A 275,979-nucleotide genomic window follows, 5' to 3' on the forward strand; every position below is an offset into this window, starting at 1 on the left:
CTGTCCAGGATACACCTAGAATAGCTTTGTTATCCTCTGGATTGTATTGCATAAGCGCCATTGCTGTCTGCAGCTCCTCTGACATGGCCACCAGCACCCTCCACTGCCCAGGCTCTTTCTCTGTGTGCCTGTTCGATGCCAGTGGATTTGCATATCCCCAAGAAAAGCATTTCTTCACCATCTGATGCTGTAACTGTGGTTGAGATTTTCCCACGGTTTGTCATATTTGAGATTTTTTTTCCCTGCCTTTCTCGCCCCCCCCCCCACCACACACCCAGACAACGTTTCCCTGTGTAACCCTGGCTTTCCCTAAACTTCCTCTGGAGACCAGGCTGGCTTTGAACTCAGAACCGCCTGCCTCTGCTGGGATTAAAGGTGTGCACCACCACTGCCTGGCCTGCACTTTAATTATTTCACTGGCAGATTAAATGAACCTGATCAAGACCCCAGATGTAATGAGAGGTGAGGAGTTAGACAGACCCCCCACCCCCCACCCCATGAAGGCAGACAAGGAGAGGGGCCACAGCTAGGTAATAAAGGTAACAAATTTCCAACATGGTCAGCTTCTTCCTCAACCTCCGCATTTGAGAAGAAAGCTTTTGTCTTCCTCCTGCAGGTCTCCTACTGATAGACTGGCTCAATGTGTTCAAAGTCCCCCTACCCATCAGGGATGTCACACACGGGTGCGGACCCATCAGCCATCCTGTCTTCGTACCGACCAACTCTAAGGGAGTAAGCTCTTCAGAGGCTTTAAACCCCCAGCTCTCAAAAAGACACTGGAGTTAGTTTTTGGCTTCCCAACCCCCCACCTCTGTTTTGCAGAGGGTCTTTTTTTTTTCTGTGTGCCTGTTCCATGTGTTTATTCATCCCAATAAATGCCTTCCTTCAACTGCTGATTCTTTGGTGTTTGAGGGTTTTCTGCGCTGCCTGTTGCCCCTCAGATTTTTCCTGTCTTTTAATTCTTTAACTGGCAGAGAAAACAAACCGGGGGCAAGCCCCCCCCCCCAACCCGGACTGCATCAATAACATCACCAGCTGGGTGTGGTCTCAGTTCCGTTCTGGCGCTGTCCACCTAGAGACTGTTAGATAGGGACCGACCAAGGCAACGCGGAAATAGAAGAAGACAGACCAGCCTCTCCAGGGTAGATCTTCCTTTAACTAAAACATCGAAGGATACCAGTCTCTCTGGGGGAGTGGAGACTCAGCACGAGGCACAAGGGGCTTAGGGGCTTTACAGGGCAGAAAAGGAGACTTTGGGGATGGAAGATTCTGTTTGTTCCCTACAGTACTGAAGTGGTAGATACCTCAGAGACTGGAGCTAAATCTCATCAGAAGGTCTGGGGTTCAGAGTTCACAGTTGTCTTCAATCTTTTCAACGGTCCTGCCTGGATTTCTCAGCCCATTTGAGGCTTTTAGGGGGTCAGTCCTTCAGACATAGCAACAGACCCCACAGGTCAGGGCTGAGACCAGAATACTGACACATACACACACACGTACAGTTCAGATGCCAGTGACAACCCCAGGCCGTGACCCCTACCCATACTTCCAGATGGCAGGCTCTACAGTCTGACAGCCTTCTTGGAGTCAAAGAATTTTCTCAAGTCACATAAAAAACTCAAGGGAACATGTTTATTGACTGGTTTATTGTAAAAGTTATATATATATGTGTGTGTGTCTGTATATATACACACATATACATACACACACATATGTATATTGTTTGTTTGTTTCGGTTTTTATTTTTTTCGAGACAGGGTTTCTCTGTGTAACAGCCCTAGCTGTCCTGGAACTTGCTCTGTAGACCAGGCTGGCCTCAAACTCACAGAGATCTGCCTGCCTTTGCCTCTCAAGTGCTGGGATTAAAGGCATGTGCGGTCACCACAGGCTGGTTGTAAAAGATATTTTTTAAGTTATAATTATTTTACCTTTACCTACTGGGGGACGGTTCAATCATGCTGCATGTTGTGTAATAGCCTCAGCCTCGGGTCATAAGGAATAAAATCAGGCTGTACTGGGCAACAGCCCCTAGCCATAAAGAACTGCTTAGCCCCAGCTTGACCTTCTGCTCAACCTGCAGAAATAATATGTCAGGTATCGGACACAACCCACTTTGATCCCAGTCAAACCACATACACACAGAAAAGCTTAACTTCCTGGTAGCTACATATGTATGCATGCATGCATACATACATAACACATACATACACACATATACAATAATATATAATGCATGCACACACATATAATACATACATATATAATACATACATATATAATATATACATATAATACATACACACATATATAATACATACATACATACATACATACATACATACATACACACACACATCCCCCTGCCCCTCTAAATGCACTCACTCTTCACCTGAAGGAAAGTTTGGGACCCCTCGTTGTTTCAATAAAGCAGGCTCAGCCTATTGAGCAGGCTCAGGCTGAGTTCAAGAACCTTTCACACTGGCAGAAATAGATGTCATAGAACAAAAGCTTGGGGTGCTCTGAAAAATAGCCCCATTTCCAAAAACAATTCACCTGAAAAACTCAAATCTGTGGTCTCACCTGGCATGATATATATGGACCAGCTGTTACAAAGTCAAAATAAGCTCATTTCTGCTTTCTGTACAACTTGGGATTGACCATGTCTTGACCTATTTTCTGAATTTGACAAGTTCTACACCCTATACCTTGACCTTCAACCTGATAAGATATCCTGCCAAATAATTTTTAACGATTTACTTATGTATATGAGTGCTCTATTTGCATGTATACCTACAGGTAAGAAGAGGGCATCAGATCTCACTATAGATGGTTGTGAGCCACCATGTGGTTGCTAGAATTGAACTCAGGACCTTTGAAAAAACAGCCACTGCTCTTAACCACTGAGCCATCTCTCCAGCCCTCTCTGCCAAATAATTTTGAGATGTTTTGCTAAGTTCCTATGTAACCAAAATTATCTCTGGAAAATCCCCCAACCCTTAAACCCCCCAGTCTTGTGGTTCTTAAGCTCTATAAATCCAGCTTTCTCCTAAGTTCAATGCTGTTCTCTCAAACCCCACGTTAGGAATACAGCTGTGACTGACAGGAAATAAAGCTTGCTTAATTTGATCAAAATAATTGGGTCGGCCATCAGTGGAGGTAAAAATATATACTATATCCTAACTCTATCCTCACCCAAGATGAAAAGGACCATGTCTGGAAGTCAGCCATGGACCACACTGATAAACATCATGAACAAAATGACACGAGGCAGTCCCTTTGAGGGACCCAAGTTGGAACTGTCAGCACACTGACACCAGGACAGAACACCTGGCAGCAGAGACTTGCAACTTATTTAGCTGCGGGCATGCAACATAGTGCTCACTCTAGAGTTAACTTTGACACACTACAAGAGGTCACTCAGGGCATTTTTGCTTAACCCACCTCACTGAGGCAATAACAAAGTAAACTAATGTATTTCCTGGGTCAATCAGCCCAGACATTAGACACAAGCGCTAAAGATTACAAAAGGCACCTCCAACTCCTCAAAGTGATTCCTAGGTGCCGCTTTAAAAACTTTTACCAACAGAAAGGATGAGGTCAAAAAGGGAAAAGAACGAGCTCATGAGGACAGGCGAGAATGCCATGCCAGTTTCCCATTCCTGGCAGCGACTCTCAACAAAACAAAGCCCAGCTCACCACCTGCTGTCCCAAGGAAGCAGGGTCAGTGTCCTCTCACCTCTGCCCTTGCTTCCAGTGCAACAAAACTGGCCACTGGAAGACGGGTAGAATCCTCTCTCTTATACTAAACACGGGGCTTTCTTTCTCTTTACTCGCCAAGTGGTATGGGCCAAACAAAAACTACTAGCTTAGCAATAACAGGAGTCTCAGGAATTCCCTCATAACCCACTCTGCACACCTGATTTAGTCTGCCAGTTTGACAACAGAAATCTCACCTAACCTTTTATCCTAATGTCTCAATGCCCACCCACTCCCACTTTTAGGCTGGGTTCTCTTGTCAAAGCTTAAGGTTTCCATATATTCCTCTCCCCTGAGAACATCCACCATTTTTCTCCTTAGGTTAGACTCAGGAGGTATCCCCAAACCACCCAAAACCAGACCTTCACCCATACCCTCTTGCCCTTGGTTAACCTTCTAGTCTGGGACACTTCAGACCCCTTGTTAGCCATCACAACCCTGTCCTCAGCACCTGGGGAGACCCTTCTGCCTTTGTTGCTCTGGACCAACATCCTCCCATCCCCACCACTCACCATGGTCCTAAGCTTATCACTGAGGGACTACGACAAGCGACCCTTTTAACTCCCCCCAGATCTCCCCATAGCATCCCTATTCTGGGTGTCAAAAAGCCCATTGGTTCTTATCGCCTAGTCCAGAGCCTCCAGAGGACCAACCAGCCATTGATCCCCTTACCTCATGGATGCTCCCATGGCTGCAGTTCCAAAGTCACCACTCTTTCTCTGCTACCTTGTCTTCCATCTTTGTTGTTGTTGTTTGTTTTGAGATAAGGTTTCTCTGTGCAGCCCTGGTTGTCCTGAGCCTCACTCTGTAGACCAGGCTGGCCTTAGACTCAGATCTGCCTGCCTCTGCCTCCTGAGTGCTGGGATTACAGACGTGTTCTTCCTGTCTTTGATCTTAAAGATGCCTTCGTTACTTCCCCTTATACCTGTTCCCCCAGCCCCCTTTTGCCTTTCCCCTGGGAGGACCCTGACACGTTGCATGCTCAGAACTCACCTGGACAGTTTTGCCCCAGGAATTCCAAGACAGCGGTCACTACTTTGGCCAGGCTTTACGAAAGGACCTCACCAAACTAGATTTATCTCCTAGTTTCCTTCTCCAGCATGTAGATGACACTCGGCAACTCTCCTTGACTCTTTAGCCTCTTGAGGTTACGGGGGTCTCCTAACACAAAGGCCCAGATCTGCCAGCGATCAGTCATCTATCTGGGCCTCTCAGTATCGCAGAAGGGAAGAACTGCACCCCAACACAGGGCAGAGGAACTCTTTGCCTACCCCATCCCACAAACCAAGTGTGAACTGCTTACATTACTAGGCCTTTTTAATTTTTTACATGTATGGATCCCCAACTTCTCCCTCACTGCTTAGCCTCTTTTTGAAGCCACTAAGAGACTCCTGAAGGAGCCACTCTTGTCACCTCAATTCCTCCTTTCTCCCATAAACCTACTGAAGTCCACTTTTTCACACACCTTTATGCTGGCACTTACAGACCTATGTAAGCCTGCCTGTCTCTGTACATGCTGACCAAGGACAAACCTTTGCAATACTCTGTCAAAAGGGGGCTACATATAACCTCATAGCCTGTTTCTCCAAACAGCTAGATATGGCCACTAGAGGCTGGCCACTCTGCCTCCAGACCCCAGCTACTTGCCCCTGAGGCAAAGAAAATCTCATTTATAGCCTCCTACACATTCATTCTATGTAGCAGGAGGCCGCTTGTTCGTTCCCGGCTGCCCAGACTCAAAATAACCACACAGAAACTGTACTAATTAAATCAATGCTTGGCCTATTAGCTCTAGCTTCTTATTGGCTAGCTCTTACATCTTAATTTAACCCATCTCCATTAATCTGTATATCGCCATGTAGCTGTGGCTTACCAGAAAGGTTCCATCCAGCATCTGACTCTGTCCAGGCTACATGGTGTCTCTTGACTCCGCCTTCTTTCCCCAGCCTTCAGTTAGCTTTCCCTGCCTACCTCTATTCTGCCCTGTACAGGCCTAAGACAGTTTTTTTTTTTTTTTTAAATTAACCAATGGTATTCACAATACAGAGGGGAATCTCACACCATTACTACACACTCACTCAAGGACCTCATGAGTCATCATGCTGTCCTAACACTCCCCCATCTAGGGTACAGCTTCTCCATGCTTACATATTAGATCCCAACCAGTGTATGAACCATTCCCATCCCTCAACCCAGTAACACTTCTCTCCCCACACCCTTCAGCATCCTCAGATCTCCTTCAAGCTTGCTCATATCTTCGATTATCCCCTGCAAAAGGCCCCAGACTGCGAGTGCCCTAAAGGAAACCCCTTACATGGCAGGATATGTTATACTTCAAGGGGATCTGACTACCCCCCACAAGCCCACATGTACTAGAAGCTAAATCCCTGTCCTCCACACAACTCACAGCAGGCAGAACTAATTATTCTTACCTAGGCTCTCACTAACAGGTTTTCTGCCAACCGCCACCCATAATAAGTTTCTCTGCTGATGCAGTAAGCCAGATCAAGCTGGAACAAAAAAAAATTTTTTTGTTTTGTTTTTTGTCTTTTTTTGTATCAAATTACTTTTTTATTTTTTGTTTTTTCATTTTTGTTGTTGTTGTTTTCATTTTTTTATTAAATTATATAATTTTACAAATTTTCACCTCCCCCCTCCTCCCATTTCCCCCCCTCCCCCTGGAACAAAAAATTTAACACGTATATTTGAGCAACGAGCAGAGCAACCCCTGTGCAGGTTCCCCAATTCCAGAGATCGCGGCCAGAGAATTTGCACCCCCAAACAAAAGCACGAGATTTTACAGGTTGTAGTCGAATGGGTGATGAGGTGTCTGCCACAAGCTGGGTTTGTGCCCAAGTGTGGTCAAAAACTGAGCACTCTGGTGGGAACTCGGGTGGCTGGTGGCATCAGGAGAGGAAGCTGCAGCAGCCACCTAGATTTCAGAACTGGGCTTTTTGGCACCTTTCCTTTGTTCAGAGACTCTCTGAGCAGGCGGTGTTTGGAGAGAGAAAGACCAGATAGTATAGGGGCGAGCTGGAGGTTCAACCGAACATTAACATAAATGTATAATATAATACACTCACTCCAGGATCTTAATCTGGAAAGAAAAGAGCTTCCTCACCTAGAAGGGAACTTGCCAGCACCTAGAATCAGCTTAGAGACTGGCCTCTGAGCGCAAGGTCGGTTGGGTTAGGCTCTGTGCAAGTCGATGGGAGATTATCTCAGTGAACTGATGTAGGAAAGTCCACGTGCCAAGGGGACTATTCCTTGGTCAAGGGAGTCTGGACTGCATGGAAGGTGAGCTGGGTGTTAGCAGGCTTGCATTCCTTGCTGTCTTCTGACTGCAGACTTAGTGTGCAGACTTCCAGCTCCTGCTGCCTCAACTTCCCCGCCCTAATTGACTGTAGCCTGGAACTGTGAGGCAAGACAAACCCTTCCTTTCCTTGAGTCGCTGTCGCCGGGGTATTTTATCGCAGCAACAGACAAGAAATACGGCGGAGCACCAGTGCTTTCTTTGAGGTATAATCGGGATTTTTTTTTTTTAAAGATTACTTTTATTCTATGACTGTTTTGATTGTCTGTATGTCTGTGCATCATGTATGGGCCTGCTGTCCTGATGAAAACATCAGATCCCCTGTAACTAGAGTGACAGACAGTTGGGAGTTACCATATAGGTTCTGGGGAAAAAAAAAAAAAAAAAACCTGGGTCCTCTTAACCACTGAGCCGTCCCTCCAGTCCCTGATTTGGGGTCTTCTCTTTTGTTGAATTAGAGTCTCGCTATGGGGTCCAGGCCAGCCTCTAACTCACTATCTTCTCTGCTCGGCCTCCCACCAGCTAAGACGATAGGTCTAAACCACCACACCCAGCTTATGGTAAAAGTTGCACTTATTTATTTCTGAGACAGGGTCTCGTGTATCCCGGATGGCTAGGTAGCTGAGGGTGGCATTTAAGCCCTAATATTCCTGTCCACCCTCCTCTGCATTGCTAGGATTACAGGCATTTCCTATGAATCCTGATTTATGCAAGGTTGAAGGACAAACCCAGGGTTTTGGGCCAATTAAGAAAGCACTCTGACTGCTCAGCCACAAGTCCAGCCCCCAAAGCTTTCAATATTTTTGTCCTAGTGTGTCAGTTTTCTTTTTTAGTCCGTTACGACGTTTTGTCATACAGATTGTTAGCATATTTATATAACCCTGTGCATTCCTCTATTTCCTTGTGCATCTGGCCTTTTAAGTCTTCCTCAGGAAGGCTTGTCTTAACATTGAGGCTAAAGAGTGTTCCCTGTATTCTGATGCTTGTGTGGTCTCAGGCTTCATGTTCAGATTGTTCATCTGTTCTGTTTCGCTTGTGTATGGTGGGAAATGCAGACCTCTTGTTGTCTTGCCCCAGGACCCCTCAGCTTCCCTAGGGTCCCCCAGCTATCCGAGGGCCCCTAGCTACCCCAGTGCCCCCCAGTTGCCCTAGGGCCCCCTAGCTACCCCTGGACCCCTCAGCTTCCCTAGGATCCCCCAGCTACCCCAGGACCCTCCAGCATCCCCAGGGCCCCCCAGCTTCTCCAGGGCCCCCAGCTGCCCTAGGGCTCCTCAGCTTCCCTAGGGTCCCCCAGCTACCCCAGGGCCCCCCATATACCCCAGGGCCCCCCAGATACCCCAGGACCCCTCAGCTTCCCTAGGGTCCCTCAGCTACCCAAGTGTCCCCTAGTTGCCAAGGACCACTCAACTTCCCTAGGGTCCTCCAGCTACCCCCAGGGCCACCCAGCTACCCCAGGATTCCTCAGCTTCCCTAGGGTCCCCCAGCTGCCCCAGTGCCCCCCCAGCTGCCTCAGGACCCCTCAGCTTCCCTAGGGTCCCCAGTTACCCCATGACCCCCTAGCATCCCCAGGCCCCCCCCCAGCTTCTCCAGGGCCCCCAGCTGCCCTAGGGCTCCTCAGCTTCCCTAGGGTCCCCCAGCTACCCCAGGGCCCCCCAAATACCCTAGGGCCCGCTAGCTACCCCAGGACCCCCCAGCATCCCCAGGGCCCCCAGCTGCCCCAAGATCCCCCAGCTGCCCCAGGACCCCTCAGCTTCCCTAGGTCCCCCAGCTACCCAAGTGTCCCCTAGTTGCCAAGGACCACTCAACTATCCTAGGGTCCCCCAGCTATCCCCAGGGCCCCCAGCTGCCCCAGGACCCCCCAGTTGCCCTATAACCCCCCAGCTTCCCCAGGACCCCCCAGCTGCCCCAGGACCCCCCAGCTGCCCCAGGACCCCCCAGCTGCCCCAGGACCCCCCAGCTGATCTAGCACCATTCACTGAAGAATCTCCATTCTCCTCACACTGCATGCCTCCTGTGTTCTCTGTCCCACACGTCTATGTCTGTGCAGAGGGCGTACCCAGCTCTAGCTGAGCTTCTTCTGCGGCCTCCTGCTCTTGCTCAGCACTGTGTCTTTAATTGTGTCCCTGGACCTTCTCAGTATGGGCCCAATCTGTGGGGTTGCCTGTGCCTTTCCTTGGTTTTGTTCCCATTCTTGGACCCATGAGCTGCTTCTGAGAATCCCCTGGAAGTTCACTGACACATCTGTCTCGAGGTCCAGTGTCCAGGGATGGCTAATCTGTGGGTAACCAAAGCTCTACTCCCCTTCCTCCACTGGCCAGACAGTGGGCCCCAGTGAGCAATGGTTCCTGGCAGCCAGCTGCTCCAGAGTGGATTTGTGGGAGGAACAGTCTGTTCTTCCCCCACTCTGCTCTGACCAGAGCCTCTCTCTTCCTGGGCCCTCCTTTCCTTCATAGACCCCAGGACCTGAGGAACTCTGGCTTTTTTCCTGAAGGGTCCCTTACAAACTGTGTTTGTAAACTTAGTGACACGAAACATTTCATCCAAGTAACTCTTTAACCTTTTCCAAACAAACTTTGGATCTATTGATATGGCCAGGGGGTCTCAAGCCCTACCTCCCTGGGCGGGCAGGGACTAACAGCCAGTGGTCATCGTCAGGGCAGCCTCGCCTGAGGCAGGACACATAAAACACTGAGAACTTTTTTTTAAAAAATAAAACAAACAGAAACTCGGGTTTCCTGACAGTTAAACAATAGTCTCACAGTGAAGCAGGCCTCCAAGCTGCAGTTCAGACTTGCTGCCAAGAAACCAGCTCCAGGGCCCTGCCCTGTTGGTCCCAGCTCCCCAGGAGAGGAAACCATCTCTTCTGTGCACATACCAATGGGTCCGTCCTGCCAGGGCCCTGTGTCAGCCCTGGAGAAGCCTGAAGACCACAAGCCACAGCAATTACAAGCAGTAATCAGAAGCAGCAGGGGACACTTGGTTTTTCCTGATCGAGTTCTGTTATTGTGACATGTGTGGACTATTTCTCTATGACAATCTATTTGGGATTTGTCCTCAAGAAGTATGGTGGTTCAAGGCCTGTAATCCTAAGTGAATGACCAGGAGCTGAAGACCAGCATGAGTCACAGAGAAAGACTCTATCTCAAATATAAATAAATAGACAGACAGACAGACAGATAGATAGATAGATAGATAAATAAATAAATAAATTCGTAGCATCCTTGGGATTCGGCTTAGTTAAGGGAAAGGTTCATTCGTGAGCTAAAACTTTTCCTTGGGACATTTACGGTTATCAGCTGTGCCCTACTGGAGTATGCCTCAGTATGGCATAAGATGGCGTATGTGGAATAGTGACTTTAGGCTGGGCTTTGTCCTTGCAGATTACATTTTACAAAGTAGCATCACTCAGAGTGCAGAGGCAGGACAATTGTGTCTCATTTGTGAACACACACAAAACAGTTGTATCTCTTTTGTGTACATAACACACACACACACACACACATACAACCTGTCCAACATTAATCACAAGGCATAGGCTGATTAAAACTTGTTCATACAAGTTAAGGAGTACCACCCATGACCTTATCAAAACAGATCGGATCGGGACTACACTGACATATTAAAAGCATCTCAGAAAAGGCGGGCTTGTTGACTTACTAAACACACCAGACCAGCCAAAGGATGCCACTCTCTCACGTAGCTCATGTAAAATGGGGGACATGTAACCCTGGGGTGGCAGTAGCCCCACCAGTCACTCAACCGCCCAATGACTGCACAAAGGAGCAGGCAGGCAGAGAACTTCTGCCCCTGGGCCTTCAGCTCAGTACAGTTCCTACTGGAAGATAGGTCTGTCCTCTTGAGCTGCCATGTTGATCTGGGTTGGCCCTGAGCTTCCTGCCAACTCACCTTGTGTACCAGCTTGTTGCCTACAGCAGCTCTCTGAGTTTTTGAAAATCTTACCTAACCGCCAGGCAAGGTGGTGCACACCTTTTATCCCAGCTCTTTGGAGGCAGAGGCAGGAGGAGCTCTGTGAGTTCAAAGTCAACTTAGTCTACACAGTGAGTTCCATGACAATAAGAGCTATACAGTGAGACCCTATCTCAAATATTAAAAAATAAAAAATCAAGCCAGGCAGTGGTGGGTCTTTGTATAACAGCTCTGGCTGACTTGGAACTCACTTTGTAGACCAGGTTTGCTTTGAACTCAAAGAGATCCACCTGCCTCTGCCTCCTGAGTGCTGGGTTTAAAGGTGTGCACCACTACTGCCCAGATTATAATATTATTTACTAATATTAACCTAGGTCAGGCATTACACTTTATATAACTATATATTGATCACAGTCAGAGGCAGACATAGATGCTAAGAAATCTGGGGGTTAGATTTTTTTCCTTTTTTGTTTGTTTGTTTTCTGAGACAGGGTTTCTCTGTAGTTTTGGAGCCTGTCCTGGAACTAGCGCTTATAAACCAGGCTGACCTCGAACTCACAGAGATCCGCCTGCCTCTGCCTCCCAAGCGCTGGGATTAAAGACATGTGCCACCACTGCCTGACTGGATTTTTGAGGGCACCATTTCTCATTACAGATGGCTGTGAACCACCATGTGGTTGCTTGGGAATTGAACTCAGGACCTCTGGAAGAGCAGCCAGTGCTCTTAACCTCTGAGCCATCTCTCCAGCCCCTGACTTTGGATCTTAAGAAAAGAATTTATATTCAAACACGACATTTCAATTGCTGTCACTGTATGTTATACAGACTTAATCTAATGAATGAGCTATTTTGTTTTCATGTTGGGATGCTAGGGAGCAAATGCTCCCCCGATTCATTTCACTTTATACCTGACCTGGGCAGCCTCAGGATCCTCTTGAGGCTCTAGTCTGTTGAGGGAGCTAGAGAAAGGCATGCCCAGCCTGATGGTTAGGCCTTCACAGTGTGGGTGACTCAGCACCAGAACTAATTGGTTATAGGAACAAGAGGCTGAGCCTAGAACGGCAGACCAAGACAAATGGCAGTTGGGAGGCCTGTCATTTTTGTAGAATGTGGGAAGGTTCTTCCTATCTGGGACAGTGTGGGGACGGTCATGCCCTGTGGCTCCCTTAATTCCTAGATGGGCTCTTTGCTAGATATAAGAACACAGCTAACTGTTCTCTTGTTTAACAAGAGAAAAACATAAAATTTTTTACTAACTTTAAATACATTTTGTAGGGATGTTCATGAGATAGAACTGTGTTGTTCTGAGGTGTTTAGGGTGGGTTTGTTTGTTTGTGTTTTACTTTACTTTTTTTTTTTTTTTGGTTTTTCAAGACAGGGTTTCCCTGTAGTTTCTAGAGCCTGTCCTGGAACTAGCTCTTGTAGACCAGGCTGGCCTTGAACTCAGAGATCCGCCTGCCTCTGCCTCCTGAGTGCTGGGATTAAAGGCATGCGCCACCACCGCCCAGCTTACTTTTTTTTTTTAAGTAGAAATCTGTAGTGATGGGAGCTGCGGGTTGCTTCCCGCCACCCGGCTAGCTTTACCCGAAATAATTACACAGAAACTGTATTCATTTAAACACTGCCTGGCCCATTAGTTTCAGCCTCTTATTGTCTAATTAACCCATATTTAGTAATCTGTGTAGCACCACGAGGTGGTGGCTTACCAGGAGAGATCTTAACCTGCGTCCGACTCAGAGAGGCGAGGCATGGCCACTGCCTGAGGCATCTGCCTGACTCTGCTTTCTTTCTCCCACAATTCTTTTCTGTCTACTCCGCCTACCTAATTTTCTGTCCTATTAAAGGGCCAAGGCAGTTTCTTTATTAACCAATGAAAATAACTCATAGACAGATGACCCTCCTCCATCAGAAATCAGACACACTGAGCTGGGAGATGGGACCCAGATCAGTGGCTTTGCTCTGCCGTCATCAGGAAAGCTTCCTTTGCAATAGCTGGGAACTAACACAGAGACCCACAATGCAGAGAGTGAAAGATTCTGGAACACTCAGTCCTAAATGGGATGACCTCATCAAATACCTCCCCATCAGGGCTCAGGCATCTATGTGAAAGAGGGGATGGATGACACCAAGGAAACAGGCTAGACACAACAGGACCCACACACATATGAACTGGCACACATATGAAACAGGCTAGACGCAACAGGACCCACACACATGAACTGGCACACACATGAACTGGCACACACATGAACTGGCACACACACGAACTGGCACACACATGAACCGGCACACATATGAACTCACTGCGACTGTGACAACATGCACGTGGCTGCGCAGCTTCAAGCCAGACGGGGTTGCAGCTCTGAGAGAGGGAAGTGGACACAAACTCCCGGCCCTAAGCAAGAAGCTATCTCCACTTGGCATCTACTTTCAAAGAAAAAATCAGCTTTTTCCAGCAGAGTCTCACTGGATAACGTGACCACACTGCAGGGCAGGCTCCATGCCTAGCAGTGAATGGTAACACAAAATGAACTCAATGGTCGTAGACTTTGCCACAGGCTGCTTTGTTTGTGTATTTTTTGACTTACTGATCTTTTGCTTATATAATATGATTTTCGAATTTGTGTTTTTATGGGTTTTATTTGTGTGTGTGTGTGTGTTTTTAATTTTGGCTTTTGGGGATTTTTGTTTTGATTTGGTTTGCTTTTTTGCCTGTTTGCTTTCTAAAAAGAGAGAGAGAAAGAAAGTGCAGTTGGATGAATGGGGAAGATCTGGTAGGAATTGGGGAAAGGGAAACCATGATCAAAATATATTGTAAGAAAAAAAATTTTGTCGGGTAATGTTGGCACACACCTTTAATCCCAGCACTTGGGAGGCAGAGAAGGCGGATCTTTGTGAATTCGAGGCCAGCCTAGTCTACAGAACAGGACAACCAGGGCTGTTACACAGAGAAACTCTGTCTTGAAAATCACCCCCCAAAACACACACACACACACACACACACACACACACACAAGGTTTTTTTTCCCAAAACAAATGTGTAAATAAAATAAAAGTGGAAGTCACGGGACGGCTCTCTCCTACCACTGGGCCATCTGACCAGCCTAAGTGAGAGAGATTAGAATAAATAGAATATCTTGTGCTCATAAATTAAGTTTTTAAAAAGGCAGAATCCAGGATGACCTTTAATTTCTGATCTTCCTGCCCTTACCTCCCAAATCCTGGGATTAAAAGTGTGCTGTCACATCCCTTTATGCTGTTTGGTGGTCACACCAAGGGCCTGGTGCATGCTGGGCAAGCCTTGAGACAAAGAACCGTTAAGATAAATTCATCTGTGGAAAAGGGTGGCATCAAGAAATTGGGGTGATAAGTGTTAGTATAGTTAAAGGTTGCTTCAGTGAGTGTGCTCACTTCAGGCTCTGGGAGTCTGGTCAGCTGAGTTCGTTAACTAGCTTAGTTAGTTTAGTAGCTGTAGGTCGGCTCAGTTAGTCAACTAGTTCAGTTAGTTTAGTGGCCACAGGTCAGCTCAGTTAGTCAACTAGTTCAGTTAGTTTAGGGGCCACAGCAGCCCCCTGCTTCACTGTGAGAAGGAAATGGCTCCCTAGAGACTCTGTGGCTTCCTGCCTGTGACGAAGGAGACCAAACATCTTTCTGATGTTAGAGCCCCAAGAGGTCCAAACCTGCCTGAAACAACACTCCAGCTTCTCTTTGGGGGCTACCACATCCCTAACTTCCAGAGCTTCTGTTGGCTACGGACCCACCCCACTCCAAGCTAACAGGGAGTTAGTCAGGGTCTTGGAAGCTGTCAGAAAACAAAAATCTTTGAGTGAGACCCAAAGGATGTGGCTCTCCCAATCCCAGGAAGAGGTCACAGTCCAGACTGACCCTTCAATTGATGTGACCTTTGGCCTAAGGAACTCTGCCGGCTGTGCTCAGGGTTGATAGACAATACATATAGAAGGGGTTCGCCCCTTTCACCTTCAAGTAAACTTCACTCTGTGAAAAAGCTGTTCCCCTAAATTGGAACCTGGAGCTACGCAACAAGTCATTCCCCATCTCAGCGTCCTGAGCTGCGCACCCGACTGTACGGTCACTTCAAAATTTAATGCTATGTTAGAATACTGCTCAGGGTAGAGTCCCCGCCCACAAGTGGCCTTTGGGCCACTCTCTCGAAAGGCTGCCAGCTACGAACTTTCAAGGCTGAGGTTTTCTTCCTTCCAGCCTCCCTCAGAAGGGAGATTGGCACTGAGAAGAATCCTGGCAGCATCTCCACCTGGGACTGACGAATTTCTACTCTGTGCTGAACGATGAGGATCAAGGGCAGAAGCTGGGTCTGGACAAAAAGGGTGAACATTCTTCCAGCGGGGCGGGGCGAGGCGGGGCGGGCGCTGCCTCCCGCATTTGGGCCCTTCTTTCTCTAGTTCTCACCCCTAGACCTAGCCCTGATTCCACACCTTCCCAGCTCTTCCCGTGCTGCACTCCCCCACAATTCCAGGACTTCCTACCCCTCCCCCGCCCTTGGGGATTTCCCTCCCCCGGGCCCCTGTTCGCTCGGTCCCCACCCCAGCCCTCTCTACCCGGCAGTCACTGTCACTTCTCGGAAGAGAGGAGGCGGGAAGCTGGGAAGCAGCCAGCCTTCTGTCCTCCCACGTCCCCACATGCCCGGGTGCGCCACTGTTCTCCAGCTCGAGCCCCTCACCCACCCACCCCCGCCCTTATCCAAACGGGCCTGCTCCCTGTGTGCCCCCTTCCTCTGTCTCCGTGTGTTCCCCACACATTCCCACGAACCCCTTCTTTGACCTCCAGCTCAACTGGCTGAATGCCCACACACTCCCATCCCCCTGCCTTCTCTCCCTACGGACCCTGTCCTTTCCTGCAGCCTGAACACTAGGGGACTCTGTTTTCGAGGATACTGTGGACATACCCTCCCGTTATTGGGCGCCAGGCGCCAAGCACAGCAGAAAACGTGCCCAACAGCTCTCCAGAGCACTCCGGTAGCTCAGGACTTCCTAGGTGCAGCCTGACTCAGATGCCGACCCCAGGCAAAGCCCTGAGTACTCTGAGGCCCAAACAGCGAGCCTGCAGCGCCACCCGGTGACCATCCTAACAACGTGAAACTCAAGGACAGAGGGGTGGGGCCCAGGGGCGGGAAAAGGAGACTGGGGGGGGGGGGGGGAATGGAATGGGGAGGGAATAGGTGGGGGGGACTGCCCTAGAAGCTGTCCCTTTCATTTTAGGAGACCCCCAGGCGCCTCCATTTCTTCCAGATGTCCGCCTTAGTTTTCTTCCAGACGTCAAGCATTCCTGATTATACTGAAGTAAAAAAGCCAGGCACGGTATTTGGAGGAAGGGGGAATTGCGACGTGAGAGGTCCGGGTCCAGTCGGCCATAGGGTCTGGAGCAGGGTGTGCAGAATATAGGGATAGAGAGGATGCGCGTCACAAAGGCAGTTCGAGCAGAAGTCCCCCAAACTCACCCATCTCCGGGAAAAGATACCCGCCTCCACAAGAATTAGGGTCGAAACAGAGAAATAGGGCCAAGGGCAGGTTCCAGGAGAGAAAAGGCCCAAAGATGAGCCTGGGAAGCCCCCAAAGGCCATAAAGTAAAAAACTCCGAAAAACAAAGACCATAAAGACAGGTTATGTTTCAGCAACACTGGAACCAGACAAAAGAGCCCTCTTGTGGTCAAAGTTGAACAATTTGGGCAACAAGAGGAGCAGAGGGGTGTTGGAATACCGAAAAGCATGACGTTAATATCCAGGAGTTCAGTCTGAGCGACAAAATCAACAAATAGTTCCATCAGAGACTTTAAATCTCGACTCTTTCCCCCGCCGAAATTTTCCAGAGTTCAGCAGAGCTGGTTGCTCTACAGAGACACAACAAACACACCTCTTCAAAGCTCTGGGTCAATGTCAGCAGTCCTGAGCCCCAGAGCAGAACAGCAGGACCCCTTGGGAGGTAACCTGGGGACATTGCCTTTGGAGTCTTCCCTCCCAAGGCCCCAATTTCAGGATTTCCCCACCCTGAGGAAAACAGCAGACTGCTCTGTATGGAGGGGAGTCATTGCACAGTCTTGTTCTTAACCACCTTGGTAAACAGAGACAGCCCCTGTCATCAGCTGAGGAGATGTGATAACTCCATGTTATGTAAGAGCCTGGACAGATATCTGGGGCAGAGGAGGACACGGGGGGGAAATATGAGAAAACAGAGTCGATAGGAATGGAGCATGAACTCCAGTTCAAACAGTGGACCCGCCTGGGGAGACAGCGCAGTTAGACCACTGGTGGCACAGACGTGACAACACTCTGCCTGGCCCTAAAAGTCCGGCCATGCCGGCCTGTATCCTGAGCACTGAGGGGGTGGGAGGCAGAAGCAGGAGGATGGCTGGGGCTCGCTGGATAGTCAGACTAGCCAAAAACCAGACACCTCCAGATTTAGAAAGAGATCTTGTCTCAAGACGAGACAGAAATGATAAAGGAAGACACTTGATGTCTTCCTATGGCCTCTGAGTACATGAATACATGCACTTATACACACACACATACACACACCAGATGCACACACATATACCACATGCATACACCATACACACACACACACAGAGTAATGTATTGATATTACGGTAACAAATACATCACAGGAAAGCAAATTCTGACTCGATACTCTGTATTATATGTTCTGAATTTCTATAAATGTAATACTATTTTAAAAGTTGTTATTATCCGGGGAAGTCTATGAATCCCAGGCTGGCCTGGAGCTCGCTGTCTTTTTCCCTCAGGCCTCCCATGCTGAGGATTACACGTGTGTATGACACTTTGCCTGAGGATTCTATTTTGTTTCTTTGTTTTTTGAGGCAAGGATTTTACTCTGTGTAGCCTTGGCTGCCCTGGAACTCACTCTGTAGACCAGGCTGGCCTTGAATTCACAGAGATCCAACCCATGAGCTCTGCCTCCTAAGTGCAGGAATTAAGGCATGTGCCACCACAACCTGGTTTTTGATGTCCATTTTTTATTTTGTTTTGAGACAAGAGACAAGGTCTCTCTCTTCTTCCTTTCTCTCTCTCTCTCCTACGAAGAAAGAAGAACAAATGAAGAACGAAAGGGAAGAAGGAGGAGGAGGAGGCGGAGGAGCGAGGAGGACGGAGGAGAGAGGAAGGAGGAGGAAGGATAAGAAGAAGGAAGAGAAGAAGAAGAAAGACCTCCTCCTCTCCTCCTTCTCCTTGTCCTCCTCCTTCCTCCTCTTTCCTCTGCCTCCTTCTTCTTCGAGACGGGCTCACTATGCTGCCAATTCTGGCTGACCCTGGACTTCTCTCCAAGACTAGGTGACCTTGAATGCACAAACATCCATCTGCCTCTGCTTCCCAAATTCTAGGATTAAAAGCAGGCACTACACATCCAGCTCTCTGTTCTGATTTTCAAACAGCTACATAGCTGGATTTTGTGTTTGTTTACCAAATCCTTCCTTGACTGCCCCCCCCAAAAAACAATTGGAAGACCCTCCCGATTCATAGGGCCCCGAGACTGATTCATGGTGAGATTCTGAAAGCCGTGGGAGCTCTGGTAATGCTGCCACTGAAGTGGGACTCCAGCAAGGCAGGGCACAGGGACCCTCACCGTCAAAGATGAGGGGAGTGATGACTATACTGGGCAGTTGTTAAAGGAACCAAGAACCAGGCGCGATGGTGCACACCTTTAATCCTCACACTCTGAAGGCAGAGGCAGGCAGATCTATTTGAGCTAGAGCCCACTCTGGTCTACAGAGCATGCTCCAGGCCAGTCAGGGTTGCACAGTGAGACAAAGAAGAAAGAGAAGAGGAGCAGGAGGAGGAGGGGGAAAGGAAGGAAGAATTACTCACAGCAGAGAGGATGGGGTGAAAGTTCAGTAGGTAGTCTTGCGAGCATGAGGACCTGAATGTGATCCCTTACCCTCTATGTATGTAGTAAACGCTGGGCATGAAATGCTTACAATCCTAGCATCAGGGAGATGGCGACAGGCAGATCCTGGGAATCAATGGCCAACCATTCTAGTTTTCTAGGTGAGTTCCATGTCAGTAAGTGATCTCAAAAAACAAAGTGGATTGTAGTCAGAATCAGCTCGTTCATTTCCTGGCCACCCAGACCCAAAATGATCACACAGAAACTGTATTCATTACAATACTGCTTGACCAATTAGCTCATGCATATTTCTAGCTAACTCTTACATCTTGAATTAACCCATTTCTATTGATCTATGTATCACCATGAGGCTGGTGGTTCACTGGTAATGTTCTCTCGTGTCTGTCTCCATCGGCAGCTGCATGGCGTCCCTCTGACTCTGCCTACCCTCTATATCTCTTCCAGCCTGGCTATCGTCTGCCCTGCTATAGGCCAAAACAGCTTCTTTATTAACCAATCGTAATTAAACATATTCATAGCATGCAGAGGGGAATCCCACAACAGAGGATAGCACCTGAGGAATGACAGCTAAAGTTGTCCTCTGAATGTGCACGTGAGAGTGAACACACACACATACACACACACACACACACACAAAATGACTGTGCCACAAACATCTTTGCTCTTAGCTAGTTTGTAACAGTGTCCAGAGTAACAAAATCAAAAGGCAACTGTTAAAGTTTCACTCTATCCAGGTCAATCAGTTACATGGTGGAGAGAAAAAAAAAAAACTAGAAGAAGGAAAGCGTCTTACACAGTTGTAACCTCGGCATGGGAGGAAGATTGTGAGTTCAAGGCCAGCCTTGAAAGAGACGCCCCTTGTTTCTTAGAAGAGTATTTGCTTATAGAAATTCAGTAATTAGAAACTTGGCTGGCCAGCTGGGACATTCATAACCAAGTACTGGAGAGTTCTGGCCTTAGGGTATGGGATCAGGCCCCAAGAAGTTCAAGACCAAAGAAACAGACAGACATCCGCACAACTACAGAGTCAAGGTTTTGGGGACTCACTGTCCAAAGTGTGGTCCTGGACAGTAGCAAGTTTCATGGATCCCAAAACTTGAGTCAGAAGAACACAAACAAGACAAGAGTGACTTCATCTCAGCCAGAATGCACTTGGTGTATCTTGAGCTATTATCAACGACACTGAGCACATTCTGCACAGACAGCACCGACAGCCAGCTGTAGAGCAGCACTGACCTAACGGCTTTGCCTGTTTATAGTTTGCCAGAAAGCTTTGTAGGGAAGAAGAAACTAGGGTTACCCAGGGTAATAGGGCCGTTACAACCAACAATGCAGCCAGGGAAAGTTGGATCCATATATAGAGAAAGAAATGAACTTCTCACCGATCAGGAGGCCAGAAGTCTGAAATCAGGGCACAAGTATGACCAGGTCAGGATTACCTTCCTTCCTGACTGTCCAAGGATTCCATATTGTTCTGTTCTTAAGTGGGGTGAGAACTGAGCTGCCTTATAAGACAGTAGGACCCCTTCATGACTTCACCTAACTCTGGTTACCTCCTCCAAATACCATTTCACTCCATAACACTTGAAGCTAGGACCCCTGCATATGAAGTGGGGACTCTGTATCTATAGTAAGAGCCAAGTAAGACCATCATAAGAAGGAATGAAGCCAGGCGGTGGTGGCGCACACCTTTAATCCCAGCACTCGGGAGGCAGAGGCAGGAGGATCTCTGAGTTCGAGACCAGCCTGGTCTACAAGAGCTAGATCCAGGACAGGCTCTAGAAACTACAGGGAAACCCTGTCTCGAAAAACAAAAAAAAAAAAAAAAAAAAAAAAAAAAAGAAGGAATGACCATTCTGTTTGTGTTAATCTGAGCCCGGGGAAGGGGAAATAGGCAGAATTCCAAGGACTCTGGATCTGAATTGATGGATTCCTAGAAACCCGAAATCCATCCATCAAAAGGGCAGGGTATTCATGGCTCTCACCCAGCTCTCAAAGGGTTAAGGGTTCCTGGACCCACGCTGTGTTTATTCCTCTATGGCCCAGGCATAAAGGAAAAGCCTTGTGTGGATTCCATAGCCCAGGGAAGAAGCTGTTGAAAGCCTACATCTAGGAACCAGGACAGTAAAAGTGTACTGCATCCTGGGGTAAGTGTTCCCATAAGACTTGCTATGGCTCCACATCACCCTGCACTTCACCTATGCCAAGCCTGTACAGAAAACAGTACTTCTTAGAGAAAGAAGGGTAGTTATTGTACATGTGAGCAGACCACAGCTCTTGTGACTACCTTTCCTGATCAGTTCCACTGCTACAGCACACTTAGAATGCACTTCCACCCCACAGCTGGACTGATGTGCAAGTGCGCTTTCTCCATAATTCTTATAGAAGCGTGAGGATGAATGCATTACTTTCAGCAGATGGCGACACCTTCATGGCCCCATCTCCAGGACCAATGCCCTCGCCCAGAATGGTCTCCTAGTCCACAAGGACCTTTATCACTTTTCCTTCCCATCATGACCAGGGACACAATGGTGACTGCACTTGGTGGACAGAAAGTAGATGTTACCATCTTAGCAGAAGTCATATGCTGAAGAGTGGATCCCACAGAACCTGGGACTCACTATCTCTGGAATTCCAGGTGTGGTCGCTTGAATGAGAACTGGCTCATACATTTGAATGCCTGGTCCCCAGCTGGTGAGATTGTTTGGGAAGGATTAGGAGGCGTGGCCTTGTTAGAAGAAGTGTATTACTTGGGGGTGGTCTTTGAGATTTCGAAAGCCTAAACCATTCGAGGTTCTCTCTGCGTCCAACTTACAAGTCTGGATGCAAGCTCTTAGGTACTGCTCCAGTGCCATGCCTGCCTGCTTGCTGCCATACTCCTCAGTGTGATGATCATGGATTCTAGCCCTCTGGAACCAAGAGACCCATCAATGTTTGCCTTTAATTTGCTTCAGTCACGGTGTGTCTTCATAGCAATAGAAAAGTAATAAGACAGCAGAGTCTAGCGCATCCAGTCTCTTCAAGCATAAGACAGGCAGGGTGCCTAGTATGACCCTGGGGTTTTTGTTTGTTTGTTTGTTTTTTGTTTTGTTTTGTTTTTCTCTGAGACAGCGTTTCTCTATGTAACAGCCCTGGCTGTCCTGGTATTTGCTTTGTAGATCAGGCTGACCTCAAATTCACTGAGGTCCTCCTGCCTCTGCTTCACAAATGCTGGGATTAAAAGGGTGCACCGCCGCCGCCCAGCTATATCCCTGTTATTTGAGAGACAGTTTTTACCAACCTGCTAACATTCCTTCCCAGGGATTGATATAATAAATGCCTACCTTTCCTCCTAACGTCCCAGCAGCAAACCAAGGCACAAAGTTTCCTCCTTGGGGCTGTAGTTCTTGGGTCTTTACACAACTATGTAAAAGTAACAGGTACAATACAAAACACTAGCAAAACAAACATGTACTGTGTAGGGGCTGAACTGTGTCCCTTAAAGGTTTATTTGTTGAGCCAGGCAGTGGCGGCACATGCTTTTAATCCCAGCACTCAGGAGGCAGAGGCAGGCAGATATCTGTAGTTTGAGGCCAGCCTGGTCTAAAAGAGCTAATTTATTTGTTTAAGCCCAAATCTTCTTTTTTAAAGCCCAAATCTTAAGTCCTTTAAGCCCACAATGTTGAGGTAACTTTCTGCACAGTACGGGCACTGAAGGCATCGGTTGCAATGACACCTGCGCCCACATCCACCCCTGGATGACAACATGTCAGTGCTTCGCCTCTCGCGTGTACATTCCCCATAATAATCCTGGAATCTCATGGATGAAGAACACAATTCCTCCCAAGTTTACTCTGGAAAAATCAACGAGTTTAGTGGACTTCCTTATAGTGTAGGGGAGGTGTTGCTTACAGGCGGGGAAGATGGCCACACCTGAAAATCCTTACCCAGCGGGGATAAGAGCTTCCCATAGCAGCACAGAAGGAAAGACTCCCGTCCACCACCTAACTGTCCCCAGCCTATATATACTCTAGCTCCTCACCAAGACTACAGGCAATTAAGTCAGAGTCACACACAACAGATGGTAGATAGATAGCAGTTGGATACTCAAGTGAGAGTCTCGTGACCCTCTCCACCTCTCTATGAGGTGTCACAAACTGTTAATAAGCCCAACTGGGATGATCTTTTGCAAAGGGCTCAGTTGAATTCAAAGTTGTTTGGCTTGGATGTCAGTCATTCATGACAGGGTGCTCACTGCAACTCCCTAGCTGAATAACCCAAGACAAGAGAAGGCTCTGCACTTATGAGCACTTCCTACTCTTGCACAGGACCTGAGTTTGATTCCCAGCGCCCACCTGGTGGCTCCCAACCATCTGTAACTCCAGTTTGAGCAGGCTGCAATGCACTGCATGCAAGTGGTACATATACACACATGCAGACAAACACTCATACACATAAACTAAAAATATATAAACCTTTAGTTGGGGGTGGGGAACCTCTACAATAAGAAGTCCAGGCTGTCAACAAACTAGCCCAGTGGAGCCTCTGGCTAGCCCTTCAGATTATTATTGCATGGATTTTGGCAAGTGCTGCCCTCACCAGAAGAGAAGTATCCTAATTCCAACTGGTGCCCTAGATACTGAGCATCTGTTCTAAGCTACAGTTAGAAAACCTGACCCACTAAGCTCCGGGGTGCAGCTCATGGTAGTGTCCCTCACTGATGCAATGTGACATATAGCGCTGGCTCAAGGAAGCCCTGGAGGGCCAAGTAGGCAACTCCAGGAAGCAAACCATGAGAAAGCACAAGAATCATTCTTGTGAGGTCCCTCTGAAGCTAGACACACCAATGGCTCTGTGGGGAGCTGTCCCATGTGAACACTGACCCAAGCCGAGGACACCCTAAGAACAAAGGGAATGGAACAGCCCAACTGAGGAATTACCACTTTTTCCCCAAGTAAACTGCTCTTTTTGGGGGAAGGGACAGCACGAATACATGTTAGACACAACCTCATGTGCTGGCTAATTTTTTTCAACTTGGCACAAACTGGAATCACCTGAAGCACTTGTGGGCATGTCTGTAGGGCATTTTCTTAATTGCTAATTGATGCAGGAAGGCCCAGCCCACTGTGGGTGGTGTTATCCTTAGGCAAGGTGGGCCTGGGCTGTATAAGAAAAGCAGCTAAGCAAGTCAGTAAGCCACGCTTCTCCCTGGTCTCTGCTGCAGTTGCTGCTTCCAGACTCCTGCTTGAGCGCCTGCCTTGGCTTTCCTCAATGATAGCCTGTAATCTGTAAATTGAAATAAACCCTTTCCTCCCCAAGACGCTTTTTGTCAGAATGTTTTATCACAGGAACAGAGATGCAAACTAGCACACATCAGCACCTGAATTTCCCATCACAGGTGCTCATTCCGGTATGGCTACTACTGAGTGCCCAGTTGCCAGCTGTAGAGGATGGCACCAACGCCTTCCATCCTGAAGGGGACAGAGCTTTGCCCTCCCTCCCCGGGATGCACCTTCCCTGGCAGCCTAAATGCTCCTGCCCAAATGGCAGTTTGTGGACTCAGAGGAGGACCTACTCCACACAGCATAAGTCTCTCCAGAGAACTCATTGGTTACATTCCCATTGAACAGAAAAATGACTCCTAAAAGTTGTTTTGGTGCCAGGAGAGTAGCCACACTGTGGGGCTGGGATGTACCCAGGATATGTCTGATACTCTGCATCAGTGGCCACGCTACAACCGATCACAGACAGGGCCCATGGGTCTCGGGGTCAGGAGAACATATATACCTTGTTTCCTGTCCCCACAACTTTGGGTTCTACTGATTTAGAGATCTCAGATTCCAAGGGAACCATCCTGGTTCACCCAAGACTTCCCTGGGGTTAAAGCTAAAAGTACTTGATCTTTTGGGTCCCTTCAGTCCTGGGCAAATGCAAGAGTGTTCTGCCAGGGGACATAGCATACAAAAGGCTGTCATAGCAGGAGATCTACAGAGAGAATGATCTCTGTGCTGGCCAGGATGATAGGTCCTGTCAAGGGGAAATCAGGACTATGTTATAGACAAGAAGAGAGATTCAGAAGGAAGGGATTCCTTGAGGGTGTCCCTTAGCACCTGAAAGTCCCGTGGAAACTACTACAGAAAACTAGATCCATCCACAAACCAAACTGCTGACTGCACTGACCATTGGGGAATGCAGGCTTAGGTTTTCCCCACACAAGGCAAGGAACCCCAGCCTTTTCTGAGGGCAAAAGTATCAGAAAGCTCCATCCAAAAGGGTAGCTGTCAGTGCCACTCCAACCCCATGACTGAATGGTAAGTGCTTCCTCTTACCCTCCGGTGACCAATTCCTTCACCTCCCTTTTCTTCCTCCGGCTTCCCTCCCATGTAACACAACATGCACTCACAGCGGCTAATGTGTCTCTGTGTTTGCATCATTTACCTCTCGGGCGTGCTCAAGGAGTGTGACTCAGCTACAGGAATGAATAGCACCCAAAGGTGAGTGTGAAGTTTTGACCGGGTTCCTCTGGAGTTGAACTGTGGTTTTGCTTTGGTTAAACACAGTTGTAGAGCTGGAGAGATGGCTCAGCAGTTAAGAGCACTGGTTGTTCTACAGATGACTCAGGGTGAGCTCCCAGCACTCACATGGCCACTTATCTCCTGGCAGTTATCCAGGAGATCCAGGACCCTTTTCTGACCTCTGTGGGCACCCGGCACACAGATGGCGCACCAGATGTGCATACAGGCAAAATACCCATACACATGAAACAATTTAAATTTTTTTTTCTGAGCTAGGGTTTCTCTGTGTAATAGCCCTAAGCTGTCCTGGAAGTAGCTCTGTAGACCAGGCTGGCCTCAAACTCACAAAGATCCACCTGAGTGCTGGGATTAAAGGTGTACACCACCACCGACTGGCTTTAAAAAAAAATTTTAAGTAAATTTTTTAAGTGTTTATGCATATTTTCATCACGAGGGCTGTTGTGTTTTTATCAGCTCGGTTAGACTGTGACATTTCCCTCCGTGGTTGGGGTGAGATGTGGTCACAATCAGATATGTTAACATGAGGAGTCTAGCTGGTCAAAGACCGCCTACTCAGCTGTTCTGCCACCACCCTTTCCTCTACTTGCTGAATTCCAGATGACCAGAGGAGATTCCCTAGGCAGGGACCAGTGAAGGGTCCCAAACACTTCTCTGCTAGTATCTGCTTTCCAACAGTTGCTTTCTTTGAATGCTGCTTATTTTGTCTCTGCCCAGTAAAACATAAATACCTAAGTTCCACGAAAGCAGAGCCCTTATCTCGTGTTCACTCTTGCACCCTCAAGACTTCCAGCTGTTAACAATGCCGGTCATTATTCAGCTAGTCTCTTAGCTGGAATAACTATGAGAGTACAAAAGCAGCTACAGTGTGTAAGGCGGGGTGTGTGTGCAAGTGTGAAGCAGAACGCTGAGACAATGTTTAGGATATACACAAGTGCAGGCAACAGAAACAAGCCAGAACAGGGGCGAGTTAATGAGAACAGCAGCTGATGGTTGGAAGAAAGTTTTTAAAAAAAAATAAAAAATAAAAAAACCCCATTTTGTAAGGACAGAAATGTGGCCAATTTGGTTTTGTGTCCCAAGGATACACAGTGATGGTGGGTCAATGTTAAAAGAGAAACCAGGGAAGCCAGCCGTGGTGATACACGCCTTTAATCCCAGCACTCAGGAGACAGAGGCAAGCAGGTGCCTAAGAGCTCCAGGCCAGCAGAGGCCACATAGTGAGACCCTGTCTCAAAACAAAAACAAACAAATAAAAAGAAAGGGGGGAGGAGCAAAGCAACCTCACGAACAGGTCCAGTGGGTTGACAGTGATGCGTATGGTCTGGGGTGGCTCCACTGCTTGCTGAACTGGAGGTCACCCCTTAGAACAGACACAGGAAGGTACCCAGCCATCTCCACTGGAGCACAACCACTCCAGGGTAAGAAGGTCTCTAAGTGATCCACCCTGTTCCGATGGCATCTTTCCAATTAAGGCCGTGGCATCATGGAGGAGGAGAGACTATTCAAATATCCAGTCCAGCCGGGCGATGGTGGCGCACGCCTTTAATCCCAGCACTTGGGAGGCAGAGGCAGGCGGATCTCTGTGAGTTCGAGACCAGCCTGGTCTACAAGAGCTAGTTCCAGGACAGGCTCCAAAGCTACAGAGAAACCCTGTCTCGAAAAACCAAAACCAACCAACCAACCAAACAAACAAATATCCAGTCCACATTCCTAACCCACGAGTTCTGCAGGCTCACAGCAGCTTCCGCTATACCAACTGAAGTACTGTGGTTAATAGGCTGGAACCCCAAGAAGAACCGGCTGGTGGCAAGGTGGAAGAGCAGGGGTGGTCAGGAGGGCTTAGATGCGCCAGCAAGAAAGCAAATGGAGTGCACAACTGAAGTGATCCCGACAGAACCACCCTCCACGCACCTGTCCTCCATCACAGCTAAACATCCCAGCTTGGTTCAAGCCCCACTGAGAGCTAGGTTGAGCTCCTCTTTGGTCTGCAAGCTTTCTCTGCGTGCTCATTATCCCTAAGGTTTTCACCGACACACAGCCGGCTTCCCGCGGCATCCCTCACCCCAGCCATGGCCTCCACGGTGACAACGACCTCTTACATCCCTCTCCCCGAACGTCCCTGGTTTCCCTCACCGCAAATTCGGTCCCCGCAACCCCCGCATCCCCGGGCGCGCGGCCGGCGCGGACCAGGTGAGTGCGCGCGTCGTGAGGACCACCGGCACACCCTAACCCGCCGCTCCGCCTCCGAGCACCACGGATTGGTTGTGCGCGGGCTGGCCGCGGCCGATTGGCTCGGGCCCCGCGGCCGCCGGTCCCGTTTCACGGTGGGTAGCACCGCAGCGTGGATGCTGCTCGGTCCCGCGGCGGCCAGAGCAGCGTGAGCAGCCGGGAGGGGCGGGCGGGGGAGCGCTTCGAGGAGCCGCTCCCACCGCCCACCCCGACCGCGGCCCGAGCAGCCCGGGCGTCGCGACCAAATCCCGTAGCCCCGGCAGCGGACAAAGGGCCATGCGAGGCTGCAGGCGCTGAGCGCAGCAGGGTGGGCCGGGGGATGTGGGACGGAGCAGGCGGGGCCGGGGGGCCGCAGCGACGCCCCTGAGTGTGGCGCCGCGATGCCGTGGTTCCCGGTGAAGAAGGTCCGCAAGCAGATGAAGCTGCTGCTGCTGTTGCTGCTGCTCACCTGCGCCGCGTGGCTCACGTACGTGCACCGGAGTCTGGTGCGCCCGGGTCGCGCGCTGCGCCAGCGGCTGGGCTACGGGCGAGGTACGCGAGGGCGTGAGGGCCCGGGCCTCCAAGGCGCGGGGGTCTGACTGCCCAGAGCCCCCCGCTGTCTTGCTCATCCCAGCTCCGCTATACTGGGGGAGGGGTCGCGGCTCTGTTCGGCGGGACTCCCAGTGACGTCAGCAGTAACGCCGGGGACCCACTTGGGGCGCATCCCTAACCTTTTCGGACCCTGGAATCTGGCTTTGATCCAGTGTTGATGGAGTTAACGGTGGGCTCTTGCGGACACCCGTGCCCTTAGCCAAGAGGCCTGGCAGGCCGTTGCCTACTTAGCAGGGCCTCAGTTTCCTTGTCTACTGGGGGAGAGGGGCGGTAAGGGTGGCTTTGAGGGATCCAGCTGCCTAGAGTGACCAAAACAGTTGGAAACCCTGGCTACACCTGTGACTGGACTGAGACTCCTGTGTGCTAGGGACCAATGCTAACTTGAGTAAATGCTTGTAGTCTACACATTTAAGAGTCGGTAGAGGATGCACAAAGCAGCTCAGGCCTGGCGAGCCTTGTGGGCTAGAAGCAGGGGAGAACCTCTGGAGTTGGTGGCCATTGACCCAGAATTTGGTGGAAAAGCTCCAGAGCAGGGTGGGTATCAATGACAGCTAGGTAGAAAAAGACCAGGGACTGGATCTGAGAAGTCCAACCAGGCTGGATGTAACCCAGCCAGGCTGGCTCTGACCCTTGTGAAGGCAGCTGTTGAGCTGAGGAAGGGAGCAAGTATCTCCCTTCTGAGAGATCAGAGCAGTACACTGACTTAATGACATCCTGGTCCACCCCACCTGATGGATCCGAAAACTCCCTGTTCAGCCCTGCTTCTGTCTCCTATCTGCAGAAGGCCCTCTGCCTCCTCAAGTGCCTGGACACCTGTTTCCATCTATCTTCCACCAGATCCCGAACCAAGGCTCTGAGACTTATCCCAGCCCCAAAGAAAGTCTGTGGGACATCCCAATCCATGTACCTTATAACTGTGACATCTTCAAGATATCTTGGCACAACTCTATCCCTCAGAGAAGCCTCGCCTCAGCTGTGAGCTAATAGGTCTGGACCCAGAGCTGACCTAGTACCCAATAAACCCAGCCCCCATCAGCTCCCCTTGTGGGTTTCTCAACAGCCACAGGCCTCCCTTCCTCCTGGCTGACTTACTGCGTAATTTGATTCTGACTGAGACCAACCAGGAAGAGGTGAAGACAGGGAGCCCCACCACTGAAGGCTGGATCATTAGGGCATCTGGCTTTGATTCCTCCTAGATGGGTAGTATCTGTTCTGGATCCTGGGAGATCAGTGCTGCCCGGTGGCACTGCCGGAAGCAGGCTGGGCTGCATAGAAGGGGCCCCAGCCATACATACTTTACTCTGGGCTGAAGCCCCATCTCCTGTCTGGTCACCTGGGATACCAGGCACTGCAAGGCTTGTGAGAAGCTATGTGTGTTTAAGGTTTTCCTGACGATATAGTCCATCTTCAGTGATGGTATAGGCAGCATTCAGTGGGTGTCCAGCAGCCTATGCTTCCAGATTTCTCCAAGTGGTGTTGGGGCAGAAGCCTGTCTGCACACCCTCTGTGCTGAGGCTTAGCTGCAGGAAGATAGTGATGGTGGTCTGGGCTGAGATCCCCAATGTACTCCAGATGCTTGGACTTAGCTCGATGGGCTGTGGTATCCAGGCCAGCCTCTGGGAATTTGACCATGCAAGTCTTGGTTGCTTACTTCCTGGCTGGTCTGGATAGGATCTAGAATGTGAGCAAGCAAGAGGTACCAGAGGGATTTCAAGGGAAGAGCACACAGGCAGCCCCTCACCTCGAGATAGTTCAGTCCCGTTTGGTATCAGCTGTACCTGTAAAAGAACCTGGCTTCTGAGATCTGCATTGAGGGGACGATGTGGATGCAAAGCATGGTTTGAAACAGGAAGGATTCCTGGATCCAGTGTCTCTCCCTGGGAGCACCAGGAGGGACAGGACCGGGATAAAGTGAATCCTCCTGCCTTTGAAGACTCAAGTCCAGAAGAGTGGACACCCACCAATGCAGTGGGCATGCAGCTTAGGGAGAAGGTCCAGGAAGTGGGACAAAACAAGGTACACGGGTGGTCTTCCCCAAACTGGAAGGGCAGTTGTGGACATGTCTTCATATAGATCTGGGGAGAGTCAGGAGGCAAGTGCCCTAGCACATGGGAAAGGCATCGAGGGTGCTAGGCCATCAGCAGTTCTTCCCCAGGCAAAGCCATTTGGAGGATCACCAGATTGGTGAGTGTGTATATAGTCCCGGGACTGGAGAAGAGCCGGTGAAGGACTCTTGCTTTGCACTACCCACCCACGGTGGGTCCTGGAAGGGCCCCAGATTGAATGAGCAGGAGTGGAGGAGCTTCAGCAATTCTTCCTTCCCCTACCACTCCAGCTGACCTTAGAGTCTGGGACCTGACTCACTCCACATGCTACCTGCAGATGGTGAGAAGCTGACTGGGGTGACAGATGGCAGGGGTGTCCGAGCAGTATCGTCCACGCAGAGGGCAGAGGACTCCAGTGAAAGTCATGAAGAGGAGCAGGTGGTAAGCAGTGGCCAGAAGAGGCTATGCACAAGAGGCCACTCCTCTTTTGGATGGGTTGTATGTACGTGTCAGCATCCCAGCCTGGATACTGTGCCTGGATATTGATGGCTGGTCTGCTTGTGTTGTGCCTCCTGTCAATGCATCCTATGTGCCCGGGCAAACTGGCTGAGGATGTCTGTGGAGAGTACTTAGGTGATGTTCAGAAGGGGGACCGTGACGTTCTGCTTTGCTGTGTGTCCCTAGACGGACTGTGTAGTAGTGCTACTTCCTGCCTTTAGAACTCTGACATGGCTACCCTTTCCTGCAGCCTGAGGGGCGGGTCCCAAACATGCTGTTTCGTGGAGGAGCTAGGAAGCCACCGCCACTGAACCTCACCCACCAGACACCTCCATGGCGGGAAGAAGTGAGCTCTGTTGGGCTGGGCTGGGCTGGGCTGGGCTGGGCTGGGAAGTGGATGAAGCCAGCTATATAACAGCTAAAGTCCCCTCTGGCCCCTAGTTCAAGGGACAGGTGAATCTGCATGTGTTTGAGGACTGGTGCGGGGGTGCTGTAGGCCACTTGAGAAGGAACCTGCACTTCCCACTGTTTCCTCATGTGAGTACCTCAGGAAAGGATGCGGGGGGCATGGTGGGCACAGCGTGCAGAGAGCAGCGAGTCAATGGTTGTTGCACTGCCCGCAGACTCGCACTACTGTGACAAAGTTAGCTGTGTCCCCTAAGTGGAAGAACTATGGACTCCGGATTTTCGGCTTCATCCACCCAGCCAGAGATGGTGAGTAGGTGGGGTATGCCAGGGGCAAGGTGTCTTGAACAGTCCAGTTTCCTGAGCCTCTGTCCGGTCGACTAGGAGACATCCAGTTCTCCGTGGCTTCGGATGACAACTCTGAGTTCTGGCTGAGCTTGGATGAGAGCCCAGCAGCTGCCCAGCTTGTAGCCTTTGTAGGCAAGGTAGGTTCTGCCCTCTTGCCCTAGCTCCTCTCTGGGCACCACATCTAACCTCAGCGGGTCTCCTGCATACAGACCGAATGTCTTAGCTGCCCACGAGGAAAATGTGATCCCTCCTCTGCCCTGCTTTTTTCACCTCTAGACTGGCTCTGAGTGGACAGCGCCTGGAGAATTCACCAAGTTCAGTTCCCAGGTGTCTAAGCCGCGGCGGTGAGTAGCGCAGGGTGCATTATCAAATGTGCGCGTATGTGTTGGCACGTGAGGGAGGCTGGGTATCGCCCTTGCCCATATTACACAAGTATCATCCTCCTGAGGGACCGACCATCCCAGAGGGATGTGAGATTCTTTCCCTGCTCACCAAGCTCTTAATCTGTTTGGTGGGAGACAACCCCGACTCCTTATGTCCACAGGCTCATGGCCTCCCGGAGATACTACTTTGAACTGCTTCACAAGCAAGATGACAAGGGCTCAGACCATGTGGAAGTGGGTGTGAGTGTGACCTGCCCTCTGGAGGAGCTCCAAAGACCATAGCTCTCCTCCCATCCACTTCCCATGCCCTTATTGGACAGGCACTGTAGGTTGGTCCATAGCCCGAAGGGATTTCCAGCCTAGCAGTTATTCCCAGGCGTGGGCCAAGGTCAGGAGGGCACGTTGTGCCTGCTGGCTGATAGAGGTACTGCCCTGACAAGTGGCCCTTCACCAGGACATGTGGGGGAGAAAGTGTACAGCAGGAAGCATAGCGTGTAAATTCTATATCTGGAGAACTGGCCCCATTTTCTAGCATCTTCTGAGACTCCAAAAATCTGGTAACCAGATCAGGCCAGACCCGCAATGCTGTACTGAGTGGCTCAGACTGTCTGAGAGCAGGGCAGTGAGGTTTGCATCCCAGGAAGCCCTCTGGCCTCTGGAACAAGGGGAGGCTGAGAGGTAGAGCCTCGGAAAGTGTGTTGTTTTCTTATTGCCATGACTATCACTGTAACAAAATACTTGACGAGAAACAGCTTAAGGAAGGGTTTGTTTTGGCTCACAGTTTAAGGGTTCAGTCCATCATGGAGGGGGGTCCTGGCAGCAGGCACCTTGAGGTAGCTGGTGACATCGCATCTGCAGTCTGGAACAGAGCGATATTCATGCTGGTGCTCAGCTCACTTTCTCCTTTCTACTCAGTTTTGGACCATAGTCCATGGAGTGGTACTGCCCACATTTTAGGGGAGGTCTTTCCCCCCCCCAGTTAACCTCACCTAGACAATCCTTCACAGACATGCCCAAAAGTGTGTCTCCAGTGATTCTAGATCAGGTTGAAAGTCAGGATCAGCCATCACAGGGAAGAAAGGCAGGGAGCTGGGAGGTAGGAGAAGGGTTCCGCAGCAGGACAAAAGAGCCTGGAGGATGAGGTACAGGGAGTATAGCAGGAATGGGGGTTCTCAGCCTCCACACCATAGGATATTACATGCCACCCCAACTCAGTAGAGTGGAGACTTGGTGTTTTGATGGTCCTAGGGAAGCAGAAGTCTTGGTACCCCTAGGACAAACTAGCAACAGAAGTACAGGGTGACTCCCCCAGGAGACCCAGGTTAACAGAGGTGGAAAGAACACATCTGCCAGGAGACTTGGGAGCTGGGGCATGGGGAGCCCATCTGGTGGCAGGTCGGTCCTAGGTCTGGGATCTCAGGAAGGCAACACGCAAAACCAGAGGAAAAAATGGAGTCATAAGTTACAACCAGCAATCCTTGGAGGAAAGGAAGAAGGAGGGGATGAAGTCGGATGGGGTTTGGATCTGCCCTTTGAACCCCTCAACTTTGTGGGGCTTCTGTCAGGTGCCTCTCCCTTAAGCCCCTCCCTCCCTCTCTACCCACCAAGCTTCTTCCGTCCTTCGAGGATTTCACTCTCTAGTCCCTCACCCCTGAACTAAGGAAAGCCACCTACCACGACCCAACCTCTTTCCTATCCCCACACCCCCAGTGGCGAGCTTTCCTGCCTGGTCTGAAGTTCGAGATCATTGGCTCGGCTCACATTTCCCTATACACAGGTGCGGGCTGGGTCCTTCTCAGGGGAATGGCTGGGTTCTGCTGGGCTCAGCATGGGGATGGTGAAGGGTAGGCTGAAGTTCCAGACGCCCTTCCGCTCTCAGATGAGTCATCACTGAAGATGGACCACGTGACCCATGTGCCTCAGTCTCCAGCCAGCCATGTAGGGGGATACCCACCAAACAAGGAGCCCAGCGCCGACATGCTGCAGCCAGACCCCAGGGACACCTTCTTCCTCAGTACGAGGAGGCTCCAGGAGAGGGTGAGGATGGAGTGTGGTGAGGGCCAGGCCACCAAGTGACGGCCCTTTCGTTTTGTTTTATTTTTATAGCTCCTCGGATGGAACCTCTGAGCCTAGAGAATGTACTGGAACCTTGTGCCTATGCGCCTACCTACGTCCTCAAGGATTTTCCCATAGCCAGATACCAAGGACTACAGTTTGTAAGTACCCAGTGAGAGAGGCTTCCTAAAGCGACGGTTTCCCCAAGCCCTACCCCTAAGCTCTCGGCCCTGCCTCTAGGTGTACCTGTCCTTCATCTATCCCAACGACCACACCCGTCTCACTCACATGGAGACAGACAACAAGTGCTTCTACCGCGAGTCCCCACTCTACCTGGAAAGGTAGGCTGAGGGTAGGGTATTGTCCTATCAGAAGTGAGGCGAAGGAGCCTCCGTGAAGAAGGTCTTTGATGCCATTTCTCCTTCAGGTTTGGGTTCTATAAATACATGAAGATGGACAAGGAGGAAGGAGAGGAAGATGAGGAAGAAGAAGTTCAGCGTAGAGCCTTCCTCTTCCTCAACCCCGATGGTGAGTACCCTACTCCTGCTGCCCTCCCAGTCCTTCTGGCAGATTCTCCGCTTACCAGACACTCTCTGCAGACTTCCTGGATGATGAGGACGAGCAGGGGCTGTTGGATAGTCTAGAGCCCACTGATGTGTCCCCACGACAGAGCCACAGGACACCCACCCCGACGACCTCCGCTGGGACTACAGCCACCCCTACCCCACCTATGACTAGTCCGCTGGATAAGCAGACCCCCAGACACTCCCGGGCACTGAATTGGGCCCCACGCCCCTTGCCCCTCTTCTTGGGGAGAGCTCCACCTCCCCGAACTGTGGAGAAGTCTCCGTCAAAGGTGTACGTGACCCGAGTGCGGCCTGGACAGCGGTCTTCCCCGAAGGCGCTGAGAGACTCACCTTGGCCGCCCTTCCCTGGCGTCTTCCTACGTCCCAAGCCTCTGCCCCGAGTGCAACTGCGGGTGCCCCCACACCCACCGTGGACCCCACACCCACCGCGGACCCAGGGCTATAGGACCAGTGGCTCCAAGGTCACAGAACTAAAGCCCCCAGTCAGGGCACAGACCACCCAGAGAGGCCAGGAGGGCCAAGTGCATGGACAGGGACTCATGGTGCCCACAGTGGACTTGAACTCCTCCGTGGAAACACAGCCTGTGACCTCCTTCATGAGTTTGTCTCAGGTATCTAGGCCACAGCTACCTGGAGAGGTTGAAGAAGGGGAGGATGATGGGGCCCCTGGTGATGAGGCCACATCAGAAGACAGTGAGGAAGAGGAGGAGCAGGCCGCTGGGCGGCCGCTGGGCCGCTGGCGCGAGGATGCCATCGACTGGCAGCGCACATTCAGTGTGGGCGCCATGGACTTCGAGCTGCTTCGCTCTGACTGGAACGACCTGCGCTGCAACGTGTCAGGGAACCTGCAGCTTCCCGAGGCTGAGGCAGTGGATGTGGTGGCTCAGTACATGGAGAGACTTAATGCACGCCATGGCGGGTATGGGGCAGGTTGCTAGAGGGCGTGGTGTACCCTGTGGGAATCCCAGACCTTTTTGGGCTCTCAGCGGCTCTCTGATGCCCCTTTCCCTCTCCAGTGATGAGTGTCTTACCCAGGTTGAAGGGCTTTCTGGAGCCCCACTCCAGACTGGCTTCATATCCCTTTACTGCTGAGCACCAAGTCCGTCGTCTTGAACCGAGACTCTAAGATGAACTACCAGGAACAGTTGTCAGGGTTAGCCAGGCCACAAGCAGACAGTCTTTTTAGGGACAAGAGACACTGAAGGGCCAGCTCAAGACCGCCAAACCTCTCTTTGTAGAGCTCTGAGGGGTCTAGGGGACTATGTCTAACTCAAGGGGGAGAGCCCAGGACCCCTGTTACTGATCCCCGTTGGCCTCTTAGGTCTTAGGAACCCAAGTTGTTTCTACCCCGTTTTGAGGGAGCTTAAGGCCATATCTTTTCTCTGAGGGAGTTCTCACAAGAGTCTGTTCTGTACAGGGTCAGTCTTGGGGAAAGGTAGAACCCTCTGTGGACCTGGATGAATACAGGGTCATCAAGACAAGATGTCCAGCCAATGGGTAGAAAGAGCCAGGCTCACCAGGAAGTTTTTTTTTTTTTGTTTTTGTTTTTTGTTTTTTTTTTTGTTTTTTTTTTTTTTGACTTTTACAATAATGATTTATTAAGAGAAACACCTCCTTGTCCCTCCCCCACTGTGCTCCTTGTAATCTTCATCCGTGGCCTCCATTTTCAACTGCTTTCTTGGGCATGGAGTTCCAAACAGGCATATTTTTTTCAAGGTAGAAGCGGGAAGTTTCTAGCTTACGTCCATCTTGGGCTGGAGCTTCATCGCGTCTCTCTCTCTCTGAGGAGAGGCATGGTGGTCTGCCTAACTTAGGAGAGGTGTAGCATCTCCACCAGGAAGTTTTGAACAGGGCAGGGGTTGTCCTGCTGCTCCAGAGGACAAGAGCATGACAATCCTAAAGTAGGACAGTGAGGTGGCCTAAGACCCTCCCACCATTGGTGGTCCAAAGGACAAATTTCCTGAAAGCAGCTTGTGGGGACAGTCCACCCTGAGTGGCCAAGGCATGACCACTTTTGCACATCTGGGTCCTAGGGTGTGGTAGCTCCAAGGAGTAACTTAGCGTGTTTGGTTGTGGGGGCAGAGGTTCCTGTATTGGGTGCGGTTGAGTCACACAGTCTGGGCCCATCTGAAGTCATGCTGGCTGATGGGTTCCTGTAGAAGATAGGAAGCAGAATGAATGAATAGCCTGAGGCCTGAGAATAATTGCCTGAGACAAAATGGAGGGGCCTGCTGGAGGTGGGGGGGCGGCAAGGAAGAACCAACATCCTCCTCCTGGGGCTCTCTTGGAGGCTACCCATAGCAGAGGAGGATTGAAACAGCAAAGAAACTCAGGCAAAGGAAATCATTTGGGAGAACCTGACAAACCTGGGCTCAGAGCACGGTCCTAGTGTAGCCAGCCTTCCCTACTACTTCCTTGGGGGCTGGGGAGGGGGCAGTGAGATGTGGGAAGGTCAACCTGTGTCTGCGAACTACCCAGTGGGTTGCAGGTGCTATTTAGTCTGAGAAGCGCGGTTGCGTGGTTCTTGGGGGTGAAGTGGGTGGCGTGGGACGTGGGGGGGTATTTAAGTGGAATTACGGTCTTTGGCTAATCAGCCCTGCCTCGCAGGCGCTTCTCACTTCTGCGTATCGTGAACGTGGAGAAGCGCCGTGACTCCGCTCGGGGAAGCCGCTTCCTCCTGGAATTGGAATTGCAAGAGCGCGGAGGCGGCCGCCAGCGCCTATCAGAATATGTCTTCCTGCGATTGCCTGGAGCACGCATTGGGGATGAGGATGGAGAAAGTCCTGAGCCCCCTCCTGCCGCCTCGATCCCACCAGACAGTCGCCCAGAGCTCTGCCGGCCATTGCATCTGGCTTGGCGACAGGATGTCATGGTTCACTTCATTGTGCCAGGTATGTGCGCTTCAAGCGGGGAGGGGGGAGGCTAACGCCATGGGCATGGGTGACTGAAGGGGATCTTCCAAATGGGAAACCATGCTGTCCAGTCATGCTAGCTCAGCGGCACCCCCCTCTTTCAGTAAAGAATCAGGCTCGCTGGGTAGTGCAGTTCCTGTCAGACATGACCGCGCTGCATGTGCATACGGGGGACTCGCACTTCAGTATCATCTTAGTGGACTTTGAGAGCGAGGACATGGATGTGGAGCGGGCCTTGCGTGCAGCTAAGCTACCTCGGTAATGACGATTGCCACCAGCACCTAGTGAGGTCAAAGATCTTTCCTCTTGTGGGAGGCGGGTTGTCCTGATGCCATCTACCCTTGATTCCCGTGATTCCTTCGTTTCCCCAGGTACCAGTACCTGAGACGAACTGGCAACTTCGAACGCTCTGCAGGCCTGCAGACTGGAGTGGATGCAGTGGAGGTCTGTGGGCCAGTCAAGGGCTTAGGGGAGAGGAATGAGGGTGCTGAGCTCACCTAGGGGAGGTGGGCAGGGCTCAGACCTCCCAACCTACAGGACCCCAGCAGCATCGTTTTCCTCTGTGACCTGCACATCCACTTCCCACCTAACATCCTGGACAGCATCCGCAAGCACTGTGTGGAGGGCAAGCTGGCCTTCGCCCCTGTGGTCATGCGTCTGGGCTGTGGGAGTTCACCGTGGGACCCACACGGTAAGGACCTTCGTGTTGCTCAGGAACTCCAGTTTCTCAAAACCACCAGGGCAAAAATCCAAACCTAACCTCCCGGGTAAGCCTAGGACCCTAGCAATCCCTCATAGGACCCAGAAGTACAGGGTCACGCAGAGTTCATAAGACCCTTTCCTCTGTGGACTTAGGAGTTTGTGGGTTATGATCAAATACCAGCCCCTCTAAGAGTCTCCAAAATAAGGAGGCTTCTTGGAATTCCTCCTGAGGTCCTCCAGTCCTGATGGTTACCCTTCCCACCTCAAGGTTACTGGGAAGTGAATGGATTCGGCCTCTTCGGGATCTTTAAGTCAGACTTTGACCGGGTAGGAGGCATGAACACTGAGGAGTTCCGTGACCAATGGGGAGGCGAGGACTGGGAACTTCTGGACAGGTGACTGCCCTCCCCTACCTCATACTGAGACATCTCCTCTTCCTCCAATGGGAGGGCCCCACAGGGACCCTCCTGCTAACTGACCCTGACAGGATCTTACAGACTCACAACACCCTTCCACCTGCCCTACTCCCAAGAACCCTTCCCACCCCCAGCCTTCTCCAGTCTCAGGGCAGCCCTGAGCCCCAGCAGAGAACCAGGATTCTGACATTGCCACCCACCCATCCCAGGGTCCTGCAGGCAGGGCTGGAGGTGGAGAGGCTTCGACTACGGCACTTCTACCACCACTACCATTCAAAGCGGGGCATGTGGACCACACGCAGCCGCAAAGGGGCCCGCACGCAGCGATCCTGAAGACCCGGCAGCCCTCGCGCCACTGGGTTCTGAGGCAGCAGCTAGAAGCTGCATCCTGTGCCTGATTCAGGCTCTGCCACCACCTGTGCTGGCCCCTTAACGCCTCCTCTGTGACTCCGGATAGGCAGCCTTCATGGCAGGGCTGGTACCTTGGTCCCCATACTCCCTGATGATTTCTGTGAAATTTTCCGTAGCAATGACATTGTTTTCAGAATTTACAAGAGTTCTGTCTGTTCTGTTTTTTATTCAGAATGAAATGAAATATTTTTTTTAGTTCTGACTTGTTCTCTGTGACTCTTCTCTTGTGAGGCAGAGCCCTGGTTACCGGAGCAGCTGTGGGCAATGCATCCTCCCCTCCCACACCCACTTCCTGCCTTTAGCTTCTGTGTTTCCACCTGGTTTCTGTGGAGTCTGGCTGCTCATAACAGACATTGCATGAGACCTTCCCACACAGGAACTGTCGCTGAGCCAGCATATGTGGAGACACAGAGTCTCTAGCATGACCTTTATCTGTCACTCCACAGGGGAGGACCCACACAACCAGTGCAGACACGCCAAAGCCCCCAGTTACCCACATTGCCTTCTCTATGTCTAGTTCAGATGAAGTGCCCCTACTTACAGATGTTTTAAAAGAAAAGCATTGGATTTAAGAATACGTGTTCTAGGGGCTGAAGAGATGGCTCAGTGGCTAAGAGCACTCGCTGCTCTTGCAGAGGACTTGGGGTTAGTTTCCGGCACCCACATGGTGTCTCACAATTAAACCTAACCCCAGTCCCAGGGATCCAACACCCTATTGATAGGTCACTTGGGACATTCATACGTGTAGGCAAAACACTCATCATATGTGTGTGTGTGTGTGTGTGTGTGTGTATTAAACCTTAAAAAATTAAAAGAAAAATGTGCTACAAGCCGGACGTGATGGCATACACCTTTAATCCCAGCATTTGGGAGAAAGACTAATATCTCTATGGCCCAAATACATAATGAGACCCTATCTCAAAAAATAAAAAAGAAGGCGGCATGCTACCAGGGCTGGCAGGATGAATCAGCAGCTGAATCTGATGACCCAAGGAACCACATAATAGAACTAACCTCCTACAAGTTGTCCTCTGGCCTCCACAGGCATACCATCGCACACAAATACATTAAAAAAAAATACTGCAAGTTAAAGAAAAGAACCTCTTTTGAAAAAGAATGATGTGGGCTCTGCTGGAGAGCTGGCTCAGCAAATCTGCTCTTGCAGAAGCTAGAATTCAGTTCTCAGCTTGCATGGTGCCTCCCAACCATCCAGGACTCCAGTTCCAAGGGATCTAACACCCTCTTCTGACCTCCGCACAACCAGACCTGCACACACGTGGTACAATACATGCACACATGAGCACATGCACACAAAATGTGAGCTGGAAAGACAGCTCAGCACTTAGGCACAGCTGCTCTTCCAGAGAACCTGAGTTAGAATCTGGCATATTTATCAGGCAGTTCACAATTTCCTATAACTTCCAGATCCAGGGGACCCAACGTTCTCCTCTGGTCTTTGTGAACACCAGCACACAGATGGCATATACACATTCGCATAAATAAAAATAAAACCCTTTAAAATTAAAACAACACAACAAAAACCAACCAGTGTGATGATGCATGCAGGCAAGCCCCATCACTCAGGAGGCTAAGCAGGAAGGTTCCAAGTTTGAGGCCAACATTGACTATTTAACAAGACTGTGTCAAAGTGGGGTGGAGAATACCAAGACTGTGTCAAAGTGGGGTGGAGAATACCAAGAAAGAAACATTGTTGGCCCAGTGGAGGTGATGGCACACAGCTTTAATCCCAGCACTCAGATGGATCTCTGTGAGTTCGAGGCCAGCCTGGTCTACAGAGCAAGTTCCTGGACAGCCAAGGCTACACTGAGAGACCCCATCTCAAGAAAAAAAAGAAAAAAGAAAGGAACATACTTAAAAGATAAGGAAAGGGGAAAAGCCGTAAGTAAAAGGGAAGTGAAGCAGATTAATCTTAGAAGTCTGTGCCAGCAGGCTGTACTCACAACAGTGTAAAGTCACATTAATACATCAAGGAGTCTCTCTCTCTCTCTCTCTCTCTCCTCTCTCTCTCTCTCTCTCTCTCTCTCTCTCTCTCTCTCTCTTCCTCTCTCTGTCTCTCTCCCTACGCCCCAACCAGAGTCTCTCTACATGGCCCTGACTGTCCTGATTCTTAAATGTAGGCCAGGCTGACCTCTAACTCAGGAAGAGCTACCTGCCTCTGCCTCCCAGTGCTGGGACCAAAGGTGTGAGCTACCTTGCCCTGATATGCTAAGGTGTTTTCAATGAGCACCAGCCAGATGACAGGACTCCTCCTTGGAGGACTTACATCCTAGCACAGTAGTGAGTGGTGCTGTTGGGTGCTGTACCAAACAGACACGCTAGTACAATGTCTGACATCATCGTGTCAGTTAAAAGCAATTGTTGTAAGGAATAAGGTCAGAAAAGAAAGTAGCACATCTGAGCGGTACTGCATTTGTGGTAGGCAGGACAAGCAATCCTGCAAAGGCCTTCCTGGCCCTCTGGAGACAGGGAGAACAAGCAAATACGTGAGGAAAATTTAGAAAATTGAGGATGAAAACAATGGAAATAGAAATTATGGATGGCACTTAGGTAGAAAAAAATTCAAAAGTTAAATAAGATCTTTGCAGAAATAAAAGCCACTTTAGTATTTGGTTGGGATCTAACTGAGTGGTAGAATGCTTCACTGGCATACAAAAATCCCTGAAAATTATCCCCAGAACCCACACAAAACTATCAATTCAAAAAGAAAGGAAGAACAGCCGGGCAGTGATGGCACACATCTTTGATCCCAGCACTCGGGAGGTAGAGACAGGCAGATCTGTGTGAGTTCAAGGCCAGCCTGGGCTACAGAGTGAGTTTCAGGACAGCTAGAATGGTGACACAGAGAAACCTCATCCCAAAACCAAAATAAGAAAGAAAGAAAAAAAGAACAAACGAACATCATACAGAATGAAATGCTAAATAACACAGATAAAGAGCCAGACATAGTTGTAATTCCAGGATTTAGGAGGCTGAGGCAGGAGGATGATGACCACAAGTTAGAAGCCAGACTGGTCTACAGAGTGAGTTCTAGCCAAGTAGAACTCTATAATAAGATCCTGCCTCAAATACAGAAAAGAACAACAAGCTGGGCGGTGGTGGCGCACGCCTTTAATCCCAGCACTCCGGAGGCAGAGGCAGGCGGATCTCTGTGAGTTCGAGGCCAGCCTGGTCTACAAGAGCTAGTTCCAGGACAGGCTCCAAAGCTACACAGAGAAACCCTGTATCGAAAAAAAAAAAAAAAAAGAAGAAGAAGAAAAGAAAAGAAAAGAAAAAGAGAGAGAGAGAGAGAGAGAGAGAGAGAGAGAGAGAGAGAGAGAGAGAGAGAGAGAGAGAGAAGAAAACGACAAAAGTGGCCAGGAAAAGACAGTAGTTGACGAAGCGCAAATAGGGAAATCACACAAGGTGACAGAGGGAAAAAAAAATGTGATAAAACAAATGAAAACTTCCCCAAAGTAAATAAAGGCCAGAGTCAAGGGAAACCCTGAGTGACGAGTACATATGCAAATGAAGCGGCTGGATTTCCAGGGAGACCGCCACGGCAAAAGGCAGGGTGGTGGAAGGCTCTGCTAACCTGGGAGGTAGCCGCTGTGGAGCTCAGCAAGATCTCTGATAATCCTATCTAGCAGAGAGGGCCTCTAGTGGTTGGGCATGGTAGTGCATGCCTTTAGTCCCAGCACTCTGGAGACAGGCAGGTGGATCTTGCTTGGTCTACATAGTAAGACCAGGACAGCCAGGGTGTGTAAAGAGACCCTGTCTCAAAGTGAGCCACAGGTGATCACTAGGGCTAGCCAAGACCTCAAGAGAAGCAGTAGCCTCAGGAGGGGACTCACAGAACCAGAGAAACAGTCTTTAAGACAGACTAAAACCCCACCACTAAGAGAAACAGACTGTCCCTTTGGAGGAAGTGTCCAGGAAGTGGCCCAGACAGAGATGACTATCAACAAATCTAACAAGACCCCATTTTGTCAGTGAGCCACATCCCGATCGCCCCCGTTCTGCTGCTACTCAAAGTTAGAAATGTCTCTAGATGCACTTTTTCTAACTTTGCTACTCAAAGTTAGAAATGTCTCTAGATGGCACATGTCTTATTCCCATCTTTAAGGAAGCAGAGGCAGGAAGATTTCCGTGAGTTCAAAGCCAGCCTGGTCTACATAGAGAGTTCTAGGCCAGCCAGAGCTACACAGAGAAACCTGAAACAGATTCTGATTTGCTGTACCATTTATGCACTTTATGGAAACTCATTTAACCTTATGGAGCCTCGGTTTCACCATCTATAAGTGGAGGTAGTCATAGCTCCACTCTCCTGGAGTTCCCGTGAGATTAAGGGCAGAGTATGAACAAAGAATTCATCACCCTGACTGGTACATCGCCATTCAGGGGCCAGCATTAGCCACACTCTAGGGACAACTCACTGCCATGCGGCAGTTCTTTCCATCACCACACCTTCTGCAGGATGCCACCCACATCTTTTCTCTCTGAATTCCTTCCCTACAAAAGCTAACTGCACGTACCACACAAACACACACATACTCATGCACACATGCACACACTCACACATGCATACACAGACGTGCACAAGGACAGGACCTCCCGTTTTTACCTTATTACTGTACTGGTGTCTTTGGTACTTTGCTCTGCTACAGACTGCCCTGCTGTCATCGCTGCAAGGCCAGGAGTCCTGGGTGTCACACGAGCCTCTCCCAGAGGTGCCTGGTGCACAGGATAAGGTGAACTTGAACAATGAATGGATTAATGTGGATGGACTGACAGGCAGGTGGACATGTTCCCACACGTGTTGGTGACCTGGACTGGAACTCCTCAGCTAACTTCCACCCTCAGGGTGTTAGTCTGAGATTGGAGCATGGGCAGTGAATGATGAAACCAGCACAGCCACGGGCCCAGGATGGGATGGGGGACCAGAATGTCTGGGACGGCACAGAGTGCCACCCATGGGGCAAGTCTGGGTAGGCTTTGTGAAAGAGGTAGTCTTTGGGCAGGCATGATGACCTCAGACTTCTGGACACCACCAGCACAAGGGTGTGCTCAGGTTCCTGCACCCAGCTAGTTCATCAACTCACACCAAGGCAGCGCCGGCATGCCCTCACCCTACCCCTCGGGCTTCATGAGCACCAGGAACCTCCTTAACCTGTCTGTGCCCTAGCATACTCATGACATTTGCGTCTGGAAGATCCTGCTGTTACTATCCCAACACTCTTCTGGGCATTCAAATCCTACTCCTTAGTAAGCCAATCCCTCACCCTTGTGCTGTCCACAGTCTCCCAGCCCGTATGCTCACCTGCTCACCCACTCACCCACTGGGTCCCTCCCCCAGCTCTTTCCTCAAGTGCAAAATTCTCCCACTCCTGCTCCATTTAGGAACTTCCCTCGCCCCGCCCACGATTTTCACTCTTCTCTGGGAGGTAACAGCCACTGGGAGAGTGGCAGAAAGTTGACAGCCCATCCTCTCTCTTCATAATCACTCTTCATGATCCGGAGTTCTAGGTTCTAGGCCTGATTATAGCAGAAATGCAACCATCCATCTCTACGCGCCCTGAGTAAACTTACTTTCTGCATCAGTCCACCTCCTCCTGGAAGCCCCGCTGCATCCTTCCCATCCTCTCTCCAAGAAAAGGAAGAGGGACACTCACAGCTGAGGGGACACTGGACACAGGTCAAATACAGATTCAGATAGCCATTAAAGGAAGTACCCAGATTCCAAGCTTTTTAAGGACACTGAGCCCTAAAAAGGTGGATACAGCTCTCAGTTCCAATGTCCTTAAGGAGACCCATCATAACTGGGGTACCTACAGCAGTCTGCCAAGTGGGCCCCCAAAGCCGACTCTGGCCTTCCATTCAGTTGCCATTCATGCTCACCAGGTACCTTCTTATCTGGCTACAGTCACACCTAAGCCCCCCTGAAGCCGTGTGTAATTATGGCCCTCCACTTAGCACTCTCTTGGAACCTTCTGTCCCCTCTGCCCCCCAGCCTGGCTGCTGTAGGGCTCTGGGTGGACCTAGCACATACAGGGCGGGCCTCTTCAGATCAGGCGTGTGCCTCCAGGCCTCAAGGCGCCGCACAAACTTGTCTCCCAGGATTTTTCCACACGAAACACGTCTCCCAGGGAAGCAACCGGTCTGATGAGATGGGTGTGCAACGTTCTCACCCCACCCTCGGGTGCCCCCACGGTACCATCTCCAAACAGAAGCTGTTGCCCACAGGAGCTGGGCCCTGATGGAGCCCACCACAGAATCTCGGATCAGGAGGAGTTGTCCTGCATCGGTGGCCTCCAGAATGAGCCAAGAGGGCAGTGGGATCCAGGCCAGAAGCAAGGTAGGTTGCCCAGCCCTGGCTTCCACCCATGACCAGTAGACCCAAGCCAGATTCTATCCTGGAGGGGCTTCGTCCTCTACGCTATCTCCATAGCAACCTCTGGCCTCTGACTCCCATCCTCTATCCCTTCCTACTCACCCTGGCTTTGTCCCTGATGCTATTTTCTCTGAACACTTCCCACTTCCAGGCTTCTGATCCTAGTCACCCCGTTAAAGCAAATGTCTTTAAGGGGCCAGGACTCAAGGCTGAGTGCCCGGTGTGGGAGAGAGAGCTCAGACTGAGCCCAGAGACCAGGTCCTGGAAAAGACGGAGCCTTAGGATACAGTCGCAGGAATGCTTTCGGGAAGCACACGGGGCATGCAGAGGCAGCATGTCCCTCTACTCCAGCTCCCAGCTTTTTCCTTTAAGCCCCCAATCTGCCTGGATGCCAAGCCTAACTCACAAGTTGGTCTACCTGGCAGGGGTGCTTGGGAGACCTTCTAGGGACAAGCTCTGAGGCCCCTTATTTCCAGTCCTCCCATTTTCTCTAGGCCAGCCCTCCCCCCAGCCTCCTGGCCCCCCAGCCTGGCAGGTGCTGACATGAGCCTAGGCCCCTCTGAGTCAACCCCTTAGGGCGGCTCCGCCTGCCTGCCCTGACTCATACGTTGGGAACGGGCCTCCCACCCCAGGCCTGGGGGGCAGAAGCTGGGGAGAGGTGCCAGAGAGGGCCAGGCAGCCCTTCTGAAGACTCTGTAGAGGTGGAGTCTAAGTGCGTTTCTAGGTTTGCAGGTCACGAGGTGGACATTTGTCTACCTCACTGGTCAGTCTTACTGAGTTGTCAGGCCCAGGTCTAGGGTCATCATGGGGGCTGCTTTTGCCCTTAAAACCCAGGCTCTCAAGTTCTTTATCCTTACCAGGACTCTATAAACATGAAACTCTCTCTGGATGCCAACCCTGCCTGGACCTCACCAAGCCCAGTCCCAGATGTCTTGGAGGCTGCCTGGTCTTTGATGCTACAGAGCTCCCAACCCCCAGGCTGAGACACCCCTTCTCATATGGCTTGGAGTGACAGGCCCCTACAGGCTCCGTGTCCTACTCTCGTACTTAGAGCGCTGGCACCCACGGGGCTTGGTCTGGGCTTGGAAGGCTGAGAGCAAGTAGAACCCAAGTCACTGTGGCCCCGTTCTGGGATAGGACAAGAGAGAAGGCCGGGCCGTGACTCGAGGACGCGCTGGGCCTGTTCTTCCGCCCAAATTCCACCTTAAGCAGGCAGAGGCCCCTCCCTCCCACCTGGCCCAGGTGTCCCCGCCCCCAGCCAAGCTCTGGGCTGGGCGGGCGTCTGTCTAAGAGAGCCAGCCAGGAAGAGACTTCTGGAACCGGGCCTTGAGGGACAAGACCGGGAAGAGGCCCAGGACAGGTGGGGTGGCTAGTCGCCCCTGTCACTATGCAGGAGGGTAACTTCCTGCTGTCTGCCCTGCAGCCTGAGGCTGGCGTTTGCTCCCTGGCGCTGCCCTCGGACCTGCAGCTGGATCGCCGGGGTGCTGAGGGGCCGGAGGCTGATAGGCTTCGAGCCGCCCGAGTCCAGGAGCAAGTCCGAGCCCGCCTCCTGCAGTTGGGCCAGCAGTCGCGGCACAATGGGTCTACTGAGCTTGATGGCGCCATCGAGACCGCCAGAGGTAGGCCAACTGGGGCATGGGAGACAACAGAAGGGTGATGAAGGGGTAGTGGTGACAGTGGCAGGTAGAGGTGGCTAGGGCAGCGGTGGCGGTGCCAGGGGCAGAGGCCATACAAGCTCGGGGTTCAGGCCTTGACTCACCTCACTGAGGCCTGCTCTGAGTCACCGCCCCGCCCCAGCAGGCATGGGGAGCAGCCTGGGTGGGGCATCCCTCCTCCCCAGCCAGGACAGGGGTCCCATGGCTGGGCCCACCCACTCCCCTAAGTTGGGAAGACAACAAGGAGGACAACACCTGTTGCCAACCCCTCCCATCACCACAGACCGCAGGCTCCCTTGAGGTATCAGATAGAGGGGCCAAGGTGCTGTCTAACTAGACGGGATTGAAAAGAACAGTAGTATGAGACACCCATAATCCTGGATAGAGCCCTGGATAGAGCCCAGGTTTGTCTGGAGCAGGGGCTCCCTGAGGAATTACAGAACTGGGCCTACCAGGAGTGACCCAGATACTCTTTGTGAGAATAGCCTGTAGGGTACTCTTCAGGGGCGCTCTCTTTCTCTCTGTCTCTCTCTCTCTGTCTCTGTCTCTCTCTCTCTGTCTCTGTCTCTCTGTCTCTCTCTGTCTCTCTCTCTCTCTCTCTCTCTCTCTCTGCGTGTGTGTGTGTGTGTGTGTGTGTGTGTGTGTGTGTTAGAAGGTCATGCTGGGCTCAAGGCAGTCAGTCATTTCAAAAACATCATTTCCCTACCTGCCAGGCTACAACAGCAGGAATTAAATTTAGACATTACAATGAACCTCTGTTCAGAGGTCCAGACCTCAGTTCACAGTGATCCACATGACATCTGGCCTCTAGCTACTAGCCAGAGGGAGAGGGCTGTCTGGCAGAAGGACTGGTCAGGAATTGGGGTGCTGCCCAAAATCTTTCTGAGTAGAAGCCTTACTGGGAGCCAAGTCGATGCCCAGGGGTCATGGGGTGGGGGAGGACACAGGGAGGGGTTAATTATCACCTGGCTACCCCGCCAATTAGGGGGAGGAGGATAGTAATTTGGGGGTGGGCGTAAGGTCCCCAGGCTGGGGTGTGCCCCCTAGACTGGCCCTCACTAGCGTCAAAGGGTTAACAGCCCCTGCCTAGAAGCCTCATTAACCTGGGTGGGTCTGGGGAACACCAGACTGTCCACCCCCTGGGTAGGGTTAGGAGGAGTGAAGGCCCCTTCCCCATACATACTATAGTAGTGGCTCTGCTCAGGGAACCCTTCCCAAAAGCAGAAGACCCCGGCAGAGGCTGGTCCACCTGAGGCCTGCCTACTGTCACCAGCAGCTCAAGGGATGATATTTCCTGGATGGTCTCACGTCTGCCTCCTACCTCTGCACCCACTCTCTCTCTGTTCAGCCAGTTACCCATTTCTGTCCATGTATGTAATCCTCCTTCACCACCCTCTCTCCCTCCAAACCAATTCGTTCACCTACATATCATGCCAAGCTTCTGACCGGCTTCCCCACCCACTCATCACCTTTCCGTCCACTGACCATGGAGCTGGGCTGACGCCCTGCCCTAAGCTAATATGCAGCTGGATAGGGTAGGTGTGGTCCCTGCCTCAGGCTCTACCAGGTGGCTTTCCCACTGTCTATCGGTGCAGATGGACCCAGAGAGACTGCATCCTTGGCCTGTACAGTGTCACTACCCTGTGACTGTCGTACAGATGGACACAGGAGGAGCTCAACAGAGGTCACTGTGGGTTGGGACAGGCTGGGCTGGCTTCCTGGAGGGGGCCAGATGCTGTGCTCTGGCGGGAACTGGACAGCTGACGGGAGACCCTGGTGCATTCTCCAGGCAGGCCAGAGGTCAGCAGGATGAACTGTCTGACCTCCTTTGAAAGAAGGAACTTTGGAGTTCTAGGGAAAGGGGGCCTACCGGAACAGATTAGGTGAAACCAAACTGCAGCCATGGCAGAGCCATGGGCAAAGCATTAGCCCCAAAGCCCACCTGACCTCCCTGCTCTGGGCCTGATGTCAGTCTCAGGGTTGTGGTCAGAGACCCCTGGCAGAAGGCAGAAGAAAAGCCAACACTTTGCTCTCTGTCATAGTCAGGCTGTCCCTGTCCCTGTCCACAGGCATGCCCAGGAGCCAATACCACACTATGCAGGCTGGCTTCAGCTCCCGATCCCAGGGCCTGAGCGGGGACAAGACCTCGGTGAGTCAGGGAGTCAACTCTGAGTTCACATTGAGAGGGAGGCTCTACAGGGGAGGCTGGGAGCTCTGGATCAGAAGGGGAGGGCACCAGGTATACCCCAGATATGCCTTCACTGTGCCCTCCCCTCCTGTAGACCTTCCGGCCCATCGCGAAGCCGGCCTACAGCCCAGCCTCCTGGTCCTCCCGCTCAGCCGTGGACCTGAGCTGCAGTCGGAGGCTGAGCTCTGCTCACAATGGGGGCAGTGCCTTTGGGGCTGTGGGATATGGGGGTGTCCAGCCCACTCCACCTATGCCCACCCGGCCAGTGTCCTTCCATGAACGAGGTGGGGCAGCCAGCAGAGCCGACTATGACACATTATCCCTGCGCTCACTGAGGCTGGGACCTGGGGGCCTGGACGACCGCTACAGCGTGGTATCTGAGCAACTGGAACCTGCAGCCGCCTCCACCTACAGGGCCTATGCTTATGAGCGCCAGGCCAGCTCTGGCTCTAGCCGGGCAGGAGGCCTGGACTGGTCAGAGGCCACTGAGGGTCCACCCAGCCGGACCATCCGTGCCCCCGCCATGCGAACTCTGCAGAGATTTCAGAGCAGCCACCGAAGCCGCGGGGGTACCGGGTCAGTGTCAGGTACTGGCCTGGAACCCGTGGCCCGAGCCCCATCTGTGCGCAGCCTCAGTCTTAGCCTGGCTGACTCAGGCCACCTGCCAGATGTGCGTGGACTGGACAGCTACACAGGCCATCGCACGCTACAGAGGCTCAGCAGTGGGTGAGGAGCTGGGCTTGAGGTAGGGAGGGGACCGTACCACACAGTGTGGCCCTGTCCTAAGGTCTGCCTGACCACGGACTAACTCCTGGTTCTACAGCTTTGACGACATTGACCTGCCCTCAGCAGTCAAGTACCTCATGGCCTCAGACCCCAACCTGCAGGTGCTGGGAGCGGCTTACATCCAGCACAGGTGCTACAGTGATGCAGCAGCCAAGAAGCAGGTGACATATCCCACTGACTTGTCCCCTATTATCTCTTGATGAATGCCCCACTGGCCCTGGATGCTCTTAATGACTATTCTTTTTTTTAAATATTTATTTATTTATTATGTATACAATATTCTGTCTATGTGTATGCCTGAAGGCCAGAAGAGGGCGCCAGGTCTCATTACAGATGGTTGTGAGCCACCATGTGGTTGCTGGGAAATGAACTCAGGACCTTTGGAAGAGCAGGCATCTCTTAACCACTGAGCCATCTCTCTCCAGCCCCCTTAATGACTATTCTTACCAGCCCCCAACCCTCCCTTATCTCTGGTCCTTGGCCGTCCTTGCTGATCACTGGGCTGTCTGGGCAAACCTCCTCCCCATATCCTCAGTAGAGAATGGGCAGTTGTCCTGTTTGTATATACCTGTATAATCTATATGCACCTACATACATATACCTGTGGCACACACACACACACACACATATATATCATCGACATATACTTAGGGTTACCTCCATATACACACAGTCCGGCATATACCTGTAGCATGTATAGTCACCATTTCCATGCACATGCACCCCAAAATACATTTTCATGTTATGTACAAACTTGCATATATCACCCGTAACATCTGGATGACCAACACACATACGCACTGATTTCCATGCATGTGGACATGCCTGCATGCATTTCCAGTCTGCATATGCCCACATACATCTGTATATATGTGCCACAGGCTCGCAGCCTTCAGGCGGTGCCTAGACTGGTGAAGCTCTTTAACCACGCCAACCAAGAGGTGCAACGCCATGCCACGGGTGCCATGCGCAACCTCATTTATGACAATGCAGACAACAAGCTGGCGCTGGTAGAAGAGAACGGCATTTTTGAGCTGCTGCGGACACTTCGAGAGCAGGATGACGAGCTACGCAAGAATGTTACAGGTACCCTGGTCCCTCCAGCCTCTTCATTCCGTCCCCATCCTCTACCCTCTCTCCTGTCCTGTCCCTGCTGCTCCTCTTTCCCTTCAACGGTCTGTCTTTATCTTATGCCTTTTCATACTGAATTTGGGGGGGAGCTGTTGTTTAGGTTTTTGTTGTTTTTTTATTTATTAGTACTTTGTGTATCTGCATGCATGCCACAAGCATATATGTAGAGGTCAGGCAACGATTTTGGCAGTCAGTTCTCTCCTTCAGCCATGGCTTCTGGGAAATCAAGCTCAAGTAGTTGGGCTTGATCAGAAAGTTCCTTTACCTCCTGAGCCACTCTGCCAGCCCATTTACTTGAGACAGGAACTCACTATGTAGCTCACTACATAGTAGGTATGATTTAGACTAGGCTAGTCTCAAGTTCATAGAGATGTGCCTGCCTCTGCCTCCTGAGTGCTAGCTTTAAAGGTATGTGCCATTATGCCTGGCTTATTTTACTATTTTTTTTAAAGATTCGTTTATTTTTAATTTTTATGAAGTTCTTGCCTGCATGTATGTATGTTCATTTACCATATGCACCATTTACCTGGTGTCAGAAGAGGGCAGTGGATTCCCTGAAACTAGAGTCACAGTTATTAAAAGTCATGTGGGTAGTGGGAAACAAACCTGCAAGAGCAGCAGATATTCTTATCCACTAAGCCATTTCTCTGTCCCCTGATATATATATATATATATATATATTCAGTTTATTTACTTATTTTATCTTATGTGTATGAATGTTTTGCTTGCATGAATGTCTGTATGCCACATGTATGCCCAGTGCCCATGGAAATCAGAAGAGAGCATCAGATCACCTGGAACTAGAGCTACAGATGATTGCAAGCCACCATGTAGGTGCTTGGAGACTAACACAGGTCCTCTGAAAGAGCAGCCTGTGCTCATAACCACTGAGCCATGTCTCCAGCCCACCCCACCCCATTGTATTGTCCCACTCTGCACACCAAACTGGCTTCCATCTCACTATGTATAGACACTGACCATAAGCTCATGGCAATCCTACTACCTAGACCTTGGTGGTGGTGGTGTTTGTTATTGTTGTGTGCATTGTCTGTTTTCAAGACAGGGTCTCACTGTGTAGTTCTGACTGACCTCGAACTCATTATGTGGACTAGGTTGCCCTGTGTTTCCCAAGTACTGGGATTAAAGGCATGTACCACTATCCCTGGCTATTGTTTCTATGTAGCCCCAGGATAGCCTCAACTCGTGGCAATTTTTCTATTTTGGCTTCCTAAATTCTGGGATTACAAGTGTCACACCTACAGTGTCAAACTCTATTGTTGTGGCTTTTGTCCTTATTTTCTGTGGTGCTAGGAATGGTACTCAGGCTTCATGCATACAAGCAGGGCATTCAAGGGCTCTAGCACCGAACAACATCGTATAGCCAGGCTCTCTCCAGTCACATCTACTGCCAGGCTTTAAATCCTTACACCTTGTTTGTCTCTCTTGCTCTGCTCCTGCTCCATGCTTCCAAAAGTCACCCTGACGACCTCTCCAGTGGATCTCTAGAGTTAGGCCAAGAAAGTGTGGGGCCAAGAGCTGAAGTGATGGCTCACTGAATAAGTGTTTGCTGCTCTTCCAAGGGACCCAGGTTCTGTTCCCAGCACCTACAGCAAGCAGCTCATAACTGCATGTAACTCCAGCTCCAGGTGATCTGACGCCCACATGTGTATTCCACGGGTACCTGTGCCCATGTGCTTATGATACACCCAAGCATGGGCACACATGGAATTTATTTTTTTTCACACATGGAATTTAAAAAAATAAATGAATCTTTTTTTAAAAAAAAGAAGCAGATGTGGAGAGCCTCCTCTGCGCCATCCCCAGAGGAAGCAGAAGGCCCAAGGAGCCAGTTCTAACCACAGCCTTGGCCTCCTCTTGTGCAGGGATCCTGTGGAATCTGTCCTCCAGTGACCACCTGAAGGATCGTCTAGCCCGAGATACTCTGGAGCAGCTCACAGACCTGGTGCTAAGCCCCCTGTCAGGGGCAGGTGGGCCCCCCCTCATCCAGCAGAATGCCTCTGAGGCAGAGATCTTCTACAATGCTACTGGCTTCCTCAGGTGTGCTAAGTGGAGGCGCTGGGCCAGGAGATGCTGAGGGGAAAGAGCCAGGTGCCAGAGAAGCATCAGGGAAGCTTCTAGAAGAAGTATGTTCATTTGAGGCCTAAAGGACAAGGACAGTTAGACAAGTCTGCAGGGAGCAGTAAACAGCAGGGAAAAGATTAGGGGCTGAGGGAAGAGTGAGATAGGCCAGGTGTAGCTACCAGGTATAGATGTCAGGACATCCTGGAGCTTTATGATTCATTAAATCAAGTCCCTTGTCCTGATATCCATCTTCCTAAACTTTGCGGGATTGACTGGGAGATGGGTAATGAGAAGGGCAGAAACTAGGGTCTAGGAACAGGAGGGCACAAGGGCCAGTCCCAACTCAGTATACAAAGATCAGTGCCTGATAGTTCATCTCCAGGACAGGGGCTTCAAGTTAAGGGTCTCCGAGGTGGCACTTCTAGGGTCCCTGGGGGGACTGTGTGGGTATCCCTGGGGGAGCTCTGATCTGCCTCCATCCCCAGGAACCTCAGCTCAGCGTCCCAGGCCACTCGCCAGAAGATGCGTGAGTGCCATGGGCTAGTGGATGCTTTGGTCACCTACATCAACCATGCCCTGGACGTGGGCAAGTGTGAGGACAAGGTGAGGGGCAGCTGGTAAGCCAAGGGGGTCCAGGGGCTTCGGCCCACTCTGACCACCCTCTGTTCCCTGCAGAGTGTGGAGAATGCGGTATGTGTGCTGAGGAACTTGTCCTACCGCCTCTATGATGAGATGCCGCCCTCAGCACTACAGCGGCTTGAAGGCCGGGGCCGCAGAGACATGGCTGGGGCACCACCTGGTGAAGTGGTGGGCTGCTTTACACCACAGAGTAGGAGGCTGCGTGAGGTGAGCACAGACCTGGGAGACTAGGAACAGGAGGTGCCCGTCTGATACCCTGACCTCAGTTGCAGCCTTGGCCCTGGTTGACCCCTGTATCCTCCCACTCAGCTTCCTCTTACAGCGGATGCACTCACCTTTGCGGAAGTATCTAAGGATCCCAAGGGCCTGGAGTGGCTGTGGAGTCCCCAGATCGTGGGGCTGTACAACCGGCTGCTACAGCGCTGTGAACTAAACCGGCATACAACAGAGGCGGCTGCAGGGGCGCTGCAGAATATCACCGCGGGTGACCGCAGGGTCAGTGAGCTGAGAAGCCCCACTCTTGGTCTTGTGCTGGGCACTAGGGCACATGGATGGGAACCACGCCCTAGTAGTTCATGGTCTGTTGGGGGAAGGATCCCCAAGAGTAAGATATGAGACCCACGTGTAGCTTGAGGAATGGGGCCCTGGATCTGGGTTCTGATATTCTGAGCAGAAGGGTTACCTGGTCGTGTCCTGAGTTGGCCGAGTAAGCAGGGGTAGCAGCAGACAAGAAGTGAAGGCGTGGTTCCGCCTCAGTCCTGAACAGGGCTGGCTAGGGCTGGCTGAGGTGCTGCTGGGCTTCACCACACTCCCTGCCTTTCCCTGCAGTGGGCGGGTGTGCTGAGCCGCCTGGCCCTGGAACAGGAGCGCATCCTGAACCCCTTGCTGGACCGAGTTCGCACCGCTGACCACAACCAACTACGCTCATTGACTGGCCTCATCCGGAACCTGTCTCGGAACGCCAGGAACAAGGACGAGATGTGTGAGTTGTTCTATCCCTGGTCCGGCACACAGCCCGTATCTCCCAAGGAGCTGGCTTCTGGCTAGCAAGTCAGATAGAGTGGGAGGTGTGTGTGCCAGCCCCCCAGGTAGGCAGGTGTTCTGGGTGCCACGGCGGCAGGGAATATGTCAGACTGACCCTAACCTCTTTCATTAGCCACAAAGGTAGTGAGCCACCTGATAGAGAAGCTCCCTGGCAGTGTCGGTGAGAAGTGTCCCCCAGCAGAGGTGCTGGTCAACATCATAGCTGTGCTCAACAACCTCGTGGTAGCCAGTCCCATTGCTGCCCGGGACCTGCTCTACTTTGATGGGCTTCGGAAGCTGGTCTTCATCAAGAAAAAGAGGGATAGGTGAGGAACAACCCAACCCACGGCAACATGGCCAAGGTACACCCTACCACCCGACCTCCTAGCCTTGACCCTAACCCTCTTGAATGCCCCCAGCCCTGACAGTGAGAAGTCCTCCCGGGCAGCCTCCAGTCTCTTGGCCAACCTCTGGCAGTACAGCAAGCTCCATCGTGACTTCAGGGCGGTATGTTTTACAGAGCCTTGGAACAGGGTCTCAGGGCATGGAGTCCAATGCAAGATGCAGGTCACCAAGAGAGGGACACAAGCCTGGAACACAGAGACAAGGGGCCCAGGCTATGCCCAGAACATTATGGGGAAGGCAGGATTTCAGGAAGAGCAAAGGCAGTCCTGATCTCCCTGTCCCTTCCTCCCCTGCAGAAAGGCTATCGGAAGGAGGACTTTCTGGGCCCATAAGTGAAGCCTCCTGGAGGTCAAGTGATTCAACTTCCAAGAGATAGGCTCAGTTCCTGCTGTTCCACAGCCTATGGAAGAGGAGCTGATGACCACAGGACCACTCTATCTCTGGAGTCCTGTGTGTGCCCTTGAGGGGCCAGGGCCACCAGGAAAGGATGGGGGCTTGCAACTGGGGATCGATTGGCTTCTGCAGGGCAGGGGAAGGGGGCAGGGCTTGAGCTGCTCTGGTGCTCGGGTAGTGATTTAGTCACAATGGCAGGGGTGAGGCTGCCTGCGGCCTGACAGCCTTGTGACAGCAACACTGGGAATAAAGTGGTTTTGAACATAGCCCCTGCTCCATGTGTTTCCATGACTGGCCACAGATCCTCAAGTCTGCATTGTCCCCAAACATGCCTACCTGTTCCAGAAGATACAACTCCAGGCTCACACACAAGCCTCCCAAGGCAGAAGACACAGGATAGGGAAGGAGTAGACAGTAGGGATAGCCAGCCTTACTGCTATCCTAGGCATAGACATAGCAGTATCCATACTTCATGAGCAGTAGCCATACCATAAACACATCCAATAGCCCGTCTACCCTGAGCTGGTGCTAGGAGATACCCAGGCTAGAGGATCGGACTGGCCGCCCAAGGCTTGAAGTCCAGGAGTATCAGGAACAGGGCTATCCATTTTTCCTTGTAAAATTATCAACAGTAGCTTCCTATTGAAGGACCTGTCCAGATGAGAAGGGGCTAGGGACAGTCACACTCCCAACCAAGAACCAAGAAGGGATACTAGGGGCTATTAGAGCAAGGGATACGCCAGGGTGGCTGAGGATGGAAGGAGATCTGAGTGGACAGCAGCTTGGGAAACCTGGTGCTGGAGACAACGAAATGAATGAAAAGCCAGGGCCTCGCCATGGAAGCCACAGGAGTCCTAGCAGTTACCACCTGGACGAGAAACAGGCCCAGGCGGGAGCAAAGAGGATTTTATTTTGTGACACCCTGGAGCCACACTCCTTCCCTGAGGGGTCCAGGGCTACAGGCAAGGGTTACGGTCCTGTGGTGAGAAGGGGTGCCTGCCTCTACCCTGGAAACTGCTGCCGTGACCCCACGATCTGGGCTGCTAGAGTAAAGGCTACACATCATCCTCAGACACGAGGCAGTAGAAGTCTGTGCGTGCACTGTAGTTTCGAGAGCCAAGGTCAGAGACGTCCATTTCACTGCCGGGGCCTTCTCCGGAGATCCTGCTTGCATGCAGTGAGGTTGGTGGCTCCCCAAAGACAGGTCCACGGACACCTGCAGGACACCACAAGGCCTGAGGCTGCATGTCTACATCGCTCTTCTAGAATCTGATCAGAAGGGGTTAACTCCATGCTGACCCAGCAGCCACAATGACACTAGAAACCCTGGAAGTTCCCCCACAGAGGCCTAGGGACAAAACACCTCCCCAGTAAGAGGCAATTAGGGGCGCTGCCAGTGGAGGTCAAACCTCTACAGGAGGCAGGCTCTCTCCATGCCTGACTAAGACCTGGAGCTTTATCTGACCCCTCGATCTGCACTGAGGCCAGATGAGCATACCCAGATCTCCCTCAGGGTCTGGGTCCAGTTCTGACTCCATGGCGCGGCCCTGGGCAGCTCTTCCTCTCACGATTAGCATAGGATCTTTGTCATCTTGTAGTCGTGTTTGGGGGTCTCCCTCCACTGGTCTATATTGCACCTTCCGTGGCAGTGCCAGCTGTAGCTCTTTCCAAAAATCGGAGGAAGGCGTCTGGGGGCCAGGTTTGGAACATCAGTATAAACACATCGGGATCTACGAACTGGAAACCTGTAGCCACCCAGACCCAAAGTGCACTGCTGGTTGCTGGTGCCCTGACCCTCCAGCACCTCAGGCACCCACTCCCAAACCCCCAGCCCTCGCACCACGGAGCCAGGCTTCCAAAGCAACAGAGTCACAAGGTGGCGGTGCTGGCGCAGGAGACGGAGAGCAGGGTGCATGGGCTCACGCCTCTGGCCCTCGAAGGTGATGAAGATAGGTCTGCGTGTGAGCTCCAGCAGGCGGCATAGTCCCTCCCTGAGAGAATGGGACCGTCAGGCCGGGCAGGACCAGGTCTCCCGGTCCCCCACCCCAAGCCAAGTGCCCGACGCACCGGAAGCTCTGGCTACACCAAGCCCGGCCCAGGAAGGCGTCTGAAAGAACCACGATGAGGCGCCGACAGCGGCTCAGGTTCACCAGAAGGTCGGCAGAGGGCTCTGTGGGCAAGGATGTGGGCCCGCGGATGAGAGGCGGGGCCAGTGACAAGGGTGGGACTCAGGGAACAGGGTGGGGACCAGGAGGCTGGGCAAGGGCGGTACCCGCGCGCGGCAAGAGATCGCGGTCCTCCAAGAAGAGCTTGTATCCCCGACACCGCTCCAGCTGAGGCTTTAGAATAAAATTCACAAATTTTCGGTCCTCCGGGAAGTCGCTGTAGGACACGTAGGCGTCGTATAACTTTCCATCTGCAGAGAAGGTCATTCAGTGTGGCCAGTTATAGAGATACCCTACCCCATGCCCAGCGCGCCTTTGAACAAGTGAACCAGACCCCAGGACTCTTCCTTCTGTTGACCCGTCTGTGCCCTTTTGAGACATTGCCTTTCCAGGTTGTACACCTAAAGCTCCCTAGAGCTCCCTCCTCCCAGGGCTGAACCCAGCATGCTTCTGGTACCTCATTAAGGCCCTTGGCCAAATTCTGTGCCCTAATCTATGAGAGACCCCACGTACCATTCATCTCCACCTCCCCATAGTTGTCTTGGTACCAAAGCAGCACATTCAGGCGACACTTAACATAGAGCAGGGCCACCAGCAGCAGCACCAGCAGGACCAGGAGGGAGGCCAGCACGGCAACCACATGGCCAGCAGGGCCTGCAGACAGGGAGAATTACTATTCCCTTAACCTTGGGACTTCAGGAAACCCTTGCTCTCCACCACCTTGAACTTCCTCACCAGCTCTCCAAAGAGTGAAGGAGTGAGAGCTGACATTCCAGACAGAGCAGGTGAAACTTCCATAGTCCTCAGTTTTGGTCAAGTTGAGCACCAGAACACTGGACACAACCTCTGAGAAGTTGGCGCTGTCCCTGGGAAAACCAGGCCATACCCTCACCTGGGGACCAAGAACATCAGTGGATGCCCAAGCCCCACCTGTCTGAGATTCACCCAGGGAGATTGCAGATTTGGGCTCGGTGGTCAGAATTTGGGCCTGACTCCTGGGGATTCTCTGGTTACAGGCTTAGGTAGTAAAAGACCCATTCGGGACTTAGGATTCTATGCCCAGTCTACAAAATATATACAGGGGTCATGAAGAAACTTGGGTCCTGTCCCCAAAGTCAACCCTCTATCTGTGTCCATGGGAACACTTTGCCATGTCAGGTTTGCACAGGTACTACCCAGCCCTTGTCCAGGTTGTTATGGTTTAGGGTGTAGGACAGAAAGACTGTTGGCCGTGGTGTATTCTGGTGGTTACTCTAATCCTGGACACCTCAGACTCTTACCAAAAGTCCTGATGGAGGCTGAAGCGGCTTTCATTGCCCAGTGGAAGACCATCTTTTAGCCACTGTACTGAGGGCTGGGGACACTGGGGCTTAGAGACCACCCACGCTGTGCAATTCAAAGCAACTGCACTGCCAAGGGCAGGTCCCAAGTCCTGGTCTTCAGACGGGGAGAGGAAATTGGGGGTCCTGTCACAGACACCTGAAGAAAGAGAACCACAGGTCAGCCATGCTTGGATGCCGTCTCCCATTCGGTTCATAGATGCTCTGTGATCAAGGGAAAATACCAAGGCAACAGGGGAGTGGTGTCAGTGATGACACTGTACCATCCACAGGTCCTGTAGCCAGAGCCCAGGCTTGCATTCCTCTCTCAGTAGTGACCAGTTGTGTTCTTCTGGCTCTCATGTGACGGCCTTGTGCTCCGGGGGAACATTAACAGGGAGAGGAGTGGCCAGAGCCATATTTGAACTGAGCCAGCCCAGCCACAGGGGCCTATCTGTTGGCTTAACCCTAAGGGACACTAGTCCAGCCTTCACACTACCCCTCAGAGCAGGGCCAGCTCCCACCTCCCTCAGCCTGGCTGGTTTCTATGGAAGAGTTGCAGGGACTATGGGCACCAACAGTTGAAAGAACCCATATACTAGCATCTTTCACCGGGACAGGGCAAGCTGGGGCCTGGGCTTCGAGAATCCCCCTCCACTAACCACAGACCTGCCCTTCTACTTCTCTGAGGCCTAAACTTTTCATCTTTGAGGATGATGACCCTCGCAGGAGGCTGGAGAGGTATACTGCACCACCTTATTTAACACCCACACCCAAGACCCCCTTCCCCCACACACACTGAGATTCCTAGGCTTACTGACATCTTTTTGTTTGTTTTTTTGTTTTTGTTTCTCAAGACAGGGTTTTGCTGTGTAACAACCCAGGCTATCCTGTAACAACCCTAGCTATCCTGGAACTCACTTTGTCTCTGCCTCCCCAAGTGCTGGGATTAAAGGCATGCGCCACCATGCCCAGCAGGCTTACTGTTCCTTTCTGCCTCTTCTGTAGGCCTTAAGTAGGAGAAGTAGAGGCTCTCATTGTCCTTGCCTGCCCTGAGTTCAAAACCAACTGCAAGAGAGAAGGCTTTGACCTCTGGCATGTGTCCAAGCACAGAGCTCAGCAGAGAGTGCAATGTGGAGCCAGCCACATTTCCACAGGCAGAAATTGGGGTGGAGACTTGGTTGTGGCCCTCTCTGACCTGCCTACCTGCCATGGCTCTTCCAGGGCCTCTTCAGGCCGAACACTGGTTCCACCCCTGGCTCCACGGGGGCTCCTTAACCAAGAAGATGGGTCCACTGAAGGCGGAGAAGGACTCCTTTCTGTCTATTCAGCCAGCTGGACAAGGTACCTGGAGGTCAGAGGTTGTCACCATACCCAGGGGACAAGTTAAACAGGAACAGGATGAGTTAACCAGTAACAGTCAGCCACCAGGAGTGCTGGCTGCACACCAGACAGCTTCCTTGCAACTTCAGCCAGTCTCAGAGTACTGTGTGAACTCCTAGATATCACAAGGCTGGAGCAGACTACGCTTCACACAGCTTGGAAGAGGCAGTCCCATGGACCACCTTCACTTGTCCTGGAGCCACTGTGGTGACCCAGGGATACAGCAGACATGCTCCAAAAAGGATCTAACCTCAGGAGCTAGCAGTTAGCCTCATTCCTGGCTGTCCCCTGTATGGACTGCTGCTGAATGCAGGTGGGTGCATGGGTGCTTGTCACCTGGCCAGGACCTGGGGACTAAGAGGATATGAGCCATAAGTGAAATCCAACTGTGAGATTTTGCTCTGGATACAGTCACGCATGCAGAATGTTAATGGACACGCCACACCTGAGGACACCTTGAGGCTCATCTGGGCCAGGAGAGGTAAATGGGGACCAAGCTAGTATAGAGGCCACTCTGAAGGGCCTTGGGAACCCCTTCTGGGTACCCCAAACACAGATGACTCCTATCTAGGGTCCTGGGCCATTCTCAGCTCACAGCAATTATACACACTTGGCGCTCAGGAAGCTCTGTAATGGCATGACTGCAGGAAACATTCAGGATGCTCTTCGTTAGCTGCCCAGGACCCTAGGTGACCCCTCTTTCCTTGGCACCCTGAGTTCACTCTCTTTACACATTTCAGTGAGTTCCTGGTCCCCTCCATGCTGCCCAGACACATGGGCAGCAGGAGTATGGGGTCAAGCCCTAAGACCGTGGGCCTGGCTTGGCTCAGATGCCCCTCCTATACCTAAGGCCCCAGAGGCTTTTTAAAAATACTGTCTCCCTTTGTCCTGCACTGGGTAATGCCCAGCCAGAAATCTCCGGCTTGGCAAGACATCAATCTCCTTGGGAGCTAGTTCAGGAAGAGACACATTACTGTCAGGGGTGGCAAGGTGATCCTTCCAGAACCCCTTTAGGATAAAGGGCAGTCCTACTACAATCCTGGAAGCAAAACTACTTACCAAGGGTCTGCAGAAGATCAGCTTCTCAACTGGCCCCTGAGAGTGACCAGAAATACATACCCCAGCCCAGCAGGTCCTAGAACGTGTCCTGCCATAGCCCTCAATCTCCTCAAGCTCAGAAGACCTTGACCACTGCAAAGGCAGTCGCAGATACTGCCAGAAATCAAGACCAACCCGCCAGGATGTGACTCACTGAGGCAGCAGTGTCCTCTCCTGTGCCCTCTTCTCTTTCACATTCTATGCCTGCGCAGCCCCTCTGGCCAATACACAGCCACACTGAGTTCACCCTAGCCAGTGCGCACACATGTGTCTTCCATACAACACTGCTCTTCACACGGGCTTTGGGCCGCACACACCTCACCTCACAGACTCACTCCCAAATATCTCAGGGGCCACAAGCACACACACACACACACACACACACACACACACACACAGTGTCTTCGTGCACCTCGGCACCATGGGCCTCTCCTCAGTCAAGCCTACCTCCAAGAACAGACCATAGGCCACAGGATCACTCAGAGCAACAGGGAGGGCACAGTCACCTGCTTTCCAGATCTTTCCTCCAGAGGGGAGATAGATGGTCATTGAGGTCAGTAACATGAACTTGTGAGCAAATTGTCCCCTCTGCTGGGCCCCAGAGAGGAGCCACAGTATTGTGGCTACCCACGATGCATCACCAAGCTCGGGCGAGGACCTGGCTTTTGTTGATATATATTTTAGTCAGAACTTTCCCCCTTAGCTTCCTGGCCTTACAGTCACATCCTCTCCTAAGCCTAAACCCCACCCAGGTACCCACCCCTTCCCCTGGTGGGGCGGGCTGTTGGCGGTCCTTGCCCCGCCTTGCCTGGCTCTTCCTGTAACTCTGAGAGGCCCCTTCCTCCCAGGACTGCCCCAGCCCCTAAGCACTACATTTGTTCCTGTGCTAGAGCGTAGGTGTTTACCTCAAGTGGCGGAGGTTATGGCGATGTGAAGAGATCCTGGCAAGGAGACCCCCAGCCAGAATCGTCCTAAATATACACTGGGTAGGAGGCGTGCCTCCTAGATCCCATCACTCCCACCCCGGCCTTTTGGACACAGGTCTTGCTGTGTAGTCCTGATCGACCAGGAACAGTCTATGTAGACTAGGCTGGCCTGGAACTCACGGAGTTCCATCTGTCTCTTTCTCTTCAGTGCTGAGATTAAAGGTATGCTCCAAGTCTGGCAACACTCTCATTTTTTTATACTATACTCAGGAGTGGAGAGGAAGAATTATATTATCTACACACACACACATACACACACACACACACACACACAGCGCTCATTTCTCCTATTGCCAAGGACTCCAGGTTGACTTGAGCCTTGGGGCCCAATGGCATTATTTACAGACTTGGCCAAGGGTCTTCTCCAGTTTCTCTCCCTCCCTCCACCCTCACAGTTGTAGGAGTAGGTCCAGGATACTCCCCTGTGGTCTTCCTGCCTCTGGTTCAAGCCACCCAGGAGTATTGTCAATGCAGGAGCAGGCTTTCCTACCGCCTTACCTGATGATGACCCAGCCTTGTTCAAACCCCTGTGGCTTGGTATTCATGCCCTCTGGGTGATGGTGCCCCTTAGGCTCGGGGCCGGAAAGGCTGACGGGAACAGATCCCTGTCCTCTGTACTTGTGGAGCTGCTTGCTACCTGAAGCCTCCTCATAGACCTCCTCAAAGGCACAGTAACTAGCTGACCTCGCCAGAGACAGTTCTGTGCTTCCCATATTGTGAGTAAAGAAACTGAAATGCAGGGCTGGAGAGATGGCTTGGTGATTAAGAGCACTGGCTGCTCTTCCGGAGGACCTGGGTTCAATTCCCAGCACCCACATGGCAACTCACAGCTGTCTGTGACTCCAGTTCCAGGGGATCCAGCACCCTCGCACAGACACACATGCAGGCAAACACCAATGCACGTAAAATAAAAATAAAGAAATTAAAAAAGCAAGAAGGTGAAATGCAGCAAAGCTCAGGAGCACCAGGTCAGAAGTGAAGAGGTAAGTGTCCCAGTACTGAGATCAGTGCCTTCAAGCACTTTTGCCCCCTAAGAAGCCTGGCATATGTTTGAGCGCCCCTCCCCCCCCTCCCCCCCCCCCCCCCCCCCCCCCCCCCGCACCTAGTCTCTGTCACCCTCTCTGGATATTGAATCAATACCAATCAATACCATTCTCCTTTCCTCTGTCTGCTAACATCTACTGCCTTCAACCCTTTGTGTTGGGATGCCTTTTGGGGTCAAACGACCCTTTCACAAGGGGTCACCTAAGACCATCGGGAAAGGCAGATGTTTACATTACAATTCATAACAGTAGCAAGATTACAGTTATAAAGTAGCAATGAAAATAATTTTATGGTTGGGGGTCACCACAACATGAGGAATTGTATTAGCTGACCGCAGCGTTAGGAAGGTTGAGAACCACTGCTCTATCCAGTACCCCAGCCTCAGGCCAACCTTGCATTAAAGCCCAGAGAGCCTCACACACTTGTCCTTGCAGTTTTTTTGGAGGCCCTGCAGGTCTGGGAATTTAAATGCCAGCCTGGACCCTCGCAGCACTCAGCATTGCCTCCACCTTATGAGATTCCTGGAAAGCCCAGGTCCTTCCCGCCAGGCCCAGTCCTTGAACTCTACCGGCAGCCTGTGCTATAGGAAGAGTTAATACCCTGGGCCTGCGAACCCCGAAGCTAGAGCCTGCTCCCCTCTTTCTGGTCTGTTTTGCTGCTCAGCGTCCCCGCGGCCTGGATTTTACTTCTACTCAATCAACTCTTGACAGTGCCGCTCCAGGTGCTGGCGTGTGCTGGGTTCCCAGATATCTTTTTTAAAGGAAGAAGTGTGCGTCAAAGGCCTCAAGGAGACCGATTCCCCGAATTCATCTTGCTCCTGCAACTTGCCCTTCGTTTTCTGTGAGTGGCAAAAGACCTGGTTCCCCGGGCCCAACAGGTGCTGCAAGCAGGTCTATTAGGCACGCGTGCAGAAGACGGGAACGCGCACGGAGAGCGGAAGCGCGCCGACAGCTAATCTGGACGCGCACCGAGTGGGGAGCTCGCAGAACACGGAAGCTTTGCTGGGGTCCCCGTAAGCCAGGGCCTCAGTCAGCCCTTCAATCTGCCCAGGGTGTCCTAGATTGCTCGGGGTTGAGATACGCTTGTGGGAGTGAAGATGGGGTTTTGTGCCCCTGGCCCGCCTCCGCAAGGCTTGCTTGCATTGAAATCAAGAGGAAAGCTATTTGATCACGTCGGGCAGAGTGAAGAGAGCGAAACCGAGGAAGGGGACTGGACGCAGCGCTCTCGAGCTTCCGGGCTGCTCGGGGAAACCCGCCTGGTTCAGATCTACTTCCTGCGGGACCATGGCCCCGAGGCTCCTCGGAGCAAAGTGCGCCCAGGTCCCCAACCCTAGAACCAGAGCGACTCCAGGAACCACGACCTCTACTCACCTCCTCACCTCCACGCGTCTGAGTCACCACTGTCACCCACCTACTCTCAGACCTGGGATTCGAGCGGAAACTGGTCGTTTACCTGGCCTAGGTGCGCAGCAGCGACAGACCCGGCGGCAGGTGCAGCCCCGCCCCGCAGGCAGGGCGAGGGCGGACCCTAGTGTCCCGCTTTACGCCTGAAGCTAGTACCGAAGACTGTTGGGAGTTCAGTCTTCAACCTTCCCGGCTTTGGGGCACTGGCCAAACCAGCTCAGCAAGCCCAGCCAGCAATGGGTCACCCCGCCGACCATCATGGTGTTCTGCTTTTCTAGCCTGAGTTCTTCCCTTTCGTCCAGGAAGTAAGTCTATCTTGATCCATCCCCACCCAAAACTGATCTTGTGTCTTCACTTGCCACCCTAAAATCCAGATATTTGGAAAGGATAACCTTCTTCAGTAAGTTGTGCCTAGGAGATCAGGCAAACTAGAGAAAAGCCAGATAGCCCGAGGCTACCTCACTTCAGACTTGCCGGATACTGAGCACCCTTCCTCTGTCTAGCCCAGGGCAGAAATAATCCCTAGAAACTGGATCTACATCGTGAGGCTCAGAGATCAATACACACAGGTTTATTTTGTTTGTAAAAAGTTTTATCGGTGGTGGGGATCCAGCTAATGGGGATGGGGGGCAGAAGTTAGTCTTTGGGCTTCCCACCAAGTAGGAGACCACAAAGCAGGATCTGGGGCCCAGAAGCCAGGAGGTCCGTGGAACTTGGGCTAATTTTACTACGGTGGGATCTTACGAGCAGCCTAAAGTTCTACATGTACTACCCAGGGTCACTGAAGAGTTTCAAGTCAGGTTGTGACACATTTGAACCCTAGGAAAGTTAGAGCAAACTCCACAGGCACATCTGTGCCGATCATAAATACCCTCAAATATGCAAGGAATTCCAGTGACCCCCTACATATCCAAGAGTCTCCCTTGGTTAACATATATAACACATAACGTATGTTTCTAGGGAGCCCAAATATGCCTACACATATTCAAGGGCCTCCTATGATCGTCTTTCACTGACATATATGTAGACCGCTGAGGACCCTACATATACATGGACCCTTTTCACAGCCTCCCTCAACATACTGATACAGACTGTCACGGACAGAGGCAAGCTGCAGAGATGGGGACTCCTTCCTAGTCCAGGCTCCTGGAAATCAGCATTTCTCCACTGCCCCAGGCTGTCTACACGTCTGTGCTCCTAGAACTGAAGCTACAGGAAGGATGAAGTCGGTATGGGTCAGGGGCTGGGCCTGTTCCCAGACACAGACCTGCCCCCAGCCAAATGGGCCACTGCATCCGTACCACATTTTCTCCCGAAGTATCTGGTACTTTTCCTCCAGAACCTTATTCTTCACTGATTGGGGCACATCGGGCACAAACCATGCAGCAATGAGCTTGATGCATAAGGCGACATGCTGCGGGGAGAGAGGCCCAGCCAGGTTAGGATTTGGGGGCTGGGAAAGAAAAGTGAGACCAGCCTTTACTTAGGCTTCCTCACAATTCTGCCCACCTCAAAGAGGATGACAAAGGCCAGCCGGATGGCCAGAATGAACCAGAACTGCTCAGACAAGTTGTAGTCCCGGTCGTTTCGGTAGTCCCGGTACCTGAAGTAGGGAGGTCCCTAAAGTCAGGAATCGGGAGTTTGGAGGGCATTTTATGGGAGATAAGAGGCTCCAAACCTGCACACAGTCACATTTGCTTGGCTTCCCATCTTGCCATGGTCCTGGAAGTGCTTGGTGTGGAAGACTGACAAGCTGTGATTGACATAGCCCTCGAGGCAGCTGGAGAGAGAGAAGTGTGGGACTCTGGTGGCCTGAGGCCTCTCCCGAGAACTCACCTGCATCTAGGGGACACGGGGGCTGGGGCGGGGGGAGCATACCATGGAAGGTCTCCTCTGTTTCCCACATGAGAAAAGTACAGGGCCACACTGGGGAGGGGTGAAAGAGGCTGAGGGGCCACCAACCGTCTTCCCTACCAGGCTGGAAGAAAGCTGCTAGGGCTGATGCAGAGCCCCAGTCTGCAGGTACCATGGGAGCGAGACACGTTTGTGCTCTGCCTTCCCGTGCCAGAAGCAAGGCAGAGGTATATCACTTCGCAGGCAAGCCATTTAGGTACTGCCTGCTCATTACCAAATGGGCCTGGTACTTCTCCCTCTACCAAGGCTCCATCAGTTATTCCTGGGATCCAGCCAAGGTATGTAAGCCATGTAGAGAGTTCAAGGAGTAGCCAAGTTCCAGCCTCACTGCAGCCCCAGATAGCCCTGTCAGCACCCAGATACACCCAGAGGAGCCCCAGGTCTGGGCTCCAAGGGCTTAACCGGAAGGAAGGGCCAGTGTCTCAGGGGGGCTTGACAGTTTAACACCTTACTCAGCTGTGAAGTTCCTGTTCTGTGCACATGGGCCATAGTGGTACTTGTAGACTATTCTGGGGATGAACTCGGAGGTGAAGGCGATGACCATCCCATTCGCAATGACTGCCAGCACTCCAATGGTCTCCAGTACCTGCAGCCAGGTCCCTGAACCACAGCAGTGAAATGAAACAGAGCGTCCTGGTCATTGGTAGGCTCCCACCCTGAAAACTTAGAAGCTGATTGGTTAAGGAACCTTGTGACCTCTCCATTACCTACAAGGAAATCCCCAGCTAAGACAGACATGGTATGGCTGTATGCTCTTCTCCTTGACATAAGCAGTGAAGGACTCAGCTTTCCCCATCCCATTCTTCCTGAAACTCTTTGACAGGTTCTTTATTTCCCGGACCCCACCCGGGGGAGGATTCCTAAACCTGGGCCCTAGCCTCGGGTTCTTCCTAATGCTTCTCCCCACATCTAGCAGCTAAACCCTGCTTCCCTGACACCTGTCATTCCCACTATGGAACGTCCGGATGGCTGAGGCCTTGGACTCTCTGTTCCCTCTCATGTGGTCAGACTCCAGCTCTTCCACGTGGTCCCCTTGGAGGTCGCAAGACCTTCAGCCAGATACTGGGGGCTCAGTGGAGGACTTTGATGGGTGTGCTCTAGTCTGCCTTTTTTTTAGGGATTTAGCTCATGAGGTTTAGTCTCCATAGCTGGAAAATCTAGGCTCTGTCTCTGGAGTAAGGGGAAGGGCCCCAGCAATTACAAGTTGCCTCAGGGCGGCCCGGCATTGACTGGTGAAAAACCCAGGGTTGGAAGTTGCTTTTCCCGGCGCCCTGACTGTTCTCCTCCACTGTCCAAGTTGTGTGCTCTCTGACCTATGTCGTTAGCCTTGCGAGGAATCAGGCGCCGCTGTAGTCTGACCATCTTGATGGCGTCCAGGCGGATCTCCACAAGGTTGCTGAAGAGAGCCAGCAGCGGTGCCAGTGGGAAGGCAGCCACAAAGATGGTGGTGAAGCCATACTGGATCACTGCAGGGTGGGAATGTCACCCTGGGTCCAGGACAGCCCCCCACTTCTCACCCTGTATACCCACCCCATCTGTTCAGCCTGCTGGAGCTTTACGTACTCATCTCCATGAATTCATCAAACAGGCTGAAGGTGTTGACTGGATTCATGCGGTAGTTACGCTGCCACTCCTCCAGGTCTGGGTCTTTGGACTCAATGCCGCGTTTATAAGCCCTCATCAAGCGGTACTTATGGGCAAACCACCTGCGGGCACCAAGAGTGTGTGGGACATACAGAAAGATGGCAGGGCACAGGGACAGGCACTATAGGAGGCTGGGGTAGGGTAGAAAGAGGTCCTCACGGGCACAGGTACTCAATACAGTTGCTCAGGGTTTGCTTCAGCCCCATGATGATGGCCATCTGGATGAACAGGTCCGTCATGCAGCCACTGAGATGGCACTGTGGGGCCATTGTGAAGGTCAAGGATGGCGCTCAAGGGAGGAGAGGGACTTAAGAATTAGACAGTGGGTCTGAGGACAGACTGACCTCCTCTAGCTTCCACAGGCCGGCCAGGCGCGTGGACTTCCCAGGGTGACCATTGATCCTAGGGAGAAAACCAAGACCTATGAAGAAGCTGACTACAGAGCAAGTTCCAGGATAGCCAGGGCTATAACAAAGAAACCCTATCTTGAAAACAGGGGCTGGAGAGATGACTCGGAGCTTAAGAGCCCTTCCAGAGGTCCTGAGTTCAATTCCCAGCAACCACATGGTAGCTCACAACCATCTGTAATGAGATCTGGTGCCTTCTTTTGGCCTGCAGGCATACAGACAGAACACTGCATACATAATAAATTTTAAAAAATCCTTTTAAAGAAAGAAAACTAAAGAAACAAACAAGCAAATAGTAAATACCAACAATAAATTAAAGCTGCCATGAATATGATTTATGAGTTCTAGGGTTCACCCCAAGTCTGTCATCAAATCTGACAGTGTCATCCACATTATTTTGTCTTGTTTTGTTTTGTTTTGTTTTGTTTTGTTTTTCGAGACAGGGTTTCTCTGTAGCTTTGGAGCCTGTCCTGGAACTAGCTCTTGTAGACCAGGCTGGTCTCGAACTCACAGAGATTCTCCTGCCTCTGCCTCCCGAGTGCTGGGATTAAAGGCGTGCGCCACCACCGCCCGGCCCCACATTATTTTGTCTTTAAAGTCATAAAAGATACACAAGCAAGGGGTCATGTAATCTTCTACAATTAAGGAGAGTCCAGCCGGGCGGTGGTGGCGCACGTCTTTAATCCCTGCACTTGGGAGGCAGAGGAAGGAGAATCTCTGTGAGTTCGAGGCCGGCCTGCTCTACAAAGTGAGTTCCAAGACAGCCAGGACTGTTACAGAGAAACCCTGTCTCGAAAAACCAAAATAAATAAGTTTAAAACAAAACAAAACAAAAACCTAATGCCTAAGGAGAGTCTCTGTGGTCAGACATGTGGCAGAGGAGGCCCTTCCTGAAGTACCTGAGAGGCCATTGTGGGAAGTTCTGAAAATGAAGCCTAGATCGTATTGGAGATGTTAGAGGTGCCAGAGCCATGGGCTAAGGAGAGCTACATGCAGGGAGCGGATCCAGCTTGAGGGAGAGAAGTGTGTTGCAGGCAGCAAAGCTGGGAGGCTAGAGCCATCTAAGCACTTTGACAATGGACATGGAGTTACAAGATTTGGAGTTTGTCCTGCTGGATTTCAGTTTTACTTTTGTCCAATATTTCTGTTTTTGTTTTGTTTTTCTGTTTTTCAAAACAGGGTTTCTTTTGTGTAGCCCTAACTGTCCTGGAACTAGCTCCATAGACCAGTTGGCCTTGAACTCAAAGAGATTGGCTGCCTCTGCCTCACCTAGGATTAAAGGTGTGTGCCACCACTACCCAGCTCAGTATTTCTTCTGCATATCCCTACTTCTCCTTTTCATAACAGTAATGTTTATTCTATGTCAGTGTGTGTTGGAAGTATGTAATTTGCTTTTTTGTTTTACAGGACACTAAGATTACCTGAGTCTCAGAAGACTTTGATCTTTGAAGCTTTAAATAGCATTGAGACTGAAGGACTATAGAGACTTTTGAAACTGAACCAAACACATTTGGCGTTGTGATAGGGTCCTGTGCCTACCGGGGGGCCAGGGTGTGGAATGTGCTGGTTTGAATGAGAATGCCCCCCATAGGCTCACAAGCTTGAATATTTGGTCCCCAGTTGGTAACAATGTGAAGGATTAGGAGGTGTGGCCTTGTTGGAGATAATGTCACTGAAGCAGGCTTTGAGGTTTCACCTCTCTCTCTCTCTCTCTCTCTCTCTCTTTCTTTCTCTCTCTCTCTCTCTCTGTTTTGTGGTTGTCAATTGAGATGTGAGCTCTAAGGTTTCCTTTGTTTTGCCATCATGAACTCTAACTTCTGAAACCTTAAACCAAATTAAATGCTTTTATTTGTAAGTTGCCTTGGTTCTGGTGTTTTATCAAAGCAATAGAAAAGTACCTGAGAAAAACAGGAAAGAAACGGCAGGAGGGGACAGTACCCTGAGGCACCTTACTCTAGGTGCGCACAGGCTTGGCCTCACATGAGCACCTTCTTAGGCTCAGATGCATCCAGACAAGGTTTGTTGAACATGACCTCCGTAACTCCCCATGGTAACTGCACATAGTGTCATTTTGTGCTTAAAAGCGTCTGCTTTCACGTCCCATCCGGTGGCCACACTTCCAAAGCCCGCACTCAAAGACTGAAGCAGGAGTACATGAACGAGAATACGGGATGCGAGCCTATCTCAAACCAAGCCACCCGCCCCCGGCCCCGTGCCCGAGTGCTGGCATCGAAGGTGTGCAACCAAGATCTGGGCACTTTAAAAAGCGAGAAACAAGTCAGGAGGGCTGAGGCCGAAGGAGCTGGGGGCCGGGGCGGAGGACGGGCATATGGGACAGTGGGGACATACCTGCCCAGAATGAAGGCGATGTAGATGAGGGAAGAGAAGTGGGCAAAGAACTGCAGGATGAAAAACTTGACGGTGAACTTGCTCTCTCGCTCTGAAAAGGTCCTGGGATCCTCTGGAACGAGACATGGCCATCCTGTCTTTCCCTAGACCGATAGGACATCGTGATCTACGCCTCTCAAGTGAGAGGACCCAGAAAAGCAGGAAGTCCCCCACCCCACGTCTGATCACAGCTCCATGACTCTCAGCCCCGAGTCCTCCCCAGCTCCCAGAGAGAGGCTGGCCTCTTCTCACCAAAGCTACAAAGCTTCAGGGCTACACATTTGTTGACCTGAGGGAAGAAGGAACCAAGCGGGAGTCACCTAGAAGTTCAGTCGAGCTCCCCAGGGCTCCCCCTGCCTGACTTCTACCTTGGTCATGATGACTATGATTACATAGTGCACCACGGCTCCGGTCACCACCACGACAGTCGTCACCTGGTGCTCCATGATGCTGCTGAACAGAGCAGCGGCCACCACACGGTAGACGACCAGCACATGGGCCATGCCAATCATGAAACAGATCTGCGAAGGGTGGGGGGCAGCCATGAAGGATGGGGATAGCTGGGTCTCCAGCCCTTCCCACAGTTCCCGGCAGTACCATGAACAGGGACAGGATGAGAATGATCGCGCTGCTCAGGTAGGAATGGTGATGGGTCTTCAGCTTGTAGTCTGGGCAGTTGATGAGCTGCAGGGCCATCTCTTCCTAGGAAGGTCACCAGACACGCCTCAGATACACGGATACAGGTATGGGCCACGTGGGACACTGGAAACAGGCAGCCTTGATGCCGATGGCCTCATCCTACCTCTTCCTTATCCCATCCGTACAAGTCCCAGTGCAAGACCACACGGGCACGCTGCCGCTTCCAGATCTCCAGAAACACTGTGGCTGCGGTGAGCACAGGGAAGTGTCACAGCACACCTGGGGTGAGCCAAGGTGACTGAAGAGCTCAGGCTGGCTGGCCCTAGAACCCTGCAGGGATGCCCAGCAGTAACTCACCCCACAGAGCCATGAAGATGGCAAACACCACCGTGCCATCATTGTCAAAGAGATGAGTGAGCTGAGGAGAGGAGAGGAGCAGAAAGGCTCATGCTGGGCCTCCTACCCATGTCCTCAATGGGCAAGGGAGAGCCTGGATCTTCAGGGCGTCCAGGTGCCTTGTCTTCCCCACTTCTAGAGGGACATACTGTGCCAACCCTTGCATATGCCCTGGAAAGACTCTAGTAACACCAAACCTTCGCAAAAGCGCACATTCCTGAGAGTCGCTGGTAATTGTGACCGTTGTCGCCAAGGGGGCACATAAAGATGTCGTCTGCTGCACAGATCTCTTTGCTGGGAGTAAAGAGACAAGACCAGTGAGTCTCAGGTGCAGGGTCTGCCCAGGCTCCCACAGCCATTGCTAGCCCACAGTGAGACTGCAGGCCTCAAGCCCCAGCCCACCTACCTGATCTGGCTGGAATTAAACAGGGCAAAGCCACTCAGAAAGATGATGAGGCCCACCACAGCAGCAGGCACCAGCATGTAGGTGTACCAGCCAAGCCAGGCGAAATACAGAGCCACCTTCTCTCCGAAGTAGTTCCTATGAGAAAGCTTCCCCATCAAAGCCACCCTCCCCAGTGGCCTCAGGACCTGATAGGGTGAGGGCATATGAAGAGAGACTGGGGGGTGTGCTGCTGGCATCGGTGTAAGTGGGGACTCTATCTGTCACCTAGAACTGGATTTACTGGGTCACAGGTAATCTGGTTTGAGCACAGATGTGGCACACAGGTGAGCTGCTTGGTGTGGTCTTACCTAATGTCATCAATCGGCTGTTTCCGGAACATGTTTCTCCATCGGGCCCATTTTTTCTTCAGTTCTTTTTCCCCCTGCGTCATGGAAGACAGGTCATGAGAGCTTGGCTTCCTACCTCGGGTTCCCACCCTCAGGCCCATTTTGAACTTGTCACCCCTCACCTCGTGCAGAGGAAACATGGTCTCAAACACCCCATCTTTCACTAGATCCTCAAAGGTATCTAGGGGTTACAGGGAACCTCAGTCAGAGAACAGTGGAGGGTAGGAGAATCCAGCCCATAGCAGAACCCTCCTAAGCCACCTGTCCATCTGTGCTTACCACCAGGTTTCGCCTTGTTGTTGACGATGAAGCTCACAATTCGAATCCTGAAACCCAAGAATCTAAGGATCAGGACGGCCCCATGATAGCCTAGTGGAGCCTGCCCCTTAAGGCCCTGTTCTCTACCCTCACTGTTCTGGAAGAGGCACCCCAGCAATACTGACCAGAACCCAGAGTCCATAAATCACCCTGAAAGCCTGCTCAGGTCAGGTTTGCCTGGCTTCCAGGACTGGGTCCTGCCGCTACTCTTGGGGTTCCACATCGAGCCCCCAGCTCTGACCACACTCGCTTGTACATGCTGAGTGTTAATGTGCACAAGCCCTCTTACGTGGTTATGAAGCCTTCTGCTTACGTGAAAACTGATGTTCAGAGGTTAGGGTAGCTTGCCCAAGGCTACACAGGCATTTGGAGAGCCATACTCAGACACAAGTTAAGTGTTTAAGAAACAGTCACCTTGTGAACACATGGAAAGCCCCTCTGTGGGTCTGTCTTTCTCATGCCCTGAATCAAGGTGCCTCTACGCTTCTGATTTCCCCTCAAGCCTCTCCAGTACCAAAAAATTCTGTGTTTACAGGACTCTGTTGCCTGGTGCCTAATTCCCTGACTGTCCTTTGCCAAAGTCAACTAGATAAGCCCCCAGATAGCTCTGCCTGGGGCGGGTAGGTGACACAGAAGGACCAGAAAAGGGTACATGAATGTTCATGGAGGAGCAGGTATCTGGGGACACAGGATGCTGTCCCTGTCAGGTAGCCAGGAACCAGATGTCCAGAGAGGGGATTCTGAGCTGATGAGGAAGGGATCTATGGGAGATAAAGACCTCAGAGACTAGAAGGAGTGTCTCTTCTCTTCAGGGTTGACTTTGATTCAAGGAAAAGCATGACGAGGAGTTCTCACAGGATGTCAAAAAGTGAGCTGCTGTTGTGAAATATTATTTTAACTGTGTAGAGGTGTGCTACATTTGTTTAGGCTGCATTTTTTACAAATGTTGCATTTGTTTCGTTGCCCGCCTAAGGCACCTGATTGGTCTAATAAAGAAGCAAACAGTCAACAGCTAGACAGAGAAAGGGTAGGTGGGGCTGGCAGGCAGAATAAGTAGGAGGAGAAATCTAGGTGTTTGTGTGTCAGGGAGAACAAGAGGAAGAAGAAAGAAGAGAACAAGGGAGATGTCCAGTGCCAGAAGCCAGGCAGCCACCAGCCAGACATGCGAAACTGAATATAATATATATAGAAGGGATGAAAGATAAAAAGCCACAAGGCAAAGGATAGATGAAGAGAAACAGGTTAATTTAAGTTAAAATAACTAGCCAGAGATGAGCCAAAGCTAGGCCGAGAATTCAAAACTAATAATAAGTCTCCATGTCAGGGTTTGGGAGCTGGTTGGTGGCCAAAAAGAAAAGCCTGGTACAAGCTGTCATTACTATTACAAAATGAATCCTGGAGCACAGAGCCTTGCTCAAAAAGTGGGGTCTTATCCTCTGTGACATCCACACTAAGACTATATGGAGCTGTATTGTCCTCCCTCAGGTGGGATGTGGCCCTTGTTCTGCCTGGACACAGGGCAAGGGTTCTCCTGGCTGGGCTCAGGATACATCCTCACCTTGTGGTAACTGGGATGGAGTTAATATTTCTCTGTTTGGCTCTGGGGCCAGGATCTTCGGGCTTCATGAGAAGAGTCCGGTACAGGTCAAAGATCCTACTGTCAGCACGAATTCCAAAGAACACCTTCTTCTGGTCCTTTATTATCTTGGGAGCCACAGGGGAACCAACTCATCCACAGCCACTATCCTGTCCCCTGTTCCTGGGACATATGAGGTGGCATTCCCCATGACTCTCTGGTCCATGATTTGGCCCCTGATGCAAACTAACCCACCTTGAAGTGGAAGCCCTTGCTTTTGAGTTTCTCCAGGAACTGCTGTTGCCTCTGCACCTGCTTCTCGATTTTCTGGGTCTGGAGATCAGCCACCAGGACACAGTCCCATTGATGAGAGTCCTCAAGCTGGAGGAAGAAGGCATGGGATAGAAACAGAACACTGGACAGAGATAGGAAGAAATGTAGATGTGGAACCTAGTGCAAGACACAGGATGGAAAAGGGTGTGGGACAGGAAGCCAGCATAGGATATGGATATGGGAAGAGGTGTAGGACCACAACCAAGCACAGGATACACAGAGTAGGTGAGGGGGTCGATGGAATCAAGCCTCACCTTACAAGTTCCCCTTTCCATCAGTGGCAAGCAGTCCCCTTCTGACCCCACAAAGATCTGAAGGCTCTCATCACACTGGAGATCAGAGAGGAACGGGGAGATGAGCATGGAGTTCTCCTCCAACATTCTCTGAGTTGGTAAACAAAGCAGCAAGACTCCCTACTCTGCACCAAGCTGGGGGCTGGTCTGACAGAAACTCCTTGGCAAATAGGTCATTCCTGGTGGAGGTGAAGCTGAGGATGTCACAAGGGAGCAGAGGGTGACAACAGAGCCAGCAGAGTCTGTGTGGCAACACCAAGGAGTTCCTTCAGGGCTTTCAGGAAAGTCAGACAGCCCCATTCCTCCATGGCAGACAGACAGTGGTTCACAGGGATGTCACTGAAAGAAGGCCTAGTGAGCTCGTGATGGGTGAAGAAATGGCAACCTCAGAGAATCAGGGAGGGGCAGGTCAGAGGGTGCGAAAACACCAGCTGCACACATTTTTAAGAGTCTGAAGATGCCAAAGTCAGGGGACATCAGGGATGCACTGTGTACTGCTAGGAGTTCACACAAACTTGGGGAACATTTTACACTGGAATTTTAATTGGTAGTAGTGGACCCTGTGACCAGGCCATCCTTGAGAGCACAGACACCACCACCCCCGCAAGACAGGCCTATTCCCCAATGCTGAGAGCCATGAGTGGAATCTGGAGGACTTGAAGTTTTTCTGACTTGTTCACTACCGGACCATAGTGGGGACCCCAGATCTTCTGGGAGATGGGCTTGCATCTCTCCCCACTCTGGGCTAGGTTCAGTGCTTAGAGAAAGCTGTGAGCATGGGAAACATAGTGGGCACCAGTATCGCCTTAACCCATATGAGGAAGGTTGTGGTTGCCCCTTCGATCCACGGCAGGCAGTGATGCATGACTGGTTGTGGAAGTGAGCCATGGTCCTGCTGCCGGATGCCTATAATCCATCTCACCGTAAGTCCTCAGAGAAGTTCAGAGGGTCACATGGAGAGTGTCCAGGAGTCACGTCACCAAGATAAGGGGAAGAAGTATCTTAAGGGGAAGCTAAGAAGATGGTGACTTGGGGCTGGAGAGATGGCTCAGTGGTTAAGAGCACTGACTGCTCTTCTGAAAGACAGGGGTTCAATTCCCAGCACCCACATGGCAGCTCACAGTTGCCTGTCTGTGACTCCAGTTCCAGAGAATCCAACACCCTCACACAGACATGCACACAGCCAAAACACCAAGGCTAGTAAAAATAAAAATAAAGAAGACGGTAACCAAAAGCCACACAGAATCCTGAGTGACAAGACAAGGCGTGTGGCTGCAAGTGCTGGCAGCACAGGTGTGTTCTGAGACTGTCATGGGAAGCTGGTGGAGGGCTGGGGGACACCAGAATGACCCTGTAGCTCTATTGCTAACCTAAATCTCAAATAAGCTTGTTTTTAAGACAATGAACCTTGGGAATCTACATGTAGCATGATGCCTTTTTAAAAAGACGTGCATAGAATAGGTATTTTGCCTGCATTTTTGCAGGCTGAGTCTGTGTACCCATGGAAAGCAGAAGAGGGCATCAGATCTGCTTCAGCTGGGTAGGTAATACAGAAGGACCAGAGAAGTTAAAAGATTTTTATGAGCCACCATGTGGGTGCCTGAAATTGAGCCAGGGTCCTCTGGAAGAGCAGCCAGTGCTCTTAACCACTGAGTCATCTCTCAAGTCCCTAGCAAGATATACTTCTTTACAAAATGAAAAGCAAGTAACAATTAAAGCTCTGCTTTTTAACTTTTTAATTTATTTTGTGTGTATGGGTGTTTGACCCGCATGTATGTCTGTACACTGTGTTTTACCCTGGTGCCCATAGAAGCAAGAATAAGTGTCAGGTCCCCTAGAACTGGAGTTACAGAAGTTTGTGAGCCACTGTGTGGGTGCTGGGAATCAAACCCACACCTTCTGAAAAAGCAGTCAGTGCTCTTAACCACTGAGCTATCTGCCCAACCTGCCTGCCTGCTTTCTTTCCTTTGAAACAGGGTTTCACTTTATAGCCCTGGCTAGCCTGGAACTCACTATGCAGAACCAGGCTGTCCTCAAACGCAGAGATCCATCTGCTTCTGCTTCTGCCTACACAGTTCTGGGATTAAAAATGCATATCACTACAATCTGGTCTATTTTGCTTTGTTTAAATTTTTTATGTCTTTATTTGTTTTTATTGTACGCATGTTTTGACTTCATGTATATCTGTTTGCCATGTGTGTACGTAGTCCCAACGGAGGTAATAAGAAGGCATCAGATCCCAGAACAAGAGTTACAGATGGTTGTAAGCCACTCTGTGCACGCTGAGAATTGAACCCACATCCTTTGTAATGTTGTTTTATTTTTTGAAATAGAGTTTCATATAGCCCGAACTGGTTTAACTTCACTATGTAGTCCAGAAAGCCATTGAACTGCTCATCCTCCTGCCTCTATGTCCCCAGCCCTGGAATTACTGACAGACACTGCCAAGCCTAGTTTATATGGTACCAGGGTTTGAAGCCAGGGTTTCATGAGTGGTAGGCAGGCTTTCTACTAATTGAGCTACCTACCCAATCCAGTTTGTTTGTTTCTGAGTTTTTGACCCAGGCCACGCAACCCAGGCCTCAAGTTGGCTAGGAGGGAAGATGATCTTGAAATAGGGTTATCCCACCTCCGCCTTCTGAGTGCTGGGATTACAGACATAGGACACTATGACTGGGTTTTTGCTTGTTTGTTTTTCTTACATAGGGTTTTAATACAAATCCCAGGCTGGCCTCAAGTTTTTCGTCTTCCTGCCTCAGTAGCACAAGTAATGTGGTGCATCTTTAGAAACACCCACAGCTGGAACAAAACTACACTACCAGCTGGGTGGTGGTGGCAGCCATGGTGCCACACACCTTTAATCCCAGCACTCAGGAGGCAGAGGCAGGCGGATCTCCACGAGTTTGAGGCCAGCCTGGTCTATAGAGTGGAGTTCCAGGACAGCCAAGGCTACACAGAGAAACCCTGTCTCGAAAAAACAAAACAAACAAAACCAAAACGATACTACCAATGGAGGGGGCAATGGGTACCTCATGGTCTCTGTCTCAGTGGGTGCTGGGTCTTGGGTTCTTGGGACTTCATTTACTCTCCAAACAAGGTTTTTAGGGACTGAAGTTAAGTGGCAATTGCGGCTTCTTCCCTGAGGGTGTGGGCTGCAGGAAGCAGGGAGGGAGAACTGGGGATGTGGGGGCTGCCAGGCAGGTTGGAGTAGGTTGCGCTTTCCCAAACCTGATGGAGTAAGGGCCGAGGGAGGAGTTGAATGGGCAGACACATTGGCTAAGAAGACAGCATTTCGCAGATGCTGAGGATGCCAGTTTTGTAGTGCATGATGTGTACCTTGGCTCTGTGCACATGGTGACACAGTCCTGTCCATGTCCCTAAAAGCAACACACACGGGTCTGTGGAAGGTCTTCAGAGGGACTCCAGAATGACAAAGACCTTGTGACTCCAGTGTCCCAGAAGTAGGTACACTCAGGTACCTTCTAGGCACCTGAGCCAAACAAAGCTGTTTCTCTGCCTGTCCAGCAAGCTGAGATGCTCTTCTCATAGATCCTGAGTCTTGTTACCGATTCCCAGTGCCCGTCTTCAGTGACCCCTGCCTCTATCCCCACACTGCATCTTACCATGCCTGAAGTCACCCCAATGCCAGGTCTGGCTCCTGCTTCCCCTACCCAAGCACATTCCTTCTACCTCCTCCAGAGAGTCTCACCATACTGCTCCAACAGGCCAGTTCAAGAGCTGCCAGATAAAATACAGGCCACCCAGCCATGTAGGAATTCCAGATAGACAAACAGGCTTTGGGATGGGCATGGTGGCACACGCCAGAAATTCAGAGGGTGGTGGTGAGTTTGTGGCCAGCTTAATCTACATAGCAAGACCTTGTCTCAAAGCAAAACAAAATGAAGGAGTTTTGTTTGTTTGTTTGTTTTTAAGTATAAGTATACTTATACTGGGGGGGAGTTATTTATCTGAAATCCATTTTAACCTAAGGTGCTTTGTTTTATTTGCTTGTTCATTTGTCTTGTTGCTGAATCTACACCCTATTGTACCCCCGTGAGAGCACAGACACACACTCATATATACCCAAGGAGCTTCTGGTTCAAGGATGGGCTGGTGTTGCCTCTGCCTGTATCTCCATCTAGCTTCTGGAGGCAGCACAGGCCTCAGAATTTTATCTTGTGTGCACACAGAATCGTGTGCTATACTTCGCACTCCACCAGGGCTCCCAAGGGGGCGTGTCTGTCTGCTCCCACCCTCTCCCCCTCTGACAAAATTCCCCAGACTTCTGGGCACTCTTGGCTTCCCATCCACTTCCCACAATACCTGTATCCAGGCATTGTGGGCACTGATGGAAACTTCTCCAGGAGAGAAGCCTACACCTAGAGCTGCAAGACAGGGTGAACACCCAAGTCTCAACTTGGGACATCTCAACCAACAGGATAGGTAGCCAGAGGACCCTTACGTCCCTGGCACCCAGCCTAGTAATCCACCCACTACAAGGGCTCAGCAAGTGTCCTGTGGGATGAACTGGTGAGTAAAATGTATTTGACTTTGAACCTGGGCAGATGCCCTCTCATGCTTTCCTTTCCATATGCCACAATTATCAGTGTGGGACCAAAGTGTTAAAACGTCTGGAACAAGCCGGGCGGTGGTGGTGCACGCCTTTAATCCCAGCACTCAGGAGGAAGAGGCAGACAGATCTCTGTGAGTTCAAGGCCAGCCTTCTCTACAAGGGCTAGTTCCAGGACAGGATCCAAAGCTACAGAGAAACCCTGTCTCAAAAAACCAACAAACAAACAAACAAACAAACAAACAAAACCCTCCAATTTAAAGTATACGTGTTTTTTAAAAATGTCTTTCTACACCCAAAACATCTGGAACACACTAGAGTGGAGATGAGACCTAGGATAGAACCAGGAACGTATAGGACTTGGGAACTTAAACTGAGAGGGAGCCTAGGGAAGAGATTGTCAACAAAGCATAGCTTTGAAGGCTGGACTCAGAGGCTTTCTCTAGTCAGCCCAAAAATTAAACTAGAAAGCCCTTCCCACTAGAGCTGTGTGCAGCTTTGAAACAATTACCTGGAGCCTCATGGGATTGGGATGTCACTTCAGTCAGTGTAGGCTGAGGTCACTCTGGGCAGGACCACTATTTATATATACATGTCAATGCAATATATACATAGCTGGGGGCTGCACCAGCTTTTAGCTGCCACCACAGCACAGGGACAGTGGCCAACCTATCAGTTAGGCCAGAGATCCTTTTAGTTAGCCCTGGTTCATCCATTTCCAGCCGACAGCAAGACAGGCCCAGCCATCAAGTCAAGTTCTGCATTCATGCATTCTGGGCTTACCAACCCATCCACGGCCACAGCACGCAGACAGGTCAGGCAGGCCAGGGCCAGTGTGTACAGGGCCACAGGGCCACATCTTGCTGGTCCCCAGTGGATGATGATACTCATGAGCATCTCAGAACAACCTTGGGTTGTTAGTGGTAGTAACAGCTGGTGAAAGTATCTTTACCTCCAGCCTAGCAGCTTGCTCAGTGTTCCTGAAATATTCAAAACCTCTGGCTGCTAATCCATTGAGTTTCACCTCTGAGAAGCTGTGTGGCTTCTTGAAACTCTGGAATACCCAAGGCAGGAGCAGGGCTGAACCAAAACACTCAGCAGGAGCCTTCGACCTTCAGTGCCAACTTTGCCATATACAGCCAGACTAGGATTCAAACTCAGGATACCCTGGCTCTGGTGTGATCAGCCCTCTCAGAGACTCGGTTTCCTCACCTATAGAATCTAAGGATATCACCTCTTCAATAAAGAACCCTGACAATATACATGGACAGGAAAAGAATGAAGAAAGTCACGTGCCCAGGCTTTAAGGTTTCTGCCATTTTACCCAGTCCCTCCCACCCCCAATCTTACAGGCCATACACAGTGGACTGGGGCTCATCTAGGACCCCTAGCTCCTTGTTATGGACACAGGCCACTCCTCCAGGGAGTGGGACACCATAGCACCTAAGGAATCTTCCTTTGGAGGATCAGCAGTGCAGAAAGCCAGAGCCGGGCAGTCCTGTTCCCTACTATCCATCTCCTCTCCACCCTCCTGGTCACTGCAGACAGAAGGGACAGTTGTGCAAACACCCACCATTCGTCTCCAGAGCAAGCCTGACCTGTGGGTACATGGTACACACACATGACAGCATCCCAGCCATACGCAAAAGACATGTGAACCTCACTTCCCACCCCGTTTGTGGCCCACCTGGTCCTAAGGTCATGTTTACCTCCCTTGCTGGGGCTCTGAGGCCTACATTACTCTGCACTTTCATTTTCCACAGGGAGACCCATCAGCTCCACCACCGTGTGCAACATAGAGGCTACCTCTGCTGCCCAGGGGTCTGCTTTCCCAAACCCACTGCCTTCCGGCCACCATCTCTGCTTCCTCTGCCTCCTAGGAACTCCCAAGTCCTCTGTCTCTCTCCCCACCTCTCCTTGCAGCTGTCTGTAGCCATCTGTTCTTCTATCAGTCCATCCCTTTGTGTGCCCGCCCATCTGCTCATCCCTAGACACTAAACAGGCGATTCATTCCGTGTTCTCAGTGCTGAGCCCTGGAGGGTGGTGCCCGGCGTGAGAACACATAGGGACTGGAGTCACATCTACCTGGTGGGAGCGATGGTCCCAGTCTTTACCTCATAAGGCAAGAGATTAGCCAGAGGGGAAAGGGGTTGGAGCGGCATTTCTGGGGGAGGGGGAGGTGTGTGGGTCAGTCCTGAGAGGCAGCTTGCACCTGGAAGTTATACTCAGTTCTCAGCCCCTCAGAGACCCAGTCCTTACCACTTCAGAGGACTCAGTAGCTAATGCTCTCAAGAACTCAGTAGTGAGATCACTCAGCCGATAGAGGCACCTGCCAACAAGCCTCATTTTGATCCCTAGGACCACACGGTCAAAGGAGAGAACTAACTCCAAAGAGCTGTCCTCTGACCCTCCACATGCATGTCCTAACAGGACTCAGTCCTCAACATGCCTGGGAACTTGGTAGTCACTATTCCCGGTGACTAAGTCCTCAGCGCTTCCACTCTGTAGGAGTATAAAGGGCAAGGACAGAGCCACCAGGTGAGGGTAATAGCTTACAGAAGCCAGATCAAGGAAGGTTTCATGGACTTCAACAAAAACAATGGAGAACCATGGAATAAATTTACACAGTCGAGAGCAGGCTCAGCTCCAAGCAGGAGCTGGAACCACCAGGTCCCCTGAGGACCAACCAGGAGCTGGGACCACCAAGTCCTCTGAGGACCAACCAGGAGCTGGGACAACCTGGTCCCCTGAGAACCAACCAGGAGCTGGGACCACCAGGTCCCCTGAGGAGCAATAGGGAGCTGGGACCACCAGATCCCCTGAGGAGCAATAGGGAGCTGGGATCACCAGGTCCCCTGAGGACCAACCGGGAGCTGGGACCACCAGGTCCACTGAGGTCCAACCGGGAGCTGGGACCACCAGGTCCCCTGAGGACCAACCGGGAGCTGGGACCACCAGGTCCCCTGAGGTCCAACCGGGAGCTGGGACCACCAGGTCCCCTGAGGACGGAAGGGCTCATACTCTCCCTTTGCATCACCAGCCTGCTTGGAAGAGAGGCTGGCAAGGGGGCACTGAGGCCAGGCTAAGGGGTGTCTATGTGCTGCTGACTTGAGAAGGCAGCTCCAGAGCTGGGCTCTGGGAGGCCCAGCGAGAGGACTGAGAGTAAAAGCAGAGGGAGCAGCCACCCACACAGCCTGCTCTGGTAGGCCTGGTGCCTGAGTGGGAAACTGGTTTCACTCTCTACCTCGCCCTGCCCTCCTCCCTGGGGAGACCAGTGCTGGCCTCTGCCACGGGTGGCCCTTTTGGGTGACAAGAGGAGAAATAATACTTTCCAAAAAGCACCCGCCAAACACACACACACACACTCGCACGCACGCACGCACACGCACATACATGCACGCATACACACACACAAACACACATGCACGCATGCACATACACACACATATCTCACCTTCTGCTCTACACCTAGGCTTCTAGTTCGGCATTAGAGCTGGCCCCTGCTTGGAGCAGGACCCAGAGAGTGTAGCACACAGCTACCTAGGCCAGTCTATCATACTGCTCATAGTCCCTCCCTCTCAGTGCAAGCCGTAGATCTGGGGGTTCCACCACAGCATCTCTGTCCTCACCTTGCACAGACAACGCTGGCAGGAAAACCTCAAGTCACATACTCACAAAAACCTTAAGCCCAGCCCTGGAGTCTCCAGAATTCCAAGATAGGGCTACAAAGCTACTTCATTTCCTATAGGTCTGGATCCAACTCTAGCCACATTCCCCCTGGATGGCAGGTTGTTGGGAACTGTCTGCCACCTTCCGAGGAAGGGTGGCACCTGTAGGGGCTGAAGGCATGTCCCTTTAGAACCCAGGCTCACCTGCATGTTGGTGGCTGCTCGCTGAGTCAACGTGGGGCTCTGGATGCTGGTGCTAGTAGGTGTGAGAGTGGCTGCCAGGCTGCCTGCTGTTACCTGACTTCCGTGTGTGATTTGCCCCGCCCTCTCCTCCGATAGCTTGCCCTAGTGTGCAGAGGAGGAGCCAGCCGCAGACCCGCCAAGAAAATCCCTTCCAGTGTCCTGCAACCCCAATACCTTCCTTTCAGGGGTGAGGGTGGGCAAGGGGGCAGAAGAGCACTGAACTACATCTCGATCCCTATCATCCTCCCTGCAGGGATGCATTGACTGTAAGGTGGGGTCTGTGACACCCGCCCCTTTCCAGAGGGGTAACATAGATGACTTAACAGACAGGTACTCCGTAGCACCTGTCCCCAAGACATTTCTGACCCTTCAAATGTACTGTTGACTCCCAAGAGAGGAAAGGGGTGAGGGCGTGGCAAGATAGATTCCAAAAGGAACTCTCTTCTCACACCTGGGCTCCTGTGGTGACCTGAAACCTTGAAGTCTTGGGGTGGCCCTGAGACTATGAGCCCTGCTGTGAAGCCTGCAAGGAGGCAGCTGCTGGAGAAAACTATGAGCAGCCTCAGAGTGACCCACAAGCGCGAGCAGCCTGAGGACGCTGAAGCTGGCAGGGGGTGAATGGCCTCCCCCAGGGAGGGGACAGAGGACACTGAGCTATAAATGCCATTACACACATGACACCTGCCATGTCTGAAAACCAATAAGAAGCGGAGGAAACAGGAAGGAGGCTGATAGTCAGGACAGGATCTCTGAAGGTCTCACAGGGTGGCTGGCAGCCAGAAAGCACGCAATGTCACCTGCTCAACACTGTGTCACCATGTTTTAGTCTCCTGCAGTTCAGACACTGAGCTGATGGATACTTGCTCAGGGTTCTCGGAAGAGTGACACGCTCCTACTTCTTTGTAGTGGCAGCAACAGGCTCCAGGACTGAACTGTGAGTGATCAAAGAGAAAAAAAAAAAAAAAAACCAGAAACTAGAGAAGGGGAAGGGAGAGGGAGAGAGAGCAGACTGTGTAACCCTGTCTTTGTCACTGTCCTGTTGCTTTGAAGAGACACCATAACCAAGGCAATTCTTTTTTTTTTCTCATTTTTTTTATTAAAAATTCCCATCTCCTCCCCTCCTCCTCCCCCTTCCCTCCCCTCCCTTCCACCCATACCCCCACTCCGCCCCTCTCCAAGCCAAAGAGCCATCAGGGTTCCCTTCACTATGTTAAGTCCAAGGTCCTCCCAGCTCCCCCTAAGTCCAGGAAGGTGAGCAACCAAACTGACAAGGCTCACAGTGAGCCCGTCCATGCTGTAGAGTTCAAGCTCATCGCCGTTGTCCTTGGTTTCTCAGTCCTCCTCCACCGTCAGCCACATTCAGAGAGTCCGGTTTGGTCCCCTGTTCCATCAGTCCCATTCCAACTGGACTTGGTGGTTGTCCGTTAGATCTGTCCCACCGTCTCAATGGGTGAAAGCACTCCTCACGGTCCTGACTTCCTTGCTCATGATCTCCCTCCTTTTGCTCCTCATCAGGACGACCAAGGCAATTCTTACAAAAGAAGACTGGAAGCCGGGCGGTAGTGGCGCACACCTTTAATTCCAGCACTTGGGAGGCAGAGGCAGGTGGATCTCTGTGAGTTCAAGACCAGCCTGGTCTATAAGAGCTAGTTCCAGGACAGACAGGGCTACACAGAGAAACCCTGTCTCAAACAAACAAACAAACAAACAAAAGAAAAGCAAGCTGGGAGCTTGCTCACACTTTCAGAGGTTTAGTTATTATCATCATGGCAGGGAGCACTACCACGATGTACTATTGGTACAGCAGTTGAGAACTACATCTCGATCCCAAAGCAGAAACAGAGAGAACCCCCAGAGACACACTTCCTTCCCCAAGGCCACACCTAATCCTATCAAAAAGCTCCAATCCCTGGTGGCTAAGCATTCAAATATATGAGTCTTTCCTATTCAAACACCACACTGTGTAAGGAATGAAGCCAACCCAGAAGGACATACTAGTATATGGGTAATGAATGGAAATGGTAGTGGCTTACACACATTTCTGTATTTTCTTTCCTAAAAAGGAAGTCCAGAGTTGGATAATGAGGACTAATATGTTCACTCCATAATTTTCAAGGGCTCAGGTTTTCTTTACTAGGTTTTGCCACTTTAAACACTTGGTCTTTATTCCCTTTGTTAGATTGTTTTAAAAGGCAGCTGTTGAGAGACAGAAGGCAGAAAGAGAGGTTTTATTCACAGCAAGGGGACATCATGTCACCCACATGTGTGGATGGCCACAATGCCTACCGAGGGAAATGGGAGGTGGCCCCTTACAGGGGTAGAAATTACTTCTGTAGTCTGCAAGGGACGCTGGAACGTGTAGTCCTTCAGCAGGAAACTGTCATTCCTCCCTAAGAAGGCTGCTCAATTGTTTAGTATTGCATCCACACTCAACCAGAAGAAAAAGAGAAGAACGGAGGGTACCCCATCCCTCCCATGTCTGGTCACATAACTATACAAAGGCAAAGAAGCCTGGAGAATGTGTTCTGTTTTCCTAAGGAAGAAAGTAGGACCGTTCAGTACCTTCTCAACCTACAGACAGTCTCAAACAACCTGTAAGAGAATCTGCAAGGGCTGATCCAGACTAAGACCCACGCATACTACAGCTGTTTGTCTTTCTGCCAGGTCTCACTTGAACCTGCCCAGGACACCAGCTCCCCACCCCCATCCTCTCTATTTCTTTCTTCTTTCATTGTCTGAGATGAAGTCTCACTAAAACTTACTATAAAGCCCATCCTGGCCTGGAACTTGCAGTGTTCCTCCTGCATTAGCTTCCTGGGATTTCCAATATGCACCACCAACCAGGCAGGAGCCTAAGATTTAGTGAGTGAAACAAACTATGTTTACTCAAATTGTTCCTGTTACTGAACATCTAGATGGTTTACAATCTTGGATACAAAACACACACACACACACACACACACACACACACATATATATATAATTTTGAATTTTCCCTCTCAGAGTAGTTATAGGAAGCAAGGCTAACATGCATCACCAGAAACAGTTCTGAGGCTGTTGATCAGTCTTGGGGATTGATGTCTAAAAAAGACTGGCTCAACTTCTCTCCAGATCAGAGTGCTAAGAACGGCCCTGGCTGTACTCACTTCCCTGAATGTGGGCACTTCCACGAGATAGGTAAGGCTAGAGTAAGATCCTGTCTCTAAAAAATAAAATAAACAAAATTTTGCTTTAGGACTGGCGTCCTAACATAAGTTGCTGCATAACAAACCAGAGGTCAGGGCTCCATCCCATCCACCACAGTTCATGAGAATATAGAAAAATGCTTTTAATGAAAAGCATGAAATTTCAACTAAGTTGAGAAATATGAAAATGCTGGAAAAGCAGGTTCACAAGTTGATATTTGTCTGTATAAGTTAATTCATTGATTCTTCCTCAAGTTTGTTTCTTTTACATTTTCTACCACACACACACACACAATCTATTTGATGCTTACTATTAAATTACTTTATTAGCATATCATGATCTAGTATTACAAATCTTTTCCCAGACTTGATACATTCTTTGGTCTCTGTTCGGGGTGCAGTTGAGGTAGAAGGGACCGGTCATGGATGAGGCCCTGCTGTGGTGTGTGGCCCAGCCTCCTTGGCTGTTGGTTGTGCTGCCCTGCCTTTCCAGGTAGAGAACTTTGGCCCAGGCCACATGAGGCTCCGGCTCTTCCCTTTCTACTCCTTCCTCATTTCTCCACCTACAAATCTTGGTGCCTTCCAAGGGCCAAAGTACAAGAGGCACCTGCTGCTAACCAGGATCCAATGGCCTCTCTGTGGATCAGGAGGACAAGGCCAGCAGGGCTCCAGAGGGCAGTGAAACTCCAGACAGGAGTAAGTACTGTCTGCTTTCCCCCTTGACCTCGGGACCTCCAGCCCTTCTGGTATGTGCCTCTCAATCCTGATGACTTGGATGTAAATATATTCTGATTTTCTGACCAAGCCTCTGAGTGGAACTGGGTGCCTCCAAGACCCTGCTTCCCGTTCTCTCTCTGGGCTGCTTCCCAACCTTGTTCCATGCAAGGGGAGACCTAACCATCTCTCAGGTCGCTTGCGTATCAGGTCTATTTTTCTGAAGCAGGCCTTGTGTTTTTTACAGATAGGGTGAGGCCTTCCTACAGGGACTCCTTGGTTTCTTTACTTTGCTCCTTAAAAAAACAAAACCAAAACCAAACTCTCAGGTGGCCCGTGTGCTGGGAATGACTTTTCTGTAATCCATTCAGCTTTATAGATTTACCACACCAATAGAAACCAGCCATTGTTCCCCTACACAGGCTTTCTCTTTTTTCCTTGTAAGGGTATTTTTAGAGAACATTTCCGCCAGTGTTGTACTATTTCCCACCATCAATGTGACTCCCTGGGCCTAAGGAAACCTTGCCCTCTGATGGCAGGCCAGACCACGCCCATGTGAGCTTTGGCGCCCTCCTTCCCAGGGTAAGGCCGGAACTGGCCATTTCCTTTAAGCCCTGCCTGGCTCCTGAGTCTTGGGTCTCTGACGTGAGGCTTCAAAGCTGAGAAAAGGCCACTCGATGTCCCATTCCCTAGGGACTGCAGGTATTCGCAGCCTGCAGACAAGATGGAGGTGAGACGCCGGGGCGAACCTACAAGCAGAGGGAGCGCCAGCAGAATCCTGGTGTTCACGTAGAAGATTCGTGATCCTGTAAAGTGTTGGGAGAGGAGGTCGCTAAAATTCCCGCGGTTCAGCATCTCTGTTTCTAAACAAGGTGCAAAGATAAAATTCAAGAGTTGTGAAGACCTGTAAAGCGTTGGAAACTTGGGAGAATTTTTCCATAACAGGTCGCCTTACATTTGCACGTGGTCCGACTAAAAGTGGACGCGCCCTCGCAGACCACGCCCTTTCCGGGACTTGCACTACCCAACGCCGACGAGCTGCGGGGGCCCGGCCCCTAAGCAGTTCGGCTCCGCCCTCGAACCGCTCGCCCACCTCGCCCACCAGCCTCTCAGAGCCTGGCCACGCCCTTCATCCCGCCCCTTGATCCCCAACCCCGCCTACAGGCCGTCATCTCAGTCCACCCGAAACCCCTCCTCTTGACCCTGGGCCGGCCCCAAACTGCCCACCGAGAGGACCGAGGCCCGCCCCAGACGACGCCCCCGAGCCTGCCAGCCCTTGGCTCCGTCCCTCGCCGAACAGAATGGTTGATTCTGTCTTTACACTCTGAAAAGGTAGCCTCACTCCAGCAGTGCCTCGGAGGAAGGATCTCGGTCTCTGCGCAGGAGAAACACCCACACTAGGAAAGCTATCTCCCTTCAAGGGAACTCGGAAGGGAGTTTAAAGAAGTGGGCGCTGGAGGATGGCTCGGAAGGAGCTGTCTTTGGGCAGGGTAAGCCTGCCGACCAGTGCTGGACTCTTACCTAGCGTGGCATGACATCACCTCCTCGCCAAATTGTGACAGGCCATTGTCTCAGTCCCAGACAATGCAGTCTTGGCGCCGCCTACCCCATCACGCTCTCAGCTGCTTCAAGGCCCCTTACAGGATGGAAACTGAGGCACAGCCCTGCCCTGCTTTGTAGCCCCGTAGTGTCCACTCGCACTCCCACCGGTAACACAGGGCCTACACGATGCGTAGGGCCAAACCGGATCAGAGCAGTGGGCGGCAGGGGGCCCAGAGGCAAGCACTCACCAGAAGACTCACACATCTGTGCATCGAGCAAGGTTCAGTATTCAGGTGTTGAGTATTTTAACTGTTAAAAGTTGTAAACATTGAAGCAGGCTAGAAAGACAGGGGAAAATGTAAGGAGACATGGGAAGGGAAAGGAGCCTCTCCCTAGCTGAAAGTTAAGAATTCCGGCACAACTGACTTTTGTTGTGAAGACTGGCTGCATAAAAGCAATGTACTTCTTTTATACAGAAGTAATTTCAAATAACAATGTTAAAATAACAATGACCCATGCTTAAACCCTGAGTGTATATGACCTTAGAATACGGGCTTACTTCTTTCTCACATTGGAACCTGAAAATTTCTGAGTTTCAAAGACAAAAGTTAGCCGGGCGGTGGTGGCGCACGCCTTTAATCCCAGCACTCGGGAGGCAGAGGCAGGCGGATCTCTGTGAGTTCGAGACCAGCCTGGTCTACAAGAGCTAGCTCCAGGACAGGCTCTAAAGCTGCAGAGAAACCCTGTCTCGAAAAAAACCAAAAAAAAAAAAAAAAAAAAAAAGACAAAAGTTTACAGTAAAAGCTCCATGCAGCTGGGCATGAGGTTGCACACCTTTGATCCCAGCACTCAGGAGGCAGAGGCAGACAGGTATCTGTGAGTTCAAGGCCAGCCTGGTCCACAAAGAGAGTTCCAGGACAACAAGAGCTGTTACACAGAGAAAACCTGTCTTCAAAACCAAAACAAACAAGAAACCTCCATGCAACCCTTGAGACCTAGTCTAGTGTTTTACCTTATCAGCTGCTATACTGTCCTGTCCAGTGCACATCAGGAACTGCTTTATGGCCACATTTAAATCCCTTAGCAACCCTTTGAGATGGAACTTCAGATGACACCAACATCTTACATGGCCACTGTAAAGATACTTAAGGGGGACTGTCTGGAGAGACCCACATTCCCACTTGGGCGGGTACTTTTCTATTCCCTGTAAGCCTGTTACTTACCCCCAATCATGTGTAAGTCTGTGTTAAATTCTCTTCTTAAGTCCAAATTTACTTCATACTGACTCATCCTGAAATTTCCTAGGGTGTAGTAAGAAGTCCAGTTTCGAAAGCCTTGGCATGAAGCTGTGTCTTCAGCCTATGGGCCAACTACTGCTGAGAGAATCCAAATGGAATCACTGTCAAAACCCTGCTCAAATGAGGCTGAGGATGATACCAACCTGTAATCTCAACACTTGGAAGCCTGTGGCATTGGGATTGCTAGCCAGTCTGGACTACATGGTGAGTTGCAAGTCAGTTGGGGGTACCTAGGGAGACCCTGTCACAATAGAAACCTACCTAGGGGCCAGGGAGATGGCTCAGAAGGTAAAAGTACTAGTTGCACAAACCTGAGGACCCTAATTTGATACCTGCAACCCATGTAAGAAGCTGCATTCTGTGGCATGCGGCTGTAATCCTAGTACGCCTCTGGCTGAGATAATAGGCAGACACAGGAGGGGTCTCTTGGAGAGCTAGCTTCTCCTTAAGAGCCAGCTAGCCTATAGTGACCACCACTCTACTTGAAGTCTCTCAACAACGGTACCTTAACCTTGACTGTGCTCTTAGGAGCAAACAGTTGGAGACAGTAAGAGCACTCAATTGTTATTCTATTATAGTGGTGATGAAGAACCAGTCTGCCTCCATCTTAGGCTTAAAAGCCATCTTATTCTTTCTTTCTTTTTTTCTTTTTAAGATTTATTTTGGGGCTGGAGAGATGGCTCAGTAGTTAAGAGCATTGCCTGCTCTTCCGAAGGTCCTGAGTTCAATTCCCAGCAACCACATGGTGGCTCACAACCATCTGTGATGAGGTCTGGTGCCCTCTTCTGGCCTGCAGGCATACACAGACAGAATATTGTATACATAATAAATAAATAAATAAATATTTTTAAAAGATTTATTTATTTATTATGTATAGTGTTCTGCCTGTGTGTATCCTTGCAAGCCAGAAGGAGGGTACCAGATCCCATTAGAGAAGGTTGCGAGCCACCATGTGGTTGCTGGCAATTGAAATCAGGACCTCTAGAAGAGCAGTAAGTGCTCTTAACCTCTGAGCAACCTCTCCAGCCCTAAAAGCCATCTTATAATAAAGACAAACTAGGTTCATTTCTGTTTATGATTAAACCTGTTTCTCAAGGATTGAACTGTGCCCCACTTGTAACCTTGACTACACATGGTTCTGTACTGCCTGTTCCAGGAATGGCAATCACGTCTTTGTTTCAAAAAGTTGTTTATAGCCATCTTTCAACCCTACTTTTGTTTCAAAAGGTTATCTGACCCCCTATGACCACCTTGTTATGACCACCTGTTGTTCTGACTTTCTTGTTATGCCCACCTCGCAATCATGTCTTTGTTTGAGGAGGTCATTAGGACTGACTGGTTGTGCTTATGTTCTGCTCCTGTAACCCCTATTTTGCCTGCCAAATCCTCCATTCGGGGAAACCCCCTACCCTTGAGCTATAAAAGCCTTGTCTTCCTCACATCCAGGGGTGACCTCTCAAATATCACCTTAGGGGTTGACAGCCCGTATTCAGAAATAAAAAAAGTTTGCTTTAACTAATTGCTTGTTTTAATCAATTTGACCATGATGATTTGAGTCAGTGGTCTTTTTCCTCCTATCGTTGGGCTTAATATTGTCTGGGGTCTGACCTCTGTCTTTCAAGACTGGCCGATTTTAAAGGCATCTGCTGCAAAAGAAATGAAGGAAAGGAGAAAGGAGTCACTGCTCCAGACATCAGTTTCTGGAGGCATGAAGCCTGCGAGGAAAGGAAGGCTTTACAGGAGTGGGTAGGGTGGGTGGAGGTGGGGGGGTTAAGATAATTGCATAAATGTTTTATAAGGTAGGGGAGATGAAATAACTTGGATTTCTTGTTTTAAACACAGATTTATAGTAGCTGATAGAAAAAACTCAACTTTAATATTTTGTACAGATGGAAGGCAAGAACCAGATCCCAAATCTTGACCCTCTGGCTTCCGCATGCACAACCATATTCTTGCACGAGCATACACACATACACTCCTTATTTAAAAAACAGTTTTAGCTGTGTTTTTATTTGTTTACTTAACATCATAAATAAACGACTTCAAATCTCACGCAGTTGCTTTTCCTTCTAATTCAAATGCTTTATGCTTTTTTTGAAGGTGCCATTTGGCACTTCCCCCCCACGGGATTGCTACTGCATTTTCTAAATACACTGGTGGGGACCACAGTTAAACAGGCTACTACAAAGGAGGGCAATCTCTGGTACACCCTTAAGATGCTGATAATATTATTAGTTGTGGGTTTGTTATAGGATAGTGATCAACAAAGACTACATCCCTCAGGTATGTATTCTTTTTTACCCAATGGTCAAAAAAGGGTGTTAGGTTAAATACAGAGGTGGGGAATGAATGGTTTGAGGATATTAAAGACAGCCCAAGATAATTGGATCAGGATCTGAAACACAGTAACTCTACTCCATCGTAGAGTTCTACAGCTGTAGCCTTTTTGTTTGTTTTTGTTTTTGTTTTCAAATGCAGTTTTACAGAAGCATGAGCTGGGTCTTCTTGTTCTCACAAGAAAATATTTCATCCTAGAAACTTGTCTCTGAGTTTCTTTTTCCACATGTAACTACTTTCTTCCTCTCTTTTGAGACAAAGTCTCACTTTGTAGCCTGGCCTCTGGCTGTCCTGCCTCTGCCTCTTGAGTGCTGAGACTAAAGGTGTATGCCACTAGCTATAACTTTATTTCCTTGAAACCTAGACATTGCCAGTTTGAGAAGAAATTCACTGTGTCCACGGTGCTCTTGCCTTTAAATTCTGAAGTAGGCAGTGCATTGACAAGATTGCTTAAATTTCTTTTCCCAATTTACAACCCTAATTCTCCCCAACTAAGTGTAATTTTTTTACATTGTAAAAAAAGATTATATGGTGGTTTTTGAGTTTTGTTTTAATTCCTAGTTTAAATGATTTTAAAAATTCTGGGAGAAACATGAACTGAGCATGACATCAAATGCGTACAGTTGAGGTGGCCCTTTTGCTTTTCGCTCCAAGAAAAGAGAGAAAGGACTAGTAGAGTAAAGGGACCATGGTTCTGCCTTCCTTTGAGATAACCAGTGATTTTGTTTGTTTACTTGCTTATTTGTTCTTGTTTTTAAAGACAGGGTCTCCTGTAGCTCAGTCTGGCATCAATCTGGTGATGTAGCCAAGAGGTACCTTCTGTGTTCTGTTCTCTGCCAATTAGAGAATTAAAAGACACAAGCAGCTGAAGAGGAAATCTGGGATACAGTACACAAAATCAGCTGGTAAAGAAAGGCTTTCCTTAGGGTGAGCACATAGGGCTCATAAAGACCCTCTGCAGACTCAGGGGGCACTCAAGAGTCCCAAATCCCGTCTTTCTTTGAAGGATGGATGGTTCTTTGTTTGAGACAGGATCTCACTATATAGCCCAGACTGGCCTGGAACTCACTATATAAATCATGCTGGCCTCCAAACTCACAGAGCCAGTCTCTGGATTCAAGGATTAAAAGTTTGGACTATATCAGCAATTTAGGCATAAGACTTTAAGGATCTTTAAGAGGGTCTCCCTCCCACCAGGGCCTTTAATCCCAGCACCCAGGAGGCAGAGGCAGGTGGACCTCTGTGAGTTCAAGGCCAGCCTGATCTACAACAGCTAGTTCCAGGACAGGCTCTAAAACTACTGCAAAACCCTGTCGCGAAAAACCACAGAGAGAGAGAGAGAGAGAGAGAGAGAGAGAGAGAGAGAGAGAGAGAGAGAGAGAGAGAGAGAGAGAGAGAGAGAGAGAGAGAGAGAGAGACACCTCGGTCTTTGGGTCACAGCGTTTGTGGTGTTGATTACCTGGGAGCGAATTAAAAATGGGTGGCGCACTCGGGAGGCAGAGGCAGGCGGATCTCTGTGAGTTCGAGACCAGCCTGGTGTACAAGAGCTAGCTCCAGGACAGGCTCCAAAGCCACAGAGAAACCCTGTCTCAAAAAACAAAAAAAATAAATAAATAAATAAAAATGGGTGACGTTGAGAAAGGCAAGAAGATTTTTGTTCAGAAGTGTTCCAGTGCCACGCTGTGGAAAAGGGAGGCAAGCATAAGACTGGACCAAACCTCCACGCTCTGTTTGGGAGGAAGACAGGTCAGGCAGCTGGATTCTCGTACACAGATGCCAACAAGAACAAAGGCATCACCTGGGGAGAGGATGCCCTGATGGAATGTTTGGAGAGTCCCAAAAAGTACATCCCTGAAACAAAAATGATCTTCGCTGGAATTAAGAAGAAGGGAGAGAGGGTGTACCTAATAGCTTAGTTAAAAAGGCTGCTAATGAGCAATTCCACTGCCTTATTTATTACAAAACAAATGTCTCGTGACTTTTAATGTGTACCTTAATTTAATTCATACCCCTAAATTCAGATCATGAATGGCTAACAATGTTTTGTTGGACAGTCCTGATTTAAGTAAAGCTGACTTGTAGAAAAGTGGATGTGATCTTTTTTTTTTTTTTTTTTTTTTTTTTTTGGTTTTTCGAGACAGAGTTTCTCTGTGGTTTTTGGAGCCTGTCCTGGAACTAGCTCTTGTAGACCAGGCTGGCCTCGAACTCACAGAGATCCGTCTGCCTCTGCCTCCCGAGTGCTGGGATTAAAGGCGTGCGCCACCACCGCCCGGCGGATGTGATCTTTTTTAAAAGTAACGATTCCGTTGCATAAACACTGTCACTGCTCACCCTTTCTCAAGATAAGATTGGACCTAATTATTAAAGTTCTACTTTCCACAAAGACGGGGGTGTCACCTCAAACCTACTAAATGGTCTTATAATTAAATTTATATAATTGGACATATGAATATGTTTAAACGCTGGGGAAATTCTGTCACCATCTTAGAAATGAGAAGACTCGCCTGTGGTAAAGTTTGTACTCCCTGCTGTTACTGGCAACAGCTAAAGGTCAGAAAGCAACTGTCTATTCTTGACTCATTGGTGTTATTTTAATTAGAATTCCCTAAGTCAAAGGATGCTGCCTTTTACCATCAAAAGGCACTTACTGTGGTCTATGTAAAATATATCAAATAAAGAGTATTTAGCATATGCTATAGTTGATCTATTAAGTTTAAAAAATGCTTTTAGAAACCAGCAACTTAGACCTTACTTTTAATTCTTTATTATCTAAGACTAAATTGTAATTCCGAATTGTCCCTAAACATCCTTTCAGAAGCAAAACAAAACTGGAACTTCTATACATGTGTGATTGCTGGTGGCATTCTTTGCCAACTTTTTATGGAAGGATTAAAATAAAGGAGATGTTTGCAGCAGTAAAAAGGTAATAAAAGAAAAAAGAGGTGTCCCTCCCCTAATTTATGCTTTGTCAGTTTGAATAATAACAGGGAGTCTGACAGGCTCACAATAAGACTACAACTTTTGGGCAAACAAGTCCTTATCTGGCTTTGAACTTGTGATGAGGCCGCTCTACAGACCGGGGCTCCTACTATCAGAGAAAAAGCCTCCACGGCCTGTATTTTAAACTGCTAGACTTTTATTTTAGTTGGGGGTGGGGGTGAAGAAGAAACCAGAAGTTTGCCATCTTTTTTGTTTGTCTTTGTTTTGCTTGTTTGCTGGTTGTTTTTTGGGTTTGTTTGTTTTTGAGACAGTGTTTCTCTGTGTAGTCTTGACTGTCTGAAACTCACAGAGATCTACCTGCCTCTGGATTATTGGGATTAAAAGCGTGAGCCATTACTGCCCCGCTGAAATTTGCAACCTTTAATATTTATTCATAGATTCTCTTCCTACCTGTCAGAGGCTCCTAGTCCCACGGAAGGATGACCACAAACTTCCTGATCTTCTCACCTCCACCTCAAAGTGCTAGGATTTCAGGTCCACGGCATCACGTACCAACACAACTCATAAAACTGAAAAAGAACCCACACCCTCATGAAGTTTAGGTAAGCCATTTTCTACCCTACAGCAGAAATGTATTTTCAGCAACTCTCTGAACTCTTTCAACTATCCAGCATACTTCATCCAGTTAATTTAAAGCAACAGTAAATTAATTAATTTTAAAAATGGAGAGAATCTCACTGAGTAGCTGTGGCTGATCTGGATCTCACTATGTAGACCAGATTGTCGTCAAACACACACAGATCTTCCTGTCTCTGCCTCCTGAGCTGCTGGTATTAAAGGCGTTTGCCACCGCATCTGGTTAAAATTTTATTTTTTATTTTTTTTAAATTTTATGTGTATAGGTGTTTTGCTTGCATGTATATATCTGTGCACCACCTGTATGCAGTGCCTGGGGGCCAGAAGAGGGCGTTGGGCTTACTGGAACTTAAGTTACGATAGATTGTGAGCTGCCATGGGGGTGTGAGAACTGAACTAGATCCTTTAGAAGAGCAGCCAGTGTTAACTCCAGCACACCCACCCCCCTTTTTTAAAACAAGGTTTGTCGCCGGGCGGTGGTGGCGCACTCCTTTAATCCCAGCACTCGGGAGGCAGAGGCAGGCGGATCTCTGAGTTCGAGGCCAGCCTAGTCTACAAGAGCTAGCTCCAGGACAGGCTCTAGAAACTACAGGGAAACCCTGTCTCGAAAAACCAAAAAAAAAAAAAAAAAAAAAGGTTTGTCTACGTAACCCAGGGTGGCCTTGAATTGGTGCAGTCCTCCTGCCTCAGCCTCCCAAGTGCTTATTTCGCATGCTAGGGCCACCACAACAGCTTAAGCTGATTCTTTCTTTGCGTCACCAGACACCTGTCTTCTGCCACCTGCTAGAACAGTCTCCCTGCCGGCGGAGCACGCGGCCGGTCTCCTAGCAACCGGACCGCGTCCCTCCCAGCTCGCAGCTCAGGACCTAGGGTGCCAGCGCCCAGCATGCCCTGCGGCTCGGCGCGCACTACGCGTCCCACAATGCCTCACGGCCCCGCCCCACTCCCGCGGAGACCCCGCTGGGCGGCAGCGCGACCCCTGCCCGCTGCCTGCAGCCTGGGGGGCTGCGCAGGCCGGGCGCCATGCGGAGGGGCGAGCGCAGAGTCGCTAGAGGCTCGGGGTCCGGGTCTCCGCTGTTCGAGGGTCGCCGCAGCACCGAGTCCGAGGTCTACGACGATGGCACCAACACCTTCTTTTGGTGAGGGACTCCCCGCGTCGTGTCCGGGCTTGCGACAGGCTGTTTGGGTTGGAGTCGGGGACCATCAAGGCCGGGATTAGTCGGGGGAGCTGCGTACCGGGGCTCACCGGCCGGCAAACGGGTGGAACCCTCCTTCCCCGCGTGGTCATCTGCGTGTGAGATGGCGAGTGCTTTTCGGGTCGGGGGAGCCCCGGGATGAGCTCTGGAAGGCCTCGCCACCACACATAAGTAACGTGCAGGTTCCCTCTCTGTTTTTCCCCTGCTTCTCCCCGGTGGTATTGCCTTGAACTGGCCTGATGGGTCTGGCATATCTGTGTGCTAGGTTTTGCTCATCGCTACCCTTTTCGATGATTCTGACCTGCACAATTCGGCCCCTGGCAAGTTTTGGGGTCGGGCCGCCTCCTCTGCTTTTAGTGGAGTGAGTGCCAAGGAATTGCAGGTACCCTGGCTCCTTTGAAGGGCCATGCTACCGCCCTGGCTGACCAGTCGAATGTGTGATCCCATGACCTTGGGCTAACCCTTCACCTTTCCTTGTTTGTAAGAAATGACATAACTCAAAACGCATGCACCAGAAAGAGCCCACTAAATGAGAGAAATGGTTTTGCCCTGTGTGTGTGTGTGTGTGTGTGTGTGTGTGTGTGTGTGTGTGTGTTCGGGACAGGTTTTCTCTAACAGTTCTGGCTGGCTGTTCAGGAACTCACTCTGTAGACCAGGCTGGCCTGGACCTCACAGAGATCCGCCTGCCTCTGCCTCCCGGGTGTTGTGATTAAAGGCCTGCACCATGACCTCCGGGAAGCTTTACCCTTCTTTACTTATGATGACCAAGTTTCCACCCTCATGCAATACTGGAGTCCCTGGGTGGGTCCTATAGACAAGTGAGAGCCGAGTGCACAGAGACAGATGCATACGTACTGGTGATGCTAAGTGCAGGTAGCTTTGAGAGCACATTTAATCAGCGCGAGAGAAGCATGGTCTGAAAGTGATTGGCTCACTTGGGAGAAGGTGCCATTACACAGATAGGGTTCTCTGAGGGACGCTGTCCTATGCCGGCTTGTATCTCTGGCTCACAGTGGGAGTGGTACCTGAGGCTCTGGTGAGATACAGCTGAAGTGGCAGGGAAGTGGGTGGCTGTAGGAGATAGTTTTGCATCTGGGCCTGATATGGTTAGCACCTTTCCCGGTTGTGGACAGCTGCTGCAAGGGGGTCCCACCAACACGTCTCGTCAGTATGATGCCCACTGGTGACTGTGGAAGCATTAGAAGGGAGAGAAGCCATTCCGGCACTCAGGAGACAGAGGCAGGTGAATCTCTGTGAGTTTGAGACCTGCCTGGTCTACATAGTGAGGCACCATCCTCCCCCAATACAGTTGATAGTCACTAATAGAAAATCTTGGAGTGGGTAGCTGGCTTGCCTTTCTTGCTTTATATTCATTTATTCACTTAGTCATTCTTCAGTGTGTATTTTGGAGACCTCTACTGAGTGCCATTACTATCTTAGGGGATTTATCAGGAAATTAAACAAGAGCTCAGACTCTAGCACGGTCCTAGAACTTTGTTTATTTAAAATTTTCTGTGTGTTGATGATGTTCTGCCTGCGTGTGTGTGTGTGTGTGTGTGTGTGTGTGTGTGTACCATATATGTGCAGTGCCCCTGGAAGCCAGAGAGGGTATTGGATCCCTTGAGACTAATAGTTCCAGACTGATGGATGCTGTATGTGTGTTAGGGATCCAATATGGGTCCTCTGGAAGAGTGGCTTGTGTGTTTTATTTTGTTTGGTTTGGTTTGGTTTTTTGAGACAGGGTTTCTCTGTGTTGCCTTGGCTGTCCTGGAACTCACTCTGTAGACCAGACTGGCCTTGAACTCAGAGATCCACCTGCCTCTGCCTCCCGAGTACTGGAATTAAAGACGTGAGTCACTACCTTCCAGCAAAGTCGGTGTTCTGAACCTCAGAGCTATCTCTCCAGCCCCCCAGTGCCACTTTCTAACCTCCTCCCACCAGCCTGGAATCTGTGACAATTTGAGCATTGGTGGTCTGTGCTTGAATCCTAGAGCCGGGAGCTTCTAGTGAGCCTTCTAGATGATGGAGGCGGACCTCACCAGTGCATCCACAGTAGTTCTTTATTCCTGCAGCTGCAGGCATGTGTAGGCCGTCACTCACTGTGGCTGGGGCTTGCCTAGGTTTGCCCACATCTAGCAAACATGATTTGGCAATTCTTACCTTTTAACTATCAGATCAGTATGCCAGGAAGGCCAGTGTAACAAGCTAGGAGCCTCTTGCAGACCTGGGGCAGGCCCTGTCCCTTTCCTGGCAACACCTTCATGTTTCCCTGGTTGGTTCTGGCAGGGCTGCCTCTCTACCCACTCAGCATGAGGAACATGGTCATCTCTTGGGAGGAACAACAACTGGGTATTTTCCACTCATAGCAAGAAACCAGTTTGTCCTCATGCTTGCCCCATGCAGTGACTAAAGTCCCAAGATTTACATAGGTCAACTCTCATCCTGGGCCTGGTCATGGGACCCGGATTATCCCAGTGTCTGCCCACACTAGGGAGGAGTAGGAGGCACCGTTTGCACAAAGCTGACATTCTGGAAGGGGAAGGATAACTGCCTCTGGAATCGTGTGTGCGTGCGTGCGTGCGTGCGTGCCGGCGTGTGCTGGGAGATAGACAGGGTGCATGCAGCAAGGTAGAGCTTGCTCTTCGGCAGCCATTGGTTGAGACATTTCTGAAGTCTACCTGCTGTGAGTTTGTCTGGTGATGGATACCCTGCCTCTGGGTCCCCCTTTCTGCTTCACTTTTCCCAGGTTAGGGAGGCGAGGTACTTGGTAAATATGTAAATGAAAGGGTGAAAATTTACCTCAGGGGAAAGGTGTTATTTATTTTTCAGATATTCTTGGTATATTAAGAGAAATAAAAGATAGACTCCCAGTCAGGATAGTAGCACATGGCTTTCATTCCTGGCACTTGGCGGGCAGAGGCAGGAGTATCTCTGTGAATTTGAGGCCAGCCTGGTCTGTGAATAGGGTTCCAGGACTACACAGAGAAATCCTGTCTTGAAAAACAAAACAAAAACAAAAACAAAAAGAAGCCAAGGGCGCCCTTAGCTTATTGGCTACTTCAAAACCTATGAGAAGATCATACTAGTACTAGTACTTCACTAGTACTAGTGAAGTAACCAAGGAGCTGATGACATTTTTTAAGGTCTATGGAAAGAGCTGGGTAGAGGCTGTCATATGTCAGGCCATAGGCTCAGTCCTCAGTCCTGGAGGGAAAATGGGGGAAAGCCTTTCATGTTTAACTTGTGTTAGTAATGTGACCATATCTACCTGTGCTATAGGCTATACACTTCAATCCCTCTGGTACCCATGGGAATGGTCAGTCAGCTCGGGAGTGCAGGTCAGGCCCTCTCCTATGCTGGGTGAGTACTTGGGGACCCTCTCTCTGCTCTGACACTACCTTTGTGTTTTGAATTCAGGCGTGCCCACACCTTAACCGTGCTGTTCATACTTACCTGTGCACTGGGTTATGTGACTCTCCTGGAAGAAACCCCTCAGGATACAGCCTACAACACCAAGAGGTAACTGCTTCTGTGCAGAGGGTGTGTGTTCCGTGGTGCTCTGGCCAGCCCAGGCTCTAAATTCCCCATATGTCAGAGTGACTAGCTTTCACACCTTTCCTCGGAGCTGCATAGTGTTTCTCGCCCAGGAGGTACACGCCACCTTTCAAGAATGGGGATATTTTGCAGCAGCCTTCAGGGTGATCCCCCTAGCTGGTGTGAATCGATGGTGGTGTTGGTGCCAGCAAACTATGTAAGAGGCCAGGTGGACATCCGATGACCACCTGTGACCTTGCTTCTAAAGATTTTCCAGAGCAGGCAGGCCACAAGCACTGTCTGTCCTTGCTGCATTGCCAGGTTCTGAGGCCAGTCCCTAGCATGCAGGGACGGTTGCTCCGGAGTATGACAGCCTTTTATACTGCTCCTCTACTCCTCTAGCCTGGGTATCTGCCCTGAAATGCTGCCTGGCGAGGAAGGTCAGTTACTGTTACTGTTTGGGTCCTGCTTGCTCTGGGAGGGCTGGAGGAGACCAGAGAGGATTTAGTAGGGGCAGAGGCACAGGGGGATGTGACAGGTCTATTGAGGTTTCAATGCCATCTTGGTTGCTTGTCCCCAGGCTTGTGGAACCTCCATGGTCCTAACACTTCCAGGCCAAAATTGTGTTTTTTAAAAATGGAAGTCTTAAGAGGCTATAGACATGGTTCAGTGTTTTTCCAGAGGACCCAGGTTCTATTCCCAGCATCCACGTGGCAGCTCACAACTGTCTCTAACTCCAATTCCAGAGGATCTGACAGCCTCTCACAGACATACGTGCAGGCAAAACAACAGTCAAGGCTCGTAAAATAAATAAATCATTTTTTTTTAAAAAAAAGAAAAATGGAAGTCTTAGTACTTTGCAATAAGAATTGAATAGGGTCACAGTGAGTATGGTGTGAACATGTGGATGTAGTCACCCCCCCTCCAGTATCTGCAGGCCTTGTGAGAGTGACATCACACCACGCAGCTCACCCTCACTGTGGTAGACTCTAGGACATAAGGATACCCAGCCTGTCTGGGGTGTAGAGCCACCAGCAGTGAACCTTGTAATGGAGCATATGCCCTTGGGTTCTTGTGGTGAAACATTGCCTTCAGACTGCTGGACTCACAGGCTTCCACTACCTTTCTTGGGCAATACAGATACTCTCTCTAGCTGGTTGCCCAGCCGTTCTTGGCCCGTTTTCTGTGCGTTTCTTTACTGTTCAGTAACTTCAACTCAGAGTCAGCCTCTTAGGAGTTTCCTCATTTTTTCCCCCTGAGCTTGGGATGGCTTGATTCCAGGCCCACCAGGCCTTCTCTTGTCCATCGTGTCTGGTTGGGTCTATACTGGCACTTCCTGCTCACTGTCATCTATAGGCTTGCCTGTGTCTCCCTCCTTTCTTAGAAAGGCTTCCACTATACTCTTTTTTAAAATATTTATTTATTATGTATACAATATTCTGTCTGTGTGTACGCCTGCAGGCCGGAAGAGGGCACCAGACCCCATTACAGATGGTTGTGAGCCACCATGTGGTTGCTGGGAATTGAACTCAGGACCTTTGGAAGAGCAGGCAATGTTCTTAACCTCTGAGCCATCTCTCCAGCCCTCCACTATACTTTTAAGTCCCAAGCTAAGCCTGTAAGCTCAGCATGCTCTTAAGGTAGGGTCCTGGCAGAGGGGCTATCTGCAGATGTTAGACTCGGGGTATGGAGGCAGTGGACTCTTGGCTGTGCCTACATCTGCTCAGAGGGAATTTTCAAATAGAACTAGTCTTAGCTAGGTATGATTGTTCATACATGTAAACCTAGCACTTGGGAAACAGAGGCAGGAGGATCAGAAGTTGAAGGCCAATCTTGGCTACATGGTGATTTCCAGACCAGCCTGGGCTACATGAGACCTTGTCTCAAAAATAACCAAAAAGGACATGATGGTGCACACCTTTCTGCACTGGGAAACAGAGCAGGCAGATCTCTATGAGTATGAAGCTAGATTGGTGTCCATAGAGAGTTCCAGGACAGCTGTTGCTACATAGTGAGACCCTGTCTCAAAGGAAAAAAAAAAAAAAAAAAGAAGAAGAAGAAGAAAAGAACTGTGTCTGCTGGATTTCTCTGAATTCACCTCTTTTGCCTGGGCATGGAGGCTGGTAAGAAGTCCAAAGAGACAGGACATGGCTACACCTCAGAAGGTGCTCTCCATGGCTGAATGTATGGCTTAGGGGCTCAGGGTTTAACCCTAAAGGCACAGCCTACTCCCCCAAAAGATTTCTATGTATGAGAAGTAGAATCAGCTAAAGATGCTCAGCTCTGATGTCACTGGAAAAGAATTGCCTCCAAGAAGAGCAAAGCCTTCTCTCCGAAGAGCAGGAACCTGCAAAGGTGTCACCAAGCATCTGCCAGAGCAGTTACAGAGCTGTTGGCCACCCAGTGTGTTGGTCTTGTTGTCAATAGTAGGTGACCCAGACCTGGAGAGTCCAAGAGCTCAGACTCCCATGCTTAAGGAGGGTGGCACTATGGACCTGTGTGGGTGAGGCCACTCTTCTCAGCACTTACCTCAGGAGAGCTGCCTTACTGCTCCTCAGGGAACACAGGACACCCACTACTCGTGGTCTTTGTCTCCTCTTTCCTCTTTAAGGGCATGAAGAATTACTGACCTTTCTGGCCTGTAATTCTTCTGATAGATCCTGGAACCTGAATATGTGGGAGTTTTCTTATGCCCTTAGGATAGGTTTTGTGTGTCAAAAATATTTTTCCATTATGTGTATTTGTTTGCATGTTTATTTGTGTTCAAGCATGTACAATACACACATGCACAAGTGTCAGAGGATAACCTTTGGGAGTTAATTTTCTCCATGCAGATTCAAGAGATGGAACTCAAATTGTCAGGCTTAGTGACAAGCATGTTACCTGCTGAGCCATTTCACCAGCCTTATAGAAATATTTTATAACTTTTGTGGTATTGTGGATGGAACTCAGACACTCAAATGTGCCAGGCAAGCACTCTTGCTTGCACAGAGACACAACCCCAAGACTTACTTACAAATAACAAATTATTTTTATATATTTGAGTGTATGTTTTAGACTAGGCGAGTGTCCTCAGAGGCCAGAAGAGGGCGTCAAATCCCCTGAAGCTACAGACAGTTGTGAGTTGCCCATGGGTGCTGGAATCTGAATCTGGGTCCTCTGTAAGAGCAACAAGTGCTCTTAACCACTGCACTGTCTCTCCAGTTCCCCAAGATTTATTTATTTGTTCATTTTTTTATAATTAATTTATTTCTATTTTATATGCATTGGTATTCTGCCTTTCATTTTTTTTCACACTATACAAATAAGGATTTTGCCTTCATATATGTTTGTGGGACGGAGGGCATTGGATTCCCTAGAACTAGAGTCACAGGCAGTTGTGAACTGACATGTGGGGGCTGGGAATCACACCCAGGTCCTCTGGAAGAGCAGTCAGTGCTCTTTTTTTTTTTTTTTTTTTTTAATTAAAAATTTCTGGGGGGGCTGGAGAGATGGCTCAGTGGTTAAGAGCATTGCCTGCTCTTCCAAAGGTCCTGAGTTCAATTCCCAGCAACCACATGGTGGCTCACAACCATCTGCAATGAGGTCTGGTGCCCTCTTCTGGCCTTCAGGCATACACACAGACAGAATATTGTATACATAATAAATAAATAAATATTAAAAAAAAAAATTTCTGTCTCCTCCCCGCCTCCCATCTACCCCCCTCCATTCCCCCTCCCTCTCCTGTCCAGAGAGCAGTAAGGGTTCCCTGCCCTGTGGGAAGTCCAAGTTCCTCGGTGCTCTTAACCACGGAGTCATCCCTCCAGACCCCCTGCCCCAAATTTATTTTTAACATTTTTCTTTCTTGTTTTTCAAGACAAGATTTCTTTGTCTAACCCTGGTTGTCCTGGAACTCGCTTTGTAGACCAGGCTGGCCTCGAAGTCACAGAGATTCACCTGCCTCTGCCCCTTTTGGAAAGTCTTTAATTTCAACTTGTGTATCATTGTTTTTGACATGTGGGAAGAAGGGTCACTGTATTGCCAGTATGGGATTTTTGGTTTTGGATTTTTTTTTTTTTTTTTTTTTTTTTTTTTTTGAGGGGAGTGGTTGTGTGTGGGAGGGGTATTTTTAGACAGGGTCTCTGGCTGTTCTGGAATTCACTGTGTGGACCAAGCTGGTCTGGAACTCACAGAAATCCACTCACCTCTGCCTCCCAAGTATTGGGATTAAAGGTGTGATTTACCATGCCTGGCTGCCAGTCTGTTCTTGAACTCCAGGGCTCAAGTACTCCTTTTGCTTCAGCTTCCTGAAGGGCCAGGACTCCAGGCACAGGCCACTGTATAGCTCTTTCTTCTCATATAAACCTTATTGGCCTATAATTTAATGCATTTCTGATAAAGTTACAGGTTGGTGTGTTGAGCTGCTCACATCTGTGAGCCTGCTGCTGGCTCAGGAGTGGAGTTACTATGTTGCTCTTCTGTGTCTCGCTTCTCTCCACAACAGTGGTTGTGTGTCTTTGGGGACAGTCAGAACTGCTGTGCTGTGCCACGCAGATTTACCATCTGTGTGGTGATCTGGGGACACCTGAGGTTCTCTCGCCTCGGTTAGCCAAGTGTCCATCCCATTTACAGTTTTAAAAAATTGTACAGCCGGGCAGTGGTGGCGCACGCCTTCAATCCCAGCACTCGGGAGGCAGAGGCAGGCGGATCTCTGAGTTCGAGGCCAGCCTGGTCTACAAGAGCTAGTTCCAGGACAGGCTCTAGAAACTATAGGGAAACCCTGTCTCGAAAAACCAAAAAAAAAAAAAAAAAAAATTGTACAGCTATAAAGGCCAGGCATAATGGCACATACCTCTTATCTCAGAACTCAGGAGTTTGAAGCAGGAGAATCCTAAGTTCAAGACCAGTCTGGACTGCATAGCAAGATCCTGCCTCTTCTCTCAAACAGAACAAAATGAAAACCCACTCACATTTTTAAAAGGGCAGTCACAATTAAAATGTGTTGATACACATATGTACTCCCAGCTACTCTAGAGGCTGAGGCGTAGGAGATTGCTTGAACCCATGAATAGGAGCCCAGCCTGGACAGTATGATAACTCTGTTCTCAGGACAGAGGGCCAGAGCAACGGCTCAGCTGTTGAGAATGTGTACTGTTCTTGTGGGGAACCAGGGTCAGTCTCAGCACCCATATCTAGTGGCCCATCACGGTCTGTAACTCTGGCTCCTGCGGATCTAATACCTTCCAGGGACCTGCACTTATGTGCACATTCTCACATACATATAATTAAAAGTTATAAAAATAAAGCACTCAGAGTGCAGAGACAGGTGGATCTCTGTGAGTTCAAGACCAGCCTGGTCTACAGAGCAAGTTCCAGGACAGCCAGAGCTGTTACACCAAGAAATCTTATCTCAAAAAACTACCCAACCAAATAAATAAATAAATCTTGATGGAGAAAGGCTTGAGCAGATACTTTACCCAGGAGGAAACAGAGGAAGCAGCATCTGAAATGGGCAGCACTGCTGCCACTGTGTCTCAGAACTAAAATGGTGAGACGCCACCACACACCTCTAGGGAGACGGAAAGGATCTGAGACAGCAGCAGCTCGCTCATTACTAATAGGGATGCAGAGTCTGTCCACACTGGAAAGCAGCTTAGGGAACTAAGATCTTTCTCTCTCAATTTTATGTGTTTGGGGATTTTGTCTGTGTGTTTGGTGCCCATGACAGATCTCCTGGAACTGAAGTTAAAGATGGTTATAGCTGTCTTATGGGTGCTAGAAATTAAACCCGCGTCCTGGGCAAACAGTCAGTGCTTTTTTTTTTTTTTTTTTTTTTTCGAGACAGGGTTTCCCTTAGCTTTGGAGCCTGTCCAGGAAATAATAGCTCTGTAGACCAGGCTGGCCTTGAACTCAGAGACCTGCCTGCCTCTGCCTCCCAAGTGCCGGGATTAAAGGCGTGTGCGACCGCCCGGCCTGTTGCTCAGTTTGACTGTGGGTGCTGCCGTGAGATGACCGGAGACACCGCAGCTCTTCTGGGTCTCAGACACCGCAGCTCTTCTAGGTTTCAGACACTGCAGCTCTTCTGAGCTTCAGACACAGCAGGAACTTCTAGGCTGATCTTGGGCCTTTTCTGCCTCAGTCTTGGGCTTACAGTGACTCCATGGAGTCTGGATCTCACACTGAGGAACACCAGAAGCCAAGGTTTGGGTGCTGGGTGTACTTGTAGCCACTAGGGTAAGGCTAGCTGTAGGCTCTGAGAACAGAGAATGGTGCACGCTTGCCTTCACCCCTATATCCACACATACAATTACCCTGGTATCTGTGGAATGCTGGTTTTCGGATCCTCCAAAGATGAAGTGTGTGCACACTCAAATGCTTTACATACAGTGCCATCAGTGTACAGCCACATATATCTCCATTACTAAAATATACTAGCTAATATGAAACGTGGCTGCCACACACAGAGCTGCTCCAGTGCATGATGGACAATGACGAGGAGAACGGGGGTGGGGGCAGGTCTTTCTCTGTGTAGCCTTGGCTGTCCTGAAACTGGCTCTGTGGACCAGGCTGACCCTTAAACTCAGAAACTCACAGAGATCCTCCTGCTTTTACCTCCTAAGTGCTGGGATCAAAGGTGTGTGCCAAAACACGGCATGTTTTCTTTAAAAGAAAAAAAATGTGTTGGTGGTGCGCACCTTTAATCCCTTCACTCAGAGGCAGAGGCAGCCTGGTCTACAGGGTGAATTCCAGGACAGTCGGGGCTACACAAAGAAACCTTGTCTCAAATTAAAAACAATAACAACAACAAACAAAACAAAAACCCAAAAACTGAGCAACAAAGTCAGTAAAGTGATGTTGGAGCATTACTCAAAGCACGAAATCTCATGTTCAGGAGTCCACAGTGAGATAATTGATTAAATCGGCAAACAGAAGCAAGGGGCATGGTTCCCATGCAGAAGAATCCCACATGAACTCTAGCTGAGGAAGCTTTAAGCCCTGCCCCTTTCCTGCTCCTTCCCCAGAGCTCAGCGAGGGGGTGGAGGATTGCTCTGTTATAGAGAAGAGCTGTGCTCAGCTCTTCAGAGGGTCAGCTTCAGAGTCCTGAGAACAGGTCAGGTTGATAGTGGGGACGATAGTTAGCGTCCAGGGGCCTTTGCCCCCTAGGACGTCCTCCCCAAGCCCACAGCCATATTCTTGCTGTGAGGGAAGCAGCAGGAACATCCTCAAACAGGCTGGACAGCTCTGCGCACATCCAGCTCTGTCCGCACCTGAGGAGCCTGCAGAGAGGCAGAGGAGGGTTTTAGAGGGAACTGGAGAAATAGGGTAAAGTGTGCATCTTACTTGGTTAAAAGTCCATTTTTAAAAATGTAAGCCGAATGTTTTCCTTTTCGTTACTTCTGCTCAACTAGCATACTTTCAAGTACTCAGGTACTTCTTACAAGTCATTCACATGGGCCATGGGTGAGTGTGTCGTTGGGGCACACTGATGGCCCCAGATGGATGTGACACAGGCTTGTCTCAGGTAAGCAGAGCAGTGGTGTCACCTTGTCGTGATCTTTTTTCTGTCCTTTTGGGAATGGGGACTATTTAACTGTCCTAATAGTTTATCAGTCTGCACTGGAAGGCAGCTAAGTTGGGCTGTGTCTTACTTGAGGCATCACTTCAAAGTGCCTTTTCCAGGTGCCTTTCCCACCTGTCTTGCTAGTGCATCTGAGATGGAGCTGTGATTCCTCCTGCAGAGCTAAGTAGTAAGGGCTCTGTTCCTGGCAGCAGTGGTGGAGCCAGGGAGGAGACTAATCTAGAAAGTCACAAGTGCCTTAGAGGACTGCAGATGTTCTGCTATGACTGGGACTCTCAGCTGTACATGGTTGGCAATCAGTACTCAGTTTTCTTGGCTTGTGCCACCTCGATGAGCTAGGGTCTCGGGATACTAAGGACACTCAGCACAGCACAGGCAAAGCAGGGAGGGACTGGTATCTCTGAACATTGGTCCAAGCTAGTACTTAGCAGGGAGCATGGCCTCATAGCTACAACCTGAACTGAGAGCCTTGGACCTCCTACAGTACAGCCCTGGCCCTGTGGGGTCCGTGCTTCTGCACCTTGTACCATTTTCAGCGTTTGATCTACATGTAGACATCATACTTATCTTCTGTCTTGAACCTCCAAAAGGACAAAATCTCTGGGAAGACCTGTTGGGCCGTTAGATAGCCAATAGATCCTGACATTTTTAGGGGGTTGTGAGGTCTAATCATCATGTGTCCAAGCGGATGAGTGGTGGCACTGTAAATGACATAAGGAACCTATCACCTGGCCTGGCAGTGGTGGCGCACACCTTTAATCCAAGCACTTGGGAGGCAGAGGCAGGTGGATCTCTGAGTTTAAGGCCAGCCTGGTCTACAGAGCTAGTTCCAGGATAGGCTCCAGAGCTACAAAGAAACCCTGTCTCGAAAAACCACCAAAGAAAAGCAAAGAAACCTACCACAAGGACACCTGAGAGGTGCTGCTTAGGGGCTGTTGAGGAGAAATGAGCCGTTGTGGATCAGCCTCCTGCAAGGTGACTGCCAGAATGAGTTGTGGGCTGCTCCTCACACTTGATCCTGCCTAACATGGGTGTCCTCTGGGGTCCCTGCAGCCTCCAACCTAAAAGAAGCTTGCACACACTGAGGGGCTGTTTGTTCTTTATTTGCAGAGGTATTGTGGCCAGTATTTTGGTTTTCTTATGTTTTGGAGTCACACAAGCCAAAGACGGGCCATTTTCCAGACCTCATCCAGGTAACTTGCTGTTTCTCTCTCCATGTGTGCTGCGTATCCCTTCTGTTCTGAACAGCTGCTATGTTTGTTCTGCTGGATGTGAATGTCCTGTCCTCTTCTGCCAGCTCCTGTGGCTGCTACCTCCATGTCTGGAAGAGCTGACTATACTTCCTTCCACCTGTCCTATGGCCCCCTCACATTCTTCCTGCAGACCAGGGTGCCCTAGGATCACAGGAGGGGCTAGAGACCTAGAGGTAGCCGTTGGGTGCTGTCTCCATCACCCTTTCCCAAGTTCTGACAAATCCATGCATCAAATTGTTCCCTGTGAACCTCACCTGGAGGTCATAAGCCACCCACTTTTCTCCTCAGTTGGCCAGAGCTCAGACTAGGAGGCGCTTGAGGCTACAACTTGGTGTGACTAGGGCCTCAGCGTATATTTAGAAACGTGTTTCTTTTCTGTCTCAATGAGATTATAACTGTTGAAATACAGAAACTATTTTTAGGCATGTAAAAAAATAAACACTTAAATTTGGATGTGTTGTGTATATTTATTTATTTACTAATTTTTGAGGGAGGGTCTCACTATTGCTCAGGCTATTCTCAGATGCCTGGATTCATGGAATTCCCTTGCCTCCCTTCCTGAATACTAGGACCACAGTGAGTGCCACAACACTGCTGGTTTTCCTAGGTTTTGTTTGATTGTGGGTTTTTTGTTTTGTATTTTGTGAATTAGGCAGTCTTGAGATTTTGCCCACGAGTCTCTGTGTACTTACCTAATTGTATAACAAACCACTGTAGGAGCAGAGATAAGGGATGATTAGCCCTTAAGGATGGGGCATGTCTGCCAAGGGTAAGTTAGTTATGAGTTGTGAACATGACTGCCCTGTGGCCCAGAAGTTCTGAGCTGGGCCCTTCAGGCATCCCAGTAGGCTGTGTGATTGCTGCTCGATTACTGAGTCTTCTCGTAGCCTTAGTAGTCCTCCACCCTCGGAGCCCTTGCCTCAGTAAGGTTTGGAGCAGAGCCACAGAAAAGCAAAATAATTAAAAAGTGCCCAATTTGTTTTAGCGGCATGGTTTCTCCTTTGATGACATGTTTAATTGTGATGTTTTCAGATGTAACTTCTGAAATAAGTCTTTCTGAATGATGACTTGAACTCCACCATACAGTAGGGAAATCAACAAAACCTATAGAATTTTTTTTTTTTTTTTTTTTTTTTTTTTTTTTTTTTTTTTTTTTTTTTTTTTTTTTTTTTTTTGGTTTTTCGAGACAGGGTTTCCCTGTAGTTTCTAGAGTCTGTCCTGGAACTAGCTCTTGTAGACCAGGCTGGCCTCGAACTCAGAGATCCGCCTGCTTCTGCCTCCCGAGTGCTGGGATTAAAGGCGTGCGCCACCACCGCCCGGCTAGAATTTTATTTGGAGTTGACATTCTCTATTTTTTTAATTATTATTATTACACACGTATATTTGATTTTTCACTAGAAAGGAAGGATGCTCAGTTTTAGGTGTTAAAGTTGTACACATTGCTTTGTTACAATAAAACTGCATGTGTACAAGGAGATGGGGCTAATTGCTAAGTGCTTGTCCTGTGTTTGGAAGAAGACTGTAAGCCCATCCAGTAAGGCATACTTCCTCATCTTGGAAGCCACATCTCAGTGAACATGACAGACAGGAGCATGCTGGACACTGGAAGTGTCTCTAAGACTTGCAGGTCCAGGGGACAAGCCCCCTACATCCTGGCAAGCACAAGTCTGAAAGGGTTTAGAGTTTTCAGAGGCTCCCACTGACGCTGAGCTAAGTGACTGTTGCTCTGGCTCCCAGTACTTGGATGGATGTTGCTCCTCTCCCTTTTTTTTTGTCTCACTGTGTAGCTTGGCTGCCCAGAACTTACCCTGTAGACCAGTCGGGTCTTCAACTCAGATATCTGCCTGTCTCTCCCCGAGTGCTGAGATTAAAGGCCCGAGTTGCCATGCTTGAGTCCTCTTCCTCTTAACATGCGTGCTCACCTGTGAGTTACTTGGAGAGCTCTGCTCTGCCTTTCCTTCCAGTGCGGTTGCTCTGTGTGAGCTCCAGGCTTTTACCATTCTTGTCTTATTGTGTCGGGAGTTGTTCCTCTGCCGTCTCCCACCGCCCACCTCACTTTCTGTTAATGTACTGAACTTGGAGCCATCAGAGCCTCCAGTCAAAAGGCTTGTGATGTAGCTAAGTGAGACATCAACAGGTATCACCATGGGAGGGACCTTTCTGCAGGACTGTGCCCTCCACCCTACCTCTTGGTCTGCACTTAGGAAGACCCAGTCAAGCTGCCTCGGCTGGAGCCATTATCTGCCTGGCCTCATTAGAGCAGCAAAATGAGTTTCAGCTGACCTCTCTGGGGAGTTGCTTTATTTGGAAACTTTAATTGGCTATGAACACCTTGAAACAGGTCCTGGTTCCTTTGAAACAGCCTCCCTCCGTGCTTCAATTTTTTGTTTTTTGTTTTGTCTGTGTTCAGTGCTAGGAGCTGAACCCTGGGCCTCATGCATGCTAGACGAGTGTGTGAGCCGCAGCCTCAGCCCTTTTCCTGGTTCTTCTATCTGGGCTGTGTTCAAAGCTAGGGTTCAGATGTCATCCCTAGCACTGCTGAACAGCCTGTGTTCCTGTCTCACATTTTATATTTAAGTGGACAAGGGACCCTGGCATCAAACCCACCACACCCAGCGGTCGGGGAGTTTGGGGGCAGGGTGTAGAGGCAAGGATTCAGGTAGTTCAACTTCTGATTTGGGCTCTTCCTTGAAAAAGATATGGGAAAGACAGGAAACGGCACTAGCGAACAGATGATGTCTGTTTCAGAGCTGATGAACCTTACTGTTGGGCTGGGTGGTGGTGGCACACACCTTTAATCCCAGCACTTGGGAGGCAGAGGCAGGCAAATATCTGTGAGTTCAAGGCCAGCCTGCTCTACAAAGTGATCTCCAGAATATCCAGGGCTGTTACACAGAGAAACCTTGTCTTGAAAAATTTAAAAAAAAAAAAAATCGTATCTGCCTCTTTTAAGAGGACCCCTCCCTCCCCGCTCATTATGCGACCCTCAGTGGCGTGGGTCATCTTGCCGCCCTCGACTGCCATTGCACCTCCAGCGCAGGTGAAGATTTTCACGCAGGCTCTTCCTCCACTTCAAGTGTAAAGAAAATTCATAACCTCCATCTGTGTAACGCAGAGTAACATGAGCAAATCCATTAAGAGCGTCCCACATCGTGTTTCCTATCTGGGTTGGTCATTCTCAACCAGATAGATAGGTCACAAATTCTGAATGCCTGGCACCTCCCTATCTCTTCAGTACCATGGTGTTGTTGAGGATGGAGGGTATTTGAATATCAGAAGTCTACTGGTAAGGTTTGTGTTAAAACACCTTCCTAAATGAAGTCTAAAACTTTATACTCATTCTTGATTAAAAACTAAACATATTAGAATTACAAGGTTTTCATCCCTAGAAAAATGTCCAGCAGAACCTAGAGCGGGTCAGCAGTACATGCATGCAGCAGCACATGTAGGAGTAGGGTGCCACCGCCACCACGTCTACCCAGTATTACAGGCCTCTGCCTCTGTAGTAAGGCAAAATAAAATAACTCCTCAGGACTGGGATGGAGGATGCATTTCAGAGAGAAGCTTTGTGTGTAAATTTATTTAGGCCTTGTGAAAATTCTACAAAGGACACCTGAGTACCCCCAGAAGAATACTATCTGATGAAGCCCCTCCTGAGGCTGGGTGGAGCCCAGAGGCCCAGAACAGAGCCCCTGACATTGCTGTTATCTTGTTGTAGCTTACTGGCGGTTTTGGCTGTGTGTTAGTGTGGTCTACGAGTTGTTTCTCATCTTCATCCTCTTCCAGGTAAGCAGTTTTTCTTGGTTGATAACGTAGGAATAGATAATAGAGGAGACCTTGATTGTCAGCCCCCAAGTCCTGGCAAGGAGTCAGGCTGGACCAGCACAGGCAGACACACACTGTCTCACTCCGGGAGGGCCAGTGTGGAGGGGCTGTCTGAGTGTGGGTGCAGGCACAGGCTGGAGAAGGCAGCTCATCTGATTTCAGGACAGAAAATGTGTAGTCCAGCAGATTTGCCCTGGCTTGTAGCTGAACAGCTCGGGCTTTCTGAACTTTGGCCTAGCCTGGGACCCACAGAGATGGTGGGGCTGGCGACTCAGCAGGGGGTGGAGTGGGACGGAGTGTTACATTATGTACTCACTAATGGTTCACTCACTGAACTCTGAGCTTCATGAGTGAGTGGCCAGGTTTGTTGCTGTGCCATCTGTGGCGGTTATCAGGGCCGAGTCCCTGTGCGTGTATTGACATCCTAGTAAGACCAGAACAGCTCCATCACCTGAAAACCCACTCAAAGCCCTCGATAGTCTCTGTTCTGTCCTACAGTTACCTGCCATCTGTCACGATCTGTCTCAGAACAGCCCATGAGTGGAGCTAGCCAGAGCTTATCGTCCTTCTGAGGTCCACTGTATCGTCAGCTGAGAGACACTTCAGGGTGCCAATCTGACCACTCAGCAGAGCTGAGAGGCACTTGGTTTCCCATTTGGAGCTGCTGTGACTCATGGCTGCTCTCTTGTATGGACACAGATTTCCATGTCTGTCCTCAACAGGCTGTAGTGGTCTCGCTGATCACCTCACACATGTGCCCTCAGCGGTTTGAGGAACCGCCAGGCTGCCTTCAGCATGGCTGTGCCATCTTGTACCCCACCAGCACTGACTTGCTGTTGCTTCCCCTCAGTTCTGTTGTGTGAGTGCTCCAAGGTGGAGTTGCTGCTGGCAAGTGGAGTTATATCCTAATGGGTATACGGTGGCATTTCTTGGTTTTGTGTTTTGTATTTTTTCTGCCAGGGGTCTACTTGGAAACAGCACAGCACACCTAGGTTCACATCTTCTGGGCTCCTCAAGCTGACCTTGCTTCTCATGGGCTGATGCTCTGCAGAGGCTGGTGGGTGTATGGTTGTCAGGGGCAGTGTAGTCTTCCGCACTTTGATCTTCTCTCTCAAGACTGTCCTGTGTCATCTGATCTACATTTCCAAACGAATGATAGAATCCCTTTCTGGCTATGTAAAAGAGCCCATGAGATTTCTTTTTCTTTCTTTGCAGTGCTGGGGATGGAACCCAGGCCTCCTGCATGCTAGGCAAGCGCTCTACTACTGAGCCACACCCCAGCCCTAGCAGGTGAGATGTTGACAGTTTAGAATACTGCCACCCCAACGTTATTAAGACTTGAGATCCATGAGCATGGGGTCTTTTTCCATTATTTAGGTCCTTAATTTTTTTCCTCCTGTGTTTTATAGTTTTATTGCTGTAAGTTTTGTGCTTTCTTTGTTAAACTATTCCCGAGGATTTTACTCACTTTCATGCCTTACTGAGTGGAATTGTTTTCTCAGTTTTGTTTTGGACTGCTTGTTAATAGTGTGTAGAAATACAGTTTATTTTCATGTTGGTTTGTGCACTGTGACCTTGCTAAACATCAAATCCTACAGAAGTACAGGATTTGATGTTCTCTAGTTCCTGCCATCTGCCTTTTCCCTAGGGCCCTGTTCCTTTCCTAGAGGATGGAGAATAATAGTCTTAAGAGACTGTAATCTTGGAGTGGGGTTTGCTGGTCAGGGGTCCTGGTACTCGGCTACAGACAGCAGCTCCATTTGTGTTGGCCATGTGTGTAACACTTGTTTGCTGTCTGGGGCTTTCTATTTGTCACTCTTGCCTGACTCCTGTAGTGGGCCTTCCAGAAATGTATTGAGTGCAAACATGGACCTCCTTAACTGGTTCTTGATCTTAGTGGAGTATCTGCCTTTCTGTCCTGAGTGTGCTGAGAGCTCTGACTTTTCCTAGAAGCCTTCACCAAGTAAAAGCAGCTCAGTTGTAGCTGGTTGAGTGTTTGTATTATTTGATTTTAGGATATTAGATTTTCTCAGATGCATTTTCTACATTAAGTGAGATGATTATGTGTTTTCCTTTATTGATGATGTCATTTATATTAATTTTTTTTTTTTTTTTTGGTTTTTCGAGACAGTGTTTCTCTGCAGCTTTAAAGCCTGTCCTAGAGCTAGCTCTTGTAGACCAGGCTGGTCTCGAACTCACAGAGATCCTCCTGCCTCTGCCTCCCGAGTGCTGGGATTAAAGGCGTGCGCCACCACCGCCCGGCTTATATTAATTTTTTAAAGATTTATTTATTTATTATTACATGAACAGTGTTCTGCCTGCTTATATGCCTGTGCATCAGAAGAGGACACCAGATATCATAGATGGTTGTGAGCCACCATGTGGTTGTTGGGAATTGAACTCAGGACCTCTGGAAGAGCAGCCAGTGCTCTTAACCTCTGAGCCAGTTTCCTAGCCCTATATTGATTAATTTTTAAAATGTGTTTTATTTGGGGTGTTCTGTTCTGCTTTGTTTTTGAGATAAGGTCTTGTCATGTATAGCCCAGGCTGGCCCAAGCTTCCAGTAGTCCTGCTTATATTTCTCAAGTGCTCTGATCACAGGTGTTTACCACCATACTTGGCATGATTTTCTTACTGGAACCTATGATGTGTTCCTGAGAGGACCCTGGGGGTTGGGGATTTAGCTCAGTGGTAGAGCGCTTGCCTAGCAAGCCCAAGGCCCTGGGTTCAGTCCTCAGCTTCAGAGAAAAAAAAAAAAAAAAGACCGAAAAAGCCAGGTAACTGAGAGGGCCCTGTCTGTAGTGTAGATTCGTCTTCCATCGTATTTTGCTTAGGATCTTTGCATCTGTATTCATGAGACACGTGTCTCTGATTTCCTGGAGCTGTATTTTTTTTTTTTTTTTTCTGACTTTGTCGTCATAGTTAGTTAGAATTTGTCTGATGTATTTCTTAGGATTTGAGCGGGGTTAAGGTAGATGCCGTCTGCCAGCAGGGCTTCTGCAGGTAAAACTGACCTAATCATTGATAAGCAGCACCAGCAGTGTCCCCTCCTTATGGTGCCCTTTACAGCATGTTTCTACTCCCTAGAAGGAAGTTTCTGTGTGCTGTCCACATGGGAGGAGGAGCCAGGACTTGAGCTCCGCTACCTTAGGGTGTGTGTGTGTGTGTGTGTGTGTGAGTGATTGGGATTCCTCTTAGGAAAACCTGTCTCTTTTCCACCATATGTTAAGTATCTAATAATTTATTGTAATCATTGTGACTTTGTTAAAGGTTGTAGTCAAATACTGACTTTAAGTTTTTACTGAAGTTTTTTTTTTTATTTATTTTTATTATGTATACAATATTCTATCTGTGTGTATGCCTGAAGGCCAGAAGAGGGCACCAGACCTCATTACAGATGGTTGTGAGCCACCATGTCGTTGCTGGGAATTGAACTCAGGACCTTTGGAAGAGCAGGCAATGCTCTTAACCGCTGAGCCATCTCTCCAGCCCCTTTTATTGAAGTTCTTTAGGCCATAGGCAGCTCTCATTTGGTTTCTATCTTGTTTGACACACCCCCTTCAAAAGTGGTTCTTGGTGTTTTGTTTGTTGAGGCCTTTCCTGACTCATACCATAGGATGCTCCAGTTGTGTGCACCCCTTCCTGATCCCTGGAATCGGCCCTTTCCCTGGAGCCCTGTTCCTTTCCTGGAGGATGGAGGAGAGTCTTAAGAGAGTGCAATCTGGGAACTGGGTTTGCTGCTCACATGCCCAGTTCTTGGCCACAGACAGCCCCTCCATTTGTGTAACACATCACTGTGATCACATCAGTTTTAGTTCTCTATCTTGAAGGTCCTTCTGCAGCCTGGCTACTTCCTGCCTATCCTACCCTCTAAAACAGTGCCATGGGGTTATAGGGTTTTTGCATGTTGATCAGGGGCAGTGGGTGTTTTGCAGGTGTTTTGAACCTAGAAACAGGTACCCCTGATTCTGAACTTCTGCCAAACCCAGAACTCACCTTTTCTGACTTCGTTTGAGGCCTTAGGGCCTACGCTAGAAGGTGGTTTCAGGAACATTCCTGCCTCGGCATGTCCTCAAGTCTTGCTAATTTCCAGGGCACACGACATTAGCAAGGTGGCCATCTGTGACGTCTCTGCACCAGGGACAGGTGAACTCAGACTTTGAGATCAGGGGCTAGACTGTCAGCTGGCCAGTCTGTTCCCGCTTTCTCTCCTGTCTATGGTGAGCTTTCACTTCTGTCTCCTCTGCTGGCCTCCCCTTGTCCTAGCTGGGGGTTTGCTCAGGACCCCTCCTCTTTTGTGTCCAGAAGTGCTTCCTCCACCGAGGGGACAGAAGATGGAGTTGTGTCTGACAGAGTGGCCTGGACTGTGGAAAGGCAGCAGTGCAGGGCTGTCTCTTCTGGGTAGGGATCTAGTCCTGTGTCCGCTGGAGACAGTGTTGTAGGGCTGGCATTTGTGCCTTGATGGCTCCCCGGGACTCAAGGTGCTCTAGCTGGAGTGGAAGGGCTGCTGTTCCTGTGACATGCTGACCAAGACAGAGGTCACATCACAGACTTCTCCATCCAGGCTGCCCTGCTAAGCCTGACCACACTGATGACTCTGCTTTGCAGACAGTCCATGATGGCCGGCAGTTTCTGAAGTATGTGGATCCCAGGCTGGGCGTTCCATTGCCAGAGAGGGACTACGGGGGCAACTGCCTCATCTATGATGCTGACAACAAGACTGACCCCTTCCACAACATCTGGGTAGGGGTGTTCTCCTCAACTGCGGGGCTTCAGTAGCCCCAGGACTGTTCTTTACTGTATGGGGTCAGGCAGGGTACCCTGCAAGACTGTCCACCTTCCTGCTTTTCCTCAGGCTCCTTTGGGGCACTGTGGTGTGACTCTGCACATGGGGTACAGGCCCATGGGCCTGCTCATGTTAGATGAGGATTCACAGAGAGGCATCCTGCTCTCTGCTACCAGCACGGTCATCTAAAGGTGTCCACACACCAACATCCTTGCCAGACTCTGACTTGGCATCAACCAGCCTGGATGCTTGGGTGAGGGAGGAGAAGGGAATGACCCTGGGCCTTTGCATAGCTTGAAGTTGTGCGGTCTCTGGAAACTTGCCCAAGATACCGTAGGGAAGGAGACTGCCTGAGGGAGGGACTGCCTGAGGTGGGAGCTGGGCCTAAGGGTCCCATTCTTGTTACCTACAGGACAAGCTGGATGGCTTTGTTCCTGCACACTTCATTGGCTGGTATCTGAAGGTAGGGTGCTCTAGCTGGCCTGACACCCTGGTTCTCTCTAGCCTCCCCTTCTTCCGTGTTCCAGGCCATTTGGGGCCACAGTAGACCTGAGTGGTAGGTGGGCGTGCCCTGGTGAGGAGGCACAGCTGTCCTGGAGAATATGTGCAATCCCAGAAGCGTCACGGTTTTTCAGCAGGATTCAGGTGCTAGTGCTGGCCCTGCTGCTCAGATCTGTGCCCTGTCCTAGCACTGTGGCCAGTTAGGAAAAGGGAATGAGGGAAATGGCAAGGCAGAAAGCCCAGGTCAGCCTGGGTTCCTGGTGTACCTATGATAGTGCTGCCTGTCAGCCATAGCACACAGCCTGAATCAGGCCTTCTGTCAGAGCTCAGTGCCAAACTTCTGGGTCCCTCCTTTTTGAGTGGCAATCTTAATGTTAGAAAGGCGGCTGCCCATCTAGTGCACATACCAGGGACCCACTGGGCTGGGAGCTGGAGGCAGGAGGCTGGGAGTGTTTGTCTGAAGGGCACAATCTGTAGGGAGTGGATGGCAGAGCCTAATGGGGTGCTTTCTGGCACCTCACAGACCCTCATGATCCGTGACTGGTGGATGTGTATGATCATCAGTGTGATGTTCGAGTTCCTGGAGTACAGCCTGGAGCACCAGCTGCCCAACTTCAGCGAGTGCTGGTGGGACCATGTAGGTGCAGCGGGCAAGGCGCAGCCTGGGTGGGCCTGGTCCTGTCGTCGCAGGCCCCGTGGCTAACACCTCTCCTTTCCTGACCCAGTGGATCATGGACGTCCTCATCTGCAACGGGCTGGGCATCTACTGTGGCATGAAGACCCTCGAGTGGCTGTCCTTGAAGACATATAAGTGGCAGGGCCTCTGGAACATTCCAACCTACAAGTACATCTTGGGAGTCGTAGAGGGAACCACAGGCATTGGGCCCCCAAGCACAAGGCCTTGCTGCTCAGGAGGGTGGCAAGCAAGATGGGCCTTTGTCCTTCAGACCTTAGAGTGGTAGAGAGTCAACGCCTGTCTGACTCCTCCATGTAGTCCCCTGGCCTGCTTCTCTCAAGAGGCTGTGGGCCTGTTTGGTCTTCCTTTCATACAGCGCAGGTCAGCCTCAAACTTGCTGTGTCATCTAGGGTGACTCTTGCCCTCACCTTCCAACTCTGGAGCACTAGTGTGTAACCCTATACCCAGTTTCTCTGCTAAGAAAAAAAATGATACCAGAAGTGGTGGTATCACCCACAGATTCCACGGCTGCCGAAGCTGATGCAGAATTCTTTGAGCACAGAGGTTTGAGGCTAGTCTAGGCAATTCAGTTTTGAGACTCTCAAAACCAAAAAAAAGTGGGGGCTGAGGATGTAACTCAGCTCAGTTAGTAGAGTACTAGCCTACCATTCTCGAAGCCCTTTGTTCAATCCCTGAAACCACATGAAGCAAATGTGCTGTGATCCCAGCATTTGGGCAGCAAAGGCGGAGCCGGAGCCCACAGTCATCCTTGGGTGTGTAGTAAGTCTGAGGCTAGCTAGCCTGAGCTACATAAAACCTAGTTTCAAAAAATAAAAATCAGCCAAGCCCAGTGGCACACACCTTTAGTCCCAGGAAGCCAGTCTAGTCTACATAGTAAGACCTTGTCTCAGCAACAAAGGCAAGGTGGTGCACACCTTTAACCCAGCATTTGGGGGGCAGAGGCGGGTAGCAAGTTCCAGGACAGCCAGAGCTACACAATAGAGAGACCCTGTCACACAAAGAAAAGAAAAGAAAAGAAAAGAAAAGAAAAGAAAAGAAAAGAAAAGGGCTGGCAGAACTGAGCAAGATAGATCCAGCCCTGGAGAGGTAGAGGACAAGAAGATCGCCCTGGTCCCTGGCACCACAAAAACAAAACCTGGGACATTAAAGAATGAGGTTCCCCTCCTGTCCCGGTGCCTTGGGCATGTGAATAGGCCCCTCTGAGTGGCTGTGTGTGACCGTGGGCAGTAAGCACTGGCTCACAGGTGCTATGGCCTGGCCATTGTCCTCAGGCTCCTGGCTTTCTGGTTCCCAGGGGCAAGATGAAGAGGATTGCCTTTCAGTTCACGCCCTACAGCTGGGTACGCTTTGAGTGGAAGCCCGCCTCCAGCCTGCACCGCTGGCTGGCCGTGTGTGGCATCATCTTGGTGGTAAGTCCCAGCAGCCTGGTGACTGTGTAGCCACACACCACCAATGGTTAGTTCTCAAACTGACGAACTGACCTTCTCCCATCCCCTAGTTCCTGCTGGCAGAACTGAACACATTCTACTTGAAGTTTGTGCTATGGATGCCCCCTGAACACTACTTGGTCCTCCTGCGGCTGGTCTTCTTCGTGAACGTGGGTGGTGTGGCCATGCGTGAGATCTATGACTTCATGGATGAACTGTGAGGGCCGTCCATAAGGCCTAGGGGGTGGGAGGCCGGAGCCTGGGAGCCCCAAGGGCATTTGGGGTTCTGAGCAAGCAAGGCAGCTGCTGCCTCTCTGCAGGAAGCCCCACAGGAAGCTGGGCCAGCAGGCCTGGCTGGTGGCAGCCATCACAGTCACAGAGCTGCTCATCGTGGTGAAGTACGACCCGCACACACTCACCCTGTCACTGCCCTTCTACATCTCCCAGTGCTGGACTCTTGGCTCCATCCTGGTGCTTACGTGGACTGTCTGGCGCTTCTTCCTGCGGTGAGTGGGGAAGGGACCCTAAGCCATCAGGTTTTACTGTGAGTGATGTCCCCCTTTGGTTGAATCCAGACGGGGCTCCATCCATTCCCCACCCTTGTCTTGTGTCTCTACCTGCCTTTGCCCCTGTCCTGTCTCTGAGTCTCCGTGACTCTGCCTGTAGCTAGCACTCCAGCTTACCCTCTACCCAGCCATTCCTACAACTGTAGCACATGGAGCCTCTTGCAGAGCAAAGGTGTCCAGGTGTCTATGGGTATGTGCTGGGGGCTGCTGCATGGGTAGGTGGTGAGGTGGCTCTGCTGCCCCACAGGGACATCACCATGAGGTACAAGGAGACCCGGCGACAGAAGCAGCAGAGTCACCAGGGCAGAGCCGTCAACAATGGGGATGGGCACCCAGGGCCAGATGATGACCTGCTAGGGACTGGGACTGCAGAGGAAGAGGGGACCACCACTGACAGTGTACCTGCTGAGGGGGGGGCCTCAGCCGCCTCATGATCCTCTCCGTCTTCACTGGCCTTGTGCCATAGGCTGTTCCATTTCTCCCATCCTTATGCTCCCTGCTTCAGAGGAGGGGGGCCCATCCCCGCTCCACCGGGGCACCTGAGTGTACATGTTTGTGTGCAGGTAGGTGTGTGCACATATTGGCTCCTGACACTTGTCCAGGGCTGTGAGCTGACCAGTGAGCCTGGAGCATGCTCTAGAGCAAGGGTCCTGCCCTGTTCTTCTACCTGGTCAGCGAAGGCCCTGACCCATGGTCTCCCTCGTGCTCAGTCTCACCACAGACCAGAAGAGGCATCTTGTACTCTTTCTCTACCCTCTGTGGGGTAGGCAGAAGCCCCGTGAGACCCTGTGGCCCCACCCAACTTGAAGCAGCAGAAGTGAAGGCTGTCACAACACTAAGATGGCTGCAAAGTGGTAGATCTGGAGTCAGTACTGAGACATTTTCTTTGGAGCCTTCATTTAAGCAGGACTCTAAGATGAATGGTATTCCATGGGGGGAGGTCATCAGATTGGCCCCTTGAGGGGTATCAAGTCAGAGAATCCAATTTGTAGACCTGTACCCCAGGTGCTAGGGTTGTGTTGTCACCATGGCTCCCTGAGTCTAGCCGCACTCGTGAGCAAACAGAACAAATAAAGCGATGGCGAAGGTGCAGAGCCTCCGGCTGCCTTCTCTGCCCGGTGATCCCAGGGCCTTGCAGAGGAAGGGACTGCTACATCCATTTGGAGTTGAGTGTGTGTGCAGAACGTAGTTCTCACAGGGCTTCAAGGGCTGTGGGATACAACTCTCCAAGGACAGGCATAGCTGCTCACAGGACACATGTCCTGGGCAGCTACCCCTGACTCCCACATTGTCTCACTGGGGGTGGGGCAGTGAGGATCATGGGAGATGACTATAAACCTAGCTTTACAGCTACAGCCATCAGAAATGCAAAGACAAACCACCTGTCTTCTGACAAGTCCAGTTGTCCCACACATGCAGATGTGCAAGTCTTGTCTCAATCTTCTCAGGCAGCATGTTTCTTGGATTTTTGAGACCGGATTTTGCTGCACAGTTTAGAGTGGCACAGAACTCCATATACATCCCAGGCTAGCCTCAAATTCTTGCCAGTCCTGCCTCAGACTCCCAGAATTAAAGGTTTGTGCCACTATGCCTGACTAAAAATTCTTTTAAAAATATTATTCATATTTTTAATTATGTTTATGGGTAATTATACAGGAGGCCAGAAGAGGGCATCCCCGGGAACTGGAGTTAGAGGTGGCTGTTAGTTCCCCTCCCTCAAGCCCCACGTTCTTACTGCTATGAGCACTGCTAGAGTGACCAAGGCAGTGCAGGCACCTCTGACAAACTGACTAGTTTGTTTGTGTGTATCTGATAGAACAGTTGTTGAGTCATCCCATAGCTCCATCTGTTTTTTTTTAAGATTTATTTATTAAGCATACAGTGTACTGCTAGCAAGGAAGGCACCAGGTCTCATTACAGATGGTTGTGAGCCACCATGTGGTTGCTGGGATTTGAACTCGGGACCTCTGGAAGAGCAGCCAGTGCTCTTACCCTCTGAGCCATCTCTCCACACACACACACCCCATAACTCTGTCTTTAACTTTTTTGTTTTGTCTTTTTGAGGCAAGGTTTCTCTGTGTAGCCCCGACTATCCTGAAACTTACTCTGTAGACCAGGCTGGCCTCAAATTCAGAGATCTTTCTGCCTCTGCCTCCCAAGTGTTGGGATTAAAGGTGTGCACCACTACTGCTCAGCAAAATTTTTTAGAGATTTACTTTATAAGTATGAGGAGCGGTTTGTCTGCATGTATGTGTGCATCACAGAAGTGCCTGAGGCCAGAAGACGGCATTGGGTCCCCTGGAAGTGTAGTTAAGAAACTGCGGAGGGCCAGCATAGGAGTGTGGGAACTGACCCTGTGTCCTCTGAAGAGCAACAGTGCACTTAATCTCAGAGCCGTCGCTCCAGCGCCATGCACTTGTCTCTCATTGCCATAGCAGCTGCTTTCAACAAGGTAAGGTGACATCTTACTGGTTGGTTGTGTGTGTGTTTGCTTTTTGGTTTGGTTGAGACAGGGTTTCTCTGTAGCCCTGGCTGTCTTGGAACTCACTCTGTAGATCAGGCTGACCTGGAACTCGAGAGATCCCACCTGCCTCTGCCTCCCAAGTGTTGGAATTAAAGGAATGTGTCACCACTGCCAGGCATCTTACTGGTTTTGATTTGCATTTCCCAGATGACCAATTATAACAGACAAAAATTTTTCCTTCCTGGCTTTTTTAAAGCTATGTCTGCTTAGATGTCCTGCTCATTTTTAATCAGGTTATTTATAAATTCTGATTAAAATGGCAAAAATTAGTGGACATGGTGGTTCATGCCTATGATCCTAGGCAATTTAGGCAGAACTGCTATAACTCCAGGGCCAGCCTGGGTTACAGTGGGAGACCCTGCTTCTTAATTGATATTCTTGATGTTAATTTAACCCTTAGGTTGCAGTTGGCACACATTTGCCAATGGTATACACATACAAGTAAATATAATTTTAGCTGGGCATGGCAACACATTCAGAATGCAGAAGGGGGTCGATCTCTTCAAAGACCAACCAGGGAAAACATAGAACCTATCTTTTTTTTTTTTTTTTTTTTTAAAAAAAAAGTAATTTGGGGGCTGGAGAAATGAGTGAACAGTTACGAGCATTTACTCTCACAGAGGACCCAGGTCTAGTCCCAGCACCCACGTGGTTAGAACTCAGTTCCAGAGTACCACTCTCTTCTAGCTTCTGTAGGCATGCACATGTGCAGACAGACATACGTACTGGCAAAACATCCATACACATAAAATAAAAATAAGTGCCAGGTGGAGACACACACTTTTAATCCCTGCACTTGGGAGGCAAAAGCACACAGATCTCCAAATTCAAGGCCAGCCTGTTCTATTTAGCAAGTTTGAAGTCAGCTAATACGTAGTGAGAACCTTTAAAAAAAAAAATAAAGTAAAAATAATTTTTTAAGTAATTTATTTGTATTTTATGTACATTGGTGTTTTGCTTGCATGTATGTCTGTATAACGGTGTTGGATCCCCCTAGAACAGAAGTTACAGCTGTGAGCTGCCATATGGATGCTGAAAATTGAACCCAGATTGTCTGGAAGAACAGCCAGTGCTCTTAACCACGGAGCTATCTCTCCAGCCCCAATAAAAGTAAATTTTAGTGGGGTTGTGGTGCACACATTTAATCTCAGTACTCACAAAGCACAGGCAGGACGATCTCTGTAAGTTTAAGACCAGCTTGGTCTTTGGTCTCACTTTGTGAATTCCAGGGCAGCCAGGGCTACACAGAGAAACCCTGTCTAGAGAAAAGAAACAAACAAAAAATTTAAAAGTGTAATTTAAAAAATAAGTCAGGAAGCTAGGTATGCTAATGCACACTTTTAATCCCAGTATTGGGAAGGCAGAGGCAAGCAAATATCCGGGAGTGCGAGGCCAGCCTGGTATATATAACAAGTTCAGGTAAGCCCAAGCTACAGTATGAGACCCTGTCTCGGTCCTTCAGAGGTGACTCGGTGGCTAAGAGCACTAGCTGCTCCTGCACAAGACCTGGGTTTGGGGCTCAGCGTCCACTGGCGGTTCACCACTGTCACTAATGCTACATAGAATAAAAATCTTAAAGATAGCTGATGCTGGTGATGCTCAGGAGGCAGAGGCAGGCAGAGCTCGAGTTCTGGGACACAGAGAAACCCGGTCTCAAAACACCAAAATAAGCAAGTCCCTAGCTTTTATATTTGCACATCACATAGCCAGTCTCTTCTCTAGAATTTGACCAGCCACCCTTTTCTCATTAAGCACGTTTAGTCATGAAAATTATTTTGGCGATTTCACTTTGAAGATTGACCTTTTCTAATTTGGAGATTTTAGATTTTCAGACATTTTGATCTCTTGGGATTCGTTTGCAACCCTTTTTGTACTAGGAAGAGCTCCACCACTGAGTTTTACCCAGTCTCTGGGATTTCAGGTATGGGAAATGAATCTTCCTAAGTCATGCTTGACCATTGCAAGCAGAGATCATCCTCACTCGTACTACTCACTGTAGGCAAGGAGAAGATGCAGCTTTGAAAGTCCTTTAAGACCTGCCTTGGAACAAAGTGTAATGGCGTGCATCTGGAATCCCTTCTACAATGCCTGTAGTCCCAGCATGGAGACAGTAGAGTATGCCCAAGGTTTTTTTTTTAAGAAAGGCCATATTGGAGATTAAGGGCCCACTGCTGGGGTGAGCATAGGAAGCAGTCATAACATCATGGGTCCCATAGCATAGCACAGCTACACTGGCTCACAAAGAATGATGAGGACCTTCCTTGCCAACAAAGTTTTAATAGTTATAACGTGTCTAAAGTTTTCTGCTAAAATAAGATTACAATGCTAGAACACCCAGAGCCAGAGTTCCTGCTGGCTGGCCCTGGGGCTGGATTGATGTCATGTGTCCAGAGACACGCACATCTCAGGAGATGATCCTCAAGGATGGCCGTTCCTCCTCCAGGGCCCGCAGCTGGTCTTCTACCTCCTCCGTCCAGTAAATGTCATACAGGCTGTGCAGAGGCAAGGCAGGAGTGAGTTGGAATGAATCCCCTGAGCCCAGGCAGCCTGTCCCACCACCTTCACCAAGAACATCCACTTACACTAGCTGCTGAAGGGTACAGCTGGGCTGTTTGAGGCTTTCCATCAGTTGCAGGACACCCAAGTCCCCCATGCAGTTGTTACTGAGGTCCAGCTCCTGCAGGCTGCGGTTAGCCAGCAGAACTGCAGCAAGGCTGCTGCAGGCATTGTCTGTCACATCACAGTCCCCCAGCCTGGGTGGAGAGGGCAGAGTTGTTCTCCATTGCTGGGCTTTGGCAGGAAGGTAGCCCCTTGGTGCCTCAGCTGCAGCTATGCTTCAACTCAGCTGGACACAACAGTGAGAACCCTAGCTTCCCCCTGGCAGGGGCAGTGTGCACAGCTGCAGAGCACCAAGAGCCTGGCTAGATCAGAACCCTGCACATCAGGTGCCTCTAGAAAGTGACAGGGCAGATAGGTTCCAGATGGGGGAAGATTGGGGTATAAGCCAAAGGAAGAACAAGTGAGCAGGGCCATTACTCATGCCCATCAGATGGGATCTGGGGAAGTCAGAGCTACTGGGGAGTTTGAGGTACAAGTAGGGCAAGGGACATTAAGAAGCTGCTATGGCTTGCCTCCCCAAGGTAGGCCTGAAATCTACAGGACCCATCTGTAAGTGACTGTAGCAGGCCCCACGTCTCCTGACCTCCTTGCCCTTAGACTACAGAGTGTCCCACAACTGTGGCACACATATAGTGTCCTGGTCCATCCTTCAAAATGACCAGCAGAGGGCAAGTCTGAGATAAATGGTAAATGAGGCTCTGAACTGGCCAGACAATGGGAAATGTCTAGAAATGAGAACAAAAACTTAGGAAGAAAACGAGGACAGGAACTGAATTGCCCTTAAAACTCAAGCACTGATTCCTGGGCACTGCAGAGAAAGGAAAAGGAGAAAGATGAAGAAAGCACACAACTTCTCGGGACCAAGACCCACATAAAGGCAAATCAGTAGCCCAGAGCACAATGGGTAGAAAATTTTAGAGGCTGCCAAAGAGGGCTGGGCCTACTTGCTACTAAGTTTAACAACCTGAGTTCCATACTTGGAACCCCATGGTATTAGAACCAGCTCCTGCATTATCTTCTGATCTCCACATGCACACATGGCATATGGGTTTGGGCGCGCGCGCGCGCACACACACACACACACACACACAGAGAAATGTAAAATAACAAAAACCTGCCAAAGAGAACAAGCAGACATATAGGAGATTTGGGGTAGCAGAGACCTCCCCGGAACCAGAGACGGGAAAGAAATGAGTGGCTCAGATTCCACATGTAGCTCAATGACCAGGATACACAAGGTTCTGTAGAAGATGAGTTTCTAGTACTCTTGAAAGCTGCTAGAATGTGACTAAGGATCCAGGCTTGGTGCATGCCTTATCTACAACACTCAACAGGCAGATCTCTTTGAGTTTGAGGCCAGCCTGGTCTACATAGTAACTGGGATACACAGACACTATCCAGAGGGGGGTGGGATGGGGGAGGAAGCCTTAGGACATCCCTAACTATGGTTCCTCACAGGAGGAAGGTAGCCAGACTTGGAACTGTCCTGACCTCCCAGCACATTCCCCGCACTCACCAAAGCACACGCAGCACAGTGTCTGGCTGGCCCAGGGCCTTGCAAAGCTCCAGGACTCCTGAGTCCCCCAGTGGGTTGCTGCTCATTTGCAGCTCCAGCAGAGAACGATTCTTGGTCAGCACGGAGCAGATATGGGAACAGCAGGCAGCAGTGAGGCTACAGGTCTTTATCCTGTAGGAACAGCAAGGCCGGAGCCAGTAGCTCCAACTAGCCCTTCCCTTGGAGGTCCGTAAGGAACCTGGGGGCTCACCCACTCCCTTTCCAATCCCTCAGCCAGCACTGGCCTCTTCCTGCCATCACTCCACCCTAGCTTTCTGCATTTCTGTCCAGGCCCGCTCACCACAGTGACTCCAGCTGACAGCCGGGCTCCAGCAGGCTCTCGCACAACAGCTGGGCACCTTCATCCCTCAGCTCATTGCCAGCGAGGCTGAGTTCCTTCAGGCTCTGCTTGGCCCTGAGGACACGGCACAGGTCCTTGCAGCCCTCTGCAGTGATGTCACACTCCCACAGCCTGTGGGACACAACATTCTTGAAGGATGTCCCTCACTCACCCCCATGTCCTCCATCCCCACGGAAAGAGGCTGGGAGCTGACTCACCACAGAGTCTTGAGCCTACAGCTGGGGAGCAGCAGTCCCGAGCACAGGGCTGCGATGCCTGCATTACCCAGCTTGTTGCTGCCCAGGTCCAGGTGCTGCAGCGAGGCTTTGGAGGCCAGGACATCACACAGATCCCTGCAGTTGGCTGATGTGATACCACAGTTCTCCAGCCTGGAGACACAGGACATAGTAAGAGGAGCCCTGGTGCCCGCTCCTACCCCTCAGCCTCTGTGGCCTGGCACATACTTGAGTGACTCCAGTTGACAGGTAGAGTCCTTCAAGCCCTGGCACAGCATCTGGACACCAGTCTCATGGAGGTCATTGTTGCTCAACACTAGCTCCTTAAAGTTGGATTTTGCCCTGAGCACAGAAGCCAGGGGCTCACAGCTGGTAGCTGTGAGGTTACAGTATTCCAACCTGTGGGGAGACAGGTCTCAGGCAAATCAAAAAGATTAAAGATGGACCTAGATTGTATCGGGGAACATAAGGGATTCCTGGTATCTCATTTTCCATTGCCTCCTTAAGCTCTGTCTGATCAGGCTCACGTGGATACCAACATCGCTTAGGGAACCTTTCCTGAAAAGAGCCCCACCTCAAATCATGAGGTTCTCCCAGAATCAGCAGAAAGAAGCAAGCTCCTACCAGAGAGTAGCTTCGTCTCATCTGAGGTCACACTACAGAACCAAACCAGATCCACCAGTATCAGTTCCCACTCTCAGAGGCTAGGTCAGCTGCCGGTCCCTAGCAAATCCCAGGAGTTCCCTCCAAAGTTCTTTGGTTTTTCGAGGCAGGGTTTCTCTGTAGCTTTGGTGCCTGTCCTGGAACTTACTCTGTAGACCAGGCTGGCCTCAAGTTCACAGAGATCTGCCTGCCTCTGCCTCCCGAGTGCTTGGATTAAAGGCGTGCGCCACCATCGTCTGGCCCCTCCAAAGTTCTTATCCACTATACTGCGGTGAGGCTTACTGAGGACAGCTGACTGGCTGGCTGGGCTCTGGGCCCGGGGCAGTGAAGAGCTCGGGGATCCTGACAAGATATACACTCACTGGAGCTTCTCAAGGCGGCACTGGGGGTCCAGAAGTCCTTCACAGAGCAGCTTCAGGCCTGCATCCCCCAGAGGGTTATCACTGAGATGTAGTTCACGCAGGGTAGGCAAAGACCGCAGCACGTCAGGCAGAGCCTGACAGCCAGCCTCCGTCAAGCTGCAGTTCTGAAGGCTGAAGCACACCAGCAGCAGCAGTCAGGAACAGACCCAGCCCATACCATGAGCCCATGCCAGAGCTCCCACGACACTTCGCAGGGTTAGGACACTACTTTCCCTCTAGATGGGGCTCCAGGCCAAAGGAGGACACAAGTGTGGCTCAGCCAGATTCTTGGGGATGGGACCCGGAACAGAGCCACAGTGTGGCCTGTCCCAGTACTGCACACTTCACCTGTGTTCTGGATGAAGCTGGGAGTGCCTCTTACCACAGCCTGCCCCTTCCTACCTTCCTACCTCACCCCCTCTCGGTGGCTTTCTACATCACAGTCTGCCCTGAACAGGCTGGGCTGAGCCCCTGAACTTACCTCAGCTTCTGGATCTTACAGGTGGGATTCCGCAGGCCCTGGAGCACCAGGTGTACACCAGCATCTCCCAGCTCATTGGTGCATAGGCTGAGCTCTGTTAAGGTAGGGTTGGCCTGGATCGCTGAGCTGATGTCTTTGCATCGCACCTCAGTGACACCACAGTCATCCAGCCTGCAGACAGGACCCCTGGGTCAGCATGGCGCTGGCCTCAGATCCAACTACCATCTCACACAACCTACCAGGAGCCAAGAAACCCAAATATAGATAATAGCTATAATGTTTAAACTTGAAACAGGCATTTGTGGTGGCAGGTGGATACCAAGCCCCAGCTCAGTCTGGGCTAGAAAACTTTCTCAGAAAACAAGAACTAGTGCTGCCTGCCTAGCTTGCACAAAGCCCCAGCACTGAGAATGGGGGTGGGGAGAGAGTAGGAAGGGATGCTGATAGCAGGCAGAGGAACTCAGACCTGGTCAGACCTCCAGCAGCATGAGTACGCGATGAACCATAGCAAGTTCTGACTCAGTTATGTCCACACTGGGAGAGGCCACACCCATAGTTTCTCCACACTCTTCAAAAGCACACGCCCACCATGAAAAGCCCTCAGACTAGCCAAGGGAACATGTGCAGGGTATCTAGACTCAAAAGTCAGGGCACTAGGACAAGAGGAAGTGAAACCCTACAGAAATGGCTAAGGAGATGATCAGTCAAAGTCACAAGGGATCCTAAGCAACTGAGAGTGGGGAAAAGTCACAGGGCAAAGCTGGGACCCGTATCTGACTAGAGTTGTAGGCGGCAGCAGAGTCTTGGGACATGGACACAGAAGCTGACAGAGGGCTGCAGATGCCGGAATGACTTGGATTCTGTGGCAAACCTAAAACTATCTCGGGGAAAATGAGGATGAAGCAGGTGCCTATCTCTTTCCTGGGAACTGGTACCACTCCCTTTCTCAGTCAGAGATGGACAGACAGGGACAGGTGTGGACAGGCACCACCACCTAGTCCTTCTAGACTAGAAGGAAAAGCTGAATCATAAGGTCCACACTGCCAGACTTGAGGTGTCCACCACCTGCCACTGCCATCAGTCTCCACACCAAGCCTGCAGTGGTTCGCATATGCTTCTCATACCTGCTATGTGCCTGGCTGTCAACTGTTTTCAGGCCCCTGTATCTCAGGCTAACTTACGCTCACTATGAAGCAGAAAATGCCGTTGGGCTTCTGATCCTCCAGCTTCCCCCTCCCCGGTGCTGGGAGAATAGGCTTGTACCATCAAGCTCATTTATATTTTGGGAAATCAACTGAACCCAAGGCCCTGGGCATGCTAGGCAAGTGCTCAACTATTGAGCCATGTCCCTAGAGTCCAATTCCTGGCCAATATGGGATACAGAGTGAGACCCTGTCTCACAGTATACAAACAAAAAGGTTGAAGTAACACCTCATGAAGATTATACAAGACATTTTCATGTCCATGAATAGCATGCTTTTCGAACACAGCAAACCCTTGTCAGGTGGCCACCAAGCTGCAAGAACCACCCACCTCTACAACAGAGTACTGCCCTCCCAGCCAAACCCAATGGTACCCATGAGGTTCCCAAGGCTGCCTCTACCTGACCACTTGGTATTGCTGGATGAGGGGAAGGACCTCTGTCCATCTGGCATCACTCAGCTGCTCACACTGGATGTCAAGACTCATGGTGGGTGCACAATGTAATCTGGGCAAGAAAAAGAACTCTTGAAATTTCCATAGCTTGACAGGATAGAATTTGTAACAGAAAGAGTCCAAAACCCAAAAGAGTACATTTTCTTTTCAGTAGGGGCCCAGTTTCTCCAGCAAGTGTCTCCAGAAATAAGCAAGGTGTCAGGAGAGGAGACCACTTACATGTACCCCAGCAAATACCACTAAAAGCAGCAGAACATAAGGGCCAGCACCAAGGCAGTCAGAAGGAGCCCAGCCACCCGAGCACCTCCTCGCTGAAGACAGCACAGGCACCAAGTCCAGCCTGGAACTCCTGCCTCTTACGTGCCTGAGTCTAGTGGTGTCTGGAAACCCCAGCAGGAGGTTTCCTACTCACTCAGCCCATGTCCCGAGAACAAGTTGGGTGGCAAGCAGCACCACACTACTGTTGCCAAGTCATCCACAAAATCAGATGCCAGGGCACCAGGATCCTGGACATAAGCAACTACCTGAAGGGTGGGAAGGCACAGGGCTCTGGGCTCTTTCATGGCTTCCTTCTGAGGCTAGGAGCTCAGCCAGGACAGGATTATCTTCTGCAAAAACCTTCAGCCAGGACAGGCCCAGCCCACAAAGGATCCAGGCTGTCCATCAGGCTGAGAAAAAAGAGACCTATATCCAGGAAAGCTGGGACAAACAGGTCACAGGCTCTGACAGGAATGGGCACAGAACCTGAATAAACAAGGCTGGCACTGGGGCACAGACATCCATGGCCCTCTATCTCCTGAGCCTGTCAAGCAGGCCAGTCTGGACAGCATGTGGGGTCCTGGAAGACTCCTTGGAAGAAGTGACCTCTGCTTCGCTGCTAGCACAGAGATGGGAGGGGGTACTGGGTTCTGTTTAAGAGCAACAGAAACACACTCCAGCTGCCCTCTAGGACGGTCACGACAATGACCACAATTCTATGTGAGGTTACAGTGCCTGGCACAGAATGGCCTTGCTGAAGGGGGCCTTCCCTTTCCTCCCCAGAGCTGGGAGAATGCCCCCTTAATGCCAGCCAGGGAGAAAGATTCACTTTGCACATCTTGACACAAGGGTTAGTGGTGGGGAGTCTGATGCAAGGGAGTAGATAACTCACTGTGGTCATAACAGCCGTGGCACGGAGCCACCAGTTATCCCCACCCACAAGGAGCCAGTGACTAGAACCAGCACCGACTGGATCCCAGGGTGCGGCATCCAAACAGCTGTTGCTGGGGAACTAAAGGTGGGGTGGGGCTGCTCCACACTTCTCTCTCAGCAGCCCTGGCCCACAAGGCTTGTGCTCTTCTGCACTACAGACCAGGGGATCCTAGAGTGTCTACCTTATGGGAAAGCACAGGGCAGGGCTCTGAGGCAGGGTTTCAGCCAGTTCCGTGATCATCTGAGGTCAGGGACGAGGGATGTGAAAGTAACCAGACAGCTGGCTCTCCTCCCACTCTCCACCCTTGCTTGGCCTTGGGACCAGGCCCTTGGTTTCTCTGGACCCTTGATCCTTTGGCAAGTAAGAAAGCGGAAGGAACACAGGTGACCAGGCTGGAGACCCTACAAGGCTGGTTTACAGGCATTATTCAGACCTCGGCTTAACTGCGCGGGGTGGGGAGAAGGGGGGTGTTGCTAGCTAGCACCTCCTAGCTGTAGCCCAGTTTGGTTAATTCTGGGATCTGAAGACAGCCCGCTTTGGGTCTTTTAAGTAAGCCAAGAGGCCGCTGGCGGACGGAGAAATGAGCTCAGCCTTCAAGCAGAGAGAAAGGCGACCCTAGGGCACATCTGTGCCACCCTAGGAAGGAAAAGGCCTCGGAGGCTCGCTCGCTGGGCCAGCGATCCCGCCCCCGCCCTATTTTTGGTCCCTCGAACCTTCTGGTCCAGACACGCTGCCACGTATTAAGAGGGCCAGGAGGGGACTCGAGAAAAACCCTTAGAGCCAGCCGGGCGCCCCGAAGCATGGCCTAGCTCACCTGGCTCTGCTGCTAGAGGTCCTAAACCGCTCCGTTCCTTCCGCCCAGGGCGGGGCCTCAAGACTCAGGCGGTTCTTCACTCTCTGGCCCCTCGGCTTTCACTTTTTGCCTTCAGGAAACCTCCCACCAGGTCTGCCCCGCCCACATGCAAACTGCACTTTGGGAACAGAACTAAACAAACCTGAGTCACTTCTTTTGGGCCTGACTAAAAATATGTAGAATGACCCACAGCTGCCGGGAAGCGGGTGCGACTGAGAGGAGAGATCTGGTACGAAAGGTACACACCCGAGTCTCCTACGAGTCAACCGGGTGTGGTAGCGCGCACGCCTTTAATCTCAGCGCTGGAGAAGTAAGACGGATCTCTGTGGGTTCGAGGCCAGCCTGGTCTACAACGAGAGTCCCGAACAGCCAGGGCTTTGTCACACAGAAAAAAAAACCCTGTCTCAAAACACGACCCCCCTCAAAAAAAAAAAAAAAAAAAAAAAAAAAAACCTTTATGGCTCGAAATGTGGCTGGGGTGGTAAACAGAGAGCCTCTTATGCATGAAGCTCTCAACACTCCAAAAGGGCAAGCATTTGTCACTGTTTAATCATGAATGTTTCGTTTGCATATGTCTGTGCATCGTGCCCAGGGAAGCCAGAAGTGGGTATCAGATTCCCTGGGACTGGAGTTATAGATGGCTGTGAGTCACCATTCAGATGCTGGGAACTGAAGTGGGTTAAGCAGCAGCCAACGCTCTTAACTGCTAAACCATCTCTCCAGCCCATGTTTAAACTTTGTAACATACTCCCAAGTTACAGAATTTTGCCTTTTGAAACAGGTCTTGATGGGCAGCTGGCCTCGAACTCGCAGATTTGCAGCCTGAGTGCTGGAATTCTAACACTTGGAAAAGATCAGCAAAGAGAGTTTGAGTGTCACTCAAGAGCCCCGTCCTCCTGCACAGAGAGCCACGTTTGTCAAGAAACCAGCATTTATCCACCTATTTGTTGCACACCTACTGTGTGCTAGGAGTTCCGCCATCTTTACTGAGGTATTCCCTGCCTGGTTCCCCAGTGTTAACTCTGTTACATAAGTGACCTTACCACCATCTTAACTGAGGTCAGGTGACTTCACCGCCATCTTAACTGAGAGCCAGATCAGGTGACCAAGTTCTGCCATCCTTACTGAGGTATTCCCTGCCTGGTCCCAGTTTATCTATATTTATGTCTCTAAATTCCTCTTGCTGACTCTGATGTACACGTGTTTTACGCAGTGCCATGCCTTTGGTAGGGCCCACCAAGAGCATCCACTTCACCCAATTCCTGTTCACTCCATGTGTGTGTCTGTGTGTGTGTGTGTGTTCATACACGTAACTTAAATGCACCTATGTTTACTGTTAAATCTTATAATTGTCTGTTCACTGTATCTCATTCCAGACTACAAATCAATAAGTCTCATGTTTTAAACTGGGATGTACTTTTGAGTCTCTTACAAAAATACTTTATATTTAATCCAAGCCTCATTTAAAATATAGTAAGATGTTCCCTACTATTGTCAGTTCTGCCGTTAACCTTCTATTGCAAGCAGTTTTTTCTTCTTTCTGTCTTTTTATGAGTGCAAATCTTACCTGTTAAGTTAAAAGCCAGTACAGCCAAGCTCAGACCCAGCTCTCCAGGAAGATTCTATACTGTAGTGACACCTGATAAACAGCCCTCAACTGCTCAGAGATCTGGAGAAAATGGCATTTAAATATTTAATTATTAAAAAAAACTTTTCATAACAAAAAGAGACAGGTTGGCTCCTAGCAGCAGCACTCTACTTCCTCCAAAGAAGACAGAAGACAAACGGGCACAGAACAACGTCCATCTGCAGTTTGCTTCAACTGCCAAGTGCTGACCACTGAGAAAAACTGCCTTTCATCTAAACTGAAGATCTCCAGATGTGCATAGAATCACTGGAATCGACAGCCTAAATGCTCAGGTAAAGGTAGGCTTGTCTTCCTTCAGGTTTCTTAGCTCACAGGCCTTGTACTAAACAGCAAAAAGGCAAATAAGACTTTCAGCAACCATGGAGGATCCTGAGGAGTAGCTCTAGGTGCCAGCCAAGTAAGTTCTCTGTCATTTTTTAATCAATAACTCAAGTAAAATTTTATCCTTCTCTAAGATCTCTGATGCAGTTTGACACCTGAGAGGTTTTGTCAGTTTAAAAGGACAACTTTACCAAACAAATTTCAGCAAAACACAAATACAAATACAAGTTATTAAGGTGTGTACCTGCAAGTTATAAAGGAGTGAGGACAGATACAAGTTAACAAAATTTTCTCACGCTGCCTTTCATAGTTTATAAAATACTTTTCATTGTACAAAAACATCTGTAACAGTCATTCTAATATAAATATGCTGCTGTTTAAAACTTAAGCTTTCATAAACCCAAAGAGTTCTTGTGAGTTCCAGGGAGCTGAATTAAAGGATCCACCTTAAACAGGTCACATACACCCCTCTCAATTCCCTGGTCCTAAAACATTTTTTTTTCCTAAACTTAACTTTGTCCTCTGCTCTGCCAATAACTTAAACAGGTGTAAGAGACACCAGACATTCCCATACCACAAATACCAGACAGGAGCAAAGAGACCAGCTATGCCAGGATGTGACCAGCACCCAGCTTTCTCAGGTTCCCCACCACCAAAGATGACACCCACAAATAAGCAGAAAGCAGGCTTGAGAATCTGCCACCCCAATTCCTTTAGCCTGTGGTGCCTTACCTCCCACCTTTTTATTATAAAAAAAGAGATGGGAATGTAATAATCTGTCCTGTCCCTTTAAGAGACAAGCCCCGCCCACTCCCTCCCCCATCCATCATTGAGGCTGGCAGATCTTCCTTTTTGCCTGCAGCCCAAGTCTCTTCCTTTTCCGTCTCTCTTGAGGAGGCAGCTTCTGAATCTCTCCCTTCTCCCCATTTTCCCCTCCCCCCTTTCTGTCTCTCTGCTCTTCCCCCTTCTCCCCTTCCCTCTCCATGACCTACTATATAAATATCCAACCACACTCTGCAGGGCATGCCTATCCATGTCTCTGTCTCGCCCGCTGTGTGGCTCCCTGCCTAGGACCAGCCGCCTTCGTGGGGTGCCCATCTGTCTGTCTCTCCTCATGGGACTGGTTGCCCCATGGAGGTCTCTCACCCACCATGTGGCTCCCTGCCTGGGACTCGTGACCTGCTGCAGCCACTAGGGGAACTGTGCCTTCCCTGCCTGGGACTGGCTGCTCTCAGAATCCCACTGCCCGCTACCTGCCGCCATTTTGGAGACCTACTGCCTGCTGCAGCCCCTTGGGGATCCGCAGCATTTTACTTAATCCATTACACCAGCCCTCTCAGGTTTAAGTAACGCAAGAAAAGGAGACTCCAGCATAGCAGCATGGGAGGTCAGGGATTGTCTTCCCAAAAAGACCTGGTACAGGGGGCCCTGAAGAGGGAGAGGGAGACAAATGGGGCAGGCAAGAAGGTAGACTGGAAATCAGCTTCCTAACATCCTGCACAGTGGTCGCTACAGACCTAGCTTAATCTTCTGGGCTGCAGGAGCCATGAGAACTCAAGACACCAGCAAGTGTGAATGAGGGGAAGGTAAAGGCTGCCAACTGGAAGGGAAGCTTTGGTCAGGTCAGTCCATTCTTGGTGCTGATGTGAAGCGTTCCTGATAAGAAGCTGTATCGTATCTACAGAGACTGATCAGTTTCAGTGCTGCTGGGAGACTGGAATGGCGCGGTTCCAGAGCCTAATCACCTCATCTCGGGCTAGTTCTAGCCCTCCCAGACAGCCCTTCCTTGCCCATCTCTGTGCTGGAACTAACATCCTATGACTAATAGAAACCTTCTAGAACCTACCAACTTAGCAGACCAATGGCTTTCACTAGCCCAAAAGTAGGCGTGTCACCAGATAGCATCTTGGGCCTTTAGAAAGCCTCCTCCATCTTGCTGTAACCGCCTCTCTGCTGTACCTGCCAGTGTTGTTTAAACTTCCCTTGATTTATGTCTTTGTCCTGTAAAACTACAAAACTCCATGGAACTGCTTCCATGTTGGAACACGGAATTTGGGGCAACCTAAATCTGTGTTCGCAGGCCATGGTTGCTAAAATGACCCCAGAATAAACTCTCTCTCATTCCCTTTAGGTCAAGAGCTGTGGTTTTGCGTGGGCATTCTGTATTCACAAAGGAAAGGGCTACCAACTTGGGGTCCCGTGTTCCAGGCAAGCCATGTGTCTGGCAGGTACAAAGTGTTTCTAGCACCTCACCAGGCCCTCAGGACAAACTGTGAAGAGCACCTCTTTTCCTGCTGCTGGCATGCAAATGAGGGTTTCTACAGAGACCACTTCCACTGAGGGAGAATGAGAAGGGAGAGGAGGAGGGAGCATGGGCTTGCTGGGTATGCTGCATTTCCACCAGCTTTACTGGATGCCATATGGAAAAAGTACCACAGGTGGATCCGGTGTCTTAAGGAAGTGGCAGAGGCAGTGGGTGAAAAGGACAAAGAGGTATTTGTCTTTTGGAGCCTCCAGGAGGAACAAGCCACAGACACTTGACTTCTAATGCCCTTGGACTTCTCTCCAGAAGTGTAAAGTGACAAACAGATTTGCAATTTGGTTACAGCAAATAGAAACTGGTATTTTTACAACTATTCCAATTCTGGGTGTTTCGTTTTCCTTCAAGACAGGGTCTCACTATGTAATGTAGTTCAGGCTGTCCTGGAACTCACTATGTAAACCAGGCTGTCCTGGAATTTATAGAGATCCACCTGCCTCTGCTCCTGAGTGCTAGGACTAAAGGCATGCACACTACACATGGCTCTGCTACATTTTTTTTAATTTTTAAAATTTTTTTAGGGGGGCTGGAGAGATGGCTCAGTGGTTAAGAGCACTGGTTGCTCTTCTAGAGGTTCTGAGTTCAATTCCCAGCAACCACATGGTGGCTCACAACCATCTGTAATGAGACCTGGCGCCCTCTTCTGGCGTGCATACATGGAAGGAGAATTCTGTATACATACATACATACATACATACATACATAAATATAAAAAAATTTAGGGGCTGGAGAGATGGCTCAGTGGTTAAGAGCACTGACTGTTCTTCCTGAGGTCCTGAATTCAATTCCCAGCAACCACATTGTGACTCACAACCACCTGTAGTAAGATCTCGTGCCCTCTTCTGGCCTGGAGGAACACAGGAAGAACACTGTATATAGTATACATAATAAAGAAATCTTTAAAAAAAAATTTTAATGTCTTGCAGCAGGACATGGGCTGCCTTTAATCCCAACATTCTACCCCAGAGGCTCAGACAGGCAGATCTCTCTGAGCTCAAAGCCAGCCTGGCCTACATAGTGAGACCATCTCAAAAAAAAAAAAAAAAAAAAACGAAAAATACAGATAACCCTGCTATGTAGTCCAGGCTCATCTTGAGCCACGTATGTAACCCAGGGCTGACCTCAACCTCATCGTCCTCCACAATGAGTTTGGAAGCCTATGTCACCACACACAACCTACTTTATCTGTGTACAATCACAGGAAAGTATCCCAACTTTACTTTAATCCCAGCATGTATCCAAAAGGCTGAGCCAGAGAGTCAGGATGAGTTCAAGATTAGTTTGTGCTACATAGTGAGTTCCAGGCTGGGCTGGGCTACAAAGTGAAACTTTGTTTTACGTTCAATTATCTGTTTATACCACTGAATCAATCATCTCTTCGGTGGGCTGTTTTCAGATTTTTCACTACCCTGAAAAGATAACTGCCTCTATCTCCCAAAATGACATAAATTGCAGCAGAAATCTGGCTGTCTGCAAAGCGACTCTCAGGAAGAGCGGAACCAGTTACGTGCCCTCCCACGGGAGCTGCTTCCACTTTTCCCTCGAGACCGGGAGACCTAAGGCTCCCTGTTTCTGGCCCCACTGTGAGTCCGCAGTTCTCGGAGGACCTGGACGATCGAGCGACTGTCCACTTCAGTTCTCGCTCCACCGAGGCCCTCCACTGCTCCTCGAATCGGAGGAAGTGCTTTAGGGGGTGTGAAGGGCAAGGGAAGGGAAGGGAAGCAATTCTAACTGGGCGGACCCTTGTTTTGGTGCCCTCAAGGGAAGACTACGCGTGCGTACACCGACGTGCCAGGACCCCACCCCAGCCGGCCGCAGGGATGACGTCATCCACGTGCGCAGACACCGTCTCATTCGTCCCTCCATGCCCTGAGTCCTGCCCGGGAGCGCCCGGCTCGCTCCAGCTCTTCCCCGGCTGAGCGGGGCACGGACAGATGAGTAACCACGAACCTTAAGACATAGCATGAAACTGACCTTGCGATGACGAAGGCCTGGAGAACACAGCGTGATGGCGGCCTTCGGACTGGCGTGGGCGAGGCAGGGCGAGGTCCTACGAGGCGTGTCAGCATTGGGGGCGGGGTTTAGTGTGGAGGCGGGGCCTACCGCGTGGTACTTTTCGCTGGGGAAGAAGTCCATCTCCAGTGGTGGGCTATGTAGCAGTGCTCACCCACGGGTGGTTGACGCCTGCGATAGAGTTTACGCCTTCCCTGTGACAGGTGGTGCTGGCCGATTCCGGGACCGGCTCTGCCCACACGATAAATCTTGACGGAATTCCGCTAAAATGTGTTGGAGAGTTTTTGGTTTGTTTGTTTGCGTGCATGCTTGCTTGTTTCGGAACCAAGGTCTCCTTATACAGGCTCTTGATGAACTGAAACAATTCTAAGTGGCCGAGGTGGTCTCGAAGTCAAGTCGATCTTGCCTCAGCCTCCCTGGGTTCTGAGATTACTATGCCTAGTTTGCTTGATATATTTTTGAACAAACCTCATGTGACCAGCACGCCAGGCCTCTGGGTTATATTATTATTAATTTATGTGCGTGGTATATGTATACTTGTCCAGTGCCCTGCTCAATCACATTCCACCTATTCTCATCCTACAAGGTCTCTCACTGTCTTTCTACTGCTGTGAGACACCATGTCTTTTAACTTTTAACACCTTGTGCTCCAGAGGTGAATTCATAAACATCATAGGGGAGCATAACAAGAGGCAGGCAGGCCCGACTGTAAGGCAGTGGCTGAAAGCTTATATCGTCTTCTGCAAATAGGGGGCAGAGAGACCTCAAAGCCCACCAGGCGGTGGTGGCAGATGACTTTAACCCCAGCACCTGGGAGGCAGAGGCAGGCAGATCTCTCTGAGTTTGATAGAGTGAGTTCCAGGACAGCTAGGGCTACACAGACAAATGTTGTCTCAAAAATAATAAAGCAACCTCAAAGCCCACTCCCAGTGACACATTTTCTCCAACAAGGCCCATATGTACTAATCTTCCAAAAGAGTCCCCACCTCCACCCCCCATTTCCCCTCACCACCACCCCACCCCACCCCCCACCTCCACCCCCCACCCCCACCCCACCCCATCCCCAGGCCGGAGAGATGACTCAGAGGTTAAGAGCACTGGTTGCTCTTCTAGAGGTCCTGAATTCAGTTCCTAGCAACTGCATGGTAGCTCATCTATAATGAGATCTGATGCCTCACATGTATGTTGTGCAGCCAAACATACAAACAGAATACTGTTTTAAAAAAAAGTTTCCCCAACTGGGGATCAAGAATTCAAACTTACGAACCTATGGGGATCCAATCTCATCCAAACCGCCACACTCACCCAACCTGAAGCTAAACTGGAGAGAGAGAGAGAGAGAGAGAGAGAGAGAGACCCAACAATCTGCCTGTCTCTGCTCCTCACCCCTATAGCGTTCCAAGTGCAGAGGTGCTGAGTGAGCCTCGGCAAATCCGTAAGTTCATCCCCTACGCACCCAAACTAAGGCTTTCAGATACAATACTAGAAAAATCCTACCCAATGTATAAGAGCCGGAAATTGACTTTCTTTATCTTACAAGAAATTATTATAGACAAAACCACATAAGCAAAATAGTATCATTCCTGTGATCTAGATGAAAACATTGGCATTTTGACTGCAGTTCCAGGATTTGTTGTAGACCAAGATGTTCTAAAGAAATGCATTGTGCCCACGGATGTGATGGAACAGGACCTAACAGCAGGAAGATTTTATGAGAAAAGATGGCTCAATTGGTGAAGCCACTTATTCTCAACTCTGATACCTTAGTTCTATTCTGGGAACCCACATGATGGAGGGAAGAAACCAACTCCCCTCGGTAATCAGTATTTTATAAATTAAATTGAATATGCTTGTTCACATTCTTTAACGCTCAGTACTTGAGGCCCTATGGTGATTTTGTCCATGGACATCTCAGTTCAGGTGAGCCCTATTTCCGGTGCTCAAAGTCTCAGAACTTTTTTCTTTCTTTCTGTTCCTCCCCCAACCCCCCGGTCCTTCTAGACAGGGTTTCTATCCCTGGCTGTCCTGAACTCACTCTATAGACCAGGCTGGCCTCAACTCAGATCTGTCTGCCTCTGCCTCCTGAGTGCTGGAATTAAAGGCCTATGCCACTAGTACATGGCCAACTTTTTTCTTGGTGTGTGTGTGTGTGTATTCATCTCACACAGAAAACGCTTATTTTCAAAATTTATATCATCTGTTACATTCTCATCATTTGAGGAAGAAGATGTGTGTGGGCTGTTATAACAGGTAGAATGCAGAGATTGAACAGGCTGCCGGGTGGTAGTGGCGCATGCTTTTAATCCCAGCACTCAGGAGGCAGAGGCAGGCGGATCTCTGTGAGTTCGAGGGTAGCCTGGTCTACGGGAGCTAGTTACAAGACAGGCTCTAAAGCTACAGAGAAACCCTGTTTCTAAAAACCAAAAAAAGAAAAGAAAAGAACTAAAACAGGCTGCTCCTCCCTTAATCACTGCTCTGGGATTAGTGAAACCATGGCATGGCAGGGCCAGTGTGCAGGGTTCTTGCTCCCTCTAGTGGACACAATCTGGCAACGTTTAAGGAAGATGGGTCCTGAATTTGAGGCTCCTAGTTCCTATCCTGGAGCAGCAGAGTATGAGAACAGGTTGGGGCACATCTCCAAAATCCCACCTCGAATCCCAGGGAGCTGGGACTGCTAGGAAGAATTGATGAAGGTACCTCCACTGATTCATCAAAGCCACAGAGGATCCACAGCCTGACACATGAGTGGTGCACAGAGGCCCAGGTAGCACGCACCAGCTGCTCCACAGATGGCTGGGCCTGAGTGATGTTTGCTATAGAGGGAGTGTGGAATTATGGGAATGAGAAAAGATTTCCTTCAGGAAACCAAAACATACCTGCCCTCAGCACTGTGGGGCTATTACCTATCCCCTGAACAACTTTAAACTTTTTTTTTTTTTTTTTTTTTTTTTGGTTTTTCGAGACAGGGTTTCTCTGTATAACAGCCCTAACTGTCCTGGAACTAGCTCTGTAGACCAGTGTGGCCTTGAACTCACAGAGGCCTGCCTGCCTCTGCCTCCCAAGTGCTGGGATTAAAGGCCTGTGACCTTAAAATGACTTTCTTAAAAACAGTTTTGTGTTTTGTTTTGTTGAGACAATGTTTCTTTGTATAGCCATGACTGTTCTGGAATTCAGTCTGTAGACCAGGCTGGGCTCGAACTCAGGTATGTGCCTGCTGCTGCTGGGATTAAAGGTGTGTGCCACCAATGTCCAGCTCCTTTAAAACCATTTTTTTTTTTTTTTTTGGTTTTTCGAGACAGGGTTTCTCTGTGGCTTTGGACCCTGTCCTGGAACTAGCTCTGTAGACCAGGCTGGTCTTGAACTCACAGAGATCCGCCTGCCTCTGCCTCCCGAGTGCTGGGATTAAAGGCGTGCGCCACCATCGCCTGGCTTCTTTAAAACCAATTTTATAATTTTTTTTCCTTAGGTAGGAATGACACACGTGCTGGAATAAATCTTAGAGCATACAAGTACAAATAATAAAAATAGGGTCTGGAGAATAAAAATAGGATTGCTCGGCTGTTAAGAGCGATTCCTTCTCCTGCAGAGGCCCAGCTTCAGTTCCCAGCACCCACTGAGGGCAGCTCACAGTCATCTGTACCTCCAGCTCAGCTGCCCCATACCGTCTTCTGATTCTCAAGCACACGTGTGGCATACATTCACACAGGCACAAACACATACACAAATAGAAATAAAAATAAGGGGTTAGAGAGATGACTCAGTGGCTCAAAGTGTTACTGCTTTTCCAGAGGACTCAAGTTGGTTCCCGGCATCCATGTCAGACCGCTCACAGCTCCAGGGAACCTGACACTGGTGGGCTTCTTCAGACACCCACACCCATGTGCACAAACCCACATGTGTACACATATTTACAAATAATAGAAATAAATCTTATTTTTCCTGAGACAGGGTTTCTCTGTGTAATAGTTCTGGCTGTCCTGGAACTTGCTTTGTAGACCACGCTGGTCTCACAGAAATCCACCTGCCTCTGCTTCCTAAATGCTGGGATTACAGGTGTGTGCCACCACTGTGCAGCTAGAAATAAATCTTTAAAAATTAAAGTTAGGCCAGGCGGTGGTGGTGCACGCCTTCAATCCCAGCACTCGGGAGGCAGAGGCAGGCGGATGTCTGAGTTTGAGGCCAGCCTAGTCTACAAGAGCTAGTTCCAGGACAGGCTCTAGAAACTACAGGGAAACCCTGTCTCGAAAAACCAAAAAAAAAAAAAAAAAAAGTTAAAGGGCTGGAGAGGTGGCTCAGGGGTTAGGAGTACTGTTTGCTCTTCCAGAGGTTGAGGGTTTGATGGTGAGTCACGGTCACAACCATTTGTAACTCCAGTCCCAGGGGATCCTATGCCCTCTTCTGACCTCAGGCACCAAGCATGCATGTGAAATATATATATATATATATATGTATGTATATATATATGTATATATATATATATATGTATGTATGTATATATAGCACGAAAAACAACCAGAAACATAAAACAAATCTAAAAATGTTTTTTAAAAAATGAATAAATTTTTTAAATGAATAATTAAAAAAGTCAACCCTAGTCTCATTATTCCAAGGGATACCTCCTTCTCCTCTTCTTTCTTCTTCTCACACTCCGACTGTCCTGGAACTCACTATGTAGACCAGGCTGGCCTCCAACTCTTAGAGATCCGCCTGCCTCTGTCTCCCAAGTGCTGGGATTAAAGGCATAAGACATCCCACCACCATGCATAGCTCCATAGGTTTGGAGTATTAAGGCCAAACATGGTGATGCAGGCCTTGACTATCACCATTGGGAGGCAAGAGACAGGCAAATTTCTGTGAGTTCAAGACAAGCCGAAGCTATGTAGGGAGATACTGACTCGAAGATTTTTTTTTTAGGAAAAAAAATGATGTGTGGGCAGGCACACGCATGAGCTTTGTTGCATATTTCAAACATGTAAGACCTAAAAATGTTTATGTGTTTATGTGAACATGTATGTTTCTGTACATGTGAAACTGGGGGTCAGCCTTGGTGTCATCCTCAGGAACACCACCAATCCTGGGTCTTTGCATTAATAAAGTCAAGCCACCCTACAAGCCCAGCGAACTGTGTGTGTGTGTTATTTATTGATTTACTTTGGGTTTTTCGTTTGTTGTTGTATTTGCCTGGGAGTGGGGTCAGGGTCTCTCTATGTAGCCCTGTCATGGAACTTGATATTGGATCAGGTTGGCCTCAGACCTACAGAGATCCGCCTGCCACCACACTTGGCTCTAATATGTTTTAATGTATATTGTGCATCCTCCTGCAGGCTACTTATTCTGAACAATAAAATTTGGGATGAGATCTGACCATGTTAATAGAAGTTTATTCATTTTAACAGCTGTGAGGTATTCTGCTGCATAAATATGCCAACATTTAGTCATTTCTACTCCAGGCTTATCTGATTTTTTTTTCTGCTACAGCAAATACACTTTACATTTCTTCGTATCCTTGTTGGGTCAGGCATGGCATGATCAGTCTCATCCCTGTCACCCAAAAATGGCATAAGAATCCACCTTTGCAGAACTGAAGTGACGGTACAGGGGTTAAGAGCACTTGCTGTTCTTCTTCTGGACCTGCGTTCACTTCCTAGCACCCACGCGGTGGTTCACGACTGCCGGTAACTAAGTTCCAGGAGACCTTATACCCTTATCTGGGCTCTGTGGGAACCAGGCATGCTTTGGCACAAATACATACATGCAGGCAAACAGTCCCACACATTAAATAAATAAATAAAATCTTTTATAATCCACCTTCCTAAGAACATCCAAAGATCCTCCATTCAGGTAGACCTTCACCAGTAACTGGCTGCCAGTCTCAGTCTTCAAACAGCTGAGCACGGTAGCACACACCTGCAGTCTCCAGCATTTGGGAGTAGGAGACAGCCTGGGCTATACAGTGAGTCCCAGGCTAGTCTGAGATAAGAATCAAGGGAATGGTAAGCTATCTCGGTGGGTAAAGGCTCTTGTAGTCAAATCAGATGATCTGAATTTGGTACCCTGAACCCACATGGTGAAGGAAGAAACAGCCCTAAGTCGTCCTCTACGCTCCACATGCCACCACCACCCACACACATAATAAAAGCATAGAAAGCCATCTCTTACTGTGGCTCTAGCTGGCTTTTCAGCAAGTACCAGTGAGAGAGGTAGAGGCTAGGTTCGTCTGCTTTCATACATGTATTGGCCATCCCTATTTTCTTTAGGCACCTGTTCATGTTCTTTCTTACATAGAGTCTCATGTGGCCTAGGTGCACCTAAAGCCAAGGATGACCTTGAATTCTTTTTTATTTTATATTATTATTATTATTATTACTACTACTACTATTTTGGTTTTTCAAGACAGGGTTTCTCTGTGTCCTGGCTGTCCTGGAGCTCCCTTTTTAAACCAGTCTGGCCTCGAACTCACTAAGATCAGCCTGCCTCTGCCTCTCAAGTGCTGGGATTAAAGGCGTGCACCACCACCAACCGCATGGCTCTTTTTATTTATTTATTTATTTATTTATTTATTTATTTATTTATTTATTTATTTGGTTTTTCGAGACAGGGTTTCTCTGTGGCTTTGGAGCCTGTCCTGGAACTAGCTCTTGTAGACCAGGCTGGTCTCGAACTCACAGAGATCCGCCTGCCTCTGCCTCCCGAGTGCTGGGATTAAAGGCGTGCGCCACCACCTCCCGGCTTTTTTTTAATTTTTTTTATTTTTATGGATGCTTCACAAGTTTGTGTTTCATCCTTGTGTAGAGCCATGCTAATCTTCTCTGTACCCTTCCAGTTTTAATATATATGCTGCCAAAGTGAGCAAGGCCTTTAACTATTGATCCTTCTGCCTAACCCTCCCAAATACTGGAATAAAAAGTGTGTTACACCAGCCAACAGTGTGGTGCGTGTCTTTAATCCCAGCACTCGGGATGCAGAGGCGGGTGGATCTCTGTGAATTAGAGGCCGTTTTGGTCTACAAAGTCAGTTCTAAGGCAACTGAGGATACCCAGAGAAACCCTGTCTTGAAAAACTAAAAAAAAAAAAAAAAAAAAAAGCTAAAGTGCGTGTCACCATGCTCACTTTTTGTGATGACAGGGACTGAACCGAGGGCTTCAACCATGCTAGGCAAGCGCTCTACCCACTTAACAGTATCCTCAGCCATTTTTGCCAATTTTTATTGTCTTTTTTTTATTTTTTATTTTTTTGGTTTTTTGAGACAGGGTTTCTCTGCAGCTTTTTTAGAGCCTGTCCTGGAACTAGCTCTTGTAGACCAGGCTGGCCTCGAACTCACAGAGATCCGCCTGCCTCTGCCTCCTGAGTGCTGGGATTAAAGGCGTGCGCCACCACCGCCCGGCAATTTTTTTTTAAACATTTTTTAATATTTATTTATTATGTATACAATATTCTGTCTGTGTGTATGCCTTCAGGCCAGAAGAAGGCACCAGACCCCATTACAGATGGTTGTGAGCCACCATGTGGTTGCTGGGAATTGAACCCAGGACCTCTGGAAGAGCAGGCAATGCTCTTAACCTCTGAGCCATCTCTCCAGTCCCCCGCCCGGCAATTTTTATTGTCTTGTTTAGAAAATCCCTACTAAGGGATTTCCCCCAATTTTCATGTATGTATGTATGAGTGAAATATTCATAGGTATGCATGTTCTTGCATGTGTGAGAGCCCACATGTGTGTATGTGCATGTGGAAGCCTGAGGTTGCTGTCAGGAATCATCCTCCATTGCTCTTCCACCTTATTCCTTGGAGGCAGGATCTCTCAGCAAACCCAGAGAGATCTTGGCTATAGCTAGTATCACTAGCCATCTTGCTCTGGGGAATCCAACTCTGGCTTCTGAGGCTGGAATTAGAGGAAAGATGCCACAGCCACCTAGAACTTAGGCGAGGATCTGGGGATTTAAACGCCAGTCTTCACACTTGAGCAGCAAAGGCTTTAACTGATGAGCCATCTCTCTAGGCCCAAAAAGATACTTTCATTCCAGGCTGGGCAATGGTGGCACACACCTTTAATCCCAATACTCAGGAGCCAGAGGCAGGCGGATCTCTGTGAGTTCGAGGCCAGCCTGGACTACAGAACAAGTTCCAGGAGAAACCCTGTCCGGCCACACAGACTTGAGTTTGGAAGTAATGACGGCAAGTAGAGATGCAAAAATACAATTCCTAGGGTAACTGCTCTTTTTATGAAGTATCAAAAATATACAGCTTTGCTGGACTGGAGAGATGGCTTGGTGTTTAAGAGCACTGACTGTTCTTCCAGAGGACCTGGATTCAATTCCCAGCACCAAAATATGGCAGCTCACAACTATCTGGTTTGTTTGTTTGTTTTGTGAGACAGGATTTTGCTGTAGTTTTAGAGTCTGTCCTGGAGCTAGCTCTTATAGACAAGGCTGGCCTCGAACTCACAGAGATCCGCCTGCCTCTACCTCCCGAGCACTGGGATTAAAGGTGTGCACCACCACAGCCCAGCTCTCACAACTGTCCGTAACTCCAGTCCTAGGGGATCCGATGCCCTCTTCTGACCTCCTCAGGCACCATGAACACATACAGTACACATTCTTACATGCAAGCTAAACATCTATACACATAAAATAAAGAGAAATCCTTTTTGAAGATACAAGTTAGGGGGCTGGCAAGGTGACTCAACCAGTAAAAGAGTACATGCCATGAAGCCTGATGACCTGCCCTTAATACTTGGGTTCCACACGGTAGAAGGGGAGAACTGACAACTGACTCCCAACACCCCCACACGAAATAAGTAAATGTAAAAAAAATAATTTTAATACAACTTGGAAGTGGCAGGATGACTCAGTGAGCAAAAGTATTTGATGCCAAGTCTGACAACCTGAGTTCAATCCCTGGAACCCAGTAGAAAGAGAAAACCAATTCCCACAAGTTGTTCTTTGACCTTTATACATATACTACCATATCACATACACACAGCCCCAATAAACAAACAAACAAATAATAAAATTAAAAGCATTAAAAATTAAACAGAACATCCAAAATATTTTACATAACCCAAATGAAGGCAGGAGAGGGTAAGTGAATCCAGCTTATTTTGAGCACAGGCATCTTCTGTTGTAACCACCATCATGCTCTGGGTAACCCTGGTCCACTTTCCCACAGTTTCCTAGCAAACTATAAACTCAAAAAATAAAAATAAATCCCAGCACTCAGAAGGCAGAGACAGGCAGATCTTTGTGAGTTTGAGGCCAGTCTGGTCTACAAAGTGAGTTCTAGAATAGGCTCCAAAGCAACAGTGAAACTGTCTCAAAAAACAAACAAAACATGTACGCACTAAAGTGGTGTACACTGCTTTCATCCTGGGCCCTGCTCCCATGATACATCTGACTTTGCTATCACCTTCATATAAACCAGACATATTCTAGCAAAATGAAGTCATCTCTTTCTAACCAATATGCACGCTTGGCTTTGACCCTGAGTACAAGAAGCCAAGGGTCTGGCTGCTGCCCAGCCACCCTTCTATCAGTGCTGCTTTGCAACAAAGGGGAAACAGAGAAATTAGAAACAGACAGCAGGAACAGAAAGCAGTAAGAATGTAACTAAAGGTTGACATCTCAATAGTTACATTAAATGAAAACAAACACATTAATTGTTGGGACCTAATGGAGTCCTGGCCTTCCTACTCATCTCCCCTGTTGGTGACCTTTCTTGCCCTTGTTGTTCTGGGTTTCTGAGAAACTTGCAAGATTCCTGCTCTCAGAGTTGTTTAGCGACCCTGCTTCCTGAGTACTCATTGCCTTGGCCCTAACCCAAGGATCCAGAAATGAGGTCTCCATCCTGTTGGCCCACCTGTCTGGGTTAGGTATAAAACCACCTTGGTGATGTGGTGCGGGAGAATTGTCTGTATTCTGTCAATCATGTTTTAAATAATTGCTGATTGGCCAGGCAGGAAGTATAGGTGGGTCAACCAGACAGGAAGTAGAGGCGGGGCAATAAGAACAGGAGAATGCTAGGAAGGAGGAAGCCCATTCCTCCCAGTCTTGCCCAGACGCAAGAAGCAAGATGTAATCTCCCCGGCTGAGAAAGGTACCATGTGGCTAACATAGATAAGAACAATGGGTTAATATAAGCTATAAGAGCTAATAAAAAGCCTGAGCTAATGGACCAGTTTTATAACTTATAGAGATCTCTGTGTGATTTTCTCTGGGACTAAACGGCTGGGGGACCGGGCAAGACAGAAACCCCAACAAGCAGCCTGGCCCTCATGTTACAGTGATGTACAATAAAGGCTTCTGATTCTGCAACATCCAGAGTGTGTGTTTCATTAATCCTTACATCCTTCCCTTGGACTCGGCATCCAGGCTGCACTAGTGCGGCAATTAATCAAAGGAAAGATGATGGGCAAGACGTCTCCAAAACTGTATATTACCTGAGCATGATGGCAGGCACCTGCAATCCTAGCACTCAGGACACTGAGGCAGGGTGATTGCAAGTTCTGGGCATGGGTAGTTATTGGTGGGAGGGTCACTAAGCAGGACTCTATCCCTAAAGACCATTTTTGCAGCTCAGGAGTTGCTGCCAGCTGCCTCTAAGATCCTATGGCAGAATGTCCTGCCAGCTCTAGAGAGATAGCAAGCAACTCCCCTGGGTCATACCTGGCCTAGCTCTGTAGTTAGTACCTTTTGTTGCCTTCTGTAGTCCCTAATCTTGTCCGAGAGTTTCCCATGGATACAAAGCCTATGCAAAACTTGGTTGGGGAAACCCCGGAAAACCATGGTACCTCATGAATCACACACACCCACACCACGTTACTTGTGACAAGATCCAGTTGGATCTCAAGATTCCATGACCTGAGAAAGGTGTGTTCCCGTGCCATGAAATTAATTCACCAGCATGACCTGGCCAGGGTCTGCACCTTTCCTGCTTTTTTCCAGCTTGGCTGCCTCAGTGGTTTTTTTTTTTTGTTTTTTTTTTGTTTGTTTGTTTGTTTTTTTGTTTTTCGAGACAGGGTTTCTCTGCAGCTTTAGAGCCTGTCCTGGAGCTAGCTCTTGTAGACCAGGCTGGTCTCGAACTCACAGAGATCCGCCTGCCTCTGCCTCCCGAGTGCTGGGATTAAAGGCGTGCGCCACCACTGCCCAGCCTCAGTGTTTTAAGTAAAAGGGCAAAGCCGCGTCCTAGGGCCACCCCAAGAAGGAACAACTCAGCTAATGTGGTCATTTCTCACGTTCTAGCAAAACTGACAGAGCTGACACAAGCAGATAGCTAAGAGCTGGAGTTAGTACAGGACAAGCACAGGGTGATGTGCTGAGCCTGTGCTGAGCCGAGAGGCCCTGAGACCCCCTGCTGCTCTCAGGTGCATACTACTTCTAGGCTCCTCAGAAAGGGAAGCACACTGTTTTGACCCTGAGGACACAGGGCTTGGTTTCCAGGTTACTACCATTCCTCCAATGTTACCTTGATGAGGAAGAACTTGATGTCAAAGCTTGGGCCACCCCAGTTCAAGGGTAGCAGTGCCACCTGGTGGAAAGGAGGAATCAAAGTTTGCAATTTGAGCCCTTGTTCACTCTTTAACCATGAAAGGCAAAGTCCACTTTCAGGAGGTCTGACCTCTCCTGAGAGCTATGAGTCAATATCCCCATACCCTGGTCCTCCCATGCTCAGCCTATGCCTGCCACTCAGGATTATTAGTCTCCCTACATACTTCTCCACGGGTTTACTGAAGACCCACTGAGGGTCCTGGGACAAAGATGATCTCCACTGCTAGGATCCAGAAAGCCAAGAACCAAGGGAAATACCAGACACTATGTTTGTATCCTACTCAGATTCAGTCAGGAGCCTAGGTCTCCCACTAACTGGGGAAGCAGACAAGGATATGGCCAATTTCATGCCCTGGACACTAGTCCTGCCCTAGTGGCAGCAATACCTGCTATGTCTCCACCTGATATCTCTCCCAGGCCCACGTTTCTCATTTTGTGAGAAGCCTGTCCCCAAGCCCATCCCACCCTTAGGATAAGGAACTGAGCCCCAACTTTCCAAGGAAGAACATTAAGTGTCAGTGTTGGGGAAGAGCAGGAGCAGGGACAGCAGAATCCCAGGAGGTGCCATGAACAAACCGCGTTAGCCTGGGTTAGCCTGGCTTTAATGGCATGTGTACAGCCCTCCCGCTAAACAGGGATAGTTCAAGGTAGCCCAACCCTGGCGACTACCTGGGTATCTGAATTTTAGGAAGAGGTTTACAAATGGAAAATAAAACAACAAAACCAACACACACACCCAAAACAAACAAACAAAACAGAAAGGAGAGAAACAAAAAGAGTCTCTGGAAGGTCAACATTAAAACTGAGCTTCAGCTAGCCATGGTAGCACATGCCTTTAATTCCAGCACTCAGGAGACAGAGGCAGATAGATCTCTGTGAGTTTAAGACCAGCCTGATCTACATGGAGAGTCCTAGGCTAGCCAGAACCATGTAGTGAGATTCGGCCTAAACAAACAAATAAATCGACAGGACTTCTTCCAGACTGATGAACGGAAAAGAAGGTATGATGCAGATTTGGGGTGGGGGTAAGCAACAGGCCAAACATTCTTAGGACAAACAGTATGGGGACCCAGAGCCACAGCCTGTGCCAGAAGGCCTGTAGGGAGAGGACAGGGGCATGGGTCCCAGGAGGACAGGCAGGAGTCTGAAGCAAGATTTAGGAGTCCAGAAGGAGGGGTGATACTACCAAGGGACCTTTTTTTATAGAGAGCAGCCACATCTGTCTGCTGGGTACCATAGGCATCAAACCCTAAACAGGAGAGGCTGGGACCTAGGTGGCACCCAAGGAGAATGAATGATAATGGGAACAAATAATGGTGCACGGTGAAAAGCACTCTCCACGGTGCCCTACAGAGAGGGCACCAGGACAAGGGACTCCTGGGCCTCCACGTGCAAGTAAAGACCTATAAAGTGACACAGAGCTGGCCAGCCAGTGGAGGTGCAAGGCTAAAGGGCATGCACTGCCTGCTGTAAGAAGAAAGTACTCCTGAGGGGAGACTAGGAACAGACTGGAGGTTGAGCAGGGACTCCAGCAGTGTGGAGGTCAGGTGTGGAGCTTCCCCATCAAACACCTACTAGGCCTACTCCTTGGAAGACACTGGTTTCTTACAGAGCCAAACTGATGACTACCACACGAAGGCTCTGCACTCTGGTTCAAACCCGTGGGACTATATATTCCAAAGACTGGAACTATGTGCACCAACAACAAAATAAATCAACCAGAACGAAACTTGAACTTCATCCACTGGGTCCCTGACATAGTTTACCCTCAAAAATAGAAAGAGCTGTGCCCAGAGAAGCTTGCTGCATGCTTGGTGCATGGTCCCAACTCAGTTTGGGTTTCCTTGCCAGGGACTGACATAGTACCAGTGGGCATGGACACTTTCAGGCAGCAGCCTTGCCACTGTGACGTCTCCTATGGGCAATATAGGGCCCTGTGACGTGGGTCACACTGTGTAACCACGGGTAGGTGTCCCATCACCACTGCTGCTTCGACGGTTTGTTTCCCTGTCTCCCTTGAGCAGTACTTCTCTTCCTCTTACAGGAAGTGGTTCATTTCCTCCCTCGGTCCTGCAACGTCACCTCCAGGCCAGCTCTATCACTAAGTAGGCAGGACACAGCAGTGAGGATTAACTGATCACTGTGGTGTAGCAAGGAGCTAGGGCTTCCTGGTCTAGGACAGGGATTGAAAGGGTGTGGGGGGTTCTAGCTCCTGGTTACCTCTGGACCTGACTCCTTCCTGAGTGTACCCCAGAACCCCACAAGTATGGCAGTGCTGCAACATGCTATCCCAGAAGCAGCACGTGACAGGCTACTGAAATACCCAGTGGACACTACTGGTCCTCAAGCCTGGATCCTGAAAATGCCATGTTACTATTCCAGCCCAGGAGAGTCAGAGGTTTCTATGTTCCTGAACCCTGTAAGAGAATAAGACCAGGCTGGGTGGTGGTGGTGCACACCTTTAATCCCAGCACTTGGGAGGATGAGGCTGGTGGATCTCTGTGATTTCGAGGCCAGCATGGTCTACAGAGTGAGTTCTAGAGTAGCCAGGACTGTTTCACAGAGAAACCCTGTCTTGAAAAAAACAAAGAGAACAAGACCAGCAGGCAGTCCCCAAGATGGCTGCTCCCTTCCCCAACCCACTTTCTAGACCTCCTTCCAGCCTCTGTCCCAGGCAGGGCTCCCTGTCCTCTGGCCAGAACCCTGGTGTCAGGGGGAAAATGCAGAGGCTGCACATTCAACTTCCGTGGGACCTCTGGCAGCCTCCCAGGGATCACAACCCTCTTGGGTGATCTCCTACAATGACTTTTGACTCCTGAAAGCAGGGACCACTGCCTGGGTATGGGCCAGGTTGTCACTGTCCTGATGATGGTCCTCAATAAGGAAGATGCCTTTTGGGCATCGGCCCAGCCGCCAACTCACTAATGAGTGGCATACCGTCCAAGTTCAGTAGACAGCTTCCCATGGCACCAAACAGCCAGGCTGGGTGACAGCCATACTGATTAATGATGGCAATTTACAGTCACAGAACCTTCCCTTCCCTACTTGTTCTGAACCACTAGACTGTCTGCGATGGTCAAAGCACCCAGACCTGTCAAACGACTCCCTCACGTCCCTCATCAGCCAAGAACCCTCTATGCATACACAAACCAGGTGATGTGTTCCAGTCAGTCATTCTGCATCTCTCACCATCTATAGCCAAAATCCAGAAGACAGCATCAGCCTAACCATGTCCTCTCCTCATCCTGAGTCCAAGAGACAGCCACAAACCTCCAACCCTGTCCTTGTCCCCTACTAGCTTCATGGGCCCGATAGGCTGCACAAACCCTATCTGCCATAGTGTGCCTCAAAGCCTACCCTGCCCTTCAGGAACCAAGACACAGGCAGGCAGCAAGTGTAGCTAGAACCTGTGTGGGTGTTCCTCCTTCCTTCTCTGAGGCTGCAGCTGCATAATGGGGACACAGAGTACAATGAAGGGAAGCCTCAGGTTCCTGGGACACCTGCTACTGTCCCCAAGCCATTGCTCCGCACCTCTGGAATGAGCTCTATTTGTCGGTTATAGGCTCTCAGGAATCTGCAAATGGTTCCAGCCACCACTTTTTGGCTCTCAGCTTATGAGAATGAGGTAAAAAAAAGCATGAGTGAGTGAAGAGACCTGCCTCATCCCCAGAGGCGCTGGGCTGGACCTGGAATAGAGAGGTTTGGGGGCCATGAGAAGCAGGAGACCCTGAGGAACTCAGGACAGTAAGGAGATCCCAACTGTCCAGGACTCCTGCAGTGTTATAGCATCGAAGAACAGATAGGCAGGGACCTTCCTTGCTCCACAGTGCCAGTTTCCAGTCCAGGGTGTGACTGTCCCAGGAGCTCCCCAGCTTCCAAAAAGGCCAGGAGAGTCCATATCTAACAGGTGAACTAGGCCATAGACCTTCTGCCTTCCTGCCACACATCCCACAGCACAAGACAGAGTTTGAGCAAGTGCCGTTGGCAGACCCAGCTAGGACAGATCCAGGGAGTCTCAGCAAGACCCTTATCCCAGAGTCATAGCTGCTAAGTCTAGCCCTGAGCAGCTACAAGCCTGATTAACAGCCTCATGGAATCACCTCTACAGAGAACCATAGGTTGTGTGCAGGGCATTGGTCCCACCTGGACAGGTGACACCCTCTCATGCCTGCTGTATCTGCAGACGTGAAGCCCCCTGAAGCTCTGGGATATCTACATTCTGGAGGATGAGGTTGTGGGTCATGACCATGGCAAAAAAACAGCCCTCAATATACATGAAACTCACTTCTCAAGTATCCAAACAGACCTTGGCTCGCTGTGGGCCACACTCAAACAATCATTTGTGTTACCTCTCCAGCCCTGAGTGTGCCAGCCACAAAGCGTGGGCCAGACCAGCTGTGGTCAGCTGGGTAGGGTGCAAGGTATTGTCCCATGCCCTAAGCCCACCCCGTACACAGATAAAAAGAGTTGAGGCTATTTTCCTGGCAGGATCTCTCTTTGGCTGTGGTCTTATGTATACAAGACCAGAGTTAGAAACAAAGGGCACAGTAGCCTTAGCAAGATGGACCTGGGCACAGGCAGGACATGGACGATGACCTTTCCCAGGGCCCAGCCCAGAACTGAACTCCGTACCTTTGAGAACCTCCCGAAGCCTCTGTAGGACATGCTGCTCCAGGCTGAACTACACAATGCTAAAGTATCTTCAGGCCTCCATTGTGGAGTCTTGAAGGATGGAATCTGACATTCTTCCCCTATTAGCTCCAGTGTGAGGTCTCTTCCCAGGGCAGGCAAGTCTAGGCCCCACAAGCTTTACACCCATATTTCCCACCCTACTGCTTCCAGCAGGGACACTAAGCTCCTGTCCACCCTTACAGTCATAGCCCAGAATGTGCCCAGCCTACTAAAACCCCCAAACAGGGCCAAAGACAACAACTAGCATAGCAGGCCCTGTCTCCAACCCACCTATGACCAACATAGCTCCAAAGGAGCCACTGAAGCTCCAGATACTTCAGGAGCCTCAAATATATGTGGACGGAGAAGCAGAACATTTGGCTGCTGTGGAAGAGTACAAGTGGGGTGCCCTACTAACCAACCTACTCAGCAGCAGGCCCTGCATCATGCCTATGGGAGACCCCTTATATCCTAAGTGTTCTCCAAAAGAGGGAGTTCACCCAATTCCACCCAATTGAGAGGGTAAAGTGCACCCACCAAGGGCCCCAGCAGCCAGGATGAGGAGAGACACCCTCCTATAGCCATGACCAGTGCTAGAATAGGCCCTGGGCATGGCACGCCCTTTAGGAGCAGGGAGCAGCTACCTGGCAGTCTTGTGCCTCTCAAGATCATACAGGTAGCTGGGCAGCATTGGCACACGCCTTTAATCCCAGCACCTGGGAGGGGGGGCAGAGGCAGGAGGATCTCTGTGAGTTAGAGGCAGGCTGATCTACAAAGCTAGTTCCAGGACAGCCAGAGCTGTTACACAGAAAAACCCTATCTCAAAAAATGGAAGAAAAAAAAAAGACCAGACAGGTGACTTGGAGAACATCTGTACACTTCAGAGAGGTGGTAGGAACTGGTGAGGCAGCTTTTACCCTCTCAAGGAGTTAAGATTGCCAGGCTCTAGGCACTGATGGGACAGAGGCCTGAGGCCACACAGAAAACACTAGGGCCCTATTTCCAGAGTCCCCCATCATTGGTCAGAGGGATGCAGGATACTGGGGCAGGGCAGGTCTTATACTCTGCAATTCTTGGGGCTATATATCATGAAACCCAGAATGCAGGAAATGTGTTTCCTGCTGAAGACAAGGGATACCATACCCTCTTACTCGTAAGCCCCCCTCCTCCCATTACTTAAAGGACAATAGGTCACTTTTCATATCACCTGACTATTCTTGTGTTGCCTAATGCTTTCTGCAGGAAACACAGACAGCTGGGGCAGACAGAAGGAAAGGGCCGCACAGTCCAGGGTCCCAGGCTGGCCAACCCAGCCTCTTCTCAGAAACAAGAACAAGGCAGATGATGAGGCCCAGGTTCCCAGTATCTTCTGTGAGGCACAGGCACTACACCTCCTACTCCCAGCTAGAGACAAGTCAAGACCATCAAATAATTTACTGTGATTCAACCTGTGCCCCATAGGCACCCGGAGGGAACTGAAAGGGGTTGAGGGCTGGGGTGCCAGTGGCAATAGGGACAGTTCATGACAGTCAGTTCAAATTGTCCATGCGAAGGTCTTGGTCATCTCTGTCCACCATTCCTGGACTGGACTGGCTCCAGCATCGCTTCCTTCCTTCCTTCCCTCCTCTTTCCTTCCTTCCGTCTGTACCTCCTCCCTGCATCCGGCACCTCCACGTCCTGAGCCTGTGCCGAGATAGGCACAAAGGACACCACTGACGGCAGGCAGGGGGATTGGCAGGATGGGGGGGGAGCAGGGACATCAGAGTGGATATGAAGTTCATCTGGCTAGCTGGGGCCACTGCCCCAGACGTCTGCTGGTCCCTGCCTCACCTGGCGTCAGGACAGCACACATTTGCAGCTCATGCAGCCGGGGCCACTCTCATCGGGAGGGTTCAGCTTCCTCAGTTTATGCTGCCGGATCTCACGTACTAGCGTATAGAAGGCATCCTCCACACCCTGGGAACAGAGGGGCTGGATCAGAGGGGACTCTGAGGATGAAATGGGTGCTGTCTGGGTAAGAAACTCCTGCCTGGATCAGGGAACACCCCGACCCTGGAAAACAACCCTTCCTCAGCTGCACAACCAACACAAATAGGGAGCTGGGCTCTGCCCATCTAAAAGGCACAGGGTACTTTCCTTAAGCAGACTCACTCCAGAATATCCTTGAGAAGTCAGAGCCATTCAACTGAGGACTCTCCCAGACCCCCAGTATGGCTCAGGTATGAACACCCTGACTACACTTAAGGGCTCAAAACTAGCAGGTACCCGTAGGACACTATGGGGACAGGAAGGACTAGGCCCCTGGGTCACCGCTCCGGCCTGGCTCAGGGCAGCTCTCTCCATGGACCCCCTCTTGCCCTGGTGCTGTGTCAACTCAGAACTGCAGGGCATAAGCCCAGACCCTGGCCCTTGCCTCCCTCACAGCCCTGCCATCTGGGAGACTTACAGCATGGGGGCCGCTGGGTCACATGGGTCCCGGGGGGTCCCAGAGGGTCCCGGAGCTGAAGCCAGAGCCAGAGCGGCTGCCCTGTGTTGAGGGAGAGGGCGATGAGCTCTGCTCCCTGGCTGGGGTAGGGTGGGGTAATTCCCTGTCTAGATGCGGAGAGTGAGGAGCAAGCTCACCTGCCGGGTCTTAGCTGATGTCTCAATGTAGGGGATGCCATAGCTGCGGGCAAGGTCCTGGGCCTGCCGAGACTCAACAGTACGAGCGGCCAGGTCACACTTGTTCCCCACAAGCACCATTGGCACATCGTCTGAGTCCTTCACCCGTTTGATCTGCTCCCTGGAAGAGGATGAGGAGTGTGTGAGCCAGCTGTATCCAGGACATTCAGGAGAAGACATAAAGCCTCAGTGTGCACACAGAACCTTCCTCGCCTGTGCCATGGGCTCATGGGCTAGCCATAGGTTGCTTACCTGTACTGATGGATGTCTTCAAAGGACTTGGTGTTGTTGATGGCAAACACACAGAGGAAGCCCTCCCCTGTGCGCATATACTGGTCCCGCATGGCACTATACTCCTCTTGACCTGCTGTGTCTAAGATGTCCAGCAGACACGTCTCCCCATCAATAACCACCTGCTTCCGATAGGAGTCCTGTAGAAGAACAGAGCTTAGGGGCTCCACCTCTCCTTAGACAGACAGTCCACAGAGCCGGCCCACCCTTGCACCTCTCATGCTCTGACGGATCAGGTGGGAGCCAGACCCAAACCACCTGCAAGCCTTGGCTGCGTGGGCCTGTCCTGACTCTTACCCATGACTGCTGCCAGAGCCTGGGCAGGTAGCTAGAGCTCACCTCTATGGTGGGATCATACTCGTCCACGAAATGGTTCTGAATCAGCTGGATGGTCAGGGCACTCTTTCCCACGCCTCCAGCGCCCACCACCACAAGCTTGTATTCTGTCATCGCTTCTATAGGGGCTGCCACTCCAGGAGCTCCTGCCCCACCTGCCAATGAGAACCATTCTTAGTCAGGCCCGGGTCACTTGAGACTGCTAATAGGTGCCTGACCCAAAGGCCCTCTCCAGCACTGAGCAGACAGGCCAGCCACAATAGTGGCCCAGTCACTCACCTGTGGCACCTCCAGCTGGGACAGGGAGGCCCCCCACCTCCTCCAGCAGCACTTAATGGCTGTGTGAGGAAGCAGGGAGAGGCCCCCAAGGCAGGGCTGACAGCTGAGAGCTTCTCCCAACCACGCACCCAAATTAGAAGTCGCTAGGTAGGCAGAAAGCCTCAACTGGAGGCGCCTGAGGGCTGAGGCCACCCCCCCAAAAAACAGGTCCTGCCACGGCGGCCTCAGCGTGCCCAGACAGGCCAGTGCCAGCCTACAACCGGCTCCGGCCCGCCGGCATGTGGGTGCAACCGACAAGTATTTACTGAGCGCCTACTGCATGCCAGGCGCGGTCCTGGCAGCGGGGGAAGGGAAGGGACCCTGTCCTCCGCTGAGACAGACCTTCCACAAGGGGCCAGGGAGTCTTCAGCAAGCAGGGGGGAAAAAGCGGCTGAGGGTGTGGGAAGCAGGTGACTGCGGGAAAGACTCATAAGGGGCGCGAAGGGTAGCTGGGGAGCAGAAGGCCCTGACTGGGGCCAGGCGCGGGTGTCCTTGTAGCCCCGAGGCCGGAGCGTGATGGCCGCGGGGCGCAGAGTCTCCGGAGGCCCGGGCGGCGCCTGGCCGGGAGGGCGGCCACAGGCGGGGCGGGCCGGGCCGCAGAGGCGGGCAGCCGGGCGCTAGGCACGCTGCCGGGCTACGAGGAGCGAGGAAGCACCGATCACCTGCGCCCCGAGCCCCACCCCGCGCCCGAACTCACCGCTTGCTGGAGCGACTGCCCCCGGGGCCGGGGCCGGGGCCGGGGCAGGGCGGGGGCGCGGACCGGCGCCGGCTAGGCCCGCGCATGGGCTCCGTCCGCGGCGGGTGCGGCTCGGGCTGCGGGCGCCGGGCGCGGACGGCGGGGACTCGGCCGGGCCCGCGCTCGCCCCGCCCCGCTCCGCCCCGCGCCCGTCCGTCAACTCTACACGACCGGTGATTGGTCGAGCTCCGCCTTACCGCGACCTGTCGTGGTTGGCTCAGCAACCCATCCGTCAGGAGCCGCAGCTAGGCGGGGCTTCCTGGAGAGGCAGTGTAGCAACCTGGGTACTGCACTCAAGGAGCTACGCCTAGTTCCGAGGTGCGGAAGAGAGTGACGGAGCCCGTGCTAAAGAGCCCGAGATTCCTCCGGAGAGAAACTGGCGTACGCTCGGGTTCGGTCGCAGGGCCTGTCACAGAGCTCCCACCCTGCACCCTCACCAAAGGCCCAAAGGCCCAAGGAACGGAAAAGTCATTTTGGTGGGCACCTAGTGTCGGGGACAGTCAGCACCATGGACGCCGGATACCAGAGGAAGGCAGAGTCCGCCGGAACCCCGAGCTGCCTGTTCCCGTAGGCCGAGGTGGAGCGAAGGCCCCATCCCGGAGCAGCGTCGGGTCATTACACTGCGCTCATTGTGCTTTGGAGAAGACCCCGCCCCTCCAAAAAATAAAACTCAAGGTCCCAATCCTGAAGCAGCTCATACTTGCTCCCATTTGAAGAAAGACCCTGAAAGTCAGAAAAGTTGGTATTAGGGCGAATGAAGTGTTCCACCCACTCAAGTAAGTAGGGTACATCTGTGTCAGACGCAATGTTTCTAACACTCTGAAATTTCAAAGAAACGAGTAAGCACGTCCTCCTCAGAAAACCGACAGGGTTTTACTCAGGCGATGGAGGCCTGGGGGCACGCGTTCACGTGTCGTCCGGAGCGCGAGCTCGGCTCGGCCGATGCGGCCAACAGGCAGATAGCCCGCTCGGAGCCTGCCAGAGCCCCTCACGGGCGGCTCTCGGGACCACTGTGCGTGTCTTCGCTGCGTTCAGCAGTCCGGCTTGCCTCCCTTACTTTGGGGAGCCCTTCCACCGGATCTGCCGCGTGTCCCGGCAACCGTTGCTAGGGGGCGGGGCTCATCTTGCCGCGGCCCCGGATGCCCGCGGCTTACGAATATTTGGATATTCAAATGAGACCCCGCCCCCGTTGCCATGGCGCCAGGGCCGCAACCCCTCCGCGGTGGAAAAAAGAAAGCCCTCACTTAAGAGAGCGACCGCCCCGCGGTGGAGGGGCCCAGGGATGCGCCCAGGACTTGGGCACCCTGGCCCACCCCTCAGGTGAGAGCTAGGTACCGCTTCTCCATGTCCTTTGTGCTAAGGGAAACCTGGGCCGAAGAGTGGGGCCTACATCTTGTGGGGCAGACACAATGGACTGAGTAAGTAATAAGTCATAAAGTGCAGTGGAAGGAGACAACTCTTACTTCTAAGTAAAGACAGTAAAAAGTGAAGAAGTTTGGGATCGGTCAAACCTGGATGGAGGTGTAGAGAGGCACCTGAAAAAACTCCGTAGGTATGGAAAGGAGTTCAGGAGAGGTGGGCCTACAGAAGATTCTGAACCACACACCCAGCATCCCCTTTAGGAGTGGAAGAAGCAGCAGGATTTTGGTGAGGACGGTGTCTTAGTTTGCACTAGGTGACGTAGAGGGACCCTGACTGTCTTCCTCATTGTCTGAGCCTCATCCACCACTAAAGTGTTCACAGGGGGTTCGGGACCAGGCCCCCAGCTAACAGCACTCCATTCTTCTACCTGTTTGCTTCTGAGCTGATTTTGGCCGGCTTAACCAGGTGCCACAGAGCATATTGACATAGCCAGGAAGCTAATCTAACTCTCTCTTACAGGTATTACATGTAGACACATGTGGCCCTCTTGCCCGGATGTTTGACCTACAACAGGAGCCAGGAACCTGCAGGTGGGGCCTCAGCCAGAGAAGTGGGTGGTTGGAGGGAATGTCTGCTAGGTCCTGAGACCTAGAGACCATTAATGAAGAAGGATCCACAGCCAGATCTGGGGCAGCCCAGGAAACTGTCAGTAACAGCTGGCTGCTGGTCCATATAGGCATCTTGTCCAGTATCCCTAGTCTTACAACTTTAAAACAATATTCTTTACTATATGTGTGCGCGCGTGCGTGCGTGCGTGCGTGTGTGTGTGTGTGTGTGTGTGTGTGTGTGTGTGTGTGTACCACAGAGGCCAGAAGAGGGCATCTGATCCCTTGGTTACAGGAATTTGTGAACCACCCACTATGGATGCTAGGAATCATACACAGGTCATCTGTACGAGCAGTCAAATGCTCTTAACCACTGAACTGTTTTTTCAAGCCCCAACTCACAGCCTTTGTGAAGCCCAGGATGGCAAAGACTGGAGCCAGGACTCATTGCATGGACACTGTGGGAAACAAATACAGAATGAAAGGACTAGAGAAATCACTCGGGCAGTAGATTGCTTGCTTTGTAAGCATGAAGACTTGAGCTTGGTCCTCAGAATTCACATATAAAATGCCAGGCATGGTAAAGTGATCCTGTAATTCCAGCACTGGGGAGACAAAGACAGGCAGGTGCCTGGAATTTGCTGGCAAGCCAGTTTAGCCTATTTGGTGAGCCACATGCCAGTGAGAGACTTTATCAAAGGATTAAAAAAAAAAAAGCCAGACAGTGGTGGTGCACACCTTTAATCCTAGCACTCGGGATGCAGAGATAGGTGGATCTCTGTGAGTTCGAGGCCAACCTGATCTACAAGTTAGTTCCAGGACAGGCTCTAAAGCCACAGAGAAACCCTGTCTCGAAAGACTAGGAAAAAAAAAAAGAAGGATGGCACCTGAGGAATGGCACCCAAGGTTGTCCTCTGGCCTTCACGTGCATGCACACATATGCTCACACACATTTACACATACACATACAAATTATAAAACAGTTAACTACATCCCCCCCCCAACATGTAGAAAGAAAGGGAGAGAAGTTATTAGCACAAGCAGGAAGTTTGAGCTGAAAGTAGGGGAACGGACATGTGCTGTCCAGTTATCTAGACTGCTAAAGTGGCTCAGGCCAGGCCATGTCAGGCTGGGCTGTGGGGCGATGTGAGAGTTGACCTAATGGCTTTGTGGGCCCTTGATGTGAACTAGAGCCTTGTAAACTAGGAGATTTGGCTCTTTGCCTCTCCTAACAGGTTGGATGTGGATGGACCCAGCCTGGGATGGATCCCAGGGACCTCGGCCAGGCACAGCTAGTATCCGGGTACGGGAGCTGAGCTGGCAGGGCCTAAACAACCCCTGCCCACAAAACAAGAGACGGGGCAGCCATGGGGATATCCACAGGGAGCAGCAGGTGGAAGAGCACCTTTCCCCTGCTCGGCTGGTAAGTGATTGGGCCTGAGGCTCCGCCATGGGTCTGCATGAGATGGCATCCTAGCACCCTTTCTGCTGACATCCAGCTTTCCCTCTGCTAGGCATCTCTACCTTTCCACCAGTAGGGTCCCTGCCAGCAGCCCAAGTGACACAAGCATCCCCAGGCATTGAGATCACAGATGGCACTGTTGGGCCAGGATTCCGTAACTATTGGTTGAGGCCTGTGCTCAAGCAGACAAGAAGCCTCTTATTCAAGAGCTAATGTTGCAACAGGGAGAACTAGGAGGTGGCATATCGGGATGCTGAAAGGGCAGCTGGTCATGGCGCATGGCTCCCCTCCCAAGGCTAGAGTTCCTCAGTCTCCTCTCAACCTGCCTGAGGTAGGATCTGTCCTTGATGCTGGCTATATTGGCATCAGGTAAAGAATTTTCTCCACATCCAGTGTGAGAGCTTATTAGTGTACCGCATCCCTGAGTCCTGAGGTTTTGTAGAGTCCATCTGGACAACCCTGAAGCTCCCAGGATTTAGAGTTTGCTACCGACTCGTGGCTGACCACTATGAAGGAGAGAATCATGGTAGTTGGTATCACCAGGGACCTCCTCAGAATAACTGTTTAGCCTGCATGTGTTCCCCCAAGGTGTCCCTTGATGCCGTAGCAAGTGTGGCCCAGGATCCTGAGAGATCATGTTTACATTTCACATACAAAAAGGTCTTGCCCATCTACAAGAACAGATAGACGAGTAGGGCCCCACCCCTTGACTTCCAGCTTGAGTGTTTTTGTGTGTCCTCTGGTCCAGGTATGCTGTGGCTGGGTGCTGCTGACCAGGGCTCTGGACTCTAACTGCATTGTTGAATCTGTATGAAGGTCTCACCTGGAGACTGGCACCTCAAGGGCAGGCCCTTCCCTGATAGTCAATTACCACCTCTGCTCATGTCATACCCACCAGCCAAACTGTTATTGCAAGCCCAACCTGGATGAGGCAGGGGAACATTTGCCACCTGCTCCAGTAGGCACCTTTACAGAGTCCTCAGCCAAAAGCATGGAGAAAACTGGAAGTGACACCTGATGATTTCTGCAGCAGGCCCTGGCCCAGGTAGATGACCTCCAACTGGTGAGGGTGCTGGAGATGTGTGTGGACACCCGTAAGAACAGCCTGGGGAACTTCGGTGAGAGCCGCCAGTCACACCCATGCCCCTGTGACTGTCACAACTAGACCTTTCCATGAGCCAATTGTATTTTCTGGTTGTAAATGAAAAGCTAGCAAACACCTTGGACAGCATGTCCCTTTCCTTAAGAATGGATTGTAGAAATAAGACATATACTCCACTTAGAAGTTTTAGCCCAGGGTACATATTCCGAAAGGACTTTCCAAGGACCACACCCAAACACCAGTACCAATATGGAAAAATAGCAAAGGTACTATGCTGCCATGCAAGGTACTCCCAGAACTTATCTGGAATGGATTTGGAATTTATAGACACATTGCACAAATGTTATATTGATCCCTTATGTACTCTTCCTCCAGAATCCCCTCTGCAATTGCTACAGCAGAAATCTTACCATTCTCTCTTTCATGCTTGTGCACATGCACACACACACACACACGCACACACACACACACATTACCTCTGAGACACTTGTTTTTTAAATCTGAGCAACCATATTCTTGTTCACTAATGCTTCAGTGCCTACTACTTCCTAGGGAGAACATTATCTTAAATACTCTCGGTATAATGATCCAAGTTAGAAAAGACACTGATAGAGCACTCTTATCCATGTCACAGACCTTGTTCAGATTTCACCAGCCATCCCAACAGGAAAGATTCTTGCTGTGCAGGATAGTTGTGCATTTTCTTTCTTTTCTCTGATTACCAGTAAAGTTAAACACCTCCAATCCCGGTTAGCTTGTTTTTCAATTTGCATTTTAAGTGTTTGACAGCTCAGTGCAGTATCTCTGTGCACCTGTGAGATCAGGGGGCACCAGCTCTTTGTTGGGGCCTTCTAGGACATCCTATACACCTCTTTACATCATTCAGGGATTCTGTGTCTAGGGCCAGAGTCTCACCCTAAGAAGCTTTGAGAATGGGGCCCTAGAGCTTTAGGCTGTGCAGGACACTGGCAGGGCATTCCTGAGACTTGTTACCTAATGTTGCATGTTGAAAGACCTCCAAAGGGGTACTTCAGGCCCTGGGATCAATGAGGGGATGTGCTCAGGGTTTACCTTATCCATGCCAACTTGGCTTCCCTTCTTCAAGTCAGGTCCTTGCCAGTGTGGTCACCTTTCTACACCTGTTTTACCTGTGCTAGGCTGCACACGGGTGGAAGGACATGCAACCCCTACATGGCGAGGGGAGAGAAGGCTCAGACATCTGGGCCAGTTCCTGCAGAGGCCCCACAGAATCGGTCCCATCAAAAGGCCATGTGCCTGTGAACAGTCCCTCTTGGGGGTGTGGGGAGCACTACAAAGAGGTGGGCAGGATTGTTGGGGCTAGGCCAACCTCTCCTTCCTGTGGCCCACAGGAGTGCACCTCCCTAACCTGAACCAACTGAAGCTGAACCACAGCTGCCTGGGCTCCCTCAGGTGAGAGCCTGGTCTAGGGCAAGCAGGGGCTGGGCCTGGAACTCAGCTGCTGCAGGCTGCCCCTACTGTCAAGATTCTGCTCCACCCTGTCGACCCTTGGAGGGTGAAGGCTGCCATCAAATGGTTTTAGAGACATTTCTTCAGGTGTGGGCTCCGTGGAAGGGAGGGAGGGGAGACTCCAGGGTAGGATCCTTTCTGGGTGGGTTCCAGGTGTCCCGCCTTCAAAGTATCTTAGAGTATCTGGCTCCTATTTTGACACCCTGCAGTGAGGCATGTCCCTCTTCTCATCCTCAGGGGGAAGCACCTACCATATGAGAGTGATACAAAAAAGCCAAAGCCAGGGTTCTGGTCAAGGTGGTCATAACCAGGTGCTGTGGCTGATAAGCCAAGTGTATTCTTCAACCTTCAGCAAAGTGAGGGGTTTCTGGCAGATAGCCCAAACCAGTCTATACTTGGAGGCTCCGGAACTCCCTTACCTCACATTGCAACCCAGGCATAAACTACACCCTAAGGACCAGGAGCTGAAGGAAATGGCTAGTGCCCCTAGGAAGAAGAGAAGGTAGGAGCTGCCTCCAAGCTGACCCTCCACTAGAAACCAGACCCAGCAGAACATGTATCTCCTGATCAGGGACTGAAGTGTCAAGAAAGCTTGGTGTTCTCAGAGTTCTTAGGAACTAGCTTAAAAGATGGCATTCAAAATGCAAGGCCACCTTGTGGTTCTGTCCCACTGGACTAGAAAGAACAAAGGTAGGGGCTGGAGAGATGGCTCAGTGGTTAAGAGCATTGCCTGCCCTTCCAAAGGTCCTGAGTTCAATTCCCAGCAACCACATGGTGGCTCACAACCATAAGTAATGAGGTCTGGTGCCCTCCTCTGGACTGCAGGCATACACGCAGATAGAATATTGTATACATAATAAATTTAACTTTTTTTTAAAAAAAGAACAAAGGTAAGAGAATAGCAGACTGTATCTGGTAGTTTGAACAAAGGTGCTTATGAAGATGCTGCTGCCTCAAACCTAGAAGTGTAAGGCAGAGAAATTATAGTTAAAATTTTAGAAAGAAGCTAGGGATGTAGTTCAGTTAGTAGAGCAAAGTCCTGGATTCAATCCACAGTAACACACACACACACACACTGTCTTTTTCTCTCTTTCTCTTAAGTTTATAACTATCTGACTTGGACTCCAAGTGTAGCATCCAGTTGTTCCCAGTTGATTTCCTTACACTGCTGGTTAACTAAACAGAATTCAGCAAAGCAAAGACGATGCATGTACAACTGCAGGCAAAGACAAGAGAAGTTTCTAGGTCTGGGTAAACAAATTTTCTCAAAGAACAATAAAGGTATATTTTTAAAAGGCAGCTAAAATAAAATAAAGGATGCTGGGAATGGTGGCACATATCTTTAATCCAGCACTCAGGAAGCTAAGATAGTTTGATTTATGTAAATTCAAGGCCAGCATGGTCTACAAAGTGAATTCCAAGCCAGCCAGGGCTACACAGTGAGACCCTGAAAACAAACAACAAACAAATAAAAGATGAAAATATGACCGAGAAACAAAGATAATATAAAACCAAGAAATAATGAGACTGGGTATAGTGGTACAGGCCTGTGACCTCACACTAAGTCATCCTCAACTCCATAGATAGTGAGTTCAAGGCCAGTCTGGAACACATGAGAGCCTGTCTTAAAACAATGAAAACCTTAAGAAACAAAAAATAATCCCAGAGGTGGTGGTGCATGCCTTTTAGTCCCAGCACTAGGGAGGCAGAGACAAACGGATCTCTTTGAGTAGCAGTCTGGTCTACAGAGTGAGTTCCAGGACAGGCTCCAAAGCTACATAGAGAAACCCTGTCTTGAAATACAAAAAGAAAAAAAGGAACATAAAATAGTACTTAAAACAAAATAATTCTACAGGAAATACAGTCAGATCACAAATGTTTTGAAAAGACCCTCAGCGGTTTGATCACAACAATGAAAAACAGCGAAATTTTGAGTTCTTTCTGTTATCTAATCCTGCAGCTAGGCTAGTTGGTGTTTACCACCTTGTAATGATTAAAAATGAACAAACATTTGTAACAGGAAACTGAATAACAGCATCCCATAAACTGCTCCTGTAACGTAGATGGCTGCAAAGATGAGCATTAAATATTAAAATCGCAGGCAGTGCTGAAGAGATGGAAAATAATTTCAATGTAGTTTGTCATTTCACCCAAAGCTGAGATAATTTAGCCCCTGAAAATAACCACCAACATACACAGAGATGTTCTAAATACATGGGCTGGAGCTGCCACCAAATGAATGGCTTTATGCTAGCAGGGCTGGGACAAGCATCTTTTACGCAGTGCCACTGTGTGTGAATCCCCACTTACATGTTCTGATACTCCATAGATAACTGGGTACTGTTAAAAATTATTTGGATGCATCCGCTTCATACACTCCACTGCTCATCATTCTGTCCTTGCTAGAGATGCTGGATTTTGATTCCTGTACCATGTGCTAATTTAAGGATGTATTCTCTTTTCTTGTTGATTTGCAGGAATTATCTGGTGCATTTTCTACTTTGCAGTATGTCCTTTCAGCCTAGAGATGGCCACCTGTGCAGAGCCCTTTGTTTAGGAACTCTGGATCATTAGCTGCTCTCTTACCTCAGTGCCATCTTACCTGTATACCTTGAGTCTGAGCTAGCTCTCCTCTGCTGCCCTTACTCCAGGCTGACCCTGACTCTCCTGAGCACTTCTTTATCCTTGTGCTTCAATCTTATAACCTGGTCATGCCAGTGGGCTTCGGACACTTGTGCCTGCTAATCTTTTGTGGATTTAAACCTGGAATTTAGAAAGATTTATGTACTAGTTTGGGCATACTTGTTAAGTTAAATACGTCCATGCATATGACCTCTTTCCATTAGTATGTTTTGTGTATTTAAATGGAGTTTTCACATTTGCTCTCTTTAGTGTGCCAGTTAGCATGCTCACAAAAGACTACATCAGCTTATTTCTTATCAGCCTAAACTAGAGAAATGATTCCATACTACTCTAGAGCAAAGCCCAGGGACACACCAGTGAGAAGACATCACCATCCCCAGCTTGCTGTGGTGACAGGAAGTCCTGGGGTGGGTCAGCTCGGTAGTCAGACTCACAGCAAAGGCCCGGGATGGGTGAAATAGGACCCTTTGTCACTTTGCCTGCGCTATCACGGGCAGTTACTACAGCCTTCAACAGAGGTGACTAGGAGAGTACAACCATTTTCCTGGGGCCACTTCATAGGAACATAAACAAAGGAACACAAGGGCTTCAGCAGTACATTTGCCTAGGTTGGGCTGGATGCAGGTAGGGCAGGATGTTCCTTCTCAGGCTATGAGGGGAAATCTGCCCAGTCTGACCACTGTCTGCATGTACTGATCATTCTTGTTTTTTATAGCTATCATCAACCTCCAACTTCATCTTCCCATGGTACTCTTCTAGTATGTCCATTTTTCCCCATTTCACTTATAGGGTCTACTCTGCGCCAACATGACCTCATCCTGACTAACTAGAGCCACAGTGATCTTGTTTCCAAATACAGTCATGCTCTGAGGTTCCAGAGGCCAAGGCTTCAAATGTGACCTGGGGGGCACCTTCATCTACAGCAGGGGCTTTACCCAAAACAGTATAGGTGATATCCTCAGAACCCTTTTCCACACTGCTGGTAAGAACTGTATCTGTCACAGTCTCTTCTTCCCCAGCTAGTATCTAGGAGATGGGAATTATGGTGGACCAACCAGCTACCCACCAGTCCCCTGACCCAGGACCAGGTGATACTAGACTCCTATATACTGCACAGTGACTATGGTTGTAAATGCCATCTTGTTTTGGTTTTTCATTGCTTTTTTCTTTTTTGGCAATTATTGAAAATATGAAGAAATACTATACTGCCAGGTGAGGTGGTCCACAGCTGTAATCACAGCACTTAGGAAGCTGAGGAAGATATATTGCCATGAGTTTGTGGTCAGACTAGGCTCCAGAGTGAATTCTGGCCCAGCCTGGTCTGCAGAATAACATCCTATCTCAAAAAAAATGAAAGGAAGGATGGGAGAGAGGGAGGGAAGGAACACATAGCAAAGATTTAGTTGGCAGAAACTGGACTGAAAATTCAGTAAACAGAGTACTTTGCTTATGTGGACAAAGCTTTGGTTAGATCCCCAGCACTATACAAACCAAGCATTGTGGTGCATGTCTGTAGCCCAGCATGTGAGAGATACATACACATCATCCTCAGCTATATACATTGAATTCGAGGTCAGCCTGGGATACATGAGACTCTTCCTAGCTCGTGGTTTACCAGCAAGGTTCCAGTGCATCTGTGGCATCTGATTGACTCTGCCTGCTCTCTCCTCCTCTATCTGCTTAGAACTCCCACCTTGCCCTATTCTGCACTGCAATAGACCTAAAGCAGCTTCTTTATTAACTGATGGTATTCGCAGCATACAGAAGGGAATCCCACATCACCTCCCCTTTTCTGTCTAAATAAAAAGGAAGGTTTTAACTTTAACATAGCAAGATTACATACAACAAAACAATTATCAAACAAGAATTATAGTTACAATATTTTTATCTACTTTATCTTTTATCATAACTAAGGAAAACTATAACTATTTTTCAACTCCATCAAAGACTCCAGAAGGATACAATATTACCTAAGTAAACAGGAAGTACATTGTAAACAACTTCTAAAACTCTAGAATTGACAGAGACATCTCACTGCCTGGACAGTCATTCAAAGTTCTTCTGTACCATTGGAGCACCCATCTTCAGTCTACAGGCCCATAGTATCTAGCAGACTTTTCCATGAAGCAGGAAATTTGAAAGACAGTTCTGTCTATATTGGCAGTTTGTCAGTCACTTTCTTCTGTGTCCTGCAGAATATTTGGCAGACTTTTTTATGAAGCAGGAACCCCGAAGGATCATCTCACCTTTAAGCAAGTTCAGCAGTCATTTTTCTGTGGGTCCTGCATGACCAATTCATACAGCATAACATCAGGCAGTCCAGGCAAGAGCAGTTTCTTGCCCAAATGGTTACCAAACTCCATGAGAAGCCTCTTTGATGCCCATTATCCTCTTGAAGTAGATTGGTGCTGTCAGGAGCAGATGTGTCTCATTGTCATGAAAAGTCCCAAGTTCTTAAATGCCGTATTCTGTAGGTCTTTGAAAGGTTTGAAGATTATCTATCTAATTGAAATATCTCTATATATATCTAGAAAACCTAACTAACGTGACTACAAGCTTAACTATTATAGATGATTATCTATTAACCTATATTTCTTTTTTTTTTTCTTTTTTTTCTTTTTGGTTTTTCAAGACAGGGTTTCTCTGCAGCTTTTTTAGAGCCTGTCCTGGACCTAGCACTTGTAGACCAGGCTGGCCTCGAACTCACAGAGATCCGCCTGCCTCTGCCTCCCGAGTGCTGGGATTAAAGGCGTGCGCCACCACCGCCCGGCTAACCTATATTTCTTAATTATACATTACATTGTTAAATGAGCTGCACAAAAGCAATACCTTAATCAAGAGCATAAATACACATATAACAAAATTGACCTTAAATTTGTATCCATAGACCAAAATCCATACCAATGAAAAGCATTCATGTCTATACCCTCCTTTAAATATAAACAAACATTTAAAAACAATATTTGGGAATTTGGGTGTAGTTCTCTCCAAGCTGCTTCCTACTTTGGAAGAAGTATTTTTTGGGGGGTGAGGGTTCACAGAGACCTTTTGGTGGGTCTTGGTCCATCAAACCCCATTAGCCTGGAAGGAATCCACAGGTTCTCATCTTTTGTGGAAACAAAGGCAGAACCTCTTTTCCAAAGCAACGTATCCTTAAACCCAAATTTTGAAGTCAAGATACCTTTAAAATATATAAGTTGGGGGCTGGAGAGATGGCTCAGTGGTTAAGAGTATTGCCTATTATTCCAAAGGTCCTGAGTTCAATTCCCAACAACCACATGGTGGCTCACAACCATCTGTAATGAGGTCTGATGCCCTCTTCTGGCCTGCAGGCATATACACAGACAGAGTATTGTATACATTATATATATGTTGGTTTAGTTTAGCAGCCCATGCAATGAAGTGTCTCTCTGTGCTTAGCTCATTCACAGTAAAAAAAAAATTCAAAGGAAAAACAATAATATATATAATCCAGACTCTGTGTATTTTTCATCTTTATGTGACTTATTTTTCTTTACACTTTTAATCCATGACTGTCTGTACTCTATCTTTTTAAAGACTTTTTTTTTTTTTGGTTTTTCGAGACAGGGTTTCTTTTTTTAAAAATATTTATTTATTTATTATGTATACAATATTCTGTCTGTGTGTATGCCTGCAGGCCAGAAGAGGGCACCAGATCTCATTACAGATGGTTGTGAGCCACCATGTGGTTGCTGGGAATTGAACTCAGGACCTTTGGAAGAGCAGGCAATGCTCTTAACCACTGAGCCATCTCTCTAGCCCCTGAAGACAGGGTTTCTCTGTAGCTTTGGAGCCTGTCCTGGAACTAGCTCTTGTTCTCACAGAGATCTGCCTGCATCTGCCTCCCGAGTGCTAGGATTAAAGGCGTGTGCCACCACTGCCTGGCAAGACTTTTATTTTTTAAAAAACCATTTACTTTCTAACTGTCTATATTCTTTTTCCTCTCTCAAGCCTACATACATTTATCCAACACTGTGACCCATTTAGAGTTCTTTTCTATCTGGATTTGTCTTTATTATGTGTGTGTCTGTAATTATTTTTTTGACCAGGAGCGCTTTTTCTTCTTTTAAAACCTAAGTGGGCATGGCTAGGACCAACTCTGTGGCACTGTCTGTTGGCTCTGTCCAGTCCAATATGATGGAGGCATGTTCACTGCCTCTGAGAGCCATGCACATTGCCCCAGCTCCAGGGTTATAGTGGGTCTGTGTCACCATTAAGCAATTTGTAGCATGCTGCTCACAGACCCTATTTAATTGCTTGGCTTCCTGAAGGAGCCAGAGGTGTACATGCAACTATCACGAACCAAGAAACCACTGTTTCTTAAAGAAGCTGTGCCAGATTTTTTTTCTTTTTCTTTTTCTTTCTTTCTTTTTTTCCTTTTTTTCTGCTAATGCTGAATCAGAAAGACTTCTCTTAAAGTCTTAAAGTAGGCATGGTACTTCTGCTTGCAGCCAGCAAACAGAGCCCATCAGGGGGAAAAAAATGCCAGCTACCAAGAAGCCATGTTTAACTTTATTCTTTTGTGTCTAGAATTCCTTTCCAAGCTTTCTTAGGTTTTACGTGGATGTAGTCAACCACGGTGGTGCCAATTTGTCGGAGGGGAATCCCACATCAAAGAAGAAAGGAGAGGAAAGAGGAGGGGAGGGGAGGGGAGGGGAGGGGAGAGGAGAGGAGAGGAAGAGAGAAAAGAGAGAAAGGAGAGACAGCAGAGGAAGAACGAGAGAGTGGGCAGAAACACTACTGGTTTTCCTGTTTTCTTCTGTATCTGCACTCTGCACAGCTCACAAACACAGTTCAGCACTGCACATCAGCACATAACAGTCTTGCCTCCTCATTGCCAACCCTTACGCTGTTCTTTTTTCTTGCCTTATAGTACTTGTCAGGACCTGGTAGACAGACCCTTTTTATTTATTCATTTATTATTATTTTTGTTTTTTTCAAGACAGGATTTCTCTGTAGCTTTGGAGCCTGTCCTGGAACTAGCTCTTATAGACCAGGCTGGCCTCAAACTCACAGAGATCTGCCTGACACCTGACTCTGCCTCCTGAGTTCTGGGATTAAAGGTATGTGCCACCACTGCCCAGCTTTTTTTTTGTTTTGTTTTGTTTTTGTTTTTTGTTTTGTTTTTCAAGACAGGGTTTCTCTGTATATCTGTGTAACAGTCCTAGCAGTACAGGAACTAGCTCTGTAGACCAGACTAGCCTCGAACACTCAGAGATCCACCTGCCTCTGCCTCCCTGAGTGCTGGGGTTAAAGGCAAGTGCCACCACTGCCCGACTGACAGAACCTTTTTAAACAGCAGCAGTGAGAGCAGCTATCCTTAGCTTAATCCTGATTTTGACTAACATGTGCCCAATGTCTTTCACAAGGATGATATAACTGGTATTCCCCCTTTAGTATTGTTAATGCTGTGTTCCTCCTTTGTGAGTTTTTTGTTAGTGATGGTGGTGGGTTTTTGTTTGTTTTGTTTTATTTTGGGGTTTTTGGTTTTTCGAGACAGGGTTTCTCTGTGTAGCCTTGTCAGTCCTGGAACTCACTCTGTAGACCAGGCTGACTTTAAACTCACAGAGATCTGCCAGCCTCTGCCTCCCAAGTGCTAGAACTAAAAACATGCATCACCACACCTAACCCCCCCCCTTTTAAAATTTTATGTGCATTAGTGTTTTGCCTGCATGTGTGTCTGTATGAGAATGTTGGAACCCCCGGAACTGGAGTTACAGACAGTTGTGAGCTGCCATGTGGGTGCTGGGAATTGAATTCGAGTCCCCTGGAAGAATAGCCAATGCTCTTAGCCACTGAGCCATCTCTACAGCCCCTCCAACTGACCCCTTAATGAGTTTTAATGGTTATCTTTGCATCCCAATGTCAACACTACCGGATTGTTCTTTGTTGGTTTATTTTGTTTTGTTTTGTTTTTTTCTGAGACAGGGTTTCTCCGTGTAGTACCTGGAACTTGCTCTGTAGACTAGCCTGGCCTTGAACTCAGAAATCTGCCTGCCTCTGCCTCCTAAGTGCTGGGATTTAAAGGTGTGTGTCACCACCGCTCCATCTGGATCATATCTTTATTTCTTCATTATTAATTATGTGGATGGGTATTTTGCCTGTATGTATGTCTGTGTACCAGGTATATGCCTGATGCCTGAGTAGAGCCAGAAGGAGGTCTTTGCATCCCCTGGAACTAGAGTCACAGACAGTTGTGAGCTGCCATGTGGGTGCTGGAACCCAGGTCCTCTGGAAGAACAGCCAGTGCTCTTTACCTCTGAGTGTTCTCTCCAGCCCTGTCATGCAACTTTGATCCTCCTGCCTAAACCTGACTAAACCTCCCAGATGTTGGAATCATAGGCATGTGCTACTTCAGGCTAGCCTGGAATTCTGTGTAACCTAGGCTATACTTAGACTCATGGTGATCCTCTTGCCTCTGCCTCACAAGTGCTGCGATTAAAGGCTTGTGCCACCACTGCCACCATTTTTATAACATACTTTAAAACTTGGCTCAAACTAAGAGAGTCCTACTTTCAAATCAGGTTTTTGTTGTTGTTGTTGGTGGTGGTGATGGTGATGGTAGTATGGTAGGGCTGGAGTGTCTGTGTATGTGCACATACATATGCAGGTGCTCTTGCCCATGTATACATGTGGAGGCCAGAGTCAACACTGGATGTCTTCATATATCACTATCCACATTATTTCTTGAGAACGGGTCTGTTATTAAACCCAGCACTTGCTGTTTCAACTAGTAGGTAAGCTGGCCAGTGAACCCCTGCCTGCTTCCTCCTAGTGCTTCGACTATGGGTTCAGGCTGCTATGCCTAGTTTAAGTGATTGCAGGGGATTCAGACTCAGTTCCTCACTCTTGCAGAGCAAGCACTTTACCCACTTTACTACCTCCCAGTCCTTGAGCCAAGTTTTCTGTTCTGTAAGTGCCGACCTTGTCAAGACTTAAAGCTGTTGATACATGCTTCCTTCATACTGTTTTTTATCATCTTACATTGCTGCTATGGTCACCTTGATTGTCTTTTCAAATGCATTATAATTTCAATCTATCTGTCTGTCTGTCTCTTCATCAGTCTTGCCAGTTAGAAATCAACTCTGGCCTGTTATCCTTCTCTGATTGTAGCAGATTCGTCCTTATCTTGACCTCACTCTTCCTCCTTGGCTTCTGTTACTTTTCCTTCTCCTTGAGCTAAGTGCTTGTCACAGTTGTTCTAATTCTCCAGCTTTTTTCTTTTTCCAGTCAGAGTCTCAAGTAACCCAGGCTGACCTAAAACTTGCTATATAGCCAAGCCTGGCCTAGAATTCCTTTTCTATTATTGTATTATTTGTTTGTTTGTTTATGTTTGTAGGTATTTTGCCTGCGTGTATGTCAATGACCATGTGCATGCCTGGTTCCCTCAGAGGCCAAAAGAGGGCATCACATCCCCTGGGGCTGGGGTTTTAGATTGTCAGGAGTTGCCATGTAAATGTTGGGAATTGAAGTGCCATCCACTGGAAGAACAGCCAGTGCTCTTACACAACGAGTTTTCTCTCCAGACTGTGGTCTTGAGTTCTTCGTCTTCCTGTCTCTGCTTCTATTCCTCAAGTGCTGAGAATACAGGCATGAGCCATAGTGCCTTACTTGGTTTTATTTTGGGGAGGGGGCAGAGCTTTTTGAGACAGGGTTTCTCTGTGTAGCCCTGGCTGTCCTGTACCTCAATTTATAGATCAGCCTGTCCTTGAACCCAGAGATCCACCTGTATCTGGCTCCTCAGTGTTGGGATTAAAGGTATAATCCACCACACCCAGCTCATTTTGTTTTAAATGACACGGGTCTCACTAGGGTGTCCAGGCTAGCCTTGAGCTGAGGTCATGATGTTGTCTCCTTCAGCTTCCTGAACTTCAATACAGGTATGACACCATGCCAGATGTGGTAGTTTGAATGTAATTAGCCCCCATAAGCCTACAGGGAGTGGCACTATTAGGAGGTGTGATTTTGTTGGAATATAGGTATGCCTTGTTGGAGGAAGTGTGTCACTCTGGGGGTGGGCTTTGAGATCTTCTTTGCTTAAGCCATGCTCAGTGTTACACTCAGTCCACTTCCTGTTGCTTATGATCAAGATGTAGCCATCACCATGTCTGCCTGCTTGCTACCATGCTCCCTACCATGACGATAATGGACTGAACCTCTGAATTATAAGCGAACCACCCCAATTAAATGTTTTTCTTCATAAGAGTTGCCATGGCCATAGTGTGTCTTTACAGCAATAGAAACTCTAAGTAAGACACCAGGCTAGTCTAACTTTTTGATAGGTTCATTTAAAACTGTAGACATTTCTTTGTGTCTGTTGTAAGACTCTACGAATGGTATATGCTTTGCTTTTTGCATTTTTCCTATTATTACAAAGTATGGCAAACTCTAATTATTTCCTAATACTTATTCCTCTACAACAAGAAGAATCTATTTTCAGCTGGATATATGGTCCACCAAAAGACATGGAAGTTGCCTGACTCCCTTGAAGCTCAGTCCAATCATGTTAACTCTTCTGAGCTACAGGTTGCAAGAAGAAAGAAGTGGGCAAGCTCTGAAAAGGAATAGGCCAAAACAACAACAACAAAAAAAACGCTTCAGGGACAAGACAAAGTAAAGGCAACCCCTCAGAAAACCAATGTGACCTACCACAGACAGATGAAAACTAAAACTAACTGCCCATGGCAGTGAGAGAGAGAGAGAGAGAGGAGAGAGAGAGAGAGAGAGAGAGAGAGAGAGAGAGAGAGAGAGAGAGAGAGAGAGCAGTGAAGAACACTTGATGCTCTCCCAAAGAACCTGAATTTGGATCCCAGCACTCAAGTCAGGGGGTTCACAACCATCTTTAACTCCAGCTCCTGAGTAGAGGTCTACACCTCTCTGGCCTTGCAAGATACCTTCACACATATGGCACACACTCTGATACACACACACATAAATAAGTAAATTTTGTTTTAATAGGATCACAAAGGAAGGACAAAACCAGTTCTAACAAGTTGTCCTGTAATCTCCACATGAATGCCATGGTGTCATATACATGAGTACACATACACACAAGTGTGTGCACGCGCACACACACAGAGAGAGGGGGGAGAGAGAGAGAGAGAGAGAGAGAGAGAGAGAGAGAGAGAGAGAGAGAGAGAGAGAGAGAGAGATTGCTAGTATGAAGGTACCTGTATTGAGAGGCTGAAACAGGATAACTGCCTCAAGTTCCAGGTCAGCCTAGACTACAGTGTTAGATCATCTCAAACACTCAGGTGGGCTGGAGAGATGACCTGCTCTTCAGAGGACCTAGATTCTGTTCCCAATACCCATGTCAGGTGACTTGTCAACATCTGTTACTCTAACCCCAAGGGATCTGATAATCGTCTTCTGGCCTCCATGAGCACCTGCACAAATGTGCAATATATTCACACAGACACACACACACAGACACACACACACACCCCCACACACACGAGTTTTAAAAAGAAAGCATGGTGATTTAAGGCAACTGATAGGGTAAATGCTGAATGAATCTTTGCAACTGAAGGACAAAGACTAAAGAAAATATATAGCCTAGAGCAGCAGCAGTAAACAAGCCCATGCAGGCAACATGGTAGATGAGTCCTTACCAAAAAGACCTAGGGCCATGGAAAAATAGCGGCAGTTGATGAAGCCTGAGGTCAGGTGGCAATTGTACTATGAGGCAAAGAGCAGTTCAGTGATACAAGAAGAGCATCACAGCAGGCAAGAGCAAGGACAGGTCCTCAAACACACTGTCTGTGTACACTGCAGGGAAAAGAGGCCCCATGGGTACAATAAGCCAGACAGGGATGGACAGCAACAAGTAGCAGGTACAAATAGCCCATAGGCATCAAGGCATCAGGATGAAGGCAGCTCCTCATGGTCAATCTGGTATGCCTCAGGCTGGCCCCTCTCCCTTCTAAAAAGGTGTGGGTGCTGAACAAGTGTTTGAGAAGGGGCCTCCACATGCCAGGGACCTCTATGTCCACAAACATGGGCTCTCCAGGGACACACTTTAACCTTGCCTGGGATGCTAGAGCAGGGAGAAGAAGCTGGAGCACACCAGCTGGAAGCTATCACAAGCAAAGGCACAACTATCCCTGCACCTGAGGGCAGCCTAAGTGGGTGGTAGTTTGGCTAAAGACAGAACCCTCAACCCCATGACAGCACCCATCACTCATAGTAGTTAATTATTGCTGCTTCTATGGCTAAATACCTGGCAAGAAACAACTTAATGGGAGAGAGGTTTCTTTGGCTTATGGTTTTTGGGTTACAGCATCATGGCAGGGAAGACATGACAGCAGGAGCAGCTCATATCTGTGGACGTGGAAGCTTGCTCACATTGAACAGATTAGAAAACAGAGAAAAGGGAGTGCCAGCAATCAGCTGGCTTTCTCCTTTTCCCTATTTTTTCTTCAGGATCCCTGCCCATGAGGAGATGCCACCCACATTCAGGGTGGCTCTTTCCTCCTCAGTTAAACCTTTCTGGAAATGCTTTCATAGACACATGCTCCAAATGTGTCTCCTAAGTGATTCTAAATCCAGTCAAGTTGACCCTGAAGATTAACCATCACACCACTCTGCCTGCCTTCTGCAGAGACCTGGGCACTTCTCTGGGCCACCTGCAGGTGCTGTGGCTGGCTCGCTGTGGCCTGACTGACTTGGATGGCATTGGCTCCTTCTTGGCACTGAAGGTAAGTCTGTAGCACTTGGGGACAAGGAACAGAGATCAAGTCAGACCCCAGCTAAGATTCCCCCATGTGGTCCTCAGGAACTTTATGTCTCCTACAACAACATCTCAGACCTGAGCCCACTGTGCCTGCTCGAGCAACTGGAGGTGCTGGACCTTGAGGGCAACAATGTGGAAGACCTGGGGCAGATGCGGTACCTGCAGCTGTGTCCACGGTTGGCCACACTCACACTGGAGGGGAATCTGGTGTGCTTGAAGCCAGACCCTGGCCCTTCCAACAAGGTATAGGTGCTGAACACCCAGTCAGCATATATTTGGGATGGATACCCCTACCCTGAATGGGAACCTCTGGGCCCACATGTGCCTTTTAGCTTGTTCTCCTTAACAGCTATCCCTTCTGTCATTGGAGGCCTAAACAGCCTAACTTTTTAGTATCCGACATATGCAAGCTCTGTTGCAGCAGGTAAATCTACTTGCACCCCCACAAAGGCCACGCATGCTCCAAGTGCACTATCCACCTCAATAGCTGCTGCTTGATACTGACCCATAATCAGTTCCATATATTAGAGGGCATCCCTGAACCCTGGCTATGGGCTTGGAGGGTGAAGGTACCCATAGGCTCCAGTAGGATGAGGTAGTATCACTACCCTGTCTCCTCTGTCCTGCACCATAGCAGTCTGGAAGAGGGAGCCCCAGCAACCAGCTGGCCTGCAGGGCCCACCAGACCCAGGTCTGCCGTCCCCCTCCCTCTACCCTTTAGGCACCCCAGGACTACAATTATAGGGCAGAGGTAAAGAAGCTTATCCCCCAGCTCCACATCCTAGATGAGATACCCACCACATGCACCAACCTGCCTGCTTCCCAGAAGCTGAATCAGGACTGGCTGATGGTGAAGGAGGCCATCAAGGAAGGCAGCGTGCTTGACATTCTCCTCCCTCGGCTGGGTATGCCAAACACTTACTGTGGACCTCGATACTATGCCCCAGTCTCTGACTCCAGAGGAGACCTCCCCTAGTCCTGCAGGAAGACAGGCCTCTACCAGTTCCCTAAGAGGACAGGCTTCACTCAACCCCAGAGCAAAAGACCTCCACTAGTTCCCCAGGCCTCGCAGAGATGGGTGGCTGCATTTTGTTCCCTTTCCCAGCCTTAACTCCTTGTCTGCAGAACCACGCAGACTGACCCCAGATCAGGATACTCCCATTACAGCACCAGCTGGCTTCCCCTTTCCTATGTGGAAGAAGAGGAGGGTATAAGCCTGAGGGTCTTTCAGGAAGGAAAAGGAACCCTCACAGGCCAGTCCCTAGGTCACACAGATTCTTGAGTGACAGGGCTGTGTTCTGTGGTCTGAGTTTGAAACATGCTGTCTATAATGAGCCCAGTGATCTCTGGATCTGACCCTGGACAGATTGTTCCCATGGAACCACTATACGGAAACTTGACCCAATCTTGCCTGTGCCTGAGACCCAACCATGGGCTCTGTCTTTGCTGGTCCCTGAGGTCCCCTTGCCTGAAGGTCTGCTTTCTGAGAATCCAGCCACAGAAGACCATTCCAGCAGCCTCACCCATGGTAACTAAAACCTATTTGGCCCAGAGCTGACCTGGCAAGTACCTTGACCCCAAACCAGGCATAGCCACATCCTCTTCTTCAGGTGCTTGTCAAGTTCTCTGTGGGAACCCCACCAAAGGCCTGAGGGAACGTAGACACCAGTACCAGGTATGCCTTCCTCACATATGACTACAGCCCTCCTTCCCAAAGTAGACCATCTCCTATTGCCCTCACCCTGTGGTAGACCATTACCCAGAGCTTCCCCCATCATACATCAGTGTTCAGGACTACTGGCATGTCCATGCTCTGGCCCTCCCACTCTGGGGTCAGGGTCCCCACAGCAGCCTTTTCCCTCCCTAGGAATGGGCACCCCTGGAGCAGCTGCCCCCACATAGGCCAGATCTGGCCACCCACCCCTCTACCCCAAGGCCTGACCCTACAGAAAGCTGTGACCTGGCCATGACTGGGCTTCGGGCCTGGAGGGAGCCTGGCCTGCGGTTGGTGTCCCTTACCCTGCCAACCCTACCACCTTTTGCCCTGTCTTGGGGGGAGGGATCTGGGCTGGAAGTTTCCTTTGCTGAGCAGCCATTGGTCTCCCATGGTGGCCAAAGGGACCAAAGGCTAGAGATCCATCCCAGTGTGATGGCCATTTGGCACTGGGTCTGAGACAGACGTGGTTGCAGCTCTGCCTTCTCCTGCCTCAGTCGTCTCCTCCACAGGCAGGTGGAGTTCCAGCAGGAAAGGCTTGTTCCAGCTCCAGCTCAGGACCCACAGAAGGCTCCTGAAGAACAGGAAGACCAGACTGGATCCAAGACTTCCCTAACCCCTCCACGCCTGGCCTCAGGTACTGCCTCAATGCCTGTTCGCGCCCACAGTGTGCCTTTTTAAATTGACCCCCCCATCTGGGAATGGCTGTCCCCACCTCAGACTAGAATAATATAGTCAGCCCCTTCCTTTGCCGGGTTCTGGGAGGGCAGACAGTCCTCTTCTTGGCAGAGTGGGGGTGGGTAGGTTTCACAACCTAGAGAGGGTCGATCCCAGCTCCTCCTCCATACCATGACACCTTGAGGGCACCTGGGCTAAAGGAGAGAGGAAAGCATTCCACAAAAGAAGGATACAGGGCAAGTCCAGAGGCAAGCACCTGTCGGGAGCCTCTGGTCGCCAAGGGTATCCAGAAGTAGACACCAATTCTCAGGAGAAACTGACAGGAATCCAGGGGTGGGAAAGTGATGAACAAAACCACCAGGAGAGCAAGGCAGAAAGGGTTAGAAACTTTCAGTGGCTTCAACCCAGGCAGGACTGACTTGTGCTGGCATAGGGGTGCAGAATTAAGCAAGGCAAACCCTTTCCAAGGGAGCCAGAGTGACTGCTGCTTCATTGGAAAGACCCTTACCCAGCAGCACCTTAAAAAGGCACACTGTGGGCACGAACAGACATTGAAGTTATAAAGGTAGTCACCGGCCATCTCTGAAGGACCAAACAACCACACTTTTGCCTCTCTGTAGACTGGCTGGTACCTGGGGCATTGGGTGGGAAGAAGGCCCTGACAGTGAAGCAGGATCAACAACTGCCCCCCAGTGGACAAGAATTGCACAGGTTAAAGGACAGTAGAAAGGTGACCAGCAGAAGGGTTGACTGGAATGGTGTCTAGCCCTCTTGCTACAGATGTCAGGCCTAGAAGGTACTGGTGACCCTAGCCATCTACCTTATACTATTACAGAAGCTTAAGAACTGGCCTGAAGCCACCAGGCCCTCAGGGATGAACACATACTCAAGAATGGAGGTCAGATGACCCAGGGCCAGAGCCCAACCACTTTGTTTGCCTTAGAGCAGTGGTTCTCAACCTTCCTAATGCTGTAACCTTTTAATATGGTTCCTTATGTTGGGGTGACCCCCAACCATAAAATTATCTTTGTTGCTACTTTATAACTGTAATTTTGCTACTGTTATGAATCATAACATAAATATCTGATATGCAGGATGTCATATATGTAACCCCTATGGGGATGGTGGCCCTCATGTTGAGAACAACTGCTCTAGAGATAGCCACAGGGCTGAAGCCATATTTTCTCTGGAATGCAAATGAAGCAGAGCAAAGAGATGTGGCTTAGAGAGATAGGAATGCTTCCATCTGTAGGCTCCACAGTGAAACAGAAAAGGACACTGAAACCCTCTCCACTTGGGGTTGCACTGTCCCTAGCCTGCCATCATCTCCAGGCTGCAGCTAACACTCCCCCACCTTGTCTGATAGGTCCTCTCTGACATGCTGTTTTCTTCCTTGTTTTCTAGAACTTTCCAGGACACCAGGCTTTCACCTGATCCCTTCTCCCCCAAAGTACCCAAAGCCACCTGAGTCAGGCAGCAGCTCCTCAGTGAGATCTGCAGACCTGCCCTTCAGAGGGCGTAGGCTTAGAGTCCTGGGTAGCTTGGGGCCTAGCCTGGGCGAGGGGTCTGGCCTGGGTGAGAGGTTGGCTGCAGTGACTGCCCTGAGAGCACTGGACCACCGAGTCCAGGGATGCCCAGACCCAAAGCCAGCACTAGGTTCAGCAGCTTGCCCTCCAGGCCTCCACTGCCTCCATCACCTGAACCCTATCCCTCCAGCCCACTCTCTCCCTTAATGTAATCCTCCCTTGTTGAGATCTCTTGGCCTGGATGGGGCCCAAGACTGAATGGCTGGAGCTGGAACTGAGCTCTTTAGATGCCCCAGGACCCTGGGTCACCTATGTGGCCCAAGTTCTAAGCCTGCTTGTCCTAGTCCACAAAAGGGTGTAGTCATTCTGGATGGATTTGCAGGTTTCCCTATGTGCGACAGGTCCTTTCTCTTGAGACACCAAATACTCTCTGTAAAAGCCAAGTGAATCATTTTCGACTCTCAGGTGTGCAGAAATGTGCTTTACTTTGTAAGCAACGGTTGGTTCAATAAATTATGCAGCTGGCACTGCCTGCATGACCTGGCTGCTCTACAACCGCCGGCACAAGTCCTCAGTGATGGGAGGGTAGCAGAGGAAGCGGAACCCATATCTGCTCTCGGCTGTGCTCTGTACTGACAGGGCCACCATGGGGCAACTTAGGTCCACGCTTTTCCGGCATACCTGCAGAAAACACTGGGGCCTAAGAGCTGCACGGACTGGCAGAGCAGAGAACCTGGGGCCAAAGCATCACACTCACCTGGACCTTGCGCTCCTGCCGACCCAGCGAGTCTTCGAGGCACACTCTCGAGGAACACTCTGGGATTGCAGGCAGGAGCTCGGCTGTCTCAGCCTTCACGCCTTCCTGCTGTGCGGGAACTTCCCCGGGATGAAGAAGCTTGCGGGAGCTCAGGAGTGGCAAGATATCCCGGGTCTCGGTGGGGCGAAGCGATCCCGAAGTCCTCAGTCCGCTAGTGCCAGTGCGGAGGTGCCTTTGCTGGTGAACACCTGGCCTGGAGATGGGGGGGGGGGGGGACCTGAGAAGTATCCTAGTCAATTCAGGGCAAGTGTAATGCAAGATAGTATGGGCCAGGGTAGTAGTCCTGTCCAAGGTGACACCTAAGGAAATAGGGATGGGTTTTGCAAGGCAGAATAAGGGATTTGCACCTACCTGGGCTTCTTACGCCTGGCCCCAGAGTCCTGCACCCTGCCCTTGTGTGGCGATGAAGGACGACACTGCTCTTCACCAGAGTCAGCATTGGGCTCAGACTCTGAGAGAGGGAAGCGGTCAATGGACCAGTCAGTGTTGTCAGTGAAGATCTTCGAGCCCAAGGTCACGCAGGGTGCGGCTTGATGCTCACTGAGGACCTGCAGGGCCATGGTGTTACTTACTCTAACCCTGTGAGGCCAGCCCCTGGGCTCCTCCTAGACTGGGACCAGCACTGACCTGGCCGTGGGGGTTGATTAGCACTGTCACACAACCTAGGCTGGATTGGAAGTGGAAGGGTTCCTGGCCCGAGGACACTGGCAGCTGCTTCTTGGTCCTGCTGGTTCCTTCGCCCCACACCTAGGAAAAGACTGGGTGCTAAGTGAAGAACAGTGTAGGCCGGGGCAAGGCAGTATTGGCTGGCAGCAGGGCTCACCGTGATGTGGTGCTGTGGGGCTAGCAGAATACCAGGTGGGAAGCGGTACATGCACACAGGGTAGTCCCTCACAAGCTGCTGCACAACAAAGCCGCCCAGGTCGACAGTCTCTTCCTGAGACTGATTGAGGATACGGATGAACTTCTCTCGGTGGCTGACCGCAGCGATCTTCAAGCAGCAACCAAGTGGGCTGGAGCCAGAAAGGAATGCTGAGCAGGGAATAGGGGCCCCATCCACCCACGAAGCCCACCCATCATGCAGCCCTCCCTGCTTTTCTTGGTGTGTTCATGGTTGGGCAGCCCTCACTTCAACTGGGGCCTTGCGTGTTGGTGGTGAAGATCTGCACAGGGCTCCAGAACAGTCTTGCTAAGCGAGGGTGAGCGGCTTTTATGGAGATCTGGAAAAAGAAGTCCTTTAGAGGAGGGAGAACACAGAGAGTCCAGTGGGGAGGTTCCCCAGGAGGCCAGACCAGGGGTCTGCATAATAGGGAAACCTCAGTCAGGTTCAGATCTGGGCAGAAGCAACTGGACCTTGGGGGCTGAAAGACCTGAGAGGACTTTGGGCAGAGGCGATAAGTTGCTAGAGGGTGAAAGGGGGAGGCAGCCAACTCCACCTTCTGCGTGTCCGCTGGAGCTCCTAGTGCACTCCTGTGTCTGCTCCGAAGCTAAGTCTGTTCCCTGGGGTGGGTGGCCTGTCACCTTCTCTGCTCCAGAATGCAGAGCTATCTGGCAGCTGCTGGAGTCAGAGTCGGCACCCTCTGAGCTGCTGGTGTTTGCCAAAGGCAAGGTGCCCCACTCCAGGATCTTGCTAGGCTTCTCCACATGCTTGAGGGTACACTCGGAGTCCCAGGTATCCGTTTCGGAGGACTTGCGGGGCTGGGGCAGTCTGGAACCATGATACGTTTACTGACTGCTTTGGCTCCTAAACCCAGGACCCATGCCCCCCACCCCATCCAGCCTCCCCAAGGCAATGGGCACCCTGGTTTGTGTTCCAGGAACTGAAGAGTCAGACCCAGCTTGTGGTAAATTAATAAAGTTAATGATGACCTTCGAGCTCCTCCCCTTGTCTTGAACCCATTCCACATATTACATATCAGAGCTGAGGCTTGAAGGGGTGACATGACTTGTCTGGGAACACTTAAGGATACAATGGGAACTGGTCCACCTCTGTCAAGCCAAGTCCTCCCTTCCCCTGATCCCTGGGGACTCCCTGTCCAATACAGTTACTTTTCGTCTGTGTGGAAACTCATTTTGGAGAAAAGGTTGGGATATCGGCGGGCAACGCTGTTCCAATCTACATCCTCCAACCGGAAACCCTGGCAGGAAATAAGAGCTATGCAGCTATCCGGACCTTTCAGGGCTTCAGGGGCCTTATCAGATAGGTGGAATGCCTCCTGTGGCAAACCTTACCTCCCTAGAAGTGGGACCCTCAACATACTCAGCAGAGTCAGTAGGGTCCCTTAGGACCTCTGCAGTGACCACCTACAAGAAAGAACCATAGAGAAGCTGGCTGGGAGCTTGAGGAAGGACACCCTTCCCCCCCAGGTTCTCTCACTTTTGACTTTAACAGTACTTGGTGTGTACTAGATGAGGAGGATGCTGGTCATATAAGACTCCTCCTTATGGAAACAGCCCAAGGGAGACAAGGTTTCTCAAGCAGGCAAGGAGACCTAAAGAAGCATGCTGGCTGCCCAAGGAGTTGGGGGTTTTTTTGGGGGGGGGGGATTCCTGACAGGTATAGAGCCAGGGAGGGGCACAAACTCACCTCCACACTGCCACTCTGAGACCGAATCATGCGTCCTACCCAAGAAGAACGAGCCAGCTGGAGAAGGCACGACTTCTGGAAGGTCTGCAGCTCAGCCTCCATCTGCTGCATTGTACGGTGGTTCTGCCGCAGTTTCTCCTCCAAGCGTTCTTTCTCCTGATCGAGAGTGCCAGCTAGTGCTAGTGAGAGAGGCCTCCAGCAACCCCACCTTTCCAGCCAGCCTCAGGTGGGTAGCTACTGCCTGCCAAGGCATTGCCCCCTTCCCTGACCCTACCCCCTCACCAGCTGGGCTTGTTCTTTCTGCGTTTTCAGCTCCAGCGTAAGCTTCTGGACCTGGTTCTGCAGGAATCTGTCTTGACTTTTGGAGTTCCTGGTAGGAGGAGCAATCTCAGAGCTTCTGAGGCAGGCCAGGATTCCTGAGAGTATGTCAGCAATAAAGGACACCCCACAGCCACCAAACCCTGAAGGCACACATTATAGCAGGCCAGGGCAGAGTAAACCCTAGCAGGTCTGGGCAGAGGTCTACATGCTCAGGGGTAGGGTTACATTTTCCACACAGGAACTTATTTAAAAGTATGGTGGAGTATCAAGTCATGCAAAGACTAAAGTCTGAAGCAGTCAGGTATAGGGCTCAGTGCTTGAGATTGGCGTCACACAGAAACTTGGAGCTATGACAGGATGACAGGATAGGGCCTGGGTTAGGCTGAGGGTTTCACTACTGACCGCTCGGGGGGAATCCCTGCCACCTCCTGCAGGATGTGGTAGTATCGGGCATTCTGGCCATTCTGGACAGCCCACCGAAGTGCCTGGATCTCTAGTTCTCTCTGTTCCCATAACAGCCTCAAGGTACGTGGGTCCAGGGTTTCAGGGGCTAACCTGCAATTCCAGCCCCTTGTGGTTTGATCAGGCCTGGCTCTTTGGCTGGCCCAACCCAGGAGGCTGCCCCATCCCCTCCCTCCTTACTGCTGCTTGATAGAGCAGCCCACTGGGGTAGATGCGCAGTAGGGCTTACTGCTCCGGGAACACGAAGGAGCCTCTGTGTCCATAGGTGTACCAACTGCAGACTCTAAGTCACTGCTGTCTGGCTTTACACCTGCTGGAGCTGGGGATACCTGCTCATCTTCAGACTCCTGGCAAGACTTAGGGGCCATGCTCGATGTTGGTCAGGAGCTGGGATGGAAGGAGGCAGGATGGGGTCTGCCCTGTGTCCCAGGTGTGGGAACCACATGGGACTCCCTTTATGTGTCAGTGAAGTCCAGACAAGCACTTGCCAATTCCCTCTGAGGAACACACATGTGTCCACCCAACAGGACATTAGGACTGCTGGTCATATGAGAGCATATTTCAGGCTAGGACAGCAGGTCACCTCCCAGGAAGCATGTCCCCAGTGTGTACATATATTCCCTGCTGTCTCCTCTTTGTCCCCTAGACCCCAGCCTAGAGCTAAGATGAGAGGTTCTAAACTTTTGTGTGTTACCCTTGTTCGTGTCCCTCCAACCCAGGAACTCTCCCGCACACTCACCTGAGGCCTAAACCCACAGAAGGTCTAGGGAGGAAAGTGTTCTATACTGTTGCCATGGATTTCTGCACCTGGGGGGAGGGTGTCTGTTACTAGGAGCCTCCAGGGAGACGATGACCAGGGCCATGAGAGCATTCTGTGCCAGTGTGGTTTGGATATGTTGGCTAGACCTTCCAGCTAAGCTGAGGAGGTCCACCGAACTAATCAGACCCCTGGAACCCGGCCCTAGCCAGTGGTGATAGGCAGATCCTGGGGAATGGTGTCCTGTGAGTGAATTCAGTATGCATGTGTAAACGGTCCTAGGGATCTGCGCTGATTAATGGAGCGGTGATAAGAGACTGGCATGGCTGTGCTAACTCTAGCCAATAAGCGAGCCTGTATCTGATAGCCCTCTTATTATACTATTGGAACCCTTATCTTGCTGTGCCTATCTCCATGACTCTGGGCTCCCCTCAATGGTGGCTCCAATAGTGAACCCTGGGGGACATTGCTTCTGCTTCAGAAGTGAACCCCCAGGAGAGGCTCCTTCTACCTTGTCTCTTCCACAGCCTCGTACTCCAAACATCTGCTGCTTTATGGCACAAGGGCATGGGAACCCCCTCCCACGGCTCTCTGGGATTGGGACAGAGCACATGGGGCTGGCCTGGCTTGATTTAGCCCACCGAGACGCAGGCAAGATACGAAAGCAGGGGCCCGCTCTAGGGAGAAAAGGGCTGCTCAGGAAGGCACGGGGCCCATTGGGGGAGGGGAGAGGATGGCGCTTCAGACAAAGCCCCTAGGGTCTTTGTCCCAGGCAGAGTCAGGGACGGTCCCCTCCCCCACCAGGGCTGCAGCGCCCACCAGGTCAGCCGACCCCTCAACTCCACCTCTCTCGGATAGCGGGCTAGAGACGTTCACGGACTCTCTTCCCGGTGTTCTCGGGTACAGATTTAAGGGAGCAGGGCTGAAGGGGCTTAGCCGACGGGACTGCTGAAGGGAGGGCGAATGTTGCGCCCGGGTGCGTGTCAGAGTTGTAGGGTTCCAGTCAGGAGCCCTTTCGGTGGGCGGAGACCAATCAGTCACACTCCCAGTCTGTTGAGGAAGTCCGCTCCGCAGCTAGGAACACACCTCACCTGGGCCAACCAGCCCAGAGCGAGCGCAGCGGCAGACGCGCTTCCGCGTCGAGCACCAGCGGGGACCATCCCCGGCGCCCGGGCGCTGCCCCTACCCACTCCGGGCCCCGCCCACACCTGGATGCCTCCGGGGCGGGACGGAGTTAAGGAGCCAATGGGGCGTGGTGGGAGGAAGACCGCCAATGGGAGTGGGCAGAGGGCGGGAGGCACATGCCTCCGCTCTAATGGGGTGCCGGGGGGCGGGGCGCGCGGGCCGCGAGCCAATGAGACCGTGAGGTTGGGCGCGCCGCGGCGCTGGGACAGCAGGTTGAGGCGGCGCTGAAGCGCCTAAGTCCCGGAGGCCGGCGGGCGCCCAGGTGAGCTGTACCGAGTTCTTGAGCCTCCTGAGCCCCGGGTGCGGCACCGGGGAGCCGTCTCCGGCCGAGGAGGAGCGGATCTGGGCGAGGGGGCGCGCGGCTGCTGTGCTGCACCTGCGTCTGCCGGCTGCGGAGTGGGACGTCTGGATCCCGCGCGGCCGGGATCAGCCGTGAGGCGGGCTGTGCCCCCAGCGGGGCGGGACCACCGGAGCCCAGAGCGCTGCCTGGACGGGAGGGACCGCGGAGGCGAACCGGGGACTGGCAGAGGGCTGCTCAGATCTGGGGTCGGTTCGGAGATGGAGGTCTGTCTGGATCGGAACTCTCAGCTCCTCCCGGCCCCAGACTGTTCCCTCCCCGGGGGGGGGGGGCTTTCCCATGACTCTGGACGGCGTCGTTTTTGCGTTTGGTCGGTGTTAGGTGCCAGGGGACGGCCGCCCCCGCGTGAAAAGGGTAGTGGCCTTTGAGCCAGGTGACCGGGGGACAGGAAAACCTGGACCTGGTTAATGATTCGCCCTGTTCCTGGAGTGGGGTGGGTGGGGCAAGAGGAGGCTCGTGCAGGAGGGGGACGCCTCAAAATGCTCAAGAGGGCCAAACTAGTTCCCCAGTCACTCCAGGAATGTGTGGCCTGCGGGTGGGGCTGGGCACAGGAGGGCAGGGCCAAAGGGCCACAGTCCTGAGCCGGTTGTTGTGGCAAAGCCAAGAGAAGAGGAAGGCCAGGCTGTGATGGAGGCAGGCCTGCCCTGATCTCATGGCCCGTGTCCTCCCCACAGGACAGGGATGGTCTTGGAGCTTGTGGTAATGGAGCTGAAGGTGTGGGTGGATGGCATCCAGCGGGTGGTCTGTGGGGTCTCGGAACACACCACCTGCCAAGAAGTGGTCATCGCGCTAGCCCAAGCTATAGGTGAGTTCCCTGGGGTCTGAGACGCTCCATCTTCCCTGCCAAGGAGGGTGGGGTTGACTCCATCCTTGTATTGCTCTCTTCCTCAAGCCAGGGGCATAGAGGGGTGATAGAAACTGACTCTGTCTTTTCCCCCACAGGCCAGACAGGCCGCTTTGTCCTTGTGCAGCGTCTTAGGGAGAAGGAACGGCAGCTGCTGCCGCAGGAGTGTCCAGTAGGAGCCCAGGCCACCTGTGGACAGTTTGCCAATGATGTCCAGTTTGTCCTGAGGCGGACAGGGCCCAGCCTGTCTGGAAGACCCTCCTCAGACAACTGTCCACCCCCGGAACGATGCCCAGTTCGGGCCAGCCTTCCCCCAAAGCCATGGGCCGCACCAGGCCGTGAGCCACACAGAGCACTGACCTTCAACCTAGGATGTCCCAAGCTGGTCCCCAGCCCCTCGATCCCTGAACCTACAGCCCTGGTAGGACCCACGCCAGACTGCTTTGCAGACCTGCAGAGCCTGGAACTCAGGATACAGAGGAACGCTGAGGAGCTGGGCCATGAGGCCTTCTGGGAGCAGGAGCTTCGGCGAGAACAAGCCAGGGAGCGAGAGGGACTGGCACGCCTGCAAGCATTGAGTGCAGCTACTGCTGAGCATGCTGCCCAGCTGGAGGCCCTTGATGCCCAAGCCTGTGCCCTGGAGGCAGAGCTTCGGCTGGCTGCTGAGGCCCCTGGGCCTCCTTCGGCTACAGCATCTGCTACTGAGCGACTGCGCCAGGACCTGGCTGTCCAGGAGCGGCATAGTGTGGAGATGCAAGGCACTTTGGCCCTGGTGAGCCGGGCCCTGGAGGCTGCTGAGCACGCTCTGCAGGTGAGCCCAGGAGATCTAGCCCCTGTCAGCTCCCTGCTACACAGCCAGTTTGTTAACACTCCACCTGCTGCACAGGCAGTTTGGGGGTTTGGATCAGACCAGGAAGTGTGCTTGGTGTGGGAAAGAAGGTCATGGTCTTGTTCCTGAAGGTCCTGTGTGCCCCCAGGCTCAGGCTCAGGAGCTGGAGGAGCTGAACAGGGAACTCCGTCAGTGCAACCTGCAACAGTTCATCCAGCAGACAGGGGCTGCTCTGGCGCCACCTCCACAGCTGGACAGAACCATCCCTAGCACACAGGTCAGAGTAGTTCTGGGAAGAGGTGACTGATGGTCTGGGGCCACCCTAGTTCTCAACTGACCGGCTTTCTCCACAGGACCTTCAGCCTCCAACCAGAGAAGAGCCCCTCCAGGGAGTCCCCGAGAGCCATATCCTAGTATCCAGCCTGAGCCCCGAGGGTATGTCTGTCTCCCTACCCCTACCCCCAATCCTTGGAAAGGGCCCAGCTCTGGTTTCAGCCCATTTAGCCTGTGTCTTTCTCACAGTTCCCCCCATGAGACAGAGCTCCTGGAGGTAGCAGTTCCTGCTCAAGTAGGGGACACTGAGGACAGATGAGCCAGCACAGCTGGAATGAGCCACCTGGACAATGAGAGAGTATGATCACAGGATTCTTTCCCTAAAGTGGGGAAAGCTATGATGTCCCGGGGTTTCTGCTTCAAGGGGCGGGAGTGCTAGCCACCTGTTGTCCGAGTCTTTTTCAAGTCTCCCAAGTCCTCTGAAGAAGCAATGGACACAGTTCGGAACTTACCAGGCCCCAAAGGCCACTCCTTGTCGGAGGAGAGAGTAGTAGGACAGTGCATTCATCCTGTGGGTGTGTGCTTGCTATTTGCTACACTGCATGTGTGCTGCCTTCCTTGCCCTGACAAACTTCAATAAACTACCTTTCAAAGGTGCTCAAGTATGTTCTGAAGTTGTACCACTGGGCAGTGTCTGTGGTTCGGAAATTGTCCACATGGCGGTTCCTGAGAAAGTAGTGTTTTTAGAGGCCAGTACTCAGTAGGGTTCAGAGCTGGGGCTCCCAGGGCCCCGTGTCCTGACTGTTGTTCCTAGTGTTTGTTTGTAACCCCTAGCCCGGTAAAGCCTGCCAGCTCAGCCCTGGGCTGGGTTTTTTATTTGGACCCTTCTTCTCTGACTTTCCTTGTTTGGCCTGTGTGCCACCAGCAGCAGGAACTGAGGATGCCTGGACAAGCCAGACCCGCCCGTCAGGTTTGCTGAGAACTTGTGGGGGCGAGTCCTGAACTCTTGGGTCAAGTCTGTGACTTCTGGGTTGGCCAGGCCCAGGGAATTTTCCCTAGAAAACTTTGCCAGCCTCAAGGTGGATATGGGCATTGAATTGTAGGGGTTGTCCCTCTCCTCCCAGAGTGGGTGTGAAGCCTGTTTATGAGCCTCCAGCCTTGACATTAGGGCAGGGACACTTCCACAGCCCAGCCCAAAGATGCTGCTCTGGCTCTAGAGCCGCTAGTGACCTCTTCCAAAATCCTGGTTACCCAGGCAGGCCAGGTGTTCCGAGCTCCTGGGACTAGAAATCTTTGGGTAGAATTGGGTGACAAGTTGGGGACACCATGATTATGAGGGTCTTTATACCATATTGAAGAGAACATTTGGGATGGGCTCAGCTTTCTCTCCTGCTGGCTCCTGAGTTAGAGTCAGTGCTCCCTATTTCTTCTGGGGCCGACTGAAAGGGACAAGGAACTCCTGCATTGGAGGAACAAGGAAGACTTTTTTTTGTTTGTTTTTTGTTTTTGTTTTCAAAACAGGTTCTCTGTATAGTATTGGCTGTCCTGGAACTCACTCTATAAACCAGGCTGGCCTCAAACTCAGAAATCTGCCAGCCTCTGCCTCCCAAGTGCTGGGATTAAAGGCGTGCATGGCCATCACCCAACAGACCATATTCTTCCCTGAAGCAGGAAACGGAAGGGGAAGAGGCCAGGCAACAGAGGGAGGCTCCTGATCTGGTGTCAGCAGGCCGTAACTTCCTGCAGACTACTCCTGTCTGCATTCCAGCCTGAGCCTGCTGCAGCCTAGACCTGCCTGACCCGTGGCCCCAGACAGGCAGGGCCAAGCAAAAGGTCACGTAGATCCTAGAGTGCAAAAGCCACTAGGGCAGTATCCTTGGTGGGAAGAGGGGTCTGAGGAACCTGCTTCCTGAACTTAAAGCCCTGCCCACACTCAGGAGAGCTGAATGGACCTCTTGGCACTGGTCCTCAGCTCAGCATGGTTCATCTCCCAGGCTAAGCACGCATTCTACTGGATGCACGGAGACCACTCGACACAGGAAAGCTAGGCAGGGGCAAACCATAGCCTCCTCATTTGAGTCTTTTCACATGTTCCCTGCGGCATGACAAGAACCCGTTTCTCCTGAGGCCTCTGCCCAGGCCAGATCCGGTCTGTAGTGCGCTGTCGCTGGTGGCACTGAAGAAGCTACCAAGCCCTCTTCTTCACGTAGCCACTGTGCTTTGACGGGGAAGGCCGGTAGAGATCCGCTCCTCAATGGCTGTTTCAAATGGACAGCCTTCTGTACTCCAAACAGTTGCTAGACTGCTTTGAATCACCAGACAAGCCTCTTAGTTAATGAAAAGTTTACTTTGGAAACAATGGTGTGATGTGTGCTGAAGTGAGGAACAAACAAGCTGCTCACAAATGTCTGGTCCGTGACAGGGCAGGACCTAGCTAAGTGAGCTACCCTACAAGGGTGACATTAGGACCTTACCAGCTATCAGTGTGTGGTAGGCAGTCTCCTTGTCTGGGCAATCCAACCAGAAGTCAGGGCCTACTAGGTCTCCTCCTAGTTCTGAGTATCTCCCCAGTAAGTAGTTGTCCAGCAAGCTGTGAGAGTCAGCTTTGCAGTTTCTCAACCCAGAGGCCACATAAGCCTCCCCTCACCTGCAGAACACTCTGAGTTTGATACCACTGTGATGACAAAACGGTCCCCTCCAGAAGCCAGTGTCAGTCCGGAGAGGTCTAGACTAAGCCTGCTCCTCCACCTCCAGGGACCAGACCTGCTACAGATATCCTAGGCCTGTAGCCTATAGCTTCCCTGGATGTCCTTTTCCACTTCAGGGTGGACTTGAGGACACCTAGCAGGAGCATCCCTGGGAGAGGCTTGTCCCAGGAGCCCACAGAGAGATCCATGATACTCCTTCACTGAAGTGGCAGAAACAGGCAGAAGCACTCAAACTGTCGCTATCTTCCTGTAGGAAGTTCCAGAGGTGGCCCTGGGGAGGTGGGTCCTTAGGCTCTGGTCCTGTTGGCTGAAGTTCACACCTGTGCCTGCCCAGAGATTCCTTGGATGACTTCGAAAGTGGCTGTTCTGGGGTCTGCACAGCCTCGAACCTAAGACACATAAGAAAGTTTCCTCCAAAGGGTACCTGACCCAACCTCAGCCCCACACGTGAAGGGCAGAGAAGCCCCCAGTGTGCTCCCACACTCAGACCTGTCTGTAGGTGCAAGCCTCTCCTAGTGGCCTGCTACCCTGCCTCTCTGAACCCAGGTGCTCTTCCTTCTCCCCACAGTGCTGCCTGCCTGCCTGCCTGCCTGCCTGCCAGACCCGGGTCACTGAAGGGCCAGGGGTTCGCGCTGCCCAGGGACAGATCAGCCGCTGTCACACGCACAGTGGGTCCGGAGCAACGCAGTGTGCGGTGGGCAGTGGCTGTCCTGAGCCTGGAAGAACTGCCCCGGCTGGCGGGCAAGTGGAGGGGTCGCCTTCTCCATCCCCGCCTCCGTCCCCTCCAACTTGGACAACAGAGCCACTCCTCTCTTGTCCCGCCCAATCTCCATATCCCCCAGGAAAAGGCAGCCTCGAAGATGCGCCCCCATCCGCCAACCTTGTAACCATCCTGTTTCACCTGCGACCCCGGCATAGGGCCATCGCCAGCTCTTGAATCAACTTCAGTGGCGGCGGAGGCCACTCTCACACCCAAGGCGGGCCCCTATCGGGCCCAGTTGCCCCGCCCCATATGCAAATGATCTATCCTGCAGCCAATGACCGGTCGAGTTGGGCCCACCCTGCAGGGATGCAGCCAGTGAACACGAGGGGGAGGCAGCACGCCCCGCCCGCCGCCGCGCAACCCTTCGCGGGCGAGGCCGGCGCGTTCCTTTCTGCACGTCGGCTTGGGGAGGGGCCGCCACCTGCTGGGCGGGGCTTGCGGGACGGCCTCGCTGTAACCCCGTGGCTAGTCCTTGGTATAGTCCAAAGCATGTCCCCCTTTCCCTCAAGCGGTGGTACCGTCCGGGCTCACTTGCTACAGGGCCTGAAGTTGGGACAGTGGAGTGCTTCATCGGCCCAGCACGAGGAGACAGCTGGACAGACCAGGCGGACCCTTTGAGGCAAAGAAGAGGCTGCCCCGCCTTCCAGCCTGATGTTGGGGCGGACCGGTTATCCCTCGCCCAATCTAAGGACAGCCTCTCTTCGGGAACTCGCAACACTCCAGGCGCACGTAGTCCTGGCAGTGACCCAGGAGTGGCTTGGATGGCTAGGGACACCATGCCCTCGGGAGGCACGTATGCCCCTGCTTTTCTCCAGCGCCTGTATGTAGATAATCAAAGATATGTAGGTCCGTCTGACAATGAGCAGGGGCTGTTTCTGGCTGACCTGCCCGGAGGTTGCCTTTGCCACGACCAACTCTGGAGGAAGAGTCCCGCGGAGCGCTGGGCTCACGGAGGGCTTGCTTCTATGTTTTGAGAAATAAGCGAGCGTGCCTCCTAGGGAAACTGTCACCTTCCTTAGGATAAGCAAGGCCAGTTATCGGACTCCTAGGAGGAGAGCCAACGAGATGGGATGAGGGTGCAGCCAAAAGAGACTCACTTCCCTCCCTCCATACCTCCCTCACCCCAGGTTGTTCCTGCGGTGGAATCATGGGGCATTTAAAAGCTCGTAATCACTGGAGATGTAGCCGCTGTTCTTTTGCTTATGAGGCAGAGATCCTTTTTTCTTTCTGCTTTCCTGTCTTCCTCAACCAATCTTCCACACCATCCTCATATCCTTACAACCTTTCCTTACTCTAGGCAACTCTAAAGGGCCCCTTTGTCCACCACAGATACCCTGGTCCTTGGCTCAGGGGTCTGTCTCCACCTCTCAGCCTCCTGTCCTTCAGCCCTCTGCCCTGCTTTTGTCCTCTCTGTTTCTTTGGCCTCTCTATATCCTGAATCTCATAAAGTCTGAGCCCTATTAGGGAGGTATCTGACCCAGGCCAGAGCTCAAGGGCTTGGAGTCAGGGGACAAATTCAAATGCAGAATCTTGTGCATTGTGGCCATCTAGGGATGTAGCACAGAGAAGCCAGGAGCTGACTCAGTTTCCACAGAGGATCAGAAATTGAAGGCTCAAGCTGGATATGTTGATGACACCCCTGTTAGCCCAGTAGAGAGATTATACCCCTGTAACCTTGATCAGAGGCAGAAGCAGAAGGATAAGATGTAGGTTTCAGGCCACCCTTGCAGGGGGGTAGTGGTGGTTGAAGGGTCAAGCAAGACTTGGACCATGTGGATCCTGAAAAAATTCCTAAAAGTCATTGGGAATCCTGAAAAGGTTCATGTCTTGAGAGCAAGGCCTAGGTTCAGAGGACAGATGTCAGGGACTAGGAAGAGAGAGGGAGAAGCTTGGTTCCTTCCTGGCTTTGCCAGGATGTTTCCCACATGTGCCTCAGAACTTCCCATCTGAAATGTATTACTATCATCCTGTGTGGTGGGTATATGGTACCATCCAAAATATGTGTCTAAGTCCTATTATTTATGGCCTATAACTGTGACTTTACAAAAAAAGGTGTATTGTGTGGGATGACTTTGTAGATGGTTAAGGGAAAGATTTTTCCCCCTTATTTTATTATTTTTAGACAGGGTCTCATTGTACCTGACTGACGTGGACCTCGCCATGTAGACTAGCTGTCCTCAGACTCACAGAAATCCACTTGCCTTTGACTCCCAAGTGCTAATATTAAAAGTGTATACCAGGGCTGGAGAGAAGGTTCAGTGGTTGAGAGCTCTTGCTCCCCTTCCAGAGGTCCTGGGTTTAATTCCCAGCACTCACACTACAATTCTAGTAGATCAAATATTCTTCTGGCCTCTGTGGTACATGAACGTGGTAAACAAACTTGAAGGCAACACACACACACACACACACACACACACACACACACACAAGAAAGTATATTCCAGCATGCTAGGCCAAGGATGGATTTTTGAGACCATTATGAATGAACTGGGAGGCCCTCAATCCAACGACACTTACAAATGACAATAGAGAGAACACCGACACAGAGGAAAGCCCACAAGGAAGAGTGATCTGCCAGAGCCAAGGGAAGCCTGGAGCCCCCAACTCAGGAAAGCAGTCAAGATTTTCCCACACCCTGCCTTGAACTCCGACATCTCGTACCCAGAACTCTGAAAATAAATTCTGTTTCTTTTAAAATTCTTTTAATTTTTTTAAAATTTTTTAATGATTTATTTAACTTTATGTACATTGGTGTGAAGGTGTCAGATCTCGTGGAACTGCATTTTCAGACAGTTGTGAGCTGCCATGTGGGTGCTGGGAATTGAACCCGGGTCCTCTGGAAGAGCAGTCAGTGCTCTTAACGGCTGAGCCATCTCTCCAGCCCAATTCTGTTTCTTTTAGCTACTCGATTTATAGTCAAAGAACACAACTGCTTGCCTGGTCTGAGGAAGTAGCTCCTTGTCTCTTCATCATGGAGTTCCGAGACAGGGTTTCTCTGTAGATTTGGAGCCTGTCCTGGAAACTAGCTCTTGTAGACCAGGCTGGCCTCAGACTCACAGAGATCTGCCTGCCTCTGCCTCCCAAGTGCTGAGATTAAAGGCGTGTGCCTCCACTGCCTGGCCAAATCCCTTGTTCTCACCAGATCACACTCACTACTGTCCTTGCTTCAGCTTCCTTTGGAAATCCCTTGACTGCTCGGTATTCCTGTCACTGGGGATTGTATAAGGCAGACAGCAATGCCTAGGCTGTGTTCACCCAGCTCTGGCAATGCCTAGGCTCAGTGTTCACCCAGCTCTGAATTACTTAGTATTCAGATGACAGGGGAAGGGCTAAACCCTCTAAGAGAGGCTGATTTGGACTGGGCAGAATAGGGGCAATACACAGCCCATTACACTCTTCTATGTATTCAAGAACATGCATGCCATTTCTATGTCTATTCGTGCAAGAGATAGGAGCAGTGTGTGCCAGCAAACATTGGGAATCCAATAGGCACCTCCTGGCACAGGTCTAGATGATCAAGTTGCCTTCCGATGTGTACACTAGCAGGAACATGTGAGAAGCGGCCAGTAGATAACTCATGGCAACTCATAGCCAGTAGGTAGGTAGGTCATAGCATTGATGTGAGGGCAGGGTATGTATGACAGTCCACTATGCTGGCTGACACTGTGCGTAGGGATAGGTGAGAAGTTGTTTAATAACATTAGGGTTTTTCTTTGGGGGGGGCAGGCAGGGCAGGTATATCAGCAGGTAGGATGTAGAGATTATTTGTCTGCGTTCTCAAGAGGTACTAGTGCTGGCCATGGTTGGTCCATACCTGTGTTACCTGCACTTTAGAGGTGGAGGCAGAAGAATTGGGAGTTCAAGACTGGCTTTGGCTACATGGCAAGTTTAAGGCCAGCTTGGACTACATGAGGCCCTGTCTCAAAAACAAACGCAGGAGGGCTGGAGATATGGCTCAGTGGTTAAGAGCACTGGCTGCTCTTCCAGAGGTCTTGAGTTCAATTCCCAGCAACCACATGGTGGCTAATAACCATCTGTAATAATATCTGGTGCCCTCTCTGGCACATGGGCATACATGGAGGCAGAATGTCGTATACATAATAAATAAATAAATTTTTTTAAAAAAAGATTAAAAAAAAACAAACGAAGGAAAAAGGTACTATTTATGCTGGGTTTGGCCCAGTTTGGCCATGGGCCGCTCCCTGCAGACACCTCTTCTCCCATACTTGATGATAAGTGAATTGTCATGGCTGCAGAGGTTGTGTCTTGCTCAGAGATGCTGAGGAAGAGTTCTTTATGCCTTGCTATGGTTGCATTTGCTTATTATAACAGTTTTCCTTTTTCTGCAGATGCCTCCCTCGACAAAGGCAGCTGCAGAGGGAGGAAAAGGGGGCTCTAGTTCTTTATAGGCTGCCTGTCTTCCCCCTTCCTAGGAGATTCATTGGGCGTTTACAAGCGCTCCTATATCTGATGATCTTCACCAGGTAGGCAATGTTTCTACAGAGGGACCAAGATGTGTAGAGAGCCAAGCTGGGAGGGAGGAAGAGGTGTTTGGTTCAGGGTGAGGGTGGCCTCCAAGCCCTCCCTTTTTTATCATGCTGGACCCCCAAATGAAACTTTCTCCCAACCAGTCATCACAGTGGCCTCTATAGCAAGTATGAGCAACATCCCTATCTTAAAGCAAAGGACACTAAGACACAAAGAGGGTAAGAAGCTCACCCAAGGCTACACAACTGATAACCAGTTGTACCTGAGTCCAGGTCCCGTCTGTCTGTTTCTTTCTTTTTTTTTTTCTTTTCTTTTTTTTTTTCTTTCTCTTTTCTTCTTTTTTTTTTTTTTTCTTTTTTTTTTCACTCTGGTCCCATCTGTCTGAATACAACTGCATGAGTCTCTCCCACAGAGAGGACTTGTTCCGAGGGGCCCTCTTTGACACCACCCTTTTTTCCTTGCACTCTGACAGTAACAACGTTTTTAATTTATTATTTTCAGTTGTGTATAGTTGTGTGTGGTGGTATGTGGGTACATACACGTGAGTGCAGTGCCCTCAGAGACCAGGGGTATTGAATCTCCTGGAGCTGACTTGAAGCTGCACCACCATGTGGGTGCTGGGAATTGAACTCTGGTCTTCTGGAAGTGTAACAAGTACTCTTAACCACTGAGCCATCTTTCTAGCCCCAGCCAGTGGCACTTATTGATGCTTCTCCCACTTTGAACTCCCTGAGTTGTCTCTTCTCAGATACTTCTACTTATCTCTCCCTTCCCAGCAAACCTAGTGCAGTGACTGCCCTGGCTTTCCCTCCCTCTCCAGTCTCCCTAATTTCTCTATACTTCATCCAGACAGCCTTGCCCCTTGATAGGGTTAATACTATCAGAGTCTCAGTAGCCCCTACCTTACTCCCAGCGCCATCTTTTTTGCACTAGAGTCTCATATGTAGCCAAGGATGTTTATGAACGCCCTACAATGACCTTGGATTTCTGATACTCCTGCGCCTACTTCCCAAGTGCTGGTACTACAAGCACTTACCACATGCCTGGTTTATTTTGTGCTGAGGATGCAGCCATGGCTCTGGGTATGCTAGTCAAGAACCCTATTATCCTAACCACACCTCCAGCCTCCAAGTCCCTTATTTATTTATTTATTTATTTATTTATTCATTTATTTAGAGACAGGGTCTCTTTGTAGCCCTGGCTGTCCTGGAACTTACTATGTACATCAGGCTATCCTTGAACTCAAAGAGATCCACCTGTCTCTGCCTGAGATTAAAGGTGTGTACCACCATACCCTGTCCCAGGTCCCTTCTTGATGCATGTGTTTGCTTTTCCTCTCCTTGCTCTCTTCAGCTCCTCACCCTTGAATTCCTCTGCAGAATACGGTCTCACTCTTAGCACTGGAGGTATGAGGTGGTGCTGGTCCCCACTACCATATTTTATCCCCAAGGCGGCCTTTTGTCCCTCTGCGCTCTGGGGATACCCTAGCTTCCCATTTCCATATTCTTCCTCATCTCCCTGCCCATTCCCATCCACTTTCTCAGGAAATCCACAACCTCTGTCTTCTATTCCTATCAAAGGCCTTCCCTTCTAAACCACCGTGGTCCCTGAGCCACAAAATGGACAGTGGAGTTTAGTGAGCCATACTGCCACCTGATCAGGACCCAGCCCTCTGAGCCCCTCAGTCTCTAGGTCAGTCTCATTTTTGTGGTCCGAATTTTCCCCTCAGTCCTCCTTAACTCTTTATTGACCCTGGTCAGTCCTCTTCTATTTCTGTCCCTAATCCTACTATGCTCCATACTCTCCCCTCTCCCACGGCCTTAGGCAAGCTAGGCAAGAAAGTGTTTTACTAGCGAGTACAACACTCTAGTCCCATTCCGTCTATTAATCACCTCTACCATACAGTTAAGTTCTCTACAGTGTTCACAATTTACTGTGCCTCGTCTCGCGGGACTGAAGGAACGGCGGAGACCATAGATACAGAATCCATCCTGAGTTACAAGCCCCAAGAGACAACCAGAAACTTTCCTCCGGAACTCGCTCCGGCAGCCGCCTCCAGCGGCTAAGCATTGCGGCCAGGAGATGGCGCTCACGGGAGGGCGGGACCGTCGGGGGCGGAGACGGCCGGGGGCGTGGCCCTGGTGCCACTCACATCCATCCGGGCGGTGGGCGGGGAGTCGGACCGTACCAATTGCCCTGGGGTGGAGGGGACAGCGTGGCCCGGTACACTGTGATAGCTCGGACAGAAAATGTCCTGCGAGACACCGGTCTCCTCTCTCGGACAGTACTCCTGAGCTAGTCACTGTTCCGAGGGGACAGGGCCGTCCCGACGTCACGACATCCTCGGCGGCGGGTTCCTCCCCGTTTTGGCCTCAATAGTTTCCACCAACGGGCAGGGCAGAAAGTTCCGGAAGAGTGTCGGTGTACTTCCGGGTCGGGGAGCGCGCGGCCGCGGCTGCAGTCCGGCCTAGTTGGGGTCGAGTTCGGGCAGAAGCGGGATCGTCTGGGAGCGTCTGGGAGGCGCGAGGTTCCCGGGTACGTGAGGTAGCCGGTCCGGCCTGGTGTTCTCCCGTCGCGTCCGTCCGCGCGGGCTACCTACTGTGGCCGTGCGCTTTGTCTGCGGCCTTCGGGGCGGGTGAGGCCTACGTCGCGCTGGCCGTGGGTCGGTCCGGAGGACGGGAGGGCGGCCGAGTCCTCGAGCAAAGCCCCGGGACGCCCGGCTGCGGTCGGGAGGTTCTGGGACGTGGTGCTGGCCACTTGTCTGGTGGTGCGAGAACCTGTCCTGGTGCATGAGAAAGGTGTGACCCCTAGCTGCCTTGTTCTCTGTCCTGATGGTCCTCGCCCGGGTCAGCACCAAATTGTGGTTGGTGTCGCGGTTATCACATTCCTTAGTTCGAAGAGCCCTCGCAGCGGTTTTGAGTAGGCAGCGCTGTTTGCTGAGGTTTTACGGTCGGAGTTCCGAGAGATGAAGTCAGTTGTCAGTGGTACATTGCTGCAGAGTGGTAGAGTCAACCTTCTCTATCCTCTGTCCTGTATCTGAGACCCGTGTTGCCCCCTCATATATTCGAGAGTAGTGCTCCACAACAAAAAAAAATCAATAACGTGTCTGGCCATTTTGGCTCTGAGTTTGAGATTGGGCTTGACTTGCAGCTCAGCAGTTCTTCTTTCTGTCGACCCCTCGGTTTTCACCCTTTTGGGAAGACTGTTGAGTAAAAACAGCAGCCTGTGGCTCTCGGCACTGAGAGAGAAGCCTGGAGTTGTATGCCGAGGTTCACAGCGTTAGTTAAATAGGTCCTTTTCTCTGCGAACTGGAGCCGTGCTCTGAGTCATCCCATAGCAAAGAGGTCACCGTCCTAGACGGGCCATAGCTCTGTATCTCTGTGTTTCAATCTGTCTTTTTGTTTAAGAGGTGGTGTTTTGCAGGAGTCTGTGGCCAGGACTCCGTTCCAACTTGATAAATTCACCAAGCATCAGGTAAAAGTAAGATAATGTATCAAAACTCTTGTCGCTTTTCCGTTCGCGTACAGTAGCAATGTGTGACCATTGACGTTCAAGTTAACATGCCCTCATTGTTTAGAGAACATCAGCTCTCTACTGGGCCTTGGCAGTTCTGGCCCTGATCTGGCCTTTGTCCATGTAGAGAAGGGTTGCACTTTTCCCTGTACTTTTGAACGTACAACCCATGTGTTCTCTTGAGGCTGATGGGACAAGTAAGCTTGGACCTGTAGGAACCAGAAATGAGACCCCGATCTCAAGCCTGCCTTTCAGCTCCTTTATGCTGTGTTTGGGTTTTTTTTTTTTTCTCCTTCCCACTATGGATGCTAGGCTTGGAGGAAAGTATGTGGTACCATGGCATAGGCTGATGAGTTCTTGAATGAATTCCCTGTGGGAAGTGCTTCCTCTGGAAGTGACTGGGAGAAGAGGTGAATATCATTGATGAGGAAAGACTATGTATATGGATAGGTTCTTATTTGGGAAAACCAAAGTTTGAGAGCTTGGTACACAAGGAAGGTCATGTCCAGTGACACTTTCGAAGTCTTTTATCCAGGTATTCCACATTGTTCTTACAGTGGCTTGCAAGGAAGGACAAGTCAGGAGAGGGAAAGCCCCAGCATCTTCTGCCTTTCAGCCTGGGCCACCGGAATGCTGTAGTCCCCAGGAACTTCATCTGAGTTTTATAATCTAATGGTAGCCAGCTGAGCAGAGGCCAGTGGGCCAGCATTGGCCAGTAGTGACGTGCCCACTTGGTGGCAGCAGGCAAATGGGCTACTCCTCATTGGAGTCCTTGTGACGGGCTGCTCTCAGTTGAAAAGAACTGCTCTGTCTCAGCTCAGAGGTCCATTTGACTCGTCTTTGGTATTAGGATTCTCCAGGAATGCTCAAGTGAAAATATTGCTAGTCCTTAGGAATTAAAATCTTGTTTTGCATGTGGTTCTGGAAATGAGTCACTTTTCTTTGTACGAGGATATTAATATCTTGTATTATAAAAAACATTTTATATATTTATTGTTTTTGTTTTGTTTTTAGCTCTGCCCATCTTGGAACTCACTCCTGTAAACCAGGCTGGCCTTGAACTCAAGAGATCCACCTACCTCAGCCTGCTGAATACTGGGATTAAAGACATACACACTACCACTGTCCAGCTATATGTTTTTATTTATATATATATATATATATATATATATATATATATTTTTTTTTTTTTTTTTTTGGTTTTTCGAGACAGGGTTTCTCTGCAGCTTTAGAGCCTGTCCTGGAGCTAGCTCTTGTAGACCAGGCTGGTCTCGAACTCACAGAGATCCGCCTGCCCCTGCCTCCCGAGTGCTGGGATTAAAGGCGTGTGCCACCACCGCCCGGCTATTTTTTATATTTTTAAATGGCTTTATGGCTAGGATCCTGTGTATTACGTCTCACAGATAAAATTCCACATGTGTGGCGATGCTTGAGGCACCGAGGAAGTTGGGAGTTATTTGGCTCTGGTCTCTTTCAGAGGTGAACTCCAATGTGTAGACATGGATGACGACAGTTTGGATGAGCATGTGGCTCACAGCCCTGGGCCAGATGGACCCTCACGAGTTGGCCCCTCAGAACTGGCCAGTGATGCTGGTAAGTCCCCACTGCTGGCAGGGTGTCTGCAGAGGATTAGCACTTGGTACTTTCTCCAGGTTGCTTGCTCCCCTTGGAAGCTTGGATGTCAGCTTTCACTTTCAACCTTTACAAAAACAAACAAACAAACTTTGAGGGGCTGGAGGAATGGCCTGGTGCTTAAGAGCACTTAACTGCTCTTCCAGAGGACCCGGATTCAATTCCTAGCACCCACATAGCAGCTCACAACTGTCTGTAACTCCAGTGACAGGATACGACACCCTCACACAGACATGAATGCAGGCAAAAAACCAATGCACATGAAAATAAAATTAAGATCTTTTTTTTCCCCGAAGACAGGGTTTCCATGTGTAGCTTTAGAGCCTGTCCTAGATTTCGCTCTGTAGATAAGGCTGGCCTCAAACTCACAGAGATCCACCTGCTTCTGCCTCCTTAGTTCCTGAGTGCTGGGATTAAAGGCATGCACCACAACTGCCCAGCTAAATTAAATAAAATCTTTTGAAAATAAATCGTTGATTAAGTTATAGAAGTGTACTACATTCATTCTTTTTGTCTTTTTGTTTGACTTTTTTGTATTGTCTTGGTTTTGAAATGGTATCTGTGTGGTCCAGACTGTCCTTGAACTTTTAGACTTGTGATCAGCCCACCTCAACCTCCCAAATAGCTGGTAGATTGTGGTAAGACCACAATCACGTCATTGTGTTTGTTTTTTTTTTTTTTTTTTTTTTTTTGTGGGGCAGGAGGTATTAGGGATGGAACGTAAGGCCTTGTGCATGCTTGGTAAGAAAGAGTCTACTGCTGAGCTGTAGTCTGTGTTTTTTTGAAATAGGGTCTTGCTGTGTAGCATAGGCTGGCCTTGAACAGCAATCCTTCAGACTAAGCCTCCAGACTGCAGGGATTACATTTTGTTTGTTTGTTTTTGTTTTCGATTGGTTTCATGTATCCCATTCTGGCCTTTGACTTGATGTATAGGTAAGGATAATCTTGAGCTTCTGATTCTTCTGCCTCCACCTCTCAAAGTGCTGGGGTTACAGATGTGTACCACTGTACTCAGTTTTATGTGGTGCTGGAGATAGAAACCTGGGGCTTGATCATGCTAGGCATACTCTACCAGCTGAGCTGTATTCCAAGCCATGGTGTCTTATTTTTAATACAAACAGCGTAAGTGCAGAGTAAGAGGACTCTTTGCCCAGCATATGCCTCTCTAATGTCTCCACCCCGCTCTGGTAGCCTGACAGTCCTAGAGCAGTTCTGGCCCTTTGATGCTTGGTTTGTGATGATGCCCTCACAGGCCTGTGCTTTTTCACTTTGTGATCTAGAAGAAAGTAGCAATGGCCACAGTGGAGACTCTGAAGATGATACAGGCAGTGAGCATGAAGAGGACACAGATGGGGAGGACACAGAAGGGCTGTCTGAGGAGGAAGACCCAGAAGATAGATCTGGTAAGATGGTTGGCATTTGAGCCAGTCCCCATGAATTTCTTAGTGAGGAGACAGCTTCTGTTAGACCATCCACAGCCGTCTACAGTGGTTGTCACCTGCCATTGGAACAACTGATTCCTGCTACAATTTTTAGTGCTTTTAGGTTTTTTTTTCACTCTTTTAATTTTTCTTGACAGGGTTTCTCTGTGTAGTCTTAGTTGTTCTGGAACTCACTCTGTAAACCAAGCTGGGCTTCAACTCAAAGATTCTCACCTGCCTCTGCCTCTGCCTCCCGAGTGCTGGGATTAAAGGTGTGTGCCACCACCACCCGTCTGCAGTTTTTAGTTTTGAAGTTTAATTTAGTGATAGGCTCTCTTTTGGGAGAGACAGAACATTGAGCGGCATAAACTGTGGGATGGTGTGGATAGACTGGAGTTCTAAGATGATGAGCAGGAGGTCTTGGTGGCCCCTGCTTATCTCATAAGGGCCAGTTACTAGCATTATCCATGTCCGGGACAACTTAACATTGGCCAGGGCATACGGCCTGGGACCTCCTTTAGGACACAGGGTGTTAGTTCCCATCTTGTGGCTTGTTCTCTGCTTATTCAACAAGCTCATTGTGTAGCATTATTAAGAAATCCCAGGCTTATGTACACTGGTGAAAGTTTGTAACTTTAAACTTCTGTAAAGAACAGTGCTTGAATGGCACACCTGAAAAACCTTCATGGCCACCCTGGCCTATGGGCAGCCTATGAGGACTCCATGTGGTTGATTTGGCCCCACCCACCTATGGCCACCTTTTTCAAAGTGTCTTAGTTAGGGTTTCTATTGCTAAAATAAAATACCATGTCCAAAAACAACCTGGGGAGGAAACAGTTTAATTTCATCTTATGGTTTGTAATCTATCATCTAAGGATGTCAGGTCAGAAACTCAAAGTCAGTAATTTATTTTAAAAGGATATGAAAGAATGCTGTTTACTGGCTTGTTCCCTAGAGTTGGTTCAGTCTGCTTTCTTATAGCAGGCAGGACAACCAGCCCAGAGGTGAACGCCCCACAGTGAACTGAGCCCTTCCACATCATCAATAAAGAAAATGCCCCACAGTCTTGTCCATAGGACAGTCTGGTCAGACATTTTCTCAATTGAGGTTCTTTCTTCCCAAATGAATTTGGCTTGTGTCAAGTTGACATAAAACTAACCAGCACTCAAGCAAAGGGCTCAATTGGATCGGGATTCTGGTCTCTTCAGGTTTCTTTCTGACGTGGTCCTGAAGCCAGAAGGTCACAATCCCAAAGTACCTACTATCACCTGCATATCAGCCTTTGATTATATGCCTAAAGCTGTCAATGTTAGAATGTTCCAGAAAGGTAACCATTATAAGTGGGACAGTACTCATCATAAAGGAGTAGAACTGATTGGTAACTTTGTAATTATACTGACTGCCCAGTTTTCCAAAGCTAGCTAGCAATGAACTCACTCTATAGCTAAAGCTGGCCTCAAATTCTTGGCAATTTTTCTGTCTTAGCCTCCTAAACAACTAGAATTAGAGGCATGTTACTACCATGCCTGGTCAGATGTGTGTGTTTGTGTGTGTGTTGTTTTAATTCTGAGTGTAGACTAGAGAGTATGTCTGTCCTGGGTTAAAGTCACAGATGTACCTGTTTCCAGCACAAGGTAGGCTTGTCCTATTCTCAGCAGGGCTGTCAGAGCAGGTGGCACCAGAAACTGATTATAGACGAGATTGGAGGCGGGACTCACTGAGCCGGGATTCATGGTATTCCAGAGCTCATCATCTAGTGGTAGAGACCAGCTGTGGAGCAGCAATCAGGGATAAATGCCCAGAGTGTGATACTGGGGGTGTGAGGAACTTCAACAGCTGGAAGTAAAAAGGTTTTAGAGAAAGACATATCTAAGCCTCAGCTTAATGGGCAGGAGCTAACCATATGTCTTTCTCACAGAAACAGAAAAGTAGCTGAAACAGTATCCAAGGGAGGTGCTAACAAGTGCTAGTACCAACAGTGTAGTAGGCAGTTAGCCTGCAAACCAGGTGCTTCTAAAGATAGCATCTCCAAGAATGCCAGGGCTCAACTGTTAGTGTCCATTCTGGAAAGAGGTAGGATTGGTGAGCAGAGAACAGAAGGGCTGTCTTAGAATAGAATCTTTGGGCTGGTTGGTAGTGGCGCAAGCCTTTAATCCCAGCACTTGAGAGGCTGGTGGATCTCTGTGAGTTCAAGGTCAACTTGGTCTACAAGAGCTAGTGCTAGGACAGGCTCCAAAGCTACAGAGAAACCCTGTCTCGAAAAACCAAAAAAGAATAGAGAGAACCTCAATTGAGAAAAATCTCCCACCATTGTGGAGGTTGGGCTGGGAGCAGAGTATTGATTGGTGAGGAACAGATGATGTAGAGCCCAAAGCCTGGGCTGAGCATTGTGAAGGGTAGGAGAAGGCCTGTGTGTTCCTAGTGCCAGTGTGTCCTGCTGCTAGCGTGGACCTGTTTTTGCGCTGTTGGTGTCTTTTCCCAATTTGCATAGTATTAATCTCTTAATATCTTACTCTGAGAAATGAGGATGGCTGATGCCTCATACTCGGTACCCACTTTTTCTAGCTCTCCCAACGGTGTCAGTTATTGCAGCATGTGTGGATTGTTTGAGTGAACAGAGCCTTCCACAGTTCCTCTGCTCACCAATCCTGTCTCTTTTCAAAATGGACACTATTTGGGCCCTGGCATTCTTGGAGACTCTGTCCAGGCTAGCTGCCTACTACATTGTTGATACTAACACGTGTTAGCACTTCCCGTGAATATTGTTTTAATTATTTTTCTCAAGGCAATTAATAGAAGACTTCGTTAATATTAATAGAAGTTGGGGCTTACAGTTCAGAGGGTTAGAGTCCAAAGTGGGGAGCAGGGTAGTAGGCACGTAGGCATGGGACTGGAGCAGTAGCTGAGAGCTCACCTTTTGAAATAACCATGAGGCAGAGAAAGACACTGGGTAATGATGGACGTCCTTTGAAATTTCAAAGCCTGCTCCCAGTAATACACCTTTTCCACTGAGTCCACACCTCGTAATCCTCCTGCCTCTGCTTTCCAAGTACTATGATTAAAGGTGTGCTCCACCACCCCCTGGCTTCAACTGGCTTCTCTGATTCAGGTATCACCAAGTAGTTTCACGATGTCAGACAGGCTATGCTTTCTGAGCTTCAATCCTCTTCCAAGCCCCGTCTCTGCCTGCATGAAGCCCTATTTACTAGCTGATTGTTGACAGATCATTCTTAGCTACTGGTGTTAGCCCCTCCCTTGGGAGTGCATGAAAATGCTTACCTGTGTCCTACCAGGTAGAGGCAGAAGGATCACAAGTTTGGAGTCATCTTCATCTACATAGTCAGTTTAGGATACATGAGAACCTTTCTCCAAAAAAAAAAAAAAAAAAAAAAAAAGGGAGTTGGTGGATTAGAGTGCTTGCCACCAAGCCTGATAGCTTGAGTTCAATCCCTGAAATTCACATGGTAGGAGAGAAGCAATCCCTATAACTTAGCCTCATCTTGCCCAATAAGTAAACAGTTTCTCTCTCTCTCTCTCTCTCTCTCTCTCTCTCTCTCTCTCTCTCTCTTTAAAAGAGCTCACCTGGTAGGATTTCAACCAGCCAAAGATAGTTCTTTTTTGTGGGTTGGCAGCAGGGTATGGAGAAGGGCAGCCTAGTACCTTTGCTAACCCACCCACTCACCCACAAAGAACTGAAGCGCATGCCTTTAATCCCAGCACTTGGGTGGCAGAAGTGGGCAGATCTCAGTGAGTTTGAGGCCAGCCTGGTCTACAGCCAGGACAGTCAAAGATACACAGAGAAACCCTATCTCAAAAAACAAAACAAAACAAAAAAAGGGATCGAATTCTGAGGCCTAGTGAGAATCTGCTTCTCTGGTCCCTGTGATTTATGTGTTTAGTACACAGAAGGATGTTGCTAGCTTTATTTGAATGCATCTTCAATGTTCTGCTGGCTAGGCCTCTTCCTCATACTGCTGAAAAATTGACCACATCTTTTATAGCCATTGACCTAGTTAGGATCTTCTGGCTGTATCCTACAAGGAAGGAGGAGAGGCCCAAGAAGGTCTCATCTGATTGCAGATATTTGTTATCCTTGGGCTGAAAGACTTGTGCAGCCATGCAAGGGTTGTTGTTCCAAGGTGGCATTCTTAGAGGTTTAGTCAGTAGTTTGTCATGTGGTGTGTTCCCCCCAAGTCTCCCAAAGCTAAGAACTGAGGACTAAACCCAGTACCTTGCACTTGCTAGGCAAGCGTTCTGTTGCTGAGTTAAATCCCCATCCCCTGGTGGCTTAGTTGCTAGCTCCATCTTCTCTGAAGCCTGTGTTAAGTCCTGACACCTAACTTCTTGGATGCTCTGTCTTTACTGTGAGGCTCAGGTGTGAGGACTTAGTATAATTACTTAGCCAGTATCCCTGTCCCTTTAACTCAGAGCAGCTTTGGTCAAAGAGGCTTTGGGTGAGGAGACATGGTTAGCTTGGCTATTCAGAGTGGGCACTTTGTGAGTGTGGCCTTGCAGGCAGATGGGAGGCATGTCCTGAGAGGAGCTGGGATTCTGACTAGAGACTGGTTTTCTGAGTACATCCAGTCCTTGAGTATGCACTCGTGCCTATACTTACTAAAAGTTTAATATTTCTCTTCACCCAAGGTTCTGAAGATTCAGAAGATGGCGTAGAAATGGCAATGGCAGCAGTTGAGACTGAAGGGAAGCTCGAAGCTAGCAGTGCACCCAATTCTGATGATGATGCAGAGAGCTGCCCCATTTGCCTCAATGCATTCAGAGACCAGGCTGTGGGCACCCCAGAGACATGTGCTCACTATTTCTGCTTGGACTGCATCATTGAGTGGTCCAGGGTGAGCTGGCTTTATACTGTGCTACTACTACCTATAATGAGTAGGCCTGGGCTACTCCTACCTATAATGACTAGGCCTGATTCTCTACAGTAAAGCTGAACTTAGGACTGAGTCCTGGGCTCTCAGCGCTGTCTGGAAGGCTTACTCTTGGGGTATGTCTATGGATGACAGGGCTCCTGAGAGGAGGACTCTGAATTTTCTGAGGATCGGGACACAAATCCTGAGGCCACCTCACATAGTGTGAAACAGACTCTTTAGATACTAAAATACTACGTGTGATTACTCAGTTCTGATAGTCAGTAATGAAGAGACAAAATTGTGTCAGGCTGCCTATCTCACCCATGAACTTTCAGGAGCATTGCCTGACTCTTCTCCCACTGGCAAAGAGCTATATGTATGCACAGGTATGTGGTGTGTGCCTGTACTTACATGTAGTTGCTAAAGGATGCCATGTATTCTGCTCTGTCACTTTCTTCTTCTTGTTTTGTTTTGTTTTGTTTTTTGAGACAGGGTTTCTCTGCAGCTTTGGAGCCTGTCCTGTGTAGTGTGAAGCGGCGGGGCTGCGTCCCGCCACCCGCCGCTGGCTAGCTTTACACCCGAAATAATTACACGGAAACTGTATTCTTTTAAACACTGCCTGGCCCATTATCTGTAGCCTCTTATTAGTTAATTCTCACATCTTCCTTTAACCCATATTTAGTAATTTGGGTAGCACCACGAGTTGTGGCTTACCAGGAGAGATCTTAACCTGCGTCCATCTCGGAGAGGAGCAGCATGGAGACTCCTATGGCGAATGCCTGAAGCGTCTCTCCAACTCTACTTCCTTGTTCCCACAATTCTGTTCTGTCTACTCCACCTACCTAATTTTCTGTTCTTAAAGGGCCAAGGCAGTTTTCTTTATTAATAATGAAAGTAACACATAAACACTCCTCCATCATTTCCCCTTTTTCTGTTTAAACAAAAAAGAAAGGCTTCAACTTTAACATAGCAAAATTAACAAAACAGTTATCAAGCAAGTATTACAGTTACAATATTTAAATCTATTTTATCTTTTATCATAACTAAGGAAAGCTATAACTATCTATTTATTCTTCAACTCCATCAAAGACTCCAGAAGGATATAATGCTACCTAAGTAAATAAGAAATAAGTAACTTATAAAACTCTAGAAATGACAGAGACAACTCGCTGCCTGGACAGTCACCCAAAGTTCCTCTGTACCGTTGAGGCATCCATCTTCAGCCTTCAGGCCCATAGTGTCCAGCAGACTTTTTCATGAAGCAGGAAATTCCAAAGACAGTTCAGTCACTTTCTGCTGTGTCCTGCAGAACGTCTCGCAGGCTCTTTCATGAATCAGGAACCCCAAAAGGCCATCTCACCTTTAGGCAAGTTCAGCAGTCCTCTTTCTGTGGGTTCCTGTGTCCAGTTTATGCAACAGTCCAGGCAAGAGCAGTTCTCCATAAGTAGCCTCTTCGATGCCCATCTTCCTCTCGAAGTAGATTGGTGCTGCCAGGAGCAGACGTGTCTCATTGTCATGAAAAACCCTAAATTATTAAAACATTAAATGCCATATTCTGCAGTCTTTGAAAGATATGAAGAATGTCTATCTAACTGAAATATATCTCTACATATCTAGAAAATCTAATAACATGACTACAAGCTTAACTATTATCAATGATTATCCATTAACAACCTATATTTCCTAATTATACATTACAGTTTTTAAAATGAACTACAATCACAATAGCTTAATCAAGATCAGAAATACATATACATATAACAAAATTGACCTTAAAATCTATACCAATGCAAATTCATATCTATATCATCTCCCCCTTTAAATGTAAAAGAACATTTATAAGCAATATTTGGGAAAATGGGCGCAGTTTTTTCTCTCCAAACTGCTTCCTGCTGAATGGGGGCGCTGTTATTTAGGTCTTTCATGGTGTAACCTGTGTGCCAGGTTCCTCTCAGTTGGCAGTTGAGTGAAGTAATTTTTTGAAGATGTTCACAGCAACCTTTCAGGAGGGCGTGGTCTATCATACCATATTGGGATAGAAGCAATCCACAGAGTCTCGTCCTCTGTGAAAACAAAAGAAGAAACTCTTTTCCAAAGCATCATGTTCTTAGATCCAAATCCTGAAGTCATACCGTTAAGATGTCCATTTTGGTCTAGACTGGCAGCCCATATAATGAAATGTCTCTCTGTACTTAGCTCCTTTACAGTCAAAAATTTCAAAGAAAACACAACAAAATACATAATCCAGACTCTCTGTGAATTTTCCATTTTTACGTGGCTTATTTTTACTCTATCACTTTACTTCTTTTAATCTATAACTATCTGTACTCTGTCTCTTTAAAGACTTTAACCTTTTTTTTAAGGCATTAACTTTATTCTCTATATTTTCTTTTTCTCTCTTTTAAGCCTACGTGAGCCATTTAAAGGCCTTCTATGTCTGAATCTTTTCTATTGTGAATCTGTAATTTTTTACTATCCAGGAGCATTTCTTAAAAGGTTAACCACTTCTTAAAATAATACGGTACTGCCTGTTTATAGCCAAGTCTAAACCTTAACTGCGCTGTTATCATGGTAATTACGATAGTTCCTGCCTGAGGTCAGCACAATTCAGCATGGCGGAGCAGAGCCAAAGCCGCTCCTGCCTCAGTCATTTGGTGCCCCTGAGCCGCACACAGTTCCAGGCACACAGCAGTCGACATTGGAGCCGCACTCAGCAGTTTAATTCTGAGACTGAGCGTGCAGCACAGAAACTCTTTTCATCCAAGTTACAGCCAAATCTGACGCGCAGAGCAGTCTGAAAACACCTCTCTCTCTATGGCGGCAGGAATCCGCAAATGCTGTCCCGCTCGCCTAAGCCTGATTCCGCCATCTGCCCAGGTGCAGGAAGGGAGCAGTGAGCCATTGGCATGGTCTCAGAGAACTTTCTTTCCGATCCCAAGCGGGCAAGGTTTTTAAGTGGATTTAGTCACCACGTTGGAGCGCCAATCAGTCGGTAGAGCATGGGACTCTTAATCCCAGGGTCGTGGGTTCGAGCCCCACGTTGGGCGCCAATCTGTAGTGTGAAGCGGCGGGGCTGCGTCCCGCCACCCGCCGCTGGCTAGCTTTACACCCGAAATAATTACACGGAAACTGTATTCTTTTAAACACTGCCTGGCCCATTATCTGTAGCCTCTTATTAGTTAATTCTCACATCTTCCTTTAACCCATATTTAGTAATTTGGGTAGCACCACGAGTTGTGGCTTACCAGGAGAGATCTTAACCTGCGTCCATCTCGGAGAGGAGCAGCATGGAGACTCCTATGGCGAATGCCTGAAGCGTCTCTCCAACTCTACTTCCTTGTTCCCACAATTCTGTTCTGTCTACTCCACCTACCTAATTTTCTGTTCTTAAAGGGCCAAGGCAGTTTTCTTTATTAATAATGAAAGTAACACATAAACACTCCTCCATCAGTCCTGGAACTAGCTCCTGTAGACCAGGCTGGTCTCGAACTCACAGAGATCCACCTGCCTCTGCCTCCCGAGTGCTGGGATTAACGGCGTGCGCCACCACCACCACCCAGCTTATTTTATTCCTTTTGAGACAGGATGTATTACTGAACTTAGAGCTAGATCAGCAGCCAGTAAGCCCCAGAAGTTCTCTCATTCCCCCATGGCATTGGTATTAAAGGTCCATGTATAATCTTGCCCAGGGAAGATGTAGCTCCTTGATCCTCACACAACAGTAGTAGCAGGACACAATATGGAGGTGGCAAATTTGGGTGGCCCTTTATTTTATATATTTATCAGAATTTAGTGGAGTACACAGCTAAAAAGGATATGTTTTATCATACATCAGGTAAGGCAACTTGAGCTGAAGAGACAAGTAGAAAATGTTTGTAGCACGCATCTGGTCAGCATATCCTCAGAAAACAAGGGCTGGCAATGTACTAGAGACCCTCAAGGTCCTGTGGCGATTCACACAGGTTTGAGAGAGGATGTGGGGCAGCAGCAAACAGGCTGAAATGCTGTCCCCTTGTTCTTTCCTTCCCTCTCCTTTTCCTCCTCAACATGCCACCTATACAGGAACATGCATTTAGCTTGCTGACCTTTCTCCCTACCTGGCATGGTGGCTTCAAAACACAGACATGTTTTCTTCACCAAGTTCTAACATCTTGCATAGGAACTTAGCAAAGACCAACAAGGCTTTTCGTAAAGATTTCTGTGTAAAAGAAATTATTATTATATATTTATTTTTTGTTATTGTTGTTTTGTTTTGTTTTTTCTTTTCCCGAGACAGGGTTTTTCTGCGTAGCCCTATCTTGGAACTTGCTCTTTAGACTAAGTTAGCATCAAACTCACTGAGATCTACCTGCCTCTGTCTCCCAAGTGCTGGGATTAAAGGTGTGCACCACCACTGCCCGACCAATAAAAGAATTTTTTTTAGATTTTATTTATTTATTTATTTATTATGTATACAATATTCCTTCCATGTACACCTGCACACCAGAAGGGGGCACCAGATCTCATTACAGATGGCTGTGAGCCACCATGTGGTTGCTGGGAATTGAACTCAAGACCTTTGGAAGAGCAGGCAGAGCTCTTAACCACTGAGCCATCTCGCCAGCCCAATAAAAGGATTTTTTAAAACTTTGTTTCATGTGCATTGGTATTTTGCCTAGATGTATGTCTGTGTATGGGTGTCAAGTCCCCTGGGACTAAAGTTACAGACAGTTGTGAGCTGCCATGTGGGTTCTGGGAATTTAACCCAAATCCTCTAGAAGAACAGTCAGTGCTGTTAACCACTGAGACATCACTCCAGCATCCATTAAGAGGAATTTTTAAATTTTTTGAGACATACTCTCTGTAGATCAGGCTGGTTGGTCTCAAATTCACAATCCTCCTGCCTCCTAAATGCTGGATAATGGGTAGGTGCTCTAACATTTAACTTGAAATTGCTGATTGTTAAATTCTTTATTTTGGAGATAGTGATGATAAGTGAAGGTGATTCTGCAGTATTCTGATGTAATCTTTATTTCTTACAGAATGCCAACTCCTGTCCGGTTGATCGAACAATATTTAAATGTATTTGTATTCGAGCCCAGTTTAATGGTAAAATCTTAAAGAAGGTAAGTGTTGTTACTGCCTACTCCTGCTTGTGTCCTCGTAGGAAGGAACATGATCTTAAATGGTGATTTGCTTTTCTCATTGGGGAAGCTGTCAGTTTAATTAAGCTTTAAAAGGAGTAACTGAAGCACACATTTTGGCCCTGAGCTTTGCTCAAGGCTAGTAGGGCTGTCCATATTTTCTGGGGCACAAGAGTCATGGTGGAGATGTTAAAGTTTCTGGGCTTCTATTCCTCACCCCCTCTTATTACAGAGCTTCTGTTGGCCTGTCTCCTTATGAGTTACAGCCATGGTGTTGCATTAGGATAGGTCAAAGAACCATGGGAGCTAAAATGTAGACAGTACTGTATGGATGGAAAGAGGTGTTTCCTCCTCTCTCACAGAAAGCCTTGGCATATTATTTATTGTCCTCTTCTATCCCCCCTTCTCTATCCTTTCCTTCTTTCTTCCCTCCCTCCCTTTCTTTTTCTTGTCTCTCTTTCCTTTCTGTCCCTCCCCTTTTTTTCTCCCTTCTTTCTTCTTCCCTCTCTTCCTCCTTTCGTCCCTTCTGTGGATCTCTGTAACCCTGGCTGTCCTGGAACTCACTATGTAGACCAAGCTGACCTCAAACTCAGATTCGCCTGCCTCTCTCCCAAGAGCTGGAGTTAAAGACTTGTGTCTGGCCCCTTGTGGAGCTCTTTTACCTGTCCTGCAATGGAGAGAAAATAAGTCACCATATGTCTTAGTTAGGGTTTCTATTGCTGCGACAAATTGTGACCAAAACACAAGTTGGGGAGGAAAAGCTTTATTTGGCTTATACTCCCACATCGCTGTTCATTACTGAAGGAGGTCAGGACAGGAACTCATACAGGCAGGAACCTGGAAGTAGAAGCTGATGCAGAGGCCATGGAGGAGTACTACCTACTGATTTGCTTTTCATGGCTTGCTCAGACTGTTTTCTTATAGAACCCAGGACCACTAATCCAGGGGTGGCACACTACCTACTACAGTGGGTTGGCAAGAAGATGCCATCCAGGCTTTGCTCATAGGCCTATCTGGTAGGGATATTTTCTCAGTTGAAATTTTCTTTTCTAAAATGATGCTATCTTAAGTCAAGTTGCCATAAAACTAGCCAGCCTAGAGCACAAGTAGATCTTGGGCCAGTGGTTTTACTCTAGATTAGGTACATGTTGTCCTTTGAATTGACCACTCAGATTCTGAGGATACAACATTCAGTGACCAGCAGTTCTGTCTTCAGATTCCAGTGGAGAACACTAGAGCCTGTGAGGATGAAGAGGTTGATGAGGAAGACCCCACCTTTTGTGAGGTGTGTGGCAGGAGTGACCGTGAGGACCGACTTCTGCTCTGTGATGGCTGTGATGCTGGGTAAGGGCGATGGTGCCTTCTATCTGCCTTACAGGCTGTTAAACTGGTCAGAAGAGCAGGGTGGAGAGTACTGAGGGCTCCACTGTGGTGTAGAGTTCTAGTAGGGCCCTGTGACTCTCAGTGGTGACCCTGATACCTCTCATGACTCTTGTATCTATACCTCCTTGGGGCTGCTCAAAGGCCATGCAGGATATCAAAACCAAAGAAAAGAAAGACAGGAGAGTGGGCTTGCCTTAGGAGAGAGGGCAGGTAAGCTGAAGGGTTGCTTTGGGGACTGCCTCATCTTGCATTTTTTTTTTTTTTTTTTTTTTTTTTTTTTTTTTTTTTTGGTTTTTTTCGAGACAGGGTTTCTCTGCAGCTTTAGAGCCTGTCCTGGAGCTAGCTCTTGTAGACCAGGCTGGTCTCGAACTCACAGAGATCCGCCTGCCTCTGCCTCCTGAGTGCTGGGATTAAAGGCGTGCACCACCACCGCCTGGCCCACACCAGCTCTAGTGCTGAGATTACAAGTGTGCACTCCCACACCTAGCTCTATTAACTTTTCTTTTGAGATAGGGATTTAAACTGGCCATAAACTGTGCAGGCCAGGCTGTGGAACAGTTCTCTTCTCTGCTGCAGGAACAGCAGGTGTGAAGTACTGTGCCTGAAGTCTGTTAATTCTGTAAATCTATGTTTGTTTCTAGTCACAGTAACTTCAATCAGGAGTTTCTGGGGATTTTTCTATCTTCATTAAGATTTTTTGTTTAACAAGAGTTATCCTTCTAAATCTCTTTGATTTATGTATTTCACTTAACATATACAACAGTGCAAGCATTAAAGTTGTGTTAGATCTAAAATTAACACACATTAGCAATCTCATACTTCAAAGCACCTAAATACGATTGACTTTTACAGTTCTCTGTATCTTTTTGGTTTTTCGAGACAGGGTTTCTCTGTAGCTTTGGGGCCTGTCCTGGAACTAGCTCTTGTAGACCAAGTTGGCCTTGAACTCACAGAGATCCACCTGCCTCTGAGTTCTCTGTATCTTAATAGTTGAGTTTCAACTCACAAGTCTAAAATTCTCATTCATTTTGACATGGAATCACAAGGCTTTCTACAGATGCTTTGGTTTATGACGTGTGTATATGCTTTGATAGTTTGCAAAATAAAGATTATTTTTGAGTTTAAAGAGTTATGGCTCACTTAAAAGGTCCATGTTCACAGGGAGACAGGAGAAAGTGGGGGAAGTTCTTAGGATAGAACTTACTTGGAAAAAAAAGAAAAAAGAAAAAAAAAGAACTTACTTGGGTTCCTTATGACTTTTCAGGCTTTGTGTTTTTATATAATGTATTCTGGAGAAGTAGGCCACCTCTCTTATGTGTGATACCCAGTGAGTGTTACATGCGTGACTATTCCTTGTGGAGTTGGGTTTTCTCTGGTTCAGTCCTGTGATCATTACAGGGTAGTTATGTCAAATTGAATTCATGGTTGGAATTTGAGAAAACAGCTTTGATTGGCTTGTGTATTTATGCTTACTTCAGGACCACTTGTGTATTATGCTATGTAGAAAAGGTTAGGACTAAGAGTTGATTCAGGCCTTAAGAGTGCTTATTCCTCTTGCAGGGGACCTGCGTTTGGTTCCCAGGTTTATAGCCACCTGTGTAGTTTGCAACCACCCATAACTCCCAGGCATTTTGTACATAATATAAATCTTAAAAAAAAAAGAAAACATCTTTTTTAAAAGGAAAGAAAGGTAGAAGGTGCCAGCACAGCATGCCCAAAGTTTATTTATAGAAATTCGATGGAAACAATTTAAGAAAAAGACCTGAAGCCAGACATGGTGGCTCACACCTTTAATCACACACTCTGAGTTTCAGAACAGCCAGGGCTATATAGTATGATCCTGTCTGAAAAAAACAAAGGACAGGGACAGAGAAAAGCCTAGGACGAGGTACAGGTAAGAGGGCTTCTTAGGGTGCCATCTTGAAAAGCCTGTAGCTTAGCTCTTTGAAGCCCTTTATGCCTTGTCCTTGAGGGTCTATTTTTTTTTTTTTTTTTTTTTTTTGAGATTTCTTATTATGTGTACAATGTTCTGCCTTCATGTATGCCTACAGGCCAGAAGAGGGCACCAGATCTCATTATAGATGTTTGTGAGCCACCATGTGGTTGCTGGGAATTGAACTCAGGACCTCTGGAAGAGCAGCCAGTGTTCTTAACCTCTGAGCCACCTCTCCAGCCCCAGCACTGTACCTCTTGTTCTCATAGGTACCACATGGAGTGTTTGGACCCTCCTCTCCAGGAGGTACCTGTGGATGAATGGTTCTGCCCAGAGTGTGCGGCCCCTGGTGTTACTCCTACTAATGGTAATGTGCTATCCTTTATTTGGGTCTCTCTTATTGTCAGTTTTAGAGAAGGACCGTGGAGAAAATCTGGACTTGTTATAAGGAGAACCTCCATCAGGGAGAGGGCTTTCTGTGGACCCATAGGTAGGAAGGAGCTTTGGAGGCCATGGCAGGTTGTCTTTTTATTTTATTTTTTACTGGTTTTGTTGGGGGGTTGTTTTGTTTTTTCTTTGTTTTTTTTTTTAGTTATTGTTTGTTTGTTTTGTTATTTGGTTTAGTTTTGTTTTAAGACAGAGTCTCTCTGTATATTCTGTAGACCAGGCTGGCCTTGAACTTGCAAAGATCCTCCTGCTTCTGCCTCCTAAGTGCTGGGCTTAACAGATTGTTAACTGGGGGCTTTCAGTTCTAAAGGTCTGTGAGGGAAAGCCTACACATGACCCAGCAGCCTGTGGCTCTCTTCCAAGATGCAGCTCCTGTGAGTGATGAGGAGGTCTCCCTGCTACTGGCTGACGTAGTGCCTACTACCAGCAGGCTTCGGCCTCGCGTAGGCAGGACCCGGGCCATCGCTAGGACACGGCAGAGTGAGAGGGTGAGGGCAACTGTAAACCGGAACCGGATCTCCTCTGCCAGAAGGGTCCAGGTAGGTGGCTGGCACTAGGCTGGGGCAATGCAGGGTGGTCTCTGGACTTGGGAACTGGACTGAAGAGGTTCCTCTGGCAAAGGGCCCATAGCATTCTCATATGCCAGGCCTAGCATGCATGCACTCAGTCTGGCAAGAAAGCAGGTGAGTGTATTGAAAACACTGTACTTTACCTATGTGCCAGCAGGACCAGTGGAACTGCCTTATCAGACGCTTTGATGGATGGGATGATGATTTGGGGAAATTCATTGTAGTGTGAAAAAGACAAATCACTGGCTCTTCCTCATGTCTGGCTCCTGACACTCAATGTTAGATGTCTGTGGCCTCATTTCTGGGTACTGAGGGAGCTTAGAAGTTCTCTCTATGGGCCAGGTAATAGTGGCGCACGCCTTTAATCCCAGCACTAGGGAGGCAGAGGCAGGTGGATCTCTGTGAGATCGAGGCCAGCCTGGTCTACAAGAGCTAGCTCCAGGACAGCTAGGACTGTTACACAGGGAAACCCTGTCTCGGAAAAAAAAAAAAAAAGTTCTCTCTATGAAGTCATATTCCCATGGTCAGTATGGTGACATCATGGTCCAAGTTCTAAATGGGTTGCAGGACTGGGAATTATCTCCTGTCCCATGCCCTGACTCTGTAATCTCTACTTTTGCACTTAAGTCTCAGCTCATGCTTGCCGTTCCTCTTTTGCTTTGTTCGCTAGATGCAGGGTAGTGTTGGGGGCTGCTATTTCTCACTTGCCTCTTTTTTTCTATCTGCTGGCGCTTTGCCTATCCCCTGCTAGGCACTCATCACCATATACCTATCTCATTTGGGGCTCTCCTCTTAGCTCACATCTGCCCCCTTTCTTCCTGCTTGGACCTCCATTTGCTCCTTGATAGCGGCTGAATGCCCTAGTCCATTCTTGCCCTGACTTTTCCCTCCTAGAAACTCTTCTAGGTACTGTCATTGTGACCATGCTGTCCATTCTTGGTAGGAGTGGAGGGAGGTGGTTTCAGTGCCAATCTGTTCTGCCTCTCTGGTCAGTTTGAGCCACATTCAGGGACTGAGAGGGAGTCTGCACTGACACTGTCTACTCACATGGCCCAGCTCAGTGTCCCATCCATGGAAAGGGTGGTCATCCACTGAGTGGCACTGTCCCTTGTATGCAGCATGTGCCAAGGTACCTCATGTCTTCTCTGCTGGATGAAACTATCGAGGCTGTTGCCACCGGTCTGAGCACTGCTGTATACCAGCGTCCCTTGACACCTCGTGTCCCTGCAAAACGGAAAAGGAAGGCAGGTAAGCTGGCATGATGGGCTTGCCTCCCACCATCAGCTCTGTTCTGGGGTCCAGTTGTGTGGTCATTTCTGATTGGTCTTGCAACTTTCTCAACCAAAAGTACAGCACACCTGTCACATATGTGGGTTCCACGCTGACAAAACCATCTAGACTTAGCTAGAGAACACTAGGGAAGAATAAGCACATCTGAACTGATGGGGACAGATGTGCTAATGTTAATCCCTGATTGAAGTTATATTTAGTGTTGACATAGCTTTTGCATTTTCCTAAACCTACATATACCTGGAGCTAGTATAAACTGTAAGCAAACATTGTGACACGTTACTTAGGAGACCTAGAACCCCGACACCACCTCTGCATCCTGATCTTACTGTACTGACCTGACCTTCTGTTTCTGAATATTGTTTGATGCTCCTAGTGGGTGCAACTCAGTGTGTACTTAAGGATTTCTGCCTCGCTAGGTGGGCCATAATTAATCTTGTAGCCTCCTAAAAATATACTTTATTGGGTTGGCAAAATGACTCAGCAGGTAAAGGTGCTTGCTGCCAAGCCCAACAACACAAGTAGGATCCCTGGAATCTACCTGATGGAAAGAGAACTGACAACGCACAGGTTGTTCTTGATAGGCTATGTGTATGGTACATGCACACATAAATAAATTTTAATTAAATTTACTTTCTGGACATTTGTGCACAGGAAAGTGAATGCACCCACTCCCACTCTAAGTGCATAGTTACAGGTTTGACAAATGATGTCCTTGCCAGTATACAGAACACTTGAAGAGCATGCCTCCCGCTCCAGCCAGCGCTTGTGGTGTCGTTTGCATCATTGGCCATCAGTCTGGGTTCCCACGGGGTTCAGCCGAAGTCTCTGGGCTTGTTTTGTTTGCTTGCACAGAGCCTTTAGAACATGTGCAGCATATGTGTCTTTTCATTACCAGAGAGTCTGTTCATGTGCCAGTTTGTTTACTTTCTTGTTTTGTTTTTCAAGACAGGTTTTCTCTGTGTAACAACCCTACCTGTCTTGGAGCTTGCATATTTTTTTTAAAGATTTGTTTGTTTGTTTGTTTGTTTGTTTGTTTGTTTATACATACAATATTCTGCCTGCATCTCATTACAGATGGTGTGAGCCACCATGTGGTTGCTGGGAATTGAACTCAGGACCTCTGGAAGAGCAGTCAGTGCTCTTATCCTCTGAGCCATCTCCAGCCCTGGAGCTTGCATTTTAAACCAGGCTGACCTCAGACTCACACAGATCTGGCTGCCTCTGCCTCCCGAGTGCTGGAATTAAAGGTGTGCCCCACCACACCTGGCTCGGTTTGTTTCCTTTTAACTTGTTGCTGGTCTCATTTTGGTTATTTCTAATTTAGGCGACCTAAGGAGAAACCTGCATCTGGGTATCGTGCTGCATGCCTTTGGTCCCAGCACATAGGAGATAGAGGCAAGTGGGTATCTAGGAATTTGAGGACTGCCTGATCTACATAGTGAATTTCAGGCTAGCTATCATTACATAGTGAGACACTGTCTCAAAAAAAATAAATAAATAAAATAAAAAACAATAAAACTGTAGAAAAGTAAGCGATTCACAATCCCATACCATTAGCTTAGGAATTATCAGGTGGCTTCTGGCAGAAAAGAGTCAGACAGAGGGTCAGGTGAGTAAGGTAAGGTCAGGATGCACAGGTGGCCTCTGAGAGAGAACTGGTCTAGTGGACAGCTGCACACTCATGCAGCTCCAGTTGGACTTGGTGGTTTATTTTAAAAAAAAGTTTCTCATGAAGTTGAAAGGGGTTGGGAGATATGGATTGGATCTGGAAGGAGAAGGTGTGATTTTATCAAAATATAGACATGTGAAATTCTCAAAGAACAGTATATACATTTAAAAAGAATAAAGTTGCTGAAAACTTCATGCATGCAGGTAATTTTGTCAACAGATGTTTTCATTTTTTCCTGGCGGTATGGAAGAGTGACCTGCTTGATCCTATGTTTAACTTTAGAAAAAAAAGTACCAAAATTTCCAACTCAAAATAATATCTCTTATGTATATCTGAAAGACCTAGTTACTCTGCATATTATGAATGCATTCTCAGCAGCACTCAAGTTGGGTTTCAGTTTTGCTCACCAAAGGGGGTGTGTGTGTGTGTGTGTGTGTGTGTGTGTGTGTGTGTGTGTGTGTGTGTGTGTGTGTGTGCATGTGTCTGCCTATTTGCCTGTCTGTCTTTAGAATCCTCTTCAGGAAGGCCCTCCTTTCATCAAGAGCTGAGTTTAGAATCTGGAGTTGTCTCTCTGTTCTGAGCAAGCAGCTGGTCATTGTCTAGGTCAATGACATGGCTCTTCTTAAGGTCTCCCAGCTGCAGCTGAGGTGGAAGGTCAGGCTTTCACTTGTGTGTTGCACATCTGTGTCTCCTTGTCCTATCACATCCTGCTTCTCGGCCCTGATTGCTAGCTCATTTTCTTCATCAAATTATGTAGATTGTGACCAACATTTGATTAGAGGTAGGAGTTTGTTTCCTCGTTAGTCCCAGTGAGGACAGTCAGGCACCCCTCTAAGGTTTTTTACTTTCTATGTGTATGAGTGTTTTATCTCTGTGCACCACATGCATTGTTAGGTCTCTTGGAACTGGAGTTACAGTTGTGAGCCCCATGTGGGTACTGGGAACTTAACATGGGTCCTCTGCAAGAACAACCAGTGCTTTTAACAATGAACCACCTCTTCAGCCTTGGTTGTAGTTTTATTTCTGTGAACTTGTTTCCATATCCCCCTCCCTTTCTTTTTGTAAAACAGATTTTGTCTTTATAGCTCAAGCTGGCCTTGAAACTCACAGCATAGTCTTCCTGCCTTAGCTTCCCGAGTGCTAGGATAGTTTATTTAGGGCATTTGAGGGTGTGGGGGGGTTAAGAGGCAGGAGCTCAAGGTCATCCTCAGCTACATTGTGAATTTGAGTCCAGCCTAGCCTACAAATGAAATCCTGTTTCTAACTAAAAATGAAAGTGCTTATTTGAATTAAGTTTCAAGTCAGATTCGTGTTGGGCTGTGTTTGTTAGCCCCTTCTCTTTGCTCTTCACTGTCTCCTGTCTGCAGACTGTATGCTTAAGCTTAGACACCTGTCAGGCCTGGGTAGGAGGTCAATGTGTTATATTTTTGTGTTGCAAGAGTATTCTGGGTCTGTGCCTTTAATCCCAATACGTGGGAGGCAGAGGCAGGCATATCTCTTGAGTTTGAGGCCAGCCTGATCTATATAGTTTCATGCTAGTCAGGGTTATGTATTTAACAGTCATAGCAGTGCCCTGTAATATAAGTTAGGTGAGCCCATTCTCCTCCCAGGTGTCTTCCTGTAATACTGGTGTCCCTTCCACTGTGATGCTGGGAGACAGTGAGTGCAGTCCTGTGAGAAGAGAGACAGTGTGAGGCCCAAGTGTCTAGGCTACTTTATAAGGGTCACATGAACTAAAACATGCAGTCCTATGGTCACTTAATAACCACAAAGTGAGAAATAGGGGTTGATCCATACCACATATACACTTCAGGAAAAGATTGATTCCTGACCTGGACAGTGTAGGTTAGGATAGCCTGAGATTTCATCACATTATTCCAAATAGTACAGTTTAAAATTTATGGATTTCTTTCTTTTTGAAGTTCCCACTTGGTATTTTTATTTACCATTGACCATGGGTTATGGGAGCCACATAAAGAGCAACCAGGGGAGAGAGAGTGCTGTATTCTCTGCTACTGGGGGTGTCTGCAGCAGATAACTGACTGCCCTGGTTCTGCTCTCTAATGTAGCAGTGTAGCTTGCAGGGGCAGCAGCACCAAGCAGCCTTTCCTTAATTATCACCTCAAAAATGAAGGGGCTTCTAATTGCCTGGTATTCCCTTCATACCCTGCTACATTCTGGTGAGTTCATTCCTAGCTTATCAGAGTCAGAGAATGAAGAATCATAGTAGCACCTTCGAGGGTGGGTTTAAATCCTTTTGCAATTGGCTTCTGTTTTTAGAGTGTGTGTCTCCAGAAGTGTTCAGAGCACTTGTCTTCCAGTCTCTAGGGGGAGCTCTCTCTGTTTGGACCTTGAATGGTCATGTTATACTCATTGTTGTCTTCAGCACTTGGTTATCGTGGGCTTTTTGTTTGTTTTTTGTCTTTGTTCCTTTTTTTGGATTTATCTAGTTTATGTGATGGTTCTTCAAGTCTGATCTACTCAGTAGTGAAAGCCTGGCCTTGCTTGCTATTTGGATCCTCCTCCTTCCCCTCCAGGAACACATTACTTTAAAATATCACAGGTTTATTTTTCTGGTTAAACAATCCAAACCTAGCCAGGGGCACACACCCTTAATCTCAGCACTCGGGAGGCAGAGGCAGGTGGATCTCTGAGTTTAAGGCCAGTTTGGTCTACAGATCAAGTTCCAGGACAACCAAGGCTGTTACTCAGAGAAACACTGTCTCAAAAAAAGAAAACAAACACAAACAAAAATGATAATGGTGATGATGATAATCAAAGCAAATCCAGTAGTTGTAGCCCAGGGTACACACAAAGTGGCACATGTCTAATTCCAGTGTTCTGCAGGTAAAGGCAGGAGGATCAAGAGTTCAAGGTTATTTTCCACTACACAGTAAGAACATGTCTCAAAAAATGGTGGGTGAGATATCTTAGCAGATAGAGGTGCTAGCTAACAAGGTTGATTTCAATTTCCAGATCCCATGTGGTAGAAAGAACCAATTCTTGCAAGTTGTCCTCTGATTTCTATAACACATACACGTGCAATTAAAGGGATGGGGTTGTGGTTTAAAGAAAAATGTTCCCTAAAAGGAGTGGCATTATTAGGAGGTGTGGCCTTGCTGGAGTAGGTGTGGTCTTGTTGGAGGAAGTGTGTCACTGTGGGGGGGGGGATGAGCTTTGAGGTCTCCTATGCTCAAGCTACTCCCAGTAAAACAGTCCACTTCCTGTTGCTTTCTGATCAAGCTGTAGCCAACACGATGTCTGCCTACATACCGCCATGCTCCCCGCCATGATGATAATGATGAAACTGTAAACTGCCACCTCAAATATTTTCCTTTGTAAAAGTCGCTGTGGTCTTAATGTCTCTTCACAGCAATAAAAACCCTAACTAAAATGAGAGCTGGGAGATGGCTGAGTAAGGTTAAGAAAGGGCACTTATTGCTCTTATAGGAGACCTGGGATTAGTACCCAGAACCCACAGGGCTGCTCACTACCTGTTACTCCAGTTCTAGTGGTTCAACACCCTCTTCTGAATGCCCGGGTATTGCACCTATGTGTGCACAGGTAGACTAAGTAGATACACACACATAAAATAAAAATCTTAAAAAGATTTTTAAGCAATGCATGTGCCCACATCTGTAATCCTTGAGAAGCTTGATAGAATTGCCATGAGTTCTAAACCAGCTGCAGACTGAGACGAGCAATAAGACAAAAGTAAATAGAGGCTGGGAAGATAGCTTTGCAGTCAAGATCACTGACTGTTCCTCCAGAGAACTTGGATTCAGTTCCCAGTGCTCACAACTATCCATAACTCCACTTCCAGGGGCCCTAGCACCCTCACAGACATACATACAGATTTAAAAAAAAAAAAAAAACAATGCATTTAAAACAGTAAATTAATTAAAAATCCTGCAAAAAAGAAAAAAAGTCTTTTAAAAAAGAAAATAAATAAATTTAAGTTAAAAGGTAGCAAGCCGGGCTGGAGAGATGGCTCAGTGGTTAAGAGCATTGCCTGCTCTTCCAAAGGTCCTGAGTTCAATTCCTGGCAACCACATGGTGGCTCACAGCCATCTGTAATGAAGTCTGGTGCCCTCTTCTGGCCTGCAGACATACACACAGACAGAAAACTATATACATAATAAATAAATATTTAAAAAAAAAAAGGGGGTAGCAAGCCACGCATATAGTACATGTGGAACAGCAGTAGGAAGATTAAGAGTTCAGGATCGGGCTGGAAAGGTGGCTCAGCAATTAAGAGCACTGCCTGCTCTTCAGAGGGCTCAGGGTTCAAATCCCAGCACTCACATGACAGCTCACAACTGTCTGTAACTCCCAATTCCAGGGGTTCTGACACCTTCGCATAAAATAAAGTTAAATAAATTACTCAAAAAAATAGTTTAAGGTCATCTGTAACTACATACTGAGTTCTATGCCAGCCTGGGTTACATAAGACTGGAGTTTGTCTCAAAAAAATAAGAAAGTTAAATTGCCTGAAGAGTTGGCTCAGCTATGGACCTGAGTTCAGTTCCCAGAACCCACATTGAGCAACCCACAGCTACCTATAACTCTAGTTCCAGGGGTTCTGATGCCCACTTTAGTCCTTCAAGGTCACACACGTGCAAGCACACACAAATAAAAAAATAAACTGTGTTGTGTGTAAAGCTCAAGCCAGCACACAGTCCTGAGGTGCCCAGACCTTCTCCCTAGCTTCTTGGGCTCTGTTCCAACAGAACTCAGAGGACCTGGTCACCCTGGTCAGGAAGGGCCCTGTGGATCCTGAATCATAGACACTTAATGTTGTCTTTTTAGGGAGACGGAAGAAAGCGCCGGGAAGAAAGAAAACCCGGTCTCGGTCATCTGTGAAAAGTAAGAGTGGAGGTACCCGAGCCAAGAAACGGCAGCACCGTGTGAGGAAGACAAAAGGGAGGAAGCTGAAGGTGAGGCTTCAGTAGTTAGTGTCCAGCTTAGCCAGTCTTGCTGCCCTATGTGGCTCTGCAGCAAGAAGCACCAAATGGCTGCTCTGAGGTTGTTCTGTGCTCAGAGGTGGGTGGGTATGTTAAGCGTTAGTGTGGTTCCCCCTGAAACATAGAGGAGGACTAGCAGAGCTCAGGGCCAAATCACTTTCTTGTGGTCAATGGCTGGTGAGATCAGAAGGCTTTCAGTCCTGTGCTAGGAGCAGGCGTAGATAGCCTGGGGAGGTGTATACAGTTGTTAACCTGACGTAGTCACTGTCTTTGTCCTGGAGAGTCTCCTGTGTGTGAGAAGCCAGTCTCCAGTGGATCCATCTCAGGTCCTGTGTTGTCACTCAGCCTTGCAGCCATGAGACAAATTTGGTACTTAAAAACACAGGAAGCTCACACAAACACACACACCTTGGCCATGTGTCTCCTGTGTTTTTATGTGAATTTATGCTTGTTACCCGTAGCCTGATAAATATTCGATAGTGTATGCTTGTATATGAAGATGTGTATAGCCAGTAGTTTGAACATCCGTTCTGGAGAGTCAGAACAGATTCTTGTTGCTGTGACTAAGTATGAGCAATTTAGGTAGATACTGCTGGTCACTAGCACTCAGTTTGTGTCCTGAGGACATGGCAATGTCAGTGCCTCCTTTCTGATTTTTATTCCATTCTCAGCTCACTTTCTTCATTTGCAATTACTGTGATTCCTTTTCCCCCTAAAAGAACATCTGGGGCCATGACCCATGGCGGAGGTATGAAGAGATTCACTCCTTGGGGAGAGATCCTAGCTGAGTGTGTTCTGTCCCACCCATATTCAGAATCTAGAGGAAGTGGCATGTGGCCCCTTGATTGTCTTAGGAATAATTTACAATTGTGATAATGTTAAAAGTCCACAACTGTTCCTTACATGGCTGTTAATGCTGTTCACGTGCACGATGCCAGTCACTCATTGAAATTTTTTCTGTCACTTTGGTTTAGAATGAGATCACAGCTCGTTCTCGCATTGCACGAACTCTAGGCCTCCGCAGGCCTGTCCATGGCACCAGCATGCCATCAGTGTACAAGCCAGCGGATCCCTCTCTGGGGCTGATGAGGGCAGATATTGGAGCAGCTTCTCTGTCTCTGTTTGGAGATCCCTATGAACTGGACCCTTTTGACAGGTGACTATAGTGGTGACTGTTCTGGTGCCCCAGCTCACCCTCAGATTTGGTTAGGCTGCTTGTGAACTTATGGAGTGTTCTGCTTTGTTAGTGTCCCCTCCAGCAATGAAGAACCGTCTGCAGATCCTCCTTCCCCTCTGAGTGCCAAGAGGAGAGTGCTGTCCCGCTCGGCCCTGCAATCGCACCAGCCTGTGGCCAGACCTGTTGCCATGGGGCTTTCTAGGTATGGGGCAGCAAGAGCATCTGGGATAGATAAGGGCACTGAATTGTTTTTCCTTTCTGTGTGGCCCTTAGTGATGTGGCTGAGCAACTCCTCTTGTGCTTAAGGTTGTCTCTGAGTGCTGCGTCAAAACTAGTTGTCTCTAAGCAAGCAGCACAGATCCTGGCCACACTGACCTCAGTCTCTGAAAAAGAAAGGGACCTTGGGCAGGGCAGAGTCCTGGTCCACAGTCACAGCAGGTAGAGATAATCTCCCAGCTCTTACTTAGTGGTAGAATGGGCAGACATACATTGTAGATGACCTCCCCATAATCCTGGTCACCTCAAGTTGGGGTTGATGGGTGGGGGTTCGGGCCAGAGGAGTACAGAGGGACTTGCAGACCATTCTCTGGTCTGTGCTTGCAGGAGGCAGCTCCCAGCTGTGGCCCCAGAGCCCAGTGTGGAGGAGGCCCCTGTTCCTGACCTGTTGGGGAGCATCTTGTCTGACCAGAGCCTTCTGATGATGAGCAGTGCTGATGTTGTCATCCACCGAGATGGCTCTCTCAGTGCCAAGAGGGCAGGTGAGCACCCATGGACTGCTGGCCTTCCTTACGGGTTCCTAGAAATGGATGAGTTGGACATGCTCTCTCAGGCTTTGCCCTGAGTTGGGTGAGACACTGCTAACAACATAACCAGTGTGAGTTTCTGTCAGGGTCCTTCCGTGTCTGAGTACAGTTATGTGAGTGTGACATTTCCAGGACAGTTCATAGTACCCATGAAGCGGTATGGTCAAGAGTGGGCAGACCCTCCATCTGCTTCTTGTCTGTGTCACACTAGCTGGGACACACCTAAACCATAGTTGTGTCTGAAAAGAGAAAGACTACATGGCAGTGAGGGCATTTATGATCCCACAGGATGGGCAGTGGTACAGCTGAGCCCATGACACTCCTGTTGTGGCGTAGCAAGAAGTGTCACTCTGTAAACAGAGCAATTTCAGTGTCACTTCTGGTCAGGCATGACAAACCATTGAACTGTGTACAGGAGGTGGGAAGGGTTGCTATCTGACTTTTGTTTTTTAGCTCCTGTTTCTCTTCAGCGAAATTCTGTGACTCAATCCAGAGAAGAGTCCAGGCCCAGAGACAACCTGCAGCCTGGGGCACTACCCTCAGGGAGCGTATCCAGTGGACTCATGGGAGCCAGGCGACAGAGCTCAGGGCTGAGCTGTGGGGACAGAGCAGCCCTACATTGTATCCCTGGCCGCACAGTGGAGACACCTGTAAAGTTGGACTCATCAGTGACCCCACGTTCAAGTCAGGCTGGGAACCTTTCAAAAGAGAGCAGGCCTACCTTGAAACAGAATAACAGTCCCAGGCTTTATGGTTCCAACACACAGGCATTGCCTCTTAGTTCTGCCTCATCTAAGATGACTGTCCATTCTAACTTTCCATCTAGAAATATAGCTCTTGGGCATTCCCAGAAAACAGATCCCAGGAGACCTGATTTCTCAAAGCTACCCAGGATACCAAAGATCCACAGAGACCGCAGTGACAACACACAGGACCAGGCCCCAGCCAGTGGGCAGACTGTGGAGCTCCCTAGCACTTGCATTAGCCGCCTGACTGGCAGGGAAGGCCCCGGGCAGCCAGGGCGAGGCCGGGCTGAGAATGAGCCCAGCAGCAGGGGTCCCCAGGAGACTGGCTCACACACAGCTGGTTCTCGTCCTTCTGCCCCCAGCTCCCATGTCAGCGTAGCCACGCTAGGGCCCTCAAGAGGAAAGGGCATTGGGTCTACCTTTGAAAGCTTCAGGATCAACATCCCTGGGAACACGGCACATTGCAGCCAGATGTCCAGTCCTGGCTTCTGTAACACATTCCGGCCAGTAGATAGCAAGGTGCAAAGGAAGGAGAACCCTTCACCCCTCTTCTCTATCAAGAAGCCAAAACAACTCAAGAGTGAAATCTATGACCCCTTTGACCCCACTGGCTCAGACTCCAGCCCTCCTAGCAGCAGCCCTGAGAGCCTTGGCCAAGGCCTCTTGCCCTCTGAGATCACCAGAACTATCTCCATCAACAGCCCAAAGGCCCCAGCCTCCCAGACTGTGCGCTGTGTTACCTCCTACAGGGTAGAAAACATTTTTGAGACTGACACAGAACCTGAGCCCCAGCCCACTAGTGAGCCTGTGTCTGGCATGCTGGAGTTCCTGGGCAAGGAACTTGGTGAGGGAACCTCTGATATGGAGCAAGAAGGACTCAGGGAGGCGGAGCTTACAGAGATTCAGGGCTCTGCAGCCCATTCTCAGCGGCCATCCCGACCAGACCCTTGGGACGATGAGGACAGAGTGTCTTGTACACCCTTCTTTGGCTCTGAGGAACGGACAGTGACCTGTGTGACTGTCATGGAACCAGGTGTTCCGCCAAGCCCAGATGCTTCACAGATAACCACGCACAGGATTGTGGAGCTCAGGGCCTCATCCCGTTCCCGCTCCACCTCCAGCTCCCGCAGCAGGAAGAAAACTAAAAAGAAGAAGGTTTCCAGAGAGCACCAGAGGACACGTTCCAGCACTCGTTCTGGTTCCAGGGACAGGACCTCACGCTCAGCATCTCCAGTGGCTGAGGAACAACACACCAAGAGGCACAGAGCCAAGGCTAAAAGCCGGAGGTCTTCCAGTGACCGTGCCAGCAGCCAGGACAGAGCAAAGAGGCGGAGGAGGGAAAGGGACAGGGAGCGGAGGCATGGTCCCTGGGGTCATGGCAGGTGCTGGAGGAAGTCCAGGTCTCGCTCAGGGAGTCCTGGCAGCTCTTCCTGTGAGCGCCATGAGAGTCGGAGACGGAAGAGGCATCATTCAGGGTCTCGGTCTCGAGGCAGGGACTGTTCACCCCACAGCAGCCTGGAGAGGGACCGGAAACACAAGCATCGGGAGCGGAGCCGAGAGCGAATGGATAAGAAGGAGAATGTGACTCGGTCTCGGGAGAGAAGGAGGCGGCGGTCTAGGTCACCCAGCCTGGAGCATAGGCCACGGAGGCCACGTTCCCATGAGAAGCGGCCCCATTCCCCAGAAAAGAAGGGGGCTGTGAGGGAGGTTTCCCCAGTCCCCACTCCACAGGAGGAACCAAGGCAAGATGGAAACCACCCTGCAGTCTCAGAAATAGGTGTCCTGCCAGAGGTGGTTGTGGCTGTCCCGAACCCTCAAGAAGTCCCTCCTGTCCTGGCAGAGCCAGTTGAGTGTGTACCTGAGGACCTAGACTATGGTGATTCTGTGGAAGCAGGCCACGTCTTTGAGGATTTTTCAAACGAAGCCATCTTCATTCAACTTGATGATATGAGTTCACCTCCTTCCCCTGAGAGTACAGACTCCTCCCCTGAGCGAGATTTCCCAGCAATTCCCACAGTGCCCCCAGTCAGCCTTCCACAGGACACTACTTTACCTACCAGCCAGAGGGAGGTGTTACTGGTTCACAGTGAAGATACCTCAAAGCCTGCACCCCAGGCATTGACCCCTTCAGATCAGTGCCTGCTCGGGCAGGACACTGTAGAGATCATTGCTACAACTCTTAGCGCCCCAGGTGTGGTGCCCATGGGAAAGGACAGTCCTTTGCTAAGTGGGAGAGGATGTGAAACAGTCAGGCCCAAGGATGCTGTGGCCCAGGCGCCCCTGATGCGGTCCAGAAACCTGGTGAAGAGAGTCACCTGGAACCTGCAGGAAGCAGAGGACAGCACCCCAGCCCTGGACAGAGTTCCAAGTGAGTTGGCCCTGTCAGTGGCTGCGCTCCTAGTGGTGGTTGTCCTTGTGGGTCAGGGGTGTAGAGCAGGCAGGGAGACAGCCACCCCAAGAGCCTCTTCTGACTCTTTGGGGTCCCCAAGTGTGTCCAGCCTCTTAGAGATAGATCTGCAGTTTGGCCTTGGTTCCCACTGCTGAGTCTCTGAAAGTGTTTTGGTCAGGGTTGACCACAAGGCACCCACCTTCCTTGTCTGTTGGGTCCTCAGGGACACCACTTCAGAGGCCACAGAGGCCCCAGGAAGGAGACTGGGATGCAGAGGACAGGGCCCTCATAGGAGTTCAGCAGGCACCATTCTCCGACCTGCCCCCTCCCATCCACGTGCTCCAGGAGTCTGGGTTACCTGATGCAGATCCCTCTCAGGTGGGTGCTGGGCTAGAGGAGCATGGTCCTTGTGCTGGGTATTTTGGGCTGCCCTGGTTAGAGCTAAGAACTCATGGCACTGCTTCTTTTCTATACAGCCCCTTGGTGCTTCCAGGGCAGAAGGGCTGCCAGCTGTTGGGACTCTACACTCAGCAGGGGGTATTCTTGCCCAGGTTTACAGCCCCAACATGCCACCACCCCTGGCTCAGCCCTCAAGCATCCTGCCCTATGCACTGGCCAGCCAGCCCTCAGTCCAGATGATCCTGCAGGGGACCCTCCCCCTAGCAGGCTGCGGTGCAGCACAGAGCCTGGCCCCAGTGCCCGCTATGCCAGCCACAACCTCACAGCTAGTTACTCCAACCACCACCAACAACTTAGAAGAAAAGACTGCTACTCCCAAGTCAGCTGCTGAGAAGACCAAAAAGGAGGAGGTGAGTGCTGCCTGTCCTTCCACAGCCCGTCTTCATCGGCCCTGAGTTTAGCTGTAATAGCCAGGCCTTGGGGGCTTGGCCAGGGTGGTGGGAGAGCAGCGAGCCCATTCCCTCTAGTGTTCTTGGGGAAAGGGACTTCCCACCAAGGGGTCCAGAGGCCAGTTTTGGCCATCTTGCCGCAGGGTCACACATGTCCTCACTCCTAGTACATGAAGAAGCTGCACATGCAGGAGCGGGCTGTGGAGGAGGTGAAGCTGGCTATTAAGCCCTTCTACCAGAAGAGAGAAGTGACCAAGGAGGAATACAAGGATATCCTGCGCAAAGCTGTGCAGAAGGTAGGCTGCAAGGAGACAGACACCTGCCTCTTTGACAACCTTGAAGTTGCAAGGGACACCTTGTGACACAGGATAGCTAGATCTGCATTTGACAGAAAGTTGCTGTTTGTTGTTTGCATGGACTCCTGGGTCTGTAAGTGTGGAGTCAGCCAGCTGGACCAAGTGGCTGAAGCCTTAGATCAGCCCTGTTTCCTAGTAAGTGCGTCCTCACACAGTGTTTGCTAAAACTAAAATAACAGATGATGAATTTAAAATTCCCCAATCCACCCAGTTTCTTTGGAGGAACTAAGTCCCTGAGAAATGGGCAGATCTTTCTGTAGGAACAAGTCTCAGCTTCCTACTGACCTTTGACACATGTAGAGAAACGTCATCAGCTCTGTTTAGTTACAGGTGTGTGCGTAGTGGGCGGGGGATGCATGTGCCCTTAACAAGACGGCCCTGGTGGAGAGGGCCAGGGCAAGGACCCCTGGCTGGGTTGGTCTCTGATAGGCTGAGAGCATTTGGGTGATTGTGTTCTTTCTTCAGATCTGCCACAGCAAGAGTGGCGAAATCAACCCTGTGAAGGTGGCCAACCTGGTGAAAGCCTATGTGGACAAATACAGGCACATGCGCAGGCACAAGAAGACTGAGGCTGGGGAAGAGCCACCCACTCAGGGTGCTGAGACCTGAGACTGGCCACTGTGGGGAGGTGACCCCAGTAGGAAAGAAATGGCTACCAGCACTCCTGCCTCTGAGCTTCCCATGACACCTGTCTGCACCTGTCTTGCTTACAATTGAAAACTGGACTTTTTTTATATGTATATTATAGATACACTGTTTCCATTGTGTTCTAATTTATCAAAAATGGCTTATCTTTAGAATCTTTTCTGTGTACTCAGTGCTTGGAAGGTGAAGCTTTTGGTTTCAGAAACCCTGATGGCCAGTGGGAACCGCCTGCTGACACTCGCTCATGAACATCTGCTATAGCAGTTTTCTTATTCTAGTTGTTTTTGCTTCTGCCAGGAGACAGGACATGGGGCTGTGGGTTTCAGGGACTCAGACAGACATGTTCCCAGTACACCTGGCAGTGTTAGCGTGCTCCCCATTCTTGTCTTAGAGCGTTTGGATCCAGTAAGGGGTTCGTTATAAAGATGAGTGCCACAAAGGAGGCTTAGGGTGCAGGAATGTGAGGTGTCACCTTTCCTTCATGGAACCCCACCCGGTCCAGTAAAGATAGCATACAGCCAGGGAGTCAGTCTGACTCGGGGCGGCACTGGTTCTAGACTCTCTTTATTGGGATTTGCAGTTCTGGGTAGGCACACTGTTCCAGTCCATGAGGAAGTGTTCGATATCATCATAGAGGCTGTTGGTGCTAGACAGGCACAGGCCAAGACTGCTGCTGTCCAGGGAGGACACACCCTCACGCTGCACACCTTCCAGGTGTGCTTTGCATAGCCATGGCTCCAGCTGTGGGAGGGACATCTGTTAGGGCTCCCACCCAGCAGTCCACACCCACCTGTACTTGCCAACCCAGGCTCTACCTTCACCAGAATCAGGCTCTTCTCCTTGGGCCTTCCTGCTGACAAGTCTTGCCCAAAACCCAGGTAGATGGTGTAGTATGGTGATCCTTGCCGCCTCCGGGCCCGGAACTCGTCCAACTCTGTTAGGAAGTCGCTCTGGTGAGCACGTTAGAAAGGCTCCAGAGACCCAAGGACAGTACCCCAGACCTCACTGACCTCGGAAGAAAGTGCTGAAGTCGAAGATTGGGGTGTGGCAGTTGCGTTCCAACAGCTGGGCTGGGGTGGATGGGTTGGTGGAGCCCATGGGGCTGCCCAACTCCCAGTACACCTTGCACTTGCCCATGCGCAGGGCATACAGTGACAGCCCCCGCAGCTCCAGCTGAAGGCCTGGTGACACATGCTGCAGAAGTGTCTCTGTGTAATGCAACTGCTTCTGATCCGGGAGCTCAGCAGGGCTGGGAAAAATCACTGGCTGGGGCTCTGAGTTTCTTATCGCTGAGCTCATGGGGCTATACAGGAACACGCAGCTGGGGTGTCCCACCATTTCCTGGAGCACTGTGCGGCCCTTGTACATGATGGTCACAGCCAGGGACCCTAGATTGTGCTCTGTGTACAGACCAAGCTATGAGTGGTGGGTGTGGTGGGGCACATTGCCCTACACCTCAGAACCCTTTCCCTTCCCACTGAGGTACAGATGTGAGGGCTGAGTGGTGCAGTGTTGTGCCTGGGAGAACAGGTGTGTACTGGGGAAGACCTGCGCAAGCACCACAGCTCTAGCCCACACCAACAGGTCCCCAGGTCCTCACCAGTCATCAAAGTTGGGTGTTGAAGCCTGGGGCTGGGGACGGCTTCCACCTGCCATGCTGCATGAAGCTCCTCAGAAGCATGTTCTGGCTCCCGGCCTGAGGACAAGGTGAAGCTGCCTGTCCATCTTGCCCCTCATGGTGCCCTAGCTTCCCACCCTTGTCCTTCGAGCAACCTTAGCTTTCCTCCTCTCCCTCATACAGCCTCGGGCAGATGGAGTTCTCTAGTCCAGCCCAAGCTCAGTAACAGTTCTTCCTGCCTCTCACCAGGATCCTGTGATGGAGCTGGGTCTGCCCCAGGCTCAGGTTCTAGTGGGTGGTCCTCCAGGAGGCTTTGCTGCAGAACCTGAAGCAAGAGGTCCCCAGCATCACCAGAGAACAGAGGGCTTGGAGTCTGAAGCTCAGCATTTCCTCTTGCCAGGAAGGGTCCTAGGGACACAGCCTGCAAGAGAATGCTTAGTGGTAGGCAGCTGCCCATCCCCCAGGCCTAGAGGGCGCGGACAGACTGTACCTGTGCAGGTAAGGCATTGCCGACGGCCACTTCTTCCCCGTTTTCCATGGCTGGGCCTTCTGAAGAGAGGGGGCAGTTTGGATCTAAGACTGACTAGTTATGATGGTTAAGTAGTTTAAAAAGTTCTCTTCCCCATACCCTTTGTCCCCAGAGCACCAGACATCTCCCTCAGCCCAAGGCTCTGACTTAGGAGGAAATGCCCCCACCCACCCATCCACCCACACCTTGAAAGAAGAACAACTGGGCCTACAATCAGCCTTTTCCCAACCAGCTTTAAAAACTACAAATCCAACCATGAAGCCACCAAGACAAAGTAGTCCAAGTCCCTTCCTCCCTAGTCTGTCCCAATTTGTGGCATTCCTCACCAGTGGAGCCAAGTTCCAGGCTAAGTTCATATACTTTGTGTGGGTCAGCAGGGTCCCCTGAATTGTCTTTACGCATGATAAAGCGACGTGTGCTCCTAAGTGCACAGCGGAAGTTGGTTTTCCAGCCTGCTCGCTCTGCAGCCTCTGGGGGTGGTAGGTTACCTCCACTAGGTGGCCACCTCCCTCTAGCCACAGCCCAGGCCTGAAGGAGAGAACAGAGAACGTGGGTTAAGGAGAGACTCCTTTGTGAATTCTGAGAGATGATACCGAGGGCAGGACTAGGCACCACCTTGAAGATCCGGGCATCAGCTTCATCCAGATCCTTGCGCCCAAAATGCTTCCAGGGCACACGGAAGACTGTGTGAGCCTCGTCCAGCCACCGCAGGCCCTCGTACTGGCCGCTGCTGACCTCGCCCAGAAGCCACTCTCCAAACAGTATGCGCTGGGACCCCCTGCAAGCAGGGCAGCAACGCTAGGATCAGGGCCAAGAGCCAGGCAAACAGGACCCAACACAACCAGGGTGGCCATGTTCTCACCTCTCTGAGGCCATTGCTTCTACAAAGGCAGTCTGGGAGAATCAGAGTAGGTCCTACTCTGGGATAGGCTGCAGTCTCTGCAGCAGTCAGGTATTACAAATGAAGTAAGAGTCCTTTGGGTGTCACTAAGGTTTGAGGTTGTAGCCACGGATAGTGTGGCCAAGTGTCACAAATGTGATTATATGTGTTGGTCACAAGTGGGAATTTATCGCAAGTGTGACCCAGGTGTAGGGTGTTAAGGGTCACAAATGCGGTCTGAGAACTTATAGCCACCTAGGTTCCGAAACTAAGTGTGGATTCCTCGGCCAAGGTGGCTATGGATATGACTACAGATGTAGCGGGAGCGCACACGTGAAGTCACAGGTGTTGATCCAGCGTCCAAGCCTGGATGGGCTGTCGCAGGCCGGACCCTGCAAAGACACGGCGGTAAAAGGGGGCGGGCCCAGGCCAGTAAAGCGAAACTGCATCCCGGGAAAATGAAACCTAAATAGCCGAAACAGCGTGTGGGCAGTTGCGGGCTTCCCTCTGTCTCAGTGGCTACGGGCGCAGTCCTTGACCTCCATCCTACCCTCACACAGAGGCCAACCCCACCTACTGATCTTCCGATTGCAGATTCTGCCGGCCCTCTGCCCTCCTGTGTCCCCGAGCCTCTCTGTACTGCCCTTCCCAGACCGCTCGCTACTCCGTGGAGGGGACAAGAATTTCCTCTCGTGGCACTAGCTCGCTCCCTCCCCGCGTGGGATAAGGGTTCCCTCCACATACCTGGTGCCGGAGCCGCCGGGACGGTTTTATCTCAGAGAGAACGAGGCGCCCAGTGCTTTTATAGGACCCGGGTCAGGGGCGGGGCGGAGTGCAGCAGGGTGTGGCGTAAGGGCTCCCGCTGCCATTGGGTGTCACGTGCTGTGGCACTCCACTCCACTCTCACAGACCCTTTATAGATCCAGTGAGAGGCTGACCCTGTTTTGGACAGCACCAGCAAGTCTCAGAGGAACAGCTCCCCAAGTGGGAGTGTGGGAAAAGTCTTTCCCTCCTCACCTCCTCAGGAAAATATGGCGGGAGAAGGCAGGGGTACCTACAGAGATCCCAAACAAAGTCAGCAACTTTTTGTTTTGTTTCATTTTGCTCTGTTTAACTGGCAGGAAAGTATCAGGAAGTGTAGTCTAAAGAGAGGCTACACGTTGAGAATGGTACAGATAAGACTACTCCAGCAGGCAGTGGTGGTGCATGCCTTTAATCCCAGTACTCAGGAGGCAGAGGCAGGGTAATCTCTGAGTTTGAGGCCAGCCTGATCTACACAGGAGTTCCAGTACAGCCAAGGCTACACAGTGAAATCCTGTATCAACACACACACACACACACACACACACACACACACACACACACAAAAGAATATCCCAAAGCCACTACTTGTAATACTATCTCAGGAGAGGTTGAGGCTTCAAGAGTAAGACCCTGTCTCAAATGTAAAATTTAACCACTGTGTTGCATCCAGCCTTCATTAGAGAAGCTTCCAGCTGGGGCTGGAGAGATGGCTCTGCAATTAAGTGCACTGGCTGCTCTTCCAGAGGTCCTGGGTTCAATTCCCAGCATCCACAGGGTGGCTCATGAGATCTGGTGCCCTGTTTTGGTCTGCAGGCATACATATATTCGGGCAGAACATTGTATACATGATAGATAAATAAATCTTTTAAAAAAAGGAAAAGAAAAGAAAAGAAAAGAAGAAAGAGAAGCTTCCAGCTGCAATGAGCAGAATCCTGTAAGTGGCCCAAGGACAGAGAATGGGGGATGGTAGGGTGTGTATCCAGAATGAGCCATCTCTGTCGCCCCCTCCAAGGCCCAGGGAACAGCTCCCTTCTGTGTTCAAATCCCAGCACCCACATGGCAGGTAACAACTGACTGTTACTCCAAGATCTGACACCTTCACACAGACATACATATAGGCAAAACACCAATGCACGTAAAATAAAGTAAATTAGAAAGGAAGGAAGGAAGGCAGGCAGCAGTTGAAATAAAACCAAAAAATACATTGTATAAATGGGTAAAGCTGTCCGTTTTTTATAAAACGTTTGGAAAGGAATTCGAGATGACTTTTCATGACTGCTTTGCAGGAAGAAGCCCAGATTGTAATGTACCCTCCCCCAAGGAGACCAGAGAGCTGTGTGTAACCTCCATAGCCCTGGTCTCCCTCCACCTCCTGACATGATCAGTAGGCCCCTGTATCTCAGGGTTTCTGTATGGGGCAGAGTGCAGTGTTCATTGCCAGAGCAGTCTTTTTATTTGTTTGTGTGTGTTGTTTTGTTTTGAAAAGGGGTTTCTCTACATAGTCTTGGCTGTCCTGGAACTCACTCTGTAGACCGTGTTGGCCTCAGATTCACAGAGATTAGCCTGTCTCTGCTTCCTGAATGCTGGGATTAAACATGGGTGCCACCATTCGCAGCCAGACTTTTGAATCAGGCTGTGACCCTCAGGAAGGTCCCAGAGGTCACTTTCTGCCAAATGACTGTACAATGTGGCGGGAGCCCTGTTCTGGTTCTTTCACTTAACTCAAACGAAGCTGTCCACATCGGGCTAAGCGCTGAGATCTCCAGGGAGGACTTCTCTCTTCCCCGCTGGCTACCGTGGGAGAGGAGCTTGGGGGCGGGGGAGTGGGGGAGGGAACATCCGGAAGCCGGCAGCTGGGTGCTCACAGCAGGTGTTTTACCCCAGCGCTCCCTCCCTCCTTCCTGCACTTAGACCGGAGTTGGGGGTCGGGGAGGGGCGGTTAGGAGGGATAACCCGGCTCCAGAAGAAGAGACAGGAACGCTTGGGCTTTGTTGAACGGCCTTCCCTGGCACTCGCTCCCGCACACCCGCCTTAAGACTCCGGAATTCGAAAGTGCTGCTTTAATTTGAGGAGGAAAAGGTCTTGGAGTGGAGGTTGGGGGTGCTGCGCTAGATATAAGTGTGGTCGATTTCAGCGCCAAGGTGAAGACCCTTTTTCTGGTCAGGGTCATCATCATCGCTGCCCTCACTTTCCGTGGCGCTGGCGCTGTCCATGTCTGCTGTGGGCTCGTTGAGGACCACCACGTCAGCATCCTCTCTGATGTCCTTGCCGAACCACACAGCCTTGTAGCCACCCTCCCCCTCCGGCCGCCGCTCCTTAGTCAGAATAGACTTCACGGCTGAAGGACTGTCCCCAGCCTGGACGGTTTTAGGAGACCCGGGAGCTCTGAGCTCTGGGCTAGGAGGCGCAGAGCTGGGGGGCGTGGGGCTGGAAGACATGGGGCTATGGGACCCAGAGGGAGGCTGGGAGGGCTCAGGGTCTGGCTGTGGCTGCGGGTTGGAGGTGGACGACCAGCTGGTCTTGTGGTCCGGGAAGAAGGCCAGGTTGTCATAGTTATTCTCCGGAGGAGGCACCTACCGGCCCGGTGCGGCAAGAGCAGAAGAGCAGAGGCGTTACTCCCACCAGTACCTTCCTAACCCTCCTCCCACTACTTGGCTCCCACCCTCCCCTTGCCCCCCCCCCCACCTGGTATCAACACATCCATCCCAGCCTACCTTTGCTCCTTTCCCCAGCTGTTCCCATTCATCCCTCCATGTCCCTTTTCTGTGACTCTTCAATCCTGGGTTAGTCCCCTTTCTACTCTGCCTAGCCCAACACAGCACGGAGACCCTTACCTTAGCCTTGCTGCCACAGCAGCAGTTGAACCGGTGACGGTAGTGTTTATGGATGAGGATGACCAGGCCGATGAGGGCCAGCAACAAGAGCGCACCTAGCACCCCGCCCAGCACTGCCATGTCCACCGTGGAAAATTTCTGGTCACCCATCGCACCTTCTCCTGCCAAAGAAACCAAGGCCACTTACTGTTGGAACACCCCCAAGCATCCCTTTCTAACCCGGGCCAGAATGAAGCACCATGAAAACAAGACGGGCATGGCTTGGCCCACCCTCTAGAGCTGAGGTTCAGAGAATGGGGGCTACTAACCACACCAGGCAGGAAAGCTGCCTGCGATACCAAGGCCCCCGGGGGCATGACTGCCAGCTTCTGACACGCTAGGATGCCCTTCAAGGCCACCCTGTGCACACTTGACTGTGAACTTTGTCTTGTGTGGCTTCAGCTCCAGTTTTGAATGCATGACACTTGACACAGTTTTTCAAGAACACTCATGAAAAAGAAGTCCACCTTGTAAAATTGCCTCTGGGGACCATTCCTGTGGGACACTAACCATGTCTAGCCCCTTGTGATCCTGAACACCGAAGGATTGTGTGTGTACAGCTCAATGACCGGGATGAAAACTTTTCAGTGGGAACCTCACGTGTGTGTGTGTGTACGTATGTGTGTGTGTGTATGTGTGCGCATATGCGCGTGTGTGGTATGTGCATGTGTGTGGTGTGTGCATGTGTGTGGTGTGTGCATGTGCATGTCTTAAGTTTATGTAGTGTGTGTGTGTGTGTGTGTTGGTGCTGTATGTCATGGTACATGCTGTGGTCAGAAGACAACTTGCAGAAGTCAGTATCCTGCCACTACCTGTGTAGGACCCTGGGGTCTACTCAGCTTGTCTGTCAGACCCCAGGGGTCCACTCAGCTTGTCAGGCTACTGACCATCTTGCCAGGCCCCATCTTTTTTTTTTTTTTTTTTTTTTTTTTCTGGACAGGGTTTCTCTGTAGCTTTGGCACCTGTCCTGGAACTTACTCTGTTGACGAGGCTGGCCTCAAACTCACTGAGATCTGCCTGTCTCTGGCTCCTGAGTTCTGGGATTAAAGGCGTGGGTCACCACCACCTGGTACTCAGTTGTTTTGTGTAGGTTCTGGAACTGAATTCATGTCCTCATGCTTGGAAGGCAAATATGAATGAGTCATCTCCCCATTCGTCATCTCCCCAATCCTGACTTTGTGTGTGTGTGTGTGTGTGTGTGTGTGTGGTGTGTGTGTATGTGATTATTGTTTTGTTTTGTTTTTTTAGCAGTATTGTCTCACTGTGTTGCCCAGGCTAGCTCTGAATTCCTAGGCTCAGGTGATCCTCCTGCCTCAGTCTTTCCATTAGCTGGGATCACAGGCATGTATCACTATATCCAGTCAAAATCATCCATAATTATTATTATTATTATTGAGACAGGGTTTTTCTATATAGCTCTGGCTAGCCTTGGACTCCCTCTGTAGATCAGGCTGGCCTCGAACTCAGAGATCTGCCAGTCTCTGCCTCCCAAATGCTGGGATTAAAGGTGTGCACCACCACCACTGGCTCATAATTATTCTTTTAAAGACAGGTTCTCTGTGTATAGCTGTGGCCGGACTGGAACTCACTATATAGACCAGGCTGGCCTTGAACCTACAGCCTTTTACTACCTGTCTAGTGCTGGAATTAAAGGGATACATTAACATACCCTGACAGCCATAAAATCATCATTTTTATCTTGTACCTTCCTAATAGTGCCCCCACCTTAAGACCCTAAATACAGATTGTCCTGGGAATTATGCAATGCGCTGGCTTCAAAATCTGCCTCTGTATCCCCATACCTTTTTCAGCTCACCCCATCTGCCCCACCGGGACCATCTGTCTGGAACTCGACACAGACTCCTTGGAGGTAGTCAGTGAGGCCAGGCCAGGCTAGCCTGGGTGGACCCTGTGGTAGCACAGCCCTTGAACCCCTGTCTGAGTTAGGAGGGCGGTGATGGTGGCTCCAGAGCAAACATGTGTGGGCTACCTGATGGTGATGGGCTCCTGATGGGCGTGGTGGCTGTCGGATGAGAGGCTCCTGGCTTGGGGGTCTGCGTTGGGTCCCCTCTGGATGTACTTGGAATGAGGGAGGTACTTGTTCTTGAAGTAGGGGCTGTCGGCTGAGAGGTCCCTGGCATGGGGGTCTGTGTGGAGCCCCCACTGGGTGTGACTGGCTTTGAAGTGGTGCTTGCACCTGTAATGGGGATCACTGGCTGAGAGGTTCCTGGCTTGGGGGTCTGTGTGGACCCCCCACCAGGAGTGGCTGTCTTGGGGGAAGTGCTGGTTCCAAGAGTAGGGAGCCCCCCAGGTGTGGATGAGGTAGAGGCAGGTGGGCTTAGAGTTGTGCCTGAGGGTGGGACTGGGCCAGCACTTCCCCCGAAGCTGGTTGTGGCAGGTCCTTGAGAGGTCCCAGAGGTCGTGGGGGCTTCCAAAGTGGTGCTACTTGAAGTTGTTCCTCCAGCTTCTGGGGGCTTGGGGGACTCTGGGGGTGGCATGGACAGAACTTGGGTTTGCCTCTGTCCCCAAATACGCCTGTTCCAGAGGAGGAGCCACCTTGCTTGGGGGCCCTGGGGCTCACCTGTGGAGGGGGCCTCTTGCTCTGACACTTGGATCTCAACGACAGTGGTGGCTTTATCATTAGTCACAGAACTGGTAGCTTCTACCTGGGGCAGGAAAGGGGCTTGTTCCTCTCGGGTCCCTCTTTACCCCACACCTTTGGTCCCCGTATTCCCCACTCCACCTGTACATAGAAGATGCCTGTTTCTTTCATAGCCGCAGTGGTCAGCATGACATCCTCGTTCATCTGAAAATCTGAGGAGTTGGTGATTTCATACTTGATGTCCGAGTTGAGGTCCTGGGTGACACAGCAGTGAGGGCTGGGCCTGGGTGTCCTACTGTCCATCCCAAGCTGCCCACGCAGAGACCCAGAGTCCGGGCACACTTAGAGAGTTCCTAGGTGGTCAGGAAGGGACTGCATACCGGGAAGTCTGAGTACTGAGCCTGGATCCTTAGGGTCTCCGAAGGGGAGGTCCTGTCCTTCACTGCTGTGCCAGCCTCAGAACCAAGTACCACCATACCATGGTACGGGCTCTGGGAGAACTGGAGTGAGTTCCCAGCTGCATCACGAGCCTCCACAACAGCCTGGGTCATTGAGTAGCGGGCCCTATCATCCTGATCGGCCTGGGGAGTCGGGGGGGGGGGGCAAAACAGGAGTAAGCAATGGGACTTGTTGGAGCAGGGCTGCAGCTGGGGCTCAAGGGAACACAGGAGACCCATCTGTTGTACTCACTCTGACCAGCAGGGTGAAGGTCGTGGGGCTGGGGATAATTTTGCTCATCGTGAGGTTGCCAGACTTTTCGTCGATGATGAATGTGTTATCCGTGTTTCCTGGGAGAATTTGGGATGGGGTTTGGTGTCTGGTCCCTCTGCTGTAGGGTCCAGGTGCTATAGGGCTAGCCCTCACTCACCCGCCATAATGCTGTAGATGATAGGCTGGTTAATCTCCTGATCTCCGTCCACAGCATAGATAGGACCAGGACTCAAGATGAGGGGGGATGGCTGTGGGGATAGGGATAGCCTGAGGTTGAGGGACCCCAGTTCTTACTCTTTTTTTTGTCCGTCAAGGCCTGGAACATGAATTGTAGCATGGGGACAGGGGACAGTTCCTGCTTGAGACAGAGCTGCAACCACAGCAGGATTCAGGGGCAGCAAGAACTTAAGAAGGAAGACTTGGCAGCCTCTGTGTGTCCTCTGCTCCATGGGAGGTTACGGTAGCCTTAGCTAGACCCCACCTGCCCAGCTGGCCGTCTGGCCCCAGAGGAGACTGTCTGCTGGGCAAGGACATAGCAGTTCCTTATTAGCGTCAGCCCAGCCCCTGAAGTCCTCACACCCCAGCTGACATCACAGGGTCTGTGCTCATCACTGACTTTTGTCTGTATGTCCCCGACCTGAGGCTGGGATAGTTAATGAATGATTATTCATCCATATTAGTTTCCAAAAAATTTACAAAATTGCCTAAACCTCTTGGGGAGCACAGGACCACCACTAGGTCCCTACCCTGACTTGGATCTGGATTCAAGTTAGACCCTGGGCTTTCTTACTCCCTATTACCAGTAGGAGTCCCGTGGGGACCACTCCTTGGTACTGGGCATGGATGCAGAAGTAGCCATCTGAGAAGGAGCAAGGCAGGAACCAGGGGGTCCGTAGGTCAGCCGGAAGCACGTTTATGATCAGGGTGGCAGTGGCCGTGTGGCTGGGTTCTGTTTTGTTTGCATTCCAAGTATCCTGTAATCACAGCCAGTCCTGACAGGTCAGGCCCACAAGGACTTGGTCAGGGCCTAGAACATCCAGGTCTCAGGTAGCTGTGATCTGTTTACCTGTGCCAACAGCCTGAAGGTCATGTTCTGATTCTTATAGAAATCCAGGGTCCGGCTCAGTGTCAGAGCAGGGTTGGTTAACCCCGCCAGGGAGAAGAAGCTGCTGGCATTCTGAGAAGGCAGAAGAGGTCACAACCTGAGCCTCTGAGGCCTGGAGGCATCAGAAGGAAGGGGTCAGTAATGTGTGGGGACAGGGGAAGCACTGACAGGGGTCACTTCCTGCAGAGTGTAATATAGCATGTCATCTAAGTCAGCGTCTTCGGCCGCCAGTTCTGTCCCAGGGATGACAGTTGTACCCACTCTGGTGTCCTGGGGATAGAGAAGAAGTTGATCCAGCCATGCTGTGGTTTCTGTATATATCTATCTCCCTGATGGCATCCCCAGACACCCCTCTGTCCCCCTTCCTTCTCCATACTCAGAAGGCACCTGCTGTGACGCCACTAAACTCACCTCTGATACATTGTATTCCTTGATTGTAAAGGGAAACTTTGGGGGATTGTCATTGACATCCAGGATAACCACAGACACAAACAACTCGGTCAGCTGCAAGAAAGTCACTAAAGTCAACCCCTGCCTGAGGAGGGATGCTCTGATGCCAGCATTCGTTCCCTTCTTCTTTATCAGTTCGTTCATTCGGTCTTTCGCTCTCTCACTCAACAGACATCTATGGGCTCCTGTTCTAGGGGAACTCAGACTAGAAAAACAAAATTAAGCCTTTCAGAGTGTGGCGGCCAGTGTGCGGGGAATATGCTGAAGAGACGTTAGGGCAGTCCCGGGGACACACCAGCAAAATGTCAAAGGAAGAAAACGGAGCGGTCTCATCGCCCAAAAACAGGTCTTCAAAAGAATAGCAGAGAAAGGAGCCTTCAGGTTAAACTCACTGGCTGTGTCCCGGGAGAGAGACCTTCCTGGGACCCAGGAGGAGAGAGAGGTGGAGGACAGAGGAGGAAAAGGTGTTCTTCTCCAGTGACAGATGTCAAGGCCATGGTCATTCTGCGAGTGTGTGTGCGTGTGCATGTGTGTGCATGTGTGTGTGTGTATGTGCGTGTGTGTGTGTGAAGTGTATTGTGTGTTGAGTGTGGAGCCCAAGGTCTCAACCACACACTAGGCAGGTGCTCTACCACTAAACTATACTTAAAAATGAACTTTTAAAAATTATTTTCTATTAGAGACACGGGCTGAGATATGTGTGGGTAGCATGTCATGGTACAGGGTTGGAGTGCAGGGTGTGCAAGTTGTTCTTGGTGGGGCAGGAAGTGTGTGGGGCCTGTCATATCTGTAAGCGTCTTTTAGCAAAAGGCTGAAAATGTAGTGTAGGCTGAGGGCCGAGGGTGAAGATGTCTGGGGTGGGGCAGGCAGTGTGGACTAGGAGGGCAAAGCGTCCCCTGAGATGATGTATCCATGCTGGTGTGAGCAGGCTTAAGGAGTATCTACAATAGGCCAGTGTCTACACAGCCTAGCCTTGCCCACCCAGCTGGGAAATTAGCTTTGAGTCCCAGTAAGAAAATGTGGAAGTTTCTGTGTGAGGCTGGGCAAGGTCTGGTTATGACTGTCTGGGGACTCACTGCACGGAGGAGAAGGGATGGAGGGGGACCAGGGACAAGAAAGCAGCAAGGGGATTCGCTAGAAGAGTCAGAGAGGAGCTCTATCCACCAAAGCCCCCGTGAGACTCAGGCAGGAAGAGCAGGGCAGACTTTAAAGGAGGCCCAGCCAACAGAGTCCCTGGGTGTGTGGGGGGGGACAACAAAAGTGGGGGAAAGGGCTGGCCGGTGAAGGTGTCTCCCAGGTGAGGGGTGAAGGGCAGACTTGGGGTCTCAGGGTGCTAACTCATACATGGCCCTAAGTTAGCAGAGTTTGAGTCTAGAGCTCAGGGCAGAGTCTGGGCTAAGGGAAGTGGGGGAGTGGCCAATAGAGCGCTTATGCTCAGACTCCCTGGGGTGAGGTCATAGAGGATTGGTCTTGGGGTACTCTGACAGGTGGGGGTAGTCAGATAATGGGGCTGCCTTACCAAGTCATTTCCTCTCCTGCACTCCAGGACTGCCTCCAGCATAGAATTTTTCTGAGGATAAAGAAGCCAGTGCCCTATGAGTCAGCAGCCCCATAGGAAGTCCAGTGCCCTAGGCTAGGGGAGCTAGGGGAGTGTGGCTAGAAAGGCGTATACTTCTCCAGGGCCCCTGTCATCGGTGGCAAATCCTGTGTGTAGGGGGCATCTGGCAACTGTGTCCCTCAAGGGTCCTACCCCTCAGTACCAACCAACCTCACTACCTGGGGGACATAGCACCCACCATTAACCCCTCCTCCTAAGGTGTCTTTTCCAAGCTAGGGGAATGGATGCTCATGTATGTCCCTATGGGGGCACATTCCACCCTACAGACTGTACCTCATAATCTGGAGTCACGTTGAGAAACAGCTGGTTTTTCACAATATTAAATGCAGAAGGAGTGGACCTGGACCCCAGGGTCACATGCAGGCCATCTGAGACCGAAATGTTCAACAGCGGCTCAGAAATATTACTGTTCTCCTCAATTTGAACAATCGACTGGCCCACAGAGCAGCCTAGAAAGTCGCAAAGGAGAAGTTGGTATAATCCACCCACTCTACGGTCTACCCATTCTGCCCTTGTCCAGCACATACCTTGGGCCTGGGCCGAGGTTCCTGGAGGTTGGCAAAACAGCACTAAGAGCAATGGCAGCAGCAGCGGAGGCCACAGGAGGGCCGGAGCCCCCATGGTGGCAGCTGTCAGCTGGAAGAAGGGTCCAGCTGCCTTCTTGTTCCAGGGCTGGTACAGTTCCTGCCTGGGCGACCTTCGCCCCTGCCAGGCACCGCCTCATTTTATGACCCTTTACTGATGGCCTCTACCAAGGGGGCTCCCGCTGGCCGGCACTAAGAGGGGACATGAGGTCATGTTTCAGCCTGGACTTCTAGGAAGTTAAGCGGGGACTCAACCGCAGGCATTACACAAGGTATAAAAGCATGAGGACCACTGGGAGTGGTGAATAGGCCTGGTAAAGTCAGGACAAGGCTGGGGCCATTGGTCTAAGGAGGCTGAGGCAGGGCTGAGGAGCTGAAGCAGCCCTATGGGGATGAAACAATAGGTCTGGGGAGTGGGGACAAGGCTGGGGGAGCTGGGGCAGGGCTGGGGGAGGCAGAAAGGAATAAGGTAGGACTGGGGAGCAGTGGGGGGGCGAGCTGGAGGGACCTAGTGTGAGTGAGCTGGTATAGGGCTGGGGAAACTGGCAGAGGAATAGAAAAAGCTGGAGCAGGGCTGGGGAGCTGGGGACAAGGACAGGGACGTGGGCTGAGCTATTGGCCTTGGGTCTACTGTAATCCACAGCAGGATAACCCCTTATCTTGTCTCTTTCTCTTCAATGTCCTTAGCAAAATTCCTGAAGCCACATTATGTCACCTCCCTTCCCTGTTCCACTCGCAAAGCAAAAGTGTCCCAGCATGCTCCTGCTTGTGTGGGGAAACACAGCAGTTCCCCCAGGGCTGGGCCTGGCAGGGCTTGGCAGGGCCTTGGTAATAAGATGCAAATGAGCCGGGCGGTGGTGGCGCACGCCTTTAATCCCAGCACTCGGGAGGCAGAGGCAGGCGGATCTCTGTGAGTTCAAGACCAGCCTGGTCTACAAGAGCTAGCTCCAGGACAGGCTCTAAAGCTGCAGAGAAACCCTGTCTCGAAAAACCAAAAAAAAAAAAAAAAAAAAAAAAAAAAAAAAAAAAAAAAGATGCAAATGAAACCTTCCAGCCACAGATGGATTTGGGGGGGGGGGAGGAACCAGTATCTGTGGAAGACAGAAATCCTGGCCTCCATTAGACTTGCTCCAGTCTTTCTTGCTTCCTCCTGCCTCCCCTACAAGCCCTCAGAAGTGGGGAGAGGCCTCTAGGTGGAGGCAGGAGGGTGGTAGGGGGTGCTGTGTTGAAAGGGCCCACAGAGCCCTCACCATCTGGGCCTTTGCTGCTCTGGATGCATGGAAAGCTTCCTGCGGCTCCAGACACTGTGGTCCCACAGCTGTCTGGTGGGAGATGACATCACTATCCAGGCTTCAGGACTGTGCCAAGACCACATAGACATGTAGAGCCAGGATGTACACGGGTCCTTTCACTCATGAGGGACCCCTATCTGTCCTGCCTGTGCCTCCTTACCGCTCCATGCACCCTGACTACAAGGCTGGACCAGGGCTGGGATCTCTGATCCCCGGAAAATTTCCTAAGTGGAACACAGGACAGGGTGGAACATTGGGGAGTTCAACTGGGTAAAGAGGAATCCAGCTGATGCCAGAGATAAGGAAGAAATGTCCGGGCTGACCTCCCAGGTTCAAAGGGCAAATGGGTGTGGTCCTAGTCAATGAATGAGGTGGCTGGACCTGTCCACACTCAGTCTTACTGAGCAGGGACTGCCTTGATTTTATCAGACATCACACACTGTGAGCAAAAGACCAGGGTAATAAATTCCTTCTTTATTGATGCCAGTGACAACCAAACCCTAGCTCCAGCCAGGCTCCTGGAGACTCCCTTTCCTCCCTCATCGGGGCTGCCTGGTTGCTTCAGTCCACTCTGAAACTTCGACAGCGGGCTTTGGTCCAGGAGGCAGCCACGGAGACCAGGACCCATCCAGGGAAAGCCTAGGGAGGAGCCTGTGGAGGGAGATAGGTGGTTAGGGTACTGGGACTGACCATTAGAGCACTCACACACACATGGCTAGGGCATAGGAAGGATGCTTTATGAGTCCACCTGAGGGTGGACTGCTCACCAGTCCTGTAGGGCCTGAGTGTTCGACCACAGCAAGCAGAGCTGGTCCTCTGAGGGCTTGGACGGGGTCAGGCTGTTCTCTGGGATATGTTCTGCGTCCTGCTCACTGCCCCCACCCCAAATTAGAATTAGTGGTAGTACTGGAATGTGGCAGGTTGCTGCAAGGGAACTATACCAGGTCTGCTCCATACCAGAAAAAGTCTGGAGAGTCCTAATTACGCCTGCTCACCTGCGCTTCCCCACCAGACCCTGCAGCAGGCGCTGCAGCCTGGCGCTGTCCTGCAGGCGGCTGAGCTCGCTAGTGAACGTCCCGTCTGAATGTCTTGAGATCCTGGGGAGGGTACGGGAGAGGAGGGTCAGAGTTCGCCGGTGCGGGTATGTGGGCGTGGGCGTGGTTAAGTGACCCCCCCAACACACACACACACACACACACACACACACACACACTCCCCACTCACCTGGGGGGCGCCGGGAGCGCGGTGGAGCCAGCGAGCAGCAGCAGCAACAGCAGCAGCGGAGGCCTGGGCAGTGGATGCTCCATGATCGGGCTCCTTGTGTGCTGAGCGGTGCAGCTGCAGCCTGAGCCCCGCGCCCCTGCTTTATAGCTGCCCCGGCGGCAGGTGAGGGGCTCCGGCACCGCCCCGGCTCCGCGCGGCCGGCCGCGCCCCATCGATTGCGGGAAGGTCAGGGCCACCCCCACAGCTGTCGTCCGGCCACCTCCCGTCCTGTTGGCGCCCCTCAGCTGACTGGGAGGGGGAGTAGAGGGGTTAGTGCTACCGGGTAGCGAAATAGACACCTCCATCTGGGACCACGGGCAAGGAACAGGGTATGGCGGTTCAGGACAGGCAGAGGGAATCGCACTGCCAGACCCCTCCAACCTCAGTTCATCTTGGCGCCAACCCTAGACCCTGGAACACTCCTCTCAGGAAGGGGTAATAGGTGTCTTGAGAAGCCTAGGAAGGGCCAATAGATGACTGAGCGGAGAGGGGAAGGAGACAAGAGTCCCAACGCCCCGGAGAAACCAGGGTAAGGGATGGGTACGGATGCAGAGAAATTGCCTGTAAGGGTAGACAGGCACCCGAAACAAAAATGGGAATCCTCTTAGGCCCTTAGGCTGCACTTTTGGATGGGAGCAAACAGCCTATTCGTGTCGGAATCAGGAGGTAAAGCTGGGGTAGAATAAGAGAAAACTAGGCCTTAGAGGTTGTAGAGGAGTGGGGAGGGGGGAGCTATGGATGGGAATTGACTTGCAAAGCATCTCCATCTCCGGCCTCCGGGACAAGTGGTAGGACATTTGTCTAGCGTCTAGCGTGCACCAGGACCTGCCTTCCACCCAGCACGGAAACCCAAACCAAAAGACAATCCTTAGAATCAAATTACAAAACTAGCAAACAGTGATGAACTAGCTCTTGAATAAAAGTCATGTAGTGGTTGTTGTTGTTTTGTTTGTTTGTTCGTTTTTTTGAGACAGGGTTTCTCTGTGTAGCTTTGGTGCTTGTCCTGGAACTCACTCTGTAGACCAGGCTGGCCTCAAACTTAAGAGATCCAGCTGCCTCTGCTCAAAGGTGTATGTCACCACATCACGGCCAGGCTTTTCTCTTTTCTTTTCGTTTTTGCTTGTTTGTTATGGGAATGGTTTGGTTTGGTTTGGAGACTGAGTATATATCTCAGGCTGCCTTTGAACTCATCATACAGCCCACGTTGGCCTGAAACCCTCCGGAATCTTCTTGCCTTAGCATCTCAAAAGCAGAGATTGCAGTCACCAGTCACCAAATCCAGCTCTGCTTGCATTTTGAAGGGAAGGACTAGGTTTTGAGCTTTGGAGTTCTTGGCTTTGAATCTTTGAGACAAGGTTTATACACACCAGGCTGGCCTCGAATTTGTTACATTGTTTAGGATAGCTGTGAACTCAGGTCTTCCTGGTACTGCAGGTGGATCAGGGCTGGTTTCTTGCAGTGCTAAGAATGGAACTTAAGGCTTCTCACAAGCTAAGCTAGCACTCAGTAAATGAGCTCCCACCCCTAGCCCTCCACAGGAGGCTTTAAAAACAATTAGTGGGCTTCACATTTTAGAGAAGTTTTCCGTTTACAGAGAAACTGAACCGAAAGTGTGGCATTCAGTTCCCTAATACCCTCACATACTCCCTCCACCCAGAATCCCCTTTTACTAAGGAAGCAGGGAATAGAGGGTATTGGCTCTGTGGTTAAGAGAGCCTGCTGCTCTTGCAGAAAACCTCAGTTCAGTTCCCACACCCACACAGGGTGGCACACAGGGTGGCTCTCAACTGCCTGTAACTCCAGCTGGGGGCATCTGATACCTTCTAGCCTCTACAGACAGTGCGGTCCTGTTCCCCACAGACACACCAGTGGACACAGAAACAGAAACAGACTTTTCTTTTTTCTAGAGACAGGGTTTCTCTGTGTAGCCCTGGTTGTCCTGGAATTCACTCTATAGACCAGGCTGGCCTCAATCTCAGAAATCCACCTGCCTCTGCCTCCTGAGTGCTGGGATTAAAGGTGTGAGGCACCACCGGTGGCCCAGCTATTTTAAGAAAAGGGGGGGGGGTGGCGGGGACGGTGTGGCACGCAGCCAGATCCCAGCACTTAGGAAACAGAAGCCGGCAGATCTTTGAGTTTGAGGTCAGCCTGATGGACAAAGTGAGTTACAAGACAGCCAGAGCTACACAGGAACACTGTTTGGAATAAACAACAAGGGTGGGGGACGCAGGGGAGGAACACTAGTAACACATACTTATAGCCTAGCTTTTGGGAGGCAGAGGCAGGAAGACTGTAAGCTTCAAGCCAACAAGGGCGACTTGATGAGACCCTTAAACGTAAACAAAACACCCTGGCACTGAAGACATGGCTTTGTCACAGGTCCTATGTAGCCCTGGCTGTCCTGGAACTAGTTCCATAGACTGGGCTGGCCTCAAACTCACAGAGATCAATCTGCCTCTTCCACCACAGCCTGGCTTGAACCATGGTCAGCACAGCATCAAGGCCTGCAGTTCTCACCAGGAACCACTTTGGGGGCTGAACATCCTGTCGGTTTGGGCAATGTAAACTGGCATGGATCCAGCTCCATAGCATCAAAGAGCCCTGAGAGCTCCCTGTGGAGCCTTCTTCCTCCTGCCCCCAAACCTCTGATCTTGTCATTGACACTGGTAATATTTGCTTGTTCCAGAGTGTCGGGGCTGGCTTCTATTTTTTCTTTCTTTCTTCTTTTTTTTTTTTTTTTTTTGGTTTTTCGAGACAGGGTTTCTCTGCAGCTTTTTTTTAGAGCCTGTCCCGGAACTAGCTCTTGTAGACCAGGCTGGCCTCGAACTCACAGAGATCCGCCTGCCTCTGCCTCCCGAGTGCTGGGATTAAAGGCGTGTGCCATCACCGCCCGGCTCTGGGCTTCTAAATTTTAAAGATCGCGTTTGCTTATTTGTGTGAGTGGGTAGGTGGGTGGGTGCATGGAAGTCAGAGGACAGCTTGTTGGAGTTGGCTTTCTCCTTCTTCCCTGTGGGTTCCAGGGATCAAACTCGGGGCGGGGCAAGCTTGGCAGCAGAAACCTTTACCCACCGAGCCACCTTGCTAGTTCCACACTGGCTTCTGTCATTTGGCAATAATCCTTTACACCTCCTTTGAGTCTTTTCATGACTCAGCCGCTCAATTCTTTCTAGGGCTTAGCAAATGTTCCCCTGTCTGAATGGACCAGTGTGTTTAGCCACTCACCCAGTGAAGGACGTTTATGTTGTTCCCAAGTTCAGGCAACTATAAATAAAGCTGCCGTAAAATGTATGTGTGTGTGTGTGTGTGTGTGTGTGTGTGTGCGTGCGCGCGTGTGCATGTTTGTGGTGCATGTGTGTGTGCATGTGTGTGTGCGTGTGTGTGTGCACGCACGTGTGTTCGTGTGTGTGGTGCACGCGTGTGCGGGTGTGTGCTAGAGCCACAGACACAGCTCAGTGGTAGAGTGCTTGCCTGTATGCATGAGGCCTAGGTTCAATACTGAAGACTGCAGGGGGGAAGAAGCATATGTCAGTCCTGACCAATGGAACCATAGAAATTACGCTAGAATCAAATCCCTAAGTAAACAAGCAGAAGGGAGGAGACAGGTGGTTAGTGAGCAGTGACCTACAGGAACGGGGTGGGCATGAGGTAGTCCTCTGCCAGCCAGGCAGCCTAATGTGCACACAGCCTCATCAGGGAGTTAGTTAGGCCAGGGGAGAGTGTAGGATAATGGTTATTAACGGCTACAGCCCTGTGACAGGGACCACTGCACACTGAGGTCAGAGGAAGGTGACAGGGGCCACTGCACACTGGGGTCAGAGGAGGGTGACAGGGGCCACTGCACACTGGGGTCAGAGGAAGGTGACAGGGGCCACTGCACACTGAGGTCAGAGGAAGGTGACAGGGGCCACTGCACACTGGGGTCAGAGGAGGGTGACAGGGGCCACTGCACACTGAGGTCAGAGGAGGGTGACAGGGGCCACTGCTCACTGAGGTCAGAGGAAGGTGACAGGGGCCACTGCACACTGAGGTCAGAGGAAGGTGACGGGCCACTGCACACTGGGGTCAGAGGAGGGTGACAGGGGCCACTGCACACTGGGGTCAGAGGAAGGTGACAGGGGCCACTGCTCACTGAGGTCAGAGGAGGGTGACAGGGGCCACTGCACACTGGGGTCAGAGGAGGGTGACAGGGTCCTGAGAGATTGCTTTGTCAACGTCCTTTCGAGGCGGGGAGCCAAGCGAAAACTCACGTGCTCTAGTTGCATGGCAGTCACTAGTGATGGATTACAATGACTTGAATTTTATAAAGTTCCTGCCTGCCGGTTCCTGCAGGCTTCTCTTAATAAGCTATAACCTGTAAACTGAATAAACAATTTTCTCCCCGAGCCGTTTTCTGTCGTCGTGTTTACAGCAACATAGAAAAGGCAGCCTACCTAGTGGGACCATGTTTCAAAACCAAGCAAGCAAACAAATAAACAAACAAAACAAGAAAGGAACCTACCGTGGCCTGGCATAGTGGTACATGGTTTTAATCCCAGCACTCAGGAGACAGGCATGTGACTCTCTGTGAGTTCTAGGCCAGCCTGGTCTATATAGAGAGCTCCAGGTCAGCCAGGGCCACATAGAGAGACTCTCTCAACAAAAACAAACAACAACAAAAGGGGCAAGGCATGCCTTGGATATTTTCTTCTACGTTCTTGACAAACTGACTCAATTACCAGAGGGAGTGATTACCTTCTCCAATGTTTCTGTTTCCAGGCGGCCTTTGGCAGCAGCCAATGACAGAGCAGTCCTCGGCAGGCACTGGAATCTGAAGACCAGAGGCGAGGTCCATGCTCCCCAAAGACCCTTGCCTAGGAAGGCAGCAGATGCTCATAGCAATTAGCCTCCCGGGGCAGAACAAAGGTATAGAAAAATAACTGCTATCTCAAGGCACCCCTCAAGAAAGGCCAGGCGACCAGGCGGCCAGGTGTGGTGACGCAGTACCTGTAAACCAGCCTGGCCTACATATCCAACCTCGTGTGACAGAGTAAAGGATAGGCTAAGTGGTGGGAACCTTGAGGGAGACTTTCTATGAATGCGCTACCAAGGCTCTGTGCAGCCAAGGAAGGGAGCCCTTGGCCCTAGGCCTGGTCTTGAATTGGGCCACAGCCTCCTACAAGTCCTGCTTGAGAATGCCAGTCTCGGCGCACACTGAGCCCTGGTGGGTTTGTGCCATGGGCACCGCACTGACCATCCCCAGTGCTACTAAACTGGAATAACTCCAACGGCATGGCCCAGAGCGTGCCATGTCTGAACACGTGTGAGTGAGGGTACCTTTACAGATGGAGGCCCAAGACTGGTGCCGGGAATTAACCTTGATCACACTTCCGCCCCATTCATTGAGACAGAGTTTTACAGTCAAACCCAGAGCTTGCCAATAGGACTATCCTCACTAGCAAGCTTGCTCTGCCTCTGCTCCCCATGGCTGGAATTACAGCCAATCACCATGTATTTATGCAGATTCTGGGACTCTGAAGTTAAGTTCTGGTCCTCACATTTGTGTGGCGGCTCTTTAACTACTTAGCCGACTCCCCTTCATCCCAGGCCTCTTCCCAGCCCCCCCAGCCCCCACCTCCCCACTTATTTCTATCCTTTATCTTGTCCTAATGAGTAAGAAAATGTTTCACATTGTCCCCTCCGTCCCCCACATTGGGGATGGAACCCAGGGCCAGGGGACTGGACGCTAGACAAGAACTCTACCAGTCAGTCACATTCCCGGCCTTAGTACTTTGAGACAGGTCTTCCTGTGCAGCCCTGGATGCCCTCAAGCTAGTAATCCTCCTGCCGTAGCCTCCCGAATGCTGGACTCACAGGTGTGTGCCACCACAGCTGGTTTAGTGTGGTAAAGAGTGCAAACTGCTTTTCCTGATTCAGCTGAGATGATCAAGGGTCAAATCATGTCCATGTTTAATTAATAAAATGGGACCTGAGTCGTGCAGGGTTTTTCTTTGTTCTATTAATATAGTGTGTTATATTGGTTGTGTTTCATTTCTAGAATTCTTACAGTCCTGGGAAAAATCTTCCTGGATCATGGTGCATAATTCTTAAAAACTGCAGTGGGGTTTTGCTAAGAATTTTTTAAAAGGACTTATTTATTTTTATTTAATGTATATATGTGTGTGTGTGTGCACCATGTGTGTTCAGGTGCCTTCAGATCTCAGAAGAGTATATTGGATCCCCTGAAACTGGAGTTACAGACAATTGTGAGCTGCCATGTGGGTTCTGTGCATTGAAAGAGCAGTTAGTGCTCTTGAGCCCTCTTTCCAGCCTTTCCAGAGAATTTCTGCCTTTACTTTCAAAAGGAGATTTTTTTAAAAAAAAAAAAAAAAAAGAGTTTACTTTCTGTGGTGTTATTGCTATTGAACTTTGAGAGTTTTTTTTTTTCTTTTTTGGTTTTTCGAGACAAGGTTTCTCTGTAGCTTTGGAGCCTGTCCTGGAACTATCTCTTGTAGACCAGGCTGGTCTCGAACTCACAGAGATCTGCCTGCCTCTGCCTCCCAAGTGCTGGGATTAAAGGCGTGCGCCACCGCCGCCCGGTTTGAGAGTTTTTTTTTGCACGTTTTATAAATACTTCATATTGTTCTGTTTTATTTTTTGAGACAGGGTTCTTCTGTGTAGTCCTGGCTGTCCTGGAATTCAATCTGTAGACCAGGCGGCCTCAAACTCACAGAGATCCACCTGCATCTGCCTCCTGAGTGCTGGGATTAAAGGCATCATGTGCCACCACCATCCAGCAAGACTTCATATTTTAATTGCTATCTATACAAGATAGCTGGTGGCTATATAGTTTGGTAATATTGCCTTCTATCCTGTGGCTAGGAGTTTTTTAATTTTGACAAAGTTCACCACATTTGATTCATCATTTTTCTAGTCCCAGATCACAAAGACTTTCTCCCATTTTTCCTTCTAAAGATTTTAGCTTTAAGTTACATTTAAATCTGATTTAGGTCTGAAGATGTAGCTGAGTTGGTAGAGTGCTTTGCCCAGCATATGCAAGGCCCTGACTTTAGTCTTCAGCACAGAGGGTGATGGTGTAGACACCTGTAATCCAGGACTCCGGAAGTGGTGACAGGAGGATCATAAATTCATGCTCTCTCTCTCTCTCTCTTTCTCTCTCTTTCTCTCTCTCTCTCTCTCTCTCTCTCACACACACACACACACACACACACGATTCATTTGAAATTTTTTATATTTATTTATTTATATTTTATTTATTTTTTAATAGGGTCTCTTGGAGTCCAAGTTAACTTCAAACCAGCTTTGTACCCAGAATGACCTTGAGCTCCTGACCCTCCCAGCTACATCTTCCTTCCCCATGCTGGAGTTGCAAGTGTGCACTACCACACCCAGGCCTTTCGTTTTGTGTTTTGAGATAGGATCTCACTTTGTAATCCAGACTAGACTTAAACTCACAAGAGTTCTCCTGTCTCGGCTTCCCTGGTTTGTTGCCACACCCTAACAAGTTGTGTGTGGGGAAAGCTGTGTGTTTTTAATTTTATTATTATTCCTAGTGTGTGTGTGTGTGTGTGTGTGTGTGTGTGTGGCCTCGAGTGCACGTCCATGTTCACTCACACATGTGAATGTGAGCACACAAATGCCACAGAACTTGTGTAGAATTTAGAAGACAGCTTTTCCATCTTAGATGCTGAGGCTCAAAGTCAGGTCCTATGTGTGTCATTGGTACCAAGCGCTGCTTTTGAAGGCTTCAGCAGGGAGGATCTCCCTGCCCCTATTATCAACCTGCCAAGGATGGGTTAGAGGGGTCTAGGTGCTCTAGGCAGGGTACACTCAGATGCTCAGCCGTGTGAGCAATCTGCCTGTGTTCTTAGAGGACTGGCCCAATTCCCCTAAAATATTTTGAATTCAGCTCTTGTCTTGACTGCCCCCCCCCCACGCAGCATGCCATGCACCTGGGAGTGAAAATGTGGCCTCCAGACGTGGCCTGGGGAAGGAGAGAGAGAGCCCCAGTGTGAGAGCACTCTTAGATATTTCTTGTCAGATGTCACAGGTAGCCAGTGGTAGACACAGTCTCAGAGGCAAGGAAGCTGAGGGTCAAGTGGGTCCTAAAAGGTGAGGAATGGCACAACCACTCAGCTTCCCCTGAGGATAGTTAAGGGTTAAGGTTGAGCTAGATGTGGTGGTCCACTTAATTCCAGCACTCAGGAGGCAGAGCGGAGACTAGGGGATCTCTGAGTTTGGTGGTAGCCTGGTCTACAAAGTGAGTTCTAGAACAGCCAGGGCTACACAGAGAAATCCTGACTCAAAAAGACACACACACACACACACACACACACACACAAGAGCCAGGTGGTGGTGGTTCATGCCTTTAATTCCAGCACTTGGGAGGCAGAGACTGGCAGATCTTTTACAAGGCCAGCCTGGTCTACAGAGTTAGTTCCTAGTCAGGCACCAAAGAAACTGCAGAGAAACTCTGTCTTAAAAAAACAAAATAATAATAATAATAATAATAATAGAAGAAAGAAAGGAAGGAAGGAAGGAAGGAAGAAAAAGAAAGGAAGGAAGGAAGAGAAAGAAATAAAGAAAGAAGGAAAGAAAGAAAGAAAGAAAGAAAGAAAGAAAGAAGGAAAGAAAGAAGGAAAGAAAGAAGAAAAGAAAAAATTAAGGCTGGGCCTGGGAGGTGACCACTTGTCATTTTCACCACGGTCCAGTTCAGAGTGACTGATGGAGATGGAAACACCAGAGACTTGGGAAGAGAGATAGTGAGAAATGTAGGGTCAGCCACGGCCTGGGTCGGAAGTGTTGCTCACATCTGCCCATGTAGGATGGAGAGTGAACTCTATGTGCCAGATTGTTCAGTGCTTAGCTAGCCTAAGGGTAAGGGGCAGTCCCGAAACCACGAGAGAAGAGGTGAGGCGCCCACAGCCTGTTGTAGAACCCAGAACTGGTGTTTTTCTACTTGGTAAGGACACTGTCCCCATGCAGGAGTTCAGCCACACCCTCCAAGGGTTCTTGGAGAGGAGCTCCTGGCAGGTAATTTGGTGGCCTGAAAGGTCCTAAGTGTCTCCTGGCGGAGATGGCTGGCTCTCTCTAGTCTGGTCCCGACAATCTGCCCTTCGCGTAGGTTCTTCAAAGCGCAAATTAGCCCGGATCAAGCAAAACACCAGCCGCTGTTGGGCCTGTTTATGTTAGTCACTCCACTCAGGTCTCTTCGGTTGAAATGAAGCATTCCTCCCTCTGCCAGTTTCCTAGAGTGCAGAAATACAAGCCAGGACGGGGCGGGGCTGACGTGCTGGGGGCGGGACTCCGGGCAGCCCCTGCCTGCAAATCCCGGGGCTCAGCGGCTTGCCGGAGCGCGTTTAGCTGACGAGCCATGGGGAACAACAACACCGACGACGACGGTGGGCTGTTGGCCGGGCGTGGGCCAGAGCCCCTGGGGCCGGGCGCCGGGCTTGGGGGCGCGGGTGTGGCAGCGCTGGTAGGGGGAGTGCTGCTCATCGGCTTGGTGTTGGCGGGGAACTCGCTCGTGTGCGTGAGTGTGGCCTCCGAGCGCACCCTGCAGACACCCACCAACTACTTCATCGTGAGCCTGGCGGCCGCCGACCTTCTTCTTGCAATACTAGTGCTACCACTCTTTGTCTACTCCGAGGTGAGCCTCCATGCCCCAGCTCCACTCTCCGCCTTCTGCCTTCCTCCTCTCCCTTTGCCCGACCCTGGCGCGGTTTGGCCGCCTGGACGGACCTTCAGCAACCTTGAGCCAGGGTGCTTGAAGGAGCTCAAGGCCTCCTCAGTCCTGACTGCCCACCGTCTCCCGCTCTTCAGAATCCAGCGCCAGTTTTGCGTCTGTCCGGTTACACTACCATCCTCCGGATCCCTTCCTAGTCTCTGTGTGATCTGCTGACCCAGAGAGGGCTTGTGTCCCTGGATGCAAGGATCGCAGATACTGTCTTTCCCATTTAAGTCCCGGTTCCCACTCCAGAAATACTGCACCCCTAATCCCTGCAGAAAGCCAGCTAGACCGGCAGGCAAGTGTGCAGACACACCTCACTGCCTATGACCACTGCCTTTTGGGACTACGAGCACACACACACACACACACACACACACACACACACACGAGAGAGAAAGAGAGAGAGAGACAGAGACAGAGAGAGAGAGAGAGAGGGAGAGACAGAGACAGACAGAGAGAGACAGACACACTTGCCAACCTGCGCCAGCTCACCCTGTGGAAGACAGGCAAAGCCTGCCACCACTCAACTGCCAGCGGCTTGGAGCAATGAAAAGTGTAGTCAGAGAGGCCTGGCAGGATAGTGAACCTGGGGGCGGCTAAGAGTCAGAACCTTCTGGAGACTTCTGGGACAGAGTCACCCCAGACCAGGTCTGGCTTTTAGGTGCGTCTTCTATGGTGGAAATTTCTCTCTGCCTGAGGTTTGGCCAGAGAAGAGCTGCTTAGGACAGGAATGGGGAGGGACATAGTGGCCTTAACTCTGGGGGGTTGGGATGCATGGGATTTCTAAGGAAGACACCGAGTTCTGGAGCTAGGGCAGAGGCCAGCAGCCACGCGTGACCTCAGGCCCTCCCCAAGGGACAGACGTCACTGTGATGGTTAAGCTCCTAATCGTCCCAGATCAGTATGAAGGGATTTGGGGTGAGTGGGTTGAGTTGGCTGTATGTTCCTTTGCCCTTGGAGAGCACTCCCTGTAGATTCGCTGAGAGCCCTAGACCACATTTGTCCTAGGACAGTCGTGTGTACCCTGTCCAGCAAGTGAAGGGACCCATCCAAAGTCCCATAGCAGTAACAGTTGAAGCAGGCAGGATAACTCTAGGTGAGTCTTGGAGGTGGTAGGATTTGTGTTCAGTGGGCAGAGGGTCAGGCCTATGCCCCTATGGGTTTCCCTCCAGCAGATGGTATCAGTCTCCCTTGGTTCTTCCCCAAGGAAAGATCAAGAGGCAGGTCTGTCTGCCCCCTCTCTCTCCTCTAACACAAGTGTCCCCAGTTGCCTCAGGCTCGCATTTGGCGTACACACCCCCATCCCGTCTAATACACAGCCATTGCCTCCCTTCAACAAGAATGGGGGTCAGGAGGTTAGCGTCTGAACTGTCAAGTTTTGTGTTTCTTTTCTGCAACCTCTGCATGGCTAGGTTCAGGGTGGCGTGTGGCTGCTGAGTCCCCGCCTCTGTGACACCCTCATGGCCATGGATGTCATGCTATGCACTGCCTCCATCTTCAACCTGTGTGCCATCAGCGTCGACAGGTGGGCACCCCAGACAACTCCTCTCCCACCTACCCCCACCCCACCCCACCCCCGCCTCCCAGTCATCCGCCCAACTCGGCGCCCTCACCATACCTGTGCCCCTCTAGGTTCGTGGCCGTAACGGTGCCACTAAGCTACAACCGTCAGGGTCAGCGCCAGCAGCTGCTCATCGCGGCCACATGGTTGCTGTCTGCCGCGGTGGCTGCGCCGGTGCTATGCGGCCTCAACGACGTGCCCGGCCGCGATCCAGCCGTGTGCCGCCTGGAGGACCGCGACTACGTGGTCTACTCGTCCGTTTGCTCCTTCTTCCTGCCCTGTCCACTCATGCTGCTGCTTTACTGGGCCACTTTTCGCGGCCTGCGGCGCTGGGAGGCAGCCCGGCACACCAAGCTGCACAGCCGCGCGCCGCGCAGACCCAGCGGCCCGGGCCCGCCCGTGTCGGACAATGCTCAGGGCCCCCTTTTTCCAGAATGTCTGCCCCCTTCACCCAGCCTCCTGCAGAGCCCCAGCGGCTCCAGACACCCTGAGCCAGATCTCTGTCAGAGACCCTGTGGCTCCGAGTGTCCGCTCCCGGACGCAATGCTCCAGCAACCGCCCGCACTGCCTTCCTGCAGGAGGGGCGCCAAGATCACAGGAAGGGAGCGCAAAGCAATGAGAGTCCTGCCGGTGGTCGTCGGTGGGTTCCTGCCCTGGGGCAAGAGCTGATATGTAGAGAGGGGTCACAGGTGGAGAGTCCCAGGCTCCACGAGGTGGGAGGTGGGTGGGGTCTAGATTGGAAGGGTGAAAGGTGTGTGTGTGGGGGGGACCTCGAGTGCAGGAGTTCAGGCTCACGCCACCCACCCCCAGGAGCCTTCCTGATATGTTGGACGCCTTTCTTCGTGGTGCACATCACGCGGGCGCTGTGTCCAGCTTGTTTCGTGCCCCCTAGCCTGGTCAGTGCCGTCACCTGGCTAGGCTATGTCAACAGTGCCCTCAACCCCATCATCTACACGGTCTTCAATGCCGAGTTCCGCAGCGTCTTCCGCAAGTCTCTCCGTCTCCGCTGCTGAAAAGGCCACTGCTGTCCTGAGGTCAGGGAGATCCAAGCCCGTGGGCGGAGTGCACTGGCGCGTCTGATTAAACGAATTATTTCCTAATCATTTATGAAGGCTGGGGGTTGGGGAGGAGCAAGCAAAAGAGGAGGTATTTTGGCCTGGATGATGGGGCCTGGATGCTGCTGGCTCAGCTCCAGGAGGCTTCTGAAGGCTCTTCTGCCCCAGGAAGAATAGGAGAACTATTTCAGCTGGCTTTGTTTCCTCTCAACAGGTAAAGTGACCAAGTGTCTGTCTGGGAGAGGAGCTAGAGGAACTTCCTGGGGTTCCTGTTGAGGCCAGCTCAGTAGGGAGGGCTCTGCTGTCATTAAAGGGGGCATGGGTACCATTTTGGGAGCTTTCTTGAATACAGTATCTATTATAGCTTCCTGCCAGCCTCTCTCCAGAAGATGCCCTGGATTTGCAAAGTTCCACGGGAGTGCCATTTCCAGCCTTTGGTACTTAGTACTCCTCTGCAGGGAGCCTGACACTCAGATCCACCCAGGCTTCTACCCCATGGATCTCCAGCAGCAGGGTTCAAGGCAGGACTGAGGGACCCAAGCAGCTCCTGTGCTAGGGCTCTTTGGCCAAGGCCCAGTGCAGCAAGAAGAGAGATGACTCCTGGCAGGGATACCCTCACATCCCCCCCCCCCCCCGTCCTGTCATGGGAGAGATGTAAGTCAGGACCGCAGAGGGGGGCTTTAGGTTGGGGTCCACATCAACAGGCACAAAGTGTCACACCGCTCTCAGTACTGAGAAACAATGAGCTGAGTCCGACAGCGGTGTGCAAATCCTCCCGTGTTAAAATAGTCCCTGTTGGATAAGGGGCAGTTCCCCAGCACTGAGGATACTATGGCCTCATTGAGCTCCGAACACCCCAAAACTCCTGCTGGAGCCTCTGCTGACACCCCCGGGCTAGCATGCTGCTAGGTGTTAATGGAGTCATGGGTTCATATCTGCCCCCAAATCGTCTAATGTTAGTGGAATTGGGACGTCCTTAAATTTTACCTCTGGACAGAGGAGCCCTGTCTTGAAAAAACAAAGAAACAAACAAACCAAAAAGAAAATAATTTTTCCCCTGGAGGCTCTAGGACACCAAGTGTGCCTGGTCTTTGCTGACTCCCACGGAAAAAATCTGCAGATCCAAATGTACGGCTGAAACTCGTGAGTGGGGCAGAAGTCACGGGAGGCTTGACACAGCTTGGGGAACTGAGCCCTAAGTGCCATGCCCTGAGACCCTTTGGGTTTCTTCCTTAGAGGAAAGGGAAAGAAAAAATTGAATCGATTCCAAGTTGCATGTGACAGCCACTGCTCTTGGACGGTCATCCATCTTGGTGTTCTGAGGGCTTTCACACAGTGCCACTTCTTGGGGGTAGACACCCTGAATGCCCCCTGCAGGCTGTCCTGTGGTTAGCAGTGACTGACCTAGGAGCTCCTGGATGCAGATGACTTTGCCAAGTACTTGGCTCTTTTCCTGCTGTCAGTGTGCAAACTGAGCTATGCTGTGTAGCTTCAGCCTGCTCCACATGGCCTGGGTGACTGGTTGGAGCTGAGAGCTACTCAGTCACCAGAAAGCACTTCTGGGAAGAATGGTGAGGCCCCTACTCGAAGGCTTGATTCCAGCAGAAATAAACAGGGTGGTCATGAAGACCATATTCAGTGGGAAGGGCCTCAGGCCTGGAGCCTCCAGGTGCCTGGCTCACTGATCAGCCTTGGGGAGAAGGGCAGGGACCCCATAGAACTAGAATCACCTGCCTTACATATGTGCCCCTCCTTCAACTATCCCTGTGGTTCACGTTGAGGGACCTCAGGGATCTGCAAGGTGCAGGACCTTCTGATAGGAGGAACCATTTGTGGCCCAGTGCAGGGTAGCGGGATGATCTTTTTACACATACCAAGGTGTAAAGCTGGTGTGTATCAGGCAGGAACTGTTTTAGAAGTAGGTGTATGTAAGAATTGGTAAGTCTGAGAGGCAGGCAGATCTCTGTGAGTTCAAGGCCAGCCTGGTCTACAGGGCAAGTTCCAGGACAGCCAGGGCTACACAGGGAAACCCTGTCTCAAAAAAACCAAAAAAAAAAAAAAAAAAAAAAAAAAAAGAAAGAAAGAAAAAAGAATTGGTAAGTCTGTAAGTTCACCCTAAACTCCCCTAGGTCCTGGCTGAGTCTGCACATTCCCTACACAGTGCAGGGGAGCCTCAGGACCCTGACTGTTATGAGTCGGAGTCTTAACTCTAAAGGGCATTTCCGAAAATTTAGAAACATCCAGAATAAGCTCCTCTGGCAGTGTTCCTTGTCAGCAGGAACATCAGGTCTCATCCTATGATCAGCCAAGTCCAGTACCTAAGTATGAGTCTCCCCCAGAGGTCCCTGCTTCTGGGATGGACCTGGGTGATGAGAAGGGAGAGTGAAGAAAAACAAAGACAACCAGGACTTCGCATGCAGAAGCCCTGGCCACAGGCCAGACAAACATTTCAGTGTGCACCCAACAGGATGCCCCTGGACATTCATGAGTGTCCTTCAGCTGCTCATGGCATTGCCTGGACACAAGCAGAGCTGAGAGGCTAAGAAGCCAAACCCTGCTAAGCAGTCTCGGGTTCTCCTGAAGCCACTTCCACTAGAGAAAGAAAGATTGAAAACTCCTTGGCCATGAAGGTAGACCAATGAGAGGACGGGGGCAGGTCCATATCCCCACAGCAGGACACACAGAACACAGCAGAAACCCTCTGGCCATCTGAATACAAAGTGAGCTTTGTAACAGCGCCATCCAGGTGGGGGATGGGAGCTTTATTTACAACCTTATTAACAGATATGACAGATATGTACAAGTGGCATAGGGCACCCCCAAGGGGAACGGGACACTCATGATCCAGGGATGAAAGAGCACCGTGATAGGTCAAGGGCCCTGGGCTGTGGCGGAGTGCCCCATTCTGAAAGTCACCAGCATTCCTTGGTCTCTGGCAGGAGTTCATTCCAAGGGCACAGTCTGTTTGTTAATAACTTGTCCGGCAAGTTTCCCATGGCCCCACTTCTCAGCAGCCCCCATAGTCATGAGAGGGCCTTGGCCTGTGATGGCCTCAGAGCAGAGCAGGGAGCGGCCTGGCTCAAACAGCAACTTTTTCTATTACACTTTCTTCAACATGGACTTCATCAGCCTGGACAGTGACAGATGTTGACTGGCCACAGACGTGCTGATGGTCTTTCCAGTCCTGAAAGGAAAGAAATCCCATGTTAGCAGGAAGAACCACAGGGACCCACTGTGGTCCAGAGCACCACATCACCTGTGGATGGGCCCTGGACTTCACCGTGAGGGGCTCTGAGCTGTCAAGAGTGAGGCATCGTTCAGACAACAAAAGACATGCGCATAACAAGACTGCAGTAAGTTCATGTGTCCAGGTGTTTGTTGTTAGAATTACGAGGCTCTGGCTATCCTGGAACTCACTATGTAGAGCAGGCTAGTCTCAAACTCACATGGACCTTCCCGAGTGCTGGGATTAAAGGTGTGGGCCACCACACCCTGGTGCTGCTAGAATTTAAATGAAAAGTTGGACACAGTGGTTCACGCCTGTGATCCCAGCACACAGGAGGCTGCAACATGAGAATGGACAGAGTTTGAGACCAGCCTAGACTAACAATATAAACAAACAAATAAATTTGACTGTGATATAGCCACCCACATTGGTGTAACTGTGAGGGTGACACCTGTATACACGCACGAGGAGGGGGGAAGGCCCAGCAGAGTACATCCTGAAGGAAAGGGGTCACCTCAGGAAAGGCCTGCCTTACGCTCATAATAAAAAATTGCCCCAAGTAATAAAATCCACATAGTTGTAGCAGTGGGTCAGCAAACTGTGTGCACCAGGCCCAGACAACCACCAGACCCTGGCAGCCACCTATACAGCTAGACTCTGTCCCCCTTAACTAGTATGAACTGGCATGGTGCCTTGGAGCTGTGGACCCTGGCCAGGTCCCCAGGGAATTCCAGATGCTTTCTTCTGTGAAGTGAACAAATGGGTCATTCAAGGGTGAGGAAGCCCAAGGCACACCCCAGTGTCCACCCTAAACAAGAAGATGCAAGCTTCCATCCAGGCCTTTTAGCAAAATTGCAAATATCCAAAACTGATTTTTTTTTCCTTTTTTTGGTTTTTGAGGCATGGTTTCTCTGTGTAACAACTCTGGCTATCCTGGAACGAGCTTTGTAGACCAGGCTGGCCTTGAACTCATAGAGATCTGCCTGCCTCTGCCTCCCAAATACTGGGACTAACGGCGTGCACCACCACTGCCTAGCAAAGGCTGATTCTTGAAACCTCAAATTCTGAATAAAAAAACAACAAAAAACAAACTAACAAATGCTAAGTATTCTATCTAAACTTCATTGTTTGAAAAGCCAGAATTGGCCTGGCAGTGGTGGCTCACGCCTTTAATACCAACATTTGGAAGACACTTGATGGATCTCTGTGAGTTCGAGGTTAGCCTAGTCTATAGAGTTACAGGACAGTCAAGGCAACACAAAGAAACCCTGCCTCTAAACAAACAAACAAACAAACAAACAAACAAATAAAAATAGAAAAAAATAAAAGAAAGAAAGAAAAAGAAAAGAAAGCCAGAATTGAAAATCAGTCTTCGCACTCAAAAAAATGGTTTAGTGATTAAGAGCACTTGCTGCTCTTGCAGAGGACCTGGATTTAATTCCCAGCACCCACATGGTGGCTCACAATTGCTTGTAACTCCTATTCCAGGGAATCTGGCACCCTCTTCTTGCCTCCAAGGACACTACACACGTGGGGTATGTACATAAACTCTCATACACATAAAATAAAAGCAAATAAATCTTGGGGTTAGAAAGATGCCTACATGGTTAAAGAGTACACTGCTTTTCCAAAGTGAAGCTGTTAGCCTGGGATGATGGTGAAAGCCTCTGAGCTCAGCACTGTGGATGCTGGGGCCAGAAGGGTCACTAGTTAAAGGCCAGCCTGGGATACACAGGAAACTCTATCAAACAAGAAAAGAACAGCCTGGCGTGGTGGCGCACACCTTTAATCCCTGCACTTGGGAGGTAGAGGCAGGTGGATCTCTGTGAGTTTGAGGCCAGCCTGGTCTACAGAACGAGTTCCAGGACAGCCAGGGCTACACAAAGAAACCCTGTCTTGAAAAACCGAAAGACAAAACAAAAACTGGGGGCGGGGGCACTTTGAGGTGACTTAGTAGAAAAGGTCACTGGCTATCCAGCCTGGTGGCTTGAATTCACTCTCCAGTATCTACATATGGAAGGGGAGAACTAACTCCTTCAGGCTGTCCTATGTGTGCCGTGGCATGTGTGTCCCCCATAGGGATATTAAATTAATAAATGTAATTTAAAACAACAAAAGACTGGGAATAGCTCACTGGTAGAGCACTTGGCATGCATAAGGCCTGACTTCAACCCCCAGTACCACAAAAAAAACAGCAAATAGTGAGCCAAGGAGCTAGCTGCGTTAGGCTATGTACTGGGTGAGCCAAGGAGCTAGCTGTGTTAGGCTATGTACTGGGTGAGTCCTTCACTATGAAATGTCTAGAACAAGAAAATGTGCATATAAAAAGTTGGTTATCCCCACCAGGGCTTGAGGGAAGATGAGGGCAGTAGGGTTGGGGGAGGGATTCTTTCAAGGGATGTTTCCAAATGCACTGGGTTACCGTACTTCTCTAGAATTTACTTCATTGACTGTATAGACCATGTAAATTTTATGGCACATAAATCGGAACCAGCGAAAGATACCCTGGCACATAGCTCACAGGGGATTTGAAAGAAATAAACACTGTGCAAGTTAAAAGCAAAACAGGCTATGATTGTTACCTAGCCAAAAAGAAAGCCAACAATAGCCCCCTCTTCAGCTGACGCGGGTGAGGAAGTGACCCTCTTCACAAGTTACCACTGTCCAGAGTGGCTCCGGCTTCTTTCTTCAGTTCCCTGCTAGTGCTCCCTTTAAGGCCAACATGAGAAGTAAGGATAGTGACATTCAGGGGTCTTTTGTTTGTTTTGAGACAGGGTTTCTCTGTAGCTTTTTGAGCCTATCCTGGAACTTGTTCTGCAGATCAGGCTGGCCTTGAACTCACAGAGATCCGCCTGCCTCTACCTCTCGAGTGCTGGGATAAAAAGCATGCGCCACCACCGCCTGATTTGACATTCACTTTTTTAACATTTATTTATCATTCTTATTTTATGTGTATGAGTGTTTTGCCTGCATATATGCCTGGTTTTCATGAAGGACAGAAAAGGGTGTCAGATCCCTGGTACTAGAGTTAAGATGGTTGTGAGCCATCATGTGGGTGCTAGAAATTGAACCCAGGTCTTCTGCAAGAACAGAAGTACTCTTAACCACTGAGCCATCTCTCCAGTCCCCTGCATTCATATATATATATATATATATATATATATATATCAGTTCAAATGAAGACGCTGCACACGCCTTTATTCCAGCATTTGCGAGGCAGAGGCAGGTAGATTTCTGCAGGAACACACAAAGAAATGCTGTCCCACCAAAAACAAAACAGAAAGCTGGAGTATTTGTCTTTAATGAGGACATCAAAAGAGGGCTGAAGTCAGAGGCAGGGGGATCTCTGTGGGTTTGAGGGCAGTCTGGTCTCTGAAGCGAGTTTCAAGACAGCCGGAAGAACTGTTTCACAGAGAAACCATGTCTCAAAAAAAAAAGAAAGAAAGACAAAAAGACAAAAAAGACCGACTTAGCTGGTAGCTCCAAGAATTGGAGTCTCTCGCCCAGACTGTTCCTAGAATCGAAGCTCCCAGAACAGAAGCGAGGACAGAAGCCTGCATTGTGACACTGTTGAACCTGCGCCAGCACTTCAGGGAGCTGCAGGCAGTGAGGTTCCTTCGTTACCTGTGCACTATGCTCTCTCTCCCGGTGCTCCTGGCTCATGTCCCAGCATCCCAAGTACCAGTGGAATAACTTGGCTGAACTTTTCTCAGTGCAAAAGTTTTTTAAGGGGAGTTCAGAAGACGAACTTCCAACTTTGCTCCCCAAATCTCTGGTACCCTGGAGACAAGTGGAGTCACAGAGAGGACCAGGGGACACGGGCCACACCTTCCCTTCAAACCCTAGAGGCAATGGCTCCTGTGCACTCACCAGGGCCACACAGGACTGCCAGGAGTCCACCAAGGTGACAGACTTTTCTTGTGCTATGTGAGGTTCTGAGTCACCTATGGACCTCGGGGTAGGGACACATGTCCACTTCATAAGCTGCCCTTCATGGCTATCTTCCCAAATCCACACTTTTCTTAGCCTGCCAGGTTTCAGCAAAGCACCAGGCTGTGGGTCCTTATGGGAGGTTCTGTCAGCAGACATAGCTTGAACCCGCAGTGGCTACTGCACATGTCTGACAGATCTGCTTCTGTATTCACACCCAAGGGCCCAAGGCTACTCAGTATCCCCAGAACTGGGGCTACGAACTCCAGGTGACTGAGGACACTCTCCTCATCCCTGAGAACAAGGTGGCTCCTTCTGTTTATGTTCCAGGCTAGGAAACAGGGCCCCAGCATCCTGTCATTCTGAGCCCTAGGTCAGAGGATGCCCAGACTGGGTGCCAGCCTCTCACCCTATTTCACAGCAGCCCCAGCGAGTGAAACTGAGCATACACTGTCTTCTGAAGCATGGACATTCTTTAGAGAAGTTTGTGAAGATCATGAACACTGCCGCGGCTGTGCAGGATGGACAGCAGGACGGACAGCTGGATGGACAGCACAGGCTCAATCTTCCAGCAGGTCCAGGTCCACTCTAACATGTCCGGCCTCTACTTGGCTGGCACTGCTGAGTATCACGGACAAAACCCGTTTGCTCCATGGTAGAACTTAAGATTCCTACATCTTCAAAACTTGCACTAGGCAAAAAAATAAGCCCCTAAGTCAGCAGGGCACAAAGAACAGAATTCACCACGTGGAGAGTGACGAGGTCAGAATTGTGGCCACAACCAGCCAGGGTACCACATGCTTCATGGCACTTCCTGGGATAACTAGGGGCTGATGACTTTGGGAAAAATAAACATGATGACGTTACTGTCTCAAAGTGGTCCTGGTAAGAAGTGCCAGGCGCATGACGTTCTAAGCAGTCAACTGACAGTCCCCAGGTTGCTAGTGCCCTATGGTAACTATGGTAACTATGGATGCAGCCCAACACAAAACATAAACAGACGACAACCCTGAAGCCAGCACTCTTGCCCTTAGGGACTTGGAGTGAGTCCACCTGTCCAGGCCTCACAGGACTCCAGCCAGGAAAGGCTAAGGCAATGCAGGCATGCGGGCAGGCACACTACCTTGCGCTGGCAGAATGTGGAGCAGTAGTTCACCTTGTGGCAGCCGGTACACTCACTCATGGCCTCCCGGCCACAGTTGACACAGGACTGCTGCAAGAAGGACAAACAAGTATCACGTCATGGCGGGTGCTAGCCTCCATGGCACGCCCATGACTAAGAGACACCAGGCACGCCCTCTGGACCATGTCCACCCCACGTCACTCAGCTGTATGGAGCTGGCCTCTCCCTTTGTCTGAGTTTGCCCTGTGCCAAGCATCAGAACATCAGAGTCCAGGTATCAGACCATGTATCAGTGTCTAACTGCAAGGAGATTCCCTTTCAGCGGTGAGGATATAGAAACCCGATTTGGGGAAGTTCTCAACCCTCGGGCACACTTCCTGAGAGCCTGAGGACCCAGCCTGCAAACAGGCAGCGGAGCAAGCACTGGGCACACCAGGGTCTCTGGGCCCTCTCGAGTGTATCAACTCTGGTATGGAGTTTGGGTCTGACCGAGGCTCCCTTCCCCCATACTGCTGTTCAGGGTCACGTCACTGAAACAACACTAATCGCCCAACGTTTCGTGTATTTCTTTTCTTTCCTTTTTTTGTTTGGTTTCTCGAGACAGGGTTTCTCAGTATAGCCTTAGCTGTCCTGGGCACTGAGTCAGCTCCCTAAGCCTCTCTAGCACTGAACCGAGTCTTGAGACTGTGCCTCTACTCTGAATGAATAAATACTTCAAAAAAGTCCATAGCCGTGTAGAGTTGGAAGACCAGAGTCAGGGAAGGCACCATTGGGGAGGGGAGGGGGTCCAGACGCGTGGAAGCTAAGAAGGCAGCACTGGCTACAACCAGAAATCGCAAGACATCAGCATGTTCAGCCTGCTAGAAATATGTGGCCAGACATTTCAGTAGTGTGGGAGATAAACCGGTTGGAAGAGTCTTTGGTTACTCATGATTCCCGCCCAGGAGAGCCCCAATGGAACTTGAGCAGTGACCTAGTCTGCAGAAGGAGCAGAGCAGACAATGGCAGACACCCCAGCCTAGGCTAAAAGGATCGCCACTGAATACAGGGATGTGGTAAGACAGAATGTGTTCTTCCTGCCCGAACACTGCAGCAGATGACCTGCCAGACTCTTCAGAGAACAAGAGAACAGGCCTACGCAGCTGCAGCTGGGGAGGACAGCCCTCCCCTCCTTGTGCTGGGGTAGCATCTGCGACAATGACTGTGGAGCTGGCAGCCGTGTTCGGAGGCAGAAGGGGCTATGATTGACGCGCTCATGGAGGACAGCCTGCGGTGGTCACAGGGATCCTCTGTACTAACTCTGCAGCTTTTCTGAAAAGATGGAAGATGACCCCAAGATCAGTCTGTTTTTTCAGAAACAACCTCCCACCATGCCAGCAGAGGTGCAGAGACACCCATTTGTGTTGCAAGGGTGACCTGAAGAAGCCCCTTCTGAGCGTCCTAGAAAGCTATGGAAGCCTCGGAACCAGCGAGTGGCTTTCTATGAATGGGCCTCAGTAGACAATCACCACAGTGATCTTCAGTGAAGAAGCCATAGGACTGCCTCCGTGGCCTGTGTCCAAAGAGCAGGCTCAGATATGAGGCTGTCTCTAGGGCGCTGTGGCCCCAGCACATGGATGACAACTGCCAACAGGCAGAGAGTCCTTGGCCTCTGCCTCAGAAGGAATGGGTACCTAAGCCCTGTGTCTCAGAAGACATGAACTGCCCATTGCACGGCACCCAGGCCAGCTTCAGGGTCAACTTACAATGTGGCAAGAATATGAACAACAAGCAGCTACGCTACCCATTACTCTAGGCATCCTCAATTCTAAATTATACAAAAATTACACATCACAGGTAACTGAGCCATTTCTCAGAAAAAAATCCAAACTTATAATAAGATGAAAAGACTACCTATAA

The 275,979-nt window shown here is 50.0% G+C and overlaps 16 protein-coding genes, 2 long non-coding RNA genes, 2 other non-coding genes and 1 pseudogene across 41 annotated transcripts in view; 10 read left to right on the plus strand and 11 right to left on the minus strand.

The window, feature by feature from the left end:
• Window positions 1–28,013: 28,013 nt before the first annotated feature.
• On the plus strand, window positions 28,014–38,908 carry B4galnt4 (beta-1,4-N-acetyl-galactosaminyltransferase 4). Its single transcript, XM_038309755.1, has 20 exons — window positions 28,014–28,164; window positions 30,607–30,710; window positions 31,018–31,113; window positions 31,209–31,304; window positions 31,391–31,481; window positions 31,557–31,657; window positions 31,797–31,864; window positions 32,065–32,143; window positions 33,614–33,680; window positions 33,783–33,917; window positions 34,010–34,119; window positions 34,199–34,299; window positions 34,386–34,486; window positions 34,558–35,464; window positions 37,153–37,436; window positions 37,562–37,715; window positions 37,829–37,901; window positions 37,995–38,148; window positions 38,428–38,554; window positions 38,785–38,908. The coding sequence occupies exons 1-20, from the start codon at window positions 28,014–28,016 to the stop codon at window positions 38,906–38,908; spliced, it is 3,123 nt and encodes a 1,040-aa protein (XP_038165683.1).
• Window positions 38,909–46,680: 7,772 nt separating this feature from the next.
• On the plus strand, window positions 46,681–55,586 carry Pkp3 (plakophilin 3). The gene is made up of 12 exons (XM_038326280.1): window positions 46,681–46,993; window positions 49,099–49,178; window positions 49,312–49,943; window positions 50,041–50,164; window positions 50,885–51,089; window positions 53,018–53,192; window positions 53,702–53,819; window positions 53,892–54,062; window positions 54,165–54,350; window positions 54,684–54,837; window positions 55,012–55,204; window positions 55,298–55,586. The coding sequence occupies exons 1-12, from the start codon at window positions 46,762–46,764 to the stop codon at window positions 55,551–55,553; spliced, it is 2,526 nt and encodes an 841-aa protein (XP_038182208.1). The 5' UTR covers window positions 46,681–46,761; the 3' UTR covers window positions 55,554–55,586.
• Window positions 55,587–56,567: 981 nt separating this feature from the next.
• Window positions 56,568–65,236, minus strand: Sigirr (single Ig and TIR domain containing). Of its 3 annotated transcripts, none has more exons than XM_038324385.2 (10): window positions 65,124–65,236; window positions 60,367–60,508; window positions 59,122–59,320; window positions 58,577–58,707; window positions 58,355–58,495; window positions 57,949–58,092; window positions 57,744–57,846; window positions 57,517–57,667; window positions 57,175–57,364; window positions 56,568–56,892 (listed from the first exon to the last, which is right to left on the minus strand). In XM_038324385.2, exons 2-10 carry the CDS (start codon window positions 60,371–60,373, stop codon window positions 56,732–56,734), a joined length of 1,227 nt encoding a protein of 408 aa, XP_038180313.1. In that variant the 5' UTR covers window positions 60,374–60,508; window positions 65,124–65,236; the 3' UTR covers window positions 56,568–56,731. The 3 variants fall into 3 exon arrangements, with proteins under 3 accessions (XP_038180313.1, XP_038178745.1, XP_038181007.1); XM_038322817.2 differs by having other exon boundaries at window positions 65,042–65,196; XM_038325079.2 differs by having other exon boundaries at window positions 60,367–60,495; window positions 65,042–65,175.
• LOC119812446 lies at window positions 60,262–70,894 on the plus strand. The gene is made up of 3 exons (XR_005285114.1): window positions 60,262–61,024; window positions 63,474–63,610; window positions 70,447–70,894. It is a non-coding gene; the product is annotated as an uncharacterized LOC119812446 (long non-coding RNA).
• Window positions 65,787–84,303, minus strand: Ano9 (anoctamin 9). The gene is made up of 24 exons (XM_038342793.1): window positions 84,217–84,303; window positions 75,736–75,810; window positions 75,404–75,529; window positions 75,131–75,276; window positions 73,534–73,580; window positions 73,377–73,435; window positions 73,216–73,289; window positions 72,869–73,003; window positions 72,660–72,756; window positions 72,424–72,484; window positions 72,230–72,312; window positions 72,025–72,129; window positions 71,796–71,948; window positions 71,680–71,716; window positions 71,389–71,500; window positions 68,977–69,034; window positions 68,792–68,889; window positions 68,552–68,694; window positions 68,302–68,454; window positions 67,441–67,588; window positions 66,753–66,854; window positions 66,584–66,677; window positions 66,376–66,488; window positions 65,787–66,283 (listed from the first exon to the last, which is right to left on the minus strand). The coding sequence occupies exons 1-24, from the start codon at window positions 84,220–84,222 to the stop codon at window positions 66,256–66,258; spliced, it is 2,253 nt and encodes a 750-aa protein (XP_038198721.1). The 5' UTR covers window positions 84,223–84,303; the 3' UTR covers window positions 65,787–66,255.
• Window positions 84,304–88,007: 3,704 nt separating this feature from the next.
• Ptdss2 (phosphatidylserine synthase 2) lies at window positions 88,008–123,340 on the plus strand. 5 transcript variants are annotated; one of them, XM_038323468.2, is made up of 15 exons: window positions 88,008–88,136; window positions 91,002–91,198; window positions 96,147–96,254; window positions 96,709–96,873; window positions 101,521–101,622; window positions 110,306–110,388; window positions 114,167–114,234; window positions 118,882–119,016; window positions 119,472–119,522; window positions 120,084–120,197; window positions 120,286–120,404; window positions 121,552–121,666; window positions 121,756–121,901; window positions 122,005–122,190; window positions 122,498–123,340. In XM_038323468.2, exons 4-15 carry the CDS (start codon window positions 96,863–96,865, stop codon window positions 122,682–122,684), a joined length of 1,317 nt encoding a protein of 438 aa, XP_038179396.1. In that variant the 5' UTR covers window positions 88,008–88,136; window positions 91,002–91,198; window positions 96,147–96,254; window positions 96,709–96,862; the 3' UTR covers window positions 122,685–123,340. The 5 variants fall into 5 exon arrangements, with proteins under 5 accessions (XP_038179396.1, XP_038179388.1, XP_041910724.1 ...); XM_038323460.2 differs by lacking the exon at window positions 96,147–96,254; XM_042054790.1 differs by lacking the exons at window positions 88,008–88,136; window positions 96,147–96,254 and having other exon boundaries at window positions 90,996–91,198.
• On the plus strand, window positions 94,955–95,437 carry LOC119810144 (annotated as a pseudogene).
• On the minus strand, window positions 115,483–115,553 carry Trnaa-agc. The gene has a single exon. It is a non-coding gene; the product is annotated as a tRNA-Ala (tRNA).
• Window positions 123,341–127,031: 3,691 nt separating the features above from the next.
• On the minus strand, window positions 127,032–141,131 carry Rnh1 (ribonuclease/angiogenin inhibitor 1). Of its 3 annotated transcripts, none has more exons than XM_038336171.1 (10): window positions 141,034–141,131; window positions 132,673–132,777; window positions 131,070–131,240; window positions 130,550–130,720; window positions 129,753–129,923; window positions 129,507–129,677; window positions 129,250–129,420; window positions 128,910–129,080; window positions 127,357–127,527; window positions 127,032–127,266 (listed from the first exon to the last, which is right to left on the minus strand). In XM_038336171.1, the coding sequence occupies exons 1-10, from the start codon at window positions 141,126–141,128 to the stop codon at window positions 127,179–127,181; spliced, it is 1,485 nt and encodes a 494-aa protein (XP_038192099.1). In that variant the 5' UTR covers window positions 141,129–141,131; the 3' UTR covers window positions 127,032–127,178. The 3 variants fall into 3 exon arrangements, with proteins under 3 accessions (XP_038192099.1, XP_038192121.1, XP_038192110.1); XM_038336193.1 differs by lacking the exon at window positions 141,034–141,131 and adding an exon at window positions 134,732–134,882; XM_038336182.1 differs by lacking the exon at window positions 141,034–141,131 and adding an exon at window positions 134,631–134,769.
• LOC119818603 lies at window positions 135,293–139,375 on the plus strand. Its single transcript, XR_005286165.1, has 2 exons — window positions 135,293–135,761; window positions 138,871–139,375. It is a non-coding gene; the product is annotated as an uncharacterized LOC119818603 (long non-coding RNA).
• A 6,688-nt stretch (window positions 141,132–147,819) lies between the features above and the next one.
• LOC119806030 lies at window positions 147,820–147,925 on the minus strand. The gene has a single exon (XR_005284083.1). It is a non-coding gene; the product is annotated as a U6 spliceosomal RNA (small nuclear RNA).
• A 10,773-nt stretch (window positions 147,926–158,698) lies between these two features.
• On the minus strand, window positions 158,699–161,707 carry Hras (HRas proto-oncogene, GTPase). 3 transcript variants are annotated; one of them, XM_038310388.1, is made up of 6 exons: window positions 161,587–161,707; window positions 160,575–160,726; window positions 160,197–160,375; window positions 159,906–160,065; window positions 159,114–159,239; window positions 158,699–158,966 (listed from the first exon to the last, which is right to left on the minus strand). In XM_038310388.1, the coding sequence occupies exons 2-5, from the start codon at window positions 160,683–160,685 to the stop codon at window positions 159,120–159,122; spliced, it is 570 nt and encodes a 189-aa protein (XP_038166316.1). In that variant the 5' UTR covers window positions 160,686–160,726; window positions 161,587–161,707; the 3' UTR covers window positions 158,699–158,966; window positions 159,114–159,119. The 3 variants fall into 3 exon arrangements, with proteins under 3 accessions (XP_038166316.1, XP_038166323.1, XP_038166332.1); XM_038310404.1 differs by lacking the exon at window positions 158,699–158,966 and adding an exon at window positions 159,730–159,810 and having other exon boundaries at window positions 159,104–159,239; XM_038310395.1 differs by lacking the exon at window positions 161,587–161,707 and adding an exon at window positions 160,851–161,390 and having other exon boundaries at window positions 158,699–159,239.
• Window positions 161,708–161,922: 215 nt separating this feature from the next.
• Lrrc56 (leucine rich repeat containing 56) lies at window positions 161,923–185,408 on the plus strand. The gene is made up of 13 exons (XM_038340647.1): window positions 161,923–162,401; window positions 163,507–163,577; window positions 164,828–165,015; window positions 166,085–166,172; window positions 167,527–167,587; window positions 180,909–181,005; window positions 181,083–181,283; window positions 181,762–181,945; window positions 182,407–182,568; window positions 182,651–182,715; window positions 182,908–183,044; window positions 183,267–183,391; window positions 184,837–185,408. Exons 3-13 carry the CDS (start codon window positions 164,833–164,835, stop codon window positions 185,163–185,165), a joined length of 1,632 nt encoding a protein of 543 aa, XP_038196575.1. The 5' UTR covers window positions 161,923–162,401; window positions 163,507–163,577; window positions 164,828–164,832; the 3' UTR covers window positions 185,166–185,408.
• Window positions 185,409–185,507: 99 nt separating this feature from the next.
• Window positions 185,508–190,877, minus strand: Lmntd2 (lamin tail domain containing 2). The gene is made up of 15 exons (XM_038347978.1): window positions 190,748–190,877; window positions 189,885–189,952; window positions 189,326–189,532; window positions 189,086–189,238; window positions 188,645–188,732; window positions 188,363–188,518; window positions 188,008–188,079; window positions 187,825–187,913; window positions 187,212–187,483; window positions 186,905–186,995; window positions 186,599–186,788; window positions 186,403–186,522; window positions 186,127–186,323; window positions 185,716–185,968; window positions 185,508–185,639 (listed from the first exon to the last, which is right to left on the minus strand). Exons 3-15 carry the CDS (start codon window positions 189,511–189,513, stop codon window positions 185,508–185,510), a joined length of 2,001 nt encoding a protein of 666 aa, XP_038203906.1. The 5' UTR covers window positions 189,514–189,532; window positions 189,885–189,952; window positions 190,748–190,877.
• A 385-nt stretch (window positions 190,878–191,262) lies between these two features.
• Window positions 191,263–194,048, plus strand: Rassf7 (Ras association domain family member 7). Of its 2 annotated transcripts, none has more exons than XM_038338749.2 (6): window positions 191,263–191,349; window positions 192,120–192,250; window positions 192,388–193,100; window positions 193,267–193,395; window positions 193,472–193,553; window positions 193,641–194,048. In XM_038338749.2, the coding sequence occupies exons 2-6, from the start codon at window positions 192,127–192,129 to the stop codon at window positions 193,670–193,672; spliced, it is 1,080 nt and encodes a 359-aa protein (XP_038194677.1). In that variant the 5' UTR covers window positions 191,263–191,349; window positions 192,120–192,126; the 3' UTR covers window positions 193,673–194,048. The 2 variants fall into 2 exon arrangements, with proteins under 2 accessions (XP_038194677.1, XP_038194667.1); XM_038338739.2 differs by lacking the exon at window positions 191,263–191,349 and adding an exon at window positions 191,356–191,651.
• Window positions 194,049–203,770: 9,722 nt separating this feature from the next.
• On the plus strand, window positions 203,771–237,281 carry Phrf1 (PHD and ring finger domains 1). 3 transcript variants are annotated; one of them, XM_038330626.2, is made up of 18 exons: window positions 203,771–203,885; window positions 206,341–206,456; window positions 207,776–207,898; window positions 212,561–212,766; window positions 217,806–217,889; window positions 219,124–219,251; window positions 221,493–221,590; window positions 222,034–222,209; window positions 223,358–223,487; window positions 230,011–230,138; window positions 231,140–231,321; window positions 231,413–231,544; window positions 231,946–232,100; window positions 232,599–235,259; window positions 235,504–235,658; window positions 235,757–236,089; window positions 236,296–236,424; window positions 236,950–237,281. In XM_038330626.2, exons 2-18 carry the CDS (start codon window positions 206,363–206,365, stop codon window positions 237,091–237,093), a joined length of 5,058 nt encoding a protein of 1,685 aa, XP_038186554.1. In that variant the 5' UTR covers window positions 203,771–203,885; window positions 206,341–206,362; the 3' UTR covers window positions 237,094–237,281. The 3 variants fall into 3 exon arrangements, with proteins under 3 accessions (XP_038186554.1, XP_038186571.1, XP_038186563.1); XM_038330643.2 differs by having other exon boundaries at window positions 222,040–222,209; XM_038330635.2 differs by having other exon boundaries at window positions 207,779–207,898.
• Window positions 237,282–237,675: 394 nt separating this feature from the next.
• On the minus strand, window positions 237,676–240,991 carry Irf7 (interferon regulatory factor 7). 2 transcript variants are annotated; one of them, XM_038340154.1, is made up of 10 exons: window positions 240,901–240,991; window positions 240,139–240,548; window positions 239,892–240,054; window positions 239,603–239,804; window positions 239,238–239,293; window positions 238,994–239,168; window positions 238,730–238,825; window positions 238,140–238,529; window positions 237,945–238,063; window positions 237,676–237,870 (listed from the first exon to the last, which is right to left on the minus strand). In XM_038340154.1, exons 2-10 carry the CDS (start codon window positions 240,150–240,152, stop codon window positions 237,694–237,696), a joined length of 1,392 nt encoding a protein of 463 aa, XP_038196082.1. In that variant the 5' UTR covers window positions 240,153–240,548; window positions 240,901–240,991; the 3' UTR covers window positions 237,676–237,693. The 2 variants fall into 2 exon arrangements, with proteins under 2 accessions (XP_038196082.1, XP_038196074.1); XM_038340146.1 differs by having other exon boundaries at window positions 239,238–239,296.
• A 2,077-nt stretch (window positions 240,992–243,068) lies between these two features.
• Window positions 243,069–250,940, minus strand: Cdhr5 (cadherin related family member 5). 3 transcript variants are annotated; one of them, XM_038310420.1, is made up of 15 exons: window positions 250,847–250,940; window positions 250,593–250,768; window positions 250,221–250,271; window positions 248,663–248,755; window positions 248,420–248,521; window positions 248,213–248,323; window positions 247,947–248,120; window positions 247,304–247,394; window positions 247,126–247,223; window positions 246,816–247,016; window positions 246,577–246,690; window positions 246,415–246,499; window positions 245,824–246,318; window positions 243,795–243,952; window positions 243,069–243,533 (listed from the first exon to the last, which is right to left on the minus strand). In XM_038310420.1, the coding sequence occupies exons 1-15, from the start codon at window positions 250,938–250,940 to the stop codon at window positions 243,069–243,071; spliced, it is 2,508 nt and encodes an 835-aa protein (XP_038166348.1). The 3 variants fall into 3 exon arrangements, with proteins under 3 accessions (XP_038166348.1, XP_038166343.1, XP_038166349.1); XM_038310415.1 differs by having other exon boundaries at window positions 243,795–243,955; XM_038310421.1 differs by lacking the exon at window positions 245,824–246,318 and having other exon boundaries at window positions 243,795–243,955.
• Window positions 250,941–252,728: 1,788 nt separating this feature from the next.
• Window positions 252,729–253,526, minus strand: Sct (secretin). Of its 3 annotated transcripts, XM_038316456.1 has the most exons (5): window positions 253,420–253,526; window positions 253,191–253,292; window positions 252,963–253,067; window positions 252,909–252,910; window positions 252,735–252,862 (listed from the first exon to the last, which is right to left on the minus strand). In XM_038316456.1, exons 1-5 carry the CDS (start codon window positions 253,500–253,502, stop codon window positions 252,735–252,737), a joined length of 420 nt encoding a protein of 139 aa, XP_038172384.1. In that variant the 5' UTR covers window positions 253,503–253,526. The 3 variants fall into 3 exon arrangements, with proteins under 3 accessions (XP_038172374.1, XP_038172384.1, XP_038172391.1); XM_038316446.1 differs by lacking the exon at window positions 252,909–252,910 and having other exon boundaries at window positions 252,729–252,846; XM_038316463.1 differs by lacking the exons at window positions 252,735–252,862; window positions 252,909–252,910 and having other exon boundaries at window positions 253,030–253,060.
• A 9,302-nt stretch (window positions 253,527–262,828) lies between these two features.
• Drd4 (dopamine receptor D4) lies at window positions 262,829–265,759 on the plus strand. Its single transcript, XM_038317548.1, has 4 exons — window positions 262,829–263,104; window positions 264,598–264,710; window positions 264,818–265,386; window positions 265,557–265,759. The coding sequence occupies exons 1-4, from the start codon at window positions 262,829–262,831 to the stop codon at window positions 265,757–265,759; spliced, it is 1,161 nt and encodes a 386-aa protein (XP_038173476.1).
• Window positions 265,760–268,527: 2,768 nt separating this feature from the next.
• Deaf1 (DEAF1 transcription factor) overlaps window positions 268,528–275,979 on the minus strand; it is a 28,501-nt gene continuing 21,049 nt past the window's right edge. For 2 of the 4 annotated variants that reach the window (XM_038324160.2, XM_038324175.2), the window contains 2 exons: window positions 274,081–274,167; window positions 268,528–268,985 (listed from right to left, as the gene is read on the minus strand). In XM_038324160.2, coding sequence (XP_038180088.1) covers window positions 268,881–268,985; window positions 274,081–274,167 — 192 coding nt within the window. In that variant the 3' untranslated portion in view covers window positions 268,528–268,880. Of the gene's footprint in view, window positions 268,986–274,080; window positions 274,171–275,979 lie in introns of all 4 variants that reach the window. The other 2 variants (XM_038324153.2, XM_038324168.2) reach the window with 1 other exon arrangement.

Source organism: Arvicola amphibius, chromosome 1, assembly GCF_903992535.2.
Source record: "Arvicola amphibius chromosome 1, mArvAmp1.2, whole genome shotgun sequence".
Taxonomy (NCBI): domain Eukaryota; kingdom Metazoa; phylum Chordata; class Mammalia; order Rodentia; family Cricetidae; genus Arvicola; species Arvicola amphibius.

Coding starts and splice junctions, on each gene's coding strand:
- B4galnt4 (XM_038309755.1), top strand. CDS start 28,014: ATGCCGTGGTTCCCGGTGAAGAAGGTCCGCAAGCAGATGAAGCTGCTG. Junction 34,487..34,557: donor CCTCTTCCTCAACCCCGATG/GTGAGTACCCTA, acceptor CACTCTCTGCAG/ACTTCCTGGATGATGAGGAC. Junction 37,716..37,828: donor CGTGCAGCTAAGCTACCTCG/GTAATGACGATT, acceptor TCGTTTCCCCAG/GTACCAGTACCTGAGACGAA.
- Pkp3 (XM_038326280.1), top strand. CDS start 46,762: ATGCAGGAGGGTAACTTCCTGCTGTCTGCCCTGCAGCCTGAGGCTGGC. Junction 53,820..53,891: donor TGGGCAAGTGTGAGGACAAG/GTGAGGGGCAGC, acceptor TGTTCCCTGCAG/AGTGTGGAGAATGCGGTATG. Junction 55,205..55,297: donor ATCAAGAAAAAGAGGGATAG/GTGAGGAACAAC, acceptor GAATGCCCCCAG/CCCTGACAGTGAGAAGTCCT.
- Sigirr (XM_038324385.2), bottom strand. Junction 58,496..58,576: donor CTTCACTCTTTGGAGAGCTG/GTGAGGAAGTTC, acceptor CCCTGTCTGCAG/GCCCTGCTGGCCATGTGGTT. Junction 56,893..57,174: donor AGACCCTGAGGGAGATCTGG/GTATGCTCATCT, acceptor GGTGTCCTGCAG/GTGTCCGTGGACCTGTCTTT.
- Ano9 (XM_038342793.1), bottom strand. Junction 68,890..68,976: donor GCCTGTGGAAGCTAGAGGAG/GTCAGTCTGTCC, acceptor ATGGCCCCACAG/TGCCATCTCAGTGGCTGCAT. Junction 66,678..66,752: donor GCAAATGTGACTGTGTGCAG/GTTTGGAGCCTC, acceptor TCCCTACTTCAG/GTACCGGGACTACCGAAACG.
- Ptdss2 (XM_038323453.2), top strand. CDS start 97,931: ATGCGGAGGGGCGAGCGCAGAGTCGCTAGAGGCTCGGGGTCCGGGTCT. Junction 120,405..121,551: donor TGGAACATTCCAACCTACAA/GTACATCTTGGG, acceptor TCTGGTTCCCAG/GGGCAAGATGAAGAGGATTG. Junction 122,191..122,497: donor GTCTGGCGCTTCTTCCTGCG/GTGAGTGGGGAA, acceptor GCTGCCCCACAG/GGACATCACCATGAGGTACA.
- Rnh1 (XM_038336171.1), bottom strand. CDS start 141,128: ATGCTGACACGCCTCGTAGGACCTCGCCCTGCCTCGCCCACGCCAGTC. Junction 130,721..131,069: donor TGTAAGATCCAGAAGCTGAG/GTAAGTTCAGGG, acceptor GGTGTGCTTCAG/CCTTCAGAACTGCAGCTTGA. Junction 129,421..129,506: donor TGTAGGCTCAAGACTCTGTG/GTGAGTCAGCTC, acceptor TGTGTCCCACAG/GCTGTGGGAGTGTGACATCA.
- Hras (XM_038310388.1), bottom strand. CDS start 160,685: ATGACAGAATACAAGCTTGTGGTGGTGGGCGCTGGAGGCGTGGGAAAG. Junction 160,376..160,574: donor AGTATGATCCCACCATAGAG/GTGAGCTCTAGC, acceptor GTTCTTCTACAG/GACTCCTATCGGAAGCAGGT. Junction 159,240..159,905: donor CATCAGCTAAGACCCGGCAG/GTGAGCTTGCTC, acceptor CTCTGTTCCCAG/GGTGTGGAGGATGCCTTCTA.
- Lrrc56 (XM_038340647.1), top strand. CDS start 164,833: ATGTGGATGGACCCAGCCTGGGATGGATCCCAGGGACCTCGGCCAGGC. Junction 167,588..180,908: donor AGCTGCCTGGGCTCCCTCAG/GTGAGAGCCTGG, acceptor TGCCTTCTGCAG/AGACCTGGGCACTTCTCTGG. Junction 181,284..181,761: donor ACCCTGGCCCTTCCAACAAG/GTATAGGTGCTG, acceptor TCTACCCTTTAG/GCACCCCAGGACTACAATTA.
- Lmntd2 (XM_038347978.1), bottom strand. CDS start 189,513: ATGGCCCCTAAGTCTTGCCAGGAGTCTGAAGATGAGCAGGTATCCCCA. Junction 186,789..186,904: donor CACGCAAGGCCCCAGTTGAA/GTGAGGGCTGCC, acceptor TTCTGGCTCCAG/CCCACTTGGTTGCTGCTTGA. Junction 186,523..186,598: donor CCCCACAGCACCACATCACG/GTGAGCCCTGCT, acceptor GTCTTTTCCTAG/GTGTGGGGCGAAGGAACCAG.
- Rassf7 (XM_038338749.2), top strand. CDS start 192,127: ATGGTCTTGGAGCTTGTGGTAATGGAGCTGAAGGTGTGGGTGGATGGC. Junction 193,101..193,266: donor CTGCTGAGCACGCTCTGCAG/GTGAGCCCAGGA, acceptor GTGTGCCCCCAG/GCTCAGGCTCAGGAGCTGGA. Junction 193,554..193,640: donor ATCCAGCCTGAGCCCCGAGG/GTATGTCTGTCT, acceptor TCTTTCTCACAG/TTCCCCCCATGAGACAGAGC.
- Phrf1 (XM_038330626.2), top strand. CDS start 206,363: ATGGATGACGACAGTTTGGATGAGCATGTGGCTCACAGCCCTGGGCCA. Junction 231,545..231,945: donor GTTGCCATGGGGCTTTCTAG/GTATGGGGCAGC, acceptor CTGTGCTTGCAG/GAGGCAGCTCCCAGCTGTGG. Junction 232,101..232,598: donor TCTCAGTGCCAAGAGGGCAG/GTGAGCACCCAT, acceptor TTTGTTTTTTAG/CTCCTGTTTCTCTTCAGCGA.
- Irf7 (XM_038340146.1), bottom strand. Junction 238,064..238,139: donor CTTCAGCACTTTCTTCCGAG/GTCAGTGAGGTC, acceptor ACTTCCTAACAG/AGTTGGACGAGTTCCGGGCC. Junction 237,871..237,944: donor AGAGCCTGATTCTGGTGAAG/GTAGAGCCTGGG, acceptor TCCCTCCCACAG/CTGGAGCCATGGCTATGCAA.
- Cdhr5 (XM_038310415.1), bottom strand. CDS start 250,940: ATGGGGGCTCCGGCCCTCCTGTGGCCTCCGCTGCTGCTGCCATTGCTC. Junction 248,324..248,419: donor CTCTGCAGGAAGTGACCCCT/GTCAGTGCTTCC, acceptor CTGCCTTCTCAG/AATGCCAGCAGCTTCTTCTC. Junction 246,319..246,414: donor GCAAGAGGCCCCCTCCACAG/GTGAGCCCCAGG, acceptor TGCCACCCCCAG/AGTCCCCCAAGCCCCCAGAA.
- Sct (XM_038316456.1), bottom strand. CDS start 253,502: ATGGAGCATCCACTGCCCAGGCCTCCGCTGCTGCTGTTGCTGCTGCTG. Junction 253,293..253,419: donor GCGCTCCCGGCGCCCCCCAG/GTGAGTGGGGAG, acceptor TACCCTCCCCAG/GATCTCAAGACATTCAGACG. Junction 253,068..253,190: donor GGTCTGGTGGGGAAGCGCAG/GTGAGCAGGCGT, acceptor GGGTGGGGGCAG/TGAGCAGGACGCAGAACATA.
- Drd4 (XM_038317548.1), top strand. CDS start 262,829: ATGGGGAACAACAACACCGACGACGACGGTGGGCTGTTGGCCGGGCGT. Junction 263,105..264,597: donor CACTCTTTGTCTACTCCGAG/GTGAGCCTCCAT, acceptor CTGCATGGCTAG/GTTCAGGGTGGCGTGTGGCT. Junction 265,387..265,556: donor AGTCCTGCCGGTGGTCGTCG/GTGGGTTCCTGC, acceptor ACCCACCCCCAG/GAGCCTTCCTGATATGTTGG.